Source organism: Erpetoichthys calabaricus, chromosome 1 (assembly GCF_900747795.2).
Source record: "Erpetoichthys calabaricus chromosome 1, fErpCal1.3, whole genome shotgun sequence".
Taxonomy (NCBI): Eukaryota; Metazoa; Chordata; class Cladistia; order Polypteriformes; family Polypteridae; genus Erpetoichthys; species Erpetoichthys calabaricus.
The window spans coordinates 183,650,122-183,938,479 of NC_041394.2; the positions used below are offsets into that span (position 1 = coordinate 183,650,122).

Sequence of the window (288,358 nt, forward strand, 5' to 3'; positions counted from 1 at the left end):
CATACAATCCTATGGGGGAAATTACTTCAGGTACAGGTTCCACTGTACTTAGCTTTGCACATCTGGGTTTGGGTATCTTTTTTGCCTCTCTACAGATCCTGTCAAGCTCTGTCAGGTTCTGTGAAGACTGTCAGTGTACAACTGTTTCTAAAGAGATATTCAGTTGAGTTCAAGTCGGGGCACTTGCTGCGCAACTCGAGGGCATTCCCACATCTGTGACTTCTGTGCTTTGTATTTTGGATCATTGTCCTGTTGGAAGGTGGACATTGGCCCAGTCCGAGGTTCAGAGCACCCTAGAGCAGATTATAATTAAAACCTGCTTTTGCTGAATTAAACTTTCCCTCAGCTGTGACATGATGCTGATCTTGGTTTCATCAGACTAGAGATTTTTTTTTTCTTTCCCCTCACAGGTCGAAAGTCCTTTTAGCTCCTAGTAGGATTCATGAGTCTTTCACTGATGAGAGACTTCTTTCATGCCATACTGTCAGAAAGTCCATATTGCTGGAGTATCACAGTGATGGTTTTCCTTCTAGAAGTTTCTGTAATCTGCACACAGGTTCTCTGGAGCTTGGCCAGACTCACCATTGTGTTGTTGGTCACCTGTCTTACAATGGCCAAGGAAGTGGGTGTAGAGGCTCTTTGGTTCAGTCAAGTCATGATAATGTAAATCTAAAAAAAACACTACCCCTAAAGTATACATAAATGCTTTGTATTTCCAAATAAAAAATTGCCAAGCTTGGTGAAATTTCTGCGCTAGCGTTAAAACGCAAACTGGAAATTAGTGGACAAAATCGGTATTTTACAAGTCAGTTAGAACTGGCACAAGTGAGAACATTCAGGAAATTTACTGAAGCTTCAATAAAATGGAAGTTGACCCTAGTCCCTTTCCATTGGTCAGTTAACTATAGTTCATGAATTATGTGCACATCAGTTAAAGTTTCCATTGATAGGTAGGTTAAATTAATACTCTTGAGGATCAAGTTGATAGTAAATAACAAACATTTGAAAAAATCTCAATTTAAACAGCTTTTAAACTTTTCAGTAATACGGTATTTATTTAAATTTTTGGTTATAGGATTAATTGCTGGTTCTAATAGTTACCATTCTTGGATGTTATATGATTCTTTACTCTGGATTAATTTTAATTAAGAAAATTTTGCAATTGTTTACTAATATTACTGTTATTTATTATGCAGAAATTATATATGTGCTTTTTAGCTGCTTTTTTTCATGTAATATCCTATGACAGTTTTCATTTGAAACATTTGAATTGAACAATGATTTTTCAATTGTTTTAAGGTAGCAAACTCAAATGTTTACTCTTTACAGAAGGAATAGCTTGTGGCACATTTCTGAAAAAAGATTAAAGGTTCACTTTGAGTTTGCTTGTATGTACTACTAAGTGGGAAGGCCTTCACCTGTAACTGATGGCATAGCCATGGTATTTACACTTTGCGTAATATATATGAATTTCGTTTTTGTTTGTAACATTTTATCTGCATACCCTTTTTTGAGACACTGCATGCATTATTTATGCATAAAGACACAATTTAGTTGGCTGTGCAACCTCTTTTTATTATAGCATAATGCACTTCTATTAAGATGTATTTTATGACTTGGTTTTCTAGGTGAATAAATTAAAGGACCAGGGCAATAAAGCCCTTAGTGAGGGTAAACTTGAAGAAGCTGTGAAATGCTACACAGATGCCATTCAGTTGGATCCTAAAAACCATGTGCTCTACAGCAACCGCTCTGCTGCTTATGCCAAGAAAGAGGATTACTACCATGCTTTAGAAGATGCAGAAAAGACTGTGCAGCTCAAACCTGATTGGGGCAAGGTGAGCACAAGATCTTGATTTATTTTTATTGTTTTTTTTTTTTTTTTTTTTTTTTTACCAGCAGTACTCCACATATTGACTTAAATGCTAATTTCATTCCAAAATAGTCTGCATGTAGAAGACAATTGTTTAGTTAATCTATTTGGAGAATAAGAGGTTGATTGTTTAAAGTCGCACTGTGTGTCACTAGAAAACTTACAATTTTCATCTGGACTTTATAGTCAATTACTTTAGTTAAATTCTCCACTGTTGTAAATAAAGTTATACTTAAAAATTCTCTGAAAAAGCTGAGTTTTAAGCTTAATACTTTGTCCTGTCTTAGGGATATTCTCGAAAAGCTGCTGCTCTGGAGTTTTTGGGGCGGTTAGAACATGCAAAAACAACTTATGAGGAAGGACTGAAGCATGATCCTACAAACCCGCAGTTAAAAGAGGGACTGCAAAAGTTGATGGCCAAGATGAACGGTACTTAATTAAGATTAACCTATTTTTGTTCTACAGTTAGAAATTATGAGTTTAGACAATGTTTGTACTCGTTGCAGACGACGATGGTCTTTTATGCATTGGTACTGATACTAGGATCTGGGGGTGTTGCGATATTAGAACAGTTTTAATGAGAACAGGCCATTCAGCCCAAGAAACCTCACCAGTTATATATCCACCTGATATTTTCCTCAGTGGGTATTTGAAACCCATGTGTCTGCATGAAATAGCCAAAATCTGTTCATACAGTTCAACTTGCACAGCTGAAGCATTGTACTGAATGGTACAAATTTCTTATATTGTTTTTCAGTCTGTTGAAACATTCTATTAGTTTGAGATGTTATACTATTTAGTATAAATGGTTGCTGGTTAGAGACTAAACCATGCCCACTGAACAATTTATTTAATTATATTAAAAAAAATCAGATTTTTCCCAGAAACTCCTCCTCATTTCAGAGGTCTAGGGCTTGACTCTAAAGAGAAAACAAATTGTATATTTTCTTTAACTCTTAGAGAGAAATATTCAGCCCTCAATTATAAAAGGAAATCCTGGGACGAGACTTTCTCAGAGATCATTTCAACTCCCGTGAGAGAGAATTTCGGGTCCCGCGAAACAAGATGTTTGCCAATAGATTTTGTCAAGTCCCACACTCCTCTGAAACATTTACAACCACACCCACGGTCCAGTCACTTCTTATTCATGTGAATGGTATTGTCAAACACGATTCCTGTGCTCTTGGCTCCAAGCGGGGTCAGAAATAAAAGACAAAGAGTAGAAGACAAAGTAGAACATCGTAAAGAGGTTCAAAAATGATGGCGCAATACACATGCAGAGCAGGTTAGAGATTATGAAAGTACTAAAATTTAAAAGTCTCACAAAACTGATAGTAAAGATCGTATTAGCTCTTACAAATGGAAATTATTACTTGGTAAAATAATGGAAGAGCAAAAAGAGATTGAATATATGGACATAGGTTATATGACAGAAGTGTGTAGTTATTGTTCAGCTTTAATTCATGTTGCCATCCGGGAAAAGTAGTGTTTCTTCCCAATGAAGCGTATCCGTGAGAAGTAAAAGATTTGTTGTTTGGTGAAAGTGAAATCCTCGCACGCGAGCGGCAGTGATATGTAGTGGCTTGCACTGCAGGCCTCTGGGGGGGGGGGGGGGGGATTTGGCGTGCAAAGCCCCCTAGTTTTCCGAAAAAACAAAGTTTTCTGAAAGCACACACAGAAATCAACCTAAAACGTCTGTTGCTGCATGCTGTGCCTGCCAGTTAGGCAGGAATGCATGGTAGGCTGGCTGCCAGGCTGTCTTCACGTTGCAGGGGCAGTAGAGCAATTGTGTTTTGCAGTGCAACGTAATCTGGTGTGTACTTCTTGTTGTTGTAAGTGGTGGTCCTCCCAGGCGAATGTTGTCCTGGGCATGTCGGCTAACTTAACCTGTTCAGCACCACGATCAGCTGGGAATTGATAGCTGATGCTGGCACCACACATTCGTTTTCAATCACTTGTATCAAAATTAGAATCTAATAATATGCAAAACGTCATTCAGAGTATTTTGCTTTACACATTCACTTCTATTTCTCGCCAGATGTCAATGCCTTTTTTGCCGGTATTAGCTATTCAGTTTGAGAGTCTCGGTCAAACCAAAGAAGCTAACTTTCCTTCTAGCAAAGAGTCCAACTAAAACAATTGTGGGTTTTATCACCATTTACAGTGGATTACCACTGTCAACCCCTCCTTTTGACAAAAGTTGACATCCGCCCTGAAAGCGTTATACAGTAGATAATGAACGTTGTTTTTTCTCTCTATTGAAAAAGCAAGTATTTTCTCTCTCCTTTTTTAATGGGACATCACTTCTTGGAGGAGCAGATAATGTCCCTGATTTTCTATCTGAACAAAGCATCAGGCAAGATTTTTTCTATGCTAATTTATAGTTATGGTGACTGTGGTCTCATGTTTAAAACATTTTTCTGGAAGTAGAAGAAAATGGGAGGGAGTGTGAAGAGAAGAACTGGAACTTGGTTGGGGTTGCTTGGGAGCAGAATCGGTGGCTACTGTTTTGTCAGTGTGCATTGCTACAAATGCTAAATCAAACTGGAAAATGTCAAACTGCTGAAAACATGCCCCAAACCCTTAAAATCCTGATGGCAAGAACAAAAATTAGTGTGCTCATATATGTAATGCTGTTATGGTAGTAGGTGATTGGGGGCCATGTTACTGTTTGTAGAGTCTTTGGACAAACTGCCTACTGTTTCTGAAAGGAAGTCACTTTAAAGACAACATTGCAACTGATAGCTTGTATTGTTAGCACAGGTGATTTATAGTTTTTTGTGGATGATAGTTCATTTGTAATGTGTAATGAAAGTGTAGGGTTGAGTGCACATGAGAGGTAGCAGTTGCAGACTTAGTGCCGGTTTATACTTAACTAGACAAAGCGCCGTTTCGACAACGTAAGATGAAACGGGCACGAGTTTGTGTTAGCAGTGTATGAAGAACAAATGATAAGTAACGAAGAAGTTGTTTTGTAATGATTGCAGTCCGCTTTACTCATTACTGTACAGGCTTGTACTGTTAGTTGATGAATTTTCCAGGCCTATGGTATAATATTGAATGATGAATGTTCCAGTACAATATGGAATAGTAATAAGTATAAGCACCACAAACCTGATATAGGTGTATTGAATGAATGCGTAATTGAATCAGAATGTGTAATTAGGCCTCAAGCTGTAGTCGAAATCGCCTTTCAGGCCTCTTAGAGCTTTAATCGAAGTCGCCTTCTCTTTGAATTTTTGCGGCCGTAAATCCGCTGCTTGCCGCGATGTTGGGGTTGGATGTCGGTCTCGTAAGGTTTTTCAGGCAGCTGCGCAGAAGGCAACTGCGCATTCAGCTTTGGACGGACGAACAGGAGTGAGTGAGTGAGGAGGCAGGCGAAATTATGTAGTAAGATGCTCAGAACATGTACATGCACACATCGTGTCCTGCTCCACTGACAGACTGAGGAGATCGTTTCTCCCCCACACTATGCGACTCTTCAATTCCACTCGGGGGGTAAACGTTAACATTATACAAAGTTATTGTCTGTTTTACCTGCATTTTTATCACTCTTTAATACTGTTTTTTTATCAGTATGCTACTGCTGGAGTATGTGAATTTCCCTTTGGGATTAATAAAGTATCCTATCTATCCATCCTGACACAATACATTTTAAAGGTCTCACATAACATCTTCTGTGCCATCTCCCGCCCCCTCCTCCAAATGTATGGCAGCGTATTTGAGCCACAGAGAAAAAAAAAAATGTGTGACACAGTGAAAAGGTCTATTTTGTGATTAAAGTGGGAATTTCGTCTTTAATCTTGAAATATCCACTTTAAATCTTGTAGTTTATTTTAACATTAAAGTAGACCGTCATAAACGTCATCCTAAAACTGACCCAGTTGTTAATGGCTACTTGCTTCAGGAGCTACCACCTGAACTGACAGCAGCCGCAAGCAGAACTCTCCACACAGAATGCATTAAATTTCTGCACATTTAGAATCCTTATTTTTATACTTGACTATGGGGCTCCACCCCCGTGTTTGGTTTACCGGATACAGTAATCCCTCCTCGATCGTGAGGGTTGCGTTCCAGAACCCCCCGCGAAAGGTGAAAATCCGCAAAGTAGAAACCATGTTTATATGGTTATTTTTATATTGTCATGCTTGGATCACAGATTTGCACAGAAACACAGGAGGCTGTAGAGAGACAGGAACTTTATTCAAACACTGCAAACAAACATTTGTCTCTTTTTCAAAAGTTTAAACTGTGCTCCATGACAAGACAGATGACAGTTCCGTTTCACAATTAAAAGAATGCAAACATATCTTCCTTTTCAAAGGAGTGCGTGTCAGGAGCAGAGAATGTTTGCTTTTTTCTCTCTCTCTCTCTCTCTCTGACAATCAAAAATCAATAGGGCTGTTTGGCTTTTAAGTATGCAAAGCACCAAGCAGCTGCAAGGAAGAGAGCAATGTGAAGGTAGTCTTTCAGCATTTTTTAGAGGAGCTTCCGTATCCTCTAGGCCAGTGTGCGAACAGCCCCTCTGCTCAGAGCAAGAGAGAGAGAAAAATAAACAATCAAAAATCAATACTTGCTGTTGGAGCGTTTAATAAATAATAAAATAATAATAATAATTAATTACATTTTTATAGCGCTTTTCTAAGTACTCAAAGCGCTATCCACACAGGGAGGAACCGGGAAGCGAACCCACAAACTTCCACAGTCTCCTTACTGCAAAGCAGCAGCACTACCACTGCGCCACCCGTGAGGATAAGTATGCGAAGCATTGTGCGGGGAGCATATCGCTTGACAAAGCAGCCACATGTAAGCTCAGTAAGGATGGCAGCAATGTGAAGGTAATCTTTCAGCGTTTTTTGAGGAGCAGCCGTATTCTCTAGGGGTGTGAACAGCCCCCGTGCTCACAATGTATTTGAGGATTTTTATTTAATACATAATACATGCTCTGGTTGGGTAGCTTCTCAGCCATCTGCCAATAGCGTCCCTTGTATGAAATCAACTGGACAAACCAACTGAGGAAGCGTGTACCAGAAATTAAAAGACCCATTGTCCGCGAACCAGCAAAAAATCTGCGATTATATATTTAAATATGCTTACATATAAAATCCGCGATAGAGTGAAGCCGCGAAAGTCGAAGCGCGATATAGCAAGGGATTACTGTATACAATTTAAAGAGATTATTTTCATGGGAATTGTTACTTACATATGCCTTATTTTCACTTTTACTTTAAAAACTTTTGTAAAAGCAATACTTGTCCTTTATTTCCGGCCCTGTGCGTGGTTACATCTCTTTCTCGCAAGACGTATAACACTGCTCGCGTTGTGGGGGGGGTGGGGGGTTTAGGGCGGCTGAACGTACACTAAGGATATGCCATTGGATCATCTGCTGTCTTTCTGCTGCTGGCGAGCTGCCTGTTCTGCTTGTCGTATGTCGTTGTTTTAAGAGCTGGGAGCACATGATGCGGGTCTGCCAAAAGCAAGCCAACAACTGCAAGGTTAGATGTCTGTGGATTTGTTTTAAATGATGGCTCACTGCCGTGTCTCGAGTGACATTGTAAAAACAATAATTGTCCTTTATTTCCGGCCACGGGCGTGGTTAAATCTTTCTTGCAGAACATATAATGCTGCTCGCATTGTGAAAGGGGGGGGCAGCTGCCCGTCGATCATTTTAAAGCCTGTACAGCCGCTATCCTTTTTGCCACTTCGTGTCTCTGCTGCTTGCGTTGTGATCGCTTCTCCATGATCATACATATACACCTGACCGATTTTTTTTTTTTTTTAAATTAAAGTTGTTGTTGCTTTAACTGTTGTGGGACCACAGATTCTCATAGCGTATGGTCCATTATTGTGTAAATCTACGTTTTGTGCACTGAATGATGCGAAGGTGAAAAGACTTTTCTGCTCTTTGCCTTTTATTTCTGACCTCGCTTTGTCCTGCTATTTTTTTCAATTACACCTGGACCTGATGATTAATTTTGTTTTGTTTGCGCTAATGCGATCTTTTAGTCGTGGACGTTTCATTTATAACATATTGTCCTTTATACGCTTTTTATACACTGAGACCCCTGGATCTGTGTGTGCTGCATGCGTTTACAGTACTGATTTTTTTTTTTTTTTTTTTTGCTGGCCATGCTCTGATACTGCTTGTGAGTAGGGCATGTCTTGCAAGAATCTCATGTTCTATATCCCCGCGAGACACTTCGTGGCCATTCTTTCATCTTGCGGGTCTTTTATTTGTCTTCCGTGATCTTAACATGAAGATCACATATCGTCTCCTAGTCATTTCCTCCCACAGGATTTTTTTTTTTTTAATAATAGAGAGATATCACTTTCATGATGAAATGCATTAAAGTATGTATATTACATTTTGTAGGTAAATCATTATCTTAGTTTTAAATAACGAATACTGTTAATAATTACACATGTGGGTGCAGCACAGGGGCAGAGTGGTAGTGCTGCTGCTTCGTAGGGAATCACATCCTTGGTGTTCTGTGCCTAGAGATTGCATGTTTACCTGGTGGTTTTCCATAGTGTGCTCTGGTTTCCTTCCAAAGACATGAAGGTTTGGGGATTTGGTGATGTTAAAATGAAGGTAGTTTGTGTGTGCTTGTATTTGCCTTGCGATGAGCTGATGCCCCGTCCAGGGATTGTTTCTGCCTGCTTGCTGGAATGGGCGCCCCCCCCTGGATTGATGGATGTATTCAGTAATCATCCTTTTTCAGAGCTATTGTGGTAAGGTGTCCTGAGTTTTCTCACTGTGATGATATCTCGCATTGCCACCTGGTGGAATCTTTCAATGTACGCACAAAAGTAGAAACAGTACAACACTTGCGTAGCAGTAGCGTCTGCAGGCGCACAGTTTGTGTAGCTTGAAGTATAAACCCGGCCTTAAAGATTGTTCTGTAGTGTCTTGATATTAAGAAAAAATTCAGGCATCACAATTTTAAGTAAAAATATCGGAAAACTTTATATGCAGTGAATGGTTACCTGAAGAATCTAAACTTTTGTTATTTGCACATCATGTACAATTAGAAAAAATGTGTATCTAAATATTAAAAAGAAAATGTATGTGTGATATGCATTATGGAGCATAAGTATCGACTGGCTGGTTTTCTCCCATGGCTAAGCCTTAAGAGAGAAATAATGGAAAATGCAGCACACAGGCCTAATTAAATGAGAAGACACATTTTCTGGGGGCAGACATGGAAGCAGCAGTTATTTCAGAGAGATAAAAGTAGGAACACTGCCCCCTACTTTTAATCTGGTTTTGAAAAGAAACTTCTCTGAATGAAGTACCATATATATACTCGCATTTGTGTTCTCCCGCGGATAAGTCGGTGCTTGATTTTTACCTTATAATTTCCAGTATTTTATAATGTTGGTTGTATAAGTCGAATGCGGAAAACTCACGCTATTGGTCCAAGAGATTATGATATGCTAACGCCCACCTGAGAGAGTAACCACAGAGCACACTGCCTTTGTTTTTCTCTGTGTATTGTGCTACGTGACCACACGGTAATACCCAAACTATTCTGAAGCGACGTTTGCACTGTTTTGTGTTTTTTGTATCTCACACAACCTCATACACCTTTATCGTAAGAGCATCCCTTATCTACAATGGAGCGTTCGATCAGAAGAAAATATGAAGCTGGTTTTAAATTAAAAGTCGTTGAAGTGGCGGAAGAAATTGGTAAATGCGCAGCTGCAGCAAAATTCGATGTGTCTGAGAAACTGGTGCAAGATTGGAGGAGTTGAGAAGATGTAAAAAAGTCGAGTCTATAATTTTTTTTTTTTTTTTTTTTTTTTTTTTTTTAAGAACCATTTTTTGGGTTTCAAGACCTGACTTATATGCGAGTGTATACGGTAATCCTAATATTTTGCCACATTTGTTACAAAACTAACAAAAATATTTTTCTATTACCTGTTTTCAGATTAGTAAACCAATATAGAGTTTTTATTTGCTGTTTTTTCAAATTATGGTTTTCATTATTCAATTATGGAGTTTTAACAAAGCTAACCTAATCAAAGTCAATATATCTAATGACTTCTTTACGGATTCTGTTTTTGTGTTTTAGTAGTATTATTCTGGGCCAAAGTTTAAAAAAAAAAAACAAAAAACTTGCCGTGTAGAACATGTCAGACTCTTTAGATTCTTTATTCTGCAGTAAAGGGGGAAGAATGTTTACAAGAGGGAATACTACTTTAATCACAACCGACACATGCCTTTTCAATTATCAAAGCATAGTTCCATAACATCTTAAAAAGCTAGGAAGTGTAAAGCACTTGACACACAATATTAATACACAGTGACAAGGAATTGCATTATTAACTGCATGGATTGTCACGGAATCTTGTAACATGAAGTGAATTTGGTGCTTTGCTCCTGAGCTGAAAGCTTAAGTACATGTATAATACCAGCCCACCAGACTATGTGGTACTTTGTGTGCAGACAGTAGATAATTGGCTCAAAATTATATCAGTTGTCAGAGATGGACACTCGTTACTTGTTTTTTGTCTTAATATTGTAGGCTGGAAAAAAAACAATTTTTCAGAAGAGTACTCCTAACATTGGAGAGATTGCATGTGTAAATGTAACAATGTAGCGATGTGAAGAAAGTTATGTGGTTTTATCTTAATAGTAGATGTTTATCTGTGGTTGATCCACATTGCCTTAATGTACAAAATGTTTTGTTACATTTTGAAGCCGGTATGTTTTTAGCCACTTGTTTAACTTTTTTTAAAATTAGGGCATTTTTCACTTTTATTTAAGTTTATCAAAGAGACAAATACTACTTTTTTTCTGTTGAATATTTTTGTAATCAAAAATAACAGTGGTAATAGAATGTAATTTACATGTATTATTGGACCGCACATTTTTTTTTAAATTTTAATTTAATATAATGTAGTTTAAAAACTGAGCAGAAATAAGCTTTTGGTAAGTAAAGTAACTCACTGACCCCAGATTCAAAGTGAAATGATGTAAAAATTAGATCCAGTTCTGTAGCTGAGCTGTTCCCCTTTTTTATATTGGGGGTTGCTCTATTTTGACTAGATTCCAGTAGTGGTTTTGGTGGGTTTGTTTTGTTTTTTTTTTTTTTTTTTTGTTTTTTTTTTGTTTTACAGCCGGATGCTTTTCTTGACACCAACCCCTCCACCGGTACCCTGACTTGGGAGAGGCTCCAAAATGGTTGATGTAAAAAATTATATATTTTTTAAACATAAAATTTTCGTTGAACTTTTTTCTGTCCTATAAAAAAGGCACATAATGAATTCTGATCTTTCAGTTCATGTGGTCAGAATGAATACTTAATTTTGATAATTAAGTTTTTAGCGTCTATACCGTAGGATTGTGTGGTATACCAGTATTGGAAAAGTACCAAAAATAACCAAATTTAAAATGGTTCAGTACCAGCGTTTTGGGGGGGTTTAATACTGGAAGTAATTTTGTAGTTTCCATTCAAACCTGCCCCCTAACCCAACCCCATTGACACTTGGTGGAGGAGCAGCAGAAAACATGCCTAAAGACTTCACAGAACTACATGGTTTGTGACAATCAAGACTCCTAGCAAAAAATTTACTTGGAATGGAAAACACCTCTTGCCCCCAAACCCCACTGGATATAGAAAGGGAAAAATATTACAGCAAAAAACCTAACCTTTTCAGAAGTTATGACTGTTTAGTTACAGTGATACCAATACCATAATATATTGTCTGGCTTTATCCTAACTGCCAATTTTAAATTGGTACAGTAGTTTCTCAGAATCAAAGCAGGTGTACTTATGGTTTGTTGTAGGTAATGATTTGTTCCATTCCTTCAGAGCTGGCTTTCTCTGGTACATGTAGAACACACTTTTTTTTTTTTTTTCTTCATGGTATTTATTCTACAGCCTTTATTACGAATACACTTCCGGTTTACCATGGCTAGAGTTGCAGCTCCATTTCCAACCATTCACAGCTGTTAACATGGCAACTTTAGCAGCTTTGAAGCCTTTACTAGCCTGCTTAGCTGACAGAGATTGGCATCTGGGATTACTTGGGCTTTGTTGTAAACGAGGACAGAAGACAACAAGATGCAAGCCTAAATGCAGGATTTGCTACTGCATAGTACCAACTAAATGGGCTAACACAATTAGTTTAGTAAAGCGCTTAAAAGCAAAGATGGTCAATGCCCACACCGTGCCCCCCCCCCCTTAAATTATCTTAAACACTCCTCTCGGATGACTCCACGCAAGGTAGCCACCTGTGTTGCCTGTTGGTTTGACCAGTTCTGCTTAGAAACTGTCACACAAGTCAATAGTGGCAGGGTGATGTACTGTTTAGCCATTGTGGATGCAATGAAAAGTCAAGCAAAATAACACATTTTATTGGCTAACTAAAAAGATTACAATGTGCAAGCTTTCGAGGCAATTTTAAAATTACATTTCATTACTATATGATGTAAGACGTTATAACTTTTCAGTGCTCTGTTGCATAAACACTAGTACAACTTCTCCATTTGTTCATTTACTTCCAGCTGTGCTTCAGCATGTGTATTGAGTATGTCTGGGCTCATTTGCAACCCAATAAAATCACACCTTACAGAAGAGCATGCTGATATGCTAACCTTTCTTGCAAAAAATTTTAAAGTTAGAGACATTGCTGATTGTTTATACAAAAATGTTTTACAGGTTTTCTTTCCTTATTTCGGAGATGTGTATGTTACTGGAATGGCAACTCTAGACTGGCCTAATGCGAGTCACTGTATGTGTTTGTGTGCCCTACTGGTGCTGCAGTAGGGTCTGGGTTCCTGCAGCCCTGTTGATGGTGGAGATTAAACAGGTTCAGTTAATGGATAGGGCTAAACAGATTCAGGGAGTAAAACCTTCTGTACTGAACTAAAATGAATTAAGCACGTTCAGCTGATCTTGTATCCTTGTTTATTGTAGTGATGATTTCTCAACTTGCGTGGACCCTGTTTAGAGTTATCAAACTTTTTAGTATGAAAATGTAACTCTTAGTAGCATGCTGTCTGTACAACAGCCATAACTTTAATAATGTTTATTTCCAGAACATACTGAAACTTAATATGTTCTTCACCTGCATTGTTGCTTTGGGGATGGCACTTTGTGTGGAGAGAGTGTGAATGCTAAGGAGTGTGAAATCGGAGAATATGGACAGTATTCACAGCGCATCACTTTTTCCACATTTTGTTATGTTACAGCCTTATTCCAAAATGGATTCAGTTCATTTTTTTCTTCAGAATTCTACACACAACACCCCATAATGACAACGTGATAAAAGTTTACTTGAGGTTTTTGCAAATTTATTAAAAATAAAAAAATTGAGAAAGCACATGTACATAAGTATTCACAGCCTTTGCTGTGAAGCTGAAAATTGAGCTCAGGTGCATCCTGTTTCCCCTGATCATCCTTGAGATGTTTCTGCAGCTTAATTGGAGTCCACCTGTGGTAAATTCAGTTGACTGGACATGATTTGGAAAGGCACACACCTGTCTATATAAGGTCCCACAGTTGACAGTTCATGTCAGAGCACGAACCAAGCATGAAGTCAAAGGAATTGTCTGTAGACCTCAGAGACAGGATTGTCTCGAGGCACAAATCTGGGGAAGGTTACAGAAAAATTTCTGCTGCTTTGAAGGTCCCAATGAGCACAGTGGCCTCCATCATCCGTAAGTGGAAGAAGTTCGAAACCACCAGGACTCTTTGTAGAGCTGGCCAGCCATCTAAACTGAGCGATCGGGGGGAGAAGGGCCTTAGTCAGGGAGGTGACCAAGAACCCGATGGTCACTCTGTCAGAGCTCCAGAGGTTCTCTGTGGAGAGAGGAGAACCTTCCAGAAGGACAACCATCTCTGCAGCAATCCACCAATCAGGCCTGTATGGTAGAGTGGCCAGATGGAAGCCACTCCTTAGTAAAAGGTACATGGCAGCCCGCCTGGAGTTTGCCAAAAGGCACCTGAAGGACACTCAGACCATGAGAAAGAAAATTCTCTGGTCTGATGAGACAAAGATTGAACTCTTTGGTGTGAATGTCAGGCGTCACGTTTGGAGGAAACCAGGCACCGCTCATTACCAGGCCAATACCATCCCTACAGTGAAGCATGGTGGTGGCAGCATCATGCCATGGGAATGTTTTTCAGCGGCAGGGACTGGGAGACTAGTCAGGATAAAGGGAAAGATGACTGCAGCAATGTACAGAGACATCCTGGATGAAAACCTGCTCCAGAGCGCTTTTGATCTCAGACGGGGGCAACAGTTCATCTTTCAGCAGGAAAACAGCCCTAAGCTCACAGCCAAGATATCAAAGGAGTGGCTTCAGGACAACTCTGTGAATGTCCTTCAGTGGCCCAGCCAGAGCCCAGACTTGAATCCGATTGAACGTCTCTGGAGAGATCTTAAAATGGCTGTGCACCGACGCTTCCCATCCAACCTGATGGAGCTTGAGAGGTGCTGCAAAGAGGAATGGGCGAAACTGGCCAAGGATAGGTGTGCCAAGCTTGTGACATCATATTCAAAAAGACTTGAGGCTTTAATTGCTGCCAAAGGTGCATCGACAAAGTATTGAGCAAAGACTGTGAATACTTATGTACATGTGATTTCTCAGTTTTTTTTATTTTTAATAAATTTGCAAGAACCTTAAGTAAACTTTTTTCACATTGTCATTATGGGGTGTTGTGTGTAGAATTTTGAGGAAAAACATGAATTGAATCCATTTTGGAATAAGGCTGTAACATAACAAAATGTGGGAAAAAGTGATGCGCTGTGAATACTTTCCGGATGCACAGTATTAAGCTTTGAAAGTTAAAACTTCTGGCCACTTTTAGATGTGGTGAAATCAACTGGATATTGGAACGGTTATTATGGTTTTGTATTATATTTGCATGAGCTCTAAACCTCTCCTATTTTAGGAAGTTTAAATTATGTACAGTGATCCCTCGCTATATCGCGCTTCGCCTTTCGCGGCTTCACTCCATCGCGGATTTTATATGTAAGCATATTTAAATATATATCGCGGATTTTTTGCTGGTTCGCGGATTTCTGCGGACAATGGGTCTTTTAATTTCTGGTACATGCTTCCTCAGTTGGTTTGCCCAGTTGATTTCATACAAGGGACGCTATTGGCAGATGGCTGAGAAGCTAGATTGCTTACTTTTCTCTTTCTCTTGCGCTGACTTTCCCTGATCCTGACGTATGGGGATTGAGCAGGGGGGCTGTTCGCACACTTAGACAATACGGACGCTCGTCTAAAAATGCTGAAAGATTATCTTCACGTTGCTATCTTTTGTGCAGCTGCTTCCTGAAACGACATGCTGCACAAAAGCTCGAAGGGCACGTATTGATTTTTGACTGAAAAACAAACTCTCTCTCTCTCTCTCTCTCTCTCCCCCTGCTCCTGACGGAGGGGGTGTGAGCTGCCGCCTTCAACAGCTTTGTGCCGCGGTGCTTCGCATACTTAAGCCAAACAGCCCTATTGATTTGTTTGCTAGAGATTGTTTTCTCTTTCTATGTGACATTCTGTGCTCCTGACACGCACTCCTTTGAAGAGGAAGATATGTTTGCATTCTTTTAATTATGAGACAGAACTGTCATCTCTGTCTTGTCATGGAGCACAGTTTAAACTTTGAAAAAGAGACAAATGTTTGTTTGCAGTGTTTGAATAACGTTCCTGTCTCTCTACAACCTCCTGTGTTTCTGCGCAAATCTGTGACCCAAGCATGACAATATAAAAATAACCATATAAACATATGGTTTCTACTTCGCAGATTTTCTTATTTCGCGTGTGGCTCTGGAACGCAACCCCCGCGATGGAGGAGGGATTACTGTATTGATAAAAGCATGGCCTTAGTTAACTATGTGTTATGCCTGGAAGGAGATAACAGTCCTCGCAAATAACACTTTGGATCAACATACAAACCAAAACAATTTGGTTTGATTGTCTTTACAGTGTGGAAGATCATGTATTATAGACAAATCACAGGATTGATTTAAAAATATAATCTAGTAGCTGAAGCTATTTAAGTGCACCTCTATAAAATTCATCAATGTATGTTTTTTTATTTTCTGTGTTGGTTTGTTTTTTGTAGCTTTCACTTTTAATTCTGCCACATGTAATTTTTTTTTTGTTTCCTTTTAGAGAAGAGGAAGCTGATGAATCCATTTTCACTCCCTGACCTCTATCAGAGGCTTGAAGCTGACCCTCGTACTCGACCTTTGCTGTCAGACCCCAGTTACAGGGAACTAATTGAGAAGCTGCGAGCCAATCCTTTTGGAGGAGGAGGAATGTGAGTTTTTTTTTTTTTTGTGTGTGTGTGTGTGGTTACATATAAATTTAAGGCTTTGAGTGACCTGGCAAGTGCCATATGCTCTTTGTTGCAAAACATCAACATACTTTTTTGTATTTTATTCTTTTTATTTTATGTTAGTCCAGCTTTTGTACAGAAGTTTGGAACCTATCCTGTAAATATCTAAATCCTGTATAAAGAGTTAACAATATAGTGCAATTTAGAATGTCTCAAAATTGAGCTTAAGCTGACTGAAGAAACATAACAGAACAAAAAAAAAATGCCTTAAGTGAAAATAGCCCAAAAATCATGTCTCTAAAATTTAGTTGAAGCCTAGGCTAAATCTGAAAATGATACCCTTTCACAATTTACTTCATGCAAATGCTTATGGGATACATTTGGCTTTTTTGATTTTTGTTCACATTTGTGGCAGACAGCCATTTGTCCAGGCATGTACTTTTGTTAAATTGATATTTTGTGTCTTTCAGTTACAACCAATCTCAAAAGTTTCACAACTTGACAAATTCAGAAGTTGTTCCTGCATATTTATTATTTAATTTTGAGATTGTGCACATATAAGCCATTTCATTTTCCAAAAGATTTTTTCATTAAAAATATCTTCATTTTTTATTGAATGAAGTGTCCTCACTTTATTATTCTAACCTCTTTGACCCCGGGGTTATGATGACAAGGTGCTGGCTTTATGAAAACTAAAGCTGTGAACTTATTTGGATTGCAGTAGTTGTGCTTTTTTAATATTTTTTTATTTGTTTTAAATATTTTATTGGGTAGTTTAATTTTCTAAGCATTTAAATTGTCAGCTGTACCAAATTTATTTAAAATTGATGGTAACTGTTATCAGTATGAGCCAGAATACATCAGTGCAAAAATGTATCCCATCACTACAACATGACTATAAGAAAGACAGACGTAGGTACTTTTCATGAGTTTCAGGGCAACTGGTAATGTACATGTTAGAAATATAATAAAACCAATTTAAAATTAACACTTATGCTATATGAAAAGTGAGTTGCTTGAGAAAATCAACTGTTGCTGATCAGTTCTAAAGTTTAGCGTGGGCTACATAGATTTGAAATGCTATAAAGTGTGTTTTGATCACTTTCTCCCATAATGCAGGCAATTATGAATTTCCACCCATCAATAAGCAGTTAGCTCTGGACACAATTCTCCTTCCATCCATTTACTGGTATTTATCCCATTAACATTTCCCCAAAATAAGCTGAAAGCAACAATCTAAACAAAAGGGAACAAATAAACACACTTTTTATATTTAGATTATGGGTTTTGCTTAGATACTGTGTGGTTCACCTGTGTACTTGTTACTATGCACCATGGGAGACATAAGATGCCATTGGCTTAATTATGTGTGTTCTTAAAGGTTGTGCTGGCATATTGTCTAACTTATTCATCGGTGTATCAGTGTTGAGTATGTACATCAGTGTTACAATTTTTGAAGGGATGGCAATTGTAGACACAATTTTCTCACCGTTTTATAACATTTCACAATTATGTGGAAATTGCTACAGCTTACCTTTTCTTTTATGCCTATCACTTGTATTGTGTTTTTGTGTTCACTCCTACAAGTTGTTGTGAACACAGAAAAGAATAGTCTATTTAGAGTTTGTACATTTTCCCCTTGTCTTTCTGGTTGTTATTCTGACATACCCAAAGACATGACATTTTGATTCACTGGAGATTTCATATTGGCCCAGTGGAAGTGAGAGAGTGTGTATAAGTGAGCCTTGCAGTGGCGTTTGTCATGTCCAAAGCTGTTTTCCTGCCCAGTGCTGTTGGGATATTCTTCAGCTCCCTGCAGGCTTCAAATGGTTTATGCAGATTTAAGTTTAATTTGTTTTCTTGTCCTAAGTCTACATCTGAAACACAGATGATCATTTGAAACTGGAAACTTTATGGCTTTGGAGTATTTGGTAAGTTTTAAAATTTCCATTGTGGAGTTGGAGTCAAGCCAGCTTGACTGCCGTTGTAATCCAAACAAATTCATGCAGGTGTGCTTTTAGTTTTTAAGTAAATTACTAAATATAGCTTCACCTAACAAAGTATGCATTGAGCAAGTAACATGCATAATTGTGGACAAAAGCTCATACCTTAAAAATGCCAATATATTTTTAAAAATTGCATTAAAAACCAAACTTTGCTGAAGATACAGAAACAAAACAAAAAAGACTAATCTTTCTACATGAGAAAGACAATAAGAATGACAAGTGTATAGTCTGAAATGAAACTTGTACACAGGTCATAAATAAATTAGCATCAAAGCCTTATGTATCAGAACTAAAACATAGAAATGTAATTTAAAATGACATTTTTAGGGCAACTTACTCCTAGTATTTTAGCATTTATCATAAATATAAGGAGACTTTAATTTGTATCATGGCAGAATAGCATTTTCTCTCAACTTTATTTTTAATATTTGCTGCCATCTCTTTCAGACACACAGCATGTTTGAAACATTTTTAAGGTCCTGTTATAGCTCCTTAAAATGTAAATATTAAAAGGGTGCAGGGACAAAGCACTTCAGCGCTGAATATACACCATGTTAGAGCAATTTGTCCATAGTGGTTAACATTGTATTTGCTGTATAGGGTGTTAGTTGGTCTTGTAGCATAAATAGCATAAAATAAATTTTCTAGATGCAGTTCTATAATTAAGGTGGCACAGTGGTAGCAATGCAGCCTCTCAGTAAGGAGACCAGGGTTCATGTTTCTGGTCCTCCCTGTGTGGAGCTTGAATGTTCTTTTCATGTCTGCGTGGGTTTTTTCTGGGTACTCCGGTTTCCACCCACAGTCCAGAGAGAGATGTAGGTTAGGGGGATTGGTGATTCTAAATTGGCCCTTGTGTGTGTGTGTGAGCCCTGTGATAAACTGGTGTTCTATCTAGGGTTTGTTACTGCCTTGTGTCCAATGCTAGCTGGAATAAGCTCCAATACAAGACCCATTTCAGGACTAAGTAGATTAGAAAATGACATAACATTTCAATAATTTGTTGTAGGGGTGGGCGGTATGACCAAAATTCTATATCACGGTATTTTTCTAAATTATCCCAGTTTCATGGTATTCAACTGTATTTTTTTCCCCATGCATGAGTGGATGTTAACCACATTTTCCACTGCAATTACTGGCTAAGAATAACCTATTCCACTGTCAAGAGTATTGTACAATGTACAAAAAAAAACATTTTAATGTGCACACAAGTATTAATACAGTTTTGCATTGCCCCATAAAGTGATAGTTTTCAAGGGGGTGGCACTAATGGAGAAGGTGTCACATTGCATGACAGATGCAGTCAAAATATAGAACCTTTTTATTGAACAAATTTTGCAAAAACAAACTATAATTTTGACAACATATTTTCAACCATACAAAGAGGCATTTAGACTTAGTAAATATCCAGAAGTGCTTGTCAAAAATTGTATTGCACCGAATATGTCTTAGAAAAGGAATAAATGGTAAATATTTTTTGTAAACCAACTACACTTTCTGTTAATGTTAACAATCTCTGTCCACTGACACGTTAAAGTGACTTTTTAAACAACTTTATCATCATTAAACTGCATAATATTTAAACTAATAAATAATAACAATAAAATAAATAATAGTATTATTACTGATAGTTGCACTATTACTTCAAGACTTCAAGCCCAGGTGCATTACACAGTATTCACCAAATTAAAATAAAATAAAACAAGTGCAACTTGGTGATGACATCTTTACCAACTGAACCATCATTTAGGCAAACTGCATTAATATGGACCTTGCTTCAAGCTAAGCTATACTGGGAAGAAAAAAACAAACTATATGTCGAGAACAAAGTCGACATTTCCACTTTATTCTCATAGTTTACTTCATAATTAAAGTAGAATGTCGTAAACTAAACTTCTTCCTAAAATCAATGTTTAATCAATTACTTAATTTACCCCGTCATAAATTAATGCAGCACATTAAATGCTTTGTGTTATGTTCCCCGACCCAGTGGTTAATCACTAGGCTTCTTAAAATGACTTCCTCCGCACTAAGAGAAGACAGCGATCACCATACAGAATCCATTCACTTCATGATATTCCTGCTTTCTGAAAATTTAGAATGCTAAGATAAATACTTGATACTTGATATCATTTTCATGATGAAATGCATTAAAGCAGGTATTACACATGCACGGTAGTGAGGCGGGTAGTGCTGCTCCCTCGCAGTAAGGGGTCCCCAGGTGTATGTTCAGTGTAGAGAACTTTATGGCAGGTGTGACGAGGCTCCAGAAACCTGGATGTATGAATAGCTATCGCACAGGTTTTAACTTAAATATTGTGTAAATGTTGGGTTTGTGATGTGCTGGTCGGAGACACGAACACAGAATTCAATGCATGTTCTTCTGAGCGGGTTATCTTTATTGCATGCATGCTGTCTCTATGTGACGTAGGCTACCAAAACCCCAGTTCCTGTCCTTCCTTTTTCTTTCACCACACGATAAACGTCTTTGTGAAATTAAAACTAGTTATAAACTTAGCACACGGAGTGTTCAGAACTTTAAAAATATCTTCATTATACATGTTTAATTATGCCATCCATTCAGAGTTGCGCCCATCTCTGAACGAGTCGCCAGCACATCGCAGGATGAATACAAGCAAAACATACATTAGCAGGGTCAATATAGCACAACAAAACCCCACATCCTACATGACTTTGAAAGGAAACTGAAGCACGCCAAGTAAACCCACCAGAAAAACATGCAAATGCAAGGCAGGCACGCCACCGTGCCTCCATATGATTAATGCATGCTTTAATGCATTTCACCATGAAAATTATATTAAGTACAGTATTTATCTTAGCATTCTAAATGTTCAGAGAGCAGGAAGATCATGAAGTGAATGTATTCTGTGCGGCGATCGTTGCCGGGTACCTCCTCTTAGTGCAAGAAGAGGTCAGTTTAAGAATCACTTAACACAAAGCATTTAATGTGCTATATAACTTATGATGGGGTTTGAGAAAATCTAGTAAATTAAATATTCATTTTACGCTGAAGTTTAGTTTACGATGTTCTACTTTAATGACAAATTACGAGAATAAAGTCAACATGTCGACTTTATTCTCGTCATAAGCGTCAAGATTAAAGTGGAAATGTCAAGAATAAAGGCAACATGTCATCACACTATTACACAGTACCCAGGTACATTACACTGTATTGAAAACAAATAAAACAAATACAACTTGGCTTGCAGTATTATCCAGTAGTATAGAAACAGTATTTACACATCTGACCTTTTAAAACTAAAGCATCTCCAGCTGACAGACGTGACTCCTTTTTTTCGGCTCTCTGTCCATTTTCACCGCGCGGCATACCTATGCTACCACCCACTATTTGGTGGTGTAGCAGTGAAAAAGTGCCCTAGTGCAACAAATCTGTGTTTAGCGGTGTAGCAGTGAAAAAGGTCCCCACTTGAACAGTTTCCCGCTGCGCCACATTCCGAACGTCATTTAGGCAATTTAAACCGGTGTTGCGGTATAAGAAAAATCCATATCATAAAAAAAAAATAAACGGTTTTCGGTATGAACCAGTATACCGCCCAGCACTAATTTGTTGGTATTGTTAAATTTTTGTAACTATATGTGCAGGTATAGAATTGATTTCTTCATCCCCAGCCTCCCACCACTACTTGCCAGCCCACCAGATTCAGTGCTACTTTGTACACAGCACTTCAATGTTTTCCATCATGCTAAAAATGGTAAAGAATGCTGAAATGTAGCTATGTGTTTTAAATACAGAAAGTTGTATTCTGTTAAAAACAGCTCTTCCAGATATGTACTGTTTTTTTTTTTGTTTTTTTTTCTGCTGTTGGTATGCATTCGTATTAAATTTGGCAGAAACTCACATTTTGTCTATGATTTTAGAGCGCTAAATGAATTGTTGCTTGCGCAATATGTAATCATAAATGACTGAGTCATGATAGACTGACCACGACAGGGAAGGCTTGGGTTTTATAGATGGAGGACAGGAAGGGGTGGGATCTCAGGCGGAAGTGAAGTTTTGCAGGATGGTGTGATGTAGCATTAGAAGTATGTGGAGTCTTAGGTAGGTTTTCCTTCTGGTGTTCTATGGAAGAGGGAGAAAAGGCATTAGTACCATTCATCAGCCTCTTGACTCTGCATCTTATTCCCAGTTAAGCCTTTAGATTGCCTCCATGCACACATGTGTGACAACTGCAAATCTATGGTGGTAAAGTACAAACCAGCGCTGGATAGGAGCACTCATCTGCTCACTCACATATTTCAGCACGATTTGTAGTCACATTTAAATGGCTTCATGCCCTTGCACAAAACCTGTGTGCTGTTTCCCCTTGCAAATATTAATTAGGTTAAAGGGTTCAAATGTTTTTCTTTTTATAAAAAAAATTTCTTGATTGTCACAAATATTTATTTACTGGTAATTTGCATTCTTTTCTCAGAAATCTGCAGGACCCACGTTTGATACCAACACTGAGTGTGCTCACTGGTGTTGATCTGGCACCTGACGATGAAGATGAAGAACCATCTCCTCCCCCACCTCCCAAGAAAGAAGATGCTACCCCAAAATCTAAAGATGAAGATTTACCAGAGAACAAGAAGAAGGTAAAAGAGCAATAATGTCCTTCTTGAATAAAATGCTTTTACAGGGGGGAGTATGGGTGGTATATATCCATAATCCATTAAGCAGGAGAATAATCAACATGTAAAAACTTTACTTGATGTTACAACCCCATTGATTATTTTTCTGTACATGCTTGTAACATTTTTATCTTGTGTATTCTTTATTTATAGTTATATAGCACTTTTCTCACTCTTCAAAGTGCTTTACATAGAGAACGGGGAGCCATTTCAACCACCACAATTATGCACTGCACAGAATTCTACTAAAAAGCTTGTAAACACTGTATTTTAAAAGATCTGAAAATTATTCAGGGCCTCAAGTATTCATAACAAGAAACTATTCATAGGGCTGTGTTTTGTCTTGGTAGAGTAATATATATTGCTCTACTTTCCCCTATTGTATCTGTCCTCTTTAATAAAACCCCTGTGTGCGTCCATGTGTCCGTGTGTGTGTGTCTTCTGGTGAAGTGCGCATGTGCGGGGCACGGTGTGATGCTTCAAAGCAGATGCTTCAAAGGCCGCTTGACGCATCACACAAGACAGAGAGGGCAAGACCTATAAAATATTGCACGGCGATCCAATCAGATTTCGGTAAATGAGGTAAGACCTAAAACATAACGCACGAAATATCCAATCGGGTACTGAGACGCGGAGACCAGCTTCCCCAAAGAGGTGGGATTAGTGTTTGTGGTTGTGCAAGTGTTCATTCTGAGGATGTCAGATTTGCGATTAACAAACTTGGCCCAGTAAAGTGTAAAGTGACAGTCGTTGAAGGGGTTTTCCTAAATATACGAATTTTCATGATGTTACAGTAGGATGACTTTTAAAAGTATTTATTTTCGTGCACATAAAATCCGTTGCTGGGGAGATGACACACATACAATAATCAGCTGCACGCCAGCACAGATTAAAATACTTGCTGGAGAGACGTATTTCTGCGAGAGAAAATTAAAGGCACACAATACAGTGACGCATATTACAGCCACATACAAGCCAGGATTACTGTAACAGAAAATAGACGGTCCCTTGCCATTTAATATAGACTGTTCCTACTAATGTTTATGCACTACTGTTCTAGCGCCCGTTATTGTAACGGGCTTAATGTCTAGTTATTAATAAGTAGCCTTTATCAAAATGCCTAATCTCACAGACTGTTTATAATGTATTATAGTGTATAACTTATCCCCACCTTCCCTTCTATATCTATAACCTCAGGCAATTAGGTGTAGTAAAAAGACAAGCAGGAGTTAAGTTACACATAAAATAATGTATTATTGATAATAGTCAGAAATAATAACAATATGCAAAGTACATTTGAATATTGGCAACCATACAACCTGATTAAATGGTGATGTGTAGTTTCAGGCGGCACACAGACTTTAGTTACTTAAAAATGTCTCCTAGTTAAAACATCATTCAGCTTTCTTCAGAACAGGCTGCATTGCCCTGCCTCAAGTTGTGCCGAGTTGTGCTCTCCATTGTGTTGTCGTCTTCAGTTCATGATGTGGTGGTCTTCATTAGTTTGGTAAGAGAGATACTTCATCATCATATGTTGGTTAGTAAGAGAGAGAGAATGTGGTTGAACAAGCAGATTTATAAATTTTCTGTCCAACCCCTACAGCCAATAGGACATCATGGTACTTAAAAGCTTCTGATAGAAGCCAATTCCAAACAGCCATGCTTCAGACCAATGGGGCAAAGAAAATCTTAACACCTGCCATCCCCCCCAAACCATATGTTAAAGTACAGCTTAGCTTCCTTGCGGGGGTTGAAAGACTTTAGCAGAGAAACACTCGCCAAACTGGTTTAAGGCACCCCCCCCCCCCCATCTCTGTTGTAAAATTCAAAGAGACACATTTCGGGGGGTGGGAAGGTTGGAAGGGTAAACACTCACTTATGTAACACTAAATTACATTGCTTTGCCTAAATTACAAATAAAGACATACAAAATATCAAGTTATATGCAAAATCTTACATCACAACAGGCTGTTTGAGGCAATGTGATTAACTCTGCTTTATTAGAAAGGTTGAGATGCCACCAACGTATTTTTACGCATGTTTAACTTACTGGTATTTAATTCTTAGGTCTTTGTAGGTCTGATGTTTCTTTTTTTTCCAGATTACAGATATGGAGCACTAATGCATTTTTCTTTCCTGGTTTGTAAATGTGGGAAAATGTCATGTGTTGGGTAGTCTTTTCATACTTTTAATTTAGTAAGCTTTCTGGTGTTAACAGGCTTTAAAAGAGAAGGAGCAAGGCAATGATGCTTACAAAAAGAAAGACTTTGAGACAGCACTGAAACATTATGAGGCAGCCTTAGAGCATGATCCTTCTAACATGACCTATCTTAGCAACCAAGCAGGTAAGGCATTTACTGTAAAAGTCAATGAAATTCAATTGTTATGGAAAAACAATTATAAGTAAATTTTTGATGTACTACATATTTTCTGTCTGGGTCACTGAACCTTTTCACTTTTGCCAGCTGTATATTTTGAGAAAGCTGAGTATGCACGTTGTAGAGAGCTGTGTGAGAAAGCTATTGAAGTTGGCAGGGAAAACCGCGAAGACTATCGACAGATTGCCAAGTGAGTATGGTGGTCCTTTTCTTTGAGAATAAAAATAAATGATTCTGCTTGAAATGCTCATTATACTATTGAAATTTTACTACCATTAACTTTTTCATGACAGGGCTTATGCAAGAATTGGGAATTCATACTTTAAACAGGAGCAATATAAAGAAGCCATTCAGTTCTTCAATAAGAGTCTCACTGAACACAGGACTCCAGATGTGCTGAAGAAGTGCCAGCAGGTAAAAATGTTTTTAAAGATGTTTATTAGTTCGACAGTCAGTAGTTTCAATAATGTACTACTTTGTGAAATACTTTCAACTAATATATGAAATCCTTTTGATTTTTAACATGCATTTTACCTGTCTAGGCTGAGACTCGTGTTTTGTAACACTTGGCTATCCAACAGCTACTGGGTTGTAAACACAAATACGTATTCTTAAGACATTTCTCACTTGGCACTATTTTCCTTGGTCTAGTGAATGAGCATACAGTCATATGAAAAAGTTTGGGAACCCCTCTTAATTGTTTGGATTTTTGTTTATCATTGGCTGAGTTTTCAAAGTAGTAAGTTCCTTTTAATATATGACATGCCTTATGGAAAGAGTAGTATTTCTGCAGTGACGTTAAGTTTATTAGATTAACAGAAAATATGCAGTATGCATCATAACAAAATTAGCAGGTACATAAATTTGGGCACCCCAACAGAGATATTACATCAATACTTAGTTGAGCCTCCTTTTGCAAATATAACGGCCTCTAGACTCCTCCTATAGCCTTTGTCTGGATTCTGGATGGAGGTATTTTTGACCATTCTTCCACACAAAATCTCTCCATCCAGTTAAATTTGATGGCTGCCAAGCATAGACAGCCTGCTTCAAATCATCCCATAGATTTTTGATGATATTCAAGTCAGGGGACTGTGACGGCCATTCCAGAACATTGTACTTCTCCCTCTGCATGAACGCCTTTGTAGATTTCAAACTGTGTTGTGTCATTGTCTTGTTGGAATTTCCAACCCCTGCGTAACTTCAAATTTGTGACTGATGCTTGAACATTATCCTGAAGAATTTGTTGACATTTGGTTGAATTCATCTGACCCTCGACTTTAACAAGGGCCCCAGTCCCTGAACTAGCCACACAGCCCCACAGCATGATGGAACCTCCACCAAATTTGACAGTAGGTAGCAGGTGTTTTTCTTGGATTGCGGTGTTCTTCTTCCACCATGCAAGCTTTTTGTCATGACCAAATAACTCAATTTTTGTCACATCAGTCCAAAGCACTTTGTTCCAGAATGAATCTGGCTTGTCTAAATGAGCATTTGCATACAACAAGCGACTCTGTTTGTGGCGTGAGTGTAGAAAGGGCTTCTTTCTGATCACCCTGCCATACAGATATTCTTAGTGCAAATTGCGCTGAATTGTAGAACGATGTACAGATATACCATCTGCAGCAAGATGTTCTTGCAGGTCTTTGGAGGAGGTCTGTGGGTTGTCTGTAACCATTCTCACAAATCCTGCACATATGCCGCTCCTATATTTTTCTTGGCCTGGCAGACCTGGGTTTAACAGCAACTGTGCCTGCGGCCTTCCATTTCCTGATTACAATCCTTACAGTTGAAACTGACAGTTTAAACCTCTGAGATAGCTTTTTGTAGCCTTCCCCTAAACCATGATACTGAACAGTCTTTGTTTTCAGATCTTTTGAGAGTTGCTTTGAGGATCTCATGCTGTCACTTTTCAGAGGAGAGTCAAAGGGAAGCACAACTTGCAATTGACCACCTTAAATACCTTTTCTTATGATTGGACACACCTGACTATGAAGTTCAAGCTTAACGAGCTAATCCAACCAATTTGGTGTTTCAAGTAATCAGTATTGAGCAGTTACATGCATTCAAATCAGCAAAATTACAAGGGGGACCCAAATTTTTACACAGCCAGTTTTTCACATTTGATTTAATTTCATACAACTAAATACTGCTTCACTAAAAATCTTTGTTTGGAAAACACCCCAGTAATAAGATGTTCCTAGGAAATCAAAGACATACCACTGTTATCTTTTTTTTGTTGAAAGTAGAGTAAATTTATTATGCAGGCTGAGAGGAGTTCACAAACTTTTTCATATGATTGTATATGTCTGCTTAGTTTTTCATTCTTCCACTTCTCCTGCACTGCTTGCTTCTGTCTTTCCTTCCCTGTATCCATCCTTCTTTACACCCTCCTTAAGGAAATAACTTGCTCATCTTGCAGTTGTCTCATAAACTTGTATTTATTGGATGTTTGTCCTGTCTGGGCATAAGTTGTCTAGGAGATTAACTGCCACATATGCAAGGGATTCAGTGAAAAAATGATTTAGCACTTCATGTATTTCGTAGTGACCAAATTCCTCTTCATTAGCTTAACAGTGAACCCCTTTGTCATGGACAGATACTGTTCCAGCAGCCCATCTCTTGATTTATTGCATAATTATGTCTGAAAAGCTCCGCTATTGATGTATTTACACATGACATTGATTTGAGTGCTAAAAGTGCATCATTCATAAAGAAGCATCCAACAAACAGTTATGTGATTAGAAAAAGACTGCTTATGAAAGAGTAGATGGAGCAAAGCACATCTTGTACATAATACCAAAAATGTTAGTTTATCAAAAAAAAAAAAAATCTGAGTAGAGCAGTTGTACCAGAGTCGTTGCATCAAAACCACAATTGCATAGTTGGTCATTAATAGGGCAGCCTTTACCTCCTGTTTCATGCCTTCAGGTGAAAGGCAAGAATGTACCATTACAGTGAATCAAAAAACATGTAATTTCACCTTTTTTGAAGATTTTTTTTTTTTTTTTTTCTAATGAGAGTATATTATAATGAAAATCTAGCATTTCCAATCTATCCTCAAGGTTGGTATAAAGGTCACAAAATTATTAATTTATGGGACAAATTGGATCCCTTAAGAAGAGAGAAATGTTTGAGTGCAACAGTCTTTGAACATTGCTAATTATTGGAAAACTCCTGATATTATTCAAATCTGTAAATGGACTATATCTGAAAATGCAGCTGGGTACAAGACTAGAAAAAACCGCCTAATGGTATGTCTTCCTGGTTGCCATGTTTGAATTATAGTATTATGTTTATTTGGGAATGAAGAGAGCTACACTAGTAGCAAATTTTCCGCAATGTCGGACACGCTGGAATAACACATGATCCAGATATCTAGTGGAGCACTTGCAGCAGTATGCTGTATACACCCTCATCAGTTCATATTGCAATGAGGGAAATGGGAGTCTGAACTTGCAGTTAGGTGGATGAGTCAAACAATATGGATATTCTTTTGTATGTAAGTTGGCTAGACTGTGAATAGAAGATGTGTAGTTTTGCTGTAACTATCGTTTCTTGGGCCATGCTTTGCATTGAGTGGAAGGTTTATCTGAGGCAAAAGAATCTTTTATAGGGAAAATTCCTTTCTATCTTCTGGAAGAGGATTTCCATGCAGGTAATCTTACCCTGTTTTCACTGCTCTTTGGAGTATTCACTTGTTTGTCCATTTAATACACACATCTTAGTATAGGACTGCAGGGGTTTTACTTACCATTGACGGATTCCTGTATGTTGCCGTGTTATACATTTGCTCATAATAATGGTAAAGTTAAAACTTTCTTCCCAATCTGGCAGGCTGAGAAGATTCTGAAGGAACAAGAGAGGCTGGCATATATAAACCCAGATTTAGCTTTGGAAGAGAAGAATAAGGGCAATGAATTCTTCCAGAAAGGTATATGTTAATAAAGTAGTATTTGCCGTTTTCTTTGCCCTTGTGATTTTTGAATATAAAAAACACTTATCTTGAACTAAATCAGTGATATTTTCATTGCAACTAGAAGCAAACGTATAGTTTTAACAGGTCAAAGTTGCTGAATGTTTGAGTGGAGCACTGTTGTAAATATTTTCTATGAATAATTTCCTGTGTGGTGATATTTCACTTTATAGGTCTAATGGTAGTGGATATTCCATTGTACTGTGTGCATCAGTAATAAATGGATTGAGGATGAGTTGAATAAGAAATGTTAAATTACAATTGAGCAGAAATGTTGTGAATATTTTACAATTCTCTGTTTAAGCTTGAAAGAAAGCTAAATTATAATCTGATGATCATCTAAAATATAAAAGGGCAGAATTTATAAAGTTGATCACAATTGTATATTGTTTGAACAATTTGTTTAAATGTTAAATATATCAATGACTCAAGCTACACATTTTTTCTCATAAATATACTACAGATTAATGCAGTTAAGTTTCCACTCCTTCTCCGTATGATATACTTCAGTTGTACACAGTAGTAGTTTCAAACTAGGTATTCGTGGTGATGTTTTCAATAAACATTTCCATCAGATACTGATTTTAATTTTAATGACAATACCATATGTTAATGTTTGTTGTGATGGTAAGTTTTTTTTTCAGGCGAAGAAAAAGGTTCCCATATTTTGTCTGAGATTTTTCTTATCCTTTTGCAGTTTAATTGTGTGCTCGGTTGGGTATTCTGTGACTCTTCCTGTTTTCCTCCCTCTGTCTTATAAAATATGCATGCTAGATTAACTGGCATCTTCATATTGATCTAATGTCAAGGACTGTAGGTATGAGTGAGTGTACTGTGTAACTGATTGACATCCCATTTGTACGTTGATTTGTGTTCTTGCCTTGCATGACATGCAACATGGATAGACTATGGCTTCTGATTATCCAGTAAAGGATTTTATAAATAGATGGATAATAAAGAGCATATTTTTTACTTTGATATTGAGTAGTTGGTTGGGCACATCAAGGGAGCCAGGATACCAGTTTCTCAACTGTGTATTTATCCTGCTTGCCTCTTCAGTAAGCAGGAAACGTTCTCATTATGTACATAGCCTTTTGCATTCAATTACATGCCTGCCTTCCGTTGTATTTAAACAGGATATTTTAAGTTTATTTCGGGTCCTAGTATTTCTTTTTATCCTTGGGTGTCTTATCTGTGGTGGTTATTTTTGCTTTTATATTTTTAAAAGTCAACTGTTATGACCCTAGCAAGAATTTCTCCCTTCAAGAATCTCCTATGTATCACAGTTATGCAGTTGAGTTTTGACAAACTATATCAAAATATGGCCAGAGAAGGCAATGCAACATTGGTTGTGCTAGTTAGGAATGCATTCAATATAGATGTAAAATGCTAAGGGTTGTGTATTGCACAATTACTTGCAACCATTGAAACTATAATCTTGGGTTTATTTGAACGTTTATGATGTAGTACTCCCCTAGTGAAGCAAAAACTATGGAAAGCAGGAATCTCCAGTTATTAAGGCTAATGTCTTTCTTAGAGCAAACTGCACAAGAGGATGATGTAACAGCAAGGAACAAGAATGGAGGGGACATCTACTTGAGCGTGAAGCATTTTGCTGAGGCATATTCTGACAAACATGGAGATAGCCAAATACAACTTCTGCCTATATGAAAACATTGGTTTTATATCCTTGCATCAAATTTTGCTTGAAGAGCTATACTTAGAAAAGTTAGATCAGTGATATGCTAGCTGTTAGGTGGCATTTTTTCATACTGAAATCAAAAGAATATGTGGCCAAAATACAATGTTTAGCTTTCTCTGTATAAAGCACCTTTATTTGAGGACTGGATGTCTGCTTGTTTACTAGTAGAGATAATAAAACTGCAAATGAACACTCAACCAATACTGAAAAGCAAAAACTATTGTGTATGTTGTAGTCCTGTATAATGGTGTTTTTTTAAACCGAGCAATCCTGCAGTGGTACATTGTGCAGGATAAGGTTCTGTTTACTGTAATCTGTTGCTTGGGTACTGTGAGGCATCTCTGTTGTAAATTGAAAAAAAATGTGTTCTGAATTTTTATTGTAAATTGAGCATCAAACCCCTTGATTCACAGTTGAATTGCTTACATATTGTAATTTTTCACAGCCACCAATAGGCAGGACGCCGATGTCAAGTCCTGTTTACAGTGTTATTTTATCAATTAACTTAATATATTTCATATTTTAATACTTTGATGGATGGGTTCTGATAATAAGGTTTTCAAGTAACAATATCTAGAACTCTTGAGTCCAAATAGGCACACTCAGCACTGAAGTTTACACCTATTAGAGTTTTAGTATATTGTAAGATTGCATTTCTGGTCAGTCAAGCAAATTAGAACTATGAAGTTTGTCTCCAGGACCAGAGATTCTTTGCCTGAAGAGGAACTTTTCTGGGATGACCAGCTTTGGACATAGCTGTCAGTCCTGACACCTTCAGCCTTGATGCTAAAAATACACACAATCATAAATGAAGCATGTTGGGGTTTTTTCTTTTTTTTAATGCAGTAATTATTAAATACACCATAGCTGCCCATCTGCTCTCTGTGCCAGAATGACCGTAAATGGTGAGAAAGGTACAGTAAGAAGGGGTCTGGATGCACATCTGCTCTGCCACCATGACTAATGCTTTTACACGCCAAATTTGTATGCATACCCTGCTGCAAATATGTATTTGTTGTGTCACGGGAAATGCGTCTTTTTTTAGTTTGCACACTTGCTCAAAGCACACATTTTAAAAAGCACAACCATACTACCATCCAGTAGCCAAAGAAATTCTAATTCCTACAACAATTTATCAATGTCTTATAAAGCTGTAACACCGGCATTACAACCTGGTATGTTGAACATACCAACTGTCCCAAGAGTTTTGTGAGGTGATGTGAATTTTTCATTTTCTTATTTAAACTCCTTTCTGTTTAAGACTAAACTGTAATTCTTTAATTCTTACCACCATTTGATTCAGATTAAATCACATTCTGTCCGTATCCACCACATTCTGGCTTCTTCTCCTAATAAGTTGTTTGACAAAAACCCTGTATTAATATTAAACCTCAGGTGCACCATATTGTATGCATCACTGCTGGGTGTATATTATCTAATGTATTGGTCTTACCTACACTTCAGGCCTCTTCACTGTTGTATCATTCCTCAGATTTCACTTTTAATAGACACAAAAAAAATCTTTCAGTTACTGGCAGAACTGTGCCAGTAAAATTACATCAGCAAGACAATTGACTGAACTGCAAGTGCTAACATTGTAGATGGTAACCATTTTTGACATTCTCTCCACCTCAAAAGGCCTCAGCCATAGACAAAATCACTTCCCTTACCACATTTAAGAGATAACGGTCATCAAGGGAAAAACCGTCATTGTGTAGTGCCTGAGAAACCAACTGTGCTCTCAGCAAGAATCTCTGAATACTTCAGTCAGTGCTTTGAACATTAAACCCTGTGATACTCTCAGGAAGCTTTTGCTAAATGAAATAGTGATGATATGAATGCTTATAGTTTCACAACAGTAAATGATCAATTTTTCATTTCTTAACTATACTTAAATATTAATTACTTTCATGTCAATAATTGATCTTTATTAACATTAACCCAATATATTTTTAGCTCTGTACAATTTTATTTGTGTTTTTTTGGGGTAATTATTTGTCATTACTTCATGCAACTAATAAGTAGTATTTATTCAGATCGTGGAGGAACACCTTGAGCTGTACTGGAATACTATAATAGTACGGTTTAAAAAATCTTAGTCTTTTAATACCTGTTTCAAAAACAATTTTCCAGAGTAGTAGAAAAGAAGAGCTGATTAAGTGTATTAAGTTATGAAAGCTGCTAACTTGCCCTCTGCAGTCTGTCTACTTTTGATTAAGAGTCCTTGTTTTTGTAATCCTTAGTGTCTTTGGGTCAAATTTGACCCAGTTTTGTGTTTGGAATCAATAATTTAATTTGTTCAGGATGAAAATTTGTGACATTTAATTACCCCCCAATTAATAAACAGTTAATAAAATACTACTATATCCCATAATTTTATACAGCTTCTTCCTGCCCCTGTCTTTTGGGTCAGTTTTGACTCTCCATTGACTTTAATAGATTTTCAACTACATTTAGGGCAGTGTGTTTGTTCACAACCCATTAAAACATCCTAAATGTCATCTTTTCACCTTGTATGTAAGGTGCCCTAATTTTACAAAAAGCAAAAAAGTTTTCCAATGTCATATTTTTTGTCCAGCTGTTACACATTTTGAACACTGCCATCATTGATTTTAATGTATGTTTCTGCTCATTTGTTAGGTAATAACGCATAAAAACATCCAACGTGTAATCTGTTCTAAAAGAGAAGATCATTGGTTCTACAGGTTAAAATGGCCTGTCAATATATAATAGGTCTAAGTCGGCATTTGATGATGTTTTGCAGGATATTGAAATGCATTTGTATGTGCGCATGCAAAATAGCTTAGGAGTTGGTTGTCCTTGCAGTATTTTTCCGCATTGAGCAGAGAAAGTTAGTGCTGAGAATAGGATTTTTTTATTTCTTCCCCCAAACCAGAAGGTTTATACAACAGAGAGGAATGATTCAGCCTTTTATAAGTGGTTGGTTTGTATTTTTCTAATGTATATGCTCAGATCAAGTGGTTGCAGGACTTGTTTTCATTACGGTCTGCTTTGAATTCCCAGGTGACTATCCTCAGGCTATGAAGCACTACAGTGAAGCCATTCGTCGAAATCCAGATGATGCCAAACTTTATAGCAACCGAGCTGCCTGTTACACCAAACTGCTGGAGTTCCAATTAGCTCTCAAGGTTTGTTTAATTCAAAACTATGCTTGACTCGTCAGCTTTTTTATGCATGTATTGGTTGTTTCACTTGATATGAAAGACCTTGATAGCTTTAATACTGTGGCACCTGTAATTCATTTCAGTAGTTTCTGCTGTAGGTTTCACTGTAGACATTCCATATTCAACATTCCTTTTATAACACTGGACAAGGAAGACTTTGCTTCTTGAACATTTTAATGGATTTTGGCAGCTGATCACAAATTACCTTTTATTTTCTTGTTGTCTAGCATTTTATTGCAATTGCCTGTTTTTGTGATTGCGTGATCTAATTCTACATGTTGTATAAGTATGACAATTGGAGCATCTGTCTTGATCTAAAGGTAGTATCACTGCTATGTACAATGCAGTACTCCAATATGCCAAGTAGTGTTTCATTTTTGATTGGATTGCCATGCTAAATAGTCTCATCACATTAAAAAAGAACTGGCCCCTCCATAATCATTTGGTTCTAAAACAGAAAAATGTATTTAAACCACTTGTTGACCCAACAACGATTTTTTTGCCTCCTTTTCATATAAGCTGCTGAAATTTTTTTATTGAAGCAATGAACATGAAAGGTGAAGCATTTCAGTATACAGTGGGGCAAAAAAGTATTTAGTCAGTCACCAATTGTGCAAGTTCTCCTACTTAAAAAGATGAGAGAGGCCTGTAATTTTTCGTCATAGGTATACCTTAACTATGAGAGACAAAATGAGAAAAAAAATCCAGAAAATCACATTGTCTGATTTTTAAAGAATTTATTTGCAAATTATGGTGGAAAATAAGTATTTGGTCACCTACAAACAAGCAAGATTTCTGGCTCTCACAGACCTGTAACCTCTTCTGTAACAGGCTCCTGTGTCCTCCACTCGTTACCTGTATTAATGGCACCTGTTTGAACTCGTTATCAATATAAAAGACACCTGTCCACAACCTCAAACAGTCACACTCCAAACTCCACTATGGCCAAGACCAAAGAGCTGTCAAAGGAGACCAGAAACAAAATTGTAGACCTGCACCAGGCTGGGAAAACTGAATCTGCAATAGGTAAGCAGCTTGGTGTGAAGAAATCAACTGTGGGAGCAATTATTAGAAAATGGAAGACATACAAGACCACTGATAATCTCCCTCGATCTGGGGCTCCACGCAAGATCTCACCCCGTGGGGTCAAAATGATCACAAGAACGGTGAGCAAAAATCCCAGAACCACACAGGGGGACCTAGTGAATGACCTGCAGAGAGCTGGGAACAAAGTAACAAAGGCTACCATCAGTAACACACTACGCCGCCAGGGACTCAAATTCTGCAGTGCCAGACATGTCCCCCTGCTTAAGCCAGTACATGTGCAGGCCCGTCTGAAGTTTGCTAGAGAGCATTTGGATGATCCAGAAGAGGATTGGGAGAATGTCATATGGTCAGATGAACTCTGCTCGTCGTGTTTGGAGGAGAAAGAATGCTGAGTTGCATCCAAAGAACACCATACCTACTGTAAAGCATGGGAGTGGAAACTTCATGCTTTGGGGCTGTTTTTCTGCAAAGGGACCAGGACAACTGATACGTATGTGTAAAGGAAAGAATGAATGGGGCCATGTATCGTCAGATTTTGAGTGAAAATCTCATTCCATCAGCAAGGGCATTGAAGATGAAACATGGCTGGGTCTTTCCAGCATGACATTGATCCCAAACACACCGCCACGCCCGGGTAACAAAGGAGTGGCTTCGTAAGAAGCATTTCAAGGTCCTGGAGTGGCCTAGCCAGTCTCCAGATCTCAACCCCATAGAAAATCTTTGGAGGGAGTTGAAAGTCCATGTTGCCCAGCGACAGCCCCAAAACATCACTGCTCTAGAGGAGATCTGCATGGAGGAATGGGCCAAAATACCAGCAACAGTGTGTGAAAACCTTGTGAAGACTTACAGAAAACGTTTGACCTGTGTCATTGCCAACAAAGGGTATATAAAAAAGTATTGAGATGAACTTTTGTTATTGACCAAATACTTTTTTTTCCACCATAATTTGCAAATAAATTCTTCAAAAATCAGACAATGTGATTTTCTGGATTTTTTTTTCTCATTTTGTCTCTCATAGTTGAGGTATACCTATGATGAAAATTACAGGCCCCTCTCATCTTTTTAAGTGGGAGAACTTGCACAATTGGTGGCTGACTAAATACTTTTTTGCCCCACTGTATAAGACAGGTGTTTCCACAAATAACTAATGCCAAAATCAATTATGGCATTTTTGTTTGTCCACATATTAGACACATGGTCGGTGACATGCACTTCAAAGGCCTACTAGTGGGGCTTGAGAGAATCTCAATCTGGAAGGCATTCATAGGTAATGCTAAAAATTTTATTCATAACTACAGAGCACCAGACTCCTTCCAGCTATTTGACATGTTTCAAGAATAAAAACTATAAAGTGCAACTTGTTGTTTAAGGTTAATTTTCTAAATTCACACTTCTCTGCTAATCTTCTGGCTGCCTGTAACAAACAATGTGAAAGGTTTTGCTGGGACACAACAACGACAAAGTGGTATCAGAGCAAGTGGAATCCATCAGTGCTGGCCAACTATCATTGGACACTGAAATGAGAAGCATCAGATGCCAAGTACAAAAGATAATCAGCAGTAAAACATTTAAGTTCAGTTGAGTTAATGCATTGTGTCACCGTCATTAAGCAATTAAACTTGCTAAATTTAATTAAAGTTAATGTCCCCTTTCTCCAAATTTGTTCATGATGCAGTCAATCAGAAATGTTTGTGATCACCTTGAAGCGGTTTTATCACAATTACAAACATTTTCCGGAAGCAAAACTTTTGGGGGGGGAAAAAGAATGTGTTGTCCCGGTGTAATCAGTAAGCTTTTGAAAGTATGAATAGTAAAGCAATGTATGTAATCACTATCTTACAGAATGTTTTTAAATATTCTGAAATCAGAATAGTAAAGTTATAGAACCCGTGAGAGACTTTCTTTGATCAGAAACACTATGTTCATAATCCCTTTTGCCTGATGTATATTGAAAATTATCAATTAACATAAATTGATTTTTATTGCTAATGTGGGTTCACTGCACCACTATGAACTAAATACTTAGAATGTCAGTTGAGTTTTTTTATAGTTGAAAAGACACACAGGACTTAATCATATGAGAAGGAATTATTCTTTTTTTCCTCATTGCTTGAATCCAAACATTAAATGTAAAACAAAAATAAGAATGTTCTTATGGTATACCATCGTACTGCTTCAGGTTCAGAATAGAAATCATTCTTTAGTAGGCTAGGTGGTGTTCAGCTATTTTAACAACTTCTTGGTGTGAGCCAATTTTAAGCTTAATGAGTTCTTGTTATCTGGTGCAGTGTTGGTAACCAACATTGTAGTCTAACGCTATCAATGTCTCAACAAATTATGTTTTCAGAATTACTGAATTCCTGAAATTCTTATAGGAATGAAACGATTATTTGAAGTATCGCTTGACCCACAGTGGTCAAAGAAAATGTATACAAGAAGACGCCTTTGTAAAAAATCTAGGTTCTAATGTGAAATCTTGTGATTGGGAAGATGAAAAAAAATAACCATCTACCCTCTCTTCTAAAATCTGCCCTCATTTTTGTTATGTAAAGTTAAAGCTGAAATTCAAATTTTTATATGTTGTGACCGGCGGCCCAATTGGATGAAGAACCTGTGGAGAGAGTGCCTATGAGGCACTACCTTCCCTGGGACGCTAAAGAGCAGCCGTCATGGGTGGTTGTGGCACCACGGGTTCCAGCAGCTCAGACTGGGAGTGAGAGTTTGATGCAGCCCTGTTGGTTTCCATGGGGGCCGCCAGGGAAAGCTGCAGTGTCAGGCAGAGGATTTGCATCACGCTTGGGAGTGATTCCAGGTAATACTGATGAAGCAGTTGGAACACTCCCAGGATCTGTTTAAAAGGAGCCAGCCACTGCTGATTGGAAGAGACTCAGAGGAAAGAGGTCAGGACTTGCCAGAGAGGGAGTGGAGGCAGAAAGCGGCAGAAGATGACCTGTTACAATCTTAGACATACCTGTTTTAAATGGTGTTAAATGGTTATCGGTTTATTTTCTGTGCATTATTTTTTTTCTTTTGCTAAAATGGTTTAAAAAAGTAAGTTGTAAGCCTATCCATGATTAACTCTTCTGTGAGATTTCTAAAAAAAAAAAAAATTGTGTGCAGTGTGTTTGCTAGAGGTTGTATAATTGCCCTGATCCCTGCATTGAAACTTCAATACATTCCTTTTCCTGAAGGTCTTTTTTCCCCCCATTATTTTAGGACTGTGAAGAATGTATCCAGTTGGATCCAACATTCCGTAAGTACAGAATGGACTTTTTTTTTATTATTAGATGCCTGCACTTGATTAAATTTTACATTTTCTGATATCTCTGCAGGAATTCAGCTTTTATTATGGTGTAATATTGCTCCTACAGCATAGCAGCATACAAACTAATGTCAGCAATGTTGTCACTAATAGTCCAGTATATAATATTAAAATTATAAAGTTTATTCTTAAAGAAATGTATTAAATCACTTTTCAAAATTGGCAGTGGTGTTAACCTGACATGTACAGTTTGTTTACTACGTGAAGTACCTGATCTTCTAGGTCTGTAATGACTGTACAGTAAAATAGTTGGTGCTGCCTTTCTGGTCCAGTTGGTTTATTGGCAAGTTGTAAAGAGTTGTATCTTTAAAAAAAAAAAAAAAAAAAAAAAAAAAAAAAGTAGACTTAAGTTGTGTGTGTGTGTTTTTTTTTTTGTTTTGTGCCTTCTACCTATTTATTAATTTTACTTTGCTTTTGTAAACTGCTTTGGGTAAAGGCACCTGCTATAAATGATGAATAATTGTAACAATGGGCATTGAGCTGCTGAGTACTCCTTTAAGTGTTTTTTCTTGGTGTGAATCTGGTGCGAATTATGCAGTGCAATGCAGTGCTTGTGGGTACTGTATTCTTTGTAAAAATGAGCTAGTGTTGCAAAGTAGCATGTGTATTACTAATACTCTTGTATAGTTTTGTTTTGTTCCATTCTAGATGCATCTCCTCACTTGGAGGTGAATTAATACAGTATTATGATTTTTTTAAATGTGTAGTTTTGCTTTACTAGTGCCATGACTTGCCAGGTGTTTTTAATGTCCATTCTACAATGATTTTATATTTTATATATTTTTTTTTTTTTTTTTCCTCTCACACTTTATTTTATAGTCAAAGGGTACACGCGCAAAGCTGCTGCTTTGGAAGCAATGAAGGATTTTAGCAAAGCGATGGACTTTTACCAAAAGGCTCTTGACCTTGACTCCTCTTCAAAGGTAAAGCTGCACTCATAGTTGTTTTTTAAAATCCACTTCACCAAGCAGTAAATCTTCGTTTTTCATATTCACTTTTAATTTTATTCCATACTAGGGGGCTGCGCCCCCTGCTCGCTTCGCTCGCCCACCCTCGTGTTTGGTTTACCAGATATACAATTTAAAGAGATTATTTTCATGGGAATTGTTACATATGCATTATTTTCACTTTTACTTTAAAAACTTTTTGTAAAAACAATACTTGTCCTTTATTTCCGGCCCCATGCATGGTTACATCTTTCTCGCAAGACGTATAACACTGCTCGCGTTGTGAAGGGGGGTCGGCTGAACACACGTTAAGGATATGCCGTCGGATCATCTGCTGTCTTTCTGCTGCTGGCGAGCTGCCTGTTCTGTTTGTCACATGTCATGCTGGGAGCACATGATGCGTGTCTGCCAAAAGCAATCCAACAACTGCTAGGTTAGATGTCTGTGGACTTATTTTAAATGATGGCTCACTGCCTTGTCTCGTGTGACGTTGTAAAAATGATAATTGTCCTTTATTTCCGGCCCCGGGCGTGGTTAAATCTTTCTTGCAGAACGTATAACGCTGCTCGCGTTGTGAAGGGAAGGCAGCTGCTGTCACGCTGCCTGTCGATCATTTTAAAGCCTGTACAGCCGCTGTCCTTTTTGCCACTTCGTGTCTCTGCTGCTTGTGTTGTGATCGCTTCTCCGTGATCATAAATATACTCCTGACTGAATTGTGTTTTCTTTGAAATTGTTGATGCTTTAACTGTTGCAGGACCACAGATTCTCATAGCGTATGGTCCATTATTGTGTAAATCTACGTTTTGTGCATTGAATGATGCGAAGGTGAAAAGACTTTGTTTTCTGCTCTTTGCCTTTTATTTCTGACCTCGCTTTGTCCAGCTATTTTTTCAATTACACCTGGACCTGATGAATAATTTTGTTTTGTTTGCGCTAATGCGATCTTTTAGTTGTCGGTTTCATTTATAACATATTGTCCTTTATATGCACTGAGACCCCTGGATCTATGTGTGCTGCATGCCTTTACACTACTTAAATTTTTTAAATTTTTTTTTTGCTGGCCATGCTCTGATATTGCTTGCAAGTAGGGCGTGTCTTGCAAGAATCTCATGTTCTATACCCCGCGAGACGTTCCGTGGCCATTCTCTTAAATCTCGTGAGTCTTTTATTTGTCTTCCGTGATCTTGACGTGAAGACCACGTATCGTCTCCTAGTCATTCCCTCCCGTTCCCTGGGTTGTGTTGTAAAGTGTAGAAGCCACAGGGCTAAATCCTTGTTCACGGACTCGTTGGATCATTGGATTCATTACATTTGAAACTTCTGTTCGCAAATTCTCCACTTAGATGCTGAATTATGTTGTGTTTTAATGTATATGTTACCGGCAGTGTATGAAATGCAGGCAATATATAGAATTCCCGGAGTTTTTGGGCAAAGTATGAAATATCCGAATTATTTTAATATTATATATACTTTCCCTAGGCATTGTATGTAATACCTAGGCATTATATAGAATGACAGATGCTATCTAGGCAAAGTGTTAAAAGAGAGTCATGAAAAGGCTTTTATTGAAAAGACATATATGAAAACGAAAGAGATACAAAATAAAGTATTGGACGTTCTTAGTGAGGAAAACAAAATAAAATAAAATATGAACCTCCTTGTTGCAACAAGGAAGGAAAAATTTTATTTTAAATTGCACTGAAATGCAAATGGAGAATTTTCCGTCTGAGGCAAGTGTTGAAAGTCATGTGACATTAGAAACGTCATTAGTGGGAGTATTTTATACTTTGCCGGTTTGTCTTTTGTAATTTTATAGAATTCCTAGGAAATGTGTGAAATATTAATCATTTCATGACGTCTAATTTTCAGCATTCTATATATCACCTAGGCATTCTATACAATGCCTGCATTTATATTGCCGGTAACATATACAACAGATAAGAACTAAACATTGTATATATAGAATATAGTTGCAAAATTAAACAAAAAATACAACAGTCACATTTGGGGGGGGGGGAAAAAGTATAAAGATTGGGGATAAGCATTTTTCTAATACAGTTAAATTCACTTCGTTCTTTTCATGTTTACCATTTGTCTCTAATAAATTGCAGAAGAGTAAATTTAATTATTAAATCGTAGCCAATTACTATGTTTAGTTCTGCTGCCTAAGATTTTCAAGAAAAAGGTTTGCTTCAAAGTTTTATTCCCGTCCTGGTTATTGTCTATAGGGCGTTTGCAGGTTTTCTCTCTCCAAAGTACCTTTGAACCCAAAACTATTGAGTCAGTTTTGCTATTGTTAGAATTTAGAATAGGCCTGCTTTAAGATATCACTTTGTAGTTTAGCTACAGAGCCCTAATATTTTAGTGTAGAATTTATCCAGTAAAATAAGAGAATTCTTCATGTTCTTCATGAATCTGAATACTTTTTCATGTTCTTCATGAATCTGAATACTTTATTTTCTGTGATGTACTATTTCAAAGTACTGAAACTCATAATTTGTTTTTGTATGTGACATTGTTAATTGTTTTAAAGTAAAATCATAACAAGCAAAAAACAATCTTTTGGTGTTAAGTGTTCGTTCAACACACTTTTAATGTATTGTTCATCTACTGTTTGAAGCAATGGCTGCTTTAGTCTTTCAGAGTAAGAATGTCTCCGCTTTGTATGCTATTCATGAATGATTTTGACCTATTTCCTCCAGGCTATTAAAGTTGTTGGGTGAGTTTTGTGGGCCTCCATTTTTAAATAGTGCCACAGATTTTCAATTGGGTTGAAGGGCTTTGACTGCCATAAGCCACCCCATGGTTACTTTGGGATCATTGTCCTGCTTATATGTAACCTTTTGCCCAAGTTATTTTTTATTTATTTTTTTTTTAAGCTTACAGAGGTGCTCTTGCAGTATTTTCTTGTTTTCCACAATTCCATTCTTCCTTCTGTTAACAAGATGTTCAGTATTTGCAATGTTCTGTCTTGGTCTCAAATGACCACAAAAACTTTTCCTAAGTTGCAAATGTGTTATTCTCTTGTTTTTGGCAGGATGGAATCTCTCATGGTTCTTTTTGAATAATGACTTCTTTTGTGCCATCTTACTAGACAGACCAGTGTTTTGTGAAGCTCTTGGTATTGTTGACTGGTGCTTCATTCCTCCAGTTGCTCCTTCAGTGTTGTGGTGGTTGTTTGAAGTCATCCTCTCTCACAATTCATCTTCTATGTAGAGTTTTGTGAGGGCTAACGTTTTATCTAGGCAGAGAATGGAATTTTTTTTTAATATATAGCTTCCACTTGTAGAACTGAAACATCCAAACACTTAGATATCATTTTTGTATGCTTTTTCTGAATTTATACATTATTTTTTATTGCTATCTTATTTGATCTTCATTTTCACAGCTGTTGTTCAGATTTCACAATGTGAATGGTCACTTAAATTTGTTTAATATTCTTTTTTTATCCATAATATGTGGCACTTGTTTTTCAAAGGTCACCTGTTGGATGGCAATTTTAAGGCAGCTGTTCCCTTCTTAGGCAGTTGTTTTGTCCCTGTCCAAACTTAGTTTCCACAACATGTCTTGAATTCTTCTTTTCTCCTAACCTAAATCAATGGCAAAAAAAGTTAGCTTCAGTGGCTTGAAACCTAAGTGTACCACATTGATTTTTTTCCTTTGGTTGTTACTAAGTAATATTGAGTAATTTTGCAAGGCCATGCAACATATCTGGTATTTTTAGGGGAGATGGGGGGATTGAACCTACCAATTTTTTATTAATGATATAAATGCACTGAAACAAATAGATACAGAACACACACACACTTACCTGTTTGGAAAAATACTTAGCTTACTAATGCTTAAGTTGGGCCAATTTGAATTATATATTTAATGTAACATAACATGCCTCAAATATCTGAGAAGGAAAAACTCTGACTGAGTGAGCTGTTTGAAAGTCTTTTTAAGATGCCATCTAGTATTCTTAAATGCGTATTTTACACTTCATTTTCATGGAATGTCCTTATTGGTTACTGTTTCTTGAGATAAGGCTCTGCTTTTGCCATTGTTCTATTAATTGCTTTTATATTATCCAAAGGAATTAAACCGATTTGCTCATATTTCATAAATAGAAAGGTTAATAAATATTTATAATCCTTAATCTTTGAACAAAAATATTGTTAATATTGTTGAATGCATGACATTATAAACTCCATCTTGACAGTCTTACCGATATAACAATGCAGTAAAAGTTGCCGTGTTACTCTTAAGTGTTTTTTTTCCTATTCTAGACAGGTTGGTAGTAAATTGCAGGGCATATTCACTTATTTGTATTTGAAATTTGTTTATTGTAAATGTATTTTATTTAAATTACAACTATGCTTCAAGATCAGCAATATAAGGATTTGGCATCATCTCATCTAAATGTGACACAATTTTGTGCATTTTGTAATGCGTGTTTCAAGCTGTAAGTGATTACCGTCCTAAAATTTTACAGTTGATCAGTTTCACACCTCTTTAATCAGTAGAAGTGGTTGATCATGAAAAATAGCATTTTGACTGCCATAATCCTATTTGATCAGCATGCATTTAATGTATTGTTCTTGTACATTTTAATTATATTTGCAAATTAATGCAAAAATGTACAATTAAAAAATTGGGCTTGCCTTCACCTCTTTTTCATGCTCACTACCATACAACAGACTAACATTCACATAACTGGCTGATCTTTGCTTTTATCTGCTGATGTGATCAGAAAGTGTCACAAAAGTGGGAATAAAAAGTATTGAAAAAGTGAATGTCATTAGATTTTTTCCACCAAACGTATTAATTTCTGAGATTCATTTCTTGGTAAAATGGATGTATATTTAAAATTGTTTGGGTGTGTGTAGTAAAACAGTACACATGATTTTTAAGAATAGGCTATTAGAGAAGCCAGTTCATGAAAGATTTTTGTTTTTAATGAACAGTGATTTGAGCTATTGCAGGAAGACGCACATTACGTATACAGAAATACAAACCTTAACTGCAGTTCACAGATGTTTATTGTGAATTTCTGACTTGGTACCATTTTTGTGAGATTTAATTTGGAATCTTTATATCAAAAATGACCTTTTCTGATATCAAATTTGTTTTCCTTATTATAGGAGGCAGCAGAGGGCTACCAGCGTTGTTTAGTTTCACAACATATGCGCAATGATAACCCCGAAGATGTGAAGCGACGGGCAATGGCAGACCCAGAAGTACAGCAAATCATGAGTGATCCTGCCATGCGGATGATTCTGGAGCAGATGCAGAAGGATCCACAAGCACTCAGCGAGTAAGTTTGGTTATATACTCAAATGTTTACATTTACTTGTGTAAACAGTTCTCGCCCTTTGGTTTCATGTTTATCCAATCACAATTGATGTCTTCTGTGTCCGTTAAGTAGCCCCATTGCCATTTGCTCATTCATCTGGCTGTGTATCCATTGTTGCTTTACGTAGTGGTTTTTCTGTGCTTTTATTCCTGTTGCACCCTTTTGAATATAAGAAGTACTTACCAAGTGAGGGAAAGGTGCTATACTGTATATATAACAGGTAATCCAAAAAAGGAAAAAATCTAATTGTTATCTATATTTCATATATTACAGCAAGACCAAAGTGAAAATCAGAGGGCATCCTTATCAGAACACCATGACATACAGTATATATACTTTTTCTTGATAATTTTACTGACTTTGATCTTTTCTTATTACAGCCACTTGAGGAACCCAGTTATTGCACAGAAGATTCAAAAGCTCATTGATGTGGGACTTATTGCTATCCGGTGATGGATGTCATTTCTTGGTGTGTGAAAGTTAAGTCAACTAAAGAACAGATCCTCTTAGGCCTGTCTGAGATGTGAGCTAAGCAACTGAGTGCAGTGGAGGCTGGAGGGGTCAGGGCTTGGGGTGCCCAGACACACTCAATCTCAGGCTCAACCTTCTCCAGCCTCTTTGGTCTTAGTGCTCTGCTCCCCAGGAGAGCATCTTCTGAATCTATTGGGCCTTTTTTTTTTTTTTTTTTTTTTTTTTTCTTTTTGGTTCAAATTTTGGCCATTTTGAAGTATTGCTCAGTCTCTATCTGGGTGGCCTCATTTTTGTACTGCTTTATTACAGTATAGAAAAGAAAGCTTACCGGAAAAATTGACCTTATGGTTGGACCTGATCACGCCTAGGAGAGAGAGATTTTTTTTTTTTTTTTAATGCACATCAACGGAATAGTTGCCATCTTGCTTTTTACATTTGTTTGTTTCTCTTGTCCATTTCTCTGGCAAACCAACCAAACTACTATCTAAAGTGTAATATTCCACAGCACCAAGCAAAGCACAGAGAATTTAAAACATTAACAGAAAAGTTGTTGAAGCAAAAGAATCCAATAAAGTTATTTGAAGAGGAAGATATCTTTTGTTTTTGTTCATAAATATTCATCCAAGCATTCATTTTCCAAATAATCCACAGCAGAGTCACAGAAAATCTGGTGTCTGTCTTGCCATACATTGGGCATAAGACATAAAAAAAAAATCCCTGGACGGTGCCCATTCCATCACAGGGTGAACACACATACTTATTTTAGCATGTAGAATTTAGCATCACCAGTCCACCGAACCTGCATGTCTTTGGACTGGGGGATAAAAATGGACCTCCTGCAGGAAGCTCATGCAGACAAGGAGAGAACATGCAAATGCCACGCAGGGTGTGAATCTTTGTCCCCTTGTTGTGAGGCAGCAGCACTTCCACTGTGCGGCTGTGCCAGTCTGTTCACATACAGAAATGTATAAATATGTTTCCTGATGATTTATGATAGTAAATTTTTAAAACTCATGAAGGTCTTTCATACCCCCATCAACATTATAGTTTGTCACAATGTAGTTAAGCAGGTAATTAATAAGGAATTAACAGGCAAGTACTCCATGATAAGAGATGAGCAATGTTTGTCAAAGAAAATATTGCCAAGTCATAATAAATATGCTTCTCAGATAATTATGGTATCCGTGTCTGTATGATGTGGAAAATGCTTATGTGGGATCAATTTTGAGTGATGACTGTATTTCTTGAATACAAGACGCTTTTACATGCAAGGAGGTACAAAAATATATCACATTTAAAGGTTATCTGGCCATCTTTGCAGCATGCATGTGTGCAGAGAGGATGTTTTTCAACAGCTTGCACATACTTTCTGAAATGTGCATCATTTATGCCTTAAGCATTGCATGAATGAATTTATGTAACATTAGTTTTCTATGAAAAGATCATAGCCACATTCATCTTTAAATGATTTCCCTCATCACTACCATATCATTTCAGTGTTTAAAAAAAAAAAAAAAAAAAAAAAATCTTGATTGCTATTGGGCAGCAAAACATTAACTGGTAGACAGTAAGAAATGCGAATAATTTACATCAAGAACACAAAAGGGAATAGTAGTCAGCATATGGAGTTTGTTGTTAATTGGAGGCCTCTGCACATTCAATATGTAAAAGCTGCCCAGCAGTGCAGCACACTGTGAAGGTGGAAATATGCATATTGGCTTATATTGTTAATTTCAACTGATGCTTTCAGTTATGCTAAAAATGACACTTGAAATGGCTACTGTAGGGAAGGAACTGGTAGCATCTTTCAGTGCACACTTTCTGAGCCAACGGCCAAGCGATCCCTAATTGGGGACACCAAATGCGTTAAGATTAACAGTTACATATATATTCTGACTTGTATTTTTCTTTTTCTTATGTTACACAATCTAAATATTTCCATGCATCTTTTCTTTTTCTATAGCTGAGCTAAATATATTTGATTGAGGATCACACTCTACTTCAGTCCAAATATAAAAATATTGATTCCATATTTTAATGGCAAATTGACCATAAAACTGACTGAGTGTCTGCATGCAGAATTCACTTTGTAACATTACCCACCATACTATGTCTGTTAAACCTGCTCACAAGGTTGTCTCAAGTTAGTATGCGTCTCTGTTCCCCTTCTCAGACTGCAACAACGCCAAACCTGAGTGGTGTCTTTTTACCGTCAACACGTACTGAGACCAGGCTGACATGGGATCATCCCCAGCTCTTCACACACTGCAGCTGAAGCAGACAGTCTTGGACTACTGTTAGTTCATTTTCAGTGATAGTCTTAAACTAAAGATTCTTGAATTGAGTGCTAGTAAGGGGTCACTAGATTGGCAAATCCATGATGGCCTCTACTGCCTTATAAGACAGTTTGGTGTTTTCATACAAATTGGACTATTGCTTTTGATGCAGATGTTGTTTGTCACGGAATGTTCATACTGCATAATCTTTTAGGAACACTTCCAAAGTGTTCAGCTAGCCTATATTATACTGCCAAAGGAGCAATGAATTTTTAAAAATGAAGAGCTGCCATCAAACCAGGGAGAAATAGTTCTTGCCTGATGCTTTACCCCCATTCACACCCAGATGTCTGTTACCATTGGCCCTTTTAAGCCTCACTGTGTGACCACTTCAGGACCCTCCTTAGAATTAGTTATGAAGTTGGGAATGTCCTGTAAAATTTTAGGACTGCTAAGCTGAAGTGACTTCTGGATCAACTACATTGTGAGCCTTCTGTTTAAAAGCTTGGCAGGATTGAATCACAGCTATGCCTTCAATCTTGCCCAATTCTACTTTCTGTATATTCTCGAATGTAAAAAACTAAACTTTACCATGCCAGGTTCTTTCTTAAAAAAAAAATAAATAAATCACTAATTTTGATAAACCAGTTACTACCAGTGTCCCTCTCAAATACGGCTGCACATTTCTACTTCCCTGCCAAATGACTTCTTAAATTGAGGAGGCTGTGGCCAGGGTGATGTGAAGGTTTCTGATCACATTGCTACCAGCAGCTATTCATAAGGAAGATGGCAAGTCCCATTCACCTGTAATTATATCTGGAAGTAAAGATCTTAATCCCAGCACCTTGATAGTCCATTACAACACTCAACCCAATGTTTCTTGAAAGGGCATGTGGCACATTGTATGAACTACTCCGAGAAAGGGCCCACAACTCCCTGGAGATGAACTCTCTACTTGCAAGGTCCTTTACCACATCTGCTACTGCTTACTCATCATCGCTAATCATGCACTGACCATTTGTGACTGGGGTTTCATTGCCCAAGACAATTTGTCATGCTGCTGTTTCACAAATGCATAGTTCATCCCATTTTTGAATCTCGTTAATAAACTTCTTGGTCTGATCCAAAGCTTATTCTGGCAATTCTAGGTGCAGGTCAAATTCATACACCCATGATGGGCCCAAATAAATTAGTATGCCAGGGTTTGGCATGTGGAATGAAAGCCAGAAATATAAAGAAAGGATGAGAACATACTCTACAAACTTTGAGCCAAGGACTCTGGAACTGTGAGGCCCATATATTAGTCAACATAAAATTCTCTGACCCATTCAGTCCGACAGAGGGTTGTATTAAGACTGGAGCTTGTCCCAGCAGTATGGGGATAAGGCTGAAACCAACCCTGGATGGGACTCCAGTCTGTTGCAGTGCCTAATCCCGTTTCTTTGCAGAGGGCTAAGTCACCTCACCTACATGTCTGTGGAGATGTGGAATTAAAATCCAGGCACACCGCAACTGGCAAGAGGATTTGAAACAAGATGGACCAATTACACAAAACTGCCTATTATCATGCCACTGTACCTCACAGTTTTAGCATTTATATTAATTCTTTTTCAATCATCAGTAGAAATTTATTTTGCATGTATATGTATAATAATATATTGTATTCATATTGATTTGTATTGTTCACTTTTAGTCTTAAATGATAGAAAATTCATCGGAATTTGAAGAATAGACTTGCCAAATAACTTTGCCAAAGTTGTTAACAAATATTCTATTTTTTTAATGTGTTATTTATGTGCAATGTCTTCATTTAGAATTGTACTGCACACCTTTATGATTCCTTGTGTCTCTGATTGTAGGAAAGTTGAATAGCTAGTGGTACACCAGCAAATGTTAAAGTTTGGTGATACTGGACAGGCTTATTTGGTTTCTCATTTTAATACAAAATAATGAAATTTGCTTACATGAACAGGCTTCTAGTCCAGAGAATAGAAACATTATGCAACCACAAATACTGGGTTTACATCCAAATGTGTGTAATACAGTAAAAATGATATCCACAGTGTATAATTTTAAAAACTTTCTCTGCACCAGGACCATAAGAAACTCTTAATACTGAAATGGGTATATCTGATATCAAACAATAAAGCTTCACAATAGATATTGTGATATGAAAAACAATCGAGTTTGAAGAACCACAGGCTACCCTATTTAATGTTTTGTTTTGTCAAAATGGTGTGGACAATTGTTGATCATGGGCATGTCTAATTCTTGTGCTAGTCATGGCTGAAGTCAGTAAACTGGTACTGTGCTGTTAACTGCTAGATGAACCAGAAAAGGTGAGGCGGAACAGCTTGTTTGGTTGGTCGAGATCTAGCTGCTTTGCAGCACTCACTTCCTTCATCTGTCCACTGTTTGGTTAGGATCTCCAATAAGATACACTGCTTATGTGTGTTCGGCAATTTCTATTAACAAATCTATTTTGCTTGCATTTTTGAAACTTAAAAGTTAAACTGTGTACATCAAGAATTGGGCCTTAACCATGAATGTTGCTGTGAAGCATTGGCCGTGCAAGGTCATTTGTTTTTGGAACATCCTAAACAAAAAACATTTTGAAATAAATGTTTTTGTATTTGTCAAGAGTTTGGGTTTTGCACTTTTCTTCAATTCTTTAATGGCATTGTTTGGAATAACACCAGATGAGACAAGAATATGTATTGATACTTTTTATTGAGATTTCACTAGGTGGCTCTGCCCCCTGCTCGTTTGCATATGGTGATGCGACTGTACAATTTAAACATTATTTTCATGGGAATTGTTACATATGCATTATAGACCTAACTATTTTACATTACAGCGAGTAATTAGACAACACAACGTATAACTGACCGTGAGTGAGTATTGTTTCTTTCTCTCTAATAAATAAACTGACTTTTTTGAATATTTGTTCATGTGATTTGTAATTTGTCATAGCAAAATGGCATATCAAGATGGTTTCCTCGGAAGATGTACTCCATTGCCTTTCTTGTCGCCCTTTACATGTCAGAATTTGACCAATTTTGAATGCAACTAATCTTGTCCTATTGCATAGCCCATCACTCATACATAAATTATGCAATAACATTACGATACATCCTTCTTTCAACAGTAATTTGGCCGGTGGAAGACTGGACGGTATTAACGCTTGTAGATATTCTACGGGATATTGTAAGTTGATGTTTTCATCTTCCGCAACATCACGACCAACTGTTTCAAAATAGTCTATTGATAAGCAGTTAACCAATTTGCCGTGTAACCAATGAACAATTTTCATGTAAATTTGTTTGACTTTATTGTTTCTTGGTGCTAGGATTGCCTGTGTACTCATTTCTTTTGTTGATAACCCTTCGGGATGAAATTCTTCATTAAAATTTGGACAGAAGTCTTCTTTTATTGGGAACTTAAAGTAAGGAAAACGTAAAAATTTATAAGAGCTGAGAGCGCAGGAACTGTGTCTGACAAAAGCATTCACACGAATGACAGGTGAGAGGACAGTGGGCCTGGGCCGTTAACTGGAAATGGTTGAGAGGTGGGTGGGACTTGAAAAAATCTCTCGGCAATAGTCTCTTCTCGTCTCATCTCAAGAGTTTTTTTTTTTTTTTATATAATAGAGATATACCCTGTACCACATTGCTTGGGTATTGACTTATCCTAATCAGAAGTAAACCAATCGGAAAGTGAGGTCCGATGTTTTCTAAAGCCTGGAACAAATATCTTTTTGTTTTTTTTGCAAGGAACAGCATAAATCTCCAGACTTTGGCAAAAATTCTAAAATCTGCTGAGGCACAATTTCTGTTCCGTTTTTCTTTAGATGTTCTAGTAAGATGTTCACCATAGTCTGTAAATGTGAAAATATGTCTACTACTCTATGTGATGAGCTACCTTAGAGTACTCTTTGAAAGCATTTAGAGTTGACTGACTCTGCATTTTAACTTAGTGGAACTTTGTACTGATTGAATTTTTAATCATATTGTAATACAGATTTGGTAGGGGAAAATTGCTCTGTACAAGGTTTCTGGGTGAAAAGGGCATTCCTTGGAAAGGATGTGTATTACTTTCTGACAGGCTGACTAACTTTCTCATAGAAGAATGGTGCCACATCCTGGCCATAGATTCTACAGCATGGTGCCCGCTAGCTCTTCTAAAGGCCTGTTCTTTGTTTTCTCCATTTTGGCCATTATCTCTTCAGTACACTACATGTTTATGGTGTTGTGAACCAGAATAAATGGGTGGGGTTTCAAATGGGTCTCTCCCAAAGATCACTGAATTTTACTGAGAGATCTCATTTGTGATCTTGGTGTTTTGAGTTTTACATGATGTTTGCTTTATATAGCGTAGTATGATGGTGTGTTCCATGCAGAGCACCATGTGCAGTAAAAGCTGATTGGCTGATCAGAGTTTCAAGCCTTTTTTTTTTTTTTAGTGCACTTTTCCTTTATTTTGCCCATTTGGCTTTGCGGCGCCTCCTCTCATTTCTCCTCTTTTCCTAGGAAGTTGCACCAGATTCACATGAACACTCGCCTGAACAAAGGTGGTGAGCAATCTTTTGTGGCAACTAAGGCCCCTTCTTCTGGCAAGATTAATTTGGGAGTAAATCTTTTAGAATAAGTCCTATAGCCCCCTTTAAGGAGATCATATTTCTAAGTGCTAGCAGTACAAGCAACATGGCTAACATCACAGCCAGAGCTGAGACTTCAATCAACAGCCCTGTAGTTTGCAGTACAATTCCTCAGCCAAACCCTTCATGTCAAAGTCAAAGCGAACTTTATTGTCATCTCAACCATATATAAGTATACAGATAGACGAAATTGCAAAGCTCAGGGGTCCACAGTGTAACAACATCACGTGCAAATAATAAATTAAAAATAGAATTTAAATTGAAAATTAAAACACAAGACATTGTGCAAAGACGAGACAAAGAAGTAGCAGCAATATTGATGTGTAGTTAGCAATATGAACATTGATGCAATGTATGGTATTTGCAATCTAGATACATAAATACAGTCAATAGATTTGTAATATAATTTCTGTATCATCCATCTATTATTTATTTACCAGTGTATGATAATAGTTGTTTTAAGACGTGTAAACAATGACAGGTCAGAATGTTTCACAGCAGAAGGATATCAAGAGTGTCAAAATACTTGGTCAGTATGAGGTTTTCAGTTCTTTTCTACCTGCACACTCGTCTTTGCAGGACAGTGGCTCGAATGTATAAAGTTCTGTTTTTAGAGGTGGTTGAGGTAGTGTGGAAGGTCTCAGGGGGCAGCCTGGTGTTAAGGAGTCCAACAGCTTGGGGGTAAAAACTCTCCTGCATCCTGGCAGATCTGGTTTTGATGCTGCAGTATCTTCTCTTAGATGGCAGAAGTGTGAAAAGTCCGTGTAAGGGGTCCTGCAGGGTTAGTTTTATAGAGCTAGCACACTCCATTCTAGTCACTCCACCCTGCCTTACAATGTGAAGAGTGTAAAGCAGCCATTTTATTAAGGGGTGCTAATCTCGTATGAGGTTCACCACACTTGTGCCCAGACAGATAGTAAATATGAGCTTCAAGTGCAGCATGAACAGGTTTATGGTGTACTGCAGCTTGAGGCCACTAGGTGGTGGTGCAGTACAAACCAGTGAGCTGCATTAACACTAATGTGCTGTCAAGTAGGAAAAATGGAAGCAACCAAGTAGGCCAAGTCAAGTGGACAAGGGGGTGAACGAGAAATGAAGGTTTTAACAGGGTCAGGGAAGTAAAGTCTAGTCAAAGAAATATAATTTATATAGTTATCTAAAAACAGACTAACCCTGGAGTTCCCAAACATTTTTAAGCCAAAGCCCCCCGAAAATGTACATCTGGCCTGGGCCCCCACTAATACAAGAGCAGAGCACAATCCTGGATCTCGGTTACCGCCTGCAGTAGTCCCACACCATGATTTGATATACTAGTAGGCCTGCTACTTAAAATAAATGCTTCACTGCATCGAACTGTTCATCAAACAGCAAAGCACTCCCAATGATTCTGTTGGAGCTGCAAGCCTGCCATCACATGTTGATATTAAACAACTTTCCTGACGTCATGTACCAAAACTTGAACTAACACGCCACTCATATTTTTGCTAGTACTGCAACTTACACATTAATTTCTGACAAGGTGCTCAGAGGAGACGTCAAAAGAATCTTGGGAACACGTGGCAGCCATGATGCATGCACGGAAGCATTCTGAGTGTGAAGTATAAACCAGACCTTTAGTGTGACAAATTCAAAAAATAATAATACTGTACACCAAAATATTTTACCAAAACTAAAATTATTGATGGAAAGGACCTGAGTGAGAGAGAGACTTCAATGAAGGGATGAGACTACTCTATTAAGACGCTCTCTTTCAAGAATTCCATTCTTTTAGCATGTGGTTCCCAGCAAGTCTTAATCTTGGCCTGTCTTGCCTAAAAATGGTAGGGAGGAAGAGGAAGCTCTTACTTCAGATATCACATGAGCAGAGGGAGACTTGGAATAGGCACAGGTGGGAGTGGAATCTTACAGCAGGAGTACTGTGGCCATTGTGGAACTGATGGTCCTTTTTAAGGGTCATTATCTATCTATAGCACCTTTTCTTTACATATATTGTTATATAGCACCTCATCTATCTATCTAATAATGCCCTTTTTTTCAGTCAGCCAGTCAGAGGCTTGAGCAATACGTCCGGCGTCTTGTACAAATGCTGTCCAGATGAAGGCCTGCTGTTCTGAAAGCAGGAACTACACACAGGCCACTACATAGATGTACCAATTAAAATGCCAACTAAGTGTAAAATGCATTGATAATCCATTTACTCTTGTGTAACCCTTATTTTAAAATTGCTCTCTATTTTGACGGCTCAGTCCAGTCCTGTATCTTAATCTTGTATTTTTTTTAAATGGCTTTTGCATGTTATGTGTTGTTACCGCACTTTATAAACTGAGGCCTGCCAGATACTTGCATGTTATGCTTCAACTTCTTTTTCTTTTCCTTTTGCTCTGTCTCTGAGCCTCCATCGCACTGAAGGCAGATTTAAAGACATCTTTCTTCTCTTGCTACATCCATAACGTCTCTAACTGATTCTGCTTTTTACAGCCTGTACAGGTCCCGATTCTACTGCATTGTCAATCTGTTGTCAGCCCATCCATTACTATGCAGGCTTGTCACTTGTCACATATTGAATGAACTCGGATTTTTGTCTTGTTACTTTCAACTGTGAGCAGCGTGGTGTTGTGATGATTCCTGCCGTTACCTCATGAAGCCAGTGAGCCTGGGTGTTGTCTCTGTAGAGCTTGCATGTTCTCCCTTTGTCTGTGTAGGTACCTCCTGCATACCAAAGATTTGTGTTTTAAGTTAATCAGTGATCCTAAATCAGCCTTTATGGTTGTGTCCTGTGAAGGAATGGCACCTTTTCCAGAGCTTGTTACTGCCTTGTGCCCAATGCTGCCAAGGTAGGCTACAGCCTCCTGTTGTGTTGGCTGAAGTGTTCACTCAAGTGGCACCACTGCTGTCAGCTTAGTTGGCAGAAGCAGAACTTGAACTCAAGTTCTCAACACCTACAGATTACAGAGCAGACCTTTTAGATAACAGAACTAAAGACAATAGTCCACCTCATTAAAAGAACGTGTATGTCTATCTGGCTATCCATCTGGTTGTTTTGTCTCTGTTATTCCAACAGATGGTACACCACAAACATTTGTAGTAATAAAATGCATTGTATGCAATAACATAGTAATGCATTTCATTACAACAAATGTTTGTGATGTGCCATTTGTTGGAATGACAAATTCAATGCATTGTATTACTACATGCATTACAAAATCCATTCCAGTCAATTGTGCACTGCAAGTGTTAATACTGAGGTGTACTGTACGTTGCTTACTTAGATTTCAGCCTGTCCTAGACGGGCAGCACGGCTAGTAACTCTTTGAAGCTGTAAAGCAGACCTTCTCCAGCCTCAGAGAGCCAATTGGGCTTCTGTCTGCGAGGACATCTCAGTCTCGCTTGCTCTCTCTTGGCTTTGCTGTGCTTACCCCTCCCATTACACCTAAGAACTTGAAAATGAATGAATCCAGCTGGAGAACGGCTTGGTAAGTTAGAACCCCTTCCACTGAATTTTTGTTTATAGTCTGTAATGTGCTTCGTGCAGCGTGCCATATAAAATAGTTTGCCCAGATGAGTCAACTGCTTCATTGATTGATTAAGCCTGAAATTGAAACAACATCAGCAAGAATTGTTATCAGTGTATTATCAATTTTTCCTTTCAATTTACTTTCTGTTAATTGTTTTTCCTTTGAATTTCACTAAAGCATTTAAAACAAATAAAAGAAAATTGATTGGGTGAATGTTTTCTTGATTGTTTCATTATTTGATTGAGTAAATTATTGATGGCCTGCTGTAGACTGTAAGGGGTGCTCCACTAAACCTGACATAACAAATAGGCTCAGACCCCAGTATACAAGCACGACAGAGTTTTATTCGTGGGAGACTCTTCAGTAAGTATTTCCCACCACAGTAGCCACAATAAGCACACAGCAATCCCATTTTCTTCTCTCACTGTCCTGATCACCTCTCTTCCTCCTCCACTCCTCCTTTTATGCTTTGTCCTCCTGGCTCCTGGAGCTGCGACAGGGGGCTTCTTTTATGTAGCACCTGAGAGTATTCCCAGTGGCCTGTTACCTTGGTTTTGGAAGCAACCCAACAGGGCTGAGCCAGAAAACTGAAACTCCTAGCGTGCTCTGTGGGAATTCGAGACACCGCTGCAACCTAGGGGGGCTGCCATCTAGAAATCCAGGGGAGATAATGGCCTGTGCATGCTCTCTCTCCCTCCGTCGTTCATTATGAAGGCATCCTGGTCAGAGCCCTTACCCGGCCACCCGCGACATTGCTTGTGTAACTGATTTATTGGTTGACTGATTAAATTATTTATTGCATTATTGCATAATTAGTTAAATGATTGAATTATTGCTTGCTAGACTGATTTAGAGTTCTTATTAACTGTTTGCTCGAATGATTTTGTAAATTGATTTATCAAGTGGTTTGATTGCTTACTCACTTGATTTACTGACTGAGATTATTTGATTGCTTAATTGATTTATTGAATCATGTAATTGATTTATAATGATGGAATGAATTAATTGCTTGCTTGATTGATCAAATGGATTATTGCTTGATTGCTTAATTGATTGCAAGAGTGAATTAGCTGCTTGTTTGCTTGCCTGATAGACCGACTGAATAATTGATTGCTTGATTTGTTAAACTATTGCTTGATTGCTTAACTGATTGATTGGTTGAATTATTCATTGCCTGCATGCTTAATAGAGTGAATTATTAATTGCTTGAGTGATTAAATTGAATGATTGAGTTATTATATGATTGCTTAACTGAAGTACAGTATTTACTTTGTTGAACTGATTGATTGGTTGGATTATTAATTGCCTGCTTGATTGGTTGAGTGAATTATTAATAGCTTGATTAAATTAATGAATGAATTATTTGATTGCTTAATTGATGTATTAAATTATTCATTGTTTGTTGGGCTGGTTCATTGGTTGAATTATTGCTTGCTTGATTGATTAGTGGAATTATTGCTTTATGGCTTCACTGATTGAATAAGTGGATTATTAACTGCTTGCTTAATTAAATTCTTGCCTGATTGTTTCACTCATTAATTTAATTACTAATTACTCGCTTGATTGATCAAATTAATTTTTTCTTTATTTATTAAAGTATTGCTTGATTGTTGAACTGATTGCCAGAATTATTAATTGCCTGGTTGCTTGACTGATTAATTAATCGAATTATTGAATTATTATATGATTGCTTAATTGATGTATGAAATTACTTGTTTGTTGAATTGATTCATTAGTTGAATGATTAATTGCCTGCTTGCTTGCTTGATTGAGTGAATTATGAATTAATTGATTAAATAATTGAATTCCTGCTCACTGATTGATTAATTGATTGATTCAATTATGAATTGTATGATCAATTGATTGACTAAATGAATGAATGCAGGATGGCTTCCCTGATTGACAGAGTTATTAATTGCTTGCTTAACTGATTGATTATTGATTGATTACTCGACTGACGGATGGCTTCTCTTGGTCTATGGAGTCTCTGAACAGCCAGCAGGTGAGCTCTGCCCGCTGTGCTACTCAGAAGTGGACAGCTGCATGCGGCTACCACGCTACTGACACAAAGCGGTCAACATGTCGCTGGAGTTCTGCTCAACCTCCAGCCTTTCAGGCTTACTTCCCCTCCACCAAAAATGGGTCTCAACTGTCTAAGACAAAAAGCTAAAATAAAGTTGAAGGAACCTAAAAAAGTGAAGGCGGCCTGGAAGTATGCATATTTGTGACTAAGAGGCCGGGTGTGTAGCAGTCATAAAGTGAAGAAGCAAGTTGATCAAACAGGAAACACACACCAAACCCCCCCGCCCCTGTAGGCTATAAAATACTGAAAACTGAAAACCACATTTTTTTTTCAGTTTTGCAGGAACTTGCAAGAGCAGCGATAAAAAAAATTTCCTCCGAGCTGAGGCAGGCCCATGCAGCCAGCAGCAACAGCCACGCGAGTGAAGTAGGGAGCACTTGTCAGGGAGAGAGCAGAAAGGTGTGTCGCTCACTCGCTGTCTGCCTTGCACCCCCTCTCTCGTACGCTCACTCTCACTTTGGAGCTGAACTGATCTGGCCAGACACGCATCTTAACGATCTGGAGTGGGTAAGATTGCAATGAAACTTTTGGGGAGGGGATGGGATGGTGGGTGGGGTTGAAAGAAGAAGCACACGGCTTGTAACTGGCATTGTAGTCACCACTAATGGAAATTTTTGAGCATAGTGGTTCTGACACTGGGTGTTTCTCTCTCAATAACTTAACATTTCTATACTTGCTCTTATTGTTTTCTAGTGGGCTTGCAGAAAAATGGGGTATTCTCAGTGTAGGGTGGAGAACTCAATAGCCTTCTTGGTGTTTCTGTCGAGAACAGTCACCCAACCATTGCTGCCATTGCAGAATCAACTTACTTGAAGGCCAAACAGCTATTTGGTGGAAGGACATTCATAAGGGAGTGGAGGGCCGATCACAGGGCGGTTTTCCTCGTTTTCATTGTGCCTTGGTCTTGTGTCTTGATATTTATGGGGCCTCTAAATATGGTTCCTCTTTGAACTGTTAAATTGGATATTGATATGGTTTCCGCTAACAAGATTTACTTCAAATTCTCAAATCAGTAAGCCTGACCCAAGTGACCTATTTGAAATGAGGTTCTCATTTGTTGTCTGTTGTCATAATTGCTAATTTGGGATGTTTAGTCAAAGTGGCCTTACGCCCCTGCGAGCGCACAACCTAGGAAGTAAGGAAGTAAGATGTGACATGCAAAGAGTGGCCTAGTTGTCACTTGACTAGCTTACTCATTTCGCCTTCGATAACCATATCTCATTCTGGTGGTTTCATGTGCCCCTCTCCAGGGCTTTCTGGGAAGGCAAGTCAGATGAGGTGAGGATGGGAAGGAAAGCAGAGAATCGGCTAACACGAGCAGGATGCTCCCCATGATGAAAACCTACAAAACACGAAGAAATCTCATGAAATGTCGGTCTTTCACGGTTTCCACTTTTGCACTTGAGTAGTTCTGTTTTTTTTTTTTTATTATTTTGTTTTGGGACTTCCCTTGTGCAGTGCAGGCTGTGCCCAAGTAGACCACCACACTTCAGAAGTACCCCATGATTCAAATTGTATTTTAAACATGATTAAGCCTTTAGTGATTATGCTGATCATGACTTCCATATTTGGGGGTGGCAGCACTTAATGCTGCTGCTTTATCGCTCCAGCTTACAAATCGTGGCCCTGTCACTGTCTGGGCGTAGTCTGCATGTTCCATCTGGGTCCAGATGGGTTTGCCCCCCCCCCCCCTCTGAACACGTGTCTTAGATTCATTAGAAATTTTTCACCACCCTGTTCTGACTGAGTGTGGCTGGATCCTCTGATGGACAGGTGCCCCAGCCAGGGTTGGCTCCTACCTCAGCCCTGATGTTGCAGCCCTAATGTTGGCTTAAGTGGATTCAGGAAATGGGTGGGACAAGTTGCTTTTTTTCCCAAACCAAAAGCTGTGTTCCATAATAAAGGGATGTGTCCATACCTAATGTCTATAAAAGACAGGATGCCTGTCCAATGCAGGGCACACTCGCTCAAATGAATTATTCTAGAGATGCCAATCAATCTAAATCTTCACAACTTTGAGATAAACATGGAAACCAGAGCAGCAGCATAAAATCCATACAGACGCAGGGACAATGTGCAAGTTCCACAGAGACAGGATCCGGGCCAGGAAGTGAACCTAGGTCTATGGAGTTATGTGGCAGGAGTACAAGCTGCTGTGCCACCATTTTGCTTCTGCATCAGACAGTCATCATTAAAGGGGAAAAAGACGATACTCAATAATAAGAATCTACTATAAAGAATTTGAATGGTCTCTTTGGCTTTGGTCTGATTGGCCAGTTTTGCTTTGGCTGCTCAGTCAAATATGATCAAGGTAGAAAGCAATGGGCAACAGAGGTGACACGAGACTATACCAAGGAGGGTGTAGGAGGAATGCTGAGAGTCACCTTAAAAGATGGAACATATTCGTAAGAACACAAATGATGTTTTCGGTGTGTAATGGGTGTCCGTCTAGCACTGGTGGTAGTCAAAAAGGTGAGCAATGCACCTTGAGTCTGAGAAGCAGGCTTTACAGGAATGCAATCAAGAGAGCGGAGATGCTAGGTAAGACAGGTTGAGACATACAAGGAGGAATAAAGGTGTAGGAGGAACACACAGAAGGCAAGATATATGAAATATCTAAGTAGTTTTCCTATGATGATGATACCTGACAGGTGTTGAAAACTCAGGAATTAAAGACTATTTTGAGATACATAATTAATTCTCTCCCTTTGTAGATTCCTATCTATAAATATGCACATCATATCACAGACCTACACACACACACACACACACCCACACACAGAGATATATATTTATACTAGCTGTGTAAGCCCGAGCTGTAAAAAGCCCGGGCTCCTAGAAACCATGGATTCTGGCACTTCATTTGATCAATCGCATCGGTTGTGCAATTAGTGGCTAAGCGAGGTCCTCTTTCCTTGGTGGTTTCATATTGCCGATGTGCTCGGATCCGTTGTCTATCAGTGGCTAAGCGAGTTTCTCTCTCCTTGGAGGTTTCGTTTTGCCGATGTGCTCACCTCGCTTGTGTATTAGTGGCTAAGCGAGTTTCTCTCTTTTCACTTTCTTTGAGCTTTATGCTATAACTTAACACTTCCGGCCCCCACACACACACAACACACGTGTAGATGTTTATATATAAAATATACCAATTAGCCACAACATTAAAACCACCTGCTTATTATTGTGTAGGCTCCACTTGTACCCACAAAGCAGCTCTGAACCTTTGAGGCAAGACCTCTGAGGGTGTCCTGTGGGACCAAGACGCTAGAAGCAGATCCTTTAAGTCCTGTAAATTGCGTGGTGGGGCCTCCATGGGTTGGATTTGTTTTTCCAGCACATCGCACTGATGCTCAATCAGATTAAGTCAGTTTAAAGTCAGTAATCAACCTAACATGCTTGTCTTTGTGATGTGCTAAATGGCCACACAGCTAGTTACCAGGCCAAAGCCACCTCTGGAGTTGTGTCCTTTTACATGAAATACCATCAGATACTTCTGGCGCAGTGTAATGATCAGAACATTAGAACAATTGTGACATGAACAGAGCCAACAAGCTGCTCCATCCTATTCACTCAGATTATCCAAAATAACATCAAGTCAAGATTTGAAGGTCCCTAAAGAGTTACACCCCACCACACAACCTGGTAATGTGTTGAGCCAGTACATTCCAGTGTTTTCAAAGTGCAGTCCATTTCATTATACTGTCAAAAATAAATTCCTTGAATTGGCACCGCCTTCACCTCAGCAGGTTTGAATATGGATAAATGAACACGTTATAGACAAGCTAACCAGAAGATGGCCAATAGGATGGGACTGGCAAGACAATTACCAATGAGATTTCTAAAAGGAGAGTAGTAGAGAATTTGGAATGGCTGGTATCTGAAACTGACACCAGCACTCAGAATTGAGGACCCTGTAAACAGAGCTCTGTTCTTAAGATTTTTCAAGAGCGATCACAAGGAGAGCTGTGATCAGTCAACGAGTCATGGACACAGAAAGAATTTCACAGGACATGACTCTAATGGTCTTATGTTGAGCAGAGTAATGCAGGGTGGCTCCAAATATGATGTATAGTATGTGGAGATCACACCCTGATTATTAGGTCCTAAGGAAAGGAGGAGAGGCTGGGTACACTGCACTTAGCTTCTGGTCTTACTCAGCGTTTCAGCTTACAACTTCTAGTTCACTAGGCCTCCGCGACTTTACACTTGGATGAGTCAGTTGGAAGAGGCCTGCCTGGCCCCTACCAAAAAAGGCTCAAACTAAATCAGACTTGAACCTTATAGAACAGTGTAACTTCAAACTTTTGACACAAGATATTTATATTTTTGGCAACACTCATCATACAAAATGTGATCTGATTTGAATTTGGGGAGGCTGTCCTTAGTTGTTTGCATGCTGAGAGTTTCATAAAATATGGCAGAATGATGATGATCCTTGGTTTTGCATGGGACTGGTGTTGTACATTTACTTCAGATCTACATGGCATTGGGTTCAAATTGGAGCCTGGTTCTCAAGTTGTGTGGAGTTTTGACATTCCTCCTGTCTGTGATGGGGGATTTTCTCTTTTGCACTCTGGTTACAGTCGCACAAGTCAAAAACGTGCATTTTAGATCGGTGACCCCAAATTTTGAGTATTTGTACCCTGTGATTGACCAGCATCCTGTTTTACTTTGAGTCAGATGTAATCAAGACACCATGAAAAATCTTTTATTTAAAAAAAATCGTGCTGCTGCTGGTTGATGTGTACTTCAAGTGAATAGCAGTAAGAACACAAACACTAATATCGTAACAATAAAATAGGTAATACTCAGTCGAGTGAACCAACCAACCTTCTCAAATTGGATAAATCCAGAAAAAGTAGCTTATAAAATGAAGAAACAGTATCAAATTTGCTTTCTATTAAATCGAGAAGACCTTACTTTTTATGTAAAGTACATTTCCACAACACTTCACTCTTAAAATAATGTCATCTGATACATCACACAAAACCCGGAATTAGAATAACCAGGTTTAGAAAACGGATGGGTTCCTGCCTTTGGGTAGCTACAAGGTCTGGACTGTATTTCCTATCAGAGTAAAGCTTGCTTGTTCTCCTTGTGCACAGACACATTTTCTTTAGGAGCTACAATTTTTGCTTCTCCAGAGATGGGCATGTTAGGTTAAATAGCAACTCTGTTTGATTGTTGAGCATGACTGTGTGCTTGTCAAAGTCACGCAAGTGGATTCAGCAGATGGCCCTTGGACAATACAGCTCTGTGGTGAAAGTTTTGTTTAAATGATTCAAGTGTTCCCCGTTAGATATTCCAGACATGTGTCTCCTTACTCAATCACTTGTATTTATCCAGATACATTGGCCCTTTAAAGTCATTGTCACTGTCAAAAATAGTCTAAAATTCAATGAAAAGCATCATTTCAATAGATTTCTCCCACAGCCCAAGCCACATTTTGCATAAAGTTTGTTTGGCTGGCCATTCAGAATCAGAATAACCCAATTTACATCATCAATAAAGAACATGCCCTTTATTAGGACTGTTAGAAGTGCAATATATTCTATTGCCGAAATGGGCAAATGCAAAGTGGGCACAAGTGGAACCAACTGGTCATACATTTTGAGGAGTAATATCTCAACAGCAGCTCACTTAATACTTTTTTTAGATTCTGTTTTGTCAGCACATCAGCTAAACCATCTCTGTGATGTTTACATGCTCTCCATTTGTTCATGTCAGTTCCCCTTTATGAGCTTCCTCTTTCTCTTACAGACCAATGGCACACTACACAATTGTCCCAGTGCACCTTGTGATGGCCTGGAAGCTCATTCAGGGTCAATTCTTGTGCTACGCTCATTTATGCCAAGACAAGCTCCTGTGCTCCTAGTCAGGAAACTAGATCTGAATTACAAAGTTAAAATTGTAAATTATTTTTGGATAAACATTTCATTTGAATTTCACCTCAGCCACTGCCCACTGAGGTTTGTCTCTCCCCAGTCACTCCATGGCCATCACATAATCAACACTCACATTCAGATCTCGCATCAGCGGACGCTGATACCCACTCTCCTCTCACCGAAACACAAGCAGATGTTGCAAGCCAGAGATGTGTCAAACATTCTCCTCATTGTCTCGCAGGATTTCATCCTACGATGGCTAACTGGGACCTGCAGGTGACTGTGGAAGATCTGGGACCTGAAGCTCCCCCCGTCAGCATCAGCGTAGCTGGAGATCTTCACATTGGGGGTGTTATTCTCAGAATTGTGGACAAAACACGTGAGTAGAAAAACTCGGCTTTCACAGTTTAATTTCAAAGCCTACCTCCATTATTATATTATACTCGCATTATCCAGCCAACCATTTTTAGCACCTGCTTTGTCCAATTAACTGTCGCAGGTATTATAATCACATATTAAATATAAATCAAAACGGAAGAACTCTTTTGACTGAAGTGATTTCTGCTGCAGTTTTTACTGTACTAAACTGGATTAGAGAAGAACGAGGCCAAGAAAGTGATGCAGGGCGGATCAGGATATGATGAATGTGGGGATAATGTCGAAATAGGACAGCTCATCAGCATCATGTTACTGTGTCAATGAGAAAAGGGCAGGATGGTCACACTGCTTCTCTTTATGGAAACTCCTATTTGTTTGACTTTATCTGTGAAAATAACAGTAAATAAATAAGGGTGGCACGGTGGTAAAGGGGGCAGCTGTGATAAAGGACGCAGGACTCCACTGTACATTACATTTGACATCTTCATATCACAGTCACATATTTATTTGCACAGTTTTACAATCCTTTCCCTCATCTAAGCATATGGGTCTAATTGTGACGATGGGTCATTCTGAGGAACATATAAGGTTATATATTATGGCCCAAGTAATAGTAAATAATAAATAAATAATGCATTTCCAGTAAAAGCAGAATGTCAGGGTGGTGCACCAGTTATTCTTCTTTTCCTTGGTACTGTTATATTTTTTTTCTCTTGAGTTTCTGTAAAGTTTTAATTGGCCCTTTGGGACAAATAAAGCAAGTCTATCTATTATACAGAACCTTATTTATTTATCCATGTATTTAGCGATCATACAGTGCCTTATCTATCTACCCATCTATTTACCTATTTATTATATAGTACCTTATTTGTCTATCCATCTATCAATCTAATAGTGCCTTCTCTATCTATCCGTCTATGTATGATGTAGTGCCTTGTCCATCTGTCTGTCTGTCCACCATCCATCTATTTACATATTTTATTTATTATATAGTGCCTTCTCTATCTATCTATCTCTGATTTTAACACACTACTTAATTAATCAACTACGTCTGATTCAAGGAATTAAGCTGCTATTTTGCGCTTACACAGTAATGTTTTGAGACCCTTCGGGGTCACATTTTATTATCTCTAAAAGGACTTCTCCTTTAGTTTCCCGCTCATTAGTGTCAGCATTCTGTGCCTTTTTCCCTGGCAGAGCACTGTTGCTGTTTTCACCATTGTCCTTAAAGGAGTACTGCCCACTGTTGATTTGTAGACTGGGACATGCTGTTGAATCTGTTTAATGGTGTCTTTCTGTTTCTCCTGTCTGTTTCTCTCTCTCGTACTCTCTATATTTCTTTCCCTGTTGTTATCCAGCTTTCATTTGCTCTGATGACATGGACTGGATTTGTGTCACAGAACGTTAACTATCTCCTGAATATCTCAACTCAATTCTCCTATTGGATGCAAGGCAAGGACCAAGCCTAGAAGGGACAACAGTCCATCACAGGACACAGTTTCTCATGCCAGGCTAATTTAGAATTAGTAAACTATGTGAAGGCATGTCTTTGAATTGTAGGAGAAAATGGGAACAAAGCAAGGACAAACATCAGCCAGCAGTGAACCAGTGCTGTGTGGTGGCAGTCTTAACCAAAGTATCGCTGGGGCACCAAAGTTTCATCAATCAATCATAATAACAATACATGTTATTTATTAAGACACTCAATAACACTGTACATACATAAGTTAGAAAACAGAAGAATAAATAAGATAATACAATCAAAATTACAGTCGGCACTTAAACAAAAGCCTTTTTAAAAAGATTAGCTTTCAAAGCACAAATTGTAAAAGACCATTGAATGTAGAGAGTTTTATAACCTGGGAGCGGCGGTCCTTAAATGATCAGTTACCCAGTGTCCTCTGTTTAATGTGGAGGGCAAGTATGTTTTGGTCAGATGACCTGAAATTGTGACATATGTAATAAAGGAATGAGCATGAAAGCAGACAGGGCCATTGTTATTTGTCTTTATTTTTAAAAAATCCATTCATTTTTTGAAGTAATTCTCAGTGGCAGACCACTGATACACACACTACACACTTTTTCTTTCAGTTCCTCTACAGCATATATCCATTAACAAGCTGGAGAAATTTTAAATATTCCCATAAATACTTTCTGAATCCAATTCAAGGCTCATCCTGGCAGCACTGAGTGCAAGAAAGGAAACACATTGGGGACAGGGGACCACTCTATCACAGGGCCCACACAAACTTTCACATTGACTAAATTAGGTTCTTTACGTGCTTAACAATTAATACTCAAGAATAACAAATGTCTATCCATTATCAAACCCAGTTAATCCAATTTTCAGGTACCAAAGCTTCCCCCAGCAAACATTGGGCACAAGGCAGGAACAAACCCAGGACAGGGCACCAATCCATTGCATCGCTTTAACACTAGCTAAGCACACAGCACTTTGTGACAAGGGAATAAAATAAGTATATGTGAGGGGAAATCCACACCGACACAGCAAGAACACACAAACTCCACACAGGCTTGTATTCAAAACCAGTCGCATAAACCTGTCAGGCTATTTTTGTAACCACTGTGCCCGCTATGCTCCCCTACACGATGATAAGGCTAAAATGTTACAACCCAAATAGAGTCTGCGAATTAAGGGGCACAGAATGAGAAGTAGATGGCATTGGAAATAAATGCCATTAGTATTTTTTGTTTAAAAAAGCTGCTTCCCTTAAGTGACTGGTGAGTGTCATTAACTCCTCCTCATGCCTTACAGCAGCAGCATGGCTTCAGTAACTTAGCTAAAGTGGGCGCTACAAATGGGGTAATAGTGGCCACTACAGTGACCATTGATCAGCAGATCTCTGTCAGTGCAAATGGCCCAAGATGTCACTACTCTCATGCTAACTGAATGATCAATAATGCAAAGACGGAATTTCTACAGGTTTTGCCCCTAAACTTGCCTTGCTGTTCCTTTAACTGAGATGGCACAGAGCCCCTCGCCCCTGCCTAGAGCAATATTATGCTTCAGTACAGTGACGCCCTCCTGACAGCAGGCCAAAGGCTTGTTAGGTCAGGTCTGAGAATGGGCGATGGAGACAAAGGAGCCAAGCATAAACTGTATAAAGAAAACTCACCAACATGATTCTACTTAGTTATACAAAATAAAGGCACAGACGCACACATTCCTTGCCGCTGTGGTGACATTTACAGTCGTAATGACAGCTATAATCACACACTAACATACACATACATGCATAACCACAGTTGCAAACGCACAAACCTCAGGGCACATCAAGTGAATGATGTCATGAGAAAGTCACGTGATACAAACAAAGCAAAGATAAAGAAGAAAAAAAAAAACAGAAGAATGAAAGAAGAGTTCATGTAAAAAAAATGTAACCTTCAAATTAGGCCCATAGAACCTGGTTTATACTTGGTACAAAAATGTACAATCCAAACACATGCTGGTGTCTCACACTCCTGCCAGAATTTCCCCACCAAGCAGGTCCCATGCAGCATCTCAAAATACATAAAAAGTGATGGAAGTGGGGAAACCCCATTTTATCAGTCCCTGCTTACAAAGAGTGCAGAACAAAAACCAGACCGGTGCTCTTTTACCGTAGCAGTGGGCCATATTGTGTGAGCTGCCCAGTAGTGGACAATCGTCTTCCGTTATACAAATCTGTCCTGTTTGTGCAACAGTTCAACATGGACTAAAATACTAAAGACCAGGAGAGGTTTGTTATGGTTAATTCCAAATATCTGAAACTGTTTAGTGTCAGCTGAAATTCTTTAGTTTTACTACCTGAGCAGAAGTTAAAATAAAGCACCTATTCCTGCTGTAATTCTGCATATGGCAATGTTGACTTCACAAATGAAATTTGGGCAGGCTTAACTGTGGATTTTTTTTAAGGTGCTGTGGTGTAGTGGTTTAAGATTTTAGACTTTAGAGGTTGTGGGTTCAAATCCTCCTACTGACACTGTGTGACCATGAGCAAGTCTTCCAATTGGAAAAATAAATGTAACCGACAGTATTTTAAATGTAAGTTACCTTGGATAAAGGCCATCACTCAAATGAGTAATAATCATTTTTATCAAGATGCATTAGTCCCTTCATTTATTCAGTGGAAAGCAGTTATAGTAAGATTTGGCTTATTAGTGGAACATGGCATGTACACAATGGATAAAGAGGCCATCATTTTACAGTGCTCAGTTCTTAGCTGTGTGGTGTTTGTGTTTTCTCCCCATGTCTGCATGTCTGACTTCAAGCCCAAATTTATGCTTTTAAACGGATTGATGACTAAAATGCTGAAAGACTGTGGGTGTGTGAATCAGTGTGCCCTGATTCCAATGTCTAAAGTTTCAACTCTCCTGGTACAAGGGACCCTGACCATGAAATATTATTTTCAAAAAATGGACAGATGGTGTTATTGGTGTAGTATGATTATAAAAAGTTATAAACACACAAATACACTCACATCTTGTGGTTCTATGCAGTTCCAAAAGTGATTGACATAGGCATACAATACAGGCTGAAACAAGTCCTCGCTGATTTAAAACACAAACGCACTTAACCTACATCAGACATTTAAGTCTAACAAACACAAGATAATCTGAAACAATGCATGGACATAAAAAAAAAAAATCATAACAAATGTACTTTCCGTAACAAAATTGTGATTTGAGTCCTCTTCTTCTTTCGGCTGCTCCTGTTAGGGGTTGCCACAGCGGATCATCTTTTTCCATATCTTTCTGTACTCTGCATCTTGCTCTGTCACACCATCACCTGCATGTCCTCTCTCACCACATCCATAAACCTTCGCTTAGGCCTTCCTCTTTTTCTCTTGCCTGGCAGCTCTATCCTTAGCATCCTTCTCCCAATATACCCAGCATCTCTCCTCTGCACATGTCCAAACCAACACAATCTCGCCTTTCTGACTTTGTCTCCCAACTGTCCAACCTGAGCTGACCCTCTAATGTACTCATTTCTAATCCTATCCATCCTCGTCACACCCAATGCAAATCTTAGCATCTTTAACTCTGCCACCTCCAGTTCTGTCTCCTGCTTTCTGGTCAGTGCCACCGTCTCCAACCCATATAACATAGCTGGTCTCACTACCGTCCTGTAGACCTTCCCTTTCACTCTTGCTGATACCCGTCTGTCACAAATCACTCCTGACGCTCTTCATCACTCACTCCACCCTGCCTGCACTCTCTTCATTACCTTTCTTCTACACTCATCGTTACTCTGCACTACTGAATCGAAGTATTTGAGTCCACCAAGTGAAAAAAGTGCACCTTTAAAAACAAAGACTAAGAGATTAAAAGTTGCATATAAAATGTTTTCTGCTACAACTTATATGTACATAATCACAAACACAGTGGGTGGCAGGGTGGCACAGTGGTTAGCGCTGCTGTATCACACACCCAGCATCCTGAGTTTGAATCATATGCCTGGTCAGTGTGTCTGTGTGTAGCCTGCTGACTCTCCCTGTGCCTCTGTGTAGTGTTTATCCCCCATATCCCACAGAAGTGCAGGTTAGGTTAATTGGTGATTCTATTTTGGCCCGTATGAATGAGTGTGTGAGTGAAACCAGCAATCGGGAGTCGAAAACTCAGTTTCTGGAGGGTCACACCCTTGTTCCAACCACTTTCTTAACTGGCAGCAGTTATACTGCTAATGGAACAGACTTTGCACTCTCAAGTCATATAACAAAAAAGTAAATTGTATCATTATAAGCAAGAATTTACTTCTAATTCTAAAATGGGTTCCTGCTAACACCTCCAGCCACTGCAACCCTGCAGGATCTGTCCTATTGATTGTTGGGAAGACACATTAAGTGAGTGGCAGCCTAGGAAGGCACAGCTAGGCAATGCACAGTTGAAAAAACAAAATAAAACATTCAGTACTAGGCTACAGAAGTGTTTTGATAGACGTGAATGGAAGTGTAACTGAGGTATCTTATCCAGATGATAGTGTAAGGAATGAGAACGCTTTGTAAATTTTTCTATTTTTAATGCTCATCATGCATAACAGGTTTGAATGGTAGGTTTGGCTCAAATGTGTCAGTGTAGCCAATATGCATAGAGGCTGACCATTAATCTGAATTTGGTTTCCGTTTAGTGACCAGACCTTATCAAATGTATTTGATTCATATTGTGGGGACATTTTTTGTTTATGGCTGTAAGTAAAACTTGATTTCTGCTGCCAGCACATTAAAATATTATTGAAAGGTTACAAGGAGCTGACAGCTTACCCAGCCATCCGAGGCACAGGAGTCCATGTCAGGGCACATTTACTTATAAATGTCTGTTACTGTGGATAGTTACATGAGCAGACGATGAACTGCTCACAAAAAGGCATAAGGTTAAACATGACACATTTCTTTAAAATTTTAAGCACATTTACATTTTTATTTCCATCATTTACAGTACAAAATACCAAAAAAAATTAAATGGGCCTGAAGCAAAAATTTGGGCCCCAGACATGCTTAGTATTTAGTAACACCCCCTTTGGCAAGTATCACAGCTTGTAAATGCTTTTTGTAGCCAGCTAAGAGATTTTCAATTCTTACTTGGTGTATTTTTGCATATTCAACCTTGCAAAAGGCTTCTAATTCTGCAAGCTTCTTTGGCCATCTTGCATAGGTCTTTTGAGACCTATCCACAGATTTTCAATGATGTTTAGGTCAGTGGTCTGTGAGGGCCATGGCAAAATCATCAGCTTGCATCTCTTGAGGTACTCCATTGTAGATTTTGAGGTGTGTTTCTTGTTGTAAGACCCATTCTTTGTAACTTCAACTTTTTTACAGATGGTGTGATGTTTGCTTCCAGAATTTCCTGGTATTTACTTAAATCCATTCTTCCCACCACCAATGCCATGTTCCCTGTGCCACCTACTGTAACACAAGCTCAAAGCATGATCGATCCACCCCCATGCTTAACAGTTTGAGAGGTGTTTTTTTCCTGGAATTCGGCACCCGTTTTTCTCCAAACATACAGAACCTTTCCATATTGTGGCCAAAAAGTTCTATTTTGACTTCATCAGTCAACGGGACTTGTTTCCAAAATGCATCAGGCTTATTTAGATGGTCATTTGCAAACTTCAGGCACTGAATTTTGTGGCTAGGACACAAAGATGTTCTTCTGCTGTCTCTACCATGAAATTCACATTTGTTGAAGTTTAGCTGTACAGTAGAATATTGCACCACCACTCCAAAGTCTGCTAAATTTTACTGAAGGTCTTTTGCAGTCAAACGGGTTTTTATTTGCCTTTCTGGCAGTCCAACAAGCAGTTTTTTCAGAAAGTTTTCTTGGTCTTTCAGACCTCAACTTGACCTTTATCATTCCTGTTAACTGCCATATCTTAATAAATGAGGAAACAGCTACCTGAAAACACTTTGCTATCTTCTTGTAGACGTCTGCTTTGTGAGCATCACAGATATATACCTACTGTATATATATCTATCTATTATATAAAAAAATCTTGGGTCGAGACATGATCATCTCTGAGAGACACTCTGACTTCACGCGAGACTAGACATTACAACCTTAGGAAGCAAGTCCTGTGAGACGGTGACTTTTGCACATCACGCCCTACTTACAAAAAATTTAATGGAATTGGAATGTTTTTGGCAGACACACTTCATGTGCTCCCAGCTAGGGAATCCATTCCCGGATGGGTTTCTCCATTCCCGGGAATTCAGGAATCCCACATTTCATTCCCGGGAATCCCGGGCTCCCAGGTATGACACAGTGCACGGGCATCTCACATGTGAACGGTTTTAGAACGACCGACACTTATTTTTAATAAAACAACTGCAAGATGTTGACACAAATAAAAGACTAACCTTATCTACAAGCAGTTCATGCTGTCATATAAGTACATGTATCTTTAGTTGTGGTAATAAGTGCGTAGAAAGCACAACGTCCTCACCGGTGGTGCAGTGGTAGTGCCACGGCTTTGCAGTAAGGAGACTGTGGAAGATTGTGGGTTCACTTCCTGGTTCCTCCCTGTGTGGATAGCGCTTTGAGTACTGAGAAAAGCGCTATATAAATGTAATGAATTATTATTATTAATGTGTCCATCGTGCGGTCGTCCATGCGAGACCGCACCTTCATGCAGAAGTACGCCAGCTGCTGAGAAAGTACGCTCTGCATCCACCGAAGTAGGCAGCACAATCATCAGATACTGATACACTTGTTCTAAACAATGCCCGCACTTGCCGTTGCGCTGAAACACCGCCATTTCAGCTTTTACTGATGCATCCAGTTTCTTATCATCATTCTGTGATGGCAAGTTTCTTGGCACAGATAATGCGGATGCAACAGACTGACGCATTGCAATTTCAAGTTGCTGTTCAAAGCTGTTGTCTGATGAAGTGCATGCTGCAGCAATGGCGCCACCTTAATTATTTTCAACTATAACTCTGTTATTACTTGATCGATTTTTCCCCTTTACATGCTATATATGCGAGCTTGGCCATTCCCATTTCCCCGGGAATTACAGCAAATGGATTCCCTACTTCCAATGTTATACGTTGTAGATGGCACGTGAACGACTAAATGAAGAAGACAGGGCAGCGCATCAAAAAGAGATGCAAAAGCGTTGGGAGAGAATAGAAGAAAAAAAGGATGCACAAGAGAACAATAATAATCAATGTGCAAATTCAGAAAATAAAGAAAGTAATAATCAGCCCGGACGTCCTGCGAGAGACACTTTAACGTCCCGCAAGACAAAGCAGTGAGACCAAAGGACAGCTGCTGTGCAGGGTTTTAAATGATCGACAAGCAGCGCTACAAGCAGAACATGCAGCATAGCAGGAGGAGCAGTAAGCAAGCAGGTGATCCATCTGTATCTCCAAAGCAAGCACTCAGCCACCCCCTCCACAATGCAAGCGGCAGAGACGTGAAGTGGCTGGCTTGTGGTGTGCCCCAGAGTCGGGGGGATGGGGTGGGCTCACAAAGCGAGCAGGGGGCCTAGTAAGTGTGTATGTGTGTATTATACATACACCCTAATGAGGTGCAGTATACTGTGTTTTAGCAAGGTTCTAACTGAGCATATGAAAAATATTATAAAATCACTTCTTGTTTCAACTTTTCATTCTGTGAATGTATAGTGAATTCAGAAAGTGTGCGGACCCCTTCACTTTCTGCACATTTAGAGTAAACCACGCTAACAAAGGGGCTTTTACAAAGTACTGAATTAAGGGTCTGAGCACTTATATGAATGACGGATTATACATTTGGAAACTTTCCTAAAAACGTACACTTTGTCATTATTGGTGTGTAAATTAATAGGCACAAATTAAAAGGTGTCATTTTGCTTGGCTTTTCTCTACTAGGCACAAATTACAAATTTATCTATTTAAAAATTAAGTGCGCAAAATGTGAAGGGGTCTGAATATTTTACGATTCAACTGTATAATTTACTTAAACCATTATACTTACATTATACCCAATAAATATCCATTTTATCTACAAATTTGATTGACTTTACTAATCAGGATTTATATACTGCATTTCTCTAATATTTTTAGTGAATTTTCCATAATAATAAGTATTTAGAAGTGGATGTTGCTGAGCAAATTAAAAAGTGCAGAAACATGGAAAAAAGTGCAAAGAAGTTTTTTTCTGCAGAAGACGTGTCGAATAAAGTTGCAGAGGCTAATGATGTAGAAGAAACTGTAGAGAATACTGTATGCTTAAATATTTAGTTTAGGCAAATAATCTCAAATACTGTCTGGACTGTACAAATAAACATGTACAGTTTTGCAGTGAACACCAACCCAGGGCATTTTACATTGACTTATTTTTATTATTATTATTATTACTATTATTACACAAAGCAACTTCAAAAAAACACAAACACAAAAATGCATCTATTATTATTATTATTATTTAGCAAATGACTTTCTACAAGGCCACTTCAAAAATAAGGACAGATATAAAAATGTTCTTATTATCTACAGCTATGTTATATGGGTTGGAGACGGTGGCACTGACCAGAAAGCAGGAGACAGAGCTGGAGGTAGCAGAGTTAAAGATGCTAAGATTTGCAGTGGGTGCGATGAGGATGATAGGATTAGAAATGAGGACATTAGAGGGTCAGCTCAAGTTGGACGGTTGGGAGACAAAGTCAGAGAGGCGAGATTGCGTTGGTTTGGACATGTGCAGAGGAGAGATGCTGAGTATATTGGGAGAAGGATGCTAAGGATATGGCTTCCAGGGAACAGAAAAAGAGGAAGGCCTAAGAGAAGGTTTATGGATGTGGTGAGAGAGGACATGCAGGTGATGGGTGTAACAGAACAAGATGCAGAGGACAGAAAGATATGGAAGAAGATGATCCGCTGTGGCAACCCCTAACGAGAGCAGCCGAAAGAAGAAGATTAACAACAACTACATTAATTTTTATTGCACAGAATGGAGCTCAAAGTGCTTTACAAGATGTCAAAAAATTGTTACAAGTTAAATTAGGCCAGAATAATAATGAATAAGTAAAAATAAATAAATCAAAATGAACTGCCGTAACACAGATTTATAATCAGAAAAGTAAAATCCTTACATATAACATCATATTCAAGTCTATAAAGATGAGTAATATAATAAGATCAGATGGCTGGAAGGAAAGAAACAAAAAAAACTCCAGTTAAGCTGGTCAAAAAAAAAAAAATCTCCCGGGAATCCAAGTCCAAAAGACACTGCCCAGCATAAATGCCAAATGATTTCTATACTGTTATTCATGGATTTATTTAGCAGTCGCCTTTATCCAAGGTGGCTTATAAAAATCATTTATATACTGTATACAAATGAGTGATCAAAATGTACACAATTTTGAAGCAGTTCAGAACTACATTTCGACCGGAACTCTAGCAGGTTCAGTGACTCACCTAGGGTCACAGGAGGCTGCTTTGTGGTTTACACTTCAGTGCATTAGCTGCTAGGCAATGCTTTTAATTTTGTGTAGTTAGTTAACACCAGTGAGAATTCACTTCATGCTTCCTCTGTTAAAGTCTAAGTCTGTATATATACAATACAACATATACATCTTGAGTCTCATTTTTTAGTCAGTTTGTAGAAATTTCAAGACACTTCCTGTGATCTCAGACTAGGAGAATTTTTACTTTAATCAGACTGACAGGGAAGCTGCCCTTGATCATTAAAGTTAAAACCTGATATAAGAATAAACAGATCAATTTATTCTAAATATAACCTTATTCTACTTTTTGGCATTTTTTGTGATGCTTAATGACCATTTTAGACTATTTCACAGGGGACTGATTCCCAGCCCAGTCACTCTCTGGGTGTCTTTTTCATGTTCTCCCAGTTGGCATGTCATCTTTCTCTGGGTACTTTGGTTTCCCTCTCATATTCTAAAGATTTTTTTAAATTTAGATTTAATTTTATTTAATTTTATAACTAATTAATCCATATATGAAAAAAAAACAGTCAAATGAAAAATACAATTAATTTGATATACCAAAAAAAAGTTACGATACGTTAGTCATAATCAACACATGAAAACTTACTGTTAGTATAGTAAAATCACTTTGAGGTTATCCCACTTGATGTAAACTCTGAACACTGCTTTAAAAGACTTAGGAGTAATTGTAAATCCAACACTGTCTGACAAATAAGCAAATACCTTCCCTCAAAATAGTCCCAAAACATTTGATTTTACAAGGCTGGAAGGACATGGCATTGTTCATAATTAGGATCCTGTGTCTGATTTATTTTGGGTAATTTTAATTTAGAAAGATCATTATGATGTGCAATTTTAAGATGAATTACAGTGCATTTTACACAGATTGATGAAGAATATACAGTATGTTATGAATGATTAAATTCCACGCTTTCTATGATACAGTGGTGTGAAAAACTATTTTCCCCCTTCCTGATTTCTTATTCTTTTGCATGTTTGTCACACAAAATGTTTCTGATCATCAAACACATTTAACCATTAGTCAAATATAACACAAGTAAACACAAAATGCAGTTTGTAAATGGTGGTTTTTATTATTTAGGGAGAAAAAAAAATCCAAACCTACATGGCCCTGTGTGAAAAAGTAATTGCCCCCTGAACCTAATAACTGGTTGGGCCACCCTTAGCAGCAATAACTGCAATCAAGCGTTTGCGATAACTTGCAATGAGTCTTTTACAGCGCTCTGGAGGAATTTTGGCCCACTCATCTTTGCAAAATTGTTGTAATTCAGCTTTATTTGAGGGTTTTCTAGCATGAACCTCCTTTTTAAGGTCATGCCATAGCATCTCAATTGGATTCAGGTCAGGACTTTGACTAGGCCACTCCAAAGTCTTCATTTTGTTTTTCTTCAGCCATTCAGAGGTGGATTTGGTGGTGTGTTTTGGGTCATTGTCCTGTTGCAGCACCCAAGATCGCTTCAGCTTGAGTTGACGAACAGATGGCCGGACATTCTCCTTCAGGATTTTTTGGTAGACAGTAGAATTCATGGTTCCATCTATCACAGCAAGCCTTCCAGGTCCTGAAGCAGCAAAACAACCCCAGACCATCACACTACCACCACCATATTTTACTGTTAGTATGATGTTCTTTTTCTGAAATGCTGTGTTCCTTTTACGCCAGATGTAACGGGACATTTGCCTTCCAAAAAGTTCAACTTTTGACTCATCAGTCCACAAGGTATTTTCCCAAAAGTCTTGGCAATCATTGAGATGTTTCTTAGCAAAATTGAGACGAGCCCTAATGTTCTTTTTGCTTAACAGTGGTTTGCATCTTGGAAATCTGCCATGCAGGCCGTTTTTGCCCAGTCTCTTTCTTATGGTGGAGTCGTGAACACTGACCTTAATTGAGGCAAGTGAGGCCTGCAGTTCTTTAGACGTTGTCCTGGGGTCTTTTGTGACCTCTCGGATGAGTCGTCTCTGCGCTCTTGGGGTAATTTTGGTCAGCCGGCCACTCCTGGGAAGGTTCACCACTGTTCCATGTTTTTGCCATTTGTGGATAATGGCTCTCACTGTGGTTCGCTGGAGTCCCAAAGCTTTAGAAATGGCTTTGTAACCTTTACCAGACTGATAGATCTCAATTACTTCTGTTCTCATTTGTTCCTGAATTTCTTTGGATCTTGGCATGATGTCTAGCTTTTGAGGTGCTTTTGGTCTACTTCTCTGTGTCAGGCAGCTCCTATTTAAGTGATTTCTTGATTGAAACAGGTGTGGCAGTAATCAGGCCTGGAGGTGGCTACGGAAATTGAACTCAGGTGTGATACACCACAGTTAGGTTATTTTTTAACAAGGGGGCAATTACTTTTTCACACAGGGCCATGTAGGTTTGGATTTTTTTTCTCCCTAAATAATAAAAACCATCATTTAAAAACTGCATTTTGTGTTTACTTGTGTTATATTTGACTAATGGTTAAATGTGTTTGATGATCAGAAACATTTTGTGTGACAAACATGCAAAAGAATAAGAAATCAGGAAGGGGGCAAATAGTTTTTCACACCACTGTATATTAATAGAGCGATTGTGCACTTTGCTTTGTGTTCTAGTTATTATCATCAGTTTACTAGCAATCGGACTGTGTATCACTCGCTCTAAATAAGAAGCTAATTTAAGAAACACTTTAAGGTAGAGACCCTGTTCTCTAAGCACCTCTACATGATAATTTCATATTCCTGCCCTTCTTTCCCAATACAGTATATAGTTTATGGAAATCATTAAGTATAACAGTCTTTAGAGATCTTTATACTGGCAACATGCTTGTAACCTTTAAACAGGTCAGCTCAGGTCAGGTTAGGGAGCATGTACTCATACAGCATATTGCCACACCCACCATACGAGGAAAAAGCTCAGGATCCTGGTTGGTAACCCCCCAGGCAGACATGCGGTCCAGTCCCACCCTCCGGAAATAACCCTCTATCTGCCACAGCCAGGTGTTACGTGGACATCCCCTTGGCCTGGTCCAGCCACTCGGGTCCTTAACAATGAAGATCCTGCAAGTCAGATGATCCTCGGGGAATCACGGCACATGGCTGTAGTGCCATGACTGACGCTCCCTCACAATGCTGGTAATGTGCCTTATTTGGAACTTCATGAGCAACTACTCATTCGACACTAAGTCAGACCAGCGGTACCTAAGGATTTTCCGGAGAGACACAGTACCAAAGGAGTCCAGTCTTTGTCTCAGGTCATTGGATAGCGTCCAAGTCTCGCAACCATATAGCAAAACAGGGAGCACCAGGACTGTAAAGACTTGGACAGTCCTTTTGCATTGATATCGGGAGCACCACACACCCCTTTCCAGAGTTCTCATGACCCCCACCCCCCCATGCTCTCCTAATCTGTCTACTGTTCTGTCTTAAATATGGAATTCCTTCACCGCATTTCTTTTTCTACGTACAAGTCAAATACAGTGTTGAAAAGAACCCTTCTAGTTCACCTAATCTTCCATCACTATCCACACTTCTATATTTGAGCTACAAATCAGGAAAATATCAGTAGTGTTTCTAGAGTTTTATCAATTCATGTCACACTGTGTGCTGCTACACAGTCTTAAGAAGCACTCAGAAAGGGAATTCCCAGCTCTAAGTTAGTGTGTGTGTGCACGAGTGTGCCCTGTGATGGACTGGAATGCCTGACATGTTGGACTCCGGCCTTATGCCCAGTGCTATAGGAAGAGGCACTTGAACCTGCCACCTTAAATAGATCAGTGGATTCCAAATATGTCAGTTATACTCTACCCTAAGAGTAACAAAGATTCTCGTGTAACACTATGGGATTATGTGAGTAAATTGTGCTCCCAAGAAAAAGAAACTTTTAGGACATTCAGGCAGGACTCGGGTCAGATAGGTACTCAGGCATAAGACTGATCATTTAAACTGTTTGTAAACTGAATGTGCTGAATCATAAAGGCAAGTCTGTTATGAAGTGTCAGACACTGAAAGAAAATATCTGGATAAAACAAAGCTATTAATTATTTAGTGAAGTAAACAAAGACTAAGTAACACAAGACACTGATATGCTGTTAATTCAGGAGAATCTAAAAGAAGAAAGGTAATTAAAAGAAATATAAAATTAAACCCTTAATTTAAAAAGAAACCATGACAAAATACCAAAATGCTAAAATGTAAATGAAGAGCAAAACACTAAACAAAATACCTTTGCATAATACAGCTGAAAGTTCACAATCCAATTGCCAAATACAAAATACAAATCCTAAAATAAAAAAAAATGGATAAGACAATTAAAAGTGGTAAGAAGGCCACAAGAGTAACACAAGTTAAGGTAACAAGGGAGTGCAAAATAACAACAATCAAAGGCAGTGATCATGGGAATAATAAACAGAGACCCAAATCAAGCCAGTTTGCTTAGTCTGACTCCATTGTATGTAATGTTACTTTCTTTAAGTAAACTCAACAAAAAAAGAATTAAGTCAAGAGGTATAGCAGGGGAACTGATTATTAATTAGGTTAAAAACTAATAATTAAGGCACTTAGGGCCTGTGTCCTAATTAAGGGTCTTCAGCAGGACACAAAATGGGAGTAAATTACACTAACAAAAGGAACAGAGGATACATAATTGACAATTTTAAAACCATAATCATAAATAGATAATTTTATAAAAAGACAGGAGAAACAAAAGGCAAAAAAACAAAAACTCCAGGTAAGGCAAAAACCGACCCCTTTGTCAGAATCATCCTTTCTTTTCCTTCCACATTCCTATTAAGTTATCTTGTTGCAACACCAAAAGTGGCAATCATGTAACAGTAGAAGTTGTGCTTGAATATTTGGCCACTGGTATGGTGACAACCATTTAGTGTGTCCTAGTATGTATGGATTTTATCTTACATTCACATTACTTCATTTTTTTATTTCTAGCTTCTAGTCTCTGTTTTGTGATGAGTCCTACTTCTTCTATAGCTTCCTGAAATCTATACTAATTAATAAAAGGCAAAGCCCTCACTGACTCACTGACTGACTGACTAACTCATCACTAATTCTGCAACTTCCCGTGTAGGTGGAAGGCTGAAATTTGGCAGGCTGATTCCTTACAGCTTACTTACAAAAGTTAGGCAGGTTTCATTTCGAAATTCAACGCATAATGGTCATAACTGGAACCTCTTTTTTCACAATATACTGTAATGGACGGCAGCTCGATGGCCGTGGGAGGAGGAGTTGAGTGTCTCGTCATCACGCCTCCCACGTAATCACGTGAAAAGACTGTGAACGCAGTAGGGAGAAAAGAAGGAGGAGCCGCAAACAGCGAAGAACAAAAAATTCATTAAACAATTGAGAAGGGAGCGAAACAATAAGAAGCGAGCGAGTGAAGCATACAAGCATCTTCATAAGGGAAAAGAGCACGGTGTAAAACATAAGTTTAAATTAAGTTTATAGAAACGCTCCCGCTGCGGATTGCAATAACATATTCGCGAGATAAAAGTTTAATGAGAAGACACGAGGTATAAACGAACCACACGCCGTAGCGCAACGTTAGGGGCTTTACCTCTGGCACTGACGTTCGAGATTCGATTCCCGAGAGCGGATGCAGTGAGTGTGTACACCTGATGAGTCCAGAATTAGGGAGAAACACATGTCGCATACTCTTTGCATTATTTGAAAGTAAACTATTAAAACCATTGTATGATCTGCTTCTCGCAACTGAAAGACGGCACATGGCGGATGTTAGCCAACTTGCTGACCGCAACGTTAGGGGCTTCAACTCTGGCGCCGCAAACAGCGAAGAACAAAAAATTCATTAAACAATTGAGAAGGGAGCGAAACAATAAGAAGCGAGCGAGTGAAGCATACAAGCATCTTCATAAGGGAAAAAAGCACGGTGTAAAACGTAATTTTAATTAAGTTTATAGAAACGCTCCCGCTGCGGATTGCAATAACAAATTCGCGAGATAAAAGTTTAATGAGAAGACACGAGGTATAAACGAACCACACGCCGTAGCGCAACGTTAGAGGCTTCACCTCTGGCGCTGACGATAGAGATTCGATTCCCGAGAGGGGATGCAGTGAGTGTGTACGCCTGATGAGCCCAGAATTAGGGAGAAACACATGTCGCATACTCTTTGCATTATTTGAAAGTAAACTATTAAAACCATTCTATGATCTGCTTCTGGGAACAGAAAGAGGGCACGGGGCAGACGTAAGGCGACTTGCTGACAAACCACAAGCGTGACCTGGCAGGTAACCACCCATACAATCAGATTGTGATTCAGAAAAAGAATGCCATGAATGTAATTACCATGATCTACATACTGTCAAATAAACGAAACACACGCCGTAGCGTGACAGCTGTGAAAAGAGAGCCTTCACAAAAAAACAGATCCTTAACAAATTGTTATTGGTATATTTTCGATCCGTTTAAAAAGGTTTTCTTTTCTTCTTAATAAAAAATTAAAAGCAGTACTTCGCCACAACGAAGCGCGAGAATTTGGCTATATATATCTGCTTCTCGCAATTAAAAGAGGGCTCGTAGCGGATGTTAGACGACTTGATGACCAAGCATAACCGTTACCTGCCAGGTAACCACCCATACAATCAGATTGTGATTCAGACTAGGAATGCAATGAATGTAATTACCCCGATCTACATACAAGGCGAAAGTCTTGCAACATTCAAAGATGATGGTTTGGGATAAGTACACCATGGAATATAAAAGAGCTTATGAAGCCTTGAACCGAAAAAAGCAAGATCTCAGAGATCGTAAAAAAAAAAAAAAGGAGGTAATGTCGTTTTACTCGCTGTAGGTTTTAGTCAAACATTACCAGTTATTCCACGAGGGAGACCAGCAGATGAACTCAACGCGTGTTTAAAATCCATGCTTCTCCCACGGTCGGTTATATGTCGCGTGTTCTCGGGTAGGTACACCAAAAAATGTATACATTTAAGCATGTAATGGGCAAAGAAAAAATGAGGTATACCCGAAGGCACTGCAGTAGTACTCAATGTAACTTTACTTCTTAAATGTTAATGTTTTACTGTTTAATAATTTATACGCTTCTTATGTGTTGTTCAAATTCTTTTATCAAAATACCAATGACAGCGCAATGCACGATAACATGGAGTGAATACACCATATGCATCCGCCCACGGCCGCCCTGGTGTGCGCAGATAGGAGTTGATTCTACAATAAAATAAAATACAGATAAAAAGAGTAATACAATCATCACCCATAAAGCGGATGGCAGACGTGACGTACTATATGTGTACCAGATTTCATGTCAATAGGTGAAACGGTTTGCGAGCTACAGGTGATTTAAAATCCTGGACAGACAAACAAATAGCCACGGTAGCAAATTATAGAAGAAGATTTTACTGTTTAATAATTTATATTTATATGAAATGTGCTTCTTATATATTACTTCATATTCTCATATGATAACGATGTTAATGTTGTTTATATTGATTTCTATGTTATTGTAAGTGCATGTATGTGTGTATATGTATGTATGTATGTATATATATATATATATAATATATATATAAAATATATGTGTATATATATATAAAATATATGTGTATATGTATATACTGTATATGTATATATATATGATATATCTGTATATGTGTGTATATATATATAATATATGTGTATATGTGTGTGTGTGTATATATATATATATATATATATATATATATATATATATATATAAATATATATGTGTATATGTGTGTGTGTATATATATATATATATAAAATATATGTGTATATGTGTGTGTGTGTGTATATATATATATATATATATATATATATAAAATATATGTGTATATGTGTGTGTGTGTGTGTGTGTATGTATATATATATATAATATATGTGTATATGTGTATATATATATATATAATATATGTGTATATGTATATATATATATGACAGCAACACTCATAACAATGACAACACAATTACATTGACAATCATGTTACGTTATTTTTAAAATGTTTCCTTTACTTTTTCATAACCTCTTTAACACACTACTTCTCCGCTGTGAAGCGCGGGTATTTTGCTAGTCAACAATAAAAGGTTTCATACCTTGCTGTTGGACTGTCTGACCTCCATGTTAGTTCTCCGTCAACAAGAGAGTGGCTCTGGAGTATACTGTCTTGGAGATACTGATCACTTGTGTCATTCAATCCTAGTAATAACGAAAATCTCAGATGCTTTTTCTATACTGGGAAGCAACCTGAACTTCTGCTTTGCTTCACTAAGAGTTCTAAAACACTCATACTTATTTTTAAACTGAGTAAAGCTTAGCAAAACAAAAGCCACATTTGCTTCTTTTGATTTGAGGCTTGATAAAACATCGCCTATCTAATATATTAGTTGTTAGTGAATACAATTTTAAATACATATGTTGCTGTAATTACACTAAGATGTGTGTGTTATGTTAATTGGTAATTAGTGTGAGAGAGTACACACTGGGATGTCCTGGGTTGGTTCCCATCTTGAGTCTGAAGCTGCTGGATCAGGTGGTGACACCCCATGACCCTGTAATGGAAAGAAATTTTTAAAGGATAAATAGATTTGTGGATAAACATCAGACTTGGCATACTGTATAGTAATTTGTGGCACTTCCCTAAATTCACTTCAGTTACTCAACTCATTGCCAACCGTCCGTTTTGCACTACATAGCCCCCCCATTCACAAAACACATATAACAACATTTGCAGCATTATAGTGATAATCGATGCGTTTAGTAGTTTTAATATCATTGAAGAGGCTACGCTCTTGTACAATGAATTTGTGGGACACAGTAGCCAATGCTTAAACCAAGCAGATGACCATTTCAGAGAATTCATAGCTCAACACTTTTTTTGGGCACATTTAATTTCTGTCATGATCTGACCCTTGTTAAATTTTCTATATAGTTACAAAGTCTCTAAAAATTATGTATGCATAAATATGGGGGTTTTAGGGAGCAAGGAATCCAATAGCCATGTTTATTTCTTTTTTTCAATTCATTAAATTTTATTTGTTAAAAATGAATTACACCCTTCCATAATGCTGTTCTGTTGTTTACAGCCATTTTGAGATTCTTTATATATTGTTTCTGTGCTATTGCTAGCAGATGTTAATCTGAAATGTGAGTGGCAAAACATCACCAGGTGGTTAAGAATTCTTTTCTTCTGTTTCTTTGACCATGATTTTTATCTTATGTTTTGGTTATGTTTACTTGATACTTGCCTTTTTTTTATATAAATACAACTGTCTCATTCATTTTCACTTTGTAATTTGCTGCTACTCCGTGCAGCTGGTATAGTTTCCCTTTACTATAGCCTGACTTACCTATCACCCATCAAAATATATGTTAATTTTTTGAGCCCACTTGATCAAACCAGGAACCTAGTGCTATCCTGGCATTATCAGTTGCAAAATCAAAACCCAGCCCTGGATGTGATGCCAGTCCATCACAGAGTGCACTCATTCCCATAAGCATACACTAGATGAATTTATCGATGCCAGTTATCACAATCGACATGTCTTTGACATATGGGAGGAAAACTAGGGAACCAGAGAAAAGCCTACATAGACACGAGGAGCAAGTGCAAACTCTACATGGCTGAGATTTGAAGTCAGTCTTCTGGAACCATTAGGCAGCAATACATAGCACAGTGTTTCCTTCAAAGACACCCATCAAAAATGGAAAAAAAAAAAACAAAGGGTAAACACTTTTATAGGTATAATTCTCACATCAACATACAGGAAGAACTTGTGGCTTGGTGGCCAGCCCCTGTTTCAGTGTGGTGCTGAGGTGTCACCCGCTGCACTCAGGTCCCAATTTAGGTGGTTCGTCGTGTGGAGGGTGCGGCAATGCGCTATCAGGACATACTCCCAACCTGTCCTCCTCTCCTTTTGCCACTGAATGACTGACTAATCTTTTAACTGCACTTTATACTTTCATAACCTTCATCAAAGCTGCTTGTCATCACCTCTCTGGACTTCCACCCACTTCATTGCACCAGCCATCTAGTCACGATTTGAAGATGAAGAAAGTACAGTAAGTGTCCACGCTTTCAAACATGTCATGTACAGCACTCAGTAGGATATCCTGCAGGGAAAAAAGTTAAAACAAAACAAAGCAATGAGGAGCTTCTTCACACCTGTCAATGTACAATAAACTGTCAGTGTGTTACCAAGAAGGATGGACTCCAGATCCTCTATGATCTCAGTTGAAGATCAGCTGTTTTTAATAAATAAATACCATTGACTAGCTAATATCATAAAAAAACATGAATTCCTGTCATTATTAGTCAGTCATTTAGCCTTTTCAGCTTCCTCCGTGATTAAGTATCTATCTATCTATCTATCTATCTAGAGGAAGTTTGCAATGATTAAAATAAGTTGTCAATAATCAAGGGGGTTTAAAACAGAGGGCCCTGTTCTACACCCCATGTTGCTAGAACAGGCTGTGGCCCACCACAACCCTGAATTGGGTTAAGCAGGTCTGAGAGTTTTAAGTTAACAATTTTTTTTTTGGTTTTTTAATTTATTTATAGTTGTTGGAAAGGATTTTTTAGTAGCTGGTCAAAGTAACACAACCGAATTATAAATAAAACAAAAATAGTGTCTGAACTATTTTCACATAGGCACCATCTTTCTGGATTTTCTTATTACATTATGCTTCCTCTTTTCCAACATTTTGTCCTTTTGCTTTGCCTTTCTGGCATTTTGATGAAGGAGTCAAAGACGGGCACTGATAGGCGTTCCTTTATCCCACCTTACATTGCACTTCCTCCCTGTCTGGGGAAGTTATGCTTAAAGGGGAAGTGTACATTTTTAATTTCTTGCCATCATATTTTGTCTGAAAAGCTATATCAAATTCCTGTTACTCCGTCTCGCCTTTCTGCCCAGTAAGATACGTCAAGGTAACGTCAAGCCTATCTCTTTTACTATAATGAATGTTAGGGATACATCCAGGACACCTATTGTGAGAAAGAAGAAATAACCAGGAGATGATGGCAAAAGACTGATAGAAAGACAGGACCGAGCCATTGTCAAAATCAGTAATTCAAAAGAAGCCAATGTATTAAGTTCCAAGGGAAAAGGAGACACGAAAGTTGAAGACAAAAAGAAGATCAAAACCCAATGAAGGAACTTGACACTAGATAAACTTGAAAGAAAGATAATTAATGCTAAGGATGGCTGTAAAAAATGTTTTTGGCTTCTGCCACATTTCTATTGGATAGGCAGTGATATTACACCAAAGGCTGTGATCGAAATAATGTGATACTTGCTGAATATAAGAAAAACAGTAGTGTCCAAAATGGTGTCACAAAATGAAAGTAAAATAAATCAACAGAATCAAAATCAATCCAAACCTCAAAACTAATAAAAATGAATTTTATATACTAGAAACACCCCCCCCTCCCCCAAGGAGAAAGAAAAGTCAGCATAAAGAATCTCTCAAGTACAAAAAAAAATATGAGAGAAGTCAGAATCCCAATAATGGGTGGTTAAGGAAGTGTTCAATCATCCCTGCACATTTACATTCTGCAGCAATGCTTTTACTTCTTTATGTTTCCGGGTGTCGATTCTAAGCTGAGTTAATGCACTATTCCCCTTGTAGTAGGCTGTTACTCATCCACCCATGTAGTAAACCCATGTGAAAACGTAATCCATTCTGGCAGAATCGGGGCGTTAATTCACTAGGTACACAAATATTTGTGAAAATACAGGTAAAGGAGAGGAAAACCTATACAGACATAAGGAGAATATGCCAGTTCTATAAAGACAATGACGCAGCCTGAGAGTTCTATGCCATCACCACTAACCACTGCAACACTAATCATAGCTAAATTAATCAGTCTTGTTTTATTTGTATGGTGTCTGTCATGCAATGCATCGATACAAAAAGGTTTGTAAAGCAACGGATATAACGCAACATGGGTGGAGCAGTGGTTAGCGCTTTTGTTTCACAGTAGCAGTGTCTTGGGTTCAAATCCCAACCCTGTCACTATCTTTGTAGAGTCTGCAGAGGTTTTCCTCCCACATCTTAAAGTCAAAGTGTTCCCAGTTGGATTAGTCTGGGCATGTGTGTGAGCGTACCCTGTGATGGAGGACTCTCTGTCCAGTGGTGTGGAGACAGACATCAGAGCTCAGTGACCCACACAGGTTAGGCCAGTGGGTTTCAAGTTCAGTCTTGGGGGATGCTCTTGGTCACAGGTTTTTACGCTGACCAGTTTCACAAGCAGGGCATCATTCTTAAGATTAATTGATCTCATTGTTTTTTTTTTACCTGGCATTTGGATATTTCTAAGATATTTATAAATATTTGTATTCTTTGCCATAACTTTTTTTGCCAAAAAGTCTTCTTTTTAATTCACCATTTTCTTCAGAGCTTCCTCCATTAATTGTCTCCAAATGCTGATAATTAGCAATGAATGGCGCAGACACGGGTACAAACAGCACTGAAAGCTAAAGGTGGGTAATGACTTCACTGCCATTGTCCCTTGTCTGCTTATTAGAGTATTTTTTTTAATAAGTAAGCAAAAAAATTGAATGTAGCACTGTAGTCTCTGTGTTGTCAGCATTTGGATACAAATAAGGGAGCAAACTTGATTGAAAAGGGTGAATGAAAACGAAAATGACAAAGGAAACATTTGGCAAAAATAGAATTATTTCAGAACTAGCAGCAGCACCCAGTGTTGCCTGAGAACGTAATTTTATTGCACAACTATTTTACTTTTGTTTTGCGGCTGAAAATACTTTGCACCCCTTTTCTTAGGAGGTATAGTTTTGACAAAAAAACACATAAATACTGATAACATTCAAAAATAAATATTATTATGTGTAACAAATTACTTAGGACAGTGCCTTTTCTTGTACTGTGAGCCATGAAATAAATTAAATTAATTTTAGGGGTCAAAATCCAGAAAAAGACACTGTCATTAAAACTAGTAGTTAGTAGTAAAAAGGAAACTCACCACCCAAGATACCCTAAGAGTCCAGATTTTGGGTTCCAAAGTAGTCTTTGGTTTCTTCCAGACAAAGAGTAATATGTGCACAAAGTTTTGTTGAGATTGGACCAAGTGTGGGTATTGTAAAAAGAATAAACACACCTCTACATTGAGCTGTATATATAAGATATCGTATAATAAGAGACTTAAAAAAAGGACAGCTCACTAAACAGTGCAACCTAATTCTAACTCTCTTTTAACTGTAATGTAAATGCCAATAGGGACTCTGCTCTGTTGGGCCGTTGAGCAAGGCCCTTAACCTGCAATTGCTGAGCGCTTTGAGTAGTGAGAAAAGTGCTATATAAATGCAAAGAATTATTATTATTAATGCATATACAAACAACATTTTATAATAAAAGATACATCAACAAACAGATTAACCTTATTTAACTGTATACAGTTAAATAAATAAGACACTAAAACTGCAAGGCAGTGTGTCAAAACCAAGTTTTAGATAGATAGATACTTTATTAATCCCAAGGGGAAATTCACATACTCCAGCAGCAGCATATTGATAAAAAACAATATTGAAATTAAAGAGTAATAAAAATGCAGGTATAACGGACAATAACTTTTGTATAATGTTAACGTTCCCCCTCCCCCCACCCTATCCCCCCCCCCCGCAGTATCTTATTGCAGATGTTGAAGGACGCCAGCCTTCTAAGAAAGTATAACCGGCTCTGTCCTCTCTTGCACAGAGCATCAGTATGGGCAGTCCAGTCCAATTTATCATCCAGCTGCACTCCCAGGTATTTATAGGTCTGTACCCTCTGCACACAGTCACCTCTGATGCTCACGGGGTCCATGAGGGGCCTGGTCCTCCTAAAATCCACCACCAGCTCCTTGGTTTTGCTGGTGTTCAGTTGTAGGTGATTTGAGTCGTACCATTTAACAAAGTCCTTGATTAGGTTCCTATACTCCTCTTCCTGCCCACTCCTGATGCAGCCCACTATAGCAGTGTCGTCAGCGAACCTTTGCACATGGCAGGACTCCAAGTTGTATTGGAAGTCCGATGTATATAGGCTGAACAGGACCGGAGAAAGTACAGTCCCTTGTGGCGCTCCTGTGTTGCTGACCACAATGTCAGACTTGCAGTTCCTGAGACACACATACTGAGGTCTGTCTTTAAGATAGTCCACGATCAATGCCACCAGGTATGAATCTACTCCCATCTCTGTCATCTTGTCCCTAAGGAGCAGAGGTTGGATAGTGTTGAAGGCGCTAGAGAAGTCCAGAAACAATTCTTACAGCATCACTGACTCTGTCCAAGTGGGAGAGGGATCGGTGTAGCATGTAGATGATGACATCCACCGCTCCCACCTTCTCCTGGTATGCAAACTGCAGAGGGTCGAGGGCATGGCGGACCTGTGGCCTCAGGTGGTGAAGCAGCAGCCGCTCCATGGTCTTCATCACATGCGACGTCAGAGCGACATGCTGGATGTCATTCAGCTCACTAGGATGTGATACCTTTGGGTATTTATTACACAATTAAAGTAACTTTAAAGTGCATTATGGGAATTCCAAGGTCAAACTTCCAGTAAGGTAAAAGAATTTAATGAAGAAAATGAAGTGAGGCACTGGAGTAGCAAAAGGCTGGTGTCAGAAGTTATCAGGTGCCCCTCACATGGTAACACAAATACTTCCTATTTTGGGGTATTAAAGAAGAAGCTTCAAAATAATTCTAAAATGAACAGGAAGCCAATGCAATAAAGCCAGATTAGGGCTAGTATGAATGTATTGTGTAGTTTAAGACACGTTTACTTCTGAACTTTTCCAGGTTGTTAACAGTTCATGCAGGAAGATTACAGTAATCCAATTCAAAGAACTTTCATACATGAGATGTGCAGCAGTGGGTGCTTCATTAATAGCAAAATGAAGTGTTGATAGCAGTAGAGGTGTAAGATGGTCACCCTTAAGGGTAATGTCAAGGCTGAGTATGAAGGTGTGCTTACATGGTATGAATAATGGCGTACAGTGGGGTACACTATGCAGGATATTCAAATTTAAGCTAGAAGTGGACATCTTAGTCAATTTATGATGAGTTGACTTTCTATCATTAGGTGCCTGTTGCTCCCATTGAACCCACAGACCATCATCCCTCCTATTTATCAGGTATATTGCCCAAATTGCCACCCACTTGCTCATTTGATCTCACTTATCAGTTAAGGTACTTTAAAACTTTAAAACACAAACCGAAGACTAGAACCAAATTTTGTAACAATCCTTTCTTGTTTTTCAGAAATTCAAAAGAATTGGTCAGACTATGCACTGTGGTGGGAGCAGAAAAAGCAGTGGCTCCTCAAAACCAACTGGACACTGGACAAATATGGGATACTTGCAGATGCCAAGCTTTTCTTCACTCCACAGCACAAACCTATTCGCCTGGTTTTGCCCAACAACTGTAACCTGAAAATCAATGCCAATTTTGCTGGCCCAGTCTTGAGAACAGTGATAGACATGTGCAAAATACTGAGTGAGTATCCCTTGGCTGGGAAACATCTAAAAATGGGTACGCCTGTGTGTTTTTTCCACTTTTCTATTACTTTCTCTTTGTCGCTGTCATCCCTCTCTCATAGCACTTCTGCCTACACTGTGGATCTTCCATTTCTAGCACAGATAAGGCCATTTATTACACTACATCTTTTCTGCTTTCTGTTCTTCTGCCAGTGATGTGTATGAAAATGTACTACAGAAATGAATTCATAATTTTCCTAATTTATATTAATGATATAAATTCCAGTACAATTACTGATGTGATAAAATTTGCAGAGGACACTAAGATACTAATGAAGCAGCAAAATTTGTCTAAAAAGATCTTTAAAATTGGAAAATGCAGTTTAATGTAAAAATAAGAAAAGTGCTACATCCAGACAAAAAGATTATTCATTAAAAATACAAAAAGAGGCAAGAATGTTATAGGAAATAACCTCTAAAATGTAATTCAGTGGTATACATTGTCACAACAGTTTTTTCACCTAGACAGTGTGCAGAAGCAATGAAAAAAATATAAAATATGATGAAATCTTGAAAAAACCTATAAAAGTTAAAAAAAAAAAAAAAGTTAAGGGATGTTGTGATCAGACCGCGTAACGCACTAGTGAGGCCTCATCTGAAGTAATGTCCTATGTGCAGTTCTGGTCTCCATACTGCATAGTACCATTTGCAACTGTGGCAGAGGAGAGCAACCAAGTTCATGCCTGGGCTTAAGTAACAGAATCAGAGAATTAACCCTGTTCAGTCTCAAAAAATGGAGGCGTGGGGACCTCATCCAGGTCTTCAAAATTCTCAAAGGAATGGGAAAGGATTCAATAGAATTATTTCAATTAAGTAGAGAATCATAAGGACATCTGTGAAAGTGAGGAAGTACTCCTTCACACACAATTTGTTTTTTGCATGTAAAATTATGATTGGTTTTTGATGACCACCATATTGTATATAACAATCATATTCCATTATCATCATATTTATTCTCAGAAACTGTCACAAGGTGTGACATCTTTTTGTCATGTTATTTAGGATGGTGGTGGCCAATTCCTGTTGTCAAAATAATTCTTTTTGCACAGGGCAATACATTTTTGAGAGAGAGAGAATCAGGAGGTGGTACACACCTACTATTATTCAAACCCAAACCCTGTTGCCTTCATAGGTAGTGTGCCCGTGCATCTTTTGCCCTCTAGGGGGCAGTAGCTCCACACACCCTAACCTATCCCTAACTGGGAAGATTAATAATAAATGAACACAGATTAAAATATACTGTATAACCAGAATTGTGGGCAAAGAACAGAGCAGTTAGTTGTAAGCCAATAAAGGGTAAATGAGCCAAAAAAGCACCTGACATAATTTGTGGACAAATGGCAGAAAAAGTTAACATAACTAGTAACTCAGAAACTAACAAAGTTTTATTTGTCCATGAATGTGAATCTTGGACAACCAGGAAGTGTAAGATGCCAACCATTATGTTTTTGCAGTTATGATGTCACACATTGCCCAGTCCTGGTTGCCAAGTTTAGTGACGCCACAGCAACTGTCAACAAAGCTAAGAATGGTAGCAACCATAAGGAAAACAACATGAATTACAGTTTACGCTGGTAAGAACACACGGAAACAAAAAATAAGTATTTCAAATAGATTTCTTACCCTTCAAAATTCCAAAAACTACATATAAATAATTTTCAAAGGTCAAGGAACATTTGGGAAACATGTAAATCATAAGGCTGACCATGACAGAAATACTGGATTTTTCTAAATAACTCAAATCTTTGAATCAAAAGTCTTAGTGTTAGTTAGGGGCAAGACAATACAGCCTCCCTCATGTTTCTTCAAGTTTTGTGCTTTGTTTCTGGTTTTCTCTTTCTCTTGTTGTTTGGTTATTACAGTAATTTGACACTGGCCTGCTTCCTTCCCAACTGAAAATCAATTCTCAGCATTTCCTAGTCTATTTTTCTGTAATCACACCTTCCAAGCACTCACATTTTTAATTATCATCTCTATGCCAGACTGGGCAGCAGACTACTGTATGCTAATAGAACATTCTTGAGGGATGAAGAAGACACCCCAGGGAAGCTGCAACTGCAGCTTTCCATTTATACATGTGAGTCAGCAGAGCAGGTGACATACAGCTGTCAGAATAGTGTCACATTTAACAAAAACGTGTTCTCATCTCATGGTATTACATCTGTTTCCAGACATTAGCATCAACACTCAATCACTCACAACTACTTTAGCGAAAATAGTTTGCCTAACCTGCATATGTTTAATATGCAACTAGGGTACAAAGAGAAAACTAATGTGTATACAGGGGGAACATGCAAAATGTACATAGCCAACGACCAGACCAGTACAGAAGAAACAAAGCTGCACTCTGGTTAGGTGATAGATATCTGTTGAGCCTTTATTGAAGCCATAGGCGAGACTGCGCACACAGTCTTATTTTGAGAATGTCACAGGCAGTCTTTACAGTTCAACTCACGGCAGCTCATGATGTATACACCACTCTGCAAAATGGTAGTATTGCACGTTGGACGTTTTTACTTAAAAAACATGTCAAATATAAGTTTGTTTATAAACTTATAGGGTATGTATTGAGAAGGACAGCAAATAAAGGTTAATAACCCCCAAGCTTGCCCAAGCAAAAAGGAAGATTACAGCTTATGGTTCATATTGTATCATTAAGATTTAATCTGTGCATGGGCTAATGTGTGTGGTAAATAATAGGCAGCAGACAGAAAAAGGTTGGAGGATGGCCACCCCGTATACTGAAAAAATCAAAAGAGAAATCAAACATGTCTTTACAAGGCAGAGTTCAAAACCAAACTGACTGACAGAATGAGTCTGGGCTATAAATATGGTGGGTAAGAGGAAGAGGTGGAGTCAGGGAGGCCAGAACCGAAATTGATGTGGCAGGTGGATGGGTTCTGGGTAATGGAAGAGACATCATCAATCTTTGGCTGGTCTGCAGAAGGACAAGAGGAGAAAGGATCAGATGAGAGCACTGACCCCTGATCTGGCTGACGAATAACACTATTTGAGCCTGTAAACTGTCCCCCATGCGCACGTGTGAGACATATGGTAGCTGGCTGAAGTCTGCCAATGGTTCACAGATTTTTTTTTCTTTTTTCACACCAGGAAGTGAACTTTGTCTCATATGTTGTACATATGTCATACCATGCAAACAACTGTTTTTCTATGGCAATATTTGTCTGAAAATCATTTTTACTTGAATTTTTTCCAATATTCGGGGATATGTGTATTTTCTCTCAGAAGTTTCTATTTTCCATTTCCTCACAGGTAGAACGTTTGCTTGATGGAACATATTCTAGATTTTAACAATATTCTTTTTCATTAGGTTTGGTCTGTTTTTGGTCATTTGCTGTATAAGTTTGACTTGATTGTATGCAATGTTATTTTCTTCAGATAAAAAAGGTAAAGTAGCATACAGCTGTTATGGTTCTGCCAGGGCATCATTCCTGGTTTGAATTGATTTTATTTTTTATCTATTTTGGTATTTTTATTTATTATTTAGTGACAGCTGTTACTAATTTCGGGCAGCACGGTGGTGCAGTGGTGGCGCTGCTGCCTCGCAGTAAGGAGACCTGGGTTCGCTTCCCAGGTCCTCCCTGCGTGGAGTTTGCATGTTCTCCCTGTGTCTGTGTGGGTTTCCTCCCACAGTCCAAAGACATGCAGGTTAGGTGCATTGGTGATCCTAAATTGCCCCTAGCGTGTGCTTGGTGTGTGGGTGTGTGCGCGCCCTGTGGTGGGCTGGCGTCCTTCCTGGGGTTTGTTCCTGCCTTGCGCCCTGTGTTGGCTGGGATTGGCTCCAGCAGACCCCCGTGACCCTGTGTTCGGATTCAGCGGGTTGGAAAATGGATGGATGGGTGTTACTAATTTCAGGAATTTTTCTATGTAATTATTAAGTATTCTTCAACTATTTTGCATTGTTGTCTCTTAATTAAATCAGTTTAGTTTTTTTATCTTTCCAGTGGTCTCTATGTTGGTCTCCATGTTGATGAGGCCACCTGAGGCTAAAGATGTGAAGATCTGTAAAGATGAGGTTGTTAGACAAGGCCTATTTAAGAATCTGGCAGGCCTTAGGCTAATTACCAAAGCATTAGGTTTCCTGACCATGTTGTTTTGTTGTTCCTTTTATGATTCTTCTTGTTGGTCTTTTTTTTGTTTAGATTATTTGGGATTTTGGATTGAGGATTTGGGTTGGTCATTTTGGATTACATTATATGTTACGTTTTTTTGTATTATTTTTGATTTTTTGTTCTGTTAGACCTTTTCTTTGTTTTTTTGCATTTATTCTCTATGTAATAAAATAAGTTAAATTATTTACATTTTTTGTTTCATGGTGCCATATGTTTTAGGATTTCCCTCTCCCTTAAGTGACCTTTGTAGGCCACAGATGTCTTTAGGATGTAGCCTTTAGGGCTGATTTAAATTATTCAGGCCTTTCTGTAGCTGTGGGACCCAAATCACAACAACAGGGTTTGCCCTACAGTTCTCATGATCTGAACTTAGATTTTATCAGGTTTTCCATGGCCTGTAAAAAATAATACAACATTTGTGTGTGTAGAGGTCAAGGAATTAATTGGAAAAGTTCTTTTTCTGATTTAGAATGTTTTTGAAGATTTTTTTTTAAATAGTTTTGCTGTAGTGCCTTTTTTATTTTTATTATTGTGGATGCTATCTTTAATTACCATTTCTTATGTAGTGTTCTTGGCAGAACGACAGGGAATATGTATGCATAACATCATTATTGTGACTGTATAAAGGTCAGCATCATATATTGTGGATAAATCAGAACTAAACAAAACTCTTACATTATTAATGTTTAAAGCTTTCTCTGATTACAAATTCTTTTCTGTTCTTTGACTTTGATTTACATCTTGCATTTTGGACTTGACTGCATGAAATATTCTTGCTAAATGGCTCTTCTGGTGCATTTGTCAATCTTCATTTTTTTTGTCTCACATTCTAGCTTATGTTTATTTAATTCCTGCACTCCCTCGTAACAACCTCAGCTAGTTGTTACACATATAATCCATCTTCTGATTTCACCTAACTTTATACTGCTGTTAGCCTGCACAGTCAGTACAACAGTGAGCTTAAGAGAAAATTTACTCTTGACACTTTGAGCAGAATACTATGGATGGTGCAAGTCAGTAAACTTACAACAGGGCTTCCAAATATTACTGCCCCTATCATGCTACATGTCTTTTTAACAAGCAGGGAGCTAGGATGACATGCAGTCACCAGCAATTGCTGACGGTTATTAATTTATTAAGAGTCTGTGATTAAAAGTCAGGTGCATTTTTCCAAGGATATATTTGTATTTGCCAAGCTCTGACCTGAAGCAGTTGTGAACCCCTTGTGGCTACAAATTGCAAAATGGCAGAACCCACAGGCTATTCAGGCCATGTCTATAGCAAAGCAGCTTAGACGATGCACTCCTCTATGCTAACAATAAGTTGATTTACATGACTGCTCAGTTTTGTTAACTGCCACAAAATCTTTAGCTGACAATTACTTGACAAAATGTTGTCATATCAAACTAGCCAGTTCCTATTCCTTGCAATTTTCTAACTGCTGTGTGGTTTAAATGCTGGCAGACTGGAATCAATGATAAACCATATTTGTCACCACCGTTATTCCCAGACATCACTTCTGCTGCACACAGCAGGAGGCTGTGGTCTCTAAGGATGCTGACAAGGCAAATCTCGAGCTTTTCCTGGGAGGGACTACACATTAAAAACAGAACGAATACTGAGAAAGGCCTCCTCTTTGTTTTATTACAAATTTTGCTTCTTCTGTCAATAAATAGAGTCACAGACCCATGACAGTGCCTAATCAGTTTGTGTAAGATGTTAAGTAGTAGGGTTTGACGCATAGGACTCTATTAATTTACTTCACGTATTTCCTCTGTTATTTCTAAAGAGTTTCTTTTAAATAAATCACACTGACTGTGGAGCTGATGTAAGTGCAAATAATAAAACAAATGAGGTTATGGGGAATTCATTGAATGCATCTACGAACTTAACTACATGAGAAAAAAATGAGAGAGTAAAATTCTTACATTTGGAAAACATTCACACCAGTGTGTATGTGTTTATAGTGTGTAGTGTGTTTTCAGGCCTAAAAAACTGTTTCTTTGTGGACTTATATATAGAGAATCAAGTTTCTAGAATTAAAAACCAGAAGGAGCATCAAAGTGGTACAGGTCCACTGAAAACCATACTGGTGACTGGAAGGCCCCTCCAACTGCCAGTGTAAGTAAACAAAGTAAGAGGTGGCATGGTGCCTAGATAGTGCCTTGAGGATGAAGTTAGCAACTTTTTTGCTCCTGCTCATTCATAGAGGTCAGTAGTAACATGAAGATCTAATATTTTAAAAGGTATATGCTGATATGTGTCATTAAACTCAATCAATAACTCCAATTGGGAAACATGAATCAATTGATCATCCTACCACAAAACTAAGAAGTAGCAGGCTACTATACCCTTGATCAGGGACTGGTTGATCTGAGGTTGGCATCATGTCCCCAGTCTTCATTCCTAATTTCTCTCTTTTTTTAAAGTTTCTTCTCTGATTTTGAGATCTCCTCCCATTTTTCACAGACATGAATGACTCTTCATCTTTTCAGGATGTTTTTATAGGGCATGGGTGGTGATCATCATGGTAGCATATGTGGTATTCCTTACCTTGACTGTTGGAAATTAGTGTAAATTGATTTTCATGAGTTTGGTATGTGACGCTTCAATAAAAAAAAATGATCACAAAAATAAATAATATATAAACAGTGACAATTAACTATTATTTCTACTTCAAAGTATAAATCTTATCTGAAAATAAAATTGACATTGTTTGCAATTTTGTTTCATATACAGTATATATAAGGCCAAAGCAATAGTGGACGGGTAAGGGGCCACATTGGTTGAGTTGCTCTGAGCCATTCCATTCTTCTAAGGATGGCCCTGTCAACCAGGGATTACTTGGTGTAGGTGAAAAAATCCATTATTACTTGATAATAATTGGTACTGTAATTGGGACACAAACTTCCCTCTGGAAACTCATATTGTATGCCACTCTCTGTCAGTCTTAGTATTGTTTGTAGCTGACTTGAGGTATTCAAATTATACAATTCTAATAAATCACCTTTGGAAATGTGTCCTCATATATCAAATTCCTCTTTCCTTTGTAGACATTCGGCATCCAGAAGAGCTCTCGCTTCTTAAACCTGTAGAAGAAAAAGAAAAGAAGCGCAAGAAAGATAAAGAAGAAGGAGTTGAAGAGATATATGATCTTACTGGAGTGGTCTTATCAGGTGGGTATTACATGGAGGGGAGTGCAGTGAAGAGTGGTCTGTCTAAAGTAGAGCTCTATTATAGGTTAGTGAGGATGGCTTTTAGGCAGTCTCAGAGTAGACTAATGGTTCTCAACCGGTGGTATGCGTACCCCTAGACACAAGCATGCTTATCAGATAACTGAAAACGGCTTCAGAGTTTGGTCATTGTATTAGGATGATGACTGACTCTAGGCAACCAGAAATGCAGGAAAGGTCACCTAAAACATGGACAACTGAGTACCAACTTAGAAGTACGGTTAAAATGATCAAACACAACGTCAGAGAAATGACAGAAATGAGAAAGAGGTGCATGTTATATGCAAGCAAAATTGCTTGAAGCCTGTTCATAGAGATTGAATTTTATGTAACATCATTAACACTCTATGGTTTATTTTTGTCTTCATTCTATAATAGATCACATGTATGCCAGCATGCGAGTGCATGTCAGAAAGTATGGCAAGAGTTTCTTTAAATTAGGCATCTCAGCTCAAGCTCTCCTGTTGTCATATGGTTTCCAGGTGGCTTCTTGTGATAATAAGAATAAAAATAAAATAGCTGCCATTTACATCTACCATATGTATGTTTTTTAAATATTTAAAATCAAAACCGCTATGCTGTTAGCATACAACACAAGGAGATTTCTCTAATATATAGAAGAAGGCATAGATGGATTTCGGGCCTGTCAAGGTGGAACAAGAACATTAAACATTTCTGGCACCAGTATTGTTCATAAATGCTGAATTTTGTATACAGTTACTGCACCATCAATGTAACAGCCTAGACTGTCTGTTTTTCTGATACTAGTTTTTAGTCTTTGATCAAATGATTTTTATTTTATTTTTTCCAGGAGGAGCACCCACTCTATATAATGGCGTACCAGCCCACTTTGTTGACTCTCCAGAAAAAGAAGCCATTTACAAAATGCTGTCTGTCAGCCAGCCAGCTCCATCACCTGAAACCATGAGCAAAATGTATCGGCCAGGAAATCTCATTGATAAGGCACAGATCAACAGCAGGTAGGACAGACAACTGAAGATAAAGCACAACTTGTAATGTCAGTGCATGCTTTCATACACCCAGACAGCTACATAGTCAGCCGCTGTGTTGTGATCAAAGTTTTAGAATCTCTTTGGCATTTTTTAAAAAAAATTTTTTAGGTACATTTTCCCTGTTTTGGATAATGTTAAAATATTTTGACACAGTGATGGTGACATCATCACGGCACTGTCTTATTTGTTTTCTTTGAAGATGCTGCTGGTTTGTGTGTTGTTGATGGTTGCTACCCTTGCTTGCAAACAATAAAGCTTTGTTCTAAGAACTAAATATTTTTCAACTTTGGATATTGTTATATGGTTTTGTTTCTTATTATTTATAGTTTTCTTTTTGGTATTTACCCCTGATTGTTCATAAACTATTTTTTCTCTCTCTTTATAAAGGAAATTCCATTTTCTGGTCTTTCTTTTACACTTGTGACAGTGTCTGCCTCCCCAATTTTAATACACTGAACACGGGGAAAGAGCAGTAAAAAGATCAGACATACTGAAATGTTTTACAAGTAATGGGGGTATAACATTCCTTCTAGTGAATTCACACATGCTTAACACGTGATCATGCATCCCTACGGTTCAGTACAAACAGGTGACAACCTTTATAAATACCTAAGAATTGATCAACAAAAAAGAGGTTTGTATGTGAATTAAAATATATTTTAAGTATTTTACTCATGCAACTTAAATAAAAAGTTGCCAATACTGTTTAAATATTCAATGACAATAATAGATCAAAATTATGAACATTTAGAGAGAAAATAAAGCAAATATTAATTCTACCGAATGTGCAAAAAAAATGTTCACCAGTCTCATAAAACACAATTGCTCAGGCTAGAAATAATCATAACAAAAAATACAGCCTTTTCAAAACATGTTGATTTGATCTATTCTGATGTTTCTTCAGTTCTTTGACATTACTACCAAGACTGACTCCTTTTTACTGGATGAGGAAAAGGCTTTTGATTATTTGAACTGAGTCTAACCATGCATTTCAGAACTGAGTTATAAATAATATTAGGAAATTATATTTATACATTTATATATATATCCGATCTGAACCCGAGCGGTGTTTTGTTATTGGACTTCTGTGCTCGTCACGGATTGTCCATAACGAACACCATGTTCAAGCATAGGGGTGTTCATATGTGCACTTGGCACCAGGACACCCTAGGCCTCAGTTCAATGATCGACTTTGTGGTCGTGTCGTCGGACTTGCGGCCACATGTCTTGGACACTCGGGTGAAGAGAGGGGCGGAGCTGTCAACTGATCACCACCTGGTGGTGAGTTGGCTTCGATGGTGGGGGAGGATGCTGGTCAGGCGTGGTAGGCCCAAACATGTTGTGAGGGTCTGCTGGGAACGTCTGGCAGAGCCCCCTGTCAGAAGTAGCTTCAACTCCCACCTCCGGAAGAACATTCGACCACATCCCGAGGGAGGTGGGGGACATTGAGTCCGAATGGGCCATGTTCCGTGCCTCTATTGTTGAGGCAGCTGACCGGAGCTGTGGCCGTAAGGTGGTCGGTGCCTGTCGTGGTGGCAATCCCCGAACCCGTTGGTGGACACCGGCGGTGAAGGATGCCGTCAAGCTGAAGAAGGAGTCCTACAGGACCCTTTTGTCCTGTGGGACCCTAGAGGCAGCTGATAGGTACCGGCAGGCCAAGCGGAATGCGACTTTGGTGGTTGCAGAGGCAAAAACTCGGCGTGGGAGGAGTTTGGGGAGGCCATGGAGAACGACTTTCGGATGGCTTCGAGGAGATTCTGGTCCACCATCCGGCGTCTCAGGAAGGGGAAGCAGTGCAGTGTCAACACTGTATATGGTGGGGATGGTGCGCTGCTGACTTCGACTCGGGACATTGTGGGTCGGTGGGGGGAGTACTTCGAAGACCTCCTCAATCCCATTAACATGCCTTCCAATGACGAAGCAGAGCCTGGGGACTCAGAGGTGGGCTCCCCCATCTCTGGGACTGAGATCACTGAGGTGGTCAAAAAACTCCTTGGTTGCAGGGCCCCGGGGGTGGATGAGATACACCCGGAGTTCCTCAAGGCTCTGGATGTTGTAGGACTGTCTTGGTTGACACGCCTCTGCAACATCGCATGGACATCAGGGACAGTGCCTCTGGATTGGCAGACTGGGGTGGTGGTCCCCCTCTTTAAGAAGGGGGATCGGAGGGTGTGTTCCAACTACAGAGGGATCACACTCCTCAGCCTCCCTGGAAAAGTCTATTCAGGGGTCCTGGAGAGGAGGGTCCGTCGGATAGTCGAGCCTCGGATTCAGGAGGAACAGTGTGGTTTTCGTCCTGGTCGCGGAACAGTGGACCAGCTCTATACCCTTAGCAGGGTCCTGGAGGGTGCATGGGAGTTTGCCCAACCAGTCTACATGTGTTTTGTGGACTTGGAAAAGGCATTTGACCGTGTCCCTCGGGGAATCCTGTGGGGGGTACTCCGAGAGTATGGGGTACCGGCCCCCCTGATAAAGGCTGTTCGGTCCCTGTACGATCGGTGCCAGAGCTTGGTCCGCATTGCCGGCAGTAAGTCGAATCCGTTTCCAGTGAGAGTTGGACTCCGCCAGGGCTGCCCTTTGTCACCGATTCTGTTCATAACTTTTATGGACAGAATTTCTAGGTGCAGCCAGGGCGTTGAGGGGGTCCGGTTTGGTGGGCTCAGGATTGGGTCACTGCTTTTTGCAGATGATGTTGTCCTGTTTGCTTCATCAGGCCGTGATCTTCAGCTCTCTCTGGATCGGTTTGCAGCCGAGTGTGAAGCGGCTGGGATGAGAATCAGCACCTCCAAATCCGAGACCATGGTCCTTAGCCGGAAAAGGGTGGAGTGCCCTCTCAGGGTTGGTAGCGAGATCCTGCCCCAAGTGGAGGAGTTCAAGTATCTCGGGGTCTTGTTCACGAGTGAGGGAAGAATGGAGCGTGAGATCGACAGGCGGATCGGTGTGGCATCCGCAGTGATGCGGGCGCTGCATTGGTCTGTCGTGGTGAAAAAGAAGCTGAGCCGTAAGGCAAACCTCTCAATTTACCAGTCGATCTATGTTCCTACCCTCACCTATGGTCATGAGCTATGGGTAGTGACCGAAAGAACGAGATCGCGAATACAAGCGGCTGAAATGAGTTTCCTCCGCAGGGTGTCTGGGCTTTCCCTTAAAGATAGGGTGAGAAGCTCAGTCATCCGGGAGGGGCTCAGAGTAGAGCCGCTGCTCCTCCGCATCGAGAGGAGTCAGATGAGGTGGCTCGGGCATCTGATCAGGATGCCTCCTGGACGCCTCCCTGGTGAGGTGTTCCGGGCACGTCTAACTGGGAGGAGGCCCCAGGGAAGACCCAGGACACGCTGGAGGGACTATGTCTCTCAACTGGCCTGGGAACGCCTTGGGATTCTCCCGGAAGAGCTAGAAGAAGTGGCCGGGGAGAGGGAAGTCTGGGCATCTCTGCTCAAGCTGCTGCCCCCGCGACCCGACCTCGGATAAGCGGGAGACAATGGATGGATGGATATATATATATGTAATCTTTCACTGTCCTGTCATTTTCACAAACCCAACAAATCTACCCAATTTACTTAAGTTGTGCTACTTGAACTTTCAGTTTAGCTCCTGGAGTTTAAATATATCACGTAATATATTTATTTAAAAAAAAAACATCGCTGCACATTACCTCCCATAGCACTTTGCTTTAGGCAAATGACATCCTTTTATTCTGAGGTAATGCTGCATAATGTTCTTCCTCATGTTTAAAGATGAATATCTCCGACATCATAGTCTGGCTAGGCTTCAACCCCTGTAATCCTGAACTGGTTCACAGTGCACTGGTTAGGGAAATGGAGTTGAACTGAATACAGTATTTGGATATATGGTCACTTTTAATATGTGGATATTTGTTTTATTGCATATTCAACAAGATATGTGTACTTATTTATGTAAATGTTTCACAGTTCTATAATTCTTTCTATTACAGGTTTACATATGAAAATCTGAATACGTGCTCTTAGTCTGTGTTCCCTAAATATTATTAAGTAGAAATTAACTGAACTAAATAAGATGTTTAAACTGGAGAGACCTGTAGGACAAGAGAGAGACACTATGAAATTATAAACTTAGGGATTAGAGCTTAAAAGGAAGTGCATACACCCCTTTGATCTAGCAAGACTATCAACACACTACATAATTATATGTGCTCAATCCACCACACTCATTTTCTTTGGTTATCTAATTTGTGCCTCCATAATACTTTCGTGAACTAGGATTCCCAAAGCATTTAGCCCTAAAAACACTTCTAAAAATGCCCACTAGAAGGGGATGCCATCATCAAACCCCCAAGCAAGTAATAGGGCATACACAGAGTCTTTATAAGAAAAAAAAAAAGATGCTTGTAACATGAATGAAGCCCTATAGGAGTGCAAAAAAGGAGTTGCCTGTAACACCAAAGGCAATCCAAAGCAAACAAGACCAGATACTGTACATATATTCAAAGATTTGTCAAAATACAGATCAAAGAGAAATAAAAAAAAACATAAGTAAACTCATCATGTTTGAAATTAACCACTCAGCACTGTGGGAGACCCTCTGCATTTATATGGGGGAGGGCAGTTCCTGGCGGTGATTGGCAGATGGATCAGCCTCTTGGGGGGCCACCAGCAAAACACATGGAACATAACACAGGCAGCTTAAATACATGAACAAAAACAAAAAATAATGCACATGATCAATAAAAGTAACATTATAATAATCAACATAAATCAAAGAAAGAAAATAAGAATTTAAACAGCAGGGGAGGAACCCTGGGTGAGATATGACAACTATATGGTTTAACCTCTCCTCTTATGCCTTATATTTTCTGTTAAGCTCTTCACCATGCTGTGAAAGCCTGATTTCGTCTCACTATACAGCATTCAAACTAGCAGGAATAGTCAATTTATTCAGATGTCCACAATTTTCACCTTATTGGGATATTGTCAAAATCCTGTCTCATCATATTTTGGCATTTGAGTGGCTGCATGTATTGTATTAAACTCTAAGGACATGATATTCTAAGAAGTTCTCCTCTATGTTGCATATGCTCCCTAAAACAGCTGCCAGTTTTATCCAGTTATTCTCCCCTTGTATACATTTCTTCTTGACAGCAGTCATTAACAATTCTTGTTAAATTCAAATATTACCTTCTGTGAGATATTTTAATTTCCAGTACACCTACAATATCCCCTTTACCCACTTAAAAAATTAATTTCTGAGTCACACTGCAGCAAAACCTCTTCTTGGTGTCAAGGTAAACATTCCCTGAAAAGAACTAGCCCTATACCAGTGGCACAACTGTCTTTAGTTCAATGGAGCTGCCCACAGAATTAATGTCTCTGGCTACACACCAAGCATCCAGTCATCACCTTTGGAGCTCCAAATGAAGAATATTACCTTTACAAGATGAACATCCTAAAAAGTCTGGGAAAGTAATGCAAAAGTAATTTCCAGCATAGCTATTCAATTAATAGTTAATCATTTGTTTCTACCTTTTCCTTTAATGCAGTCCTTAATTTTACATTTTTTTTTTTTTTTTACTGTATGCACTCAGTGACATGTTTGGTGACATAAGATGCCTACTTGTAGCAGTGTGAATTATTATCTGCACTTCCATTTTAATGCTATGGACAGTCAGGGAAGGGGATGAGAGATTTACTCACTCTCCATCTGTTATCCCATTCACAGATTTTCCCATTGTAATTATAATAAGGGTGGTGCAGTGGTTTGCACTGCAGGTTCATAGCTGAAGTTCCACTTTCACACCAGTCAATATCTGTGTGGAGTAACAATGTTCTCCTCATGCCTCTGAAACTTTTTCACTGGGAAGTCGGATTTTTCCATTTACAATTAAAGAGATAAATGTAAAGAGATACTAGTGATTTGACCCTCTTTGAGTGAGGGCAAATCTTTCTGGGAGTAGACCCTGAAATGGACAAGCACACTGTGCAGAACTGCCTCCCAATCAACCAAAGACAACACTGGGTTTTTCATTACATGAAGTTGTGCACTTCAAATTACAACAATCACAAGTGAAGAAAAGCACTCTAAACTGAAGGAGGCTAATAATGTATTTATCTTCCCTGGCAGGTGGCTGGACTCCTCACGATCACTTATGCAGCAAGGTATTTTGGAGAATGACAGACTTTTAATGCGATTCAAATACTACAGTTTCTTCGACTTGGAGCCCAAGGTTTGGCCTTTTCTTTCCTACCTCATTTTTAATCACTTTTTCACTCTGCAAACCCTTTCCTTCATTTTATTAGTGCATTTTCATTTCTGTGTTCACCTTGTATCTTAAAAAAAAAAAAAAAAAAAAAAAAGGATGGTTTATTTTCATGGCAATGGTTATATAGTAGTGAGAAATCCTTGACAGTTCAGGTGTCCATAACGCTGAACTAAATAAGTTCAGAACATGGATGGACAAATCTCTCTATTACTGTATATAAAAAATCCAGGGACGAGACGAGACTTTTTAGCCTGGGATGAGATGTGACTTTTTTCAGAGAGATACTTTCACGTCCCGCGAGACAAGACTTTGTGCCAAGAGATTTAACCATGCCTGTGGCCGGAAATAAAAGACAAAGAGTAGATGACAAAGTAGAACATCGTATAGAATTCAAAAACGTTGGTGCGATACACATGCAGAGCAGGTTAGAGATAATGAAAGTACAAAATTTTCGAAAGTCTCAAAAAAATAATAGTAAAGATCGCATTAGCACAAACAATTGGAAATTATTACTCTGTGAAATAATGGAACAGCGAGAAGACTTTAAGTCGCAGACTTGTAGATCGTCTAATTCGTGTTGCCATCAGGGAAAAGTACTGTTTCTTCCCAATCAAGAGGCGTATCTGCGAGAATTCAAAGATTTGTTGTTTGGTGAAAGTGAAATCCACATAAGCAAGCGGCTGGCATGTAGTACAGGCCAGAGGGGGTTGGTGAGCGAAGCAAAATGGGGCAAAGCCCCCTAGTAATAATGATAAATGGTAATTCAGTCATTATTGTTGCAACTGATTAACTTGGTGTGTCTTGATTTAAAAACAGACACACAATCAATAAAAACACATCACGTGGTGTGGAGTTTGCATGTTCTCTCTGTTCTGATCCTTATAATTTTTCTGGCAAACTATATATTGAATATGAGTTTTCAACATTTCAGAGATTGTGAATTTAAGTCTGTTTTTTGATGTATACTGCATTTTTTACAATGTCCAAAATGTATTTATGTTTTGCTATGACCCCATTTTGTTTCCATGATGGACTAATTCCCCTAATATTCTATTAGTCTGGGGCATTCTCATTTGTGACATCACCTGGGGTTTCTGAGTTTGATAGATAACCTTTGAATTGCTGTGCAAAAGACTTTCTCGTTTTGAATTTGCTCAGTTAACAAAGTTCTGCCAACTTTTTGATGCTCGGTATCAGAAATTTTTTTATTTTGGTTTTTGGTGAAAGATCTTTTTGACTCTCTGTATCAGACTTTGACCCATTCTTGACCCACGAATCTTCTGGTCATTTTTATTTTCTCTTTACTATTTGAACTGAGTCAGTACACTCCCTGTGTCAGTCTTCCGGGTGCTTCTTTACGTGCAGTTCTAGCAGGATAGGTTTTGGTTCCCTGTGACTATACTATGGTTCAGGAAATGGAAGGATGAATTGATAATTTTATATCACATATGAATTATAATTTGATTATTATAAGTTCATTCATCCATTTTCCAAGTCTTATTACCCCATGTGTGATTATATTATATTAGCTGGTGATTATTTTTATTAATTCTATAGTTTCAGTTTCTTGTATTTAGCATACCTATTTTTCAGTCTGTTACGGTCAGCTTTTCATACTCGGTGGAAATTCCCACAAAAGAATAATGCAGTTTTTGAAGATTTACTTCCAGAATAAAAAGGTTACCTTAAATTCATCCAGTGTAAGTGAAGCCTGTCAGTTATGTTTCTGCTGTAAATTAGTGATCAGTCTGTAACTTTGGTAGACGAATCGGGAGAGAATCTATACTCACTTTGTAAGATTCAGAACTCTCCTGACCTTTTTTTCTGTTTTCTTTTAGTATGATGTTGTCAGGATCACTCAAATGTATGAACAGGCACGATGGGCAATTCTTCTGGAAGAAATAGACTGTACAGAAGAAGAGATGATGTTGTTTGCTGCTCTGCAGGTGAGCTAAAGAAAGTAATTGCCTGTTTTACAACAGTTTATTGTGTTCTGTCTCAGTCTATTGGAAAAAAAGCACAGCCATAATCCTCGGAAATGGTGAAATGCGTACAAAATTCTGAGGGGATCAGAATCTAGAAACCTGGAGGAGAAAAGATTAAACAACATCATAAGTGGCCAGTTATATGTAAGAATACCATGATAGCAACTATTGCACTCAAGGCATCTAACCTCATGTTTTTCCATTGTCTTAATTCCTTGTGCTCACTTCTCTGGGTTATATATAAAGTAACAAGAGTGTTATTTGGTATGCAGGTCTTTTAAGTCTTTAAGGCATACTCAGTGTTCTATTATGCCATCACCATAAAAAATAAGAATAAACCAAGTTAGAACATTTTTGTGTGACAGAAGGTGACTGAAGCTAATCTAATTTAGTGACTGAAATTTAAGGAATCAATCACATTAGATGTGACCTAAGTGTAAGAAGTACATGATAGTATAGAAATGAAGGCTTGCAAGCAATCATGTGTCACATATCCCAAACTGACTGGATTGTTTCCATTTCTAAGAAGATGGGCATGAGAATTTCAGTCGTGGCCCATCCATTATTATCCAAATTATAGACTGATCTACAAAGGACACCACAAAATCAAAGAATTTCCAAAAACCATGAACATGATTAACATCTTCCTGGGTTAAACATGAAAAGTATGATACTCCCCGCTCCAATGTCCTGGTATCAAATCCCAGGTCAGGTACTTTCCACATTGAGTGGGTTTACTTTACACAGTTAGACATTTCAATTCAGGATCATGCATTAATCATACCAAAAATGAACATAATCAAAAGATCAAGCTGCATCAAAAGGTGGTTTGGGGGCAGCAAAAGTCAATATTAAAAGCACCACACATTGCCCTGCAATGTAGTTAACATGTTGGATTGTGTTTAATTTTGGCATGAGTAATCTTCCATAAAAGCATTTGAAGTTACAATATGCCACTGCCCATTGAACCCAGGGCACTGGTGTCAAAGTTTTGGAAAATGCTGTTTCACTTGACACTAAGACAGACAAACAGACATTAAAAGATTACAAATTACATTTATTCCCACAATATGGGATAAATCAAGCTTTTAGACTCACCATTTTACAACATAACAATTATTCTTACCTATATACCATCCACTGTTTCACTATTTTCAATGGCAAATATCTCATTATCCAAATAACTTTTAATGAAATGATGAAGCAGTGAAACTCGAGAGTGCAACTTTCACACCCTGGCTTATTTGTTAGATATATGTGAACATCATCATTTAGCCTTTAGAGTGAGAAAATAAATATTCATATTGCTTCTTCACTGCTTCATTCGTGAAAGTGTTTACGAGTTTGTTTTTCTCCAAGTTAAATAACAAAAGAGTGAATTTAAACTTTTTTGATTGTTCTACTCAGTGGTAAAAGTGCCTTTTTATTTCTTATGCTGTTTTGTTCTTTCTCCTTATCCTCAGTACCACATCAACAAGCTGTCCCTGACCTCAGACCATAATCACAGGTCCGGCAATGACCAGGCTTTGGAGGACCTTGACTCAGCACTGCAGTCTCTGGAGGTCAAGATGGACAACAGCTTGAGTTCCACTGAGATGTTGGTGTGTGTAATTTTAATCTTTCCATGTCTTCATTTTCACATGGAACTTGCCCAGTTCAGGGACACAACAGGGAGCCAAGGTCTATCGAAGTGCTAGGTATTCTGCCCCTTTGTGACACACCAGTCCATTTTGGTGTTGCCAGATAATCTAATGGAATGTCTTTTGACTGGGGCAGAAAAAAAACAGGCAACAGCTAGCAACCCATATGAACATGGGGACAATATGCATAGAACTAGAGCACCACAGCTTAGAAACAAAGTAGGTTATCAATGCTGTCTCCTGCAATATAGATATTTCTTTTCACATCTCTTTTATCTATAGAATTATTTAATCGTGGTTAGCACATCTGGGCCCTCATACTAACACTGTATAAATATGATAGATAGATAGATAGATAGATAGATAGCAGCACAGGGCAAGGATAAATACCTCTTTCCAATTTGTATCCCAGCATTGCTCAATGCAGGGTCAAGTGGAGCCTTTACAGGCAACATAAGGCACCAAGCAGAGATAAGCCCACCACAGAGCACTCTCATGCACACACCTACATTCACTTATACTGAACGAGTTTAGAGACAAAAAACATAGTCTACAGAGAAATCATGCACAGAAAAAGCATTCAAATTTTACTGATAACAACTGAGCTGGGAATCAAATGCAAGTCCTAAGAGGTGTGAGGCCACAGCATGAATCACCATGTTACCCAAAGCCAATATTGTATAAATAACTGACTACAACAGTATGGGGTAAAAGAAATCAATGTCTTGTCTTCTTTTGCAGGAAAGCATCACATCCATCCCAGAATTAAAAGACTACCTGAAGATTTTTAGGTTTGTTCCTTTTTTGGCTTGTAGCAGAAGAAACAAAATGGAAGACTGGCAGTATAGTGCCAATAGTTGAACTGTTGCTGATTGATCTTGGTGGCACTGAAAGAAGTCATAAGTACAGTTGAGCAAATAAGATTTTCACTGTGCTCTGTACACGTGATGATAAATTTGAACATGAACGGCTTCCTTTACAGAGGGGCTATTTTTCTCAGCTAATTAAGCACCTTAATTGTAACCACTCTCTATATCAAGGGATAATCCTTGGTTTGAATTTTACTCCATTGCTTTTCTGACTTCTTGTCATCCTGCCTCTGCACTTAATCAGTACATTAATGTTAATACTTCAAAACTTACATTCACACTGGTGTATTTGATCTAAATCTAGTTCATAATCTATCCAACATCAAACTTACATCAATCAATTCAGTGTCATGGCTGCAGGCTCCTATTCACACACAACCACATTCACTTAACCTTGTCTAATTTATAGTTGTATGTTTATATACATGCATGTCTCCAGGGAGTGATCCAGAGCCCCAGGGGAAAAGCCCACATGCTTATAGGGAGAACATGCAAACTGCACACAGATAGTAGCCCAGGTGCAGGACCCGGACTCAAGCCTGGTTGTGAAGCAGAAGCACCAGCCATTTTGCTGATGTTCCCTGATTTGTTACTGTTTTTACTTTTACTAGAGGTAATATGTATTGATAATGCCCACAATTGAGGAACAATTAATGCATAAATACATCATCCCTACAAGAATTTATTGAAATTGTACTTTTCATTTCAAAAGTAATAGTCTAATGTTTTGCAAATTAAAATTCTTGAAGGCCTCAGATTTAGCAAATATAACAGACAAATCATCAAAACAATCAAATTGACCTCTCGTTTACTTCTAGACCAAAACGCCTGACCCTGAAAGGCTACAAGCAATGCTGGTTCACTTTCAAGGATACCTCCATCTCGTACTTCAAAAGTAAGGAAGAGTCAATGGGTGAACCCATACAGCAAATGAATCTGAAAGGTGAGATCATCAGTCTTGTCTTGTCCAAGCAAGATGATTCTACAACCACTCTTGCAGAAGCGTAGATTTAATATTTTAATTACACAAATTATTTCCAACAGTGTAGACATGCAAGATCCATTAACTTATCAACTTAACCTTGGAGTCTTTTGCACTAATCTGATTCATTTTTCTAAGTGTGTTTGTTAACTAGTTTTCTTGTGGTATGTTGGGAAATGATAATGATTCCTCTAGACCTTATATTGTATGCTTGTATGGAGCATTTATTTTTTGTCCACTTCACCAAACCAAATACTACTGGCACTTTTCTTCCAAAGTAAATATGGCTTCACATGTAATTTCCCACCAAGAATCTCAAACTTCTTATGGCATGTCAATGCAGCATTTACCTACAAGGATCTGACTTCCAAGGCAGCTACCTGCTCTTTATCTTGGCCAAAAGGGTCCTGATTGTCTCTGCTGTCACCAGCCAGCCTGGAGAGGTTATATGCTGGCTTCCTACGAGCCTTCTAAGATCTCACATACACACTCACCCACCAGTAGCATTGGCTGGGCTCTCTGCCATGACCACCACCATGTTATCCATGGGTTCCATTTGCTACTCCCTGGTGAGGCTTTCTTGTGGTTTCCTACCAGTTCTCCATGACATTTCTCTTTCTGGAGCCCTTGATGTAGTTAGTTCTGCAAAACCATTCATCGTGATTTGTTATACCAAGCTCAAAGAACCCAATCAACCATGCTAGCATATAGAGGTGCTCTTCAATTGTCAGTATGGATTTCACTTTTTCCTTGTTTCCCTTCCTCCTTGGTCCCTCTCAGACTGCATTCTATTCTTGTGCTACCTACATTCCACTTCACTTTACCAGGTTTATAACACTTTAGATCGAGATATTCTCTCATTCTACAAATATATGTGGTAGGAATTAGGACGATGGGGGCAAGAGCCATACCATTCACCTATTTTCTACATAGTTTATAGTTGAGGGTTGACTAAATCTTATCCCAGAAGTACTGGGTGTGAGGGGTAAAAACCCTGGAAGGAGCACTAATATTGGAGGGCACTGTCACTAACTCACAAATGGCCAATTTACAATCAACCTAATACTCATTTGTTTGGAAAAAAGGTCTCAAAAATAAATGTAAAACATGCAAATTTTACACAAGACAGTGCCTGCTCAGGGGGTCAGATCTTGACTTATTCTTTTGGAAACACTAGAGCAGAGCTTCTTAAACTATATGTTGTAAGTTCCTTTGTTATTTAATGGAAATGGGTTGTGGATGGTTTGCAAAGTGGTTTTTGGTGGGTCAGTTAAGAAATTGACATTGTTTTCACTATCATTACCCTCCCCCTCGACGATTATCCACAATTCTCTAAGGGGGAAACTCTGACGATTGTCCATCCAAGGTTCCAAAGGGACCACTCTTAACCCATTCTGACAATCAGCCAAAATTCTACAAGAGGGACCACTTGCAGCACTTACGGTTGTCTGGGTTTTCAACAGGTAAATGTATCTAAAAGACAGTAAAAAAGAGCAAAACTGGGTCAAAACAAAAAAAGTTTAAGAAACCCTGCACTAGATGAACAAAAACTGACAAGCTATATCCAGCTCATCACTTGAGCAGTTATTTAAATGCCTGTAAAACAGCCTACAATGCCAGTTAACCACCAACACAATTTATGTAAGGCATCAAATTCCAGAACAGATCAGTGTTACCTTTGTATAATTTATCTAGTTGTATATTTCTGGTCAAAAGGAGTACAAGTAGAAATTATGAAATACTTACACAATAAATGTCGTAAAGAAAGAACAACTAGTAGTGGTTATTTTCATGAGTTTTCGAATAACACAATAACAGCAACAATTGAAAAAGTGAACAGCAGACATTATATTAAACAAAATGAGCCACTGAATGACCCTCACAGATTTGTATGTAAGGAATGATTTATATATAAAACAAAAAGCATGAATAGATCCACTGGTAGGGACATAGTCAAAAACCGATGTTTATATTAAAATAAACAAATAAATAAACATGGGATAAGGCCTTATCTAGTGTAGAAAGGTGAATAAATGGGTTGCAGACAATTTTGTGGCTTTCAAATGAGGAATATCTAAAAGCAACATTCAGATCAAGTTGCGGCATGTTACTGTCCCAGGGTAGAGAGATAATGAAAAATGAAGTCTTTATAGTTCTGGAGATTTAGTATATGGTCTAAGAATAAGGAACACTTTAAAAGGTGTTTCTAAACAATAGGTGATTTAATTAAACAAATATGCCAGAAATTACACTGCTGCTACAAAGACAGCAGAAGATGACAAGATCTCAAATGTTAAGCCACATTGTTGCTTATTAGTAGTGTGACGAGATCTCGCGAGATCAGATTTGTCTTGTGAGATGCGTCTGGTCTCGCGAGAACGTGACGATATCCTTGCGTTATTGGCATGATGGAGTGTGAGGGAGAAGTAAGGATAGAAGATGCGCCCGCGACATTTAAATCGTTGGTGTGGCAACATTTTGGATTCCTTGTGGAAATAAGAAACGGCGAAAAAATGACAGACAAGACAAAGACAATTTGCAAACACTGTAAGAAATTAATACCGTACACCTCTGCTAACACAAGCACTATGCAAAAGCATTTAGAAAACAACCACAGCTCGTTACTAAAAGCTGCGTCTGTGAAGAAAACGGAAAGCAATTCAGTTCGCATGAAAGGGCAAACAACCATAACAAATGCCTTTGCAGCTAAACTTCCACCATCCAATGCAAGAGCCACGGCAATAACAAGAGACATTGGCGTTTTCATTGCAGCCGATATGAGACCATTTTCAGTGGTGGAAAATCTGGGATTTCGGCGACTCATCCACACACTGGAACCAAAGTATGCCATCCTGTCACGCGCACATTTTACTCGCACGGTGGTCCCGACCCTCTACAGGGAGTGCAAGGTAAACGTTGCACAGGCTCTGAAAGAGGCAGAAACCATCGCCATAACTACTGACGGTTGGACTTCTAGGTGTACACAGAGCTATATCACAATTACAGCCCACATTATCAACAGTAATTGGGAAATGGTACATTTTGTACTGCAGACGCGCCCACTTTTTGAATCACACACAGGGGCAAACGTCGCTGAAGTTTTACAAGAAGCTGTCACACAGTGGGGTCTTAAAAAGCCAAACCATTGCATCGCTATTGTAACAGACAATGTGCGTAATATGGATGTGGCTGTGCGCGAGGCAGGATTTGAGCCGCACATCAAATGCTTCGCGCACACAATAAATCTCGCTACACAGGCTGGCCTCGGTGTTGCGCGTGTCGCTCGTTTGCTCGGGCGGGTGAGACGTGTAACTGCTTTTTCTCACCGGAGTTCGACAGCTGCCGCGGTACTGACGTCTAAGCAGAAGCTGCTACAACTGCCACCGCACAAATTAATAATGGACGTCACCACGCGATGGAATTCATCACTGGATATGCTGGTTCGTTACCTGGAGCAGCAGGCTGCTATAGCAGCAGCGCTCACCAGCCCAGAAATAAGACAAAATGCCCGAAACATTGACACACTGGATACCTGCGACATTGTCAATGCCGAATTTCTTGTGAAAAAATGTAGACATGCTTATATTCTTAAAAAAGAACATGACCATATCTTAGGCTGTTCTGTATAGGTCATTACCTAGGTCTTAGCTCTTTTTCCATGCTTAAGAAAATTTTGTTCATTGTTTTGCACTCTGAGTTTTAAGACAGCACTACTTTGATAGTTACACTAATTATGGTTAATTGCACGTAAAGGGATATTTGTGTTGTTTATTATTTATTTTTATTTATACTATTTAATTTTATTGTGCAATTAATTGCCTGTCAGTTTGTGGCAAAATATTTTGCAGTGTTTACATGTTATTACTGCATATCATTCATCAAAATAGAAGTTTTATTTCATAAAGTTGATTTCAAAATGGACATGCATTTTTTGCATTTTGTGTTTTTCAGTTAAATAAAAGGCTATTTTTGCTATATATTTAAACATTGAGGATTTCTTTAAAAAAATGTCTAAAAGTCTTGTCTCGTTCTCGTGAACCCAGTCTCGTGTCTCGTCTCGTGGGAAAAGCGTCTCGTCACACCCCTATTGCTTATCCCAAGGACACCGGGATGCTCAGTAATGAAGCATGCTTTTTTTACTATTGTTTTTTGTCCTTGGAGTATTATTATTAATGTAATTTCTAAAAGCTATTGCAGTGGGTGCTCTTAAGGGTAAAAAAGGAGAGCACCGATGAGCCTAAAAATTCACAATGTTTTTGTCTACCTGGTGGACAAGTAGACTAGCCACTACTCCAAAACAATCCAGATATTACCCGAATAAAGACATTCTCGGGATCCTTACCCTTGCTAGTTCAGCCAGCTCCACTCCCAAGTACATATGTCATCAGTCTTAATATACCAGGATTTTGAGCTGCCAATCTTCCATCTTCCTTCATACTGGACAGGATAGACATTTGCAATTCCTGCTCCTAGATCAAAAGCCAGATGTACGTTTATCCTCATTTTTGCAAATACAGATCACAAATACCACCTTAAGCAGTTTCTTTTATCAACCTTATTTGTTAACTATGTGCAGCTGCAAAAAGATATAAAATCTGCTTCAAAATCAAAAAAATATTTGGTTCTAAGATTTTTTTTAAATTATTTAAGCACCTGTTTTAACATTGTACAAAGTGCTCCAAGAGGAAGCACTCTTGCCTGTTCTCCAGTATTTTACATACAATTGTGCTCATAAGTTTATATACCCTGGCAGAATTTGTAATGTATGTACCACTACGGGGCTCCGCCCCCTGCTCGCTTCGCTCGCCAACCCCTGGCGTTGGGGCATGACAAACAGTGAGATGTATGAATGAGATATAGAATAGTGTGCAGGTGTGGATGATGCATATAGAAAGCAAACAATACAGTGTTTGGCACAGAGTAATGGTTTATTGGAATACTGTATTGTGATTTGTTGATGGTCATGGCAAATGCAGGTTTAATGGGGAACTGTCGGCGTTTCAATGTAAAAGGTAATTCTAGGTCAGAACTCGTAAGGTCAATTCTAGGAATGAGAACAGTATTGTTAGCATGTGATCCTGTAAGAACTGTTGCTTGAATAACATTGTGTGTCATATTTGCGTTGTTGATTTGTTTCAGGGTGCACTGTTCCAATGCGATGCAATATTTGTCCACATATATGGGCCATTGCCTTTTGGTGGCCTGATATTTACTCCGGTAGATGCAAAAGCAAATGAACTATTGTAGGATCTAATGCAGTTCATAAAGTTTTTACTTTCAGGTACATCGTTAGTTAGAAGCTTCTGTAGATATTCAGGATATGAATGTAAAGGAGGCAGTCTAATCTGACCCTTTTGACAACAACGTGTAAATTCATTACTTGTATTGCCAGTTGTTTCTTCAGGGAAGTTTAAGTGAATGACAATGATTGCAAATGACATTCATTAATCCCAATGAATTTTCCTCAATAGTGGACTCATTATTGAACGTGTTCTCAGCTAAGTGGCGCAAGCGTTTAGCAGGTGTCTGGCGTTGATGTCCGCGACGGGCAGGTTTTGCTTGTGGCGTTTGAGAGGCGCGTTGTTGCATGTCCAGTATTTGGGACACGCTATTTTGGAGGTGTAATCGATTCGCCTGTGCTGTGCGAAAAGTCCGTTTCAGTCTACGTCGTGCATTGTTTGGATCGAGCCTTGTCCGTTTTTGTATGTCGGTCATTTGAGCTTTCTGTTTTTGGAGCCTTGCTTGCTTGTTTTCCGGTAGTTCACATGCGCGTTGTAGACGCCTGCGTTCATTTATGGTGTCTCTTCGCTCCCGTTTTTGTATGTCTGAGACGCGAGGTCTTTCGGTTTGAACTCGTGTCTGTTTCGATGCAGCACTTTGAGACGCGCGCTGTATGCGTCTACGTTCATTGTGTCTGTCCATTTGGGCACGTCTCTGTAACGGGGTTAGTTGAGCTTTGCGTTTTTGGAGCCGAGACATTTTTTCTCCCGGAGTTTCAGAAGCGCGTTGTATGCGCCGACATGTATTTTGTTTTTTCCTGCGGGTTCGTGTGTTTGGTCCCGTTATCCAAGCCGTATCGTTTTGTACCCGTGAGCGTGTATTCATGACTTGTTTGTTCTTCAGCGTGAGAAATATGGATAAGTAATAAGGAGGATCGCACTCACTGTTAATATGGAGCCTTTTCTGCAGTTGAACGGTTAATAGTGCTTTATTGTAAGGAGATCCACCTATGCTGCATAGTGTGAAGGTGTTGAGATGACGTATGTTTAATACGGACGGTTCCTTTAGAAATGGGGCTTTGGGTGTCACTTCTTATTGATGTTAGTGTGTTTGTGGGTCTGATTCGTCGTTGTTGTGAACGTTTCGTGTGCCATGTCCGTAGTCTGTCCCGTTTCGTCTCTAATGGGCTTGGTGTGGCGGTCACGGCTTCTTTTTTTTGGTGTGGTAGGAGCTTGTTGAATCCTCCTCTTTGTGTGCGTCCCGTTTCGTGTGCAATGGGATTCGTGCGCCGCTGTGTGCTTTGCCGGCGTCTGGGGGGGGGGGATGTTGCTTGGAGGGGGTGGTGGGATTGGTGGGGCGTGAGCGTCTTTTCTTTTTGTGTGCCAGGGGCTTGTTGAATCGTCCTCTTTGTGTGTGTTCCGTCCGTTGCTTGTTAGTGCTTGGAGGTGGGTGTGGGATTTGTGGGGCGCGAGCGGCTTCTTTTTTTTTGTGTGCTAGTTTCGTGTGCGGCGCTGTGTGCGTCGCCTGCGTTTGACTCCTTTTTTCTGTGTTGACTCCTTTTTTCTGTGGTCGCGGCGCCTCATTTCTTTGACTCCTTTTTTCTGTGCTCACTCCTTTTTTCTGTGGTCGCGGCGCCTCATTTCTTGGGGCGCCTGCGCAGTACGTCTTTTTGCGGCTACGACCCATGGCCGGATGTCCCTGCGTCCATCCGGTTTACCATTCTCGGTTAGTAATGTGGATTCTCGGTTAGTAATGTGGATATTTTAAAGAAAAGATGAAAGTCAGGCAAAACCCATTTTATTTACTTTTAATGGAATCCAAACTATAAGGCATCACAGAATAGTAGAACCATTAAACAAAACATAGTAATAAGGAAAATAATGAAATGGTCCCTGTTGAAAAGTTTGCATACCCTTAGTTCTTTCTAATGTGTATTACCCCATTTAGTATCAATGATGGCATGCAGTCTTTTGAGATAGTTGTGGATGGGGCCCTTAGTTCTCAGGTGGCACAGCTGCCCATTCTTCTTGGCAAAAAGACTCCAAGTCCCATAGTTTCTTCGGTTGTCTTGCATGAAATGCACCTTTGAGATCTCCCCAAAGTGGCTCAATGATACGGACTTCAGGAGACTGTGATGGCCACTCCAGCACCTTCTCTTTTTTTCTGCTGTAGTAACTGAAGGGTCAACATAGCTTTGTGTTCTGGATCATTGTCATGTTAGAAGATGCAAGTGTGTCCCATGCGCACCTTCCGGACTGATGAATACAAGTTGTTCTCCCATATTTTCCGATAACATGCTACATTCATCAATTTTCACTAAATTACCTACACCACTACAGCTCACACACCCCCAGAACATCAGAGATCCACCTCCATGCATCACAGTAGGGAAGGAGTACTTTTTGTCATGGGCCTTGCGTTTATGGTTGTGAGTATAAAATTCAGTTTTGGTCTCATCACTCCAAAGGACTTTGTTCCAGAAGTTTTGAGGCTTGTCTAGATGCTGTTCAGCATATTGTAAGTGTGCTGTTTTGTGGCCATGGCACAGTAAAGCCTTTTTTCTTACAACTTGACCGTGCAGCCGGTTTATGTTCAAGTACCTCCTTATTGTTCATCTTGAAACAGCAAAACCACCTGTATCTCAGCTGAAGTGCCTTGTGGGTTTTTCTTGGCATCTCAACAAATAATCCTGGTGGTTGTGGCTGAAATCCTGTTTGGTCTACCTGACCGTGGCCTGGTAACAACAGAACCCTTAACTTTCCACTTTTTTTTATCAGAGTTTGAACACTACTGACATGCATTTTCAGATCTCCAGATATCTTTTTCTATCCTTTTACTGATTTTATACAAATCAACAGCCATTCCTCGCAAGTCCTTTGACAGTTTTCTTGCTTTCCTCTTGGCTTGATATCCAGCAAAGTCAGTGCAGCTCTGCATTCATTAAAATTAACTATTTATACACAGAAACTGATTAAAATTAAGGACATTACAGGTGTGGACACTCTCCTTTAATTAACCTTAATATGGACCTGTGTGTGTATATTATCAGCTCCAACATTCAAGGGTATGTGAACCTTTGATCAACCCATTTGAGTGATTTCAGTTATCAATATGATTTTAAAAGGGCACGCACAATTATGTCATAATACATTAGTTCACCTGAGTACACACCCTAACTAAAAGGAAAGCTTTCTGCATGATTACTGATATTTTCCAAACAATGCCCAATGCTTCACAAATTCTGCCAGGGTTTATAAACGTATGAGCATGACTGTACCTTTCAAATAGCTTCTGCTGGTAACCACAACTTATTTTCCTTACAGAGAAGAAGAACCCAGTTGTTCTGTCAGGTGCCATAGCTCATTTGTAACAAGTATGGTGTACTAATGTGTCCTTGTATTTTGCTGACTGACTATATCCGCCCTACCATACTGTACAGAATGTCAACAGCCTCCACTAGTTCCTATGGTGTTCTAATCACAGGGCCACTACCTACGGCTTTTTAAGTGGTAAGCCATTCTACAAACACCAAACAAATTTAATATTCCTGATTTACTTGGCTCAATACCACAACACATTCAAAGTTACTTAAGTCTTTAATCTTGCTCTTTCCTTTTCAGAATTGTACACACACACACACACTCAGGTGAATCTAGTGTATTTACTTTAAAAAGCTTTCATTATCTGTAAGTGGTCATACATTTAAGAAAACAAACTAAAAAAAAAATGTATATATGAATATATGTGTAAATATCTACTTTTGTAAGCATACCTTGTGTTTTGAGTTATATGCATAAATATGTACACCAGTCTGAAATTATCTAATAAAATGTGTACAATCCAGCTAAGTTGAATATTATGGAGGATGCAGGTGTTGCCCAGGCAAAGTGACCTGATTTTTTTTTCTTCCTTCAGGATGTGAAGTGGCTCCAGATGTTAATATCGCAGGACAGAAGTTTTGCATCAAACTTTTGATACCTGCTCCCGATGGGATGAATGAGATATACTTGCGCTGTGATGATGTAAGAAATAAATAGCAACTAATATACATCCAGGACTGACGTTTTGTTCAAATTAGTTCTAACAGATGTTGCCAGGATACACTTTGGGCCCATGCCACACTGAATTAGATTGTGCAGCTTTAACAAATGTTTTCTTAAAGTCCATCCATCTTTCAGTTTTTGGTCTATTCGAGTCCAACACAGAATCTCAGGGGTCAGAACCCATCCTGGCAGCACAGGGCTACATTTAACAATCCTTTCAGGTTCTGCTGAATCTGCAGAACTATAATGCACTGAATATATCCATTCAAGGAACAATTAACTTAAACAGGATTTCTTAGTTATTTTGCAGTTGCTGTGCTGTCCTTAACGACAAAACATACTGTACTTATTATTGAGTCTGCTTGCTAAAAGCTTCACAATGCATATATTGCTTAACATGCAGTTAAATATAGGGGGAAAATCCTGAACTGAAACAAGGCAATTTCCACAAATTACCGATCTACATACAGCAAATGTTGCAGTTATTAGGGGCTATGCAGAAATGAAAACCAATAGGCATCTTGGGTAATATGATTGTGAAATTCTGCTTTAGTGGGGCAGTTGCAAACTACCCTGCTCTGCCTGACAAAGCATACTCAAACCTATCATTTCCAGGTCAGAGTGGGTGTATGTTATATACAGCATGTATAAACATATTGTTAATTTATAACAGATTTTGTTTTGCTTCTTCTTTACCTTTCAAGTAAAAAATGTATGTCATGACTATAATACTAACTGGACACTCTAGTCAACATTTGCCATTTCTCTCTATGTTCTCTTTTCAGGAGAAGCAATACTCACGATGGATGGCAGCTTGTCGTTTGGCTTCAAAAGGAAAAACAATGGCTGACAGTTCTTATCAGAGTGAAGTACAAAATATCCTGGCCTTCCTGACAATGCAAAAGAAAAATCCAGGCACACAGGTTGCCTCTGACGAGAACATTAACACTCACAGCCTGGTGTCTCCACGCTACCAGAAGAAGTACAAGGCCAAACAGGTACTGCATCCAGCCAATTTCAGAAACTATACAGTTGTGCTCTAAAATTGGTATCACAGCTATACCCTGATTAATTAGAAACCTCATACATGGCATCTCAGCACAGGAGAAAAGACTAAATTCCAATATATTGCTACTGACAAGTAACTAACTAAATGCAGAGCCAAAAAAGTGAAAACTGGAAACACTCATTTTAAATTGGCGCCTTTGACAGTATGGTGTTTGTGTACACTAATATTGAGTTTTATAATAATATTATCCCCCTTTGCATCCTTTACAGTTAACTCCTCGTATCCTGGAGGCTCACCAAAATGTTGCCCAGCTGACCCTTATGGATGCAAAGATACGGTTCATCCAGATTTGGCAGTCCCTACCTGATTTTGGATTGTCTTACTTTGTGGTGAGGTAAAGCAATAAATATCTTAATGATGATATGTGTTTTCTTCTGACCTTTACCTGTTCCAGTATTTTTTTTTAATTATATATTTGGCTGACAACTTTATGCTAGGTGACTAAGATACGAATACAGTGCAATTGTTTCCATTCTTTAAACACCTGGAACATAAACAAGTTAAGTGGCTTGCTATTGGTAATATGACCTTCTGATTTAAACTCCAATGTTTTTGCCATTACAAACAACATTACAACTATACCAGGTGCCTACAGAGCACAACTGTTGATATACAGTACATATATGGAACACAGGCAAGTTGAAAGATTTGCTATGGGTCACGCAGTGGGTCACAAGCAGGAATTGAGTCTTGAAGTTTGGGTCTGAGAGGCCAGTTCCTTAGCTACTGCACCACACTTACCTATATAATGATGGAAATTAGTTACAGTTTAACTGTTGCCAGCATTATATCAATTACAGTTTCACAAGAAATCTTGGCCTGAGTCAATCCATATGTTTTTAGATGCATTACACTAGCAATACTTGAATATAGGCTGAACATTTCATGGTACTGTGTCCATGGGAGAATACACTTGAACATGAAATTTGAAGTTAGTTGCATCAGAAATATAATTTTGATGTAGTCTGAACGTGACTGCCATATATTAAAATTTACTATATTACTCTTTTTAAAAGAGTAGAACCATTTGTAATTTATTCAATTAGGGTAACAAAACACTGGATTAAGGAAATATGCAGTTATTTACACACCATGCATTCAGATTTGCCATGTCTTCTATTAGATATTTTGACACATCTCACATTGTAGTAACTGACAGTTGCTAGAGACAGAATCTTAATTAATAGTATTCATACTTATTCCTAAGTTATTTACAAAATGAAAACATATACATTTCAGTAATTACAAAAACAACAAATTAGCAATAATAATGAAAAGTACAATAAGTTCAAAGGCTCAGCATTCTAATAAAACTACATTTAGTTTATGTTCTTATGTTTTGCTTTTGATGTTTTTGTCTGTATTTTTTTGTTCACAACTCCTTTTTGCTATTTTTTATGTATTCTTCAAATTCTCAATCTTATTAATCTGAATTAAATGTTTCAACAATGACACCAACCTTTTTAAGCATTCCACATTTGGTAGAGTCATTCATGCTGGCCCTGCTCCCAAGTGGTAAAGATGGCTTGACAATCCATAATCATAATCAGGACTAAGCGTAAGATACTGTAAGTTAATTCCTCTTTTACACTGTACCCCACTGCCATTCTGTAACTGAATTATCACCAGAGGTCACTCAAAATACGAATGATGCCCTTCCAGGTAAACCTGACCTTGCATATCTGAGCCACAGATCTTAGGACAATGGAGACAAGAGTTTCCAATTAGACAGCTTATCCTCCCTGTTCTTCAAATGTAATCTTCCTTCTGCCACATCAAGAGATGCAGTCATTCTCAAAGTGAACCAACTGTCACTTGATGAATCATGTAGCCCCAAAGAGAATATTCCATGGCAAGAGTCTCCCAGTTAGCATATGAAATGGGTCAAAACAGAATACACTGCTGTTCTACTGGTAAACAATTAAGTGTATTGCTCAGTGCAGTCCGCACTGGGGTGTCTTTTGACAACTACTGAATGGTGGGAACCTGTTAGATTCCTTTCCCCATTAGCTCAGTTAATTTGGAGTAAATTGGAGTGAATACTAAAAACAAAACAAGACTTTTTGTAAAAAAAATAAAATGTTACTACATTTATTGCTTACTTACAGAAGTTCTTAGATGAATATGCATTTATAGGGCTTGTAGTTAAGGGGCTTGAGTATAAGAGTCAGGTGGAGAACTTTGTTTATTGGTGCAGAAAAAATTGTCTGCAACTTAACATCAGGAACACGTAGGAACTGGTCATTGACGTCCGCTGCACCAAAGATTCCCTACGTCTGGTCACTATTCAAGGAGTGGATTTAAAAGTGGTCCGCTCCTTCAAGTACCTTAATGACAGGTTGGACTGGTCTTGGAACACAGATAAACTATATAAGAAACGGTAGGGCAGAGTCTTTTTTCCTTAGGAGACTTCATTTCTTTAATGTGGGTAGTGACATCCTTCACATATTGTACAACTCTGATGGCCAGTGCGATTTTTCTATGCTGTTGTGTACTGGGCCAATAACAACAATTCAACAGAGGCTCACCAAATCAACAAACCAATAAAAAGGGCAGGCTCAGTAGTGGGACACACTGGACTAACTGGAGGTAGTAGCAAAGAGGAGAATTAAAGTAAAACAGTGTTGCACATCCTCTCTCTGACACACTCCCAAAAGTCATTTACCTTTGGACAGTCACCCGTGACTCATTTTAAGCTCATCTGAATCTTTTTTTTTTTTTTTTGCTTTAAAACTCATATCTGTTTCTCAAAACTTGGTTTACTTGCTTTATCTTCTTTCAGCTTCTTATGTTACAACTGAGCTGCATCTTTAAATAGGTTTTTTAAGAATCAACCTGTGTTTTGTTTCTGACCATATCCTCTCTACTTTCTTTGTAATTTTTTTTTTTTAACGAATCAGCACCGCAACACCTCTTATAATCCTGTTTGTCTGTCTCTCTTATTACCCTGATTAAATTCTTCAGTGATTACCAGACACTTCAGCACCATCCTGACTCATATGATTAATATTAAGAGCTCTGACTGTTCACAAAATCCCTCGTTTTCCAAAATGGGAACATCCATTATGAAAAAGGCACACAGACTTAATTTAACTGTAAAAGTTAGGCTAAAGTACTTTAACATATCTATTATTTCGTAATTTCAGTATATTTTTAATTTGTTATTGTTTTTAATACCTGAATCTCATTATTTATTGTACAAATAATGGATGAAAAATTGGAAAAAATACTGTTAAATGTTAAAAGAATAATAAATTATTCCAGGTCTTCAGAGAACGCTATTTTCACAATGACATTTTTAGGTGTCATCCATAAATGTATTTAGAAGGTTTACGTCCTCATCACTCTCTACAAACTCAAGATTTCTTTTGTTTTCTTGTCATGATTTCTCTTCTCCCTTCAGGTTTAAAGGCTGCCGTAAAGATGAAATCCTCGGAATCTCCAACAACAGACTGATCAGGATTGACCTAAGCATTGGGGATGTGGTTAAAACCTGGCGCTACAATAATATGCGTCAGTGGAATGTGAACTGGGATATCAGACAGGTGAGCACTATTAGTAAGTGGGTCTTGAATGAGGGCTAAGACATTGTTAATGTGGAAGATCTGTGAAGATCTCTACTTCTTATATATGTTAGGTTAAGCTACAACTCTAAATTGGGCTGATGTGTGCATTGTTGGGTGAGTGTGTGTTTGAGTGAACCCTAAGGTGGACTTTTGTCCTATCAGAGAGTTGCTGGTATAGGTATTGACTTCCCATGACCCTGAATTAAATTAGTGGGTCAGAAAATCAATGAACAGATAATTTAATCGATAACTCTGAGAAGATGGAAAAAACACTGTGGACTAAGCAAAATTTGCATTAGGCTGTCTTTTGAGTTTGCGATTTTCTTTTACAGTGCATTGCGAAAGTATTCTGTGTTTAGAAGCTGCAGACTCTAAACGCGACCGCCCCCCCAAACCCGGGAATTAAAATGGATTTTCATTTAGATTTTATTTAATAGACTTAACAATATATTCCAAATTGTTGAAGTGGAATGAAAATAATATATGTATAAATAAATATTATTTATATTATATATATAAAAACAAATAAAAACAGAAAAGTTGTGAGTGCATATGCAACCCCTAAATATGATCTGGTCCAACAAATGAACTTCAGAAGTCATATAATTAGTTGATTAGGGTCCACCTGTGTGCAATCTAACTGTCACATAATCTATCACATGATGCCTGTATAAATAAATCTGTGCTGAAAGGAACCTGATTCTGCAACACCACTAAGCAAGCAAGATGAAGACCAAGGAGCACTCCAAACAGGTCAGTGACAAAGTTGTGGAGAATGTAGATCAGTGTTGGGTTATAAACAAATATCCCAAACTTTGAATATCCCATGGAGCACAATTAAAACCATTATAAGCAAACACAAAGAATAGGGTACTATTACAAACCTGACAAGAGGAGGACACCCACCAAAACTCACAAAGCAGGCAAGCAGGGCATTACTCAGAGATTAAACAAAGACACCAATGATAATACTGAAGGGGCTGCAAAGATCCCTAGCAGAGATGGGAGTATCTGTCCATAGGTCACTTGAAGCCATTCATTCCACTTCATAGCATGGAACAGTGACCAAATAAAGCCATTGCATAAAGGAAAATAAAATAAGAAAATGTGTTTGGAGTATACCCAACAGCATGTGGCAGACTCTCCAAACACATGGAAGAAGATTCTCAAATCAGATGAGACTAAAATTGCGGCACAAACCAAACACTTCCCATCACATCAAAAGCACCATTCCCATAGTGTAGCATGGTGGTGGCAGCATCATGCTGTGAGGATACTTTTTATTGGCAGTAACAGGAAAGCCAGTCAGGGTTGAAGGAAAGATGAATGGCACCAAGTACAGGGCAATTCTTGAGGTAAACCTCTTTTGGCCTGCTTGAGATTTGAGACTGGAATGAAGGTTCACCTTCCAGCAAGACAATGACTCTAAACATACTGCTAAAGCTATACTAGTGCTGTGTAAAAGGAAATGTTTAGATGTCTTGGAATGGCCAAGTCAAAACCCAGACCTCAATCCAATTGAGAATCGGTGGCATGACTTGAAGATCGCTGTACACCAAAGCAACCCATCTAACTTGAAGGAATTGGAACAGTTTTACCTTGAGCAACTGGAGAAAATCCCAGTGACTAGATGTGCTAAAAATCGATGACATTCCGCAAAAGATTTGCAGCTATAATTTCAGCAAAAGGTGGCTCTACAAAATGACTTGGGGGATGAATACCTATGCACACTTATGATTTCTGTATTTTTGTCTAAATTATTGCGTGTGTTACAATAATACATATTTTTCACCTTCAAAGTAGTAGGCATGTTATGTAAATCAAATGGTGCTAACCCCCCAAATATCCATTTTATTTTCAGGTTGTAATGTGACAAAACTGAACAGTCACTGAGGGGGATAAATAATTTTGCAAAGCACTGTATATTTTACAATGCACACAAAATATTTATTCTTGGCATCTAAATATAATTACAGCACAGACAGTATTCTGTTCCATTATTTGTCAATAACAGTCTCCGTATTTATTTGAAACACTTCACTAATAAATACCAAGCATCTTTGTTGCCATGATAATTTACAGAGGAAAGTTTTATGCTATAGTTTCTGAGAGATGTATTTTGTAGCACTCCTAGTTTTAAACAAAAACTTACTTTCCATATTATTTCATTTACGGGGTTAGCAGGGTAGAGTATAAGTTAGCCCTGCAGCTTAATTGCTTCTAGAAAATGCATACAAATATTGGTCCATATACTGTTTGCACAATAAGGGAAAAGGGCAGTATTTCCATTGAAATGTGGCTTTGCAAGCACAGACTAAGTTGACTGTGGTGGGTTGGCACCCTGCCCGGGATTGGTTCCTGCCTTGTGCCCTGTGTTGGCTGGGATTGGCTCCAGCAGACCCCCGTGACACTGTGTTCAGATTCAGCGGGTTGGCTAATGGATGGATGGATGGACTAAGTTGAAACTGCACCACCAGGCCAATGAGAGGCAGTATACATCACAAATTGTAGGGTGCTACTTCAATTAAACTGTACATCAACAAAATCAAATTACAGCAATAACTTTTTATTGAAGCAGGATAATATTCATGAACCAGACATAAAAATTATAAGACGAGCCAATACAATTCAAGAGAAGGTCCTTGTTTTTTTTTGTTTTTTTTTTTGTGTTAAGATCAGCAAGTTAAGCATCAAAGTCTGAACATCTTAGCTAGGTGAACACAGTGACACTAACAAAATTTCAGGCAGCTGTAATGAATGAAATGTTAGCTTACCTACGGTTATTACAATTGTAGTCTTCTACTCAGCAGTTCTTTTCCTTCTGTTTCTCAACACATTTTCAGGATAAATCTCTTTCAAATCTAACTGAAATAGCAGAGCTTTCTGTTCATGCATCATGTTTCATCAGTGTTCAAATAATACCTTCTTAAACATAGACAATTAGTTCACCCCCAGATTTCCTACAGGCAAAGCAGAAAGGCACATTGTTTTCTTAATGAGTATTCAGGCTTTTCAGTATTATAGTTTACAATGTGTTTTCTACAGTATTTACTTTGGATTTTTAATGAATGTCATATCTGTTTTTATAATTTTATTTTTAATAATAAATTAAAATCAGCTGTCTTTTTAAAAAATGATGCTTAGGGAATTCTTAAAAGCAAAATTGGACTCATTCATCATTGCTACAGTTGAAAGATACAGCGGAGTAAATCTGTTGCTTCATCGTGGCCAATCTGGAAACGATGTTGGCCAATCTCATTGCTGGGACAGCAATGACTGATAAGGCTTATATGCCAGAATTAGATTTTAGAGTCACCTAAATTCTTTTGTGTATTTTTTAGCCATCTTCAGATAGTAACTTTATTGTGCTAACGTAAAAAATACTGTTTTTGACACCCTTACTAAGAGTCATCCCCACTCTGTACCAAGACATGTTGACAATGATACTAAAATCTGCATAGACCTGTATTCTTCAACTTTGATTAAACATTTGTTTTCATTCTTAGACCTTAACCTTTAAAAATATCATGTTTTAAACAAATTATGTAATTTGATATATCCTATTTACCCTCACAAATTGAGGACTAAGAACAGTCAGTACAAGCTGCCAACCATCTTTTTCATTTTAAAAAAAGATTATACTGTCCAGCCTTCTGTAAAGAAATGTATTTTAATTCTTAACGTTTGTTGCAGAGTTAACAGAATCACCTATTGGGAGTGATTTCCCATAATTGCAGTGAAATGTAAACACTTTTATTTGTAGTGGCACCTCACTGCTTTTAATTTCCATTCCCCTTGATGCAACTTTGTCAGACTGATATGGCAGTATTGCTCGGACCCAACCATGAATAAAAAGCTCTAAATCATATTTATCTGACACTATTATCAATAGGTAAACATGCATTTATGTCTCTGAAACCTCTTGCGTTTTTCTTACCACAGGTGGCAATTGAATTTGATGGAAATGTGAACATCGCATTCAGCTGTGTGACTGCAGACTGCAAGATTGTACACGAATACATCGGAGGGTACATCTTCATGTCAACCCGGAACAAAGATCAGAATGATGTGTTGAATGAGGAGCTGTTTCACAAACTTACAGGAGGGAATGAAGCTCTGTAATATGGACAAAATACACTGTCTTTCTTTATTACAGATGTAACCATAATGTAATCATCGCCTTCTACAACATGAAAACAGTGAAATATCAAGATTATCTATAGTATGAGTCAATGGATATGATTTTTTTTTTTGTTCAAAGTTCTATTTCTCCTCTTGCATCTAATATTTATGTTGAGAAGTACTAATTTTCTGTACACATGGTAAAAAGACTTTAACCTTAAATATTAACGAAATAAAACAGTTTGGAATTGGCAGTATTTTAAATGTTTATTAAAATACATTATTGGCCACTTGAAAAATCCACAAATGCTAAAGAAGAGAGAGAAAAAAGAGAAAAACAAAATCCACTGTTGCTGCATAAAACAAAGCAAAATCCAAAAGCTCTCAATAAAATAACCATGGATGATTTTTTTAATACATTCCATAGTAGATCTTTTCATCTTTTTGCATAGCTTGATATGGAAACTCTGCACCAAACATGGTATACAGGCTGTGGAGAATCGTATAACTGACCTACACTGGGTGCCAATGCTACAAGAATTTCCCATGAAAGAAAAATTGCAATACATGCCAACAAACTATCAGGTTACCTTGTGTGGAAAAGCAGGAACTCTTCTCAAAATTTTGTACTCAAGTGTGTTCGAGACTGGGTCCTTGATAACGTCCTCCTTGGGTCAAATAAAACACTTGCTTGTTCTCTATCTATCTCTACACAAAGAATAAGTACTGAATAGTACAACTTGTATTTTTTATTATACTGTAGTTATTCTTGTCTTAAGTACTTTATTATGAAATGTAATCCATTTATCTAATCAATCCTAAAACAAAATTTGGAAACCAGTTACACCTTTAATTAAAGCACTCACTTAAATTCAGAACCATATCATCACCAGTAATGTACTGTGCTTTTACAGTTTGGTGATAGCATTTATGTATATTATTGAAAATGTAACTTCAACCATTTTACACACCCACCTAAAAGGTTAAAACCAAAATTACAGTATTTCAATGCAATACTATGAACAAAACTGATATGTCACAATAATAATGCATTAGAAAAATTAGCATAGCTTCAGCATGGATGTGTCTTCATACATTTAAGAATATGTGTATCAGTATCTTATGACAAGAGCGAGTACAGGGACCTTTTAACAAGATTATGATTTGTGGATTAGTGGAGCTGCCTGTCTTTCTGTAAGAGAGTTTCTCACTGCAGAACATCTCCATGGGATCTTGTAAAAACATATTTTAGTTGGATGTACTGTATGTTGTACACAAACAGAACTTTTCTCTAGGCTACAACACCTTATACAAGTTAAAGCAAGTTAAAGTTTCATAATCAGGATTTGCTATCAGTTGTACATGCTCATAGTGCCTGATATGTTTCACAAGAACTAATCAATGTGGGAACAGCATACTGTATAGGCCAATACAAGGATCTTAAAAACTTAGGTTTACCACTCAGATAGCACATATCACTTCATGTAATATTACTTCACTTAAGTTAGCTTTAAAACAAGTCTACATTATCTGTTACATTAGTCCTCAATCACATCTAACAAAAATGGCACTACTCCATGTATCCTGAAGGAGCTCTGAATTTCAAGAAATGTTAGTAACGCAAAATGCAGATCTAAGAACATCGGTCTGGGCTAGTGCCAGTATTTAGTTAAATTTATTTTGACTGCATTTGTATTATTCATTGAGTGAAGAAAACAAAAATAAAGAAGGGTAAATAATTGATCAAACCATAGTCAAAGTGCTTAAAAGTGTTTCTGATTAGCAAGCAAGACTTGTAGAACAATTGCAAACAGCTAAAGAGCCATCTCATCTACAACAGTGATAGCACAGCAAGTGTCTAAGAGGTAGCAGGAGTCAGATGGACGAGATCCAGGCTATATTCAAATGCATCAAAGACCTCTACATTATTTAGGGAGTACAAGTATTATCTATGCATATCATTCAGTTCTTAAAAGAACATGCTGGGCTAATAAAAAGATCTGAAAAAGTGTTTAGATTTATCACATTTTATTGATCATTTACAAGAATTAATGATAAAGATCTACCATTAACATATATTTTTATTAACCTATGCTTTAGAAGCAATAGCTGCATGCTGTAGTACAGCTGACAGATATCCTGTAGAGTCAACTGAAAAGATTAGGGTCAAGAAAATAAAGACATTTTATATATACCAGTTTCTGATTTGTTACGGAAGTATCAGTAGATTCTTGGAATATAAGAATGCATTCTGTGTAGAATGGGTACTGAAGTTTATATGCAACTTTAATTTCTGGTCACATTGTTTCAACTTGACGTCTAATTCAGAGGAAGGTCAGTCCCTGTAAAACAGAATGTCAAATCAGAATATTTCATTATAAAAGTAAAAGATTATTCATGAGTATATTGTTACAATTACCAACACAATACAAAAGTATGACTTACTGCCTGAAAGGTTTTCAATTTTTGTTGTGTAGAACTCGGGCCCTTTCTTCATATTGTAATCTTTTTAGTTAGCCAATAAAAGGTGTCATTTTGCTTGGCTTTTCTCTACATTCATAATGGCTAACACGGTACAACACCCTAGTACTACAATTTATAAGAAAAATGAGTATTACCCTTTTCACCTAGGCTTTCAGTGGGACACAAGGCCCTTTCTGCTATAACCACGCACATAAAGCCAGCTTTATTAGAAATATCTTTACTTTCTCTTCTCTCTTTCGGGTTGCAAGGCTAAACTAAGGTCATTCTATGTGTTCCTGGTGTAGCACAAACATCCACAAGCACCTAAACCTCATGCCTAGAGCTCTATCTAATAAGAGTATTGTTGATCAAAATAAAAGAAAAAATCTTCAGGCTTTACTAGACGCGGAAAAGCTTAGAGGCAGTATTAAGTATGAACTCTAGAGTCTTGGGTCACCAACAACTGACCTTTTGCCAGCTGTTACAATTACTGTCAGAATATACAGTGCATCCAGAAAGTATTCACAGCGCATCACTTTTTCCACCTTTTGTTATGTTACAGCCTTATTCCAAAATGGATTAAATTCATTTTTTTCCTCAGAATTCTACACACAACACCCCATGATGACAATGTGAAAAAAGTTTACTTGAGGTTCTTGCAAATTTATTAAAAATAAAAAAACTGAGAAATCACATGTACATAAGTATTCACAGCCTTTGCTCAATACTTTGTCGATGCACCTTTGGCAGCAATTACAGCCTCAAGTCTTTTTGAATATGATGCCACAAGCTTGGCACACCTATCCTTGGCCAGTTTCGCCCATTCCTCTTTGCAGCACCTCTCAAGCTCCATCAGGTTGGATGGGAAGCGTCGGTGCACAGCCATTTTAAGATCTCTCCAGAGATGTTCAATCGGATTCAAGTCTGGGCTCTGGCTGGGCCACTCAAGGACATTCACAGAGTTGTCCTGAAGCCACTCCTTTGATATCTTGGCTGTGTGCTTAGGGTCGTTGTCCTGCTGAAAGATGAACCATCGCCCCAGTCTGAGGTCAAGAGCACTCTGGAGCAGGTTTTCATCCAGGATGTCTCTGTACATTGCTGCAGTCATCTTTCTCTTTATCCTGACTAGTCTCCCAGTCCCTGCCGCTGAAAAACATCCCCACAGCATGATGCTGCCACCACCATGCTTCACTGTAGGGATGGTGCCAGGTTTTCCCCAAATGTGACGCCTGGTATTCACACCAAAGAGTTCAATCTTTGTCTCATCAGACCAGAGAATTTTCTTTCTCATGGTCTGAGAGTCCTTCAGGTGCCTTTTGGCAAACTCCAGGCGGGCTGCCATGTGCCTTTTACTAAGGAGTGGCTTCCGTCTGGCCATTCTACCATACAGGCCTGATTGGTGGATTGCTGCAGAGATGGTTGTCCTTCTGGAAGGTTCTCCTCTCTGCACAGAGGACCTCTGGAGCTCTGACAGAGTGACCATCGGGTTCTTGGTCACCTCCCTGACTAAGGCCCTTCTCCCCCGATCGCTCAGTTTAGATGGCCGGCCAGCTCTAGGATGAGTCCTGGTGGTTTCGAACTTCTTCCACTTACGGATGATGGAGGCCACTGTGCTCATTGGGACCTTCAATGCAGCAGAAATTTTTCTGTAACCTTCCCCAGATTTGTGCCTCGAGACAATCCTGTCTCGGAGGTCTACAGACAATTCCTTTGATTTCATGCTTGGTTTGTGCTCTGACATGAACTGTCAACTGTGGGACCTTATATAGACAGGTGTGTGCCTTTCCAAATCATGTCCAGTCAACTGAATTTACCACAGGTGGACTCCAATTAAGCTGCAGAAACATCTCAAGGATGATCATGGGAAACAGGATGCACCTCAGCTCAGTCTTGAGCTTCATGGCAAAGGCTGTGAATACTTATGCACAGGTGCTTTCTCAATTTTTTTATTTTTAATAAATTTGCAAAAATCTCAAGTAAACTTTTTTCACGTTGTCATTATGCGGTATTCTGTGTAGAATTCTGAGGAAAAAAATGAATTTAATCAATTTTGGAATAAGGCTGTAACATAACAAACTGTGGAAAAAGTGATGCGCTGTGAATACTTTCCGGATGCACTGTACATAATTAAGCTTGCTATATACTGCGTTTCCCCGAAAATAAGCCCTAGTCAAGATCGTCAGCTGAAAAGTAAGGTGCCTAAGGCCGGGTTTATACTTCACATGATGTGACACGTTTGCCCGAAACATCCATTAAATTCCGAGGACACCTTGCCACAATATCTCTGAAAAGGATGTTTAATGATTACATCCATCAATTTGGGGATGTGCCCATTCCTGCAGCATTGGCGCAAGACAGAAACAAAATCCCTGGACGGGACATAAGCTCATCGCAAGGTGAACACAAGCACACGCATACACTAGCATCATTGTAGCTTCACCAAATCCCCAGACCTTCATGTCTTTGGATGGAAAACTGAGCACACTGTGAAAACCCACCAGGAAAACATGCAAACTCCAGGCGGGGATCATAAGGGACGTGACTCCCTGTGAGATAGCAGCACTACCGCTCTGCCACCATGCCTCCACCATATGTGTAACTATTAACAGTATTCATTATTTAAATAAAGTTAATGATTTATCTGTAAAATGTAACATACATATTTTAATGCATTTCATCATGAAAGTGATATCAAGTAAAAATCTAAGAATTCTAAATGTGCAGAGAGTTGGAATATTATAAATGTAATGTGTTCTTTGTGGCGATCTATTGCTGCTTGCCGCAGAACAGTGTAGCGATTTAACAACTGGGTCAGTTTTAAGATGTTGTTTACAACGGTCTGCTTTAATGATAAACTACAAGGTTAAAGTGGACATTTCGAGGTTAAAGCTGAAATTTCCACTTTAATCACAAAATAGACATTTTCATTATGTCCTTATTTATTTTTCTCTGTGGCTCAAATACGCTGCCGTACATTCTGATGGTATTGTGAAAGTGCAAAAAAGAAAAAAGACAGCACAGAAGATGGTATGTGAGACTTTTAAAATGTATCGCGTCATTACTTTGTGGAATATGTGACGCTTAAATATAAAAGCAACATGAATACATTTGTATGTCTGCATTTTGCTTCACCACATCGACCCATTCATCAAACATCAAAGCACGCACATCGATCCTGGAGGATCCTAAAAGCGTAGCAAGAAATTCAGGGTTTGAATGTGTAGAGTTATGACGATATTCCAGAAGATGACATGACTGTATTTGGATAAATGTATATTGTTGTACATGAATAAATATAAGACATCTCCTGAAAATAATCTTTTGAAGCAAAAATTAATATAAGACCCTGTCTTATTTTCGGGGAAACAAGGTAAATGAAGTGGTATTAATAGAAGCCAGACAATATACACGATAAACATGAAAAGGATAAGCAACAGGAAAACAGAGGGAAGTTCTCAGTAAAAAAAAAAAAAGATAACAAATGATTGATTGATTGGTTTGGTATACAATTTCTAAATGTGTTATCTACTTCTAAAACAAAGAACTTTCCCAAAATTATAAAATGGAGGACACAACCCCAAAACAACTCAAGCACTCCAAATTCCAATGGTGCCAGGGAGAAATGCCTCCTTTAACTTTAAGGAAAACACAATTAGTGTTGGTGTTACTAAAGCAACAATGTGATGCCCTGTGGTGTTTCTTAAGCTTGCTTTACTCCAGAGAGTATGTCAGCATTAGAAAAGGTTAAAAATATCCCTTCCTCTAGGGAAATGTGATGCCTGAACTATGGTACTAACACTGCAGTCTAAATGTCGCCAGCATCATTTTGATCTTTGTTCCGGGATGACAGCATTTAACCAAGCATTTACATATTGTACACATCCAGCTTTTGTGAAATGTTTGCGGTGTGTGCTTTGGGAGTTTACAGCACAATTTTATATCTTCCAGATAAACAGATGACAGGTCACATTAGAGCTGAAGTATAAACACAGTAGTGCTTTACTCCCTCTACTTCAGTAAACTCTGAAGGGTTCATGACATGATCAAAGTTGACAATGAACCCCTGACAGGAACAACTAGGGTTCAATCCTGCCTGTAACGGCTACTGCCCAGCCAAGTTGTATGTGTGCATGCCCACTGTTCACCTCTAAGGTGGTTTTCTCTATGTAAATGACACAACAAAGAAGGGTGGTGAAGGAAGCCTTGCTTTAAGATGGGAATCTTAAAGGAATACTCCACCCAAAATGATATTAATGCTACTTTCTCTATGTACTGTGCAGTGATGGCTCAGAAAAAGTTTTAATCTCATGTTTCATGCAGAACAGAAATATCAAAGTTTCTGATAGAATACACGTCTATGGTGACCAACGCTTGACTACAGAGCAAACAATATCAAAAACGTCAATGAAAAGTTCTCATGTCACTCTACTACTACTACTACCACAACTATATCATATTTTATTTGGATGTCGCTGGCCCAGTTGCATTTTCACTAACAAGTTACGGATTGCAAGGCAAAGAACCCACCAAAACTAGTAAGCTGAAGAGTCAGACAGACGACAAACTATCCATTATCCAGCAGATTTATATCATGTCAAGGTAAGAGTGTACATCACATTTGTCAGAGTTCTTCACTACAACCTGCATCACAGGTGACAGCATTAGGTCACAGAAAAGCAGAGAATCAAATGTACTAAGAGAGTTATTATTATTAATTGTTCTACTGTTAACTGTTTTTTAATTGGATCACTTTGTAGTTAGCCAATAGCCAGCGAAATCACTGCTCTGTTTTCTTTATGATGTTTAACTGTTACCATGTAAGTTCAAGTTTTAAACACTTCTCTAATTTAAATTACATGAGCAGAAACAAAGAGATTTATCTTCACAGTGTAAAAATTGCATTTCTCCCACTAAGAAAAGGCTAGACAGACAATTACTCGATTTAATTATTTGGATTCAAGTCAAATAACTAAATTCACAATTTACATTGAAAGGTAGGTACCATATTAGCATTACATAAACTCTTGTTAAATTGTATTTTGCCAAAAGTGAAATTGATTTTCGGGTATATAATAAAAACATGGTTACTCAGTGGTGCAGTTTTAGTGCTGCTGCTTTGAAATAAGGAGTCCAGGGCTTATGTCCTGGGTGCTTCCTAAATGGAGTTTTCATGATCTCTCCATCTCCCCATATGAGTTTCCTCACACAGTCCAAACACATGCAGGTTAGGTGGACTGGCGATGCTAAACTGGCCCTACTGTGACCATGTGTGTTCACCCTGTGATGGGCTACCCATCCTGTCTAGATGTTATTTCAGCCTTGAGCCCAATGATTGCTGGTAAAGGCTCCAGTTTCACTGCAACCCTGCTCAGGTTAAAAAGGTTAATGAAACTTAGGGATGGATGGACAATAAATATACTCATCTCTCCCTACAGTGTACAGTTTTGAACACAATTACATAACTATGATAAGTCACTTTTGTTAAGGGAACTATAGCCAATTGGCATTTTAGTACCATCTACTGGTTCTAAAACTGCAAGACATTTGAGCTTAGTCTGTTTTTTCCTATTCTTCAGCTATAGTCACATGGTACAAAGATCACTGTTCATCAGCTGTCCCAGTTTATTCTAACAGGTTAGTATTTTATCATGGAAATATATCCATAGTTTAATTAGCTGCTTTATACCTGCCCACGTGTACAGCTTCATCTGTATGTGGGCAGCTCCTTCAAGCAAAGACCAAAAAGATCAAACCAAGCGGACCAAATGGCTGTCTTCAGAAGTTCAGAAGTTACACCTGTGCAACCCACCAAACAAACTGCCTGCTTGCCACACTGCTACTTTTTGAAAATATCTCTTCTCAGTTGCTAAAACCTCTGTGGAAAAATGGCAACGACCCTCACCAGGCACTCCTAAAATTATACCTTGAGAATATTATTATGAAGGTTCCTCTGTTAATTATTTTGGTTCACCTATGCTATGGTTACTGTTAACTATGTTGTAGGAGTGTTAGGGGCATCTACTGTATTTTATAGCACCCCATTTATACAGCTTTATCTGCACATGCTTTTGAACTGAAGATACAGTATGCCTCTCCTCCTCAGTCATTAGTAATGAGTCCTGTCTTCATTTCAAAAGCACAGTATTATGGGAATTCCTTTCCGGTTTATGATGTACTCTGACGTTTCCGGAAGTAATAATTTAGTAATACTGTGGCAAAAATGGGCACGTATCTGAATAACAGACATGTGGATTATGCAACAAAACTAACATGAGATTTTTTTTTCCTGTTTTCCAAGGACAATTTCACGTTGTTTGCCATTGTATGGCGCTGGTCAGTATTGGGTTCTAATATCAAACTTTAATCTCATGTTTTTATGCAGAGTGCAGAGAGCATTTTTTTCTTCATGGCCATCACTAGAAACTACATGGGGGAAGTAACATAGGAAAAAATATCGCTTTTGGGTGGAGTATTCCTTTAAATATAATTAGATGAATAATCAACACCCTTAAAATTATGTTTGCATTGCATAATTGTTTTCTTTCCCAGGGTGATGTCCCTTCTGATCCCAATTGCTCGAGGCTAATAATTCCAAAAATACGTCTAGCAATCCGTTTTTTTAGGATTCTAAAAGAATAATCTAAAAAATACCAGGTTCAAATCAATAAGTCATTTAGGATGTGCCAGTATTTCAACACAACAATTTGTTTGGGATAAGATTGAGACCAGCAGTCTGCACTTCAATTTAAGATGATTGGTAATCCATTTTAGTTTATGAAAGTGTAGTTTAAAAGGGTTTGTTTGTAGGAAAATTGCAACAGTCCAGGTATGATGATAGCTGACTGTTCAATCAGTGTTAGCTTTGTGGTATGTCATCACAGAGTTTAAATGTTGACTTGTTTGCAGTCTTTGTTAAACTTTTTAGTTTATATGTTTTTAATTGAGTATTGTGAGTTTGAATATTTATTAAAACAATCTTCCTATGGTGTATTTCTATTACCATACAGACATTCACGCTGCCTTTTGTTAAACTTTTGCAGTCTCCTAGTGCTGTCTCTTGAACAAGCTTTACTTCTAAGTTTACATTTTAGTATTGTTTAATAGAATATTACTCTGTGTTTACTTGTATGAGTAAGGTTGGAATAATGTATAACGTAAGTACCTCTTCAATAAACACGTGTTAATGTTTGATAATAATACCTCTAGTTTTTGTGCTTTTAATAAATGGTTATTCTTCTTCCATATTAAATACATTTGTTTTACATTTAATTCCCTAGTACAGGGGTGTCGAACTCCAGGCCTGAAGTGCCGCAGTGGCTACAGGTTTTCATTCTAACCCTTTTCCTAATCAGTGACCAGTTTTCACTGCTAATTAACTTTTTCCCCATCACTTTAATAGCCCTGTTAGAGGAGTTCTGCCCTCTGAATTGATTCCTTTCTTCATTAAATGACAGCAAAGCAGAAATGAGATGTGAAACAAGCTAACAGATGACCAGCTAAACTGGGGCTTCAAACTCCAACCAATTTCACTCCAATCACTTTCTTAATGAGAAGCCAATTCTTGCTGTTAATTAAACCCGTTATTTAATTCCATGGCTTGTTGCTGCTCTCGTTCTGCCACAGCACACATTTCGAACACTGTTGTTTTTCTGTTCTTTCTAAGAGCGCCGTCAAAATGTTTTGGTGACCTGAGAGATCAACCTTACCAAGACCATCACCTCTCTTTAATTTCAGATATTGTGTAATGGGCACAGGGGAGCTGGTCAAGTGGTGGCTTGTTTTGCATCTCATTATTGTTTGGCTGCTAATTAAAGAAATAGAAACAACTATGAGGCCTGAGTCAAGTTAATGAAAAGAAGTAATCAGCAGCAAAAACTGGTCACTAATTAAGAAGATGGTAAGAATGAAAACCTGCAGCCACTGCAGCACTCGAGGCCTGGAGTTTGCCACCCCTGTCCTAGTAGAATACTGCTTTGGAAAATCTGCATTTATAATTTGTATTTACTGAATGTATGACTGCCTTTTAGGATGTTATTCAGAATTTCAGCCCCATAAGTAAGGGGGAAGAGCGAAAAGAAGAAACAGAGGTCTGCTCAAAATATTCAGATAAGGTTACCTCAAGCTTGCTTCATTCAAGTCTTTCATTTCTTAGTCACCCTGCATTTATCTATACTTAAATGCATGCAATATCACACTGTGAGGACAAAATAGTGTTTAAAATTTAAAGCTTTAATGCATACTGAAACTTAAACTTCTACTAGTAACACAGCATGTAGACATGCTGTACCCATTTATTTTCATGACACCAATCGCAAAATGCTGCACTTGATCAATTCAAGTATAAACAACATTGTAGGAGATATTAAATATAAGATTGAAATAGTGGGTCATTAGAAGGTTCTATTTGCAAAAATTGTAATGAGAATTATCCAGTGCAGCAGACCGCAGGCTAATTTTAAACAGCAATTCATTAAAACAAAAATATTTTTACAGAAGAAATGACATGCAGATGGCTATGGATCAGGATAAAAACTGAAAGTCAAAAACATTTCACTGAGAAGGTAAATTAGCTGTACATGGTACATGGCTGTGTTGACAGCTGCTAAATAATTTTTGCTCAGTTGTGTTAACAAAAGATAAATACAGCATTTTTAAAATGCCTAGTCTATAAGTGTGCTGTATATTAAAGTAAATTGAACCAAGTTTCATCAATTCAAACCCATTTATTCAAAGAATGTCTAGAATAGTAGAACGACAGGACTAGTGTTTTACACTGTAACAGCTACTGCACGGAAAAAGTAGTTAAGTTCTAATTTAGGTATATAACTCTGTCAGAAGTATCAAAACATTTCCAGTGTGGTAGAATACTTTATTCATTAATAAGTGGGAGTCATTTTGTTTCTGTCTCTGCTATAACATCTTGCTGAGAGAAATCCAAATATAAAGCGAACAGCCGAGTTTGTATTTTTCTCACACATAAAAATGTCACTTTCAATTTTTTCATCAGGCTAACCTAGAACTACTGAAAATCTCTTATTAATGTTCTTCATATGTACTGTGCATTTTTAACAACATTACCAAGTTGGAAATAATTTTACTGCAAACCTTTGGCAATACCTTGTTTTAGGTTAAAAAAAAATAATAATAATAGTTCTCTTCTCCAGCTTCACTTAATCTATACACGTGATGGACAAAACAAAAGAACTTAATGTATCTGGTGTTGGGAAATCACAAACCGCTGTTAATACAGTGTGTGTACTTGTTGGTGAAGAATTTGTGATACTGCTGAAATTGAACATAAAGGGCACATAACCACAAAATGGAAAAAAATAAAATATGATATGAATGTCCTTAACATTGAAGTCTTCAGTAACTTTGATACTTTGAGTTATGTCTAGGAGTGCATAGATTGGAAGGCAATTCTTAGATCTAGAGCTGCAGCAGACTGTTCTGAATATGTACTGTGAAGGCAGTGCGATCTCACATGTCAAGTCACACTGTAACAGGTACTTAGCTAGCAGCATTGTGCTGCAGCTAAACAAGATTAATACTAAAATTTACTTTAATGAAAGTTATCCACTTGGTTCTTCTAATCAGACCTAGACAGTGGAAGTAGAAGCCCTACCGCCTACAGCATGACCATTTATCCTCAAGGGACATTATGCGACATTTCTCAAAGATATACTGGACGGTGAATATCTCCTTGCCTGTCTGAACAATTCCATCCCTCTCTTCTCCTCAGTCTGTTGGGATTCTTCAATATCAGTCAATTTGTAAAAGTAAGACTCAGCAACAAGATTAAAATGTTTCGTCTCTGTCACTATCACAGCCAGTGATAATGGCACTATAATAGACAACTTGTTAATGTAAATGCTTAGAAAAAATTGCGTAAAGTTTAAGAATGACAATTACATTATATTTATTTTTGTATATTGTAGCTACAAGCATCCATGCCCCTGGAAGTTAAAAGCAGTCATGTACAGAGGAGAGCACGAAGGACAGAAGCAATGAGAAATCATGGGCCTCTTTCAATGAAGTCTCAAAAAAGAAAGGAATATATCTTTGTGAAAAAGACTTTGCACATGTATCAAAACTAGATATCTATACAGTCTCAAGACATGAATCAATATTAAGAAACAGTCCCTGCTTCAGTGTGGACACATTTGATGACACCAGAGAGTCTGACAATATGCTGCACGTTGATTAGCACATACAAGTAAGAAAAATCTCACTGTACTCTTTGTACATGTAACAATATTGGACCTATAAACCTATACATCCTGGACGCCTCCCTGGTGAGGTGTTCTGGGCACGTCCGACCGGGAGGAGGCCCCGGGGAAGACCCAGGACACGCTGGAGGGACTATGTCTCTCGACTGGCCTGGGAAGGCCTTGGGATTCTTCCGGAAGAGCTAGAAGAAGTGGCCGGGGAGAGGGAAGTCTGGGCATCTCTGCTCAAGCTGCTGCCCCCGCGACCCGACCTCGGATAAGCGGGAGACAATGGATGGATGGATGGATGGATGGATAAACCTATACATTTAAAATCTTTTGTTTCATATGTAAATTATCACCCATCATTCTCCCAACTCCAATCTATGAAGAAGATTTTGCTTTTATATAATTTCTAAATACAGCTTTACTCAACAAAACATAAGTCTGAGGCAAATTACAACACGTCAGGATTGTGAAAAAGTAAAACTTTTCTTCAAAAATACCACATCCGTCTTAAATGCGCCTAACATGTTTCACGGAGGTTTATAGTTGCTGCAGATATTCATTACAAAAAGTTTCAAAGTAGAAGCCAATTATCTCAGTAACGGAGCAGATTTGTTTTACCTTAGCTTTAGTTTACTTACTTTTTAGATTCAGAATGCTTATTTGCCTTCTTTCTCTTAAAAACTACATTTAAAATCTTAAATTGCTTTTTTCCTTAAACAGTATTAAATTTATATTTGTTTAATGAACACAGACCAAAAATATAATTTAAAAATGCTGTCACTTATGTCAGCTTTGTTTTCACTACAAAGGTATGAATTAGTAAGATGAGCTGCTGTATAATTTGTAAAGATAATGGACAGATGAACAACAGCATGAAGGCAAACATGCATAATTATTGGAGTTACAAAAGAATAGGCCAGCCATCTCTTCCTGAAACTAAGCATGTTTGGGCCAAGACAGTACTTGAATGGGAAACCATCTAGGAAAACCCTGGGTTGCTCCTGGAAGAGGTGTTTGTGAGGCCAACAGGGGGCGCTTACCCTGTGGTCTGTGTGTGTATTCCAATGGCCCACAGCAATGATGGGGACACTATGTTGCAACAATGGTAACATCCTCTGCATGAGATGTAAAACTGTGGACCTGACTCTTTGTGGTCATAAAAGATCTCGGGGCAACTTGTCCGGGCTAAATTGCCCATCATGGCCTAGTCATTCTGGCACCTAATAATCTCCTTTCCCTAGTTGGCTAACAATCTCTCTCATGCCTTCACCACCTTTACTATATACTACAAGACTAGTAGGTCCTATAGCTAATGTGTAGTGTACGTAATGGCACAAGAATGACTACCGTCACATCGCTCAGGTGGATGCTACACATCGATAGGGTTAGCCGCTTTAAACACCATCTATCTAAACCACTTTTAGTGTCTTGAAGAGTGCTACTGTATATATAAATGCAATACCTTCTTCTTTTTCTGCCATGTTAGATATACAGTAGTAGAGTATATATAAATGCAATATCTTCTTCTTTTTCTGCCATGTTAGTTATACAGTAGTAGAGTTACTTTCAAAATAAACGGACAGTTGCACACTCCAGTGACACACTGACCTAGCAAATATTGACATCTGAGTGAATATCTCAATTGAATCCAATTTGATTGTCAGCTTGTCATAAATCAGAAGATAAGAAACTAAGAGTAAAGCAGAATTTACCATGAATGCTATGTAATAAAAATGTTTGAAAGAAGAGAAAATGTCAACAAGAGACCTCACAGGCCATTGCCAGCTTATAATAATAAATGTTTTAAGATGCAGCAGACTAATGTGTATTTGAGCTTTTGGGGTTTATTTGAAGCTGTGCTGTAATGAGATGTAATGTGATATTTAGGTGACTGAGAAAACTGGTTTGTTTCAGTTACAAAGTACTGTGAATGTTTATTTTAAAGCTGAAATTGGTTCAGTTGTATTAGCCAATATTGAGGTACTAGTTTTAAATACTAGTAACTATACAAAAGCTTTAGATTCATTTATTTAAAAAAATAAATTAAAAATAACAAGCCATTTGCTGTCTCTGTTCTTGCTCATGCTGACTAAAGTAGGATTTTCATTTTATTATTATTAGACAGCATTTGTTTGAAAGTTTTAGAAATGGCTTATCTAATCCATATTACTAACCGAGAATGCTAAACCGGATGGACGCAGGGACATCCGGCCATGGGCCGTAGCCGCAAAAAGACGTACTGCGCAGGCGCACCAAGAAATGAGGCGCCGCGAGAGGCGGACAAGACCACAGAAAAAAGGAGTGAGCACAGAAAAAAGGAGTCAAACGCAGGCGACGCACACAGCGCCGCACGAGCAAAACACCCCCCAACCCCCCCCACACACACACACAAGCAACGGACGGGACACACACAAAGAGGAGGATTTAATCCCATTGCACACGAAACGGGACGCACACAAAGAGGAGGATTCAACAAGCCACAAGCACACAAAAAGAAGAAGCCGCGAGCACCACACAAAGCCCATTGGACACGAAACGGGGCAGACTACGGACATAGCACACGAAACGTACACAAAAACGACGATTCAGACCCACGACCACAGTAACATAAATAACAAATGACACACAAAGCCCCATTTCTAAATGAACCGTCCGTATTAAACATACGTCATCTCAACACGTTCACAATATGCAGCATAGGTAGATCTCATTACAATGAGGCACTATTAACCGTTCAACCGCAGAAAAGGCTCCATATTAACAGTGAGTGTGATCCTCCTTAGTACTTATCCATATTTCTCACGCTCAAGAACAAACAAGTCATGAATTCACGATCACAGGTACAAAACGATACCGCTCGGATAACAGGACCAAACACAATTCACACTATGCAGCATAGGTGGATCTCATTACAATAAGGCACTATTAACCGTTCAACCACAGAAAAGGATCCATATTAACAGTAAGTGCAATACTCCTTATTACTTATCCATATTTCTAGAAGAAAAAATGTCTCGGCTCCAAAAACGCAAAGCTCAACTAAAGCTTCTAACTAACGATGTACCTAAAAGTAAAAACTTTATGAACTGCATTAGATCCTACAATAGTTCATTTGCTTTTGCATCTACCGGAGTAAATATCAGGCCACCAAAAGGCAATGGCCCATACTGCTTTCGCATATGTGCACAAATACTGCATCGCATTGGAACAGTGCACCCTGAAACAAATCAACAACGCAAATATGCACAAATCTACATCCTAGATCCACATGACGCAATCTATCAATCAAAGTGCTGCATCGCATTAGGCACTGATTCAAAACTAAACACCTCCCGTCTCAGACATACGTTAACGGCAAGGAAGGCTACAACGGGCTTCTCACACAGCACAGGCAAATCGATTACAGCTCCAAAACAACACGTCCCAAATACTACACATGCAACAACGCGCCTCTCAAACGGCACAAGCAAAACATACACCAGGAAAATTCATTCGGATTAATGAATGTCATTTGCAATCATTGTCATTCAGTTCACTTCCCTGAAGAAACAACTGGCAATACAAGTAATACATTTACACGTTGTTGTCAAAAGGGTCAAATTAGACTGCCTCCTTTACATTCATATCCTGAATATCTACAGAACCTTCTAACTAACGATGTACCTGAAAGTGAAATCTTTATCAACTGCATTAGATCCTACAAATCGGTATCCACTATGAACATTAACGGTGGCACTGCACGTGACATCCGTCTTGCAAAAATGTTAATTATTGATGAATGTACAATGGCATCCAGTCACTTACTCAACACCATTCATAAACTTCTACAAACGTTTATGAATAATAATATTCGCTTTGGAGGAAAGGTACTTTTATTAGGAGGAGATTTTAGACAGTGCTTAGCTATTCTTCCACATGCCATGCGCTCAGCTATTGTTCAGTGCACCTTAAAATACGCAGACAATTGGCATTGCTTTCAAAAGATACAGTTAGTAAAAAAGATACAATGTCCAGAACCAGATCATAACAATTGCTTATTACAACTGGGAGATGGTACACTCACCAATACAGATGGACTTCACCCACATATTATTACAATTCCTCAAGCCTTTATCTGCGACGACTTAGTTACAGAGACATTTGGAACAGCAATCTCATTAGACCAAATGCCCCTTTTAACACAACGCACTATATTATGTCCAAAAAATATTAATGTGGAAAACATAAATACCCAAGTCATTCCATTACTTCCTGGAGAGACACAACTCTTTCTAAGCTCTGACAAACTTGACTCTGATCACAATAACCATCTTCATTGACATTACAAGTTCTGACCTGGAATTACCTTTTACACTTAAACGGCGTGTACAAAGAAATTTTCCAATAAACCTTTACACTGTGCCACACACTTTATTGTTTGCTTTCTATTTGCATCATCTACACCTTCACACTATTCTATATCTCATTCATACATCACGCTCTTTGTCATTCCCAACACCAGGGGTTGGCGAGCGAAGCGAGCAGGGGGCGGAGCCCCCTAGTTCAGAAATAAAACTTTGAAGAATGAATAGCTGTAAAATGCAGTAGATCATCATTGCATTTGTACTCTGTCACACTAAAGTTGCTATTGATAATACATTTTATGTATATTTTAACATTCACAATTTTAATTTACATTAAAATAAACATGTACATGGATTTTGCCTAAAAAACTTTACATAAAAGAACGCTTTTTTTAAATTAAAACTTTTCATAGCCCGTAGGCAAAAATATTTCATGATTTAATCTCAAAAATGGGACAACATAAAAGAATGGGGAAATGCAAATTATAAAGTGCACTGACAATTCTGTGTGTAGATTTTCCTAAAATGTTATTTAACACTTTCTTTTGATAGCATCAATCTGCTATGGCTAATTGTTCTGGAAAGTGGACAAATGAATGTAAAGGGCTCCTTTTTACAAAAAAAATCTTGACAATCCCTCATCAATTCAACCCACAATCTAACATGTAGAGGAATTTAGCTGAAAGATAATTATGAAAAATAGAGAAAAAAGTTAAACTGCTGCAATTTAAATAAAAGTAACATATGAGCATGCAAATGTGGGCAGTATTTTTTTTCTTTCTGTAATGCAATGCTCTCTTCTAGGTAGAAAGCAGAGACCCACTCCAGTAGTGATGGAACATCTCTTTTAAACTTCTTAGCGTTGCATTTTATTCCAACAAAACAATTTTTTAATTAAAAAAAGGCAAAAATTAAAAAGCGCGTTTTTTTTTTTGGTATGAAAAATTACATTTTTATTAAATCTCAAAAGTATAATAATGATACAAATAATAATAGTAATGATGAATAAAAATAATAATAGGAAATGAACAATAATAACAAAAATAATAACAACAATACTATTAACGATGCCAAAACAGTATATAATCTCAAAATGAGTCCTTTGAGTGGTAAATCTTAAAGCCTGGTGAAAGATACAATCCAACATCACAGTTGGGACAATAATAGCGTGTTTCTTTTCCAGATTTATTAGTTTTTGAACAGCACACTGCACAGGTACGAGTAGGATTCCGTTTGTTTTTTCTGTTGGAGGTATATAATCAATCTTAACAATTTCCGGCCTATTTCCCACTTACCTTTCCTGTCAAAAGATCTTAAGCGTGTTGTAGCTTCCCAACTCACCAATTACCTAACCCCTAATAATTTGATGGAACCCTTTCAGTCTGGTTTCAGAGCACAGCACAGCTGTGAAACTGCTCTGCTACGGGTAACCAATGATTTGCTTATGGCAGCAGACTCTGGGCAAACCAGTATATTAATTCTGTTAGACCTCAGTGCAGGATTTGACACGGTCAGACATGACATTCTACTGTCCAGAATGGAGAACATGCTGGGTTTCTCTGGCACTGATCTCCAGTAGATCAAGTCCTATCTGACTGATAGGCAAGAGTTTGTTAGTCTTGGCAACAGCAGATCCAGCTCAGCGCCGGTCACACAAGGAGTTCCTCAGGGCTCTGTCCTTGGTCCTCTGTTTTTCTGTATTTACATGCCTCCCCTTGGCCATATTATCCGTAGCTATGGACTGGATCATTTTTATACAGATGATACTCAACTCTACTTCAATGTTAAAAATGGAACTTCATCAGAGCTTTCTCAGCTCACAACCTGCCTTAGTGAAATTAAAACCTGGACGGAGCAGAACTCTTTAAAATTAAATTGCAATAAAACTGAACTCCTGCAAATTGGGACTAAAATGCAACTTAATAAAATGAGCTCCTTCCCAGTCTATCTTGGCGGTGATCTCATCAGACCTGCCTCTTCTGCAAAGAATCTTGGTGTAATTTTTGATTCCTCCCTCTCTTATTCCGCCCACATAAATCACATTAAGAAACTTTCTTACTTTCACCTCCGTAACATATCCCGTGTTCGCTCCTTCCTCTCCTTCTCTAATGCTGAGAAACTTGTCCATGCTTTTATCACATCCCGCATTGATTATTGTAATTCCCTACTGGCAGATGCCCCTTCTAATCTTCTATCACAGCTCCAGCTTATTCAAAACTCAGCTGCAAGAGTCTTTACTCGAACCAGCAGCAGCGAGCATATAACACCCATCCTGCTCCGTCTTCACTGGCTCCCTGTGTCTTACAGAATCGAATATAAAATCCTACTAATAACCTACAAAGCCTTAAATAACCTCGCGCCAAACTACATCAGTGACCTTCTCCATCACTATGTGCCTGCCCACCCACTAAGGTCCTCTGATTCTGGCAATCTTGTTGTGCCCCACACTAATCTACACTCCATGGGTGACAGGGCCTTCAGCTGTATAGCGCCCAGACTCTGGAATGACCTACCGAAATTAATCAGGTCAGCTGACTCCTTGAATTCTTTTAAAAAACAACTCAAAACTCATCTGTTCAGGAAGGCTTTTAGCTCTACTTGACTTTATTACCCTTCTCTCAGTTTACTTCACTGTCAAGATGCTCATGTAACCTGTATGTGTGTGTGTGCGAGACCATCAATTATGTTGTCTGTTTTTTTTTTTTTCCTGAATTCACGGTCTTAATCTTCTTTATTTATTCATCTGGTTTGTACAATGCTATATACTGTATACCTTGCCGTTCTTTTTTATATTCTGTAAGTGCCTTGAGCATGGGAAAGGCACTATATAAATAAAATGTATTATTATTATTATTAATCAAATGTCTACCAATAAGACACTCTGGATTGATCCACGATGTGCTGGGTTGACCGTGTCTCTTTAGCAACAGTGTGGACAGTGGATGTGCGGCAATGACTTGTTTTACAAGCTGGCGTGTAAAGTTTGCATTCCAAATGGTTCCACCAAATGACGAAATATCTCTTTGTAGTCCCTTTGTTGCCTCCACATAACACGATAGAAAGTCAATTCTTGATCCACATGATCTACGCCACCCATTGTACTATTGTAATCTACAACAGCACAAGGCTTCTTAATGTGCTTGTTGCCTTTTGCCTGTACAGGCATGCCACTTCAGTTGGGACGCACTGTTCCATATGCGTCAGTCTTTCTTTGCAGCAAGATGTCAAATAGAACATCTATCAGAGTCAGCACCAGGGCCGGATTTTCCTATAGGCTAACTAGGCTTCAGCCTAGGGCCTCAAGATCAAGAGGGGCCTACATTCAAATTGTTAGCAAAATTTTATTATCTCTCATGTAATTTACAAACTTAAAAATGGAAGGTGAAAGGGCCTCATAAGTGGAATAGCCTAGGGCCTCTTTTCATATAAATCCGGCCCTGGTCAGCACTGATGATGTAGCAATGCCGTACTGATTGTCCCTTTCCCTGTGTACAGAACCCAATTCAAAATATATCCCGTTTTAGATTCATGAAGCTTGTAAAGCTTTATGCCAAATCTTGCCCCTTTTTGACACGATATACTGTATCCATGACAGTCTGCCTTTATAAGCCATGAAACTTTCATTGATGCTGACATCACGGTCCGGAATGTAAATGCTCCGAAATTGTACTACAGTCACCTGGTACATCTCCCACATTTTCTTCATTTTGGGTGCTGGATGTGTATTCTCAAACTCTTCATTGTTGGTGAAGTGTAGAGATTTCATAATTAGTGAAAACCTACACTTAGACATAATTTCTCCAAAGAATAGCAGCACTGACAGCACTTTTACAGCCCGAGTGATTCTCGGTTCTAACACTTACGCAAGATTCATCTGTACAGTTGCCCGAGTGACACTCGGGACTAACGCTTTTAGCGTGGTTTTCGCAGCCTGAGTAATACTCGGATCGAATGCTAAGGAGGCCACACCAATGTTTGAGCATGGGCTCGGTACTGGAAGTAAACGTCAGCTTTCCTCTCCGCGAACAGCCGTGTTAAATACCACTGTGTAGACTTCACTAAAGGAAACCAAACCACATGCTTCATGGGGGACCCCCTCAAACACTTACCTTATTACTTAATAATAATAATAATTCATTACATTTATATAGCGCTTTTCTACTTGAAGGTGGGACTTCCTGGTTATCTAGAGGGAAGTGGTGCATAGTGCGGTCTAAGGCATGGTGCAGCAGGGAGGACGGAGTAACATAATGGTGTTTCGGAGTTATGTCTTATTTGCTTCAGAACCATTCTGATACCAGTACTGAGGTCCAAAAGCTGGTATGGATACCAAAGTTAAAATTTCATTATTGATCTGAAACTAGTCCCTTGGTTGTGAAGCTATGGCAGTGTTAACATTTAAAGACACCTTGGATTTTCAAGGCATGTGCATACTGTATTATTATACAAGGATTATAGGATGTGAATAAACATACTTGGATGTTTCAGTTGCAGTGCTCTGCTGAAGTACAGTGGAGGAATCAGACCTTCAGAGTTTCCTGGTGTCAGAATCACTCTATTTGCTGACCAAAAAAATGGAATCCCATCTGAATGCAAAATAAATCAGAATACATATTTATCAGTCCTAGAATATATATTGACAACATTTCATTAACTTTTACAAATACCAGCAAGGCTCCCTACACTTGTGGAAGCTTACGGGCCTAATGTAATTAACATTCACATACCCTTGAGTGCTTGCTGTAGATCAACAAATATGGCCAGATCACAGTCCTTCCTCATGCCTACAGAAAACAAATAAAAACAATCAAATGGCATATGATGAATTTATGTTTGTTAATAACTAAGTGATTTGTTAATTTTGAAATTAATTTACACAAAATAAAATCACCAGTGTAAGACAATGCTTCAATTGTATTTTAACATTACATTTTACAGATTATAAATTCCAGAATTTAACAGACATTTCTTGAATAATCAAACTTGGTAATAAAAATGTGTTCCTATTAATTTTTTAATACAGTATACTGCTTTTATTTTATTACAGATGTATTTTTAAAAGTGAGATTTTTTTCCCTCTTAATGTGTTTTTCATTGCCTATACATTCATTTAAAATTATTGTACATACTATATTTAAATTAAAAAAAATCTGATATGTGCAGGCCATCTCACTACAGTATTTTAATTTCTACTATATACAGTACATTTTCTATAGACCGATAAACACTAAAATATGCATGTTACTTTTCATAATACAATTCTTCGCCATCCACCATCTATCTTAAGGAATATAATAGGCCAGTCTGATACTCTCAGACTATAGTGGTTTTTGAATGGTGTACTCCAAGCATATATTTACTGTAGATATAACAAAATAAAGGTAATCTTTGTGCATGATTTTGCAATTACAACTTAAGTTATACACATACTAAAATGAATAACAAAACAATACACCTGCATGCTTACCACTAACTACCTGCCCCTGACCAGGCAGTCCTGGTGCCAGATGAATATGAGTTCGATTCATTCTCGACAGGCCATGAGATTGAATCGCATTCCAGTTACGCAGGTAAGTACCATGAACTGCAGTGACTGGCACATCTTCTGAACTAGTATGAATAGGTGTCAGTTCTAAATGTTCAACCTTTATTATTAAAAAAAAAAAAAACACAAAAAAGAAGAAAAAGGTGAATCAAGGATTCAAGAATATTACTGTATAACCGAATATATAAATCAAAACATCTAAATGATTTACTGCTGTATTCTTTGAAAATGCACAAAATAAGTGAATAATACAGGCAGCTAAAGCAATGTATTTAAAAACGCTGCAGATAAATGCCATCTATATAGTTTCAATACCTACTGGTATAGAGTGCCCTTGATTGGCTCGTATTTGTAGCCGACCTGAATCAGGATGTGGACACATGGCATACCGCTGTTTATCATTTGTCTCCACTACTCTTTGTAGATCTTCTATTGAGTGACAACGAAACCGTGGGAGAGAGAGGAGGTCATCCACAAACACAAAGCCATCTGTAAAATACAAAGAGATTAAAGGAAACAGATGAAATAAGGGAACAAAGTGAGTATAGCCTAAGGGTACGTTATATGACTATAGGACATTTTGTAAAGTGAAGCAAGGGACATAATAAAAATAAGAACCCTAGATAAAAAAAATGCATTGAGCAATATTATTCATGATTTAACACATCAGCTTTTGGACATGTTGCATTATTTTATTATATAACAACAACAACTAATTGCTGCACAGACAATTCAAGTATTAAATATTTAAAGAGTCTTATCTGTTGAAAGAACATGCAGTATTTCATTCAGCATGTTGTCATTATGACCCTTACAAGGACAAGCAGATGGAGAATGTGCTATAGCATTTATTAGTAAAGAATGGTTTACTTCAGTTGAATGCATTAAATGTATCCCTTTTCATATATATAATATACTGTAACTGTAATGATTTTATTAAATAACACCCTCAGGGAAAGGGGGGGAATACTAAAACACTAATCCTAAAAAAAAAAAAAAAAGAAGAAGAATTGTTAAACACAAAACTTATATACAAACAAAAAGGGAAACACTTACAGAAGAAGAACCTAAGTTAACAATAAACAAATTGGGGGAAGAAAAAAAAACTGGACACAGGAATAGGAAATGATAAGCACTAAATACTAATTACATAAACTAAAGCTAAGAACTGTAAAAACTAGAAAAATAAAAGCACAAAAGATTAAAAAAATGAAAATTCAAAAACCTAAACTATGAAGCTGAAAGTCAAGGATGGAAAACATTAAATAACACAAATCTCCAAGTCTGACAAGCAAAATCAAAAGCAATTATAGAAAGGGAGTACAAAACACCAAAGAAACTTGATACCTGAAAAGGGCACAATGCAATGCCTCAGCAAAAAAACAGAGGCTGAATTATCTCTTATTACCTTCAAGTGACTGCTCCATTATTAGTGGTAGCATGTGTGAATGAACCAGAATTTGGCTCTAATAATAACTGGAGAGTGGGGGAACAATTAACAACCTTTATTAGGACATGTTTCATGCTTGAGGATTTGTGTCAGAAAGAGAGCAGGAGTTCAAAAAGGAGCCAAACGATACAGTTCAGAGGAGAATCAAGAGGTCAAAACCGGGAGAGCAACCAGAATCAAATGAATCAAGCAATGGAACAAGACTAGGACAAGGGTTAGAAACAAACAATCCAAACAACAGAGCCTACTTGGAATGAAGCCTACAACCGCTAAGAAGTTGAAATGTATTTTGTATCTACTGAGGAGTAAGGCATTGTGCGATCATCTTCATATTTATAGTCATTTTCTGTGACATCATCTGCACAACAATCGCAGTGAAAGGTGTTGTGTAAATAAAAAAATATGATAGTAAGCAAAATCTAATTTTTTGATTTATTTTAAAATGTGAAATGTACCTTACAAATCAAATCTTCAAATGTAAAAACCCAAGTTTGGACAAAATCACAAAATATAAAAACAGCAATATACTCCACAACTAAAAGAAACAAACAGTAATTATGAAATAAAAGTGTCATGAGCTTGACAATTCCTAAGTATAAAAAGTCCTGAAAATACTCAAAATCGCAGCTAGTAATGACAAAGGCCACCTAAAATCTTTATAAATAAAAAGATTTAGTTTATAAAAATGCTCTCTCTATACCTATACTTTTTACTTTACAAAATCTGGTTGACACTTATCATGTGGTTCCATTTTAAACAAATAAGAAAAACACTTCATATCACATAGTGCATAGCCCTTGAAACATAGTGACACAGTGTCATAGGAACAAACTGAAAAGAAATTCCCATGAAAAGACAAAACAACAAATGGACAAATAAGTTATCTATATTTTAATGTTTAAATAGTGACATATGTACATTTTTTCCCTTACAGAGCAACTGTCAGTAAAAATTCTCTTATCCATGTGGTAAAGAGCAAATAAAACTGAACCTGAACTGTCTGAAACAGTTTTTACATACCTGCAAGAATCTACAAATGTTATGTTATCAGTGGGACTAAACTTAACTTGTGACAGCCAACCTACATTGTCAAGTTTTCTAAAATAAACAACCCTATCTTACATTGATTTTGTAATTATTACCCCACAAAACAATATAACACAGTAAAACTCACTATTTTATTATTATTTCTATGAATTAACAAATCATTTACCTAAAGCAATTTAAGAGATTTCACCATTGGTACCTGCAATTAGTTCTCCACCTCTACATCCAAAGCTGTAGGCACTTTCACCCATTGCACTCTCTTCTTAAAAGCCCATACTCTACACAATACATTCCTCCAACAACCAATTAAGTACCAGAGTGCAGCTAATGAAATGAAAAGCAAAAGATACTGTTCTCCTGGTATGATTCACTGACTATCGGCTACTGTTCTGTAGGTAGCAAAGTCCTACTGACACACATTTATTTTTCCTTAAGTTGCAGGAAAGTGGATACATATGTGCCTACCCACCTGGGCTCATGTTCAGTCCCACCTCTGCTGCCCCATGCCTTAACACAAAGGACAAAGCTTTAGACAACTTCACGTCAGGGTCCTATGGCACAAGAAGAAAAAGTAATGATTACATTTATTTGACATGCTAGAACAAAATTGATTCTGTAGCCCTAATGTATTGATATCAATTCACCCATTCATTTTTGAACCCACTTAAACCACATTTGTGGCTAGAAGCTATTCCAGCTGCATCAGGGCTCAGGTGAGCAATCAAAACTGGAAAGGATTCCAGTCCATTACAGGGCACATGTATGAATACATCCAATATCACTGATAAGCGAATAATTTACAGTTAAAAAATTAACCTATGTAGGCTGTCCTTGGATTTCTGATTAAGCTTATTATATAAGTTGCTAACCAATGATGAAATACCATCAACAGTCAAAGGTAATTGCTTAATTAGAAACCAATACTTGCCAATCTCAGGCCTTATTTAATTTTATGGCTTGCTAGTCTCCAATGTAAGGTTCTTATATTATAGATTTTTTCTTTTGCAAGGATGTCATCCAAATGATTTGAAACCTAAAACGTTTGATTTTCAGTCTGTCACATTTTTCTATTAAGTGTTTTATTAAATCAAACAGTGCATGATGAACCCACAGAGATGTAAATGGAAATAAGTCAGATGGAGAACTGCTGGCTGCTTCGTCATTTACATCTTATTGCTAATAAGGAGCCATTAAAAAGTGAATGCAGCTCTTTAACATTTAAATAAGCAATTAAGGTTGGGGAACCTTAACAAACGACCACTAAAATAAAGCATCAAAATGTCACTTAAGCAATAAGTGCTTCATCAGCAATAATTGACTTCTCATAAAGAAACTGAGTTGGAACAAAAACCTGCAGCCATTGTGGCTCTCCGGGACCTGGTCAAAGGTAAACCTAAAGAAAATATGATTCTCCATTTTCTGTCTTATAAGCATCTACATTATGTTCCTCCATAACAATGTACAGTAAATATCATTACAAACCATGTAGGCAGCATAATAACAGATTTTACAGGAATAATCTTATACTTATTTTTCTTGAGAATTCAATTGTAAACAGCAATTTTCTACTAGTCTATGTTACCAGTTTAAGTCTAAGCAACAATAATATCAGCATATAAGTAACTTATTTTGAGTTTTCCAAATCTGAGTTCCTAGTTAGTCATGCCACGGTTTTCCCAGCTTTCCTGTATAACTAAAACTGACATGTGCTTGTTCTTCCATATTCATGCTGTATGAAAATATTAAGTTTACTTTTTTAGAGCTCCATCTAAACAAGATTCCTCAATTGATTAACACAGCTTGTTTATTTTTTATATTTTTCACATAGATAGCCCTGCTAACCAATGTAGGAGGCAATCCTCAAACCACATTATTATTTTTTTATTATGTTCTCAAAATACCGTATAGCCTTTTATAATAACCAATTAATTTCCCTGCTGTCTACTCTCATACTTCTCCATAAACTCAAATGGGCATAAATACTACACAGCTTGAGACATTCTCAAAAAAATGGTCAATCTAATGTATAAATGCTAATCAGCCAGGATACCATATGCAAGCACTTTATTCAAAACTGCTAGTGAGAATTCCTTCACAAACAAAACCCAGCTTCTCTGGATCTGAATGAACCACATTAATGTACTCTCCTTCTCACTTCCTGACCTTCTGTTTTTCACTCTTTACCTTGACCCGTAATGCCTCTGCTAACTTAACATACGTTTCACTTTTTTTCCCCGATGCTACTGAGGCTTTAAACCATATTTGGGTCACATTCAGCCAAGATCCAGAATCACTTTTGGGGTCAAGGATAGCTAAACATTTGCTGTAATTCTCACTAGTTGGCCTGGTGTCCCTGCACTCCTGAACCTTCTGTTGTCCTTAAAAGTGCAGGTCTTCTAGGCAGATGAGACAGATGATATTAGAGGAACAGCATGTTACTGTCTACGACCATGTTCTCTACAGTAGCTAGGAAATGTTGCTACCTTTGGCGTGTTCTCCCTAGCCTCAATATGTCTCATTAGTCATGGGAACAGGAACCCTGTTGGGTCATTCTATTACCCTTATGGAACATTAAATGTTTCTGCTCATGTTATACCTCTCTTTAATGGCAGTAAACTTGCTAAATGCCACACCTCTTATCCAAGATGTACCATCCCTTAGCAGCCCCACGTCCCCTCCCCTCACTAGCATACACAGAACGTTCCTTGCTGCATCCTTCCTGTCTCTCTGTCTGTCTTCATATTCAGATCCAGGATTACACTCAGCCCTGTGCCAGGCTGGTGACAACCTTTCCCCCAAGCTGCCCCTTCTTGCCAGCCAGGCATGCTGTTACAACCTTAGGGTTTTCAAGTAAGCCTAAATACTCACCTGTACTTGATTTCTATGTTGCCGCATACCTCTTCCTCTGCTTCGGCCCCTACCAGGTTCACCTTGGCTCATTTCTCCAATTTAGGCCGCCACTGTATGATCACCGTCTCAAAAGGCAAAGGCCACTATAAAATAAAGGATAAAAATAATTTTAATGCAATGCCTTATACTGTACTGGTATAAGTTTATGTATTTTATATATTTCAAACAATATTTAATGTTACATAAATACATCAGTATACCACAGAGAAGATTTTTAACCACATCCAGTGTACAGAAACGATTAAGAAAATTAAAAGAATCTTACATTACATTATATAGCACGATATGTCAAGCAGACATCAAGGCAGGTTTAGTTTAAGCTACATTACATGTTAGGCCTCACCAGGACTTCTGTGTGTGCGGTTTTGATCTACAAAAAACAAGACATTGCAGCTCTAGAAACGTACAGTGAAGATAGACCGGGCCGATTCTGAGACTGTAAGGTTTGAGCTATGAGGAAAAATGTAAGAGCTGAATCTTTCCAGGTCAACGAGATATTTAGGTAAGCTTATGCGTTTAAAATTATGACGGGGATTAGTACAGTATATTGCAGCCCAGCTGTTACTTTAAAATGTGTTCTTTATGACCACGGGGATACAGATGCAAACGGAGTAAACTGATTTTTTGCTTTAATCAGTTATATGAAGTTATTAAAACACTTTAAATTTAAAGACGTTAACCACAGATATACTAGTGGGTGTTTACGCTTGATAAAACATAGAAGACATCATACCCAGTTGCATTAAACAGTGCCTTAACTTTAACAATCTACATCAACCAATAAAAACAGTGGAAAATTAGTCCACTATAAAACACTGAACGCTGCGCTTAAAATTAGAAATTTAACAATAACCTAGAAAGACATTTACAATATAGCTTATGCGGTAAACGATACCCTTGGCGTCGATTCGAAAAACCGAAGGAGCCCTATAAGCAGGCTAACGCTCTTTCCGTATTTTAACAGAATTACTATGCTGGTCCGCTGTGTTTACATGATTTAGCTAACCTCAGACAAACATACACGGCGATTTTCAAGAGAACCTTGAGTGACAATGAACATACGGCACTTCCTTTGTACGTGGGAGTCAACAAATAGACTTTCTGGGGATATGACAGTTTCTCTGTTGACATCGCTAAGAACCCAATGTGCGTGTCAGACAGTTTTCCAGTCGGAAATGCTATATCAAAGCACCAGCAGGGGAACGTGTTTTTAAAACTACAGTTCCCGAAATACACTGCGAACCGCCTTCATCGCCAGGTGTGGTCGGCTGAACATTTGATAGACAAGGGTGGTGACCACTCAGCAAAAAGTAAAAAAAAATTGCAGGCCGCTCGTTGACTTTTAGGTTGAAACACCAAATGCTGGGCGGGTTTTATGTAATTTTGCCCGGAAGAGGAGTGCAGAGGTTCCAGCTGTTAAACTCGGTGAGTGCCTGCAGGTTGCAGAATGTATTAAAGATGTTGTTCGTCGTAATAATTGAAACACTTTCTTTGTGAAAGCGTTAATTTTATCGTTTTCTATGCGTGCAGTGTGTGCGTGTTGTGGCAGCTGTGGTTAGCGTCTTGAACGTACTAAGGCCTCTTCTCTCTATGCAAACAGGCACCGTTGTATGATGTCTGAATTCGGGTTCCCAGAAACCTTTCTCCGTGTACTCTGAATTCGTTCGTTATCGGCTCCTCGAGATTATTTTATCAAAAGTCGGGATGTATAGAACAGCTTCTCGAAACAGAACAAACGGCAATGCGCCTTCTACATGTAGTGTAAGTGACATCCAGATTGTGTGTTCAGTTCCATTCATAGTTAAACATGTAACACTTTAAACAACAGAGTACCATGTGGTTACATTTGCGCATCGTTTTGCTTTCCAGGAATATCTAAATTTCATACAGTCGAATGTGATAGCACCAATAGTCTTTCATGTATGCGGTGGTTCCCAAGAGAGTCACTAGGCAGCATCGTCTATGCATGCTGCTTTTCTTCATTATTTTACGGACCACTGTTTTACTGTACGGGATATCCTACCTTCATTAAGCCAACCCCTGGAAAGTGCAACCCTTAAAATGCCTATCACAAATGTCCAGGCTTTGACAGCATGGATTACAGGGGGAAAGTTCATGTGAGCAGAGGCAGAAATTGTAAATCCTAAACGTTTGATGTGAGAAGCTAGTGCACCTTACTACATCCCTGCCTGTCCCATCGCAGAATATTGATAGTTACTGGGTGATGCTTGCACATTAGTATTATTTGTATTTATTTAAATTGCAACATGGCCTTTGAGTGTTCTTTTTTAGTCCCATATCTGAAAACCATGCACTTTTGTGTTAATTCACACAATATAATTAAAGGTGTTTTGACAAATGGGGCCGTCTTAACGTATGGACACAATGGCCACTGGCCAAGGGCCCACAATGTTTTTTATGCCTATGTATGTTTCTGGTTTGCTATCAAAACTGGGGCCCCAGCGTACTACTTTGCCTGGGGGCCTATGATGCTGGTAAGATGGCCCTCTTGGCAAAACGGAGTGACTGAAACAAACCTATGCAAACATGGAGGGCATCTGCAGACTCTATACAGTGTTGTGCATTTATCAATACACATATAGTACACACTGGGGTAATAAAATGCCACCTACACAATTATCATATGTGGGATGTTGTGCATTGTGTATTTTTATGGTTGCCTGAATGTTTATTTCCCATACTATAGACTTACAATTTTCATTTTTAATATGGCCCTTTTATTGGCTAACTAGAAAGATTACAATATGCACGCTTTTGACGGAACTCCGGCTACTTCTTCAGGCAAGTTGTAATTTTCCTTATGAATTCTTGTTTAACAAAAATAGGTGCTACTCTCCCAAATATTATATCTATATTGTATGTTTACATCTGATATCCATAATTCATTTGTAACCTGCTTACTCTGTTCAGGTTCATGTTTTGCTCCAAGTATACCTTAAATTAATTGAATCAATTTGATACTGTTGCATGTCTGTTGTTATTATTTATTGTCATTGTTTTGATTGGTGATCACTGTTCTCTGCACTTTATCACTTTATTATATACTGTGTTGCTGCTGCATGTTTGAGCTTTCTACACCAACAAGACTGGCACAAATACTGTAGTATCATGATTATAAGTAAAAGTAAAAAAAAGGTTGTGTACCCATATATCTTATGTATTGTTGGAATTTCTTGGACTTTCTGATCTATGTATACAATGGCATAAGATTGTAACAGAAAAGGAGTTCAAGTTCAAGATGTTCGTTTTTTAATGAAAAGACCCTACCCAAGAGTAAAATGTAAACTCTCCCACTTTCTTTGCAGTTTCTAAGTAATGTTGATTGTAAGAACACAAAGAAAATCTCGAAGTACATGGTTACAATAAAATATAAATAGCAAAAATAACAATTAAACCATGAGCAACAATAAATGAACACCCCTTCTACCCACTGCCATGTATACAGAATTACAGCACAATCCTAGAAAAGATAAGCTCACTAACTTCAAATTGCCTCCCTGTGGTCAAAGATTAATATAAACCAGTATAAAACAGATGGAAAAACTGAATTTAGGTCCGTGTACAGTTTGTTAAGTGGAAACTCCTGATTGGAAGTAAAAACAAGGCACATGCTTATAGCAGTTTTTGAAAGCACCCTGTGGTGTGACCTCCTCCAAAAACCCTGTTATTTGTCCTGCAGTCATTTTAATATCACTTTTATAATTTGTCTTTTAAAATAACTAAACATCTGAAATGTACATTATATTGATTATAAGTCATATAGACACTAACAAATACTGAAACATGCACCGTCAAGTGTATTGGCGCACCATGCAGCATCATTGCTTTTGGTTTATTAGGCAACCCTCTTTTCACTGAGTTGAGAACTATTGGGTTACTCTAGTACAGTATTCCCTGTCATTTTCTAAAGAAACATCAAGAAAAACATTACATGTGTTCATCAGACTTTAGAGATTTATAAAATCATAGCAAAAGCAAAATGTATTATACACCAGTCCATTGTAAAGCTTCATCAGTTTACAAGAGTAGAGAAATTAAATTTCGTCAATGTTTGTAATCTTAATATAGACATTTTTCAAAGTCATATCACAGGACAACAAAAAAATCACAAATTAAAGTCGAAAAGAACTTCAGGAAAACATCAGAAAATCTCCAGTACTGCCTAGCTGTAGATGTTGTTTGTACATACTTCAGCATAACAAAACAAAGAAAATATCACTGGCAATTATTAGATAGTAGAAGAAGAAAAACCACATGATTGCTTAAGTAATCAATGAAAAAGACCATTTAAATGGTATAGATAAATTTAAAATTAAACTGTCTGGACCCAACAAAAAATTGCATGTTTTGTGAAAACCTTACACGAAAATAGTCTCACTCCCAACCTGACAATGGATTGGCCACCTTGAGAATGCAATGTTATGTCAGCTTTTTTGCCTAGAGACTTGGGGGGTATTTTTCGTACATGGATTAGTCGTTTAGCCGGATGTAATTGTTGATGATTTGGCCTGATCCTGGATCTGTCGGTTTTTGAAACTCTTGCTGGATGTGTTGTCATAGCAACACATCCTAATTGGTTTGTTCTATGTAAACAAGGATTAGCTCACACACTTAATCAGTGTTCGTGCGTGGAATTCATTTAGTCATGACTTCGCCGTTCATGAATGAGCGACCAGTTGATATCAGTACGCAAATTATAAGAAGAGAATTTCATATAGAGAAGGATTTGCGCGATCGGCAAGATCCTTTATTGCTCCTGGAGGAAATTCTTTTCGAAAAATACGGCTTTAGCCGAGGGGGAATATTGTACCTCAAAAATTTATTAGGACCTTATATTCGAAGTCAAACTAGGTGAAGTCAGGCTCTCACAACCACACAGACGGTATGCATTGCTTTGAGGTTTTTTGCAAGCGGCACTTTTTTTATATACTGTAGGTGATGCGGAAAATCTATCTAAAAGTGCAGTTTGCCAGGCAATTCATAAAGTCTGTTTGGCTCTGAAAGATTTCTTTCGGGTTTTCATTGTGTTTCCTGGACACCTGCGTGTGCAGACAAAAGAGGTGTTTCATGCCATTGCAGGTAGGTAATACACAGGTAAAAACACCCACAGTTCCATAAAGAATCTCACGATCAGCCTAACATTCTCATTACCCAGGGTTTCTAAATGTGATTGGGGTGCATGGGACTGATCAGAGTGGAGTTTGATCAAACGTTATTTGGAAAATGTACCTCTCCTCCTGATGAATAATCAGACAGTGTCTTCATCAAATATTTGACCTTTGTCAATATCTTGTTGGTCAGACACAGGTTCTAGGGATATGACATTCCCTGCAACTGACCCAACAAAAAAAGAGGGCTATATGGAACCTACCTATGGCACACATTGAGGACAAATATATGCAGTGACCATCCTTTACCTGAAATGAAGTGACCACTGCATCCTGCCACTGGTTCTGAGGAGGAGCTTCCCCCTGAAATGCCCTCAGAAACAGGGCGATGGGCATTTTTCTGGAGAGCCAACTCTTCTGCAGGGGTTAGGTCTGGACCGCGTGGACCTCCACCTGTTTTTTGCTTGTCTGCCTTCTTATTAGCTTTAAAATTAATGTTCTTTACATTATATATGATTCTTTATGTCAACAATTCTTTAAATAGTTATATACCAATATTTACCAGTTTGAAGTATATTCTTGTACTTCACTTTAACCTGTTCCCGTGTTCTCCTTGTACTCACGTTTGATCTGGAATTATGACATATTAAATAATAATTAATCTGACACATAGGAAATGAAACGCTGCTTTCAGTAAGTACAATGCACACGCGTTTAATTTGTCGGCCACTTTTTGCCAGCCGTCTTTTCTGGTTTGGACTGCTTTTGCAGTGTTACCCCTTGTGCATATTAAATCTTGAAATCCTTGGAGCAACATGCACGCACAGCTTGTGTGAAAAAAAAAATGCTCCCATTCTTTCGTCATTTTGTTGCAGCCTATCAAAGACTTGCTAATCATGTTTTCTAGACTCAATATATATGGGCTTTTCACTCAGCGCGGGCGTGTGCAAACATCTCGGATGATTAGATCCAGCTAAACTAATCTACTACACCACTGCGTTTGAAAAACCGACTTATCCTGGATGAGTTTCACCAGCATTAACTCATCCAAGATGAGGCATCTGATCTCAGATGATTTAAGCAACGTACGAAAAATACCCCCTTGGATAACTCACCCACTGTTGACTTCAGATTTGTGCTGTTCTGGAGAAGAGCATCTGGTCTTGTGTTAATAAGTTTAAGTTGAGCCAAACATATGTCCTCCAGCAAGACAGAGATTCTGATTGTCTCAATAGGTCTACAAAGAAATGGACTGAGAGAAAGATTTTTCATTTATTGGAATATCTGAATGAAAGTCCTGTATCTGAAAAAAAAATATTATAAGGTATGAAGTAGGCCATTCATTTAATACAATCATTGAATCTGGAGCAATCAATGTAGTTTTTTGTATGAAAGAGTGGGCAATTAGTCCTTAAAGCACATGTGACAAATATATTACTAACCTAAACCTACTTTGGCAATGTTTACTAAATTAAAAGATGCACTTGTTTTGAACACAACAAACTCCCTTTTCAAGGTAATTTCACACCTTGTACCCTGTTCTGCTAAGCAGAAGCCCACCTCAACCTTTAATTGTATTAAGAAGGACTGAGAATTTGTATATAGAGTAAATTTTGTTTCAGTGTTTTTTCTTATTTACTTGTATACATTAGAAAATATAATAAGACTTCTTCTAAACAATAGAGATCATTTATAGCATAAACCCATTTGCATTAAGCAATGTTAATAATGTTGATTAAACAAGATTTCATTATACATATTTAAACATCCATAACTGGGATTCAATAATTTGGCTGTTTTGGCTCTTCATTTATTTAATATTATGGAAGACACAGTTTAAAGTAACTTGTGTGTGCAGTGTATTATGCTAAAAGTGCAAAAAAAAAATTATAAGAATGTATATCACCAACAATGAAGAAAGGGAAAAAAGCAATGATATAAAATGTCATCCATGCCTGTTGCCATATAGCAGGTGCTACAAGTGCCCAATGTCCTTCAAAACTGTTTATATAGTATAATGCACTGTACTGATATGGGGTTCTTTTAGTTGTCCTGTCCTTTATGTGTATTTAGTATATTGTAACATTACTTTTAGTATATTGTAACATTACTGGCCATTTTTATTAGGCACACATTGACTGCTTTATAAATGTTGTTCAGATGGTGCTGTTTACAGCAGGTAAACATGTATAAATAAATCATGTGTTCTTAATTCAGAAGAAGGATTGGAAAAACATTTGTAGGTTTGGTAAATCCCAGTTTTTTGCTAATTTGTGTTGGTGTAAGGAATAGAATATGACAAAAACTCAATGATACTATATGTCCATCCTGCCAGGTGCCAGAAATGCAAGTTGACAGTGTTAGTTTATTGGTGTGTGATGTGCGTCCATGGCACATACTGCTTTTGTTTGTATGAGTAAAACAATATTTGTTGATATATTAGTATTATTGTAGGTGAGGTGCATTTATTTTTGGCACTAATATACCCATCTGCATATGACCTTTATCCTCAAGGTTGCTTTCCATGCCACAAGGAACATGACAGAAAATTCAGCTTAATACAGTGGCCTGCCTATTCAATAGTTGTAAATTCATTTGGGTGCTTTCAAAGGCACCAGTTCTCTGTTGAGTCAGTGTGTCTAATAAAGTGACCACTCAGTATATTTTTTTTCTTCAGTGTATCAGCTAGACATTAATAATTCTTGTGCTGTAATTATAAATATGTATTACCATTTTAATAATGCAATATTTGTTTCTTACCAAAACCTATACTGTATGACACCCAGCAACAAATAACAAACACAGTATAAACCTTTAAAAAAGCCACAAATGTATCAAATAAGTTGATTATCAAGAGAACACAAGACTAACAGGCTTAACAGGTTTACAGATATAAGTAAAAGACACATTTTGCTGTTAAGCTAACATTACCATTGTTAACTGAGCAGCTATTTCAAATTTATCTTTATCTTTTCTTTCTCCATTTGAAAATATACACTGCTGCACTTAAAACAAGCACACTGTCCAAAACCAAACTAAAGGTCCATTTTAATTTAAAGGACAAAATAAAAAACGGTATGAATTCACTAAAATGGCTTTTCTTGCTGTTTGTCTAATTACACAGGACAACTATTCTAATCCCTTTTTCTCAGTTTATTACTCCACCTTCTTTAATGTAAATGCTAATATTTCAATTGTCTCTCTCTCTTTTGTAAAACAAGGGATTTGTTTACACTATAGGTAGTTGGCTGCAAAAAAAGAGATGTGAGCCGGCTCATTTACTGTAATTCCTTGCGTAAAGGAGCACTGCAAGTAAATTACTGTAACACCTAGAAAAGCAGGGGCTGAAAAGATCAGTTTTTGTGATCATCCAATTTACCAATCATCATTTTAGTGTTTTTATTAAATATCAGCTAATTTAGATCAGCGGCCAATTGATTGGAGCGTCTCTAGCTATGAGCAAAAAAAAAAAAAAAAAAAAAAAAAAAAAACACATTCAGTTGACCAGGTACACTATACAGATGATTTTTGAACTGATATTTAAAGATGAATACAGTTCTCCTTGACAAAAAACTTCTTTCCTTCTTTAAATTGTTCAGTTTTTTTAAGTATTCATGTACACATGCAGAAATATTTTCAGATGCATGTTTCTTGTAAATACAGTTCTATAATGGTACTGATGGTGTTTCTGTCATATTTGATCTCCTATGAATTTATTTAATTTTTGGTTAAGCATAGCAAAATCACTTCTTCAGCTTAGTTTAGATGTGTCTGTTAGTAGAATGTTTTTCTCTGATTTCATGTGGCATGTCTTTCCCACTTGCTCTCTGTACATTGTTGTACTAATGGAAGACTGTTAAGTGCCACAAAAACTGTAGGAATGGACTCAATGCTAAGTATGCAAGTACAGGGACCAAAATGACATGCAGGAGTTGCCCTTGAATTGTTCACAATATAATTGCAAACATTAGAAAATGTTTATGCTGCAGTACTATTCTTATATCAAAGTCACTTATTATAACTATACATTCTGTTAATGTAAAATCAGTATGAAAAATCAGTTAATTACCATTGATGGCACAGTGAGTAGCACTGCTGCTTTTCAGCTCTCAGGAATGTTCTGTCAGCATGGGTTTTCTTGAGGTACTCCAGCTCCTGCCACATGCCAAAGATAAGCCTTTTAGGTTTGTTAGCCCCATTTTTGTGAGCATGCCCTGCGAGATAGCCTAAAGGGGCTAGGTCCTGCCTTCTGCCTAGATTTACTAGAATGTGTGCTAGTTTTTCTTGACCATGGAAAAGCAAACTCAGAAAATGTGTGAATTGATGAATCTTTTGATGGACAGGAGTAAAAATACCCATAGTACTACACAGTAGGTAAAGGTTTTTCCAAGCAGAAAATAATTTTAGTGACATGATTGTGTTGCTGTAATATTTTGCTGATTTCTTTTTTATTTAAAAAAAAATAATAATTAGCGTACATCTGTCTGTTTTGTTTAAGTAAGGTGATTTTAGGAGTGGCCATAAAAGGTTTATTTATGACTTTCACTTTTTGTGTAACTCAGAAATTAATTTGTAAAGTAGGGTTTCGAGTTCAGTTACCATTTCGTTAATGAGATAAAGCATTTTGAACAAACACAAGTGAAAATAACAAAATGACAGCCTATACTATGTGCAACATATCAATCAACATTTGCACATCTGTTTGCTTAACATAAACTAGTTTCACTTATTTTACAGTCCTACAAACTGACAAATTATGCCACAGTTCAGTAACCTGAAAGGCAAGGCTAAAACAAACTTTTTTTGAAAAAATCCTAGGAAAAATAAAACTGAGAATAGGAGCAGAGAAAATATAACTTCTAATTTAGAGTATATGCCTGCTGTGACTGCCAAGTTAGATGTTTTCTTCTTAAATCTTCTTCCTTTTTCAGTCATACTGGTGTGTGTGTTCAGACAATAGTGTGTGTTTATATGTATTTATTTATCTATTTCATTATGTATTTATTTAAAGGGGATTATGTAAATAGCCACAATCCCCTGGGGATTATCAGTGTACTCTGTACACAATATAACATTGTCAGTAAATATTTGAATAGTGTAGAGGCCTCATGATGGTGCAGTGCTTTGTGTTGCTGCTTCACAGTCCCACAGTCCTGAGTGGGTTTTTTCCTGAGTACTAAATGTCAATGTCAATGATGTAATGGTTAGATTAATTAGCAGCTTTAAATTATGTGTTTAAGTAGGGGTGTGTGCATGAGTATACTCTACAGTTGACTGGTGTCTCAAACAGATTCTAGTAAAGGAATTGTTCTATTGCTGTCAGAATAGTCTACAGGTGCCATAATCCTGAACTGAATTAGGTGTTTTTGATGATGGATGAATAATAACCAAGAGAAGGTTTGGTATTAATGCCTACTGTATCATGTTTTGCATCTCTGGATCAAACTTCAATCCATGGGTTCATAACCCCACCATGAAATGAACATACAATTAACATCTCCTCCCAAATTCCAGTCTCTGCAGTGTAAGTCAGAACAAATGAAGTAATTTTCAGACTGCACAGTTAAAGTCTTATCTGATTATGAAAACAGTTTTATTTTATTCCCAAACAGTTAAACTGGAAATTGTTTAATTCTTCTAAGATGCATTACTAAAAGTCTATTTAAATTGTTTCCTGGACTATGTTTAATAAGGAAGTTAGAGTTAGCTTTAGCTTCTACATAAATGGTTTCTTTTTTAATTTCCATGTGTTTCAATACCCTGTTTCTGAAAGTCATTTGTTCTGATAGGGCATTTTATAGTATGTTGAGTTTGTTACACGACATGTTTAATAAAAGCTGGGTGTACAATTGTATCTTTGTATGTTATTTTCTTGTAAGCTCAAAATTATCTTCAGGTCAACTTTTAATAAAAAAAAAGTCTAAGCAACTGAGTTAAAGAAAATTGGTCACTTTTTAAGAGGTGGGTTACAAACATGATTGTTGGTCAAAACACAATATGATCACAATATTCTGCCATACATTTAAGTAAGCAATACAATAACCTATTTACCATTCATGAGTCAGGCCTGTTGCAAATTTTTTTATAATTGTCAGCAAACCTCATGTGGCCCCCAGAGTTAATACTGTTATTCACTTTTTAAGTGTATCTGTCATCAGGCATGTACTTAAGTATATCTATTAATAAAATCCATTCATCTAACTATTTTCTAATACAGTCAGAGATTTAAATATATACAGTATACATCCAGAAGATTGATATAACCCATTTTCAGATGGGTCTTTCTTAATTCAGGACTCTTGAGTGTGCTTTATTAAATGCTGTGTCCCACTCCACTAATTTCTATCAATGCTTTTATTCTGCAGGGATAAGTATAACTATTGGAGTTACATTGGGCATCAAGTGTCCATATTTTTACCTAGCTGCCCTTTTGCTTCATGGTGTTAGTTGTTCAATAAACTGGTGCATGCTCTAAGCCTTGTGAATGTAATAGGTTATAACAAATTGTTGCTAACTATATACTGTGTTTTCCTTTTCAGTGTGATGCCTTCTCCCTCACCGCTCTCTAAGTTTAAGACAAGGAGTACTTTTAATCATGGAGTTCCCCAACCATAGCCGTCAGCTTCTAGAAAGCCTACGGGAACAGAGGCAGCAAGGATTCCTGTGTGACTGCACTATACTCGTTGGCTCCAATAAATATCTTGCCCACCGAGCAGTCCTTGCTTCCTGCAGCACTTTCTTCCACATGTTCTACACTGAACAGCTAGACAAGCGTGATGTAGTGCGAATCAATAGTGAGATTGTTACTCCTTCTGCCTTTGGACTCTTGCTTGACTTCATGTATGATGGCAAATTGCTGCTGACCAATACCCCAGCAGAAGATATATTAGCTGCTGCCAGCTATCTACATATGAATGACATTGTACGTGTTTGCAAACGCAAGCTGCAAGGACGGGGGCTGGCAGAGGCAGACAGCACACGTAAAGAGGATGACTCTTTTGTTGACAGAGAAGTTAATGTTGTAAATGGTGTAGGAGAAGGCACACATCCTTGCACTCCTAGGCTGACAAATGGAAAAATGCCTGCAGTTGATGGCAGGGCACCTGTTCTGGAGGTAAACCATTGTTCTGAAGATGAAAAAGAAGGTAGACGAATTTTGGGGCCCTGTGAAATTAAAAACTCTTCAGCCAGAGGACTTGGGTCTCCCGTTGGTACTAGAGAACTCCAGGTTTCAGGACTGTCTTGTTCAGACATGGCAGATACAACACAGCCAGGGATGGATGCTGTTCTTCCACCTGCTCGAGTACAAGTCTTGAATGAACACCCATCCTGCTTCCCCATCTGTGCAAGTGCTCGGTCTCAGACTTGTGCACAACCTGCAACACCTCAAGCACAAACAGAATCCACATTGGCCAGTCCTTGCAGCTCAACTGAAATTGTGCAACATCAGCAGTGTATTCAAAACCAGGCACAAGCTTCTGCCAACCTCTCTCCTTCTTCCCTCAGTGTCTCTCAGATACCACCATTTCCGCACAGCAGTCAAAGTGTTCCAAGCACTACTTCCATACAGCACCAGCATCAATGTAAATCCCAAGAGCCCTCCACCTTCATTCAGAGAGGAGCTGGAATCCAGCAGCAGAGATGTTCAGATCATCGACCTCATCACACTGTCATGGCTTTAGCAAATGACAGACTCTCTGAGGAGAGACTGGAAGAGGAGGAAAAAGAGGAAGATGATGAAGATGAAGAAAGTATTGACAGTCAAGAGAGAGACATGGTAAAAGTCAAAGTTGAAGCTATCATCATTTCTGATGAGGAGTTGGAGGACATGGAAGAGAGCATGGAGAGCATATTTCAAGGCTGTCGATCAGAAATTGGACAAAGCAGTGGCAATGGAGAGAACCTGAGTCTTGGTGGGCTGGATTCTGGAGTTGGAGGTGATGGTGGTAGGAGTGGAGTGGGAAATAGTGAGGACAGTTTAACCCCTCACCCTTCTCAACCGCATCACTTTCTACCCCACCACCATGACCCTATCAGCTTTTCCCATTCTCAGACACACACTTCCACCATAACTCAGTCACCTACTTGTGGAAATTCTGGTACAGCAGCAGCTACTGTTTCTTTTCCTAGCCTCCTCAGCAACTCCCAACAGCATATTTTGGCCTCCAGTGAGCAAATTTACTTCCATGACATTCATGACTCCTTGGGTTCTTACGTGGAAGATGTTCCCACGTGCCGCACTTGTGGCAAGACCTTTTCATGCGCCTACACTTTACGGCGACATGCTATTGTGCATACCCGTGAGAGGCCTTATGAGTGTCGCTACTGTTACCGCAGCTATACACAGTCTGGAGACCTCTACCGACACATCCGTAAAGTGCATAGTGAGGGTCTGCCACCAAAAAGAGGCAAGATTGATAATGAAAATGGCACGTAAAAAAAAACTGCCCATATGGTGGATGGAAGATTCCCCACTCTTTATCAAGGTTTACAGCTAAATAAACATTAAAACACAATTAATTGAAAACTTAACAGCTGGTTGTAACAAGGCCTTTGGTTGTGGTGACTTTGAGGCAATACCCAGATATAGTGCTCCTCGAATGGTGTACCATAGCTCAGTATTGTCCAAATGCACCCCTGATTGTTAACCCAATTAAGCTGATAGGAACAGTTATAGATGTGCATATGTGGCCTGTGGGATAAAAATAAAGTTGTGAAGATGCTCTTCCCCATTGTGGAACACTTGAGATGCCAGTTTAGATATAAAAGGAACCAGCCAGCTAATATTCATACTTTATTTTGACCTTTTATAAAGGCAGTGATATTTTAGAGACATACCATGTGAAGAACTTAGTTCGTTTAACTGTAACACAGATTTAGACATTTTTGTGGACTATACCAGCTTGATAGCACCAGCTGCCACAGGTTGACACAATCATGAATTCCTTTCAGTCAGCCAACAAGCACTTGGGTCATTTTGGTGTGCTGGACAGGGAACAATTTGGTTAAGGCAAGGATTTACAAAGCCTTGACAATAGAAGGTATGCCAACAACCCCCCACAAATAAGTGATCAGTGACAACACTTGAACTTGCACCTCTTTTACACAACACACCTCTTCCTAAAACTACAGGGTGTCTATAGGACATTAAGTGCTTCACCCTGAGGTGAATGCTGAGTATGAGTGGGTTACAATCACCATTAATAATGTCACATGCTAGTCAAGCACTGTAGCAAAGAATGATTTTATATCATTTGACACTGCTAGACATCAGAAAAAAAAATACTTAGATGACAGTGCTTTAAAGAGTGCTGTGTACGCTGCACTTCAAGTTAGGGATTTTAATGGTTAGCCATTGTTTGGTTTAAACTTTAAATGTTCATTAATCAAACATTCTAATTAATTACATGGTTACATTTGTATTGGGAAATGTATCTGCCTTGCTTCATTCCCGTGTCCAATGTAGTCTTGCTTTGAGACATGGTGTTCAGTGTTGAACTCTAGTCCTGGAGGGCCAAAGTGGCTGCAGGTTTCCTTTCTAACCATCTTCTTAATTAGTGACCAGTTTTTGATGTTAATTAACTTCTTTAGCCTCAGTTTTATTTAGCATGACTCAGGCCCCTTAGTTGTTTTTTCCTTAATTAACAGCCAGACAGTAATGAGACATAAAACAAGCAGGACATGACCAGCTCACCTGTTCCCATCAAATAAAATCTGAAAATAAAGATGAAGGTCTCAGTAAGGTTGATCTCTCAGGTTACCAAAACATTTTGACGGAGTTCTTAGAAAAAAAAACAGAATATCAACAGTTTTGGAAATGTCTGCTGTGGCAGAATGAGAGCAGCATCAAGCCATGTAATTGAATAAGGGGTGTAATTAACAGCAAGAATCAGCTTCTTGTTAAGGAACTGGTTGGAGTTTGAAGCCCCAATTTAGCTGTTCATCTGTTGGCTCGTTTCATGTCTCATTTTTGTTTGGCTGTCATTTAATGAAGAAAAGAATCAATTCAGAAGACTTAATCCTTAAAAACAGGACTATTAAAATAGAGGGAAAATAAGTTAATTAGCAGTGAAAACTGGACACTGATTAGGAAAAGGGTTAGAAAGAAAACCTGCAGCCACTGCGGCCCTCCAGGTCTGGAGTTTGATACCCGTGAGTTAGATAAGGGCAATATTTAAGCATCTTGTCAGATTGGTTTACATCTAGAAAGAGAAAGTTTACTGCAGCCTCTGCAATACTGTGCTGAAATACAGAAAGCAGCATTTCTACCATGTATCACCACATACAAACCTACCACAGCATTTCTCAATCTGTATGCCATGTATAGATCGGCCACAATCAACCCTGGATTAAAATAAGCCTCGCCATCAAAACCCTGTGGTCCAATGATCATGCTCAATTCACAGCAGCAGGATCGCAGATCACAACCAATCCTGGAAAACTTCCCCATCCCATGCTCTGACAATCTTGCTCAATTCATCAAAGAGGTTGACGATTTAGCTTGATTCATCTAACGCTCTGATGATTGAGCGGGACCGACTCCCGCTTTGATGGTTGCGCTCAATTCACTGAGGGGGACCATCCCTCTTCCCCTGCTTAGATGATCACACTAAATTCATGGAGGTGGACACCCACACCCTGCCATGTGTCACAAACACACTGGCATTTGAAAAACTGGGTTGCAACACCACAACGGTTGGGAAAAGCAGTGTTCTACCATCAGCAACACTTCTTAGGAAAATTGATAACTGTTAGTCATAAGAAATCACACTGAGGGCACTTAAACTGATAGAACAAGACATCATTTTAAGCAGTGAGGGTTAATTGCTAAAGCTTTCAGCCGGTAATCAGGTATCTTGAGCCAGGGTACCTGATTTAGCAGCCCTTTTTAAAAAAAAAAAAAAAAATTCACTGACAGATACAATGGCCAATAAACTTACACTCATAATTGACTTTTGAGGACAGTCCAAATGATATGCAACTATAGAAATGAAGAGTGATACATGAAATCTGGGGTTTTGTATGCAAATGTTTCAGTCAAATGTACAGTTAATAAGTCTGCTGTAAACCAAACTGCTGACATGTAAATGTTGGGACTCCGAGACAAAGAGGTTTTATGTTTTCATGATAAAACGCAAACCTTTGGTATTGCACTACACAAAACGTCCTGTAGCCCTCATTTACATAATCTTAGACGATTATGGACAGTCGCGGCACACGCTAATGGCTATCATTGGTGTAGTGTGACATCTCCAGTCACTAGTCATAGCAGTTTGGCACTTTTAAGTCATAGGGGTGTGTCTATGTAAGAGAGAGTTGACAACCAATGAGCGCTCCTTGCTACTGCAAGGAATGAAGGAGAGCAGTTGTTTTAGACTGTGAAAACAAGTGAGGCTTGTTTCTCCACTGTTATGTTTGTTGTGCTACAGCAGAATGACAAATGCAAGCTGAACTTGCCTTACCCGTAAAACCTTCGTACATATATGGTTTCTCTTGGGCAACATGTTAATCTGGTGTCAAAATAAAGCAAGCTTGTGATACTTTAAAAATGTAAAACTTTGCTGAGAAGTCATGAGGCAGGTGCATAATCTGTCATCCGTTACAGAGTTTTAGTCATGTAATCTGACATTCTTAAGGCGAAGACATGCAACAGCTGCAGTCGCCAAGTTCAAAATACTTTCTGAATTAATTCTCCTCTATTGTGCTGTCTACCTAAACCCTTAGTAGTATGTTTTGCTTGTACATTCCAAGTCACAGTCAATGATTGATTAACATATATCTTAACTGTGGTGAGAGACATCTCAGCATAACTTTAACATTAATGGTACGAAGTGTGGTTTTGGTTTATGAAATGTGATCAAAATTTACAGATATGTGCTACTTTTATGGGTCAATTTGAATAAGTGTATAGGATGATTTTTTTTAATGTAGACATACCAAGATTTGATCTTTATTTCAACACTTTTTTTAGGTAAATGTGATGTAATTGAAAAAATGAAAATTTGACTTTGCAGTTATTTATTCAACAAAAATGAACAAATACTGTATGGGTTTAGGGTCATTGTTATGTTGCAAGGTCCACTTTCTGTTGAGCATACTTCCCATGTAGATCTAATTTGTGCAGCCTATTCCTAATAATGGACTAGTGCACTTTGATATCAACAGTGGCATGAGCAACCTGTAATCCCCCATGCTGAAATTCTGGGGTTCTTGGAGACTTCTTTCGGTGTCTTGCATTCTGATCTAGGGCTGAATTTGCTGGGGTGGCCTGGTCTGGATAAGCTGTCAGTTGTTTGCAATGTTCTACAGTTTTACATGATCTTCCTGGCAGTGGAATAGTTAATTTACATTTGTTGGAGATCTGTTTAAATCCCTTCCCAGATTCATAAGCAACTATTGCCTTCTTTCTGAAGGCTTCAGAGAGCTCTTTTGATATAGGCATGGTGATAACACACTTCAGCAGCAAAAAGCCAACCAAACCAAATATCTAAGGTTTAAATAAGATAGGGCCAGACAAGATCCTCTCTAATGGTGTTCTAATTTTAGGTATTTGAGGTAGTGATAAATATGCATATGAAAATTGCTTTTATGTTTATTCAAATTATGCAGTGGATTCCAAAATGTATGATGTTTGTTATATTGTGTCACCTTTTTATAAATATTATTTAAGATCAAACCTTGATATGTCCACATATTTAAAAAAAAGAAAAAACATTTCATGGAATGCACATAGTTTTTCACATAACTATGTGAGCGAAATTCAGTCGCTGTACAAGAAATTCCCTGACTTCTCGTTGTATGACAGATTAAATCTATTCAGCCAAGCTGTTGGCAAGTATAAGTATAAGCACAGAAGAAAAAACAGTGGTAGCATGAAACACAATTGTCCACTGATATATAAGGCACGGAGGCTGCTAAATGTAATGTCTTCAATGAGTATTTAGATCTTTTGTAAGTTTTCAAAAGTATCTGAATTACTAATAATACTTACAGATCACATTTAATCTTCATTTTTATTGAAATCTCACATAGCCCTGTATCCAGTTTAGGTTTAAAGAAGCCAGAGCCTATTCCTGAGGCAGGAACCAATCAGAATCTAGAGAAATAACAAAAAGATCCAGTAATAAACTGGTTGGTGTTTCCTATTAAATAAAATGGAGTTATGAATTTTAAAAGATTTTTGCTAATCACTGCACCAAATTGTGCTGACATGTTGTATGTTGGTCAGAAATTCAAGTAAGAATTTCATAATAATCTGTGAACAGGATGATGCAGGTTCTATTTCTTGTTTATTGAGCCAACAGTGCCCTGATGGGGACCTGGACACATTAATATGAGCTGTTTTCTAATCTACTGTATATATTTTTCAGACATTATATCTGGCTAATGATCTTTAGTCTTTACCTTCACACCCTGCTGTCACTTTCACCATTTGCTCAGTGACTCTTAAACAAACTAGAGTTTTTATCCTGAAGTGACTTTAGTGTTGCACAGAAAGAACACAATGGGATGACAGCTCTAAACTCAGGAAGATGCAAGCAAATAGAAAGAACAAGTTTGAATTCTTAAACAAGTGGCAGATTTAAGAGCTAGAGCAAGATATGTCAAAAGCCTTATTCAGATGGGATTAGTTTTACACCACATTGTGGAGTAAAGTAACTATTGCTGGAGAACCTCAGTAATTTTAGTCCTGTCCATATCACTCACATCAGCAACTTTTTAAAGACCGTGCATTCATGTTTCAGTAAAGATTATGGAACCTTTTATCTTCTATAAAAAGAATGTAAAATATAACCCTAGGTTAACCTAGTCACATGTGAATCAACATTTCAGTAAACTTCCATTATTTGTATGATTCAGATCACGGAAGTCCACAAGTAATAATTACTTTACCCAGCGCCGGAAGTGAAAACAAAAAACTGCCAGATTCCTTGTTGTGCATGCTGAATAATGGGTGGGCTAGTGGTGTCCTCACAAAAGTCTGAGCTCACAATTTAATGTAGAAAATCAGGGAGTGTCCCCCTTGGAGGTGTGAATGGATATAGTGTTGTTATACATAAGGGTTGTTAATGTGATCTGGGCTGACAGTACGCATACCTTAACTACTGGTGCTCATAGGAAAGGAAAATGCTGGTATGGAGTAAGGTGTGAATCAGCCCACCTTAACCCTTTAAACTCAGCCCTATTATTTTGGTCCTACCTGAGGAACCGAACAATAATGCAAATTATCTTTAAAACTGTATCCGCAGTGTTATAGTGAAAGTGCAGTGTTTTGCCATTCAAATGCCGTAATGCAGACCTGTTTACCTTGTTGCAATGTTTTTCTTTTTTTGCTCAAAGATGGCTGAATTGCTGTGTCACAGCAACACCTGCCCCCAGCCCTCCCCATGGCTTTCTCAGTTGTCCTGATTGAATTGCATACAATTTGATGAACAAACTATTGTCTGTTAAATGAGAGTGCTGTGTTATCTTTCAAATGATAACAAATTCACTTTCTATGTTTTCCACTTTCTATATTTTTTTGTAAAGATGTTTTTGAATCTTGCAACTATTAATGTTGTGATTTGGATGCATATATAATTTCTTTACTAACTGTTTGTACATTCTGACAGAGTAAGATCTGCCCTTCAAAATGATACATATGCCATAGGTCTTCAATAATGGATATGTATGCTATGGATACTTACTTGAAAACAGTAAAAGCGGAGATTTAATAATAATAATAATCCTGTTCTTTACACTGCTTCAAAACAGTAAAAAATTAGAGATACAATTGTTATGAAATATCTACAAGTTGTATCTCTAACGGTTCCTGATACTTTCTTTGGCTTCTTTGTAGTGTTTTGGAAGCTTAGTCCAGCAGCAGTGCAAATGGGAATAACATTCAAATTGCATTTTCTGATAAAAACATTATTGAATTTTGGCAACTTATTCTGTTGCAACATTAGAACAATAAAACAATGTTGAGGAGAACAGGCCATTCAGCCCAAGAAAGCACGCCAGTCCTATCCACTTAGTTCTTCTAAAATAAGTCAATTTTTGAAACTCCCTAAAGTCCTACTGTCTACCACACTACTTGGTAGCTTATTCCAAGTGTCTATGGGTCTCTGTGTAAAGAAAAACTTCCTCGTGTTTGTGCGAAATTTACTCATAGCAAGTTTCCAACTGTGCCCCAGTGTTCTTGATGAACTCATTTTAAAATAAGTCTCGATCCACTGTACTAATTCCATTTTTAAATTTAAACACAATTATGTCACCTCTAAATCTTCTTTTGCTTTTAATCTTTCCTCATAATTCATCTCCTGTAGCCCTGGAATCAGCCTTGTCGCTCTTCTCTGGACCTTTTCTAGTGCCGCTGTGTCCTTTTTGTAGCCTGGAGACCAAAACTACACACAGTACTCAAGATGAGGCCTCACCAGTGCATTATAAAGCTTGAGCATAAATCCCTTGGACTTGTACTCCACACATCGTGCTGTATAACCTAACATTCTGTTAGCCTTCTTACTGGCTTCTGAACACCGCTGGGAAGTCAATAGCTTAGAGTCCACTACGTCTCCTAAATCCTTCTCAAAAGGTGTACTCTTGATTTTCCGACCACCCATTGTGTATTCAAACCTAACATTTTTACTTCCTATTTGTAATACTTTACATTTACCAACATTAAACTTCATCAGCCATAAATCTGCCCAAAGCCTGTATGCTGATCAAGTCTCTCTGTATAATGATTTAACGGATTCCAGATTGTCTGCTAATCCACCTGTATTGGTATCATCTGCAAACTTAACCAGCTTTTTACTTATATTCCTATCTAATATATATATATATATTAAAAATAGCAGCGGCCCTAGCACTGACCCTTGTGGAACACCATCCGCCAATTCTGATGAGGTTCTTCACACCATCACCCTCTGCTTCCTGTGTCTGACCCAATTCTGCACCCATCTAAAAACATCACCCTGAACTCCCACTTCTTTTAGTTTGATGCCCAACCTCTCATATGGCACCTTATCAAATGCTACAATGTAACCAATTCTCCAGGTATAAAAATTCTGAAAGGAAAAAGTCAAACCTTTAGTTTGAGGGTAGAACATGAATATTGAGTGAAGGATGATGAAGTTGTAGCCAGTTAAATCAAAGTAGCAGACATGGACATAAATGAGGTGGATTTTAAAAGGTTAAGCAATGACTTTATGCCACCTCCTGGTGTAAAAGTAATCCCATCCACTGAAGACTACTGAAAGACAAGGTATTGCCATCTTTTATGTACTTATCTTGGAGCAAATGACTGTTTAGGGCACAAGAAGGGTGTGCTACTTGTCTCTGTTCTTCATCCACACATTTGCTATTTTTGTGTCTGATCTTGAAATTGTAAGCAAGTTAATGCCCCTCAAAGCATATGAAGTGATGTTGCACTTTTCTGTTGCAATCTACAAAGTACAAATCCATTTTATCTTGTCCTGATCAGCCTCACAAGATCCAATGACAATACACTGTCTTAGCCATGATAAAGTGTATAACTCCTGTTTATTTAATACAAAACATAACTTTTTGGATCTCATTGGCAGGTACAGGAGGGTTGTCCAGTGTCAAAAGAAAGCAAGTTTAAGTGCTGTCAATGAAAATGAAAAGGCCTTGCCATGAGTGCAGTTGCACTGAAGCTTAAAGGCAGGGAAGATCCTGCTGTTTCTTGGTGCCCAGCCCCAGCAGTGTCTCGCCTCATTGTAGGCATTTTGAATGTCCTGAATGCAGAACTCTAAGTCTTTTACTAAGAACGAGTGCTGTCTGCTTGTGAAGCACAGCTCCTTAGCTGACACCAAACCGTACGCCCTGCTTTGCCTAGTCTGAGCACACCGGTACTGTAAATGGAAGAACTGTTTATTTAATTTGTTTGTGATGTTGCTCTAATAATGAAAGGTTGTTCATTACTTCCACTATACAGTGATTTTTTGTAACACAGCTTTTTTCTCACGTTTGTTGACAAAAACAACTCCTCACTTGTACAGTTCTGTAGACATTATTTATAGTGTTTTCTATGTTTGTTTTCATTAAAACTTGGGAGAAATGATACTCTCTTTCTTTAACAGGCACAGTTAAGACTTTCACCTAGGTGAGGACTTGAACCATTCTAGGAGAGGCCTGCCAAATAACCAAACATCTTCTGACCTCTATAAATAGTTCAGAGCTGTCCACATGTGCTTGTGGCATTGAACATTTACCTCAGTGTGAAAAATCCTTGAAGGGACGTGAATGGCACAACCTATGGGATTTATCATAAAACTATAGCATTGGGTAAATTATTTGCATTTTCTGCATGTATACAGCATTCAAACTGTGCAAAATGCAATTTACATGCATACAGTTAAGCAAAGCAACAAGAATCATGAGAAGCAACTCCTTTGTCTGCTAAGCTGGAATCTCTTGGGTGACCAATCAAGGAATGAGGAGCTGTAATGAGCAGGATCCAGTCATGGAAGGGCTACGTAATGAGGAGAAACAAATCAGGCCTCAATTAGAGTCTGCGTTTTTTAAAAGTGTGTTTTTGTCCATCCACATTGCAAAGTCAAGCTGGCATTTTCAGAGGTATACAGCTATGGAGTGAACAGAGTGAAACTACATTTTCAGGGGTTAAAATGCTGTGTAGTGAGGACAAAAGGCAAAAATGAAGACTAATGTCAGATTTTAAATGAAAATGTAGTAATGTGGACATAGCCTTAGAGGTATGGTGTCTTTCAGATTGGTCTAAGGGGAGAAGTCAGACAAAGAACAATCCATCATTTGACTTTCATGAATATTCAAATGAAACCAAAGAGAACCTCACCCAGGACAGGACTGAAAGTGGCATTCTGTGGTCAACAGCTGGTGACCAGGCCACCATGTGAGCTCAACACCCTCAAAGACAAGGAGCAAGGTGAGGTGGAGTGGACACTGGCTCTTGGTGAGGAAGGACCAGAACTTATATGGGGGGGGGGGGGGTGTGTGTGAAAAACCTCAACTAGATTTATTTTGAATAATATCTCCACACAGGATTCACCAACAAACCAGAAATCTGCAACTCTTCTATGTAAGAGTTTGTCCCACAGGAGACGACTTTGGAAAGTTAGGAGGGTATTCACAAGCTGACAGTCATGTGCCATACATTTCAAGTTTGTTCCAGTGGACAAAAGGGTCACATCAATTTTGAGTTGCAGAGAGAAAACCTTGGACAGTTGTATGTATGAAGAAAAACACATCTCTGAAGACACTGGATTCAGTCCTCAAAAGGGTACTCTGTAGCCCCACATAGAAACTTTAATGCTTGTGGAGAGAATAGAACAGATACCTGAAGGACCATGATTAGATGAATGCCTTGCCTGATCTTAATCAAGAAGTAAATTAACATGCATTTCTGTGCTAGACATGAATTGCCCATACCAAACATGAGACAAGTATACCAAAGTTTCCTGAACCAATTGGGAGTGATCAACTATATATTGTAGCCATTTCATCTGATGTCTTATATTCTGAACAATCAGGGAATGAGAGGTGCCAAGCTATCAACTGATTAGCCCTTGGTGGTGAGCTGCCTCATATGAATAGTCTGAATTAACCCTGAAGAGCCAAATGTACAGTGATCCACTTCCCAGTTCCAGAAGAGCTCTACAGCGATGGGACAGGCATAGACTCAAAATGGATTGTGTTTAAGGCATCAGTACTGAAAGCAGCAGCAAGGAGCTGTAGCCAGAAGATAGTTGTTACTTGTCATGGCATCAATTCTAGGACCCATTGGTTGACACCTTCATTAAGGGATGGAGTCAATTTGAAGAAAGAGGCCCTCCATGTAATGTTTGTTTGAGACACCTCCACTCAGACTAAGAGGTACGGTCACAAAAAAAGGTTGCAGCTACAGCTGTGACTGAAGTGAAGGCTCCATATAGGGGGGTGTAATTTCCTAAGGGAATGGTCAAACACTTTGGAAAGCCTCAAAAAAGATGTTCTGACAAACCATTCAACAATTACAATAGTGTAGGTAGAACATTTCCCATGTTATTCTCCGCAGGAGTTGGAGAAATATTAGTCCACACTGGGGATATTGCAGAGGAATGGAAGGAATATTTTGAGGCACTCCTTGTGTCAGAAGTATTGGCTATAATTAATGAAGTATTTAAAAAGCTCTGTAGTGTCAAGGCCACCCAGTGAGGGAGATCAACCAGAAATGCTCAAAGCAGTGGATATTTTGAGGATGTTTGGCTAATACACTTCTTCAGTATTGTGTAAAAAATGAGGATAATTTCTTAGGACTGGTAAACTAGGGTGGTGACCCCCAAGGAGAGTAGGAAGACATGTCCCAATTACTAATGGTTTACACTCGTCTGCTCTCGCTGTGCTTTAATATTTCTTGTGCATTGTTCAAGGCAGACAGCATGTTCCAGTTAAGAACTGGTAGGTATCATTTCCTTGAGGATGTTGAATTACACACTTAGGAATTGAAGGAGATGACAGATTGCAGAACTGCCTCCCACCTTCAAAATTTCCAAAGCATGCAAGTGTACCACATTTTGACAGCCAATTCATGTGCTATCTGACAGAGCCAGTGGCTGTATGAAAGTTTTTCCAGGTATGGTGGTTCAGCCAGTCTCTGCAAGTCTTTTTCCTGTCGGCCATGTTACAACAAACACGAGATGTCACACAGATAAGCCTCCCTTCAGCTTGAGCAGACCACAACACCTGCTTTAAAAATTTTTTATTTCTTTAGTTACAAGTTTTTCATAAATAATTCTGAAACACTTGGTCATCACAACTACTGAATAGTATAGTTAGTTGCTCAAAATGTTAAAGTGTAGAAAGTGCCCCTGATTATGTAAAAGAAAAAATGTGTGCCTTGTGTTCAGTGTTGACAGGACTGACCAGACCCTTTACACAACCCACCCCCAAATTATGCTAAGTGCATTTGACAATAAATGGACAGGTAAAAGCACTGTGCTAGCCTTAGGGAACACCAAGGATGAATGTAACCAACAAGGAGTGACGTCCCTCACCCCCCCATTTCGCCATCACTGCAGACACAAACAGAACAAGAATCTTTGTACCTCACACGGTCTACCACCATTTCTTATGGTCTAAATAAGCACTATGAAATTAACTTCTGCATACATCAGCCTCCAAAAACAGCAAATGAAAGCAACACTCAATGGAACACAATGCCTTTGAAAAGGAACTGGCTGTTTTTCTCACTAGCCAGAAGTTGGTTTATGACACGATAGCAACCATGCTACTGAGCCACCTGCATACTGCAACATAAAACAGTGCAAGTAAACCAAAAGTAACAATTGTCAGTGTAACATTTAAACAATTGATTTCAAAGTGCTATTCAGTGCAATCCTCAGTTTTTGCATTATTTAGGTATTGATATACAGCGTTAACAATACAAACAATTTCAAAACTGGATATAGAAAATTCAAAATGATCATTTTCATTCGCAACCTTGACCATCTTTAAGTGTCAGCCTTCCCCCAAAATTTACCTAACAGCACTTCCATTCTCTTCTCCTTGTTCAGAGTGTACCTTGTCTCCAAGTCATTCTCCACCATACATCACTTACATGTCACCAGGTCTTCTCACATCTGTGGTTCATTACTTAATAAAATCACAACACATTCCCCTGAACTTTCTGGCCACAATCCTTCCTGTCCCTCCTTCACCACCCACATCTCACTTGTCTTTTCCTCATCATATAGCCCAAACTTTTACCTTCAATAACAAAGGCTCATTGAGAAGTTGGAATATAGGATAGTTGAAGTTTTTTTTTTTCCTGTTAGGGCTGTCACGATATGGGACTTTTCCAGTGATTTTCAGTCACAGCCTTCATTTAAGAAAATGTTAGTGAGTTGGAACAGATATATAACTCACGCCAACTAATCGGGTTTGATCTTGTCTTTAGTCATAGGGGCAGGCTTGTGTGTATGAGAGTGGACAACCAATGAACACTTATCTGGGCTTAGAGTGTGGCTGAACTCTCCATACTTCTTAACCGTTTGTACAGCACCGGCTTGATCAGGCAGCACATGACTGGCTGTCACAAAAAGGGGGTGAGCACAACTGTGCTGGAAGGTTGTCATACAGTCATTAAAATATGACATGCCCAACGATTTTCAGTCATTTAAACTGACAGTCCAGCAACTAAATCAGCAACTGCAGTTGCCAAGTCAGACATACCCCACTAACTAGAAATCAAGTATTGTGACATCTGCTTTACGCAGTTGAAGGTTTTGTCAAGATTGCATCTCAAATTAATTTTCACAATAAAGTCTGTACTGGCCATGTTCACTACTGCCTCCAGTGCATCTCCACTGCAAATACAGAACTTTACAGTAGCTACATCAGCATGTGGCATCCTCATTACAAAGTGTTAAACAAAGACCAATCTGACAACCTGTGGACATTACAATACAAACCAGGAATGAACAAACTGACAAAAAGTCATATTGTACTTAACAAAATCTTAAATATTTTTAAATATTTAAATTCTTAAATATCTTGAAAAATATGGTTTATTTTCTTTTCTCTTATGAAATATGTAGTATAAAATTATATGATGCTTCACTGAATATTGTGTTGTGATGTAATATTTTATCTTTCAGATATAGTAAAGATGTGCTCACAAATGCATCACACTGGTATATATGCAACAGAAAACTCCAAACATGCTTCTTTTATTCCAAAATTGCATTAACCAGAGTAACACTTTCTTATAATATTGCACTTTAGAGAATTACTAAAAACCAACCATACATGTTTCTACATTTACTAGTGTGTCATAACAGTTAATAGCCACACCGTTATGAAAAAAACTAAATCATTTTATTGTACGTTTATCTTTTTCCTACATGTAACAAATTGCATTAAAATTACAAAAACATTGATACATCAATATAATTTTATTGAAAAAGGGGTACAAAAATAAGTTTTTAAATACATTAAACAATTGGAATGCTCAGTATCACCTGCCAGGATTTTTACCTGGTATCCATGAACAACCATGGACTCCTTGCTTCTTTTTAAAATACTGCATTATGGTGTCTGCTACGAGAAATCTGCAATTAGACCGATATGTGCTACTGCACATTCAACAATGACATGGACTTAAAAATTTCTCAAGTCTATTCTCCCAACACTTGGTGAAAAATTTAGAACTGTAGTAGAATAAATGCCAAACACTACAAAAACTGTCATAAGTGTGTTCATCAGTAGACAGGATTTTCATTATCTTCTTCTGCATACTTCACCTGGGCACATATACTGTGCCAAACTAGAATTCTAGTGATTCACAACAGAAATGATTAGAGTTTGTATTACCAGGGAAAAGAATGCCAGAAATCATGCTTGTTAGTACCACAGAAATTAACTAATTTCATAATTTCTATATTTAGATAAATAATTTAGAGCCTAGTTTTACTTTTTAAATCGATTTATATACAGTTCAGCCCTAATGTCTATATTTGCAACATACAGCCAACAGTATGGTTTATAATAAATGTTATGCTGTTAAAATGCATGACCTGTGAACAAACAGCATTAAGTAAATTTTAAACATTAACAGAAATCAAAAAAAAAAAACCCACAAGATTTGCAGTTTATATAAACTGATATACTTGATATTTTTGAAAATGTATGTATGCTAACACAATGTTAGCCTTTATGTGCACAGATTCTGTATAAAAAAAAAAAAGTATTAGTCTTATGAGCATAACAAATCCCGATGTGCAAGATGACATTCATCCCAGCAGTTCTGTTATAACCCAAGAGAGTTTAAGGCAATGCACCTCAATAACCAGTTTAATAATATCTTCACTGACTAGGGCAGTCTGCACACAGTAACCTCTCATACTGTTCATCATAGCTGAAAAGAAAAAAAAAAAAAAAAAAAGTATTTGTTTAGACAGTACAGCAATAAATCAAAATCATCACAAGTAAATGTCTAACATTTCAAATTTACTTGTTATTGCTATATCTTAAATAAAAACTGCCTGTTTAAAGCTAACTAGGAGAAAACTAGTCAGCGTCTAATTGGCAGACAAGACTGCATATACCAAGGACGAATCCGAAAGGTACTATAGCATATGAGGTGAGACACAAAAATAACCGGACTGAGCTTGTGGCTTTCCTAGAAAACCATCTGGAGGTCGACCGGATGTGAATCATAGAATTATATCCCCTCCTACACACCCTCTCAAACCGCTGAACAGCTAGGTGTATCCTGTGAATAGCCCAGTCAGTATTTGCTAAACAATCGCTACACGAGTTGCCGCAATAATGTCGAGTGAAAAAAATCTAACAGCGAATCAACATCAAATTTCTTGTGAATTTTTTCTTTTTCCATAAAGTAGCTTTTGACTGGCAAACATTCCTGTCCTCAATCATCCTCCCTATTCACCCGATTTAGCTCCATGTGATTTTTTCCCCCAAAAATCAAAAGCTGACCTGACATTTTTCTTCAATGGATGAAGTGAAGACAAAAACAGCAAGCCTGTTGAAGAGCCTCAAGCAAGATGAGTTCCAGCAGTGTTTCAATCAATGGAAGATACGTATGGAGCGGTGTAGAGATAGGGAGGGGGAGTATATAGAAGGTGAGAATGTTTAGAATGCTGTAATTCAAATTTTTTTTTTTTTTTTTTTACCAATCTGGTCATTTTTGTGTCTCACCTAATGTAACTATATGAAACAAGAATGACAACATTAGAAAATGAAAAAAAAAAAACGAACAGGAATCTCATTCGATATTTAAGTTGCCCTATTCACATCATTAAATAAATATAAAAGGTGTGCCTGGCAGCCTCCAAACTGGCTAAATGGGTCCAGAGACAACATTTCTATTTGTTTTTGTTGTAGTGATAGTGTTATTATGTGTGCAGCTTAAACCTGTGTCACATTACACAACTTCTAGTCATGGGGTATGTCAGACTTGCTAGTTGCAGTTGCAGACCTCTTCACTGGACCATGTCAATTGAAATGACCGAGAATCACTAGCTAGGTAACACTTACTGAATGAAAGCCGGCCTCCCAACACAGTCATGCTTGGCTCTTTCGGTGACAGCCAATTTTACGTGCTACCTGACAGAGCCAGTACTGTATACATTGTTAACAGATATGGTGAGTTCAGCTGCAATCTCAGCCAGAGACACCACACCGATGAGATTCTCTTGTGTTTGTGAGGTCCAAAACAACCATGTTCCTTATTCCTCATTGCTGGACTATGTACATTGTATTTCTGGATGAGAATTCATTGGTTGTCTGTTCTCATGCACACAGAGCCGGTCCCTATGACTAAAGGCAAAACTCAGGTTTCACAGGAGCCAAGCTGACTGCCTCCAATTCACCTAGATTATGTAAATGAAAGCTACAAATGAAGATTGCTGGAAAAGCCAACTAATGCGATGTGGTCTTAAGCAAAATATACAGTCTCTCGCTTATCTGTGGTTGAATATCTTATCTCCAAATCTGTAACCACACCATAATTGCTGTGTAAGTATTTAGTAACTAAATGGTGATGAGTTGACTAATTAACCCCATGTAAACTTGCATGAAAAAGCTCAGTTTCTACCTATTCTTAATAAATGTCTTACTTGACAACACAACACATGAAGCAGTAATCTCTCTGGCACTGTGAACAGCAGCGCTGGCAGTTCCTACAAGCCGATTTCTCACAATGGGCACATACAACACAGGCACCAGCTTGTCGACTGCAAAGAGCACATGCCAGGTTGGAAGACTGGGGCAGATCTGTTGAAGCAAAAGAAGAAAAAAAAAAAACATACTTTTATTATATAACACTAGGGGTGCAAGCCCCCCTGGCGCCTTTGGCACCCAACCCCCAGTTGCGGCCAGAACATTAGTAAAATCTGTAAAATGTACAAAAGAAAAATAATTTATTGGAGTCAAAAATCACGAAATTTATAAATATGTAAAAGAAAAACTATTTAACGGGAGTAAAAATCATGAAATGAGAATAAAATATTTACTCTCTTACCGACTGGAGTACTCCAGTTACACTGAGGTCCAACATTGCTCAATAAGTATTTATAAGAGACTAAACAAAACAAATCAATTCATTTTAACTGACATTCTTATAGATAAAAACTTTTTTTAAAAAAAAAAATGACTCATTTAAATAAACAGGAAAAATCACCTGAAAACTAAAGTGGTATGCAATGGGTCATCGTAACTTTACCTTCAGCTAACTAAATCACCAAAATACAAACATTGGTGTTATGAATAGATTTTTTTTTTTTTTTTTTAAATATAGTTTGTTCCTGTGAAAAAGTTTACTCGATCAAAAATAAAAACCATGACTTTCTTGATATTAAAAAAACTACGACTATGATATATTTTAGTTTATAATTATAAGCCCAATTTAAAGTGTGACAAAACACGTGACATAAAATTGTTGCACTTTTAGGCTTAGGATTTAGATTATATTGAATTATTAGATTTGGTTGTTATATAGCTGTGCCTAGATAACAAGCTGTGCAGATGACAGACTAATCATTTATGATTATTTTCAAATTAACACAATGCTGGTGATTTAAACACAACAAAACAGTAAAGTGTGTAGCTGTGTGTTCATTTAAGTTACTGGAATACACAAGTTACTTTACCGCATCTGCATAATCTATATGAGTGCACAAACCTGGGGACTAACATTTAGACCAAAAATCTGCTTAAACACTCACATGGGCCTATGTCAAATTAGTTACTATGTAAGTGTTTGGTTATATAGGACTATAGTATGTGGGTTCCTTCAGTTACTTTGACATTTCAGGTTATTTGAACTGCTTCATTTCAAGAAAAGCAAAAAAAATGGAGATGTAAAACTTGAAAATTAACGTGTATACAGTATACACAAACCACATATATGACAGAGTTTGGAAATGTGCAAGACAGACCAGGGTTGATGCAATAAACTGACTACCACCTGTTTGTGTTACTTAAGTCCTTTTCATCTATTGTGTGAACTGATTAAATCTTTGGGCAATCTCTGTGTATACATTAATGGGCATAAATTAAACCCTGTCACTTGTTTTAAATTAACTACAGTTTAAACTTCTCCAGTGCCTTATCACAAGTTAGGTCAAAATGGGGAAAAAAACTAAAATCAAAAAAAAAAAAAAAGAATGGGAGAAGGGAAAGACAGAGACAGGCTGGAATCAAAATAGATGGAACAATAATTTTGTACAAGAAAATAACTACTATTACAGCTAAACTGGGGAAGACTTAAAGTCTCACAAAGATAAAAAGAGCAAACATTTGCAGGCCACTCAATATAAAATTCTACAGATTGATACAGATCATCTCTTTCTGGACTGAAATATTTTCAATGAGCTCTAGACGAATTTTCATTTTGTACCTTTCTCTGGAATCTGAAGAAATTAATTTGAATAATAAGTTTTACAAAGTCACAGACGAGTATAGGGTGGTCCAGATCCAACTATGTATTTATTGCATTAAAAGTTGCATAGTTAGATCTGGACCACCCTGTATAAATCTTAAGCTTTGCTTCTGAATGTTTAACCACTGCAATCTACTGTAAACCCAGATAATCACAAGTGCCTCTGATCAAAGTAGAACAATCACCTTTGAATGACAGGGTTAAGATGAAACAAGGGTTTTTATTAAGTTTAACTTTTATCTATTACTGTATGCCAGTTCTATGGGGGAAAAGTAATGAACAGAGACACACTGTCTAGACAAACTTATTAAAACTAAGAACAATGTACTGAAAGCACAGGCCCAAACATAAAACTTAAAAGCAATGATATTCCTATTAGCAATACATAGTATGAATGAATGAACTTCCACTTTTCAATTTCAAATAAGTTACTAGTCCTAGGGAGCAGACTTGCACACTCATGTCTAAAATATCAAATGTACTATACAGTATTTGAAAATAAAAACTATAATACTTATCAAAACTGTTTTTTTTCCCCCCACTGAAAAAATTGAGTTTCTCCAGAAGCTTCTTAGTAATAATGCCAAGATTGATCCCATTGCCATCTAAGATGACTGTATTCAAATATGAGTTTTGGTTAGTTAGCTTGTTTGTTATTATCACTGAAACGGCAAAGTTTCCATCCAAAAGGAAAGCTAAAGTTGCACACTGCAGTTTTCTGCCATTCTCCCTCTGTGCCAGTGGAGTTGGCTAGGAAGATGTGCAGTTTAATAAATAAATAAAATTAAAAACAAAATTCACTCAACCATCCACAAGATATCATTTGTAGCTCGGTGCCACTATCTGCAATCAAAAAGTAAAAACACCTGAAAACATCTTAGGAAGACATTTTTGTTTTTATTTTAAGATTTACATTAGCGGTCTTGGTGGTTTTTAAATTCTGTATCTTTGTACATAATAACAAAATAGCTCCATCATAGTAAGAGCACTCCACTTTGATCCATGAGAAGTCTGAAGGGGTGGGTATCTCTGCCAGACCTACAGTTACACCATTGCCGTTTATCCTTCAACCAATATGAAGCTGATTAAATCCTCCTATGAATATACTGGCCTGGATCCCTGTTGAATCCAAAGACGTGTTTCCTGGACAAGCTCAATTTTCAGTTCTCATGGCTCCCTGTGGCTGCAGGTTTTTGTCTCAACTCATTTCTCTTCTTGATTGGACACCTGTCTTAAGTACATTTTTCAGCTATTTGTGATTTACCTGAGAAAATTTCATTTAGGGCTAGTTTTACTTTTACCCCACTACATTTTTTGATTACTACTTTTCCTGCAAATCATCATTACATGGTAATCCTCTTTAATAAAATCCCTGTGTGCATCCATGTGTCCGTGCGTGTGTGTCTTCTGGTGAAGAAAGCATGCGCGGGGCACTCTTTAATAAAGGACATCATTGCTGGGAAGAGTGCTGATTGGGTAGTCGCGGCCAAGGCGGAAATACAGGGAAAGGCGGAATGAGTGTCGGAGTCACCGGCCTCTAGCAGATGCTTCAAAGGCCGTCTGACGCGTCACACAAGACAGAGAGGGTGGGACCTATAAAATATCGTGCGGCCGATCCAATCGGATTTCGGTAAATGAGGTAAGCAACATCTAGAAGAATGGTCAGCTCAGCAAGTGAACATCAACAAAAGAAAGGCTGAAAGACAGAAAAATACGAGCAAAAAAATCGATTTAAGAAAAAGAAAATGAGCATCAGAAAAACGCTAAAAGAGAAAGACTCAGAAGAGCAAACAAATCTATAGAAGAACAGGAAAATGAGCATAAAAAAAATTCTCAAAGAGAAAGACAGACGAGCAAGTAGATCTATTGAAGAAGAGGAAAATGAGCGTCAGAAAAATGCCAAAACACACAGAGCTAAAGCTAAAATAAAGAGGCAGGATAAGAGATCTTCAAACAGACAACACATCAATCAACAGCCACAGAGGAGAGGATAAATGTAATATTAATTATACTTCCTGTATTGTCATATAAGTTTCTATTTTATTTTTTATTATTATTTTACATTTAACATAGACTGTACCTACTAATGTTTATGCACTACTGTTCTAGCGCCTGTTATTGTAACGGGCTTAATGCCTAGTACTATTATAAATTCATAAAGGAGACCTATCAGGTGTGTTGTCAACTTAGGCAATAGTTCAGCGTTGCACAGAGACAGCCAAAAAAAAAATGCTGTAAAAACGCACCTTCTACTGCTCATTTGTTAGATTGTTCTTATGCTTTCCTGTCACTGTCCTGTTGAGACATGGAAACCAAATATGCACTTTTCCCCCCCAAGGTAGTATTTGAAAATAGGACTTAAACAAATCCCTGCTTTCACAAATTCCCCTTCAAATTTATAGAAGAGTTTTGAAATTACTTTTTCCACATTTCTAAAGCTCTCTTATATGGAGCCCCTGAAGTCCCAAAAAGCAGCATCTTTTTATACTGGTGCAAATAAGAGTTTATGGACACAAGTTATGCAAGTTATATATTGCGCAATAAAACTCTGCATGTTGATTGCACAAGACTTTGTCAAATTCTTATAAGCCCAATTACTGAAACATTAAAGTGAGTCCAGCTGTAAAAGTTGCTGATTGACTGGAGAAGACAGACTCAGAGTTCCAAAAAGATCTTGTGGCCTGCAAGGTCTTGTTGTCCCTTGTTATGCGAAAGCTAATAAAAGGTGTGTCAAGTTTCCTTCAAACAAAGATGTTTTTTACTTGCTACCTTATGGAATTTTAGAGGATATGGTGCATTTCTGGAGCAAAAACACTGTGCAAGTGTAGTTTAAAAACAAACCAATATATTACAGTATGTTCTCTAGACAAAGCCATGCACCTTCTCATTGTTATAAAATGTACTTTTACTTTTGGTACTTGCATACTTTTGAAAGCAGATACTATTATTTATTTATTTTATTTTTTTTAAACTTATTCAATTATTTTTTTAATTGAAATACTTCTTACTTCAGTGAAAGTAAAAATTTGACAAAGTACTTTGACTTCTACTCAAGTATGATTTCTGAGTACTTTTTACAACTCTTATTTCATATTTTTTACAACCTCACAAAATGGGTTATGCTGTATTTTACTGAATGAAGCAGGGAGTTATGTGGTAGAGGTAATTCATGCATGGGCAAGAATTAATTCTCTCTTTTTTTAAGTGTTCTGGTTATTTAGACAATTATTTACTAACTAGCTGCATGTGGTCTTCAGGACACAAATCAACCCAAAGACTTCCTAGCATTTTTACTCTATTCGTTAACTTGAGGCATCCACTAACTCTTAAGAAGTATAGAAGGCAGAGGAAGTGGACCAACCTGTGCTTGCTGCCCCACTGGCTTTCTTAAGACGACACTGGTGATACCATACCTTAGCTGTATCACTGGCATATAAGTCCTATTAATCTTTGTCTTGAAAAATACCTCCAGATAGACAATGATTTTAGTGAAAACTTCAAGCCTTGACCTCCATTACTGAGGTGTTTCATTTGCACATTGTTGAGCTGCGGTGTTTGCTACACACAGATCTTTCATAGTGAGGTGCATGCAAGCTCCAAAAAAAATTTAAGTGTGCGCATGCGCCATCTAGTGGCTGTGGCCGAGTGTGAACAGAGCGACTGCTCCATATAAACACAAACCTTTATATATGTCTAATAAGAATACAAGAGGGAAACACTGAAGTAGATGCTCTTTTTGGTGTCATTTGCACTGGTGTCTGCTCCTCATTAATTGTTGGTATTCAGATACATTTAAGAAAGCAAACTCCACAAAAAAGTGAATTAGAAAATTAAAACCAAGTAAGCATTTAAAGATATAGGAAATTGAGACATTTTTATTTTTTCTGTAAGTGTAAATCTGACACGACTACACTTTTCTAAATACAATATAAAAAAGAAAAAAAAATGCAAAAAAAGGTCAGCTAATTAAACAAGGAGCTCAATTAAAGGTAACAATGTCTAACAAACTGAGAAACTGATTGGAACAAAAGGCTGCAGCCACAAATAGCCGTGAGGAGTGAACATTGAAAACGACTGCCCTAGGTACCTTGCTCTATTTTTTTCCTTCACTGCCTAGAAATTAATTTCACAAAGAATAGGGCTAGGTGTTATGGGAAAAAAATAACTAAAACCTTGATTTAATTCAAATTTATGGATAAATTTCAATATTTTAACAGAGCAATAACTGTCAACTATTCTTGATTAAAAAAAAATGAAGAATGTCCACATTATTGCAAACTGAAAATACAAGTGTCCTTCTTAGACATACAAAAGCAAATATGCATATTTTATTTATAAATGGTCAATGAGAAAAAGGTAAAAAAAAATTTGTAATTGGTTTTAACATGTGCAACCTTTGTTCCACCTCCCTGTGGCCGCCATACTGCTTTTGCAAACTCTAAACATTTTCTTTTTTACACCCCTCACCACTCTTCCCTATAGCTTAGATCAGTGGTTCCCAAACTCAGTCCTGGGGACTTCCTGTGGCTGCAGTTTTTTTCCAACCAGATTCAAAGTTGTGATAATTGAGAATAATGCATCTTATTTAGTTAGCTGGTCTTTTTTCTCCTCTTATTCTGCATTAAGAAAAGTGCAGCAGTATGATTTGAACAGAACATTTAAGAAATATTTTTTTTTTTGCTATGGACTTTAAATATTTCTCATTTTTGCTATTTTCCTATTATTTTTTCCCTTATTCTTTATAATCTGCTCCCTTCATTGTATCCTAATAGTGACAATTAAAAACAAGCCAACAGACACCCAAACGAATAACGCTAAAGGATGAAAGGCTACAAATGATTCAGTGTCAGACCCAGTAATTAGTCTACAATGGAAAGCCAGAATGGAAATCAGGATAAACATAAATAAAAAGAAAAAAATAAAACCACATAACCGCATAACTTTTATTAAAATGTATTAACACACTTAGTTTTGTAATTTCTTCATTGACCCCAAAAACACAAACTGGGAAATAACGACTTAATTAGGCTAAGAGTCCAATTAAAAACAGAACTTGGTTGGAACAAAACCTGCAGCCCAAAAGGGTCCCCAGAACCTCTGGCTTAGACATACCTTCCGCTAATACCACAGTCAGTTTTCTTTGTCTCAACCAAAACAGTTTAGCTTGTAGAGCACACCAGTCAGTTATACGTCTCCAGAGTGACACACCTGTAAAAAAGACAATTCCTCCAAGTGCATTCTAATAGCCCACTGACTGACTGCCTGCCTGCCTGCCTGCCACAGCCAGCCTTTTTGCTTTTCTCCCCACAGTAGCTTAGTCACTGCTGCAGGCTAAGATGGCATGATGGCTATCCTGGCTGTTACAGAAGGGATGCTCTTTTCCTAACATAATCACGCTGTCTAATGGGATATACAATAAGCAGAGAGAATACACAGAAATTGCAAACTGTGCACAGGTTGCATCGATGTCCTATGCTTTCTTGCATTTGTTCAGATTGGCTGGGTATTTGTTTAAGTGCTAATAAAAACTGGATTTGCTGCCACTTTCAGCTCCAATTATCATTTTGCAGACTTTGCATTTCACATTAATTTGTTCAATATCTGTTTTATCATATCCAAACTAATTGGAGACACCTGAATTAAAGTTACAGCCTCTCTTTTCAACAAGCTCATTCATTAAAGTAATTCCACACTCGCCTCCATCTTGGCAGTGTTATGTTTTGACTGTACACACGTGACCAGCTCATGAAACTGGAGTGATTGATGGCCCATTTTCTTTCCCTTGGCATATTCATTGTTAGCTCAACTGTTGAACAGAACCAATTGGTACCTGAAAACTGCAGGTTTCTTTTTTTTTTGTATATTACTTTAAAACAATAGTTTGAATTACATAATTTAAACTTGGGAAAAATCGCCCAACCCAACTTCAGAATTCTAGAAAAGTTAAGAAACAACTTGGCAGAACCATACAATCACCTTCCAGATTACTTTATGATAACTATGAACACAATGTTCTAATTACAGAGGTCCAGATTTTCTGTTCCTTCTATCTTCATACAAGGTCAGTTCTCTGCACTCCCTTCCCTCTCTTTTAAAATTTATCTTGCTTGTTATCTCCAAACTTTAAGGCAGTATCATCCCTATATGCAAGTCTGCTTCAGGCATCTTCTAGACCTCTACCCTTATTTTTAATCTGGCAGGGCACCCTTCTCCTCCAATCTCATGGAAAGCTAATCCTAACAATCTGTAACCTGTCTTCTGTTAATGCTATATAAAATTTATTTTCCCCCAAATAACTCTTCTGTTACCCTGACTTCTACCTAGCTTAGATTATTCTATCTAGGTATCATCTCTGTAAAACTATGCTAAGCCCCTTTGCTGGAAATTTCTTGACTCACTTTCTGTTAATTTATTGAACATTTCTCTCTTTAATCTAATGTTACTTGTACTTTCAGTGGCATGGATTATCTGGCTCCAATAAAGAAATGACAAGCTGCTGTTCATTTGGCTGGGGGCTGCATCATGTTTTTAATATTCATCCTTAATTCTTTCCTTTTCTGATTCTTCTCTTGAGGGAGACCCAACAGGCAGAGTTAACCCATCAGTCTATGGTAAATTCAGTAGCTTTTAATCCTTTAGGGACAGACCCGTTTTACAGGGTGTTATAGAGGGAGGCTGTAGGAGTGGTGTTGTTGCCTATTGTCACCTTGATTTTTCTTTCTCTGTGATTGTTGGTTTAGATTTTTTAACTCAAAACAAATTTAATCACAAAAAAGCTCCATCATATCTGCTGCTTTGAAAGTCAATAGTAAATTAAGACATTTCTAAGACTCCCTCAAACAGCACTTGCATTGTCTGGAGTTGGACCATTTGCTTTCCTTTGATCTACATGTTAATTGGCCATTGCAAGTTATCAGTTCCAATAACAGCCAAAAGATTACCTGTATACTATAAATTCCTATGCTGCTAGCTTAAAATATGTTATTCACCTGCCTCACTTAAGTATAACTAAAATGGAAAATGACTGTAAAACTCATTGACAATCATTTTAACTGTACTGTGAATTTTGAGGTTATGGAAATTCTGCACAAAAAACTACATTTTTCTGCCTGCACACAATAGTGTTATTTTGGTTAGAGCTTACTGTTCTGAGCGTGGATGTGAAAAGTACAAATCAAAAATCTTTATAATTGCTGCCTGTTTTTAATTTTATACTCCTGCTTAATCCAGTCTTGACAGCACTGCACTGCATGCAAAGCAGGAACAGACTTGATGAGCAGCAAGTCCATCACAAGGTCCATTCATGCAGACACATGCACTAATCCTGTTCAGAGTTGTCAAATAACCTAACAAATACTTGTATGTTAAAAACTGCAGTACCCACAGAAAAACCTATGCAGACACAAAAAACATTGTGCCACTTTGATACCCAGCATTAAAGGAAAAAAAAGGTACTTCATTACTTATTGTTCTCTATATATTTAAAGGTCACTTCTAAATGCACAAATCAATATTTAATATGTACATAAGTAGGTAACATCAGAAATAAATTACTCAGCTAATAAACTTAATTTGTTCTTTTGTTAACATGTGAAATGTGCCATGTCAGTAGTAAGAAACCTAAAATAGTAAGTAACAAATCACACAAAAATAAAATGAAGTCCTCATTTATGCTTTGCGCCCTCCCCCACCATAAACTATCATCTATGGGGGAGAAGCGAAAGCTTTAGATTTGTCAAAAATGTTGATCTCTGGTTTTCAACGGATCTCAATGTTTTAGGGTCCCCAGATACCAAAAACATTGATATCTCAATGACGTGTGTAGGTGTGTGTGGTTGTGTGTTAGTTTCTGGAGGACGGTCTAGCACTGAAAAGGCTGGACAGAAAAAAACCAAACTCAAAACTTGAGCCTGTTATGAGATGATGTGCTGATCAGTTTTTGAACCAAATCATGCAAGAGAAAGAGGCACTCTAGAGGAACACTCAAATACAGTAATTCTGCAATTAATTATGAATTCTTCTCACCAATTGCTATCACAATGACCTATTTTATGATGAGAAAGATCAGCATAAGAGTGGTAAATAATTACTGAAATGTTATAGAATAGTTTGGGTAACCTGGTTCCAAGGGCGCAAAGACTACTGATGCTCATGTCCAAATTTTTTTTATTCTCCTGTATACCTTATAATTCAATATTATTCTACAGATAAGCCATGCACAAAATAATGCCATTCAAAAATGAATTAATTATGCAATAAGAGATGAAAAACAGGCATGTGCCAGTACACAAGTCTAACTTTTAGATTATCCAGCTGATGAGAGAGGTAAACCTGCCAAACATGCTTTATCAATCAATTGAACATGAAGAACGGCCCATTGCCACTTATTCTTCATATAAAAAAAATAACACTATCCAATTACGTCAAACAATTATTATTATTATTAATCAGCTATATAATTTACTGGAACACTTCCAGATTTTAAGTTTTAAAAAAAAAGTCACTAGTTAAATCTTAAAACTAACCTACTACAGCATGAGTAGTGGGTGTCTTCAGTAGTTTGCCTTGTGGTCCCAATCGAAGTTGACCTCTTGATGGTTCCTGCAACAAGGGCTGCTGTTGATCTTGCAAAACAATTTTCATTTCACCAGTTTCAGAATTAATGTTCTTCAGGGAACGTGCCCCAGAATACAGGAGTTCTCGAGTACGGTCTATAAATAGAAATAAATATACACTCTGTATGGGAAAGTAATAGCTCAGAGTTACTTGCACATTTATCCGCTTAAGATGCAAAGCCAGTAAAATATTGAAAATGATTTAAAACCACATTTTTTACAGAACCTTACAAATATTACTCAAACAGTTGCCACTTTGTAGAAACTCAAGTGTCATCACTATGATTATTTTAAATAAAAAATACAATCACATGAGCAGAAGATGAACTGATTAAAATGCATACAGTTAAGGATGACATTTCTTAAAAATAATATTGCTTAATATATTAATTTCCATCATTCACAGGTATAAAATACCAAAAAAAAATATGAAGGGCCTGAAACAAAAGCTTGGGCACTCAACATATTCAGTGCTTTGTAACAACCCCTTTGGCCAGTATCACAGCTTTTTGTAGCAAGCCAAGAGTCTTTCAATTCTTACTTGGCATATTTTCACCCATGCATCTTTGCAAAAAAGCTTCTAATTCTACATGATTATTGGGCCATCTTGCATGCACTGCTCTTTTAAGACCTATCCACAGATTTTCAATGTTGCTTAGGTTAGGGGACTGTGAGGGCCATGGCAAAATTGTCACCTTGCACATCTTGAGGTCTGTTTTAGATCATTATCTTGTTGTAGGACCCATCCTCTTTTAAGTTAAGCTTTTTTACAGAGAGTGAATCTGCAGAATTCTTCCCTCTACCAATGACAAATTACTTGTTCCAGCTGCTGCAACACAAGCCCAAAGCATGATTAATCCACCCCGATGCTTAATAGTTAGAGGTGTTTTTTCTGGAATTCGGCACCCTTTTTTCTCCAAACTTACCTTTGCACATTGTGGCCAACAAGTTCTATTTTTACTTCATCAATCCACAAGACTTGTTTCCAAAATGCACCAGGCTTGTTTAGATTCTCATTTGCAAACTTCAGGCGTAGAATTGTGTGACTAGGACGCAGGAAAGGTTTTAGTCTGTGGACTCTACCATAAATGTCGTATTTGTTCAAGTGCAGCTGCACAGTAGAACATTGCACCACCACTCCAGAGTTTTAAATCTTACTGAAGGTCTTTTTTCACAGTGAAATAGGGTTTTAATTTGCCTTTCTAGCAATCCAATGAGCAGTTCTATCAAAAGGTTTTCTTGGTCATCCAAACCACAACTTGACCTCCACTGTTCCTCTTAAACTTAACATTTCAAGTAGCTATTTCCTCAGTTTGTAAACACATGTTCTTGTAGCCTCCTCCTTTGTAAGTATCTATTTTTTAAAATGTATTTTTCTTAGAGCTAGGCAGCTGCTTAGACATCCCCATGGCTCCTGAATGTTGGGACAAGGTTTGAGTCATCAGAATTTATACAGCTTTACAATTTGCATCACCTGGGGTTTTCTAATGATGACTGTGAACAAGCCATAACCTAACTCACTAATTAAGGTCTGAGACCTGGATAAAGGTTATCGGAGACTTCAGATATCTTGGGGTGCCTAAACATTTGCATGGCGCTCCTTTTCCTTTTTCACTGTATTTAAAAAAAAAAAAAATAAAAAAATAAAAAAAAAATTACACTGAAAAGAAATGTGTCATTTTTAGCTTTATGCCTTTTGGTGACCAGTTCACCTTTTGCTCACTCAACTATTCACATTAACAGACATTTTAAGCAAGGGTGCACAAATTTGTGCATGCCACTGTACAATGAAAGGAGAAATTGATTTTCAGAATGGACCACACACATACCATAGACAGCCTTCATGTTGACATCCCTAGCAACCCCCTCATTCACCTCCTTCTGCGTTACATGCATTTTCATCTGCACCGGAATGCTCTCTCTCCATGGGCAGCTCCGTTTGGGCATGATGATCTGCAAGAAGCCATAAAACATATTTGGTCAAAAACAATGCATTTGTGCGGATACACAATTTTTTCTCCATTTTAAAATGAGGCACCAGAATTAGGATCCTTAGCACTCAAACTGTTACCAAAAAAATACAAAAAACAGAAATTTGCATCATGCTAATGCTACTTCACTGTTCCAATCATTAGAATACCAGTATATAATTCACACTACAGTGATTATGAAAGGGTATCAACCTGTTTCAGTTTATTATTTCTTTACTTGGATCAATGCCACAGAGCCATTCCAGTGCTTCTCAACAAGCTCTGCAAAAGCAGCACTTTATAAGGGTGGAATTTTAGTACCCAATGGTCATAGATTTTTGTAGTGCATTATTTTTATTCTCCTTTTACTTTGAAACCTTAAAATAAACTACAAAATCTTACTTACGGTAGCATCTTCCACATTATCTACTGCTGTTACTAACAGAATTTAAAAAGCACACCACAACAGTACATGATATAGAATGTATTAATGTCCTAAAATAAAAATATGTAAAGTTTAGTGTATAGTGCAAGCAAGATATTGATATCCTGTTCTTTATTGAAAAAAATACGAGTGGGGAGTCAAGCTAAAGTTAGAAAATGGGATGTATTAGAAATTGGAACTTACCTTAACAAAACTGATGTCATTTCTCAATGTAGTCTCCACCCTTCTCAATGCACTTGTGCACCGCTATCTTCACGTCGTCATCTGTCTTGAATCAACGACCACCCAGATGTTTTTTTTAGCCGTCCAAAAAGTTGGAACTCACACGGTGCCAAATCTGGCGAATAAGGATGATGTGACAACACCTCAAACTTCAGTTTCTCCAGACAAGACGTTCTTAGTGTGTGGCCTGGCAGACATGGTCTTGCAGGAAAAAGGACTCCTTGAGGCAGCAGTCCCCAGCGCTTGGATCAAATAGCAGGCTTCACATTGCTCTCCAGCAAGTCAAAGCAACTTGTACTAGTGACTGTAGAACCCCTTGGCATGTAGTGTTCCACAATAACTCGGGTGCACGAGTGGTTGCAAGGACAAGACAAAACCTTTTATTCTGCTGGAATCCAGGCACTTCTGGGCAGGTGGCACATGTGCATTGAGAGGGGTGGAGACTACATTGAGAAATGACAGTATCAGTTTTGTTAAGCGTCGTTCCATTTTCTAACTTTAGCTTGACTCCCCCTTGTAATTAATGCAATTATGTATTTTCTGTTTTGGTAAGAGCTACACCATTGCTTTGAAATCAATACATAGTGATAATATATAACAAAAGACATTTAAAAAATAAATCTCCATCAACAGATGCGTAGTGTACCCCAATACTTAAGTAAATGCAAGTTTAAATTTTGACTTTAAAGTTGTTGCGTCCTGGCAACAAATGTGGATGATTCAGAAAAGTAACATTACAAAAGAATTATCTTACTGCTTAGCCAAACTAGTAAATTCTTTATTGATATGCAACACTATTCCTTCCTGTTTGCCTCAATTCTCTAACACTGGTTATTGTATTTTTGTAGACCTACAAAGAGAGGACAGTGCAGAAAAAAGGAATAAAGAACAGCCTCTCTATTTAAGTAACATTTAATATCTAGTGCATAGAGCTGTTTCACATGTACTAAGAAACACTGTCATTTCTCATTTAATCTAACACACACCTGGCTGATATCCAAGCAGACAGTTTCTTATCTACTATATGGAAGGTTTGTTTTAATAATCAAAATGATACAGGCATAAGCGCCTGCTGCCACCTACACAGCAGTGTAGCAGAACACCAAGTGATGGCACAGCTATTAACCAATTAAATTGTACACTCATTCAGCTAATTAAATAAGAATAAACAGAGGCAAAATAACTCACTGATTGTGAAACTAGTTGGCTCAAAAACCTGCAGCCACATGGAGTCCTCAGGACTGTTCTAAAATATTCTTCCACAAAATAAGAGTGAAAAAGATTACATGTGGAACAAACACAAGAATATACAGTATTAACTTTGATAACTCATCAACAAAATCAGTTATATTAGTCATCTAATGGCACCTTTCATAGAGTTATGAAGAACTAAAGGACTTGCTTGGTAAGCGTTAATTTCTTTCTGTCTCAAATGTTTATATCTTTTTTTAGCCACTGTCAACATTCATCATGAAGCTAAAGTACATCTTTGATGTACTGAAACAAAATAAATTTTTACTATGAACCTCCATTCACTATACAGAGTTACCCTGTCCTTTGCCTGTCCAATCAGCATCATGCACCATGTCCCAGGCACACACATTCACACAGTAAACCTAAACTGTATGCCACTGGGATTCAGATGAAAATATACTTGTGATTTAAAACCAAGTTGCTTTGAGATGAAGCACAAGACACTGTGTCAATACACAGTCATGATATAAATCTGGATTAATTCATTTTCAATTTACACCTTGACAAAAAATGCTTTTAAACAATGGGAAATTCCAAATATCACTGAGAAAAAAAGCAGAGCGTATTAAAAAGTATGTTAGATATTACTGGAAAAGCACAACATTCAATATAGGTTCAGTAGAATCTAAACCCAGTTCCAGCAGCATCATCCCTTGTGACACCAAGCATTCTTTAATAACCAAGCGCAAGTAAATTATTACTTATGATAGATACTTTATTAATCCCAAGGGGAAATTCACATACTCCAGCAGCAGCATACTGATACCAAAAAAAAAAATATTAAATTAAAAAGAGTAATAAAAATGCTGATAAAAACAGACAATAACTTTTGTTATTATTATTATTATTATTATGGGAGATAATTTTAAGTTTCTTGTTATATTCTTTAGAGATGAATTTTCACTTTACACTAAAAGCTATTTTGTAACAATGTATGAACAAAATAACCTTCAACAAACCTGTTACCTTGCATCTCAAAATGCCCCAAACACAATAGTTCTCCTCTTGGATAATGGACTAAGCCACTGGTTTCCAAGTTCATTCTTGGGCGACCCCTGTGGCAGCAAGATATATCCCAAATAGTTTCCAAATTAGTAAATTATTTTGCATCTAAATGATCTCATTGTTTAATCAGTTGGTCCTTATTTCTTGTCTACTCCTTTTCTACATTATTAAAAAAAAAAAACCCACCACACACACAGTGTGAGACTGACATTTAATCCATATTACTAACCGAGAATGCTAAACCGGATGATGGACGCAGGCACATCCGGCCATGGGCCGTAGCTGCAAAAAGACGTACTGCGCCGGCGCAACAAACAGTCCGCGAGAGTCGGCTGAGGACCCGAGAAAGGCGGACAAAAGAGGGCGAGAGAGGCGGATGAGGGTCCGCGAGAGACGCAGGCGCAAAAAGAGTCCGACAAGAGCACAGAAAACAGGAGTGAGCACATACAGAAAGGAGTCACAAAAATGAGGCTCAACAAGCACCAAAATAAGGAAAAAAAACATTACAGAGTACTCAAACGAGGGGAAAGCACGAAACACATTGCACACGAAACTAAACACAACAAAAAAAAAAGAACAGACGAGCGCACAATAGCAAGGCACGACCATACCCCCGCCACCCTACAGGCACGGGACGGGACACACACCAAGAGGGGGATTCAACAAGCCCATGGAAGACCAAAAAAAAGAACACAAAACCACCCCACAGACCCTACAAGCAAGGGACGGGACACACACAAAGAGGGGGATTCAAACAAGACACAGGAACACAAAAAGAAACAAAACGCTCGCGCAACAACGATCCCCCCCACACATCCATAAGAAAAAATGTCTCGACTCCAAAAACGCAAAGCTCAACTAAAGCTTCTAACTAACGATGTACCTAAAAGTAAAAACTTTATGAACTGCATTAGATCCTACAACAGTTCATTTGCTTTTGCATATACCGGAGTAAATATCAGGCCACCAAAAGGCAATGGACCATACTGCTTTCGCATATGTGCACAAATACTGCATCACATTGGAACAGTGCACCCTGAAACAAATCAACAACGCAAATATGCACAAATCTACATCCTAGATCCACATTACGCAATCTATCAATCAAAGTGTTGCATCGCAACAGGCACGGATTCAAAACGAAACACCTCCCGTCTCAGACATACGTTAATGGCAGCGAAGGCTACAACGGGCTTCTCACACAGCACAGGCAAATCGATTACAGCTCCAAAACAACACGTCCCAAATACTACACATGCAACAACGCGCCTCTCAAACGGCACAAGGAAAACATACACCAGGAAAATTCATTCGGATTAATGAATGTCATTTGCAATCATTGTCATTCAGTTCACTTCCCTGAAGAAACAACTGGCAATACAAGTTATACATTTACACGTTGTTGTCAAAAGGGTCAAATTAGACTGCCTTCTTTACATTCATATACTGAATATCTACAGAAGCTTATAACTGACGATGTACCTGAAAGTTAAATCTTTATCAACTGCATTAGATCCTACAAATCGGTATCCACTATGAACATTAACGGTGGCACTGCACGTGACATCCGTCTTGAAAAAATGTTGTTTATTGATGAATGTTCAATGACATGAAGTCACTTACTCAACACCATTCATAAACTTCTACAAACGTTTATGAATAATAATATTCGATTTGGAGGAAAGGTACTTTTATGAGGAGGAGATTTTAGACAGTGATTAGCTATTCTTCCAGATGCCATGCACTCAGCTATTGTTCAGTGCACCTTAAAATACGCAAACAATTGGCATTACTTTCAAAAGATACAGTTAGTAAAAAAGATACGATGTCCAGAACCAGATCATAACAATTGCTTATTACAACTGAGAGATGGTACACTCACCAATACAGATGGACTTCAGCCACATATTATTACAATTCCTCAAGCCTTTATCTGCGACGACTTAGTTACAGAGACATTTGGAACAGCAATCTCATTAGACCAAATGCCCCTTTTAACACAACGCACTATATTATGTCCAAAAAATATTACTGTGGAAAACATAAATACCCAAGTCATTCCATTACTTTCTAGAGAGACACAACTCTTTCTAAGCTCTGACAAACTTGACTCTGATCACAACAATAACCATCTTAAATGACCTTACAAGTTCTGAGCTGGAATTACCTTTTACACTTAAACGGCGTGTACAAAGAAATTTTCAAATAAACCTTTACACTGTGCCACACACTTTATTGTTTGATTTCTATTTGCATCATCTACACCGTCACACTATTCTATATCTCATTCATACATCACGCTCTTTGTCATTCCCAAAACCAGGGGTTGGCGAGCGAAGCCCACCCCACAGACCCTACAAGCAACGGACGGGACACACACAAAGAGGGGGATTCAAACAAGACACAGGAACACAAAAAGAAAGAAGACGCTCGCGCAACAACAATCCTCACCCCCCCCACACACACACACACACACACACACACATCCATAAGAAGTGACACCCAAAGCCACATATTCTAAAGTGAACGTCAACACCTTCACACTAGACAGCATAGGTGTCAGCATAGGTGGATCTCCTTACAATAAAGCACTATTAACCGTTCAACTGCAGAAAAGGAAACATATTAACAGTGACTGCGATCCTCCGGAGTGGCAGCAAATCTGTTAATAAATGGTCGTACATGTCACTCAATATTCAAAATACCGGTCCCAATCACAGAGACATCAGTATCCACTATGAACATTCACAGTAGCAATGCCCGAGACATCCGTCTTGCAAAACTGATAATTATTGATGAATGTACAATGGCATCCAGTCACTTACTCAACACCATTGATAAACTTCTACAAACGTTGATGAATAATAATATTCCCTTTGGAGGAAAAGTTCTTTTATTAGGAGGAGATTTTAGACAATGCTTAGCTATTGTTCCACATGCCATGCGCTCAGCTATTGCTCAGTCCACCTTAAAATACGCAGACAATTGGCATTGCTTTAAAACAATACAGTTGGTACAAAACATGCGATGTCCAGATCCAGAATATAACAGTTGGCTAATACAACTGGGAAATGGTACACTCACAAATACAGATGGACTTCACCCAGATATTATTTCCATTCCACAATCCTTTATCTCAGACAACTTAGTAAAAGAGATATTTGGAACAGCAATCACATTAGACCAAATACCCCTGTTAACACAACGCACTATATTATGTCCAAAAAATATTAATGTTAATCACATTAATAACCAAGTCATTTCATTACTTCCTGGAGAGACACAGATCTTTCTAAGCTCAGACAAAGTTGACTCTGATGACGACAATGAACATATAAATTTCCCCTTAGAATATTTGAACACTATTAACCCTGCCGGATTACCACAACACGACCTTGCCCTTAAAAACGGAACAATAATCATGCTATTAAGAAACCTTAACACAAAACAGGGTTTATGCAATGGCACACGGTTAGTCGTCAACACCATGACACGCAATGTTATTCAAGCGACAGTTCTTACAGGATCACATGCTAACAATACTGTTCTCATTCCTAGAATTGACCTTACAAGTTCTGAGCTAGAATTACCTTTTACATTGAAACGCCGACAGTTCCCCATTAAACCTGCATTTGCCATGACCATCAACAAATCACAAGGACAAACCATGGACAAGGTTGGCATCTACCTCTCTGAACCCGTTTTTGGACATGGACAACTTTATGTTGCCTTCTCACGTGTTCGCCGTTCATCTGACGTTAAAGTTAAAATTATAAATAATCCATGCCAAGGAAGACTCATTCAAGGACAAGACACCATCTTTACTACTAATGTTGTATACAAAGAAATATTCCAATAAAACATTAATATATGACAAACACTCTATTTGTTATTTCTATGGGCATCATCCAAAGCTGCACACTATTCTATATCTAATTCATACATCTGACTCTTTCTCATGTCCCAACGCCAGGGGTTGGCGAGCGAAGCGAGCAGGGGGCGGAGCCCCCTAGTATATTTAGAAATGTGTACTTTTGCCATATGGTTTAACTGTCTTTTACCATTTTTTCTATTAATTGACCTTACCTACTTTCTGTATTGTAATCTAATCTTGATTTTTAATGACAGACAGAAAAGATACCATGGAAAATGACAATGAATGCCGAAATCCTTCTGCTGCTTCTGCATCAGACTTAACTAGCATGCTAATAAAATTAGTAAGTAATACTGCTTAATAAAAGGAAAAATCTGTGTCAATCTGGTTGGTATGTCTCTGTCAATTCAACAGACAGCATATCACAAACATTTGTAGTAATAAAATGCATTACTAAAACTGTTTCCAATGTGCAATCTGTTGGAATGAAAAATGCAATGCATTTTATTATCACATGCCATCACAAAATACATCCCAAAAGATGGTGTGCCGCTAAAATTAACTCTGAGGCCAACATTTAAGACGCATTCAAGTCTAAGTAATCGACAGGTAGCAGTTAGTGGCTTAAATAACCAGAAGACCTGGAATTGTGAAATGAAAATTTTCATGATGACAAAGATTTTAAAGTTGAGACTATCTCCATTTAACAGAGCGATATGTTTGATATAATACAATAAAAATTTTTTAGAAAACCTCAGTATGTAACTTTTTTTTTTTTTGGGGAAAAAAAGGGTCAAGAGTCCAGTTTAAAGTACAAGATGGTTGGGACAAAAACCCTAAGTCCAAAGTGATTCTCTAGAACGGAATTTAAAAACCACTGTACTAAATGATAGAATTTAGCCATTAACATGGTGTAACTGGAAAACAACATACCTACTTATGTCAATCTAAATGACCTACAACTGGACAAAGACTTGCACAGAAAAATCTGCCCTGTAGGCAGACAAACTGGAATATTTCAAGAACATTCTAGAATATGCTTGCTTTGAAAACAATATTTTTGCCATAAAAAAAGCATGTAATGTGGCTGCACGTTAATGTGAAGGGTTAACCATCCATGCAAAGAGAACATTTCAATATTCATTTCTGTAGTACTAGGGTGTTGTACCGTGTTAGCCATTATGAATGTAGAGAAAAGCCAAGCAAAATGACACCTTTTATTGGCTAACTAAAAAGATTACAATATGCAAGCTTTCGAGGCAACTCAGGCCCCTTCTTCAGGCAAGATGTAATACAGAAACAATTCTGAGAGAATGACAGACAACCTGTCTACAGACCCACATTGTTTTGAAAAAACTCATTACAAACTTCAAAAGACTTTGTTGCATAGTTATCTTATCCAGAGATCTTGACAATAAATTGTTCTTTTCTCTCGTTAAATTAACCCTAGCCTGAATGAATCTATTAATTTTTTACATTTAAAATTTCTCATTTAAATATTTACCAATGTTGTTTCTTGTCCTAGAGTGTGTATATAAACATAGGAAACTCCAGTTTCTGTATTACATTTTGCCTGAAGAAGGGGCCTGAGTTGCCTCGAAAGCTTGCATATTGTAATCTTTTTAGTTAGCCAATAAAAGGTGTCATTTTGCTTGGCTTTTCTCAATATTCATTTCAATATTTAAGTCTCTTCCCCCAAACATCATGTTTAAAAACAAATTGAGTTTCAGTGCATTTAAATCAAAACAACAGACAGATCAAAATTTTAGCATATTCGGTAAAATTAGATAACTGATCATGGAGCTTAATATTTTGAAGACACCGTTTATTACATCTACAAATCTCATGACTTTTGTTAACCATGTTTTTTTTTTTTTTTTTTGATCATCCAAAAAAAATATTGAATAAAAAAATTAAGTGAATTACAAATGAAAAGCTACTATCAAAGCTATTATATTGAAAAATACCCATGGTCATCAAGTTATTTAATCCACCAGGACTCCAACTTTAGAAATGTGTTTAAAAAAAAAAAAAAAAAAAAAAAATTCTGTTCCCCTAAAACTCCTCTGGACAATATTCACCATAAAAAGAGGATAAATAATAAAGTTATTGTCTGTTTTTCACCTCCATTATTATCATTCTTTAATATTATTTATTGTATCAGTATGCTGCTGCTGGAAAATGTGAATTTCCCACTGGTATTAATCTATCTATCTATCTATACTACTTAATAAAAGGCAAAGCCCTCACTGACTGACTGACTGACTGACTGACTGACTCATCACTAATTCTGCAACTTCCCGTGTAGGTGGAAGGCTGATGGCAGGCCGATTCCTTACAGCTTACTTACAAAAGTTAGGCAGGTTTCATTTCGAAATTCAACGCGTAATGGTCATAACTGGAACCTCTTTTTTCACAATATACTGTAAAGGACAGCAGCTCGATGGCCGTGGGAGGAGGAGTTGAGTGTCATGTCATCACGCCTCCCACGTAATCACGTGAAAAGACTGAACGCAGTAGGGAGAAATGAAGGAGGAGCCGCAAACAGTGAAGAACAAAAAATTCATTAAACAATTGAGAAGGGAGCGAAACAATAAGAAGCGAGCGAGTAAAGCATACAAGCATCTTCATAAGGGAAACAAAGCATGGTGTAAAACGTAAGTTTAAATTAAGTTTATAGAAACGCTCCCGCTGCAGATTGCAATAACATATTCGCGAGATAAAAGAACGCAGTAGGGAGAAATGAAGGATGAGCCGCAAACAGCGAAGAACAAAAAATTCATTAAACAATTGAGAAGGGAGCGAAACAATAAGAAGCGAGCAAGTGAAGCATACAAGCATCTTCATAAGGGAAAAAAGCACGGTGTAAAACGTAAGTTTAAATTAAGTTTATAGAAACGCTCCCGCTGCGGATTGCAATAACATATTCGCCAGATAAAAGTTTAATGAGAAGACACGAGGTATAAACGAACCACACGCCGTAGCGCAACATTGGGGGCTTCACCTCTGGCGCTGACGATAGAGATTCGATTCCGGAGAGGGGATGCAGAGAGTGTGTACGCCTGATGAGCCCAGAATTAGGGAGAAACATGTCGCATACTCTTTGCATTATTTGAAAGTAAACTATTAAAACCATTCTATGATCTGCTTCTGGGAACAGAAAGAGGGCACGTGTCGGACGTAAGGCGACTTGCTGACAAACCACAAGCGTGACCTGGCAGGTAACCACCCATACAATCAGATTGTGATTCAGAAAACGAATGCCATGAATGTAATTACCACGATCTACATACTGTCAAATAAACGAAACACACGCCGTAGCGCGACAGCTGTGAAAAGGGAGCTTCACAAACAAACAGATCCTTAACAAATTGTTATTGGTATATTTTCGATCCTTTTAAAAAAGTTTTCTTTTCTTCTTAATAAAAAATTAAAAGCAGTACTTCGCCGCAACGAAGCGCGAGAATTTGGCTATATACAACTGCTTCTCGCAATTAAAAGAGGGCACGTAGCGGATGTTAGACAACTTGATCACCATGCATAAGCGTTACCTGCCAGGTAACCACCCATACAATCAGATTGTGATTCAGACTAGGAATGCAATGAATGTAATTACCCCGATCTACATACAAGACGAAAGTCTTGCAACATTCAAAGATGATGGTTTGGGATAAGTACACCATACAACATAAAAGAGCTTATGAAGCCTTGAACCGAAAAAAGCAAGATCTCAGAGATCGTAAAAAAAAAAAAAAAAAAAAAAAGGAGGTAATGTCGTTTTACTCGCTGTAGATTTTAGTCAAACATTACCAGTTATTCCATGAGGGAGACCAGCAGATGAACTCAACACGTGTTTAAAATCCATGCTTCTCCCACGGTCGGTTATATGTCACGTGTTCTCAGGTAGGTACACCAAAAAATGTATACATTTAAGCATGTAATGGGCAAAGAAAAAATGAGGTATACCCGAAGGCACTGCAGTAGTACTCAATGTAACTTTACTTCTTAAATGTTAATGTTTTACTGTTTAATAATTTATACGCTTCTTATATGTTGTTCAAATTCTTTTTTCAAAATACCAGTGACAGCACAATGCACGATAACATGGAGTGAATACACCATACGCATCTGCCCACGGCCGCCCTGGTGTGCACAGATAGGAGTTGATTCTACAATAAAATAAAATAAAGATAAAAAGAGTAATACAATCATCACCCATAAAGCGGATAGCAGACGTGACGTACTATATGTGTACCAGATTTCAAGTCAATAGGTGAAACGGTTTGCGAGCTACAGGTGATTTAAAATCCTGGACAGACAAACGAATAGCCACGGTAGCAAATTATAGAAGAAGATTTTACTGTTTAATCTATACATAATAAAAGGCAAAGCCCTCACTGACTGACTGACTCATCACTAATTCTCGAACTTCCCGTGTAGGTGGAAGGCTGAAATTTGGCAGGCTCATTCCTTACAGCTTACTTACAAAAGTTAGGCAGGTTTCATTTCGAAATTCTACGCGTAATGGTCATAACTGGAACATATTTTTTGTCCATATACTCTAATGGAGGAGGCGGAGTCACGTATCGCGTCATCACGCCTCCTACGTAATCACGTGAACTAAAGACAAGGAAGAGATTTACAGCACGAGTCAAACGCGGGAATGAAGGTAAATGACGTTAATTTTTGACTGTCTTAATACTGTGTAAGCATACATATTAACACATGTGCAATTAAACGTGTGCATTTACGGGGTGATTTCTCAGGCTTAAAAGCTTGCCTTTTACTAAAAAGGTAAATGCAAAACTATTTTCAATCATTCTATGATCTGCTTCTCACAACTGAAGGCACCGTGGCTGATGTTACGTCACTTGCTGTCCAACCATAAGCGTTACCTGGTAGGTAACCGGACACTCACTTCACTCCCTTACGGGAATCGAACCTCTGAGGTTTTCTTTTGTTCTTAATTAAAATTTAAAAGCAATACTTCACCGCTGCTAAGCCCCTCTAGCGCTGACGTCCGAGGTTCGATTACCGTAAGCAAGTGCAGTGAGTGTGTAATTACATTCACGGCATTCGTAGTCTGATTCACAATCTGATTGTATGGGTGGTTACCTACCAGGTAACGCTTATACTTGGCCACCAAGTCAGGTCGAAGTTATCACTCGAGTAAAGGCAGCTTCACAAAAAAACAGATCCTTAACAAACTGTTATTAGTATATTTTCCCTCAATTTAAAAACGTTTTATTTTCTTCTTAATAAAAATTTAAAAGCGGCACTTCGCCGGTGCGAAGCGCGTGGATTTGACCGACTGACACATACAGACATATTCATGAGTGCAGGTACTTCGGAAAGAAAGCACCGTGTAAACCTAAAGTTTAAATTAAGTTCATAGACCTACAAAAGGTTGCCATTCATTTGAGGCAAGATTGCTTTTCTTCTGTACAACTATACGTTGCATTCTCAAGAGTGTGCTTGCACACGGCTTCAGATATATATATAGATATCTATCTATATATAAATACTAGCAAAATACCCGCGCTTAGCAGCGGAGAAGTAGTGTGTTAAAGAGGTTATGAAAAAGTAAAGGAAACAGTTTTAAAATAACGTAACATGATTGTCAATGTAATTGTGTTGTCATTGTTATGAGTGTTGCTGTCATATATATATATATATATATATATATATATATATATATATATATATATATATATATATACACATACATATACACACACACACACACATATATTATATATACATATACACACATAGATGCACTTACAATAACATAGAAATCAATATAAACAACATTAACATCATTATATATTACTTCATATTCTCATATGATGTAATATATAAGAAGCACATTTCATATAAATATAAATTATTAAACAGTAAAATCTTCTTCTATAATTTGCTACCGTGGCTTTTCGTTGGTCTGTCCAGGATTTTAAATCACCTGTAGCTTGCAAACCGTTTCACCTATTGACTTGAAATCTGGTACACATATAATACGTCACGTCTGCCATCCACTTTATGGGTGATGATTGTATTACTCTTTTTATGTTTATTTTATTTTAGAATCAACTCCTATCTGTGCACACCAGGGCGGCCGTGGGCAGATGCGTATGGTGTATTCACTCCATGTTATCATGCATTGCGCTGTCACTGGTATTTTGATAAAAGAATTTGAACAATATATAAGAAGCGTATAAATTATTAAACAGTAAAACATTAACATTTAAGAAGTAAAGTTACATTGAGTACTACTGCAGTGCCTTCGGGTATACCTCATTTTTTGTTTGCCCATTACATGCTTAAATGTATAAATTTTTTGGTGTACCTACCCGAGAACACGCGACATATAACCGACCGTGGGAGAAGCATGGATTTTAAACACGCGTTGAGTTCATCTGCTGGTCTCCCTCGTGGAATAACTGGTAATGTTTGACTAAAATCTACAGCGAGTAAAACGACATTACCTCCTTTTTTTTTTTTACGATCTCTGAGATCTTGCTTTTTTCGGTTCAAGGCTTCATAAGCTCTTTTATGTTCCATGGTGTACTTAATAAGTACTAATTATCCCAAACCATCATCTTTGAATGTTGCAAGACTTTCGCCTTGTATGTAGATCGGGGTAATTACATTCATTGCATTCCTAGTCTGAATCACAATCTGATTGTATGGGTGGTTACCTGGCACTGTAGGGTTGCCACCCGTCCTTTAAAATACGGAATCGTGCCGCGTTTGAGAATTAAATTGCGCGTCCCGTTTTGAATCAATACTGGACGGAATTTATCCCGTATTTTTTTTATCATTTTTTTTTTTTAAAGCAGCGTGTCATGCAAATCATCCCACACGCATTTTATGAAGATGCCTCCTTTCCTACTTTTGATTGGGTAATACTTGATGTCATCGTTACTTTGATTGGTCTTTTTAACTGTCCAGTGAGGAGGGCGTGTCTTTTAAGTACAGTCTGCAAAGTGTTGGCCCTGAGATGTGGCGTCAGCGCCATAGTTGAAGCCCCTAACATTGCGGTCAGCAAGTCGGCTAACATCCGCCATGTGCCGTCTTTCAGTTGCGAGAAGCAGATCATAGAATGGTTGAAACTGTTGCCCCTAACGTTGCGCCACGGCGTGTGGTTCGTTTATACCTCGTGTCTTCTCATTAAACTTTTATCTCGCGAATATGTTATTGCAATCCGCAGCGGGAGCGTTTCTATAAACTTAATTTAAACTTACGTTTTACACCGTGCTTTGTTTCCCTTATGAACATGCTTGTATGCTTCACTCGCTCCGTTCTCAATTGTTTAATTAATTTTTTGCTGTTCGCTGTTTGCGGCTCTTCCTCCATTTCCCCCTACTTCGTTCTTTTATCTCGCGAATATGTTATTGCAATCGTTAACGGGAGTGTTTCAATAAACTGATTGAAAACAGTTTTGCATTTACCTTTTTAGTAAAAGGCGAGCTTTTAAGCCTGAGAAATCACCCCGTAAATGCACACGTTTAATTGCACATGTGTTAATATGTATGCTTACACAGTATTAAAAGACAGTCAAAAATTAACGTCATTTACCTTCGTTCCCGCGTGTGACTCGTGCTGTAAATCTCTTCCTTGTTTTTAGTTCACGTGATTACGTAGGAGGCGTGATGACGCGATACGTGACTCCGCCTCCTCCATTAGAGTGTATGGACAAAAAATATGTTCCAGTTATGACCATTACGCTTTGAATTTCGAAATGAAACCTAACTTTTGTAAGTAAGCTGTAAGGAATGAGCCTGCCAAATTTCAGCCTTCCACCTACACGGGAAGTTGGAGAATTAGTGATGAGTCAGTCAGTCAGTGAGTGAGTGAGTCAGTCAGTGAGGGCTTTGCCTTTTATTATTATAGATGTAAGCTTATAAGTACTGCCTTACTTCTCTTTAAGAAAGGAAGATGTAATGATACTTGATTTAAACGATTTCATGTCTTCCTGGGTTTGCGTAGCTTATTGTCAATATCTTTACACCTGTTTTTAACACTTATTTACTGAAACGGGTTTTCACGAAAAAAGTTAGGGCTTTGCTACAGGATACACCCTCCACAAGTTAAGCAAGTAAAAATAAAATATATATTTCTGTTTTATTTAAACCTTTTAAGTTCGTATGCATAGCCCCATTTGGCTGTTTAATTTTTTTTTTTTCTTTCTTCAGTAATATTTAATCTCCTTAAAGAAAAAGAACATATCCATTTTACTTTTTTTGTATCTCTTTAGTAATATTTTACTGTAAAAGGATAACCAGTATTTAAACCTTTTATGTTACTTTATACATTTATTTTACACAATGTTGAAAAATTAATAAGAAAGCTACATATTTTGGCAGCTGCTGCTTTCATTTTCAATGAAATGAAAAAAGCTCTCCAAGAGAAAACGTCAATGAAGAAGAAACAGTTTGCACTATCTAAAAATCAGAAACCCTCATTTATAAAAGTTTGCTGCAGATGACTTAACTGAAAATAAATGAATAGTTCCTATGTGTATAATACATATTTATCTATTTTACTTATGCCTTTATTCCACCAACTTACAACATCTGAGGTACAATTTGTTACATTACTTTTGTTTTTTGCAGCACAGGCAGGTGAAGTGACTTCCTCAGGGTGTCACAGTGGTGTCAGTACCAGGATTTGAACTGACAAGCTCCGGGTTTACTGAAATATTACTGAACAAAGAAAAAAAATGAAAACGGGCAAATACGGCTATGCATACAGATGTCCATCCGTCCATTATCCAACCTGCTATATCCTAAATACAGGAGCCAATAAGTACATATGTACATATACAGTGTATATATATATATATATATATATATACACACACACACACAGTATATATATATATATATATATATATATATATATATATATATATATATATACACACATATATATACACAGTATATACACACATATACATATATATATACACACATACACATATATATATATACACACACACATACACATATATATATACACACATACACATATATATATATATATATATATACACATATATATACACAGTATATACACACATATACACAGTATATACACACATATACATATATATATATATATATATATATATATATATACACACATATACACATATATATATATATATATATATATACACATACACACATACATCTATATATATAAAAATGGAATGGGTGGGTCGTCGGGTGGGCCTTTTTTCATTCCGTCGTTTTTTCGACGTTTTGAAAATGAGAATGATTATTTGATTTTTTTGTTTTTATTTGATCGTGTCTATGTAGCCGCCGTCGTAATAAAGTATCGCTAAAATCGTCATTTATCGTAATTTATTTTTGACGTATAACGTCGCCGTCGTCGAGGTCAGTGATACCACTGCAAAAAATCTGCTTACGGTTGAAAGACACGCCCTACTCACTGGACAGTTAAAAACACCAATCAAACTAACGATGACATCAAGTATTACCCAATCAAAAGTAGTAAAGGAGGCATCTTCATAAAATGCGTGTGGGATGATTTGCATGAGACGCTGCTTTAAAAAAAAAATTATAAAAAAAATACGGGATAAATCCCGTCCAGTATTGATTCAAAACGGGACGCGCAATTTCATTCTCAAAAGCGGCACGATTCCGTATTTTAAAGGACGGGTGGCAACCCTACAGTGCCAGGTAACCACCCATACAATCACATGATGGTTTGGGATAAGTACACCATACAACATAAAAGAGCTTATGAAGCCTTGAACCGAAAAAAGCAACATCTCAGAGATCGTAAAAAAAAAATAGGAGCTAATGTCGTTTTACTCGCTGTAGATTTTAGTCAAACATTACCAGTTATTTCACGAGGGAGACCAGCACATCAACTCAACGCGGGTTTAAAATCCATGCTTCTCCCACGCTCGGTTATATGTCGCGTGTTCTCGGGTAGGTGCACCAAAAAATGTATACATTTAAGCATGTAATGGGCAAACAAAAAATGAGGTATACCCGAAGGCACAGCAGTAGTACTTAATGTAACTTTACTTCTTAAATGTTAATGTTTTACTGTTTAATAATTTATACGCTTCTTATATGTTGTTCAAATTCTTTTATCAAAATACCACTGACAGCGCAATGCACGATAACATCGAGTGAATACACCATACGCATCCGCCCACGGCTGCCCTGCTGTGCGCAGATAGGACTTGATTGTACAATAAAATAAAATAAAGATAAAAAGACTAAAACAATCATCACCCATAAAGCGGATAGTAGACGTGACGTACTATATGTGTACCACATTTCAAGTGTATAGGTGCAACGGTTTGCGAGCTACAGGTCATTTAAAATCCTGGACAGACACACAAATTGCCACGGTAGCAAATTACAGAAGAAGATTTTACTGTTTAATAATTTATATTTATATGAAATGTGCTTCTTATATATTACTTCATATTCTCATATGATAATGATGTTAATGTTTATATTGATTTCTGTGTTATTAAAACTGCATGTATGTATGTATATATATATATATATATATATATATATATATATATATATACTAGCAAAATACCCGCGCTTCGCAGCGGAGAAGTAGTGTGTTAAAGAGGTTATGAAAAAAAAAAGGAAACATTTTAAAAATAACGTAACATGATTGTCAATGAAAGCCCGTTTCACTCAGTAAGTCTTATGTGTGTGTTTATGTATGTGTCTGTATATATATGTACATGTGTATATGTAGATATGTATATATATGTATATGTATATAAATGTTTATGTGTGTGTGTATATTATATATATATATATATATATATATATATATATATATATATAAAAGACAGCAACACTCATAACAATGACAACACAATTACATTGACAATCATGTTACGTTATTTTTAAAATGTTTCCTTTTTTTTTCATAACCTCTTTAACACACTACTTCTCCGCTGCGAAGCGCGGGTATTTTGCTATATATATATACGAGCTGTATATACCCTGCGTTGCCCGGGGCAGAAGTAACCTAATCGGTCAAACACTTACATATATACCAAAGTAAACCTAATCGGTCAAACAGTTACATATATAAAAAAAGCGAACCTAATCGGATAAACAGCTTCATATATACAGAAGCGAACCTAATCGGACAAACAGCTAATCTATATACATAAGCAAACCTAATTGGTCAAACAGTTACATAAATACAAAAGCAAACCTAATCGATGAAACAGCTTCATATATACAGAAGCGAACCTAATTGGTCAAACAGTTATGCATGTGCAGAATAATTTTACAAAGATTATGCGTGTTAACAATCATTAAAAAGAAAAGATTGAGGAACTCTTCTTCTATATGTGATGAAGCTGGATGAAGCTGACTTGACGAAGACGTAGGTGGCATAGATTGGTTTTTCTAAAACAGAAGAAAAAAATGAGTATCTATTATTATTTTAAATTAGAATGAAAATGAGAACCTTCATTAGAGATAGATTATCCGTATTAAAATATGTGCATGAATAAACTTTTGCTAACTCTCTAGCAAAAGTTTATTCATACAAATTGGCATGGGATGGCTTTGTGAAAAAGTAAAAATTAGATAAAAATAAATTGAGAATGCGTACTTCGATTTGACTGAGATTATCTGTAATGATGAAAAAAAAGTTTAGTATGGTTTTTTTTCCATACGGGAAGGATGTAAAACCTTACATAGGCACCCTTCAGCCCGTACTGAAGGGTACTGTCAGATTCTTACTGACTAAAAAACACCCTTTTTATTCCACAGCTACCCCAAAAACCACTATTAGGCATTACTTTGGGGTGGCAGTAGTTTAGTTATGAAACAGCTGGGTCCTGAAAAAAATCTGTCTTATTAGTGGCTTCATCACATATAGAAGAACAGTTCCTCAATCTTTTCTTTTTAATGATTGTTAACACGCATAATGTTTGTAAAATCATTCTGCACATTCATAACTGTTTGACCAATTAGGTTCGCTTCTGTATATATGAAGCTGTTTAACCGATTAGGTTTACTTTGGTATATATGTAAGTGTTTGACCGATTAGGTTACTTCTGCCCCGGGCAACGCCGGGTATATACAGCTCGTACAGTATATATATGAGAATGTATGTATGTATATATGTATGTCTATATATGTAGATATGTAAATTTGTATATGTATATATATGTTTATGTGGATGTGTATATTATATATATATATATATATATATATATATATATATATATAAAAGACAGCAACACTCATAACAATGACAACACAATTACATTGACAATCATGTTACGTTATTTTTAAAATGTTTCCTTTTTTTTTTTTCATAACCTCTTTAACACACTACTTCTCCGCTGCGAAGCGCGGGTATTTTGCTAGTCTATCTATAATCACCAGCAACCTAACTAGTTAACACACCTTGGGCAGCAACAGAGCTTTGTGCAGCTACCTCACAACTCTAAACTCGCATCCCAGTCACTGTATTTGCGAAATATGGACCTACGGAGAAAGTATCACCCCCCCCCCCCCCCCCCCCTGTCCCAAACATTATCAACTTTAAAATTAGTCCCTAAGGAGTGTGTGTGTGTGCATGTATGATGTGTAGTGTGTAAGTACGCACTTCTATAACATGTTACTCTGCACAATAGTTCAACATGAAACAGGAACTAATTAAACAGGCTGGATAATGTATAGCCAAAGCATACATAAAATAGCAGTTTTACATGAGCAATAATTTAGTTAAAAAGACAAAACGAACGTTAACAGGGGTGTGCTAAATTAAACTTAGCCAGGTTTGAGAAACGCGCACACATCTGTCCTCAGTTTTGCTGAAATGCACCTAGGGTATCAGGTACCTTTATTTATTTATTTTTTTTAACCTTTATTTACAGAAATCAAGAAAATAAACCAAGTAACCAACAAAATTTATTTTTTTAAATGCGTATAATTATTTGTTATGAGTGCCCTCATTTGTTTTCGAAGAAATACGTTTTCTTTGACAGTGAGTTCTAGTTTCATCGTGTAATTCTATTAAACACAAACTGTAAACATGGCAGCAAATAAAATGGCTATAAAAACAAAAAGAAAACTGGACAATTAATGTTTGTGGAGTTTACTCGGAAAATGTCAGTTTCCGACAATACCTGCAGCTGGACCCTTTAGCAGGACTCACATTCCCGGCTACCTCATCAAAACCTCTTTTTCTGTTCTTAAGTTATCGAAGACTCGGAATTCTGGTCCTGAACACATTAAGAAAGTGAACCACCACATCTACAAACGGTACGTCTTTTCAACTTTGAGAACCATGTCTGCTTTAAATGAGTAATAAGACATTGCTGCCGATCCGAATTTCCGGCAACCAGTTCAGCACATTCAGTTTCCTTACTCTGTACTCTGACATTCTAAGTCTGCAACAAAGGCACTGTCTTCAATGTTCCCAAAAAACGTACACCTCTAAAATCAAACAAGTTTTCGAACGCACCTCCACGGACGAAGTGTTTGGGCCTTTAGTAAGTACCTTTAAGCTAAGGATCAGCAGCAGTCCATACTCACGTGGATACTACGGAAAAAGTGCGCCACACTAAACAGGCGTGTCCTCGAAGCTAGGGGTTACTTTTACCGATTTTTTTCTCTTCCTTTATCTGTTTACCCCATACGTGTTAAAAGAAAACCAAAATTCTCAACAAAATGCATATATCCCTTTCTCTCTTTAACGGTTCACAATATCAGTACCTACCCGCGAAACAGAACCACACTGCACTCCGGTCAGCGCGACACGAGTAATACAGTGGAGAACTCTGGGAAATGTAGTCTTTATAACTTCGAACAAGGTAGCGCACGCTGCTCCGCTTTCACTTCTAAAGAGTGTAATAAGGAGAATGCAGCTTCCGGCGGGACGGTGGCTAATAAGCCATTACAGCCTTTTATAATCTATATACTTCCATAATAGTGCGTGAAAACCAAAATAGGTAATTGATGCGGATTCCCATTTCTCTGATTTCAATTGAGAAACTTTAGCTTTACAATGTCTTTCAACGCCTATCCTTTTTTATATGTTCAAATGACGTGTAATTCCTAAAGACAGTTGCATTTTTTAAATTTTTGTAAATAATTTTCAGTTTCACAAACTCAAGAGGAAAATGTTTCAAGAACATATGCGTTATTTTCTTGGAAGATTGTCAAGAAAAAACTGAACTGAAGAAAAAACCTGAAATAGTTATTTGGTGGGCACTTTGACGACATCTGTTTATTTACTCTGCACGTCATTCCATAAGTAGTGAAATCATAAAAGTCATGATTAGATCACTGCTTTAACAAATTAAAAAATATGCATTTTGGCTCTGGCAATATCAGTCTTAAGGAGCAGATAAAGATTGAACATTTATTTCCGTTTTAAGAGTCCCTGAATTGGATTACAGTAAGTGGATTTGAGAATAAAATGTTATGACAAATATCCCTTACTCTAATTTTCACATATAGTTACAGGGAATCAGAGTTTATATTTTCTTATGAGACTGCATTCCTTCAATGTGGGTAGTGACATCCTTTCTATATCTCTGTGATGACCAGTGCAACATTCTATGCTGTGGTGTGCTGGGCTGATAATATCATTTCAAGACAGGTCCACCAAATAAACAATCTAATTAAAAAGGCAGACAGACTCTGGACCCCCTGGAGTTGGCAGTGAAGGAGAGAATGAAAACAAAACTAGGTTCCAATATGAAAAAATACTGCACATCCTCTCTCTGACACACTAAAACTAAGGACTTTCAGCCAACTAATTATTCAGCAGACGTGTGTCAAGAAATACTTCTGGGGCTCCTTTATATCAAAGGCACTATGCCTGCATAATGCCTCACTATAACCATGACTGCTATTTTTATCTTTAGCCAAGTCAGAAGTTTTTCTTCTTTTTAGATTTCTTTCTTTTCAGTCAATCTATTGTACGAGAATATTTATTCATTGATCTTCTATAATGATAAGTCAAGCAAAATGACACTTTTTATTGGCTAGTTAAAAAGATTATAATATTGAAGCTATCGAGGTGACTCAGGCCCCTTCTTCAAGCAAGCTGTAATTATCTTCTTGATTGTCTGTAAAAATCACCCTGTGGACAAATAAACTTCTATCTATTGTTGTACAATCAACCTCAATGCAGGAATGAACGTGGTATGAAATACCAGTCAACTGATAAACACACACTGGTTTTGAGTAGCCATGTAGAAGGAGAAGGAAAAACTATAGAACAACTACACACAAACTGAAGCAAAGTGCAAGGTCCACATAGTTTGTAATTGGACCAGAATGCTAAGACAGCAGTGTTATCCAATGTACTACTATACCATTCTTACAAAAATCAACCATTAAGTTAACAAGAAATTGATATTATATGAAACAAATTACCTATAGGTACAAGAAAGGCACTGAGATAGTAGTGTCTCCTTATTTGAAAACTGTTAGCTTGTCCAAAATACAGAGCCCGTTGATTTGTTCTTTTCAGTTTTCCAGAAATTATTCTTTCATTACATAATTTTCACATAAACTCGACTGGTTTGACAACATAGTGGCACTGTACCAGAAGGGCCAGAGCAGACTGTACTTGCTAAGAAGACTCCTGTCTTTTGATGTGTGTAGCAAGCTGCTGAAAATGTTCTATCAGTCCACAGTAAACAGTGTGTTTTTCTATGCTGCAGTCTCCTGGAGAAGCAACCTGTGCTCAAAAGATGTGCTTGTCAGGAAAGCCTGCTCCATCACAGGGTGAACCCTGGACACACTGGAAACTGTTGTGGAAAAGAGGATGGTGGCAAAATTGGATGCCATCATGAAATATTCCCTTCGTCTCCTCCAGGAAGTGCTCTTTTGGAGCACTTTTACCTTCAGGCTCATTCTACCATGGTATGCTACAAAGCACATCTGGAGATCTTTTCTGCCCACTGCTATGAGGCAATGCAATGCTTCCTTCTGATGTAAGTTCATTCTGAAATTTCTGCACAATATAAATGTTTTTATTTATTTGTTTATGTATTTATTTATTTATTATTCGATTGATTGATCTGCTGTATTATTTGTTCTGTGAGACTATATCCTTTTTTTTATTTCTGCTGCTGTATACATCTGAATTTCCCCTTGGCATTAATAATGTTTCTATTATCTAATCTAATCTAAACAAGAAACAGAGTAGAATGAAATCCAGCAGGTATCCAGTTATTTGCTGTCAGGAGAGGTTCTATTTCCCCACAACCTTGACAGGCAAAGACTAGGTAAGAGAATAATTGACAGATCATTGACAGACTGAAGACTGGTAGCTTGTCATATTGGCTAGGGCAATGGACCTAAAAACATAGCCTAGCTGATTCAAACCCTAAGCTTATTTTCTGATTCTGAGCATGTCATTTAACCTGTGCTGCAGCTGTAAAAAGTGAAAAAAAAAACTTTATAAGTAATTATAATGTAACTTGGTCTTGTTTCAAGGCAAAATATAATCATTCAAATAACATAAAAAATGCATAATAATATAAGATTAACAATGGATCCTTTCCAGATATAGATACAGTATATATATATATATATACAGTGGTGTGAAAAACTATTTGCCCCCTTCCTGATTTCTTATTCTTTTGCATGTTTGTCACACAAAATGTTTCTGATCATCAAACACATTTAACCATTAGTCAAATATAACACAAGTAAACACAAAATGCAGTTTTTAAATGATGGTTTTTATTATTTAGGGAGAAAAAAAAATCCAAACCTACATGGCCCTGTGTGAAAAAGTAATTGCCCCCTGAACCTAATAACTGGTTGGGCCACCCTTAGCAGCAATAACTGCAATCAAGCGTTTGCGATAACTTGCAATGAGTCTATTTCAGCGCTCTGGAGGAATTTTGGCCCACTCATCTTTGCAAAATTGTTGTAATTCAGCTTTATTTGAGGGTTTTCTAGCATGAACCGCCTTTTTAAGGTCATGCCATAGCATCTCAATTGGATTCAGGTCAGGACTTTGACTAGGCCACTCCAAAGTCTTCATTTTGTTTTTCTTCAGCCATTCAGAGGTGGATTTGCTGGTGTGTTTTGGGTCATTGTCCTGTTGCAGCACCCAAGATCGCTTCAGCTTGAGTTGATGAACAGATGGCCGGACATTCTCCTTCAGGATTTTTTGGTAGACAGTAGAATTCATGGTTCCATCTATCACAGCAAGCCTTCCAGGTCCTGAAGCAGCAAAACAACAACAGACCTTCACACTAACACCGCCATATTTTACTGTTGGTATGATGTTCTTTTTCTGAAATGCTGTGTTCCTTTTACGCCAGATGTAACGGGACATTTGCCTTCCAAAAAGTTCAACTTTTGACTCATCAGTCCACAAGGTATTTTCCCAAAAGTCTTGGCAATCATTGAGATGTTTCTTAGCAAAATTGAGACGAGCCCTAATGTTCTTTTTGCTTAACAGTGGTTTGCGTCTTGGACATCTGCCATGCAGGCCGTTTTTGCCCAGTCTCTTTCTTATGGTGGAGTCGTGAACACTGACCTTAATTGAGGCAAGTGAGGCCTGCAGTTCTTTAGACGTTGTCCTGGGGTCTTTTGTGACCTCTCGGATGAGTCGTCTCTGCACTCTTGGGGTAATTTTGGTCGGCCGGCCACTCCTGGGAAGGTTCACCACTGTTCCATGTTTTTGCCATTTGTGGATAATGGCTCTCACTGTGGTTCGCTGGAGTCCCAAAGCTTTAGAAATGGCTTTATAACCTTTACCAGACTGATAGATCTCAATTACTTCTGTTCTCATTTGTTCCTGAATTTCTTTGGATCTTGGCATGATGTCTATCTTTTGAGGTGCTTTTGGTCTACTTCTCTGTGTCAGGCAGCTCCTATTTAAGTGATTTCTTGATTGAAACAGGTGTGGCAGTAATCAGGCCTGGGGGTGGCTACGGAAATTGAACTCAGGTGTGATACACCAGTTAGGTTATTTTTTAACAAGGGGGCAATTACTTTTTCACACAGGGCCATTTAGGTTTGGATTTTTTTTCTCCCTAAATAATAAACACCATCATTTAAAAACTGCATTTTGTGTTTACTTGTGTTATATTTGACTAATGGTTAAATGTGTTTGATGATCAGAAACATTTTGTGTGACAAACATGCAAAAGAATAAGAAATCAGGAAGGGGGCAAATAGTTTTTCACACCACTGTATATATATATATATATATATATATATATATATATATATAATTTTTTTTATTTTTTTTTTTCCAGGATAGCAAACTGGGGTATTTCCAGCAGGAAGGTAGGACCAATTAGCAGCAATTATGCCTAGAGAGAATAGCCGCTGCTGGAAAGAAGAAAGAAAGACAGTAGAAAAGTACAAAAGAAGACATTTTTGATGGAAAAAGTGATTTTATAGGAAAAGCTATATAGATGAGAGAAACTTTGAGACATTATACCAAAAAAACATAACTGTGGGGCATTACCAAAATATGTATAGAAAAGCACCTGAAGACTTGGAAGAACACAGGGAGCACAAATTGTCATCTGAAAAGCACATAGCAAAGTATCTATGGTGAGTTAAGTACAAGCAATGTAGACATTTAAACTGGATATGTTGATAGGTTTCTTTGATGCTAAAGTAATATTCTTAAAAATCACATTCCAATCAAAAATGGTGAAAGAGGAAAAGGCACCACTCCCAAACCAAATGAATTGATAGTGACTTAAGAATGTCTTTTTGCAGGGTTGCAAAGAATACAGAGGCAAGCTTTGTGTTAGGAGATAAGAGATTAAATTAAGGACAGTGGAGGATGAGATGAAATAGAAATACGGTGTAAAATAACAATACACCTAATTTAGAGATAAAAGAAAAAGGGAGAAAGATGGAATAGTGAGCTCAAACTATAGTAATTTGGATGTTTGGAGCCCAGAGTCATCAAAAATATTTACAAGTGTGGTGATACTAAATTGCATCCAGACCAGAAGAAGAAATATCACCAATAGGAAACACTACACTATGAAAATTAGGAGTAAAGGAATGTAGGCTTTGGTAGGTGGCCTAAATGCTTCTCCACTTTATACCTTATAGTAAATACATAATGTCACACATGTGCGCATGAATAATTGAAATTATCCGCCAGGCCAGTGGTTGGCGCTGTCATCTAATACTTTCTCCTTTTCTAACTCTGCAAACCCACAGAAGGAACTCCAACCTGATGATCTCATTTGTGGTTCTGGTTCCCTATGACACGCCCCTTGCAGTCTTGCCTCTAAATAACCACCATCTTTGTATATTGTGATCAGTTTATTCATTAACTCTGCCTATAAAGATGTACCCGCTATTTTGCATTTTTTTTTGACTTGTTCTCAAATATACAGGGGTACCACTCTGTTATTCCCCAACTCTTTATCATGGTCTGTTTCTGTTTATTCCAAAATACAGTATGTAACTAGTGGTCCCAATTTAACTGAAAGTTAAGCACAGGTTTAACCTCAGAGAACTAAAAAAGATGTTATAAGGATTTAGAATGTAACTAAGAAAGAATGTAAGATATTTTGTATGAAATGCTGGGAGGCACACCAGTTCCTGCTGATGTTCTTTGGAATTAAATCATGTACATTTACTTATTTGGCTGACACCTTTATCCAAGGCAACTTACAACATTTATGATACAATTGGTCACATTACTTTTGGTTTTCCAATTGGAGGACAGGCAGGTCAAGTGACTTGCTCAAGGTCACACAGTGTCAGTAGTGGGATTTGAACCCACAACTTCAGGGTGTGAAGTCCAAGGCTTTAACCACTACACCACACTGCCCCATTTCTCTCTGAGTGAAATCTGCATGTATCTTTCTCTCACATTCCAAAGACATGTGTTAGGTCCATTGGTGACTATATGAGCATGTGGATGTGTTTGAGAGTATAATCTGTGATGAACTACCGAACTGTCCAAGGTTAGTTCCTATTTTTACACAGACAAACTTCTTGCAACTAGGTGTAAGAAAAATCAGGTTTAGGAAAATGTATTTTCAGCTGTAACAGCCATGAGGCGGCCTCTTTCCTAGAGTTAGCCTTTTAGAACAAATTGTGGCTTACATCATCCAGGGGAAAGTCGGAGTGTACTGATGCTGCTGTAATGTGCTGGAACATTGTTGACCATCTAGATGTGGAAAAAAGAAGCATAAGAATATAATTTTTTGAAACAGTTAATGATTATAAAAAAAAAAACATTTTTAACTTACATTTGTCTCCACAGTTATGCAGCATTTAACCTTTAACTAGTTATATTCTGGCCCTAAGTCATTACGTCAGCGCAGCCTACAACTTTCATTTAGAATCACCAGTCTGAACAAAGAAATATTTAAACAAAAGGTCTAGTTAAGCTATCAAATACATGCATTAGTTTCTGATTATGAGATTAACAACAGTAAAGACCAGCCCTTACTGTGACACCCATTCAAATGAGATGAGATTCTTTGGTCTAAGAAATGGAAGATGTAGAGACAAGAAGGACCAAATACAATGTCCAAATTCTCAGCACTACAACAGAGCAGCAGGGAATACTGGCTGACAACTGTTAGATGAAGAATCAAAGAGTTACATAGGAAATGATAAGATAGAGAGAATAGAGACCAAATGTGAAGACAGAGAGGATTGATGATAGGATCAGGATGAGATGGAGATGCTGAGACATGAGAATTGGCTTTGTGTACTGTGGGTTCAATCAGTCAGTCAATCTTTATATTAAGTAAAGCCTTTTGCAGTAAACATTTGAAGCTTACTGCAAAGTAACTACCAAAATGTAGGTGGTTAGAGGTCAGCTGGTAGAACTATGTCCAAAAATAACTGCCATTTCATTAGTTTCTTAGGTAGTATTCTGAAAAGAATGTATTTCATTCTCAGGGGAGAAGGTTTACTCTTGAGTTGCTAGGAGCAATTACTGTATGTGAAGTTCCTCTTCTGGATTTTCTCCTTTGTAAGTGCCAAACGGGATGGACGAGCATCCTGACCAGGGCCCTCATGTATAACGCCGTGTGTAGAACTCACACTATAACATGGCGTAAGCACAAAAGCGGGAATGTGCGTACGCACAGAAAAATCCAGATGCAGGAATCTGTACGTACGCAAACTTTCACGTTCTTCCATTACATAAATCCTGATCAGCATGAAAAGTAACACACGTGCATGCGCCTTCTGTCCCACACCAACTCCTCCCAGAATTATGCCTCTTTGAAAATGCAAGTCGATATAAATAGCCTTCTGAGAAAAGACAATGGGAAAAGCATGGGGGAAAATATAAGAATTTCAGTGAATACCAAGTGGAGGCAAAGGAAAAACATACTATTTGTTGGTTTAAACAGTGGTATAATCAACAAAAGGAAGTTGATCGAGTGACAGAGTGTCGAAAAAACTCGAAAGCTCAAGTTCACAAAGTCGCACAGTGCCCGAAATAAAAAAGAAATCACATATCAAAGTCGCCATGAAAAGGCAAGTCGTAGCCCACCGTCTGAGTGTCATATGAAAGCTTATTAGGGTACAGACAAAAAAATAGGCACACAGTGGGGAAAAAAGCACGAAATGTCAACTTTAATCTCGAAATTTCCACTTTAATCACGTAGTTTATTTTGCCATTAAAGTAGAACATCATAAACTTCATCTTAAAATCGTTTAATTTACTAGTTTCTCAAATCCCATTGTAACTAAATTAGGACATTAAATGCTTTGTTCTGTATTTGATCTTCTTTGTGCTGTGTGTGTGAATCACTACCTGCTTCTTAAACAGGCTTTCTCTTTCTCCGACAGGACACATAATCCATTACATTCGTGATATTACAGCTCTCTGAATAATTAAAATACTGAGATATATACGTGATATCTTTTTCATGATGATAGGAATGAAAGCATGTTATTAAACATGGGAACACGGTGGCGCAGTGCTTGTTCATATCTCACGCAAGAGGCTTGCTGTGCCATGCGCGACCTTCAATGACGTAATTTATCACAGCAGTACTGTCTCTTTCAAACATACTAACCTCCAATTCCTGTCCTTACTTTTCTTTCTCCAAATACCCAATCGCCACACAATCAGCTATGTAATAGACGTGAAGCCATTTTTAAGCTTAGAACGCCGATTCGTCAAAACTTTTAAGGAACATTGAAATATCTTCGTAGTACATGTTTAATTATTCTATCCATCTATCCTTTCAGTGTCGCGTCAGCACCAGCAAGAATACAATGATGCAGGAACAATCCCTGAACTAGCTAGCGCTGCGGCACCTTGTCCTTACATGTTTAATTATTAACAATACAGATTATTTAAATGAAGTTAAAGTTTTATCTGTATAATATAATCAACATATTTTGCTGCATTTCATCTTAAAAATGAATACCGTCATCATATGTAAATACGCTCTTTATAAAGTGGCGCAGGTTGTGCAATATTATAACTGTAGTACAAGTTTACAGTGAGGTAATTGTACTTATAAGTAAACAGTTCTACACGGAGCACTTGATGGACTGATTGAGCGCGTTTAGAGTTCTTGGGATGAAACTTTTTCTAAACCGCGAAGTCCGTACTGGGAAATCTCTAAAGCGTTTTGCCGTGGCTGAGTCAGCGTCTGCTTCATCCTGTATACCGATAAGTCTCTTTCCGATCAGCTGCTGCTGTGATTCCCCACTCAAATACAGTGATATTAATACTCCGAGTGGTGCAGTGAGAGTAATATGGAAAAAGATGATCTACTGTGGCAACCCTTAATGGGAGCAGCTGAAAGAAGAAGAAGATGCAGTGAGAGTTACAACACTAAAGCAGTTATGGTATTTGGAATACTATGGCTATTCCCTGGACCATTATATTGCTGCAGGTTAATTACAATCAGATGCATTACACTAATAAACAATATGCAGTTAGTTTCAGTGTATTTATAAAGCCGCGTCAGGAATGTGGAGCTAAGAAAGAAAGGGTGACCACACAGGAACAGTAGCACTGCTTTGACGCTGGGTGCCACCAGTCTGCAAAACTGAGCGGAGAAATTGCGTACACAAAGGTATGCGGTACCGTGGAAATGTGCGTGGCTTTACGCCAAGTTTAGATTTTATACATTGCGATTTGAGCGTGGAAACGTTCGTACGCAACATTTCTGTGCGTACACACCGTTTATACATGAGGCCCCAGGAGAGGAGAATGTTCCTTACCTGGACGGGAGGCATCCAGTGGATGGACAGACATCCCGACCAAGAAGGCAGAAGGTTCCTTACCCAGACAAGATGCGCCAGGAGGATGTACAGGTGTCCCAACCAGATGTGTTATCAGTACCTTTTCTGGCTGGGAAAAAATGGAAAGACAAGGAAGGACTGTCTCTGGGGGCTGTTTATTCCCCAAGTACACTAGGTTGCAGCTTCCCTCGGACAGAGCTCCCATTCATACTTCCGCAGAGCACCTTGGGACATGTAGTCTCAGAGATCAACCCTAACGGGGTGTGTGGGTGCTGCTAGAGGTAGCTAAAAGAAAGGTTTGTACTTTAAAGTAGGTTCTGCCTGACCCGGAAGTGCTGCCAGGCTGTAGTCACTTGACACCAGAAGCACTCCTGAGTCCTGGGATAAAAGAAGCCATCCAGCCTGATCCAGGTAAGCCAGATTTGGGAGGAGGTGGATAAAGCTTGCCTGGAGGAGAGACGGGGGATTTATTGTGGAGGAAAATCTATTGAAGGAGTACTGAAACCTTTATAAGATACTGGATTTAATAAAGCCACATTTATTGAAGCCTTTTAACTGTGTGACTACACTTGTGTTCTGGGTTTGAGACGCTGCAGTGCCCTCTAGTGTCCACACCTTTCATCATCAAAACTGATTGGTGCCTTCTTCTTCTCCATCACTATGTGCCTGCCCGCCCACTAAGGTCCTCTGATTCTGGCAATCTTGTTGTACCCCACACTAATCTACACTCCATGGGTGACAGGGCCTTCAGCTGTATAGCGCCCAGACTCTGGAATGACCTACCAAAATTAATCAGGTCAGCTGACTCCATGAATTCTTTTAAAAAACAACTCAAAACTCATCTGTTCAGGAAGGCTTTTAGCTCTACTTGACTTTATTACCCTTCTCTCAGTTTACCTCCATGTCAAGATACTCATGTAACCTGTATGTGTGTGTGCTAGACCATCAATTATGTTGTCTGTTAGGCCTTTTCTCTGAATTCACTGTTGTAATCTTCTTTATTTATTTATCTGGTTTGTACAACGCTGTATACTATATACCCTGCCGTTCTTCTTATATTCTGTAAGTGCCTTGAGCATGGGAAAGGCGCTATATAAATAAAATGTATTATTACTATTATTATTCTTTCAAAGCTGTCTTCAGTTTGATACCTTACAGATAGCTTGTGCACCAAGAATTTCTACCAGATTACATATTTTTTCAGAGAAGCGTTTTGCTGAGTCTCTTCTCATGTCTATGGGCATATTGTATTAAACAAAACTATTTAAAAAAAATCAAGCAATGCATACATTACACATATGTGAATGATTACATATAGTGCACAAAAAAAAACAGTTAACTGAAAATGGCAAAGACAAAAATGGATAAGATAATGGATAATTAATAAAAAGAAGATAATGGATAATTGACTTATCTAATTTTAATTTGTTTTTCTTTGCTTGTAACTGTTCCTTTGACATACTGTAAAGCAACACGTGTTACATCCTGTGTATGAATATCTGCATTAGAAATAAATGCTGTTGTTGTTGTGTAGTGTTGTAAATAAAGCATGCTTAAATCAAGATTCAATGCATTTTCTCAAGTTCAGTAAAAGACAGTCACTTCAACTAAGCTACCAGTTGTAAACATCCAAATAAATAAATAAATAAATTTTTTTTTTTTCCAATTGGGAAACAGGGAGGTGAAGTGATTTGCTCATAGTCACAGACTGTCAGTAGGATTTGAACCTACAGCCTCAGTTTGAAGTCCAAAACCTTAACCACTACACCATGCTGCCTGAAAAATTATATTCAATCCTTCCAACAAAGAACAAGCAGCCAGTAGACACTCCACTATCTGCTTTCTATATGACAGCCACAAACTTAGACAAATGGTGTGTAATGCTGATTAGGCTTGCCAGCTCAGATGGACTTTTGTCTGATTATACCAGTGCTTCAGAAATTCACCTGATAGGTCATTGTGTGTAGTTAACTAAGTATGGTATTTAAACTGTTACTACTAATCAGTGTTTTTCTTTGTTTTTGTCAGTTCAAGTTCAACTGCTGCTTGGGTTCCCTTTTATTCTGCTTATTCTGTTTCCTGTTATTATGACCGTGTGCTCAATTTATGAAAAATGACTTGCCCTAAACCTTAGGAGTTTGTTATGTTTTTGGGGTAATAGTCCTTGCCTATAACCATGATTCAGCTTGTCCTTAGCTGCCACTATGCTGTTTGGGACACTTATAAAATCAATTTGCAGTCTGTTTTTGTTGTTCACTGTCTGTTGTAGAAGTACAGTAGATCATCAGTATTTGAAGTGCAACCAAAAACTTGTAATGAGTCCTTTTGAAATAAGAGCACACACTTAGCCAGCTCCAATACCATCTGAAGCTAAGTATGTCCAGGCCTGGCTAGTACTTGAATGGGAAAAAATCTGTGAAAAGGTTGGGTTACAGCTGGAAAAAATGTTGGTGAGGACATCAGGGCTGCTTAACATGTGGTCTGTATGTGGACATTGTGCTGTAAAAATTGTGCAGTGCTTCTGATGAAATGTAAAACTGAGGATCTGACTTTGTGGTCATATTAAATTCCTGGGCATCTTTACAAAAAAAAAAAAAAACTAGGGTGGTTCCCAATGTTTTATCTAAATTGTCCACCACAGCCTGGACATTCTGCCCCCCTGGTCATTCCCTTTCCCTCACTGGTAAACCATCTCACCCCCTCACCACCTTATAGCTAAACTGTGGTGAGCATTTAGTGGGTGCTACATAATGGTGGTGGCTGAAATGGTTCCACACGGTGAAGTGCTTTGAGTAGATTAGAAAGGTGCTATATACAGTAAATGTAATTATTTCATTGTTAAAGATAAGCAACATTAGTGTGAAACACATACAGCACATCAGAGTTTCCAGATGAACAAAAAAGGTGGGAGACACTCCCATAGTACATTAGAGATATTGGTTTACCAGTAGAGCGCAATGTAGATGTCAGCAGTCGCTGCTTAATCATTTTGTCAGAAGATATCACAAATTGTCTCTTCAGCTAGACATTGTAGCTTGTAGGTTAATGCACTGATGTAGAGGATGAGCCTGATGAGTCAAGAATACCTGCGCAGGAGACATGTTGCACAAAAAAAAACAGAAAGTGAATAAAAAAAGACTCCAGCCTGAATCCTTAACAAACTTAATTTATCCAATCATTACACACTGTATTATACACTGCTGAATTCATAAAGCACCTTTCAAGGAGAGCACTATTAAGTGTTTTATGACCCAGTTCACTTGATGGAGCAAATGTACACGTTGTATTGAATCCACACAGTAAAATAGTCAAGGAAATGGTTTGAAAAAGGCCAACACAACAACAAAAGCAGAAAACCAAACGTATTAGTTAAAAAAAAGTCAAGTGAAACACAACAATGAAAAGATCCGAGTTTAAATTGTAAATGAATGATGGGCTCTAACAACCTTCGCAGATAGACTCCAAGAAGAAATTCTAAAGCCCTGGAGCCACAAAGCTGAATGACCTTCTGCTCTAAATATTAATGTGATACTGTTTAAACCGTACTTACAATGAGGACAATTTTACAATAACAACGAAGGAAACCTTAGTTTCCTGTACGTCACGGGGTCACGTACACAGCACACCTTGAAGGCCACACCTGGTGGAGGCACAGGAAGAGGCGGGTCCTTGTTTCTGATAGGTGCTTCGAAGTGTCAATCGCTACATACCCGGCAGGTGGGTCAAATTTCAGGTATTGGTTGCCTGCCGTGAGGTGTATAGAACGAAAGAAAGTGAGCTCTGGTGACAGCATATCGGGGTGTATGTAACCGTTTAATTTGAAGGCTCCAGAAGTTTTCTAAAAGTGACCCGAAAAAAGTGGACAACGCCTCGCGAGTTGTGAAATAGGCTTCTCCTGTGTGAAAATGAATGTGGACGAGGCGACGGTTCTGTTCGGCTAGACAGGGCAGGCCCTGTGGGAAAGCTTTTTATTGGCGCGTGCCACGCGTTTTACTGGAATTATTATTTTTAATGCTGCGAGAATACGATTGACAGAACATGGTTAACTTCCTGGCGTCGTAAAACCGGACCTGAGTGCCAGGAGGACGCCGATGACCAAGCTTTCCTATCGCCCTAGGGGTGCGCTCACAGTACGACACCACCCATAGCAGCTCACCTGCCCCTTCTGGTCTCTATCGCTGTAGACGAGATACCCTCAGTATGTCTGCAGAGGAGAGGCTGCAGAAGCTTGAGAGCTTAGTCCTGGAGGGGCCATCGAAGGATGAGGCATCCGCGAGCGTGGAGGCGCTACTGGATGTGTTGCTCTGTCTTTATCAGGAGTGTCTCTCGTCGGCACTGCGAAGGGAGAAGAATGTCATTGAGTTCCTTGATTGGGGTAAGTAGAGCTTTGCCAAAGGTGACGTGAGGCATTTTTTGAGGAAGGTCGTTATTTATCAAGTATTAAAAGGGGTATGTCAAAGTGTGCCAATCACGGTTTTTGGGACATTGGATAAAGCAACAAAATGGTAAACCTGGGCTACAGTCAGAGCAAACGGGCAGGTGGCATGGGGTGTGGGCAAAGTGGATCAAGCAAGCAGGTAATATGGGGTGTAGGGTCAGAGAGGCAGATACGGGCCACAGGGTGTTGGACAGAGAAGTTAAGGGTAGAGATGTGTAGGTAGGTAGGTAGGCAGGCAGAGAGAGCCAGGTAGTGACACAAGACCTTGGGGGATCATTGGGTGCAGGAAGAGAGAACCAAATGGATGGCACATAGTCCGCTAAGAGAATCTAAAATTGGGGGTGCTCAGTATTGTCTGAGAAAACCAAGAGAGTTGCAGATTTGGCATTAAAGCAAAATGTGTCACTCTTTTAAAAAAAAAAAAAAAAAAAAAAAAAAAACTATTGACTTACCACCGAGATAGTGCTAAACATTTGTAGCAGTGGTAGGTTAATCATTAAAACATTTTTTTGCATGTTAATCAAGAATTGACCAGTTCAGTAAATGGATAGATAGGTAAAACTTTTTGTCCACAGATGGGAATTTGGCTTTTAACAGAAGCTCAAGAAATAAATAATATTATATTATGATAAACAACAAACCCCTCTCAAATATTCACTAAAAATAAAGAAAACTAAAATGAAAGAAAAAGAAAAACCTTCTATTTTGGCAGTTACAGTCACAGTGAGGTATTGTGTAGACATATTGCTGTTGGTTTAAAGGAGCCCCAATAGCATTTCTTGACACACTTCTCCTTAAAGTTCTCACTATTAGTATGTCAGAGAGAGGATGTAGAACATTGTTCATAATGGCACTCAGTTTTGTTTTCATTCTGTGCTTTGCTACTACCTCCAGCTGGTCAAATGTGCATCTCATAACTGAGTCCATAACTTAGGAGCATGGAAAAGTGAACCAACATGGAATCATCAACATAGTTTTATGGTGTGTATATATGTATGTGTGTGTGTGTGTGTGTGTGTATGTGTATATATATATATATATATATATATATATTAAAAAATAGAGAGAGAGAGCCTGCACAATGCCCAACATTAAAAGGGATAGTGCAAATAGATTAGGAAATAATGGTTCATTAAAGTAAATGGGTTTTATATTTTCTTTCATGTGTCTCATCTCTTTCATAGGTCAAAAACATTTTTTGAGCTCCTAAGTTGTTATAAATTAAAGCAGGACCCAAAACAGTTATAAAACACTGCCAGGGTTTCCTGTACTAAATGAACCATCCACTCTACACATGGTAGATGGCTAAAACAAAATGAATAGGGTAAACCTGGCATTTGGAAATTATTTCAGTGTTACATTGATAAGTGGGCTGAACATAAACCTTGCAGTTTGTACTGTTCACAGAGTAAGGAGAGTGCTTTTAGACTGGGTTACGAAAGAATACAGATTATTAAATTAGAATAAGATTCTAATATAATGATAATATAGTACAAATAATGGAAATAAATCATGTTAGTAGAGAGTTTATGCTGGAGTACCGTAGGTTACTTAATACCCTGGAAAAATGTAGTTATGACAAATGAGTCTGTCGTGTGGTTAGAGTTATTTTTGGCAGTTGGCTTGTTTTGTAAGGTGAAGTGTACATATTTAAAAAATAAATCATTTGGGTTGTGGTGGAGCCCTTTTTCTTTTTAGTTGCTTATCAGCATTGCTGATCAATAAATCCTTGGTTGTTTCATTGTTTGAATTAACTAAACTTTTTTTGGGTTGTGATACAGTGAAATGATTTTTTTTTTCGTTGGTTACCAAAGTAGTATGTATTATTTGTTCATTAAAACATAATGGACTTTTACCAGTTCTAACAATAATAAAATGCACTAGGTAAAAAAAAAAAAATAGTAAAAGTTTAGAATATGAATTCTGTGTATTAAATGATAAAGTATTCTATCAGTCTTCAATATGACATATGAAAAACACAAGAGCACAAAACAATTTCTAACAAACAAGTTGAGACAAAAATATACCATTGTGTAAACAAAACAAACAGTTTTTTTATCATTTTTCTTTATTATAATACTTATGGCTTTTCTTGCAGTTTTATTTTTATAATTCCTTATTCATCACAATTTGCATCAAACTTTGGTGGCATAAAGCAATACTTTAATGGAGAAACAGGGTTCAGCAATAGACAAATGTTCATTCTGTGATTTCATTAATTACAAAGATCAAGTTAGTAATAAAAACTAGAGTTCTTTATGTCTTCATTGCTGACATACTACTGAACATTCTTGGTACTAGCATTTTCTCAGTGGTGTTAAGGCCCTTAGGATAGTACACTTTTATAATATCAGCTAATGACATAACAGCCAGCAGCTTCCTAGAGGAAGATGGCTTTACATACTGAAATAAATTTTCAATAAACAGCCCACTTTTGCACATAGAACACGCAGAAATATTTTAAGAGTGTTGCCAACTGCTTATGTAAAGTTGTGCCACTGTTTGGCAATTTGTATCTGAATTTTATGTTGTATGTTTACCACTTTAAACTTTTTTTTTTTCGTATTGGTTTCTTTTGTGTTCAATTTGAAAACTATATCCTTGTTTTCATAGTATATGGGACTTTTAAGTGTGTTTATCAGTCTGTGATCAGCAAACTATGCATACCTGAATATGGTGTGACATTTTCTATTGAGAACCTGTATATCTTGTACTTTTGTATTACTCTAAGATAATTATGTTGGTATTAATCTAAATATTTTCAGAAAAAAATGATACAATCTCACCTTTTAACAATTTCTGTATAGTGTATTCAGCAAAACTGATTATGTAGAATGGTCATAAAAGAGTAGAACCTTTTCCAAATCTTAGCTAATAAATACTAAACAAAGTAATTTTTACACAAAGATATACAAAAAATATATTTTATCTACTTATTGCGATTGATAATATATATTTTAATTTTTAATTCTAGAAGATACACGCTTAAAATAAATGCCCTTAATCCCTGTATGCACATCCATATCAGGGTATTGATATAGGAAGAACCTTTGTTTGCCCCACGGGGCTGGAAAAGTGATGCGGAAGTTCAAATCTTGAAATGTTGAGATTTTGAAATGTTTTTGATTAAATCCTATATATTTTGAGTAAAACGATTTACCGACAATTTTGAAAAGGTGCCAATAATTTTGTCCAGCCCGGTTTTGAGTTTTGTGTGAAATAATGTCAGATTTGGCTTTTTTTGTTTTTTTGTGTTGTTCCAATGCACATAAAGGAAATAAACATATGTATACCAAAACACTTGTAATTGCAACAATATTCTGGGAAAAATGGTGCATTTTCTGGGAAAATTCCAGGGGTGCCGATAATTTCGGCCATGACTGTAGGTGCAAGAGCTGAAAGGTACAGTAATCATTTCAGCAGCATAAATACCTGGGAATTGCAGTCTCTAGATTTGGATGTGGATTACAATCGCATAGTGGCATATTTCTGTGCATTCCAGTTACGGAATTAGATATAAATAAAATGTCTGCTGCTACATTAAATGGCTCCATGCCCCCAAATTAAATTAATGGGTTAAAAATGGATGTTCTGCTATTTTACACCTAAGATACAAAAAAGTAAGTACTATAGTTTTTGTTATCAAAACTTTGTTTTTCTGTCAGTGGTACAGTTGTGCAATGAATTATACTGTGTTTGCTTACTTGTAACTGTCTTGCAAATAATGATTTGTTAATTTGCAACATAATTACTATACTGTAAATGACTCACTTGAAGTATGATGCTGCTTAATTATGCACTATGTAGCAAACTCTGACTTGTCAAAAAGGATATAAGTACTGTGTAAATGCACCCAATAATAGAACTTTTTTTTAAATGAGTGGCAGCTTTGGCTAATGTCCTTAGGTGAAGTTGACATACCAAAGGTGTAAATAAGCTTCATACAGTAACCCCTTTGTAAATATTAATCTCTACATCTGGATAGTTGTATGTTTTTAATCTTATTAAACTTGATTTTGGGATATTCATAGTGTAAACACAAGCTGATATGTAAATTTATACATTTTTGATTTATTATTTTCATTCAATATCAAACATTCGTACAAAAAAATCTTCACAGCTAATGCAACTTTACTCAGTATTCACATACATTTATGTTGAATTATTTTGGACATGTGTCAAACTTTTTCCATTCACTAGCTGTACTGACTCAAGATGACTTTTTTACAATCTGATTTTACATTTAGAAGTATCTCAAAATACATTTTAAGATATCTTAAGACAAATTAAAGATATTAGATAATACATACTGTATATATATTTCAGGATATCTTAAAACGCATTCTTCCCATACATTTTCAGATAGTGTATTTGAAATACATATTGCAGTATCATGAAATGTGTAATAAAAATACTGAGATTTCTGAAATGTGTGCAAATGATCTCTAAATGTTCAGTTTGTTATTTCAAGATGGCTCAATATAATCAAGATATCCTGAAATCCATTTCAGGCATCTTTACACTGACTGACATTTGTGATATCTAAAAACATTTTTGTATATACATAATTCATTTCTCTGATATCTTTAAACTGGCTTCTGTTCCATTTTAAATATATTCCAATATTTATGAGACACCTGAAATAAGTTTCAAGATATCTTACAATTATTTCCTGTTTTTTAAATTTAAGTAAATATAACTTTTAAATGCTCTATTACACATCAAGTGCATTTACAATTATCTCAGAAAAGCTTGCTGTCCCTTATAGATATCTGAAATGCATTTCAATTAACAAAGTACATCAGCTGATGCACTTAGATACATCATCAGTGATGTACCTGGGCTCAAAGGGGTGTTTTTTTTTTTTTTTACATCAGACATCCTCACCTAGACCATACAGCTGGGGTTGATCAAGCTGTAGCTGGTCTCTAAGTAGCAACTCTTCATGGACTATTCATCGTAAACCAAAGCCACTTAGAGGCCCTCTCTGCATCCTCTGTGATAACTGTTTTTTTTTCCTCCGGTGTACCAGTGATACTCAGGCTGTTGAAAGCCTTACAGAATGATCAACCAGCAAAGTCCCTGATTCCCACGTCAATGAACAGAGACTGTGCTTACCACCTCTATAAAGTATACTTCTACCAATTTCTGGCACTTTCCTGTTTTATTCTGAAAGGCTCGTCCACCTGTTCTTCACATTGTTTTTTGAAGCTCAAGTTATCAACTTCCTTGTTTTTTCTGACAGTAGGACCATGTCTGATCTGAGCGTAGTACTTGTGATACACGTGGAAATTTCAGCTGCTTGTCAGAGTTGTTTTTCAGTTGCCACTCTGATGCTCTTCAAAGAAGTCCCATTTGGAAGGTGAACCTTTGGCTGGGTCTAAGGTCTACAGTGTTCCAGAGCAGGTTTTCATTAAGGATGTCTGTACTATGCTACATTCAGCTTTCCCTTGACCGTGATTAGTTTTCTAATTCCTGCTACTGAAAACCAACCCGCAATATGATGCTGTCACCACCACCATTGCTTCACCATTGGAATGGTATTATGCAGGTGATGAGCTGTGCCTAGTTTCTGACAGACATAACACTTATAATTGAGCCCAAAACAGTACAGTGCTGGTTTCATTAGACAAGAGAATCTTGTTTCTCACAGTCTGAGAGTCTTTTAGGTGCTTTTTTTTTTTTTTTTTTTAAACAAACTGTAAGCAGGCTTTCGTGTGTCTTTTACGGACATTTACATTTATTTTTTCATGTGTCGTCTGTCTAGACATTCTGCCATAAACCCACATCGATGGAGTGTTTCAGGAATGGTTGTCCCTGTGGAACTTTTTCTCTTTTCCACACAGGTTCTCACCCAGAATTCGGTTCTTGGTCACCTCTATTCACATGGGCCTTCTTCTCTGATCGCTCTGTTTAGTTGGGTGGCCAGATCTTTTAAGAGTGATGGTTGTTCCATTCATGTAATATGGCGGCCACTGTGATCTTGGGATCCTTCCATGCTGTAGAAATCTTTTTGTAGCCTTTCCCATATCTGTGCCTCAAGACAGTCCTGTCTCCAAACTTTGCAGGCAATTCTTTGACCTCATGGCTTGGTTTTGTTTCTGATATACATTATATAAGTAACCTTATATAGACAAGTATTTAGCATTCACAATCGTGTCCAGTTGATTGAATTGACTACAGGTGGACTCCAAACAACTATGAGCATTAGAATATAATGCAGCCGATTGACATTTCAAGTGTCTTAGCAATGTGTCTCAATACTTGTGCCAATGTGTTACTTCAGCTTTTTACTTTTAATGCATTTGTAAAAAAAAAAAAAAAAAAAAAAAAAATCCTGTTTTTGCTGTGTCATTCTGGGGCTATGAATGCTACCTAATAAAGGAAAATTTAATTTAAATGATGTAAACTAAAGGCTGCAACATAATAAAATGTGAAAGACACTGAAGGGGTTGGTACTTTCTGAGTCCACTGTATATTGTTGCACTGGATCGTGGTACTGTCAATAATGGGATATGGGGATAGAGATGGTACTGACTAGTTCAGTCAGCACCTGGTCATGGATCCAGTAGTGGCTCCCTGCCCTTAGCACAGTAGGGCAGAAGCTCCAACTATGCTCCAGGGTCCCTTTTTACTATGCAAGTGGTGTGCTGGAAGTTGTGCGTTGTCCCAATAAAAGAGGTTAGATGGACTGGGAAGGATGTCATAGACAAACCCTGTCATTGATCTGAATAGGCTCAGCCTTCCATAGCTCATGATATCTTACAATCAAGAGCCTATTCCTGTATAGTCCATGTGAATTATTGACTCATCCTCACCACTTTTCTTCTTCAACGCATTTCCTCCATGTCGGCTGTCACCTTCAGTTGGACCACATGTTGCCATTCTCTGCCTTGGGCTTTGTCACAGCATAGAATCTTACCTAGCCCTGCCCTTCTACACTTCACACCAAGTCATTCTTACTTACACTTTCTCCCAGCCCTCACCTCAGCAGCAGCCTAAGAGATCTTTGTCTATAGTCGCCATGATTTCTCAAAGCAACTTTCCTATTGTTTTAAGATATTCCAAATATTTTGAGTCAACTCAAAATAGAAATGTACAGTATTACATTAAGTGATCCTGAGATGTCAAATAGAATTTGAAATCTTTTATAATGCAGTTGATATATATATATACAGTAATATAAAGGTGTTTTTATGGTGATTTAGTAAATCATGAAATGTATGCCAGGCATTGTAAAATATGGGAGCACTAATTTTAAGATTTCTTGAAATAAGTTTCAAATATCTGAACATTGGAAACTACATTTTAGGATATTTTTAATTAATTATAAGATCTCTAACTGTTAATTTGGTTTGCTATACTGATTAGCTTAGACTCATTTGGTGCAACATATTTTTCTCATTTTTGCCTCATTAATAATGTACAGAATATCAAATCATATCAGTAAAAGTCAAAATCAAGGTTTTTAAATAAAATAAAGGTTTTTCCATGTCGTGGAATGGCCATAGGTTATTTATTTATTTATTTATTTATTTTTAATTTTTTTTACATTTAGAATTGTGCAGAGGTGCGTATGACAAGATAATTTGTTGCTGTCACTTTTGTTGATATTCAGCACAGGTGGGTTGTAGTGCAGTATTTTATATCTGATGTTGAGGTAAGAAAACAGATCATGGCATTTTGCGCTACCCATTGACTTGGCACAATGAATTTTCTTATATCTTACACAGTCTTGATTGGTGCAATAGTTTATTCTGAGGTAAATAGACAGACACTAAGATCGTATTTGGTTTTTTGTTGCAAATCATCACTGGCTCACTACCGAATAATCAACAACAAGAAGTTAGCAACTTGCGTCTACAAAGGTACATAAAACCACATTGAAAATTCATGCTTTTGGAGTTTCAGAAAGCCAACAAGGACTATAGTCGTGGCCAGAAGTTTTGACAATGACACAAGTATTGGTTTTCACAAAGTTTGCGGCTTCAGTGTTTTTAGATCTTTCTGTCAGATGTTCCTCTGGTATACTGAAGTATAATTACAAGCATTTCATAAGTTTTAAAGGCTTTTATTGACAATTTTATATTAAGTTTATGCATATAGTCAATCAATATTTGCAGTGTTGACCCTTCTTTTTCAAGACCTCTGCAATTTGCCCTGTCATGCTGTCAATCAACTTCTGGGCCAAATCCTAACTGATTGCAGCCCATTCTTGTATAATTAATGCTTGGAGTTTGCCAGAATTTGTGGGTTTTTTGTTTGCCCACCCGCCTCTTGAGGATTGACCACAAGTTCTCAATGGGATTAAGGTCTGGGGAGTTTCCTGGCCATGGACCCAAAATTTCGATGTGTTGTTCCCTGAGCCACGGTGCAAAAGGCATTGTTTGTCACCAAACTGTTCTTTGATGGTTGGGAGAAGTTGCTGAAGACTTTTGGCCATGACTGTACTTCAGCCAAAGATGTTGACATCAATTTATATATGTATTGCTTGCACATTCTTTTAATTGCTCCTGCAAAACGAAGTGGACCTCCAGCACACAAGAGGTTTCCAGAGTTTAGTTTTAAACTTGACTAGCAGAGATGCCTTCCATGCATTGTTCAGATTAGGTTAAAACAATTCAGATGTCTGTAAACGCAGTCCAACTTTTCAGATATCCAAAATGTATTTTAAGTATCTCCAATAGATTATAATGCATTTTTATGAGTGCAATGCATTTTAAGATAACAAATTGATTTTGAGATATCTCAAAATCATTTCTTGTAAAGACATGCTTTCTTTTCAGCAAAACCTCTTGTTTGTTTTATGATATCCAAAAATGTATTTGAGTTTCCTTTTGAATAGAAATGTTATTTAAAACAAAAATCTTGAAATGCAATCCCGTTTTCTTAGTCTTTAATGTACTAGGTGCTAAGTTAAGGATAAGAAGTTGTATTTTAGGGGTGTAATGACTTAAATTGCATGTGGCTGATGGGACTCTAGGGTAGCAAAGAAAACAAACAAAATAGAGCTTTTCACTAACTCTGGAATGTTATGAATGTAAGAAATAGAAATACCTTTGGATATATGAGGCAAGTCAGTTTAAAGACCATGGAAGCATGGATGATCCTGCCCCAACATGCAGAATAGATTGGGAGGGCTTAGAGGACATATTCAGTGCCTCTTCTGTCTAATCTGACAGTAGCTTCAGTGTACTTTACAGCAGCTGCTTCAAGCTCTTCAACTGTAAAAAAAAAAAGGTCTGGCTCTTTTTTTTCTTGACTTAAGTGAAAAGAAACATGCGTGTACTTGCTTGTAAAGAGTACACCTTAAAGGAGGATAATTGGCTATCTGGTTATTCTCTGCCAGTCAGAAAATGTATTAGACGGCCATCTCCCTGATATTTGTATAGGAGCCATTTTAACATGTTTCAATTAATGAAACAATTGTTAAAGTATTGGCTTGCCTTTAGTATCCTTTTTTCCTTTGTCTTTACAATACCATACTATATTTAAGCACAAATCTAATTTACTTGCCTCTCAAGACTAGGTAATGTAATATTTATTTTCTTTAACAAGCTTAGGTGCCCTTTGTTTCTTATTGAACTTTTAATGTGTAGTCTTTAACTGTTAAGCCACCATATGCTAAACCTATATACTGTACTTTTTTTTTTTATTGTTTTCTGAATCTTTTCTGAAATTATTTCAAGAGTTCACAATATTTTTATAGCATTATACAAATTGACTAAACAATTGTGAAGTGGAAGAAGTTTGGAATCACTAGGACTCCTCCTAGAGTTGGCCGTTGGGTCAATCAGAGTAACTGGGCATGAAGAACTTTGGTTAGGGAGATGACCAAGATCAAAGTGGCCACAGAAAAGGCCTGTACTCAGATGGGAGAACATGTCAGATGATAATAAGTTTATGGTAGAGTGGCTAGATGGAAACCAAATGGTGGTAACAGCATCATGCTATGAGGGTGCTTCTCAGTGGCAGGCAGGAAGACTGGTCATAACTGAGGGATGGGTGAATGCAGCCAAATACAGAGAGGTCCTTTGTTTTTGTTTGTTTTGTTTTTTTTTTAAAGGTTGTGTATACTCTGTATACAGTGATCCCTCGCTATATCGCGCTTCGCCTTTCGCGGCTTCACTCCATCGCGGATTTTATATGTAAGCATATTTAAATATATATCGTGGATTTTTTGCTGGTTCTGCAGACAATGGGTCTTTTAATTTCTGGTACATGCTTCCTCAGTTGGTTTGCCCAGTTGATTTCATACAAGGGATGCTATTGGCAGATGGCTGAGAAGCTACCCAGCCTACTTTTCTCTCCTTCTTGCGCTGACTTTCTTTGATCCTGACGTAGGGGGATTGAGCAGGGGGGCTGTTTGCACACCTAGACGATACAGACACTCGTCTAAAAATGCTGAAATATTATCTTCACGTTGCAATCTTTTGTGCAGCTGCTTCCTGAAGGACATGCTGCACAGTGCTTCGCATACTTAAAAGCTCGAAGGGCACATATTGATTTTTGATTGAAAAACAAACTGTCTCTCTCTCTCCCTCCCTGCTCCTGACGGAGGGGGTGTGAGCTGCCGCCTTCAACAGCTTTGTTTCGTACTTATCAATAGGGCTGTTTGGATTTTTTGTTTGCTTTTCTCTATCTATGTGACATTCTGTGCTCCTGACGCGCACTCCTTTGAAAAGGAAGATATGTTTGCATTCTTTTAATTGTGAGATGGAACTGTCATCTCTGTCTTGTCATGGAGCACAGTTTAAACTTTTGAAAAAGAGACAAATGTTTGTTTGCAGTGTTTGAATAACGTTCCTGTCTCTCTACAACCTCCTGTGTTTCTGCGCAAATCTGTGACCCAAGCATGACAATATAAAAATAACCATATAAACATATGGTTTCTACTTCGCGGATTTTCTTATTTCGCGGGTGGCTCTGGAACGCAACCCCCACGATGGAGGAGGGATTACTGTACACTACTCTTGAGGTTGTGTATACTCTGAAGCAGGTTTGCTTTTTTAAAAAAAACAAACCTGCTTCAGAATATACACAACCTCAAACTGGGGTGACAGTTCAGCTTTCAGTATGACAATGACCAAAAGTATACAGTGGATATACAAAGTCTGCACACCCTACCAAAATTACAAATTTTGCATAATAAAGAAAAAGAAACCAAGATCAATCTTGTCAGAATTTATTCCACCTTTATTGAAAATTGGAATCTATGCAAAGAAGATGAAAACAAATCAGAAAATGTTTAGTGAAAAAAGGAAAAAACATACAAAAACCTGTTTGCATTAATGTGCACACCCTGTAAATGAATACTTTAGTTGAAAGACCTTTTGAATTTATTACAGTATTCAGTTCTGTTTTTGTTTTTATTTTTTTGCAAAATAATTCCAGATATGTCAAATTAGAAAGGTATTTCCTGTGCACAACTCTTTTCAGGTCACCCCACAGATTTTCAATTGGATTAAGTTCTGGTCCCTGGCCTGCCATTCCAGAACATTGATCCTCCTTTGAAGCCATAGCTATATTGATTTTTTTTGTATGCATTGGGTCATCGTCACGCTGAAAGGTGAAGTTCATCTTTTTCCTAGCAAAAGCTTGAAGGCTTTGTGCCAAAATAGACTGATACTTGGAGCTATTTGTGATTCCATCCACCTTGAGAAAAGCCCCAGTTCCAGCTGAAGAAAAGCAGCCTTAAAGCATGATGCTCACTCCACCATTCTTCACTATGGGTATGGTCTTCTTTCGATGATGTGCTGTGTTATTTCTGTGCCAAACATGCCTTTTGGAACTGTGGGCAAATACATCAACCTTAGTCTTGACTGATATGTTTTTCCACATTGCAAACGTTTAGCTGGGCTTGGATATTTTTCCTTGTGAGAAAAGGCTTGCTACCCTGCCCCACAACCCAGACATACATAGAATACGACTGATTGTTGTCGCATGTAGGGAATAACCCATCTTTGCCAGGAAATCCAGCAGCTCTTTTAATGTTGCTATAGGCCTCTTGTTGGCCTCCCTGGCCAGTTATCTCCTTGTCTAGGGATGTCCTTATCTTGGTAGAGTCAGTATTGACTCTTGTTGATGACTGTCTTCACAATGGTCCTTGGGATGTTAAATGCTTTGGATACTTTTTTGTACACCTGTCCTAATTGATACCTTTTGATGATGAGATCCCATTCCTGTTATGAAAGCTCTTTGTGGACCATAGCTTTTGGAGTATGTTGCAATCAAGAGGGTATCAGAATAATCCTACAAGAACAGATACACTTTATCTCGGCTCAATCAGAGCCACTTTAATTGATGTCAGATATATAGTGTGTGTGTATATCCATATTTAGGGGATTGCTGTGACTGATTGAAATTTGGCGATGTTATAGAAAAAAGAAAATTAGGCAACCTGTGCTTTTATCTATTTGTCAATGTTTGTTAGTAATAATGCTGTATCAAGTAGGGTATTTTTAGGCAATGCATCTTTTTTGCCTCATTGATGACTACGTGGAGACAGTTCATGTAAACGAACACTGCAAGCAGAAAAGTCCCACTGATCAAGCTCCAGCTGTAATTGTGCAGAGAAATGGGGCTGCCAGCAAGTAAAGAAGAACAGCTGCCTTTCACAGAAAAAAAGAGATTAGGTGGTGAGCTGCATGGAAAATAAGATATGAAGTGGACAAAGGAATGTTAGGCAAACCTCAATGAAGACTTGGTTAGCAAGTGGCCTCATTGGATTCATGCAGTCCTAGCTATTCCGGTAGCTTCTTCTTACTCTTCCCTATCTTCTTATATAATACGCTACCGTGGCAGTTCGTTTGTCTGTCCAGGATTTTAAATCATCTGTAGCTCACAAACCGTTTGACCTATTGACCTGAAATTTGGTACACATATACTATGTGATGTCTACTATCTACTTTCGGGGTGATGATTGACCTCCAAGGTTATTCCTCTTTTTAGTTTTATTTTATTGTAGAACCATCTCTCAGCAGCAGCCAGCAGGGTGGCCGTGTGGCACATTTGTATGGACACCGTTCTCATTCCCTACCACCTTTGCTGTCACTTCCCCTAACTCTTCATATTTTAAATCATTCTTGAGGCAGATTGAAGACTTAAGTGCCAGCTTAAGTGAAAAATTAAAGAAAATGTACTAAGTAATTGCAACACAAACACTGAATTAATCAGTTTTAACATGAAAAGATGCTGATGAAAGAAGAGAAAAAGCGGGCCACTAGGGTGGAGTAAAGAAGAGCTGCTCAGCAAGCATCAGGCGTATCAACCTCTGAGCAAACCAATGCTAAACGTACAGAGAAAGAGTATGAAAACTATATAAATGCTCAAGTCAAGTGTATTCACTGTACGTTATCGTGCAGTGCACCATTACTGGTATGTTATAAAATACTTAAAAATTCAAGCCAGATAGGATTGCCAAGAATGCTTATACACATATACATCCAAGACTATGGATTGGTTGGCACTTTGTGGTGAAACACATGAAGGTCATGAACAGAAAATAAGAGATGGACATTATACATAGGTGAAAAGAAATAATATTGTGTACTTTTTAAGTATTGTTAAAAAAAAAAAAAAAAGTTTGGTTCATTCCATTGGCCCTATGCATGTGCAGCCTGTAAAAGTCCAAGCTGCATGTAATAATTTAAAGTGAACCACAATTCATTGTATATTGTTTTTTTAAACTAAACCTTTCAAAACTTTGTAATGATGCCAGATCAAAGCTTTACATTCAAATCTGATTGAAGCTATCATCTTTACACAAGGTGCTGCAGGTTGAAATTTATGCAGTCAAGCATATAAACAATATTTACACCCACAATTCCATTATTGCCATAAATTTCCTGTTTGAATTCAAAAGAATACTGTTTCCTTTAATATTGTGTTTTCCAATAAACATCAACAAAAGCCAGGTCACTAGGAAAAGCAAGAATTGATATGCAGCAGGAATATTTTACTCCTGGGTAATTGTATGTACAATTTTCTGTAGAAAAGAGTGCAAATGAACTAATAATTTTAGCTCCTGGGGGGAAAACAGAACAACAAATATTTTGTACAGAAAGGTATTTGGTTACTCACATAGTATTTCTGATATATCCGACTAACCTTCTGCATCATAAATGAGGCTTATTGTCCTTGAACGTTTTCCTGGCAAACCAGGTAACACAGCTAGAACTTATATAAATTAGTGATTTTGATTTTTAACTGTGCAAACCTTTTCTTTCTTTGAAAATCTTTCTTGTCGTTTTGTCATTATGGGTGGTTGAGTAGGGTTGAATAGGCCAAAATGTATTCATTTAAAATGAAATCTGCATCACAATAAAGTGTGTAGAAAGTAAAGGGTTCTTAATACTTTCTGAATCCACTGCAGATCATATATTATGTGCATAATCCATTCCAGACATTCATTCTAAATATAGGATAATGCAAGTAATATAAAGTCACATCTTGATATCAGTTTCAGGATGCAAGACAGTGTCTGCATCTTAACACTGAACCATAAAAAACCTTGGAGGCAAACAGTAAATGATGCTGAAATGATGCTGCATTCTCAACATCATTTTTAAATACTATATATCTCTCAATGTAATCCAAGTGTTACACTCAAAAAAGAAAGTGTGATGTACTTTTTGGCTAACAACAGACATGTTTAGAAATATACAGGAAACAGCATTTGGGGTGGAATTTGGTTTTCAGTTTACCAATGGATGTTGAAGGTCATTGCGAGTGTTATAATGATGACCACTTGTTTTTTTTTTTAATTGTGTGTTTGCACTGTTCAAGCTTATACCCCAGTTGAGGCCATGCAGAACGTACCAGACAAGTCCAGTAGCCACAGTAATATTAAAAAGAAAGAAGATCAATATCAGGAATGCATCATTCACAATGCATTTTACTGCATCTTGATGTTCACCCATTGCTGTGGGAACACTGTGTTAAATTTGAATAAGCCACCAAAGAAGCCTATGCGTGCTCTTTCCTCTTTGTGGAAAAGAAGTCAGCAGTATGGTGCTCCTGTTTAAAAGAATAACTGTATCCTGCATGTGGAAAGAACTTCTATGTATTTAGAAAATGTTTTTCAATGTTTACTGGCTGCACTTTGACCATCAAACACCCAGCTACATCATGGTTAGCACTACTACCAGACATGCTATGTGCAGCTCAAGTTGGGAAGTGTATGTGTTGTCTGCAGTTGAGATGCCAGTCAAGACCATCCAGATAAGTTTGATAGATTTTTTTTTTTTGGTATCTAGAAAGGTGCATGACCTTGTATATTTTGTTAGGCATTAGCAAAAGAGGGACAAATATTATTAGATAGACTAGTCATTTAGCCCGTTACAATAACGGCGCTAGAACAGTAGTGCATAAACATTAGTAGGAACAGTCTATATTAAATGGCAAGGGACTTTGACCTCATTCTTTTTGTTGGTCGTATTTTTCTTTCTTTCAGCCTTTCTTTTGTTGATGTTTACTTGCTGAGCTAACCGTTCTTCGTGGGCTGCCGCCGTGTATTGTGTGTCTTTAATTTTCTGTGACAGTAATACTGTCTTGTACGGCTCTATTCAATAAGGGCGCGCACAAAAAGGCGCGCTTCAAAAGGGCGACCTCAATTGAGCACAGCGAATAAAGGCGTTCATAGATAATTTATTTCAAATGGCTCTGAAATATGTGAAGAGGAACAAAAGTGCAGATGTTTGTTTACGCACGCCTTTATTCACTGCGCCCTTTTGAGGCTTGCCTTTTTGTGCACGCCCTTATTGAAGGATGCCTGTGCGCACCCTTATTGAAGGATACCGTCTTGTACGTCCGCTGGCTTGTACGTCCGTAATATACCTTTAATTTTCTCTGGCGGTAATACAGGCGTGCGCGTCGGTAATATGCCTTTAATCTCCTCTGACAGTAATACTGGCTTGTATGTGGCTGTAATATGCGTCACTGTATTGTGTACCTTTAATTTCCTCTCGCAGTAATACTGGTTTGTATTTCCGTAAAACGCCTCTAACTTTCTCTGACAGTAATATCGCGCATCGCACCGTGCCCCGCGCATGCGCACTTCATCAGAAGACACCCACACACGGACACCTGGACGCACATAGGGATTTTATATATATATATATATATATATATATATATATATATATATATATATATATATATATATAGATAAGTTAATGTTAATATTAGAAACATTTGCACTCGTAAGGAAAATTCTGGTATGGTCCCACCAGAATTTTTATATAAAAAATTACACGGGTACCTGGCATCAAAAAATGAGTATAAATTCATTAGGTGGTAGAAAAAAGTTATTTGTCCTTACGCTTTATGCATTCAAGTTTGAGGAAAGTGTGAACTATTTAGCACAGATCATTTTTTGACATAGAGGTTGTGTTCCACAACCATTTTGCATATACTGTATTATACTAGAGAAAATAACTCTGTTCTTGAAACTAGTCATTTTTCATGTAAAAGCCAAAAATGACATGCTTCCTGCTTTATTCGTTTACCACTGTAGCGAAATATCTGTTTGTACCATTAGGCCAATTTTAATAATGGTGAGGCCATCCGCTTCGATCACATCATGCATTTATGAAACTCTGTCCACTGGATATACTTTATATCCCTCTGTCTTTGTGCCTCCTGTTGCCTTTTTTCATTGGACATTTCAGCCCTGTTATGGACACAGACAATGTGATTCCCGAACACACAGCACAGTTTACTGTCTTATGCCAGCCACCTGCCTTTGTTCATTGGCTATTCCCTCCTTCTTGTGGATGTTAGATGACATTACATCCAGGCACAAACTCTTAAAGGATAGACATCTTACATCTCTCTCTCTATATATGCAGTGTGTGTGTGTGTGTGTGTGTGTGTGTGTGTGTGTGTGTGTGTGTGTGTGTATGTATATGTATAATAATATTAATTATATATTTTAAATATATAATGAGACAAACAAAGACAGAGGTCTGGGGCACCATACTGCTATCCACATATATTAAATGTACGCAAAAAGCGTTAAAAGAAACCTGTTGTTCAGTGCAATTAAGTTGAGTCGTCATAAGATCGGTCAGATTGATGAAGATGGTGGTGGCTTACATTAAGATGTATTCTGGTAAGAAGTATCCAAGCGGGATGACCCCGGAAGTGACATCATGGATTGGAATCTGTCAGTCTTCCTTTCTGCAGAAGGGAAAGGAGAAGAGAGAATGTTATTAGACAACACCCCCTCATGTCTTGGCAGAGAGTTAAAATTGCCAAAGCCCTTCGGCTACTCCCTAAGTGCACACATGTGACAATGTATATATATTTATGGAGCCATAAGGAGGAGCTTTTATATACTGTATCTTAACAGAATCATCTACAAGATGACGAGGGTCGCCATGGATCTATTGTTGAAGACTGGCAATGACAGTTATAGTTAGTTATAAATAATTTTAGCATTGGAAGTGTACACCAAAGCTGTTTTTGATTTCCACTTTTACAGAGCTTTGAATTTGTCTAGAAAGATGGCACAGGTTCCTGCATAATTTTGAGATAAAACTTTTTACATGGCAGCTGTGCAATTGAAATAAAAGGTGCTTCCTAGGGTGAAACGGTTTTTTGTCATTCTTTTGATTATGGTAATGATCTGGGTTCTTTTAAAATGGTGTTTAATGTTCAAGAAAAAATATATATTTGTATTTTCCATTGAAGGCCAACTGGATGTCAAGGTAGTAGTTTTACTTTGAGTTTTATTTAGTTTATTTTTGGTAAGTCTCTTCTTTTTCCTCTTTCTCTCTCTCTCTCTCACTCTCTCTCACTCTCTCTCTCTCTCTCTCTCTCTCTCTCTAATAAATGATCATAGACCAAGCATTTCCTTACTTATGTGATTTTTTTTTTTTTTTTTTTTTTTTTTTTTTTTTTTTTTTAGACTGCAAAGCAAGACTTTTTTTATAATGGTTTACCAATTGGAAACCACTGTTCAACAATAAGTAGGCAAATAGCACAGGCCCTTTAGTAACTAAACAGTTTTTGAACAATACTCGATGCATATAATTTGTAATTTCCTGACTGGGTGGAATTGATGAGTATAATATACTAATTTTTCAGAGACTGACAAATCTGTTGACATCTTAAAGATAGCTTTCAAATGTTGTCCCAGGAAAATTGTACTAATTACAACCTTTTGCAAAAGTTGCCAGGTATCTTTTGAAATGCAGCACACGGAAACCTTTTAATGAGAAGATATTTTTCTGTTGTTAAATGTAAACCCTTTGCCTTCTAAAACTTAAATTCAGTAGTTTACATACTAACATTTCAAACCTTCTTAAACCAATCTGGGGTTGTAGGGTCTAGAGAGCCTATTTCAGCAGCACTGGTCACAGTATGAAAAACTATCCTGGACAGGGTGGTAGACTGTTGCAAGGGCTACACACACACAGTCACTCACTCTAGCTGGACTAATTTTTGATTCAACAAATAATGTATCCTGTAAACCTTTATGAACATGATAGGAAAACAAACGCAGACATGGGTGGGACGTGCAAATTCCTCATAGACAATGATTGTGGGAACTCATCATGATATATGTGGGAGGTAGCAAAGCTAATCACAGCACTGTCATGATGCGCTGGGTACTTTATACTATTTAGATGTCACTGGTTATTGTAATTAAGTATCAAGGTCAGAGTTTTTACTTTTTATTAGGAATGTCCTTGACTATTATCACAGAGGTAGGAAACATTATTGTTCAGGCTCCAAATAATGCATTTCCTCTATAAGAATACATTAATTTTTCTTGAGACAAATGAGCTTTTTTCTTTATTCTCATACTGAAGCAAAGAAATCTCCTTCCTCCACTACCATGTCTTTAATGAGGTAGTCCTTTTTATTATTGTTAACTTTTTCTGTATTTTATTTTGCTAATTTCTGTATATGTAAAACAATAATATATGGAAAAATTAACATGTATTTTTAATTTAATTAAATAAATAACACAAACATTGATATTTCCATATTTAACATTCTTTATTATATAAGTAATAAATTCAAATCATTGTGTAATCTTGGAGTTGACAGCATTTTCAGATGATTGTGCAGAGAATATTTGTCACAAAGTTAAGAGAGTTCAGGGGAACCATAGTTAATTTCAAATGTGCTAATTATTACCAACCTTACCATTGTGCTGCAATCATGTTTACTCATGAAGGAAGGAAAACAGACTGTCTTTGTAATACATGGTTTATTAAGTCTGAGATTCTGTATTAAAACCATTTACACTTGCTTTTTTTCTTTTGTAAAATCATTTCTCTTATGACCTGTTGGCATTAAAAAGGCATTGAATGAAAAACTATTAAACATATCCTTGATTCATGGACCGTTAGATAAGTATATAATATTCGGTAAGCAATATAGTTTATTTTTCTGTGTTTTCTGTCTCAGCATTTCTGTTTTCATGAAATCATACTCCTGAACATGTATACATCTGTTTGAGGTTCATGTGCAGATTACCGCCTGTTTCTTTCTCTTTCAAGCCTTTTGTTTTTTTTGAATGTACTAAAGTCAAGCTTTACCTGTAGTTGGTTTTCAGATTGAAACATTTTGGAAGGTCTTGAATGATTCAGATCATAGCTGGAAATGTTTAACAGATTTACTTTTTACTAAGTTTTGCTGCATTTCAGAAGGCCAAACCAACTGAGGGAGTGATTTGTGTGAAACCTATAATTGCAAAGTTACAAGCCCAGCCCTGCTCATGCAATGAGTACTATGGTAAAGAATGTGGACATACTGGTTTGTAGGGTGGGGGGTTAGAAAAAGCATAGTAATATATAGCATACAGCCTTTGTAAACCACCCCAACAGTCTTATAGCAAACAGCTTGGTAACCTGCCTGAAGCACCAATTAAAGTACTGCACATAATACATGCTAGACATAGATCAGACAATGTGTGGTTTACTTCTCTGCCGTAGTTACCAGTCACAAACTTCACAGAAAGGCCACTGGTTAGTATGCCAGAAAGAAATGTTTCATTAATTAACAGTAAGCAAATGTGACATATAATTTAAAGTTTAGTGAAGTAGCCTACTGAATTCAAAGAAACTAAAGAAGAAATGTTTTAATATGTATGGTTGTTATTAATCTGCTTTAATATTTATTTTTTTATAGCATGCTATTTTTACATTCTTAGATAGACAGATGGATACTTTATTAATCCCAAGGGGAAATTCACATACTCTAGCAGCAGCATACTGATACAAAAACAATATTAAATTAAAGAGTAATAAAAATGCAGGTAAAAACAGACAATAACTTTGAATAATGTTAACGTTTACTCCCCTGGGTGGAATTGAAGATTCGCATAGTGTGGGGGAGGAACGATCTCCTCAGTCTGTCAGTGGAGCAGGACAGTGACAGCAGTCTGTCGCTGAAGCTGCTCCTCTGTCAGGAGGTGATACTGTTTAATGGATGCAGTGGATTCTCCATAATTGATAGGAGCCTGCTGAGCGCCTGTCGCTCTGCCACGGATGTCAAACTGTCCAGCTCCATGCCTACAATAGAGCCTGCCTTCCTCACCAATTTGTCCAGGCGTGAGGCATCCTTATTCTTTATGCTGCCTCCCCAGCACACCACTGTGTAGAAGAGGGCACTCGCCACAACTGTCTGATAGAACCTCTGCAGCATCTTATTGCAGATGTTGAAGGACACCAGTCTTCTAAGGAAGTTCTTAGGAACACACAATAAATTATTGTGCAATTCTTCCCAGTGGTGGTTTATTTTTAGTTAAAATGTTGTTAACATCTGGATACATATTGCAATGTAGTGTGCAATTAAAGTGTTTCATTTTGTTAGGTATGGTGATATTTTTTTAATATCATTACAGACTACTTCAAGCAGGTATCTTCAACATTCATTTGAATGCAGTTTTAAAAGCTTATAGTTTTTTGTGGAAAGCCTCCCAAGACCATTACATTTCTGGGAGTTGCAATGCATGCACTTGTCCACATTTTCCTAATTTATAAGAAGTAAAATTATAGATTTTACACTACAGTTGGTGAAGGCTAAGATGTACCAAATGTCAGTTCCTGTGATTTAAAGTGAGAGATTTGTAATGCATATGTGCCTGGCGATCACTTTCCTGGCTCTGGTGAGGTAAGCAGTACCACTCTGGGACGAGAAGAGGTGTGCATGCTAACTGTCTCTCCTTTCCATCTGCAGCTCTGAGAAGCTGCCTACTTATGGCCCCTGACCCTGCCTGTTGTACCCAGATCTGTCCTGACCCCTTCGGTCAGGTTTGTATAAAACCAGAAGGTTCCTAAAGATGATATCTCCGTTTATATCCAGAACCCAACCAGGGCAAAGCTCCTGCACATTTCCAATTACACCTTGAACCTGGTGAAAGTAGATTTGGTAGGCTGTTGCAGCTGTCTTTTTTTTACTGTGAAATTTTTGTTGTTTTTTGTTTATTAAACAGGGTTACCTGGTTGGTGCCCCAGCATTTGATAGTTACTCGCCTGTTCATTACTTAAAGCTAACTACCATAATAGTTTATTCTTGACTCTGGTACTGTTATAACAACCACTAAGACACAGTCCATTTCTGTCTGTCTAGTGGCGTGGCTTTTCCACCTTGAGTGTCACCAAGATTTTCATCCAAACTTTCTCTGTCATGATCCTTACATCTCCTCCTGGCTGTAAACCTTTGCCCCAAACTGTTTTCTTGAATTCAGACTCAGATATGCATTTGCCATAGAAAAGCACCAGAATCACGTAAGGGATTAAAGACATCCCTTTTTTGTCTGAAGCACCAGGATAGAACACTTTTTTTTTTTTTTTTTCTTCAGTGGCAGATGTAGTCCTTTTCCCCGATGTGAAACACCCCCACCAACCTCTTGCAACATCTTGAAACCACTTAATAGCAAAGTCATTGCTATTTATAGAATGTTCTGCTAGTTTATGGAATAAGAATATGAGATTTAATAAACAAGGAGATCAACCAGTGGACCAGTCTTGTTTGATTAGGTAATATCTAATTTGTCCAAATAATCTGCCCAAATGCTGTTTAAAAGCTCTCATGGTTTTTGCTTCAGTTATTGTATACTACTTGGTAGTTTTTTACAAGATTTCCACATGCCTTCGTGCAAAATAATTCTTCCAGGGTTCAGTTTTTTTATACTTTTTCCCCTTAATTTCCACAAGTGTCCTCAAAAATATAATATAGTATTTAAGTAATAGAATTCTGTTGGATGAGTTTTATGGATATCTTTTGAAGATCTGGTTTGTCTTCACTTTTTTCTTTCTTACATTGGCCTCTCTCTAACAATTTGCTTGCTTGTTTGATTTCTAGTTTAAGTTTTTGGTATTTCACTTCTGAATTATTTTTAATTATCCAGTAGTGCTGGGCGGTATACCGGTTCATACCGAAAACCGTTTTTTATTTTTTTTATGATATGAATTTTTCTTATACCGCAACACCGGTTTAAATTGCCTAAACGACGTTCGGAACGTGGCGGAGCGGGAAACTGTTCAAGTGGGGACCTTTTTCACTGCTACAATGCTAAACACAGATTTGTTGCACTAGGGCTCTTTTTCACCACCAAATAGTGGGCGGTAGTATAGGTATGCCGCGCAGTGAAAATGGACAGAGAGCTGAAAAAAAGCAGTCATGTCTGTCGCCTGGAGATGCTTTAGTTTTAAAAGGTCAGATGTGTAAATACTGTTTCTATACTACTAGATAATACTGCAAGCCAAGTTGTACTTGTCTTATTTGTTTTCAATACAGTGTAATGTACCTAGGTACTGTGTAATAGTGTGACGACATTTTGACTTTATTCTCGACATTTCCACTTTAATCTTGACGCTTATGATGAGAATAAAGTCGACATGTTGACTTTATTCTCGCAATTTGTCATTAAAGTAGAACATCGTAAACTAAACTTCATCATAAAATGAATATTTAATTTACTAGATTTTCTCAAACCCCATCATAAGTTATATAGCACATTAAATGCTTTGTGTTAAGTGATTCGTTCAGAGATAGGCGCAACTCTGAATGGATGGCATAATTAAACATGTATAATGAAGATATTTTTAAAGTTCTGAACACTCCGTGGGCTAAGTTTATAACTAGTTTTAATTTCACAAAGACGTTTATCGTGTGGTGATTGGTTATGTGGTGAAAGAAAAAGGAAGGATAGGAACTGGGGTTTTGGTAGCCTACGTCAGATAGAGACAGCATGCATACAATAAAGATAGCCCGCTCAGAAGAACATGCATTGAATTCTGTGTTCGTGTCTCCGACCAGCAGATCACAAACCCAACATTTACACAATATTTAAGTTAAACCTGTGCGATAGCTATTCATACATCCAGTTTTTTGGAGCCTCGTCATACCTGCCATAAAGTTCTCTACACTGAACATACACCTGGGGACCCCTTACTGCGGGGGAGCAGCACTACCGCCTCACTACCGTGCATGTGTAATACCTGCTTTAATGCATTTCATCATGAAAATGATATCAAGTATTTATCTTAGCATTCTAAATTTTCAGAAAGCAGGAATATCATGAAGTGAATGGATTATGTATGGTGATCGCTGTCTTCTCTTAGTGCGGAGGAAGTCAGTTTAAGAAGCGTAGTGATTAACCACTGGGTCGGGGAACGTAACACAAAGCATTTAATGTGTTGCATTAATTTATGACGGGCTGAATTAAGTAATTGATTAAACATTGATTTTAGGAAGAAGTTTAGTTTACGACATTCTACTTTAATTATGAAGTTAACTATGAGAATAAAGTGGAAATGTCGACTTTAATCTCGACATAAACGACGAGAATAAAGTGGAAATGTTGACTTTGTTCTCGACATATAGTTTGTTTTTTTCTTCCCAGTATAGCTTAGCTTGAAGCAAGGTCCATATTAATGCAGTTTGCCTAAATGATGGTTCGGTTGGTAAAGATATCATCACCAAGTTGCACTTGTTTTATTTTATTTTAATTTGGTGAATACTGTGTAATGCACCTGGGCTTGAAGTCTTGAAGTAATAGTGCAACTATCATTAATAATACTATTATTTATTTTATTGTTTTTATTTATTAGTTTAAATATTATGCAGTTTAATGATGATAAAGTTGTTTAAAAAGTCACTTTAACGTGTCAGTGGACAGAGATTGTTAACATTAACAGAAAGTGTAGTTGGTTTACAAAAAATATTTACTATTTATTCCTTTTCTAAGACATATTCGGTGCAATACAATTTTTGACAAGCACTTCTGGATATGTTACTAAGTCTAAATGCCTCTTTGTATGGTTGAAAATATGTTGTCAAAATTATAGTTTGTTTTTGCAAAATTTGTTCAATAAAAAGGTTCTATATTTTGACTGCATCTGTCATGCAATGTGATACCTTCTCCATTAGTGCCACCCCCTTGAAAACTATCACTTTATGGGGCAATGCAAAACTGTATTAATACTTGTGTGCACATTAAAATGTTTTTTTTTTGTACAATGTACAATACTCTTGACAGTGGAATAGGTTATTCTTAGCCAGTAATTGCAGTGGAAAATGTGGTTAACATCCACTCATGCATGGGGAAAAAAATACCGTCGAATACCGTGAAACCGGGATAATTTAGAAAAATACTGTGATACAGAATTTTGGTCATACCGCCCACCCCTATTATCCAGTATAGAAAGCATTTGGCGAGAGGATAATTTAATTCACTTCCTCTTATGCCTTGTTTATACTTACAGTCTGAAGCCTGCGTACACAGACCACAAAGCAAAGTGCTGTCTGCAACCAAAACACAATTATACTTGAGGCAGCCCATTCTGTGGGTTCATTGATATTCTCCTAGTCAGTAGGTAATGTTTGGTCAATGTCACATACCTAACAATTTCACAGTCTATACTGATAAAGAATTTTGCTTGTTGTTTAAAGTTTTTAAAGAGGAAAAAAAGGAGTATCAAACCCATTAATCAAAATCGTCAAAGGGGGTTTAAGTATAATATATTCTTGTAAAGTATATGATGAACAGAGGCACTACAAATATTTTTCTGCATCTTTTTTTGTGCTTTGATGACTTGTGTCATATTCAGCCCTTCATTCATCATTCTGGCACCCACATAACTAGCCTCTTTGAAATTCTGTACTTTGGATACATGGCTCCTTCGCAGTTTAAAAATAAAAAATAAAAAATTGTATGAGCTGCATATGGTGATTCGCTGTGTTACCGTGCCTGAGATCGTTTTTGCTTTGCTGCCCTTACGACTAGCATGGACGCGTCAAATATAAAGTAGACTTTATTTTCCTAGCTGAGTTTGCCAGTTGGTTTGGAAAGTTGAAATCTCTCATGTTCAGAACATCATCTTTGTAGCTTATCTCTCGTGTTTTTAATTAAAGAATACATTTTTTAAATATCATAAAATAAATATAGCTTAAAATATTAAAAAAAATTTTTTTTTAAATATAGCTTTTTATATATTTACTAGTCATTAAGCCCGTTACAATAACGGGCGCTAGAGCAGTAGTCCATAAACATTAGAAGGAACAGTCTATATTAAATGGCAAGGGACATTTTACCTCTTTAATTTTTTTCCGTAAAATGCCTGTAATTTTCTCTGACAGTAATACTGGCTTTGCTGTCCGTAATATGCGTCCCAGCAACTGATGTAATGTGCGCGAAAATAAATCTACTTTTTAAAAGTCATTGTATTGTAATATCATGCAAAATCGTATATTTAGGAAAACCCCTTCAACGACTGACACTTTACACTTTACCGGGCCAAGCTTCTTAATCGCAAATCTGACATCCTCAGAGTGAACACTTGCACAACAACATACATTAATCCCACCTCTTTGGGGAAGCTGGTCTCAGCGTCTCAGTACTCGATTGGATTTTTCGTGTTTTATGTTTTAGGTCTTACCTCATTTACCGAAATCCAATTGGATCGGCCACGCGATATTTTATAGCTCCTGCCCTCTCTGTCTTGTGTGACATGTCAGGCGGCCTTTGAAGCATCGCACCGTGCCCCGCGCATGCACACTTCACCAGAAGACACACACACACGGACACTGGACGCACACAGGGGTTTTATTAAAGAGGATAAATATAGTAAGTTTTAAATATCTCATTTATGGTAGCTAGTGGCATGCTCCATATTAATCTCTGAACATCTTAGCTAAATTAACCTATAATAATTCTGATTTTCTCTACTTCAGGTTTTTTTTTTTTTTCTTTTTCTTTTTGGAACCTGAATTTAATCATTGAAACACAGTGTCACACCTCTGGTTCCTACCATGTTTATTTTAATGAGCAATATGTAGCCACTGTGCGTATGTTTCCTTCTGTTGATTATTTCCAAGTTCCTGGAATTTGCTTTAAAAGGTATATACACCTTTGTTTCCAATGTCATTTGTCCTAACGCAAACTGCAACTAGAGGTTCTTCACCTGCCATAGCGATTGCCCCTCTATAACTTTGTATAATGTTAGAAACTTGAGCTCCTGGTATAAAGTGCAGTGTTCTTCATTTCTGATAGATGGACTAGAAGCGTCTCCCTTTTTTATTTTTTTATTTTTTTGTCCCTCATCTTTATTGAACATCCTTTGATTCAGGATTTTGTGTATTTTATTTGTGTTTTGCAATACTATATAATGGTTTCAACATTTTTAGAAGATGGGATGCCGAGGTTTTGCCTGTATAGACTACTACAGCCCAAGTCTGATCATCTGCAATTTAAATTTCATGGTAATTGAGTTTGTTTGGATGTTTAATAATTGTGGGTCCTGCTATGGATTCACTTTTTCTTGAGATTTTCAAAGCTCCTGAAGCTGAAGACTGTCAGCATGCGTCATTGGATGACAGAGATGATGCATTGTGTGCATTTAGCAAGACTTGGAAAATCCTTTGCCTACAGTCTTGTCTGATCTTGTTATCACCATACCGTGGTCACTTTTTACCAACAGTATTGTTTGCAAGACGATTATAGCGGTGTTAACAATTTGCCAATGAAGGCACAATTTGCAATAGAACTGTATTTGTAATCATGTTGTTTGTAATTGTGTAATTTTTTTAAAGTTTCTTGTCCTAATATGTGCCAAGAATTGGATTATAGGAAATAAGGTTTTATTAATTAATCTATTAAACAACAGTTACCATAGTGCTCTTTTATATTTTGAGTTAGTTTCATGTATCAACACTTTTTCACCTACTGTTTAAAGGCACATAATCATAATCATCAATAACACAAATTTGTGCTGATATGAGAAAGAGCAAATGTGTTTTTTTTTTCTGCATAGTAGCCAATGCTGTGGTACAGTGATGTGCAGAGACCTTTCAGTGGGCATTGGCTCAAATGGGAAGAAGAGACAATAGTGTATATAAATATCTCAGTAATAAAACCTTAACAAAAATATGTTTGCTTTCTAAGTGTTGTCACATTTTGAGTTTTATAGCAAAAGCTTCCTTTTGGATGATATATTTTGATAGATTGCAATGACTTCATCTTTATTAATAGTGAGTTATTTCTCCGTGAAGAAAATCAGAAGATCAGAGAGCTCATTTGTCCACATAGACTTCTGAGTTTTGATTTTGAAATTGAGTTTGAAAAAACTTTGTTCAGTAGTTGCTCTTCATACAGGAAATGGGACATTAATTTTCAGCAATCAAACAAGTTCTGGAAGCACTCAATTAACATCAAACTCTTTAAATGTACCCAGCATTGCTCAGGTACTACACTTTAGGCAGATCTATGCAGAATAAAATCTTTTCAGCTTTGTCAATACACCCCGGTCCTAGTGGGCTCTGTGGTTCTGCCATTACCAGTCTCTTTTTTTGCCGTCTTGGAGCTAACAGACACTGAGGGCACGCCCTCTACCACAGACATCTGCAGTTTTATAATGCTTGTTTGGATGACCGGTAGAAAGAGCCATGTGCTGTGAAAAACAATTACTTTATACATCTCCAATACGTGTTTTTAAAGTAAGAAGCAGCTAATGACCATAACAAGCCTGCGGGAGATAAAAGGAAAATGTGAATATTTGAGGTTTGTGCCCAGAAATTACAGCTACTGTTCATGTCATAAGATAATACAAACTAATAAGAGCAGTAGACAATTCCACAACGATCTATAATAATTTTATTTAACAGCAACAGTTATCATAAACCATACTTTGAATTTGACTGATGGCAGTAGACAGGAGGGAGGAATGAGTGGCTATCTACATATATAGTAATAAACTTTTAACACACTGAAAAATGATAGTGCCACATCTGTAAAATTTATTTCACCCTACTTCAATTTTTAAATTTGTCTTTACTAAGAATTGCAAAATTAAATTGTGAAATTGTGTAATTTTGTTATTTTGGCTTTCAAACAAAACAATTGCTTCAGTTTTCAGTTTTGTTTAGTTTTAGACATTTTGTTTTGCCTTGTTTTTCTTTTGGATAAAAATATGTTTAAAGTCACTATTGGTTTGTCTTTTTGAAAACTAATCTAAGAAGCTGTCTCATCTTGTCTGGCCAAGCACAGTATGCCAGTGTTTACCTCTGTTGCATCACTGGAACTTATGATTACACCAGTGGATTGTAATTTAATTTTATCGGATTAATCAACATGGTACCCAAGGTTGTTTGTGTAAAAATGTGCATGTCCCTTACTTTCTCAGGAGTGTCCTGTGTACCCAGAGTCTAGAAGATTCCAGAAAGACTTCTTGTAGGCTCAAAGAAGGCTATTAGAAAGAAGTTATTGTTGGATAATATTTTAGAGAAAAAAATTACATAGAGCTGTATAGTATGTTAATAAAATGAAAAATATTATAGGTTTTTAGACCATGAGAAGAGCTTGTATGAACTTCACCAATTTCCAAAAACTTGATAGCAAGCTGCCTTGTATGAAAATGTCTGTGTCTTCATTGAGAGCTGCTTTATCTTGTTTGAATGGCTGGATCTTCTATATGAATCTCACTGAGTTTTCAGTCAGAAATTGAAGAGCTCAGTTCTAAAATCAGCTAAGTACAAAAGATACATTTTGGAGATAAATAGGAAAATCTGGGTCCGTAAGCAGATTTTGAAACTAAATCCCTAAAACTATAGCGCTACACTGTTGCAATTAGCAGGTTTTGAAGTTCAAACATATTTTCGGCGCATGACCAACTGCATGAAAAGTCACAATCACGTGTTCACTAAATTTTACCAAAAGGTGTAATTAGCAGGTTTTGGAACTCACATCTTCAATTACCCACGACACCAATGGCTGTAGACTTCAGTAAATGTCTTTTCTCATGAACTCTCTCTTAATACAAACCGAAGTGTAAAAGGCAGTGTGAGAAGGAATCTGTTGGCAAGATGCACTTTACAAAATGTAATAAAAAGGTAAAGAGTTAATTATTCTAACTTTTAGTAATTTTGTGCATGTTGCAGTGGACTCTTAATTAGAATTGGTTCCTGACTTTCGCTCATTTTTTCTTTTTGACAGTTGGAATTTCAGACTATTTTGCATACCCAAGAAAAAGCAAAATACATAAACATTTAAATCATGTCATGAGATGGTCTGCATGTTCCTACCTGTGCTATTAGTCCACTTTTCATGAGGAACATTTTCCTCCTCACACCGCACAAAATGAGGTAACATTAGACAAAACTTGTGTTTTCTTTTCCCTTAATCAGACTTAAATAAGATCTTTTTTTTTTTTTATTTTGCTACTTACCTGTACAGTATGGCTCTGAAATGGGGCCCTTGTACATTAGCACTGTCACCTTGGCTCATATTACCTGCCAAGTGTGGTGGGTGTCACTTTGCTTTCAATCCTCACAATACTGCTTCCTAGCCTAGGAATTCAACATTGGGAGGGCTGCAGTAAAATAGGCAACCAACTTTGAAAGTTGCAGCGTGGTGCTGCCTTACAAGTTAACATTGTCTGTAAGTCTTACAAGGTAAGACTGTTAGATGTCATTTTTGAGTAATTGTTACAACATATAATGGAAATTTTTTTTTTATCAAGTGTATGTTGTGTCAAAGTTACGTTAAGACAACAATCACAAACTCTAGTTGTATTGCACCAAGTCTGGAACTTGCAAGCATTTTTGCAACCCAGGATGCATTAACAGTGTGTAAACTAATGAAAAACTCAATGTGAGATTTGAGCTCAAGTAAAGAAACAATTTAACTTGTTCCTTCAATGAGCTGAGCCCAAAGGGAAGACCAAAACTGGAAAAAAGTCTAAATGTTCCAAATTTCTTCCCTTAATTGAAATCCAGAAGGACCAACCCCAATATCAAAAAAGAATGGTCCAATGCAGAAATCACTATAAATTCCTATAAACATATAAAATAACAAAATCTAGATGAGAAACTATAACATTAAAAGGTATAATTCAATGGTATGCATTAATTTGCTGAAGGAAATTGGTTTTATATGTAAAGTTTAAAAAAAAAAAAAAAAAAAAAAAGCCGTACCTTTTCTTTAAGTATTTGAGGGGCATCTGTTCAAATATGAAGAAAAAGACTGTAAACTTACTCACCATGTCCATTTTCAAGCAAAAAATGTCCTTGAACATATGTAGATCCATGTCTGGAGCGTGCATGCAAACTGTAAAATTGTACATCCACATTAATTGCCATTTCTGCTGTGAGTGATTGAGCAGTTGGGGCACCCAGACCAATTTCTTAGAAAAGCATTATGTATATATTTACCTTTTTAGTGTATGTATTTTACATAATAAAAATAAACTTGATGAATATTACTATTTGGTGGAAAAGGTAGCAGTTCCCTTCATAGCAGTGGACTGCTGTTTAGATCACAACTGCTCAGTTCCAGACTCATCAAGCTCAAATATTCTATGGGTAAGTTCCCTGGTTTAATATCTGCCTTTGTATATGTGTGGTTTTAACCTAGTAATAACACGTTAGCCTTGGTGCCATTTTACTGTATCTGCAGTGAATTGTTTTGCTAGCTATAAATTAAGATAGCAGTGCATCGTCAATGTTATTTTGGTGTCCTTGTTATCTGTATGTAGTTGCCAGTTAAATTATAGAAGAGGCAGTGTTGAATTTTTATGCCTAGGTTTATATTATTTAATTTATTTTTCTATATTTTATTATTTTAAATTGTATATTCAGTGTTTTGTGTTGTTTTGTCTATTTGTGAGCCATTGGTCTTGGCATGAGATTCAAGTCTGTGATGGTAAATCTGTAAAGCAGCAGCAATGCCTTGGCCTTTCTGTATAAGAGTTGTTCATTTATACCGTATTCACTGTTTTAGTAAATGCCGTTTCCGTTTCTAATACTATACAGAGTCAGAATTCACTTTATTGCCCAGGTACACTTATGTGTACTAAGAATTTCTTTTAATAGTATTAGTGCAACATAAAAGGACAACACAAAATACAAAGGATAATAAAAGAAGATAAAATATAACATGATAAAATATGGTGCAGCGTACAAGGACCATACAAAAACATAACGAGATAGTAGGATTAAAATGTCCAGGCAGTTCAGTGTGCAGGTATACTTAGATATTGAATAGAAGCTCAGACCTGATTAGTAAGAATAACTGCATTTGAGGGGAAAAAAACTGTTTAGGTGATGTGTTGTTTTAGCTTTCACTGCATAAAGACATTTGCTGGAGGGAAGTCTTTGGAACAGGTGATGCCCTGAGTGAGTCGGATCAGCAGTGATCTTTGATCTTTCCATTTACACCAAACTAAATACAGTAGCTTCAGACGTGTCAATGATTTTCATATGGTTTTATTTCCTTATTTAAATGTAAACTCCAACCATGACACTGACTGTGAGAAGCGCAGGAATGTATCATTAATCCAGAAAAATTCATGCCAACAGTCAATAAAAAGTATACATTAATTCCATTTTCCTTGTATTGTTAGAAACATATCTCAGAAATGCGAAAGGCATATTTTCTGAATCTAAAACCTTGCCACTTGTGATGTAGATGTGCTTTGTAGATTGAAGGTCCCAGACCACCCCCATTTCATCTGCTGCCCTGTAGACCTCATTTTAAACCACAACAGGTGCTATATTTTTTTTTTTAATGTACCATATATACTCCTGTATAAGTCGGGTCTTGAAACCCAAAAAAACAATCATAAAATCAGACCCCGACTTATACGCCTGTTCAAAAATGCAACACTTCATTTTTTTTTTCATCTCCTTGCCTCCTCCAATCTCACATCAGTTTCTGAGATGCATCGAATTTTGTTGCAGCAGTGCAGTTACCAATTTCTATCACTACTTCAATGACGTTTAATTTAAAACCAGCTTCATATTTTCTTCTGATCGAACGCTCCATCGTAGACAAGAAAAATCCAATCAACACGATAAGCTTTCAATTTATTAAAGAACAGCATCTCTGAATTCTGTTGTGTAAAACTGAACTAAGATGGTAAACTTGCCCCACTAATTTGCCATATTGCTAAAATGTTTATAGTAAACTCAACTTTTTGTCATAATCAATTTTTTCCCCAAACATCCATGATATGCTCAGTGCGAATTCTTACCTATAAAATATTTCTTTTTGGAGTATGTGAAACTTTCTTTGTGCCTGGCACACTAGCTTGTTTCAGGGTTGTTTAAATCTGTAAGTGCAGAAATGTACTGTTAGCAGTTCTAAATACATTATAGGAAATTAAAGCAAAAGTATTGTTTTAATGTATTTTCTTCAATACTTATTTCCAAAAATGTTCACTCAGTAAATGCAGAATGCACATAAGGTATTGCACATATTATACATATAGAGGCAGTGTCACAAAAATGAAAATCACAAATTTCTATATTTTTTGCTATTTGTTGCTATCTTGTGGGCTGTTCTGTAATAATAATCTAATACTTTTTTAATTTTCAAATTGAATCTTAAAGTACATTTTACAGTACTATATTTTGAAGTATACATTATTTGTAAATGTGTGCAATTAGTCTTTATAGACATATTTAAATGTTAGCTTATAAACTTTGCAAGTGACTGTAAACCTGATGTACTATACTACAGCTGGTTTTCCAAAAGATGCATCCTACATGCATGTGGAGCATAGTGAAACATTACAGCTGTATTGCATTTCATTGTTCATGAAATGTTTACTCATTAGCAGGGGTCTAGGCTTCTGTTCACAAAGTTCTGGAGTCAAGTGTCAGGACCTGGGGCCTCATGTAGAATTCACACCAAAACATGGCATACAGACAAAACTAGAAATGTGCGTATGCACAAAAAAATTTAGATAGATAAAATGTGCGTAGGCAAAGTTCTACACATTTTGCCTTTATAAATCCAATCAACGTGAATTTTAATGCACATGTATGAGCCTACAGCCCCACCCAGAATTTTGAATTTGCAAATCAATATAAATAGCCCCTTCTGTTCAGTGTTTTGTTAAGACAATGGCAAAAGCACATATAAAAAAAGAAGAATTTCAGCAAATGCAAAATGAAGGTCCTGTTCAGTGAAATGGAGGCAAGAAAAAATTTATTATTTGGTGGGCTTAAGCAGTGGTATAAGCAACAAAAGGAAATTAATAGAATGGCACAGTGTGGTGTTGGCGCGCAAAAGTTCAAGTTCAGAAAACCGCACCGTACCTGAAATAAAAAAGTGTACATCAAGTGCAAATGATTTGCATGTTTAAAAAGACAAACAAGCAGGCAGCAGATGTGGTATTACTGTTTATTCTGTTTCAGACAATATCACAAAAGGTGATCCCCATGCCAGGAACGCAAATTCATGGGGTGATGGTGCTGATGTGGTGAGCACATCTTTGGATACTGGCCGCTGGGCAACCATCTGGCTGTGTGTTGACGGACATTGTTCTGGAGTTACAGAATTCAGTAGTGGCTGCTGTAAGAGATGTGGAGAAAGGGATTAAAGAATATAAATGTTGTACTATGTGATATTGACCACAAATTAAATGAATTAAATGAAAAATAAATGCTGCATCTGATTACCTGTTTTTACATTCTGCTAGTTACATTCAAACAAAATTGTAATGCTGTCTGATTTGGCTGATCATTTGGCGAGTCAGGGTCAGGTTTATCATACCACATGCAGGGCTACAGTTTTAGAGAAAAACTTGTGGCACAAACCTACGATGGGGCTGCTGTCTTTGCTTCATCTCTCAATGGCCTACAGGCCAAAATTAAACTAATAGCCCCTAGTGCAGTGTTTGTGCATTGCTATGCACACAGACTGAACCTGGTGTTGTCCCAGGGTGCTAAATGCTTGCCTGAGTCAAGAATATTTTTTGCATCTCTCTCTGGGTTCACCACTTTTTTTTTTTTTTTTTCCCCCAAAAGTCCACAAAAAGGATGTCTTTTCTTGAGTCTGCAGGGTCTTCAAGATTGCCCAGAAACGCTCCTACTCGATGGAATTTCACATCATGGATAGTGAGCACTGTGGCAAACAATTATGATGGCCTCCTGCAGACTTTTGACAAGATTACCCAGGATGAGAGCATGGATGATGACACATTAGATGCTGCCAAAGGCTTCATAATGAAACTGGAGGATTTTGAGTTTGTGTTCATGTTGTACACATATGAACAAATATTCTCTGAGACAGATGTTGTCTTTGATATTGTCCAGCAAAGGGCTATGGATGTTCTTTACTGCAAAAAAAGAATTGGGTCTCTCCTTGCTTTTGTCAAGGAGAAGAGGTCAGAGGAGGCTTATCAAGCAGTTTATGCAAAAGCAGGAAATCTCACATCAGACCCTCGAGATGAACCTATTAGAAAGCGCCGTCTGTCACAATTACAGGATCCCCAGGACTGCTACAGAACTTTGTACATGGCCATCCTAGACAATCTCATGGAGCAGATTTCTCAGCGTTTTTCAAATTTGGAAAGCATAAGCTTCTTAGAATTAGTCAATCCAGGGAAATTTGATGAAATGAGACAAGTGTTTCCAGAGGAGGCATTTGAAAGTGTGCTGAAAAGTTATGGCCATTTCTTTGACTCAGGGAGACTGAGATCTGAACTTCAAGTACTATGTTCAGATCATGACTTACAGGGGAGCAGGGGTAAGCTGTGTGATTTCTTGGTGTTTTTTAAAGACATGGAGTTGGATAGTGCAATGCCTCAGCTATACAAGCTGTTGTCGTTAGTGGCAACAATTGGCGCTACATCAGCAGGTGTAGAGAGGAGCTTCTCCTGTTTAAAACGGGTCAAGTCATACACCCGCAACACGATGGGCCAAGATCGTTTGAGCAACCTTGCTCTCCTGGCCATTGAGAAGAAACTGGTTAAGTCCCTGGAAAAGACGGCCAATTGGTACGACAGGGTCACAGACCATTTTCTGCAAAAGGAACGGAGGGCAGAATTTACGTACAAATAACATAATGAATTTTATGATGAAGGCCTAATATGAGCTTCCCCTGTTTCAAAAGCTGGCAGCCACCACTGGTATATGTGTATATGTATATGTATGTGTATATGTATATGTATACAGTGGAACCTCGGTTCATGACCATAATTCGTTCCAAAACTCTGGTTGTAAACCGATTTGGTCGTGAACTGAAGCAATTTCCCCCATAGGATTGTATGTAAATACAATTAATCCATTCCAGACCATACAAACTGTATGTAAATATATATATTTTTTAAGTTTTTAAGCACAAATATAGTTAATTAAACCATAGAATGCACAGCGTAATAGTAAACTAAATGTAAAAACATTGAATAACACTGAGAAAACCTTGAACAACAGAGAAAACTAACACTGCAATAGTTCGCGCTATAGCGCTACCAACCGCTGGCTAAAAACGCTTTTTTTTTTTTTTTTTTTTTATTTTATTTTAAATGAGCTTTAAGCACAGGGAAAAAAATGAACATTTGAAAAAAATCTGTAATTTAATAAACCACCAAGAAAAGTAACATTGCAACAATGCACGCTATGAACCGATCGCTGTAAACAGAAGTGAAAACAAAATCAAGCCCAGTGCATTCTTTAACTGCCTTCCTACCTGCGTCCAGCCCCCTCTCTCTCGCGCTGCCCGTGTGTGTGTGCGCGCGCGCAACTCTCTCTCGCACTGCCTGTGTGTGTGCCCGCGTCTCTCTCTCACGCTGCCTGTGTGTGTGCCCGCGTCTCTCTCTCACGCTGCCTGTGTGTGTGCCCGCGTGTCTCTCTCACGCTGCCTGTGTGTGTGCCCGCGTCTCTGTCTCTCGCGCTGCCTGTGTGTGTGTGTGTGTGTGTGTTGCTCTCTCTCACTCTCTCTCTCTCTTGCTCGCTGCACAGGGAGTGACTGAACATGTACAAACCAAAAGGGAAGCTGGCTTGTTGTGTGGTCGTGAACCGAGGCAAAAGTTTGGTGAACTTTTTGGTCGTAAACCGATTTGTACGTGTACCGAGACCTTCGTGAACCGAGGTTCCACTGTATGTATATATGTGTATATAATATATATATATATATATATATATATATATGTATATATATATATATATATCCATCCATCCATCCATCCATTTTCCAACCAATATATATATAAAATATATATTTTATATATATATGTAAAATATATATTATATTTTTTATATATATATATATATATATATATATATATATATATATATATATATATATATATATATATATATATATATAATGTGTGTGTGTATGTATAATTTCCATTTTAAAGATGCACTTAGTAAAATATTTAGCAGTATGCTAATGTAACTCTTTCATTGCATGCAAATATGAAATTTTATGCTGGCTCAAACCCAAGTTTTAATTGCTGAAGTACATAAAACTAAGGAGAAGTGCTAATTTGGTAAGTCAAATAGTACTGTGAGTAAAAATGGCTGATCATAGCAGTTTTTAATTTTTGTTTTTAATCATTTGCAGGTTTTCATAACAATACTTTGTAACATACCTTTAGGATGGTTCAGTTAATAATAAGTTAGTTATTGCTTTTCACACAATTTATGTTCTAAGTTTTTTTTTCTTATCAAAGAAAAGAAATAGGAAATTGCTGCAGTCTGCACTTTTCTTGACTTAACCAGTGTTTAATATGTATAAGTGGTCTAAAGTATATGATGTTATTTATATTTTTTTCCCTTAAATTCATTAAATATGACATAAATTTGTTTATGAACACAGGCTATAATGCAACAAAACACATTTTTATAAGATCTTAATTTTCTCTCCTTTGACAGCTAAGCCATTTGTATCCAAGGTAAAGCAACTAAGACTACGAAGAGATGACTTTGAAATTCTCAAAGTCATAGGACGAGGGGCCTTTGGAGAGGTATGATGCAGCTTTGTTCACATAAAAATACTCATTGCTTTGAGATGCATTTACTGAGTTTCAGCTTACGATGTAAGAAGCTCATTATGAAATTACCACTTGAAAATAAAAATATATACTGTATTTGTGAAAATAATACATTAAACCTCTTAAGTATATTATAGTTACATGCAAGTAAATGTTCATGGCCTGGCTGAAATGCCTTTCACAATATTTATAAAACTGAATAGCACTGTAGAGTGATATTTATGATAAATGTTTACAGAAATGCCTCTCAATGCATTTGTATGCTTTCTGTAGGTTGCAGTGGTGAAGTTAAAAAACACAGAAAAAGTATTCGCAATGAAGATTTTGCACAAGTGGGAGATGTTGAAGAGAGCAGATGTGAGTTCTTTCCATCACACTGTTACATGTTTTGAATTATGTTTTAAACATAAAGTTGCCGTTTGAAATGTTTGAAAAACACATTTTGACTAACTCCACAGTCCACCAAAGGGTTTTACAAGTCTTTCGTACAGATAGTGTTGATCTTGTTTTCTCTGCAAAATATTGGTCCAATAGTAGATGTTAGCAAGAACAAAAATGCATGCAACTCCAGGAGCATTAATAACCTGTAGTGGATGTATGGCTAGTCCTGCAGAGATCTCTTAACTGATAGGCTATAACTACATAATCTGATATTTTTTTATTTTTTTTTGCCTCTTTAGACAGCCTGTTTTAGAGAGGAAAGAGATGTACTGGTGAAAGGAGACAGCCAATGGATCACAACTTTGCACTATGCCTTTCAAGATGACAAGTACCTGGTAAGAAATAGACAAACTGAAAATTAAAATTACTTCAGGCACAGTGATGCCACCTGTTCTTACCTGAATGTTAATTTTAACAACAGGGAAATGTTGCATTTTAGTTTATGTTGGCTATCAGTTATGTAATCTCACAAGTAGCATTTTTTATTCCGGCTGTAGGAAAAGAAGAGAGTGTTATCACTCATTTAATTATCAGTTGTCAAAGACAGTGATTAATCAAATAATTTGCTATGGCTCCCACTTTTTCCTTACCTTTTCTTTGTGGGAGGGGTTTCTGGCAGTTATACTTGTATCAAGATAACAGAAGCCCACTCGTTTTAAGGAACAGTTTAACGCATTTTATTAATAAACACAAGGATTGTGGAACTATGACAGACAAACATAAAACACAGAAGAGGCTGGTTATTCACTGATTATTTAGAGTAAAAAACTTTTATTTAGAGTAGATAAACAGTTTTACGATACCGTGCCTTCAAGGAGAATGACCAATGTTGTGTGGAGTTGTTTGTTATGTTTGCTTTGGTTTCAAAAGAAGGGCTTTCCTTGCATTGGACTGCACTCTTTCTCTTTTCTTACATGGAGCTTTGTCTCTGTTGTGATTGTACCTTCCTCAGTTTGCTCTTAGGTTCTTTGTTGTGACCTCTGTAACTTCATAGAGAAAAGCATTACTCTTTCTGGCACAATTGTTTGGCCTCTGAACTTCCCTTCTTGAAGTAATAGCTGCTTCTCAGTCTTCTCAAACTGGGCTCAGTCGCTGGTACAGAATTTGGCATGGCTGAGTGGATCTCAGCTTTCAGCTTTCCAAAGAAGGAGTGGCATATCAGTATTTAAGTGTCAGAATGCTAGAAGAGATGAGTGTGGCTACTTTTTGAAGGAAGGTATAACTTCAGTGATTGGGTCAAAGTCACTTTCCAGATACGCAGCCAGTGCCTCCTCATAGGTGCGTTGTCTTGTCCATCCATACAGACAGGATCAGTTTGCAGTCATAAGCCTAAAATAAATATTCATTTGGCACCTTTTTTTATGAAGAAGCCTCTGCTAAGATATCAACTTTGATTTATACTTTTGTTATCAGATGAATACAGGGCTCCCTGAAGTGTTAGTATGAGCTGCAGTTCACCCATTTATTCTGGAAAACTGTTGGGGGTGCATATAGCTTTCTGCATCCTTGTTAAATCGGATGTCTTAACTGGGCAATTCCAATTTCGTCCTTCACTGCTCAGAGGTTTTGATTTTATGTGTTAGTTTTCATATTAGCCAAGTTCTTTCAAGATAAATAATATTAATTATTAAAAATATGCTCAAGCTGCATTGGGTGGAATAGTGATCCATAGACATAATTACAGCTCAGTAGAATTTGAACCTTAAATTCTTTCTTTAAGGCATAATTAAAAACCATGCAGTAATGTTGAGTGACAATTATAAAATGCTCAAATGTGAATGATATGTTTGTAGATTTTTATTAGGTGTTCATGTCCTACCCATGCTGAGTACCTTACTTCTTCCTGTAGCTGTGATTCACTTCCGTATCTCTGAGCAGTATTAGGTAGTGTCAGATATATATGAATGAAATAGGACTTCATGTTTTCATGAGCCATTTTGAAAAAAATTCCAGTCTAGAATTTTTGTCAAATTATACAAATACAGGTAAAATTACGTTACAGTGAACTGCCAGGGACCTAAAAAATATTTTGTTGTAATGAAAATTTCGTAGTAATGAGATTCTGTATTTGTCACTTTAGTGCTTTCTTTAAGTTGCCTCCAGGCATTTGCAATCATTTCAATACCTTCTTTTGCGTTAATTTTAATCTCCTCCTGTCTAAAAGTTATGCTAATGATAATGTTTCTCAGCAATTCCTTGCGATAATACACTTTCAGGGTGCGAATGATGCCCAAATCCAATGGCTGAAGCACTGTTGTGCAATTGGGTGGGAGGAATTCAACACGAACATTATCTAAATGTGGAAGCATGTTTTGCGCAGCACAGTTATCAATCAGAAGCCGAATCATCCTTTTCTTCTTCTTCATATTGTGAGGTTTCTGAACTCTTTTGGGACCACCGACACGCCAAAGTGCATCCTGAAGCACGATTGCTGCGTCAGTGGAAGATTGTTTGTCTGTTGCCAGGGCAGGGCAACAGCAGGCTCACAGCGGTGCAGTGTTGCACCACAGAAGTGAATCCTAAAAGATCGTGGTCGTGCTATAAGTCCCTGTCTTGCACTCCAAAACAAGTGGCTGAGTCTCAGTACTTTAGCAAAACCAGCTTTATTCAGCTTGAAACAGGAACAGCAGGGTTATTTATTGTAGCGTGATCTGCCACTCTCCTATACACAGACACAGCCGTCAGGCAGGGCTGTGGCTAGGTTAGTGGCAAGTAATACTGTTCCCTGCATTTGCAATGTTCTTTGCATCAGCCATCGAGATCATTTCTGTTTGCTTCGCCGGTGAGCCGCAGCAGAGCTGTGACTTCGGGACGCTCTTCAGCGTGTTGTCCAGTTTGGGGAGGTCACAGAGTTTAGAAACCTCACATTTTCTTGAATTAGTGCCACATTAAAAGGAATGTTTCTTGAATGAGCATCATTGGACCACATAAAAACAGCTTTTTTGATGTCTTCAAATGCAGCAGTTTGCATACGTTTGCAACCAGAGATTTTTCTTCTTTTTTTGCTTGGCCTTTCAATAAAGTTGACCATGTCGATGGCGAAATTCCGAATTCACTGGCAACGTCTTTTTTTCTTTTTGCCGGAATCAAGAGCCGCAAAAAATGTTTTTTTTTTTTTCTGATTTGAACTGTTGTTGTTTTTTCGTGTCTGCCATCTGCCCAGGAGGGTGATAATGCGTTAAATTTCAATGGATGTTTTTAAAATGTTGACAAGCAATAAGCAAAAGGTATCAAACAGCAAAAAAATAGTATGAGGAAAGTTCGAAGAAAAAAAAAATACAATGTTTCTTTTTGAGATTGTTGTGCACAACTGAGCTGCGACCACAGAACTAACTGCTCTGTGGATGATTCATTCAGGCATTTCAAGGACTTTTGGGCACTTCATTGTAATGAAAGTATCTGCTGAATGTATTTCATAGTAACGCAATTTCTATAGACTCGTGTCATAAGGTGAAACTGTCGGGACCATAAAAATACTTTTTTGTAATGAAAATTTTGTTTTAAAGATATTTGTTGTAATGGAATTTAACCTGTACTTTGTTTAGGTATAGTTCTTCTTAGAAGAAGAGTTGGATAAGTAGCTTGAAGCTGTTAGTTTAAAATTTTAAAATATTTTTTAACAAAGCATAACTGTTGTCCCAATCATATACAGTATTTTTATCAGAAGTTTGCATTTTAATGTATGTAGGCTAGAACAGGAGTTCCTTCTGAAGTGTGGCATGGTTTATGATTGATAGCAGAATATGTAGAACGCAAACTTCGTTTTTATCTCATGAATTTAATTATACCCTCTAAGGAAGGATATATCATTTTTTTCTTAAGAGTGACTCTTTTTTAATACATAACTTTGAGTGAATAGTACTCCTTCAAAATGAAATGCATATAAGCTTTACTTCCACTTATATACTTTTAACTAACTTTTGAAGGTACAGTAATCCCTCGCTATATCGCGCTTCGCCTTTCGCAGCTTCACTCTATTGCGGATTTTATATGTAAGCATATTTAAATATATATCGCGGATTTTTTGCTGGTTCGCGGATTTCTGCGGACAATGGGTCTTTTAATTTCTGGTACATGCTTCCTCAGTTGGTTTGCCCAGTTGATTTCATACAAGGGACGCTATTGGCAGATGGCTGAGAAGCTACCCAACTTACTTTTCTCTCTCTCTCTCTCTCTTGCTCTGACATTCTCTGCTCCTGACGGAGGGGGTGTGAGCAGGGGGGCTGTCTAAAGATACGGTAGATACGGACGCTCGTCTAAAAATGCTGAAAGATTACCTTCACGTTGCTCCCTTCTGTGCAGCTGCTTCGTGAAGCGACATGCTGCACGGTGCTTCGCATACTTAAAAGCTTGAAGGGCATGTATTGATTTTTGATTGTTTGTTTTTCTCTGTCTCTCTCTCTCTCTGACATTCTCTGCTCCTGACGGAGGGGGTGTGAGCTGGTGCCTTCATTCCAACTGCTTTGTGCTGCGGTGCTTCGCATACTTAAAAGCCAAACAGCCCTATTGATTTGTTTGCTTTTCTCTCTCTCTCTGACATTCTCTGCTCCTGACGCGCACTCCTTTGAAGAGGAAGATATGTTTGTATTCTTTTAATTGTGAGACGGAACTGTCATCTCTGTCTTGTCATGGAGCACAGTTTAAACTTTTGAAAAAGAGACAAATGTTTGTTTGCAGTGTTTGAATAAAGTTCCTGTCTCTCTACAACTTCCTGTGTTTCTGTGCAAATCTGTGACCCAAGCATGACAATATAAAAATAACCATATAAACATATAGTTTCTACTTCGCGGATTTTCACCTTTCGCGGGGGGTTCTGGAACACAACCCCCGCGATCGAGGAGGGATTACTGTAGTTATTGCTAGAACATTATTCTAGAATTCATTATTTTTGGTGAAGACCGGTGTTAGAAAAGAAGCAATTGTATTTTGGTATCAAGTGTTAGGGCATAAGTTTACTTTAGGTGAATGATGTGTTGCATGTAAGTAGACTTAAAATGTGGAGGTAATAGGAATGTTGCATGTGTTTCTGCTGTATTGCTATTGTTTTGAAAAATGTGGTATTATGTTAAGAGCTTATCTGGAGGAACTCGCCAAGATGGATAAGTTGGATTACTTCATAGTCAATGTCAAAAGAAATGTGTTATAAAACTTGACTGTGAATATTGTAGCTCTCCAAAATTGTGAAAACCGTTATTTATATAATGAAATTTAGTTCTGATTAGAAATTTTTTCTATCTTAATACACCTATCCTTTGATTAAGTCATTGAAATGTATATTATTGTACCTTTATGAGCCTTTCTTGTTTGCATCCATAGTGTACATATTTTCCAGGTTATGATATTGCAGTACAGTAATCCCTCCTCCATCGCGGGGGTTGCGTTCCAGAGCCACCCGCGAAATAAGAAAATCCGCGAAGTAGAAACCATATGTTTATATGGTTATTTTTATATTGTCATGCTTGGGTCACAGATTAGCGCAGAAACACAGGAGGTTGTAGAGAGACAGGAACGTTTTTCAAACACTGCAAACAAACATTTGTCTCTTTTTCAAAAGTTTAAACTGTGCTCCATGACAAGACAGAGATGACAGTTCCGTCTCACAATTAAAAGAATGCAAACATATCTTCCTCTTCAAAGGAGTGCGCGTCAGGAGCAGAGCACGTCAGAGAGATAGAGAAAAGCAAACAAATCAATAGGGCTGTTTGGCTTTTAAGTATGCGAAGCACCGCGGCACAAAGCTGTTGAAGGCGGCAGCTCACACCCCCTCCGTCAGGAGCAGAGAAAGAGAGAGAGAGAGAGAGACAGTTTGTTTTTCAATCAAAAATCAATATGTGCCCTTCGAGCTTTTAAGTATGCGAAGCACCGTGCAGCATGTCGCTTCAGGAAGCAGCTGCACAGAAGGGAGCAACGTGAAGATAATCTTTCAGCATTTTTAGACGAGCGTCCGTATCGTCTAGGTGTGCAAACAGCCCCCCTGCTCAATCCCCCTACGTCAGGATCAGAGAAAGTCAGCGCAAGAGAGAGAGAAAAGTAAGTTGGGTAGCTTCTCAGCCATCTGCCAATAGCGTCCCTTGTATGAAATCAACTGGGCAAACCAACTGAGGAAGCATGTACCAGAAATTAAAAGACCCATTGTCCGCAGAAATCCGCGAACCAGCAAAAAATCCGCGATATATATTTAAATATGCTTACATATAAAATGCGCGATGGAGTGAAGCCGCGAAAGGCGAAGCGAAATATAGCAAGGGATTACTGCAGTTCATTTTGTTGAATTCTGTGCATGTATATTTTTGTATAGGTGAATTTAATTTCAGGTAGTGACAATTTACAGTGATGCTTACAACTTGTCTTGAGAATGCAGTCCAAGAAGTTTGATTTGTATTCAGTGACCTGGGGCCTCATGTATAAACGATGCGTACACACAAAAATGTTGCGTATGCCCATTTCCACAATCACATCGCCATGTATAAAAACTAAACTTGTCGTAAAGCCACACACATTTTCATGCTAGTTCAATCCCTTGCATACGTAAGTTCTCAGCTTGGTTTTGCAAACTGGCGGCACCCAGCATCAAAGCAGTGCTTTTGTTCCAGTGTGGTTTCCCTTTAGTTTTTAGATTCATATCCCTGATGCGGCCTTATCAAATGCGCTGAAATTAACCATATATCGTCTGTTAGTTTAAGGCATCTCATTGTAATCAACCCGTAACCATATAATGATGCACCTAATGGCCAAATTATTCTAAATACCATCACTGTTGTAGTGTTATTCCCAGTGCACCACTGAGTATTAAACCCACTGTATCTGAGTGTGGAATCACAGCTGTACAGCAGCTGATCGGATTATCACTATACAGCATTTTGCACACACTGTCTCAGCCATGCACGCAATCTATTTGAACTGTTCCCATATGGCAGACGCTTCAGAGCCTTTCCTGTAGGGACCTCGCGGTTCAGAAACAGTTTCATCCCAAGAGCTCTAAACGTACTCAATCAGTCCATCAAGTACAATCACCTCACTGTAAACTTAGTTATAATATTGCACAGCTTGAGTCACTTTATAAAGCACGTATTTACATATGATGACAACTGGCTTCTAAGTTGATTTAGATTTCCAAGTGTTATCTTCTTGGAGCGCTTGATATCATTTTTAAGATGAAATGCAGTAAAGCATGTTTATTACATTATACAGATTTAAGTTTTAAACTTCATTAAAATAATGTATATTGTTAATTAAACATGTGAGGACACTGTGGCGCAGAGCTAGCGATGAGCTGGCGCCCCATTCACAGATTGTTCCTGCCACGTGCTGTATGCTTTATGGGATTGGCGTGACCCTGGATGGATGGATAGATTGATGGAATAATTAAACATGCACTACGAAGATATTTCAATGTTTCATAAACGTTTTGAAGAATCGCCGTTTTAAGCTTACAGATGGCTTGGCATCTATTACAGAGATGATCATGTGGCTATTGGTTACTTGGAGAAAGAAAAGGAAGGACAGGAATAGGAGGTTAGTACGTTTGAGAGAGACAGTACTGCTGCAGTAAATTATTTCATCAAAGGTCGTGCATGGCGCAGCAGGCATCTTGCAGGAGGCAGGACATCACTAATACTGTGCCACTGTGTCCCCATGTTTAATACATGCTTTAATTCCTATCATTATGAAAATGATATCAAGTATACATCTTAATATTTAAATTGTTCAGAGAGCTGTAATATCGTGAATGTAATGTATTCTGTGTCCTGTCGGCAGAAGAGAAATCCCATTTAAGAAGCACGTAGTGATTCACACACACAGAGCACATAAAAGAACACATAGCATGTTAAATTCTTCTTTTCTACTTTAGTTACAATGGGATCTGAGAAACTAGTAAATTAAACGATTTTAAGATGAAGTTTGACATTCTACTTTGATGACAAAATATAGTACATGATTAAAATGGAAATTTCGAGATTAAAGTTGACTTTTTTTTTTTCAGCTGTGTCCCTATTTTGTTTTTCTTTTCTCTGTACCCTATTACGCTTCCATATGAAACTCAGACGGTGGGCTACGACTCACCTTTTCATGGCGACTTTGATATCTGACCACTTCTTATTTATTTTGGACACGTTACGACATTCTGAACTTGAACTTTTGAGTTTCTCTGCCACTCTGTTACTCAATCAACTTCCTTTTGTTGTTTATATCACTGCTTAAACCAACAAATAGTACGTTTTTCCTTGCCTCCACTTGGTATTTGCTGAAATTCGTCTGTTGCCATTGTCTTTTCACAGAACGCTGAGCTTAAGGGCTATTTATATTGATTTGCATATTCAAAGAGGCGTAATTCTGGGAGGAGTTGGGGAGTGACGGCAGGCGCATGCACATGCGTTACTTTTCACACTGACCGGGATTTATATAGTGGAAGAATGTGGAAGTTGGCGTACACACAAAAAAATCCAGATGTATAAATCTGTGTACACATTTCCGCTTTTGTCCGTACGCCATGTTTTATTGAGAATTCTATGCACAGCGTTATGCATGAGGCGCCTGGAGAGTAAACACCAAGCAGTAGAATAGGAAAGTGAGAAATTGGGGAGTGGAGGGGGAAGTTAAATGGGGATAAAAAAAAATTTTCTTAGTGGAATGAAGGTGGGAAAATTAGTAGTTACAACATGTAATCTTTGTGTTTTCTATTTTTCTATTCTTGGGAGCAAGTGTGGTAGAGTACTATTATGTGTGTGTGTTTTGTTTGTTTCCTAACAATCTAAAATATTGCTTTATAAACCTCATTTATATATTTAACCATGGGCATCAGAAAGTTAACCACCCCACAAAAGCCAAGCAAAATGCCACCTTTTATTGGCTAACTAAAAAGATTACAATATGCAAGCTTTCAAGGCAACTCAGGCCCCTTCTTCAGGCACATCTTGCCTGAAGAAGGGGCCCGAGTTGCCTCAAAAGCTTGCATATTGTAATCTTTTTAGTTAGCCAATAAAAGGTGTCATTTTGCTTGGCTTTTCTCTACATTCATAATGGCTAACACGGTACAACACCCTAGTACCACCCCACAAATAAATTTAGTGGAATGCACTGATCCAAGCTTTCATACAAACCTCTTAATTTCCCAGATACTGTAGATAAGATTTATAGGATAATCCAAAGTAAGAGCAAGGGGCACAGTTGTCCTAAAGAAATGTGGTTGGTGAGCAGCACTGGTTAAGTGCTGAAATTGTTGTGCAACTTTTTAAAGGCAATGTATTATATGCATATTTTGCAAAGCTATACATGATAAATTTAAAAATAGCAGAGCTCAACATGTACCAGCAAGGATGCTACTTGTATGACATCCACTACCAAATCTCTTACTGTTCCTGAAGACTACAAGAAACACATTTTTAATATTGAGACAACTCTAAATCATACATACCAGATAAGTCTGAACATGATGTTCCTGTTAATAGTCAGAAATGCTTTTATTTATTAAAGGGGAAGTTACTCTGAAGAATATAATAATAATAATTCAAATGTAAAGATTTATTATTATTATTATCTCAAGAATGCTACCAAAGACTTCCTGGACCCATTTCAGTTTGAATACCGAGCCAACTGATCAGTGGATGATGCAGTAAATTTAGGTCTAAGATTTATTTACCAACAACTTGATAAGCCAGGGGCATATGTGAGGATCTTGTTTGTAGACTTTAGTTCTGCTTTCTGTACAATCAGCCCAGAGCTCCTACATAAGAAACTCACCCAGTTCAACTTGCCTGGCTTAATCTGCCATTGGATCACAGGCTTTCTTACAGATAGGAAACCATACGTGTGGTTGGGCACACATGTCTGATCCATTAACCCTTAGTACTGGTACCCTCAGTACAAGGATGTGTTCTTTCCTTGCTACTCTTCTTGAATTATATAAATGACTGTACCTCTGGTGAATCATCTGTCAAACTTCTTAAATTTGCAGATGACATAACACTACTAGACCTCATTTCAAACAGTGATGAGTTCATATACAGATGAGTTAGAACATCTGACATTGTGGTGCAGCTGTAATAATTCGGACCTTAACATTCACAAAACTTGGGAGACGATAATAGGTTTCAGAAAACAGACACCTGCTCACTATCACTTGCTATAAATGGCTCAGCCATTGGCATGACAGAATCATTTAAGTTTCTTTGCACTGTACTGTCACAAAACCTTAAGTGGGAAAACAACATCACATGCATTATTAAGAAAGTCCATCAGAGAATTCTTTTTTTTATATAATATCAACTGACAAAATGCAATCTCCCTCAAGCAATATTGGTCCAATTTTACACAGCCATCATCAAGTCCATTCTGGCCCTATCTGTGACTGTCTAGTTTGGTGCTGCCCCCTGTTCAGGCTAAGGCCAATCTGCAGTGCACCATCAAAGCCTATGAAAGGATCTTAGGCTGTATCTAGCTGCACACTGAAGTCCTATACGAGTCCAGAGTAAGGAAGAAGGCTGCAAAGGACATTGCTGATCTGACTCACCCAGGGCATCACCTGTTTCAAAAATTTCCCTCCAGCAAACATCTTTGTACAGTGAAAGCTAAAACAACACATCATGTAAACAGTTTTTTTTCCCACATGCACTTATTCTTACTAATCAGTTTGGATGTGCGATATTGGCAATTCATTTTATCTCAGTATTTTCAGTGAATTTGATGATAGCGATGGTTTGATGATATTTTCCATCTTTTAAAAAAAAAGTTTGTAAAAGTCTTACTGATCTAGCGTGGTCTTGATAATTGGATATTAATTGTAGTTTATTAATGAGGTTAATGGAAACAACAATTAAGGAAAACAGGTCTTATTTATTTGCTTAAAACTGAAGAAAAATAACACAACAAATGTAAATCACCAGCCAAAGTATTACTGAGATCAAACAGTGCAAACATGAATAAACCATTTGAAGTGACCCACAGGATCTACACAAAAAATTACACCAAGACCAACAAAACTATTATAATGAGCATTTTAAACACACACACTTCCCTTTAATGTTAACAAGACATCAAGTTCTGTCCGGCATTGCACAAAGCTATCAGGAAAAAATTAAACAATTGTAAAATTGTACTGAGGAAACTTCAAGTTGTGTGACAGAAACACCAGTCTGTCCACAGCATTTGGCTTCAGAGCAGCATGGTTACCTATTAGAACATTTTCTCCAGTGCTGGAGAAGGGCTGCTTGTGGATGCACATGTACGTTTTTGTAAGTTTCTCCAATCCGAAGAAATGTACTGTTTTCCATCATTGTCCACCTCAGAGCTTAAGAGCAAACTAAGGAAGGCAGCATCACACCCCAGGCAAAGCTCCATGTAAGAAAAGAGAAGGAGTGCAGTCCAATGCAAGTAGCTCTTGTTCTCTTTTTCAATGGCAGTGTGCAGAGACTCTCCTTCACAGCGGGGAGAGAAGATGGGATCTGTACGTGTATTTTAAATAATGAAAGAAAAAAAGTACTTTGGAATTGAGGACCCACCCCCACCATGCCCCGCAAAACCAAGATGGCTTGCGAAATAAAAGACAGCCGATAAGCATATGTTTCTTACGGAAATAAAAATATTCCGTTTGAATGAATTACATGATTTGTTTCAACAAATTTGTTCAAACTGATTTTTTTTTTTGGCCTGACACCACAGGGCTCTGTACTAGATCAATTTCACTTTGCAGATGGTGAAAAAAGTTAGATGTCAAGCTGTCTTTGACAGTAAACAATTACTGACATAGTTTGTAGATTGTCATCTTTTAAGAAACATTAGTCTTTTCAAAACCAAACCACCACCATGCGAGTGAGGATGATCCATGTCTTACAATTAAATCACTCATTTTTAAGCAGTTTCGCTATCTTAACTTGCTGACCATGCATGCCTTTGTGCTGTCTTTCCGCATGTGCATTAGTCTATTCTGTTAGGTTACATGAAACTGCAAATTTATGAACTCTCAGGGCGCGTTTTTGATTGTTTTTCCAAAGTGAGTGACATACTCGATATTCTCTGCTCACACATCATTAAAGCAACAATTAAGATAGTATCTATGTATATCTGCACACTAGATTGCCTGGACATTTTAATCCTACTATCTCTTTATTTTTTGTATTGGCCTTGTATGCTGCATCATATTTTAGCATTTTATGTGCTATCTTCTTAAATTTATCTTTTGTATTCTGTGTTGTCCTTGTATGTTGCACCAATACTATCAAGACAGATTCCTAGTACACATTAGTGTACCTGGCCAATGAAGTGAATTTTGTTTCCAATTTATATAGTGCTTTTCTCACTACTCAAAGCACTTTTAGTGAGTGGGGAGCCAATTCAACCACCACTAATGAGTAGCATTCACTTGGATGATGCAACAGCAGCCGTTTTTGCGTCAATACATTCACCACACCTTAGAAATTAGGTGGTAAAGTGGTGAGAGAGCTCCAATTAGAAATAGGTTGATTAGGGGGCCAAAAAGCTAAGGCCATAGAAGGCAATTTAGCCTGGACATTTGGATACACCCTGCTGTTTATGAAAGATGCCTAGTTATCTTTTTATGAACATAGAGAGTCAGGACCTTGGTTTTACCTCTCAACCAAAATACGGCACCATTTTTACAGCAGTGTCTTGTCACTGCACTGGGGCATTGAGATCGACATTCAGACCACAGTGTAGCGGGGCCACATAGTGTTTAAATGTCAGTACTGCGTGCGTCTCGTTTTATTGTCCCGTTTATTGTTTATATGCATCAGTTAATGCCGTCCCCGAAAAAAGGGGACGGATGATGGAAGGAGACCACAGCCGCAAACCTGGAAAACACCTGTTTTCAATCAATCAATCCCAACCGTCACAGGACTATATAAGCCAGCAGGAGGAGAAGGAAGAGAGAGAGGAGAGAAGGAGATTTTTCATTCACGACCACGAGCAACCTGTACCAGTTATTGTCCACATCGCGCTTGCCAATCCAGTTTGTTTTTCCATCTGCCGGATTTATTTCAAGGACCTCACCACGAAAGACCTCGGGGTAGGACTTAATCATCCACCATACACACGAGGATTCACGGTGAGGCTGTTCCATTTTTTCCGGGGAGAATCAAACAACTCAATATCACTAATTCAGTCATCCGCTTTCAGGACAGTTTCATTATTACCGGACTCACGTTCTCATTCATTTTCAGTTTATCATTCATTGTTGTTTTCGTGTTGTGTGTTTATTTGTTACAGGGACAAGGGAGGGTTTTTGTTATATATATATTTGGTGGTGTCTTGTTATTGCTGGGGTGGAGGGATATTTATATTTGTTTCTATTTTTTTATTTCATTTCATTTAATACATATAATCTGTTTAATTTTACATCCTGTTTGTGTGTGCTTATATTTTTCACCGTCGATTGTGGGGAAAAGTTCAATTGGTAAGAAGTACGGCTTGATAGTTAGATTATCTCTCAGTAAATTATCCAGGCCACTGGTCTTGGAGGTGTAGCTGCCAGCTGGGTAAAAGGGGTCGGCCGTTACATAAAGTGGTGCCCTCTCTGAGGAATCTAAATAAATATCTATCGCTGTCTGCCTTTAAACATTTTCCCCATTTAACATGTCTATAGTGCGTGCCGAGCAGGACGACACCATTGCTTCGCCGCGGTGTGATGATGGAGTAGCGCTCAGTTTGCTGAAAGTGCGCTCGGGCGCGAAGATGCCTTGCGGGCTCACATCAGCAGCTCCCAGGAGGAAATAAAAGAATACCTCAATGAACAAGTTCAACTCCTGGGGCGGGAAATCGTGTTGTGCCTCCAGAGGCGGGATCAACGCTGGCAAGAAACTCTTCAGGTGGAGGTCCGAAGGAGTCTCCAGACGTTACGTCAGTCACCCTGTCATTCAACGCCGTACGGGTCTCGTGGGGGGGGGTGAATACATCAATCCGCCCTCTGTTCCTGGGGTGCGCCTTTCCTTTCCCAAGTTGGGGGCTCCTTATAACATCGATGACGTCCTCAAGTTTGTGGAAGAAGGAGAGGCGTACCTGGCTGTTAACCCTTTAACCCCAGAAGAGCTTATGGGGGTGATAGGGGCATCCCTCTCGGGGCCGGTGCGGAGCTGGTGGCTGACAGCCAAGAAGAACATTAAAGACTGGGGATCCTTTCGTCGATCTTTCCTCGCGACTTTTCTTCCGGAAGACTATGAATCTGAACTGGAGGATAAGCTGCGATCCATGGTGCAACTGCCTTCGCAATCCATCCGGGACTTCGCCTATGAATATCGGGCTTTGTGTTTGAAGTGGCGGCCGGCTATGTCTGAAGAAGAGGTGGTCCGCCGCATCCTTAATGCCTGTAACCCGCGGTTAGCTGGGGGTCTCAGGGGGGTTGTGGGGTCGGTGGAAGACCTGGTGAAGGTGGGCTCACAAGTGGAACGGGACTGGGGAAACTCAAAAACGTACTGGAATAAAGTACAAGCCAGTACACGAGAAACCCAGCCCCTAAAACCCCAGCGAGCCAAACCTTGCCGGTCGGAAGCCGATCTCGTCATCATGCAAGCGAGTACGTCCCTCCTGATCGTCCCAGTGAAGCTGCAGGGGTGGCAGGTAGATGCGGTGGTGGATACAGGGAGCCATCACACCTTAATCCGCTCAAGCATGTGGAAGAAGATTAGCCGACCGACAGACAACTTAACATCTGCCCCGTCTGTCCGATTTGTATTGGCAGATGGGAGTGAACACAGAGCCCTGGGCAAAGTACCCTTGAGGTACAGTGTACTCTCCACCACCTGGGAAATGGATACATATGTCCTGGATGACCGGCACCTGTCCGTCCCGTTACTCCTTGGGCTGGACTCTTTAACCACCATGAGGATGACCATCCATCTCAGTCCCAGGGGGTATACGGTGCCAGGGGAAGGGGTATGCGACTTCATTCATAAATCCAAAGAAGATCTGGGCTCGGAATTCATTGGCTTCTACGCGGCAGTGAGGAGTGACGTAAGCACCTCGGCGGCAGCCCCTGTGGAGGAACAGCCCGAAGAGGTACGGCCGGTGCTGAAGAAGTGGGCCGAGGTGTGGACTGAGAAATTAGGAGTCGCCCGTGGAGTTACCCACGTGATCCACACCTCGGACGAAGTTCCAATAAGGCACCGAGCTTACCGTGTTTCTCCACTAAAAAAGGGCATAATTAAAGAACATCTTGATCGAATGCTTGCCGAGGGAATAATCGAACCATCTTCCTCCTCCTGGGCGTCCCCTGTGGTCCTCGTGAAGAAGACGGATGACACCTATCATTTCTGCGTGGACTACAGGGGGGTTAACGGGAAGACAAGCTTGGACGCATATCCCATGCCCCTGGTTCATGAGATTCTGGAGTCACTGCATGGAGCTGCAGTTTTCAGCACACTAGACCTCCGCAGTGGCTATTGGCAGGTGCTGATGGACGAGGGGAGTAAGAAGAAGACGGCAGTCATCACCCCTGAAGGCTTGTTCCAGTTCAAAGTCATGCCTTTTGGGCTTAAAAATGCTGGGGCCACCTTCCAGCGGCTCATGGAGCAAGTCCTGAGGGGGTTGATAGGCAAGATCTGCTTTGTATACATCGATGACGTCATTATTTACTCCCCTTCTATTAAACAACATCTCCAGGACCTCGACACCATCTTCCAACGATTACATCAAGCGCACCTTACGCTGAACACGAAGAAGTGTACCTTCATTCAACCCCACATACGCTTCCTCGGGCACATTCTTTCATCTGAGGGGGTCGCTGTAGACCCCGAGAAGACCTTAGCCATCCGAGACTACCCCACGCCCACGGATTTGAAATCTTTGCAACGTTTCCTTGGGTTAGTGGGGTGGTATCACAAGTTCATTCCCCGGATGGCTGATATAGCGGCTCCCTTGAACAACCTAAGAAAAAAAGATGTCCCATGGGAGTGGACAGCAGAGTGCCAGGACGCGGTCGAGCAACTAAAGAGCCACCTTCAAGAGCCGCCCGTTCTGGCCCAGCCAGATCCGCAGCTCACTTTCCAGGTACAAACCAATGCCAGCAACCTGGGGCTTGGCACCGTGCTCACTCAGAAAATCCACCAGGCTGAACACGTCATCGCTTACGCCTCTCGAGCCTTGCACGGCGCCGAGCTCAATTATTCGACAGCTGAAAAAGAGTGTTTGGCTGTCGTGTGGGCTGTGGAAAAATGGAGACACTATCTGGAGGGGGTTGAATTTGAAGTGTACACCGACCATCACGCTCTGACCTGGGTATTTAATCACCCGAAGACCTCCTCCCGTCTAACCAGGTGGGTGTTACGCCTCCAGAACTTCACTTTCAAGGTGACCTATCGGAAGGGCTGTAGCAATATTGTGCCTGATGCTCTGTCCAGGGTGTCAGAGCCACCGGGGATGGTGTGTTTGGCAGAGGCAAAGAAGATGATCCTCCCTCTGCCAAGAAGCCTGGAAGACCTGGCTCAAGCACAAGCCACCAGTCCATTCTGCCAGAGCATCAGGGAGGGACTGGAACAGCAGCGTACCGACCGGGTACACTTCGTGGACCTCCAGGGGGTTCTGTACAGGACCACTCCATCCTCCCTTGGGGGTCTGCAACACCAACTAGTCGTCCCGGAAGGGCTCATCCCGACTTTTTAAATTATTATCATGACAGTCCTTTAGGTGGTCACCTTGGAAGGACAAAAACTTTATTAAAGATCCTGGGGGTTGCGTGGTGGCCGTCTGTCTGGAAAGACGTTTGCCACCACGTGAAGAAGTGTATCACCTGCCAGCAGCTCAAAAACCCACCTGGTAAACCGGCAGGATTTCTACAATCGACAATCGCGGATGGACCGGGGGAGACTTTGGGAGTCAACCTGATAGGGCCATTTCCTGTTACCAGCTCGAGGAAGACCGTCCTGATGGTGGTGATTGATTATTTTTCAAAGTGGGTGGAGCTGTTTGCCTTAACGGACGCAAAAACTAACAAGATCTGCTCCACCCTGAAGAACGAAATCTTCACCCGCTGGGGGGTGCCGAAGAACATCGTCTCAGACCGGGGTCCGCAGTTCACGAGCTCTGTATTAGATGAACTTTATACAGCCTGGGGAGTGAAGAAAAACCTGACGACAGCTTACCATCCCCAGGCTAACATGACAGAGCGAGTGAACCGGACCCTGAAGAACATGATCGCCTCCTATGTGGGTGAACAGCATCAGGATTGGGATAAATGGCTCCCTGAGCTCCGGTTTGCCCTGAACACCGCTGTGCATGAAGCTACAGGTGAGACGCCTGCTTTGGTTGCGCTGGGCAGACAGCTAAAGGGCCCGCTTGACCGACTCCTTCCCAGAGCCCCTAATCCAGAAACCACCAGTTACAATAACCTATTTAAAATTGAGGAATTACGGCGGAGAATCCAACAGAGGTTGGTGAGTTCGACATCCAGACATGCCAAGTTATATAATGCCCGGCATAAGGAAGCGCACTTTCAGCCGGGTGATTTGGTCTGGATTAGAGCTCACCATCTCTCGGATGCCAGCAAAAGGTTCTCCGCCAAGCTAGCGCCTAAATGGTTAGGTCCAGCCAAAATCATATCTCAAACAGGTCCAGT

The 288,358-nt window shown here is 37.9% G+C and overlaps 6 protein-coding genes across 12 annotated transcripts in view; 4 read left to right on the plus strand and 2 right to left on the minus strand.

The window, feature by feature from the left end:
- Positions 1-45,781, plus strand: part of stip1 (stress-induced phosphoprotein 1) — a 54,128-nt gene extending 8,347 nt beyond the window's left edge. Inside the window, exons 2-14 of the mRNA XM_028809662.2 lie at positions 1,629-1,838; positions 2,161-2,302; positions 16,005-16,152; positions 22,628-22,790; positions 25,045-25,171; positions 25,292-25,394; positions 25,498-25,618; positions 29,042-29,138; positions 33,907-34,031; positions 38,331-38,367; positions 39,256-39,359; positions 44,510-44,682; positions 45,102-45,781. Coding sequence (XP_028665495.2) covers positions 1,629-1,838; positions 2,161-2,302; positions 16,005-16,152; positions 22,628-22,790; positions 25,045-25,171; positions 25,292-25,394; positions 25,498-25,618; positions 29,042-29,138; positions 33,907-34,031; positions 38,331-38,367; positions 39,256-39,359; positions 44,510-44,682; positions 45,102-45,174 — 1,623 coding nt within the window. The 3' untranslated portion in view covers positions 45,175-45,781. The remainder of the gene's footprint in view (positions 1-1,628; positions 1,839-2,160; positions 2,303-16,004; positions 16,153-22,627; positions 22,791-25,044; positions 25,172-25,291; positions 25,395-25,497; positions 25,619-29,041; positions 29,139-33,906; positions 34,032-38,330; positions 38,368-39,255; positions 39,360-44,509; positions 44,683-45,101) is intronic.
- Positions 45,782-57,985: 12,204 nt separating this feature from the next.
- LOC114657780 (fermitin family homolog 3-like) lies at positions 57,986-128,797 on the plus strand. Its single transcript, XM_028809673.2, has 15 exons — positions 57,986-58,230; positions 63,847-63,984; positions 90,161-90,394; positions 97,622-97,744; positions 98,613-98,781; positions 104,911-105,013; positions 106,888-106,995; positions 108,498-108,635; positions 109,416-109,465; positions 110,362-110,486; positions 119,661-119,767; positions 120,574-120,786; positions 121,067-121,191; positions 124,261-124,402; positions 128,366-128,797. Exons 2-15 carry the CDS (start codon positions 63,861-63,863, stop codon positions 128,543-128,545), a joined length of 1,941 nt encoding a protein of 646 aa, XP_028665506.1. The 5' UTR covers positions 57,986-58,230; positions 63,847-63,860; the 3' UTR covers positions 128,546-128,797.
- Positions 128,798-130,556: 1,759 nt separating this feature from the next.
- On the minus strand, positions 130,557-157,705 carry trpt1 (tRNA phosphotransferase 1). 6 transcript variants are annotated; one of them, XM_028809724.2, is made up of 8 exons: positions 157,599-157,705; positions 156,479-156,603; positions 154,080-154,161; positions 151,433-151,602; positions 151,036-151,213; positions 150,296-150,352; positions 150,044-150,154; positions 130,557-130,887 (listed from the first exon to the last, which is right to left on the minus strand). In XM_028809724.2, the coding sequence occupies exons 2-8, from the start codon at positions 156,548-156,550 to the stop codon at positions 130,865-130,867; spliced, it is 693 nt and encodes a 230-aa protein (XP_028665557.1). In that variant the 5' UTR covers positions 156,551-156,603; positions 157,599-157,705; the 3' UTR covers positions 130,557-130,864. The 6 variants fall into 6 exon arrangements, with proteins under 6 accessions (XP_028665557.1, XP_028665547.1, XP_028665566.1 ...); XM_028809714.2 differs by having other exon boundaries at positions 157,583-157,692; XM_028809733.2 differs by having other exon boundaries at positions 157,562-157,678.
- Positions 154,691-178,714, plus strand: zbtb3 (zinc finger and BTB domain containing 3). Of its 2 annotated transcripts, none has more exons than XM_028809693.2 (2): positions 154,691-154,997; positions 168,189-178,714. In XM_028809693.2, the coding sequence occupies exon 2, from the start codon at positions 168,245-168,247 to the stop codon at positions 170,084-170,086; it is 1,842 nt and encodes a 613-aa protein (XP_028665526.1). In that variant the 5' UTR covers positions 154,691-154,997; positions 168,189-168,244; the 3' UTR covers positions 170,087-178,714. The 2 variants fall into 2 exon arrangements, with proteins under 2 accessions (XP_028665526.1, XP_028665517.1); XM_028809684.2 differs by lacking the exon at positions 154,691-154,997 and adding an exon at positions 157,820-157,945.
- Positions 178,715-183,348: 4,634 nt separating this feature from the next.
- Positions 183,349-219,321, minus strand: siva1 (SIVA1, apoptosis-inducing factor). Its single transcript, XM_051923204.1, has 6 exons — positions 219,215-219,321; positions 200,512-200,579; positions 198,516-198,639; positions 196,597-196,782; positions 186,249-186,405; positions 183,349-184,525 (listed from the first exon to the last, which is right to left on the minus strand). The coding sequence occupies exons 3-6, from the start codon at positions 198,631-198,633 to the stop codon at positions 184,474-184,476; spliced, it is 513 nt and encodes a 170-aa protein (XP_051779164.1). The 5' UTR covers positions 198,634-198,639; positions 200,512-200,579; positions 219,215-219,321; the 3' UTR covers positions 183,349-184,473.
- A 13,077-nt stretch (positions 219,322-232,398) lies between these two features.
- The window catches only part of LOC114642571 (serine/threonine-protein kinase MRCK alpha-like), a 141,338-nt gene continuing 85,378 nt past the window's right edge, over positions 232,399-288,358 (plus strand). Inside the window, exons 1-4 of the mRNA XM_051927174.1 lie at positions 232,399-233,053; positions 270,239-270,330; positions 270,631-270,714; positions 271,038-271,133. Of these exons, the coding sequence (XP_051783134.1) occupies positions 232,879-233,053; positions 270,239-270,330; positions 270,631-270,714; positions 271,038-271,133 (447 nt within the window). The 5' untranslated portion in view covers positions 232,399-232,878. The remainder of the gene's footprint in view (positions 233,054-270,238; positions 270,331-270,630; positions 270,715-271,037; positions 271,134-288,358) is intronic.

Excerpts from the sequence above, each read along its gene's own strand:
- siva1 (XM_051923204.1), bottom strand. The coding sequence starts at position 198,633 with ATGCCCAAACGGAGCTGCCCATGGAGAGAGAGCATTCCGGTGCAGATG. Across the intron at positions 196,783-198,515 it reads CAACATGAAGGCTGTCTATG|ACCGTACTCGAGAACTCCTG; the intron begins GTATGTGTGTGG and ends TTCTATTTATAG. Across the intron at positions 184,526-186,248 it reads TTCATGTGTTGTGTTGTCAA|CTATGATGAACAGTATGAGA; the intron begins GTAAGACATTTA and ends TTTTCTTTTCAG.
- LOC114657780 (XM_028809673.2), top strand. The coding sequence starts at position 63,861 with ATGGCTAACTGGGACCTGCAGGTGACTGTGGAAGATCTGGGACCTGAA. Across the intron at positions 98,782-104,910 it reads AAGGCACAGATCAACAGCAG|GTGGCTGGACTCCTCACGAT; the intron begins GTAGGACAGACA and ends CTTCCCTGGCAG. Across the intron at positions 106,996-108,497 it reads TGTTGTTTGCTGCTCTGCAG|TACCACATCAACAAGCTGTC; the intron begins GTGAGCTAAAGA and ends CCTTATCCTCAG.
- zbtb3 (XM_028809693.2), top strand. The coding sequence starts at position 168,245 with ATGGAGTTCCCCAACCATAGCCGTCAGCTTCTAGAAAGCCTACGGGAA.
- trpt1 (XM_028809724.2), bottom strand. The coding sequence starts at position 156,550 with ATGAGCCAAGGTGAACCTGGTAGGGGCCGAAGCAGAGGAAGAGGTATG. Across the intron at positions 154,162-156,478 it reads AACATAGAAATCAAGTACAG|GACCCTGACGTGAAGTTGTC; the intron begins GTGAGTATTTAG and ends CTTGTGCCATAG. Across the intron at positions 151,603-154,079 it reads GGGACTGAACATGAGCCCAG|ATGGCTTTGTGTTTGTGGAT; the intron begins GTGGGTAGGCAC and ends TGTATTTTACAG.